This window comes from Cupressus sempervirens, chromosome 3 (genome assembly GCF_028749045.1).
Source record: "Cupressus sempervirens isolate cs-2001-9-10 chromosome 3, ASM2874904v1, whole genome shotgun sequence".
Classification (NCBI taxonomy): domain Eukaryota; kingdom Viridiplantae; phylum Streptophyta; class Pinopsida; order Cupressales; family Cupressaceae; genus Cupressus; species Cupressus sempervirens.
The window spans coordinates 98,964,640-99,252,997 of NC_143120.1; the positions used below are offsets into that span (position 1 = coordinate 98,964,640).

Consider the following 288,358-nt stretch of genomic DNA (forward strand, 5'->3'; position numbering starts at 1 on the left):
CTTATTTTCAAATGACATTGGAAGCAAGTAGTAGTCACAAACAATCCAACCGAGGGCAAAGCAACTCAGAGGGATAGGGGAATCTTGACTTTTTGTTTGTTTGATAGTTTTAGACAAGTTTAAGACTCAATAACAAACATGCTTTTATCCCTCTAACCAAAAATTGTAGAGGAAGCAAAACCTTTGTCCCAAAACTTATGTGCATGCATTCACCTCACACAATAATGTCACCACTAGAGGGCACCCATATTTTTGGCGTATTCCAAGGTCTCAATAACATATACACTGAATGAACACCCTTATGGTAGGGGTCAAGCATGTATACCACCTTCCAATGCTCAAGTACATGCCTATGGTTAGTTTTGCAGGAGAGATTCTTCCCCCTCCTTACACAAAGATTATGCCCCCTTTCGGAGGTGAATTGGGTAGCAACTATCTAAGAGATTTTTACTCAGCTTCCATTCATATTAACCCTTGGTGGCTTTGCAAGTGAAGTTGAGGCTAGCAGCCCACACTAGCATCTATAAGTGCACACACTTGACTAGCAAGACTGGGGTCAACATCAGCTAGTGTAGTTTACAGAGCCTCTTCTTGATATGCAATATCAGAATGAAGAAGACAAAATTAATATGGTTTTGGAGTCTTTTTCTCTACAAAGCTTCTTTATTATAATGAGGTGGAATCTCTGGTGAAAGGAGTGTGCTCACTTGGGTTATTCTCAGAGGTTGGATTGCTCCAGCAGGCCCTCTAAAGGTTGACTTAGACTAGTGGTTCGGATCTAAGGGTCCAAATTTTTGCATACTCCTCTACCTCATCACCTTACCCAAATACAAAAGACATTTTAATCACCAAGTTATCTTATCAATCCCACCTTGTCCTATTCCAAGACTTTGATTCCCTAAAAGGAAATCATCATCTCTTCGTTAAAGGCTTCATTTGGGAGAACCACTAACTTGCTTGCCTCCCTTGGGTACCATCTTTCAAAGGCTTCTAGGTTTTTGATTTACCCTTGGGCATCACTTCTAGGTGGTAAAGAGCATACTCCCCTATTCTCCTGTCTTGCACCCTACGAAGTTCACAAGCCCTATTTATACTATGTGTGGAAAGCAATAAAGAAAACACAATGTTTTAAGTGGGTTTGAAATGAGTCTTCAACATGCGTATCTTTGACAAAGTGTCTTGCAATCACACAATCAGTACTTGTTTCAAGTGTTTTAATAAGGTGTCTTCGACATGCATCTTGCAAACCATTGTCAAGCTGCTTGAAAACTAGAAATCAAAAATAAAATGCTTCAGAAAACACCATTAGTCAAACAGAAGCTTAACTATGGAAAAATAAAATTTAACTTTTTTTGTTCTTTTTTATACCCATAAAATAGCTTAGAAAATGTCAAAACCTATGAAAACATCAAAAGTCAAAAATTGTTTTATACTCTCTTTTTTTTAATAAAAAAACAAATGTCTTACAAACCATTGTTAAGCTGCAAAATGCTTTAGAAACCACTATTAGTTAGATCATCATGATAAACGAAATCTAAAAGTTGCATAATGTAATTGTTGATGCATAATTTCACGTGAAATCTTGTATAGACCCACATGAGAAAATAGTGTGTACCACAAGAGAAACCGTGCAATTATACACTTTTTCACATGAGGAAGTGCAGAATAGGGAGCAAAATCTTAGTTTCTTCAAATGAAAATGGTACAAAAGATCGTGACAAAATAATAAAAAATGTAGAAAATAGAGTAAATGAGGCCAAAAAAATTGATTTCTTGGCCCCACAGTAGGCGCCAGAAATGTATATGTGAAATGCAGGCCTCAAATCCTCACACACACTTCAACACGATCATTATCTGAAAGGTCATCTTGGAATGAATATGAGATTATTTACCCGAGTAAATCCAACCATGCAACCTATTGCCTTCTAACTAGAAGGATTTTGCCTTTGCTCTTAGAATGAGAAGTGGGTAACTAGACCTCTAGAATGAAGGATTTTAAGTTATATGAGATATGCAAGATTAATCTAGATGAGAATGCATTGTTAAGCTAAGAAATGAAGAAACATATTATGCTAAATGGATGCTTATTAAAGTAGTATGAAATTGATATGCAAGAATATTAAGCTAAGAATGCAAGAAAAAATGATTAATTATTTTAGCATAAGTTCACCGCAAATTTCGATTTTCAACCTCTGTAATGAGGAATCAAAGCCTTCTTCAATAGAACCCCGGAATCAACTGATGGTAGAGATTAATCTGGAAGAGACGATCCAAATTGAAGGCGAGATTCAGTCATAATGGAAAATTCCTTAAGAAAAGGAAGTTAACTAGTTGCTTTTGAGTGGAAAAGGAGTTAACTAATTTGATTTGGAGTGGGATAAGGAGTTAACTGATTTGATTTGGATTGAAATAAGGAGTTAATTGATTTAATCCCTTTTCTAATTTTAGTTCACCCAAAGTTTCCATTTCTGAATTGAAGAGAAGGTTAGGAGAGAATATTTAATTTAATAAAATAGAATATGACCTCATACATGGATAACTTTAATTAATTGAATAATTAAATTCATTAATTAAAAAGAGTAAATATCTTATTAAATCTAATACATTTAATTCCTTTATATATTAGCTAAAGGGGTGAATTTAATTTAATTAATGTATGGACACTTATAATTAAATTAATTCAATTAAAAATGTTAATTTAGCCAATTTAATGAATATTTAGGAATTAATCAAAGTAAATGATTAATACAGATTAATGATTTTTTGCATTTGACACTTAGGTCGAGTAAAGATAATCAAAATTAGAGTTGCCTAGTAAAATAGGACTTAAGAATAATTAAATAGACTAGAATTGGTTAAAATGGCAATGTGCCAATTTTGGGGTATTACAGAAATAAGTCAATAAATTCTTGCTAACTTGGTATAGATTTATTAGGAAGTCTTCTATACCATTATGCAACATCATTAGTCAATGATAGGACAAACAATCTCATAAACACATCTTCATTATGTTCTTCAAGTTCTCAAGAACAATATTTTCTAGATTAATCAAATGTGTTTCAGTATTTTGATTCTCTTCTCTAGAGAATTTTGGTATAGCAACTCTCAAATAATTTTACAGAGGGTTTGGATAACCCACTATCCTAGTAAAACCTAACCATTTATATAATTACCATTAGATCCCTTGTTCCTTGATTTTCATGGTGAAAGTTTTTTTGTCTTTGATTATTCTCCATTTTATTTTGATTATTATTATGACTATTTCTCCAATCACTATCAATCTTATCCCTCTAAAATTTACTTTGATTAGGTACATTATTTCTGTCATGGCCTGTCTCTTCACTTTTATTATACAACAAATTTTTAATTTATACTATTAAATGAAGAATTTTTATTTTTATGAGGAGTGTATTTAGATGGCTCAACTTTGTCTTTTCTTTCCTTTTCTCCAGTCCTCTTTGGAGAAGTAATTTCATCCTTTTTGAGGTTTGCTATTTTCAACAACTCGCTAGGAACCTTTCTTAGGGCTTTTGGTGCTTTGGTTGGGCATAAAAATATCTTAAGAGCCTCAATGAGTTTTTGTAATTTTTCATTAATCTCATCTTCATCATCATCTCCTTCCTCGTTAGTCTCATCATCCACTTGATGGGCTTCACGTTATTCCTAGTTAAGAAATGAACCTATTTTGTGAAATGGATTCTCCTCCCCTTGTTCATCATTATTAGTCTGAGCATCAACATATAATTCTCTTTCTCTGTCAGTAAACTTCTTATACCCAGTGAATGACATAGTATCAATTTGTTTGTCTTTCCTATTCCTTTTCTTGGGAGTGTATTCAAGATATTCTATTTTGAAATGAATTGATCTTCTTCCCGACATAAATTTTAGGGGTAATTGTCTATTACTTCTTTTCTTTTCAACTACAAATACTTGATCATTCATGCACACATATATTTATAAATTATGAATATATTTGCCACCTCTTCTTAGAGGAATGTTCATGGGATCTTTTGGGTTCCTTCCTCTAGTAGAGTGAAAAAATCTTCCTTCTTTGATCTATGAAACTAAAATCCTGGATAACTTCACAATCTAAATTGTGAGCTACTCTCACTAGTGGAGTCGCTAATATGTTAGCTCTCAAACTTGTTGGTTGAATTCCTAGGAGCCTTTCCTACTTAGTGTTGTGAATCTCAACACAATCTTGGATAACTTTAGAGATTGAAACTTAATAATTTCAATCTTCACACTTCGGGCTCTAAAGACCTAGGAGAGTGTACCTTTATCTCAATCCTTCAGGTTAGGTTGAAGCTTGCTAATGTAGACTCTAGAGTTGGCAAGTACATTCTCAAGGAAAAATCAAATGTGTGAATGCTTTAGATGCATATGTAGATTATCAAGTACTAGAGTATAATAAAGTATTTTTATGATGTATGCAAATGGATATGATAAAGAATATCACCTTCTACCAAACTATACTTATCTCTAGAAAAAATAAAGACCAATCCTTTTCCTTTGGGAGAATACAGTCAATTTTAATATTTACATCAAATAGCTGACTACCTAGAGATAGGTGTACTACCATCAATTGTTGGACGAAGAAACTGAAGTCATAAAACCTTAATTAATTGTATTTAAATTCAAAAGATGAAGACCAATTACACAAAACTCATACAAGCATATGAATTTTTCTTATTCGAGGGTTTGCCTCAATTTCAATATGTCAAAAGTGATATTAATCCAAGAGGACAATTCATAGATAGCGATATTAATGATCAATTCGTAGACTTTGGAATAAAAATAGAGTGTTTTTTTTTTTTAAATTCTAAAAAGAAGAGTACAATTGGGTTGTGACTTGCTGTAATATCTATCCTAAGGTCCTGGTACCTTTCTTATAGAAAATGAAAGGGTGCAAAAAATTTATAGACCTTTACAAAAAGAAAGCAACTAATAACTAATTGAAACCATTCACCAAAATTTACAATAAGAAAACATATAAAGATCATGAAAATTATAATTTTCTTATCATGTTGAGAATCTCATCGAAGTGTTGGTTCCCCTAAAGATCTTGGAACTCTACAAGAATGACATAAACCTTGGTCTTGTCCTCCTCAAGTTCCAATCAATGGTTGTCATTGGCAAAGCTTGCATTACTAGTTCATAATTCCCAAGTAGTAGTACACATAGTGTTGAGAACATCTAGATGGTCTTCCCAAGCTAGATTTAAATCTGGTTGCATAATAAGCCTTGGGTTATCATCTGCATTATAATCTTGAATTGGTAATCCCATGGTTGTGTCTCTTTGAAACTTGCAAACAAAAACACAAATTATGTCAACTCTAAAATTGTGAAATTAAAGAACACTTTATCTAACTTTCCTGATATTTAAAATTTTGGATTTCCCATGTCCAACAAATTTTGTACTCTAAAATAGTAAAAAATCACTATTTTACAATCCTGCTTAATCCGCGACTCAAGAAATGAGAAATGGCTCATTCTAAAGGAAAATTTTCTGGAGTACCATCATATGGCAAGATTGGTTTGCAAAGGATATGCACAAGAGGAAGGTCTTTATTACAGTAAAACTTTTGGCCCTATTGCTAGACTTGAAGGTGTTAGATTACTTCTAGAATGTGTTTCTTATGAAGGATTTAAGGTATATCAAATGGATGTAAAATTACATTATAGAATGGAATCTTAGAAGAGGAAGTTTATATTGAATAATCTGAAGGTTTTTCTACTGAAAGAGGTAAAGACATGGTATGCAAGTTGCATATATATTAACAAGAACTAGTGACAATAGAAATACCTATCTTAAGTCCAAAATTGATGACATAATACTATTTGATAAGATATTTTTTGATGACATAATATTTGGTGAAAATGAAGCAATCAACAAGTCATTTGTAGAAGAGATGAGAAAAGAGTTTGAGATGTTAATGATAAGAGAGATCAAATTCTTTATTAGATTATAAGTGCAACAAATGAAGAAAGTTATTTATATTAGTCAATCAAATTATGTCAAGGAGATTGAATTTTTTTGGGATGGACGATGCTAAACTGATGAGAACACCTATGATCATAGGCTACAAATTATCTGAAGAGGATGATTCTAAAGAAGTAGATGAAACCCTATACAATCAATGATTGGTAAATTGTAGTATCTTGTTAATAGTAGATTAGATACTGTACATGCATTTGGCATTTTTTCAATGTTTTCTTCAAATCCTAAAGAATCACATATGGTTGTTGTGAAGAGGATATTTAGATATCTCAAAAGAATGCAAGACTATGGCCTTTGGTATGCTAAAGATGGAAATTTCAAATTGAGTATGTTTATTGATGTTGATTAGGTAGGTAATGTGGATCATAGACCTAGATGCCCCAACCATCATTTACTTGAAGAGTCATTAATTGACCTACATGGATCCACATAGTTATACTCATAACTTAAATGACTGTGTGTATCTTGACAATCCTCAGAACTAGAAAACTCTTTCATCATAGTCTATAATTATTTTAACTCCTCAACATTCAAAATGAATCTATGTTCCAAATACTACACTACTTTGGCATTTTCTATGTATAAGAAAAGAGCCTTCCTAAACTAGCATCATGAATTGACTCATTAGAATCTCTAGAGATAAGGAAACTTGTAACATAATAGAAATGGGCGAGTTTAAGATTAAACTCAATAAGCCTTCTAGCCTTCTTTTGAAATAACTCCTCATTTCTTGGCTTCCATGAAAATCACATAACTTTACATGTTAAAGTAGACCAAAGTTTATTAAGTTTAGAACTAAAATTGTCTACATAACTAGCTAAGATTTAACTCTAAGATAGACCAAGGAACATGTTTCATATAATAGGATAACCGAAAAATATGGACCAAACTCTATGGGAAAATTCATAATTGAAAAAAAAAACACGTTCAAAAGACTTAGAGATAGAACAAAAATTCACATTTGACATTATTCGAGCCTAAAGATTCAAGACTAGAGCCCAGGAGAAGTTTTTTAAGCAGTAACTCCCATTTAAAGCACAACTTTTGGGGGTTAATATGAGGTTTATGAAATAAATACCAATGTGTGTGTGTGTGTGTGTGTGTGTGTGTGTGTGAGAGAGAGAGAGAGAGAGAGAGAGAGAGAGAGAGAGAGAGAGAGAGAGAGAGAGAGAGAGAGAGAGAGAGAGAGAGAGAGAGAGAGAGAGAGAGAGAGAGAGAGAGAGAGAGAGAGAGAGAGAGAGAGAGAGAGAGATTTTAAATCCCAACCCTGGATCACTCATTTAGTAATAAATAAATTTGATACAAGTATATTATATAACATTTTGGTTGTGATATCCTGTAAATAAGATCCATCAACCCATAAGCTACTTAGCATGGGTAGATAAGCCTATCATATTATTCAAACTAGATTTTCCCACTACTTTAGATATAAACCTGTAAGTCTTTTTTGGGGAATGTGGGATACCAAATCTGTTTTTAATCTCATTCCTAGACCTCATTTGATAATCATTGAACAAATCCCTCATTACTGAGATACTACACAAATTACAATATTTTGTTGAATAACTCTGAGTCAATGCCAAGGGATTTTCATTTAGGTATAATCCTCACCATATAGATATATTGCTCATTTCATAATAGGGATATGACCCTATAGTAATTCTATCAAAGATAAGTCTTCTTACATGAGACCATGTTCTCCATAATGTAGAAAATACATCAGAACCAAACACTTTTACTTTAAGAACACCCAACAAGTCATAAAATGGTATACCTTTCCATTTCTCACCATTAAAGATGGTGTATCTCTCAATAATATTCCCAATAAACACTTTCAAAGGATCTTATCCATCTAGATATTTCAAAATACATTTGGCTACAAGGACAATGTTGTTAGTCTTAATGTCTTTCATCCCCAAGCCTTCGAGATGTTTTTAGCCTACAACACTAGTTAACACAATGCCTCTTTTTATTACCTACCCCATCTGACCATAGGAAGTCTCTTGGTATTTCTCAAAATTTTCCATATGATAATTATCAAATAACAAAGCTAAGGCAAGATAGATGTGATCAAAGTCTAAGAACTTTTGAACCACTTGCATTCTACCAATCAAGGATTAGTTATGAGTCTTCCATTGAACATGTTTCTTTTGAATTTTCTAAAAGAGCCACAACCGCATGTACTTAGTAGAAGGGTAAATATAAAATAGTATTCCTAGATATATGAAAATGGATTTAGAACCATATCATTTCCAATCATGGGATAAAAGCCAATTTGGGACCATCTCAAACTACCCAAGTACTGAGGATTTGGGAGGAGAAATTTTTGCACTAGAAGCAAGACAAAAGAAACGAAGCCTTTCAAGACCCTTGCAAACGTTAACTTTTTTTAGTTCTAAGAATAGTGATATGTCACCAAAAAAATGAGATTTAATGAGTATATCACCACTAGGAAGACTAAGGCCTTTTAGAGGGTCCTCGTACATCAGATGATCTACAAATATAAAAGAGGGTGTCAATAACTATGACAAACAAGGAAGGGGCAATAGGACAACCATTTCTAATAGATATTTGTAAGGTTATGGGCTCAATAGAATAACCATTAATATCTACAACAATCAAAACAGATTTAAAAAGAATTTGAATCTAATTGTAGAAATATTTAGGAAACCCATAATATTGTAAAATTTTAGTGATGAATGACCATTCAATTCTATCATAGGCTTTCTCAAAATCGAGAAGCACCATCACCACATTTTAACCATCAACCTTATCCTAATGCATGGCCTCCAAATTGGTAATTAATAAAATTCTCCATAATGTAACAATCTTTAATAAACCAGACTAAGTAGCAAAGATGAACTTATTTAACAAATCTACTAACCTTCTTGCCAAGACTTTAACCATGATCTTATAGGATATGTTAAGAAGGGTAATAGGCCTCTAGTTCTTGACTAAGGTCTTTACTCCATCTTTGGGAAGAATTTTAATGACCGCCATATTAACCTCATGCCCCATAGAACCCTTCTCACTAGCATCATCATATAAGGCCAACAATTCCTTTCCAATCCATTCAATGTTGACCTTGTAAAATATAATCGGGTAACCATATAAACCAATATATTTATCATTGACCAAGGACACAACATAAGATTTAATTTTCTTAATATCAATATGTTTCTCAAGCCTACTAATGTCCTCACTTGATATCTTTTTAGGGATCAAATTAATACAATTCTCAAGAGCCTATTGGTTTTCATCTCCATGTTAAGTGGAAAAAGTTGACTGTAGTATTCATAGAAAGCATTCTTGATAACAATTAGGTCTGAAGCATGCTTTTCATCTATCTAAATAGATTCTATAAGTTTCCTCTTATTTTTGGCTCTAATAATATTGAAGAAATACTTAGACCCTTTATCACTCTCATGAAGCCAATTCATCCTTGCTCTAATTTCTTACCCTTTAATTTTATAATTTTGTACTTTTATTAAAGATTTTTTAACCCTTATAAGTTTGATTTCCAATATAATACCTTCTATCTTAACTTAAAATTTATTTTCAACCTGATTAAGTTTGAGTTGGGCTCTTGATTCCTCAACATTAGAACCCATAGACTTCTTTTTCCCTATGATTTTAAAGATGTGTTTCCATGAATTAATAAGGTCATCTAATAAGTCTCTAAGGATTTTATGGAAATTGCATAATTATGTTAGGTATGACACTATTTTGATAGCATCAACGGTACCAAGAACATGCAATAGATATGAATTGAGTTTAAAGGGCCTTTTATGACAATTTTTTCTTTGGGAAGTTTCAATCTCTAGGTTGGTAGCTATCGAAATGGGGGGATGATAACAAAATGGATATAGGGGATACCATAATGGGGGATTGACTAACATTTGAAGAAAATGAAACAAGAGAGGGATCAACATAGACCCTATCAAGTCTACAGTACCCTTTGTAGTGAACCTTCTAATTGTTGCACCTTGTAAACCATTAACATGAAAAATCTTGTTTCCTTTTTTTGCACTGGATCAAGCACATTAGATTTCCTTTTTAGTATATTTTAAAAGAATAATCCAATACCTTTCCACTTAAAATGTAATCCACCTAATTTATCCTCATTATATTTTATCATATTAAAGTCCCCTACAAAAATCTAGTGTACATTGGGTAAGTTTGAGATGGCCTAGTGCCATAATCCCACTCTTTTATTATAGTCATTAGTTGCATATATGTTACAAATAACAAAAATTTAGCTATTTTCACTAAACTAAAACTAAATTTCTCTTTGGAAAGGAGACACACCCTTATCAATAATTGAATCATCCCATTTAGGTCCTACTAAAATGACAACTCATCCCTTCCCTCTTTCATGATTGGAGTGGAAACCAATAGCTTGATCCAATAAAATTTTTAGCATAATGTGAGCTTGAAAGCCTCCAACTTTGATTTCCAGTAAACATATTATATTTATGTTTCAATTTATGACATCATCTCCCAACAATACACTTCTTATCAGTCATTTACAACGCCCTAACATTCCAACTGTGTAAATTAATTATAATAATGAGGGGGTTTATCATTTTGGTACAACCTATTCAAAAATAATTTAATATTGGTTTGCTTATTCTTATATCTACCATTAATAATAGTTGCATCTTGATTTTCAATGACTTTTCCCTTTTGTACATGCTTCTTGAGCACATCAATAAAAGGACCATCCTTGTTCGAAGAAATGTCCATCGTGAAGAGCATGTTTCCATCCAAGGTAGAATTCTTGTCAATTAGGGATTTCTTAGCATTTTTTATTTCCCTGGCCCTCTCAACAATTGTCGTTAGAGTTATCCGCGAAACATTAATCCTAGAGGAAATTTTTTCTTTACCCATGGACATAGAGTTATCTTTAGAGAAAATTATTGATTTTAATCTTGTTGAAGAAAAGCTTGATGACTCTAAGGGGTTATCATTGCACCAAATCATCATTCTATCAGTGCTCAATACAACCACTCAACTTATAGTACACACAAGAGGTGGTTAAAATCTTGTCATGAATTTCAAGGGGAGCACTCAACATTTTTCCAACAATCTCCCCCTCAGCCTTACCCAAGGGTCTTAGTGTTTAAACCTGTGACCAAGATCTGATACCACTTGTTAGATTGGGGTTGTCTTTGCACCAAAAGATTGATCTATTAATGCTTGATAAAACCACTTATTTTACAGTACATTGGACGTAGTTAATCCCTTGCATTAATCTTGAGGGGAGTATTGAACATTTTGCCAACATAAGAATGAAGATGTTGCAAATACTATTAAAGAGTAAGTACTAACCTAAAGAACCTCCATTATGATAGAACATGACTAGGTAGATAAGACTATAATTTGTATGAGTGCCCTTAAATGACACTACTTAAATTAGGAGCAACAAATAATTGAACTCAAAGATACATATGGCATAAAAAACCAAAGCATAAAGAGTTAATCAATTGGACCAAGGAATCATTAAAACCAATATGATAAACCTCCCCCCTCCCTATAATGTAGACAAGGGAGAGGTGATATGTACACTGAAAATAATGGCTAAGAAGAACTACATGATGAAGAACTAGGAACATCATAGGTGAAGAGAAAGTACGTAATATTATCATAGAAGGATCACTCTCTTGATACATATCATGAGTCTTATGTCATGAAATGAACACTTAATTAACAAATGTGGATGATAAATAAAGGTGAACATCAACCCGCCATGACACTCTATAATCTAGTGCATGTATAATAAGGCACAAGATGTGCTAGATCTTAGGTATACAATGCATAGTGACACTTTATCTTAGTGTGTTTGCATAAAGAAATTGCTTACAAAAAGATGTTTAAAATGATTAGAAATTATAAAAGGCTATAAATACAAAAATAAAAACCAAAGATGAGTCATCCAAATTAGAGAAAGACATATGTGGACCTGAAACACCTAAGATATTCACTAGAGTGTATAAATGCAAAATACTAAATAAAATATACCTAGAGTACAGTATGGAAAAAAGACCCATGTAATTGGAAAGAGCATAAAATCAAGTTTCCAATGATATAATTTTTTTAAAAAGTGAAGTCTGAATGTTCAAGTTATGTCTCACAAAGTGCAAAATAAGACTTCTATATTTGATAACAAAAATACTATTAAAAAGGAAAAATCAGAAACTCACACCTCTAGAAATGGATATATCTTGGAAAAATATTTCTCATGATATGGGATTTATCAAAAAATGCCTATGTATGCCCAAGATATGGCCAAACAACTATAACCTACTTTTTATGATAGAAGAACAAAGTGATCGATAGGTTCATGGTTGTCAAATATTGTCTTGCTCTATTGACATCAATGCTGGCATTGACATGACATCAACATAATTCAAAAAAATATATGTGACTTTTAATTAAAAGGTTTATAAAAAAAATTCATAAAAAGTTAAAGTCCTTTTTGGAAAAGAATTTTTTTTTTTTTTTTTTTTTTTGAAGTTTTGCCTTGTTTTATGTGTCAAGGCCTTGAGGAAAAAGTTTTTCCTTCAAAAGTCAACTATTGCCAAAGGTGATAATTTTTGTATAGAAATAAGGGGTTTTGGGCACTTTAAGCACAAGTGTGAGGTTAGTTTGAGCCTAAACTACCCAAAAAAAGGTCCACCACTAGACCTAACAAAAAACTTTGAAAACTAAAATCCTCAAAAAAAAAAAAAAAACTAAAGAAAAATGACCAAAACATCTTATGAAGAGAACATGAGCATATAGATTTGGACCTCTAATACCATGTAAGAGTTGAGGAAAAAAAAATTCTACAACTCCCAAGAATCACCTGCATGCACACCTATCACAAAAAGAGAGAAGCAAAAAAGCTATCGAGGCCAAAAGTTAATGATCCAAATAAGAGAAATCATATTGATATGTAAAATAAATAATGCAATAGAATTACACAATATTTTTCTATTCTAAAAATATAAAGAGAGAATCCTTATAACATGATTAAAGTAACCCTAAAGGAGAAAACCCTAAAGAATTAGAAGATGCCTGAGTTAATATTAAGTGTAGAGTATAATAGAGTAATAATTAAACAAATAATTATTAATCACAATATGATAAGTCTAGCAACTCCATAGCTTCCAAGAATTATGTGCATGCAAACTTGTCATAGAAAGAGAGAAGCAAAAAAGCTATAGAGACTAGAATTCCATGATCCACAAAAGAGGAGACATTTTGATATGCAAAAGACACAATGCAATAGAATATAATAATTACAAGAGAGACCAAACCTAATATAGATGATCAAAACCCTAAAAGGATATCTAGGTTGCAAAATAGTAATTAATAAAATAATTAATTATTATATACTAAAAGTTTAACTTAATTAATAAAGACATAATAAAAAACTTAATAATAACTCAACATGATTTAATTAATAAGGAAAAAACCTTAATACTCTAACACAATGAACATAGTTTTGCTTGAATTTTTACTTTTCCTTGGATTTTTTGTCCATTTCTACCCATTATTTTTCCACCCCTAAGATTCTAGTGCACATACCAAGGTTCAAAAGCAGTGAGGCCAACATTGAGGTTATCCCATACCCCTTGGTAATAGCTAATATTATCCCTAATCCCTTGGTATGGGATGAGATTGTCCCTTATTCAAGGTGTTTTGCCTTACATCCTGAGCTATTTTGGATTTTTCAATTTTTTCCCTATCTAACACATTCAAATCTTTTAATTTTGATTCAAATTTTTCTATAAGAATATGCTTACTCACTTAATTTAGACATTCATAATTAATATAACCTATTGTGCATGCCCATTGGTTATTCATACTATCAATTTGGGAGCAAGATCCATTTAAGTCATCATCCATCCAAGAAACCTTTCAAGGTGTATTCAAGTGTTCAACTCTTCAAGTTTTCAACCCTTTAAGTGTTCAAGATCATAATTACAATAATGGATCTATGATTTGTAACTTTTAGATCCATTAAATTAGTTGGAGACATCGTACATCATCATCTACATAGAAGCATTTATACATCTTCGTGGATTATAGATCTAGATCCTTCCATGGAGATTTAACTAGTGAGGTAAATATTTACATTTGTCTTGCTTTTACATTCCTAAAATTATTTTAAGGTTAACTCCTAAGTGAGAGCTTGACTAAGGTAATCCCCTCGACCACCAAAAATTAGCATTTTCTTGTGTCTAAGTGCAAATCTATGATTTCTTGGAACAATGAACTTGGATTTTAGAACTAGGATTTTATTTTCTTGTCAGACTTTTAGTTTTTAGGATTTCAATGTAGAGAAGGTTGAGGTCAACCTCAACCTCAACCTAGGTCATCCTTGAACCCAAGTCAACCTTGACCCTCTCGGTCATCCTTTACTAGAGACCTCTAGATTTTTAGATCCAATATATCTTAGTTTCACAGTCTCAAATCGAGCTCTATTTTAGTTTTTGATATAGTTTGACGTACAATGTTTAGATTTGAATTGGTCTTAAAGGTGAGTTTATTTCATCATTCATCATTTCATAGCACTTACTTTTATGTATCATTCCTAATTCTTTCATGTTCTTTGTTGGCATTAAGTTATTATTTCCATTAGTGACAACACTTATCTATATCAGTATTGCTACCAAGCTCAGCACTTAGTTTTCTACACTCACCGACCATTCTAGTATTAACCAAGCTTCGAAGTGTTTAGTAGTATACACTGAGCAAAACAGTGGCTACCGAGTAAATTTAGGCAATGTGAAGCTTCATAGTGTCTACCGAGCTTCTCAATGTCTACCGAGCCTCATAATGTCTACCGAGCAGTAAGTTTGTGTCATGAAGATTCAATGTAAACTGAGCATTGGAAGAATTAGTGTTTACTGAGTGAAGCAATGTAAACTTGGCGTGTAGTATCTATCGAGTGACACTACATCTACCATGTCACCAATGGTCACTGAGTTAAGAACTACATCAAGTGATTAGTATGGATTGAACCTTCACTTCTACTAAGTGCATGACAATGCCGTGTAATTTAGTGGACGCCGAGTATTAGAAGGTCACCAAGTCAGTTTAGTGAACCTGAGTTATTTACTATTGGGCTGACTTTGTAATGTGTTGTTCACTTGTGTTTTGACCGACCTTGCAGTTTTGTAAATTGGAAAGGTATATATGTAAGATGTATTGTAAGATATCATTGTATTGAAATATTTTTGAAGCAAATTTTGAGAAGTGCATGCGAAGGATTATCAGCAACAGTTTGAGGAATGCAACAAGGTCAATACAAAAGCAGAAAAGTCATATTTATCACATAAGGTGATTAGTGCATAAAGGATCTTATCAGCAATTAGCTGTAAGTAGATCCACTACTTCATCCTAATAGGTGAATCTGTTTCTAAATCCTTTAACAGGGTGGACTTAACAATCTTTGTAAAATCTCTTAACCAAGTGCATACTTCATCGTATGTTTGTAAATCCTCTAACAAGGTGACCTAGCAGTCCTTTGTGCTCCTAATAGGGCAGATCACCAAAAGTGGTCAATGTAAGCCTTAACAGGCCAACTCTGTGCTGCAGTAATGAAGTTTTGTGGGTATCATCCCCACCCCAGTTTTACTTTCTATTTGGAAGGATTCTAGGTTACCAAAACATTGTGTTCTCTTGTGTGATAAATGTTTTATCTTTTAGTACTAATGTATACAGTAACATAGATGGATTTATGGTGAATTTAAAAGAAGAATTTTAAAGTTACCGATTCACCCCTCCCATCTCAGTAACTTATCATATCTTGAATATTTCCAACAATTGGTATCAGAGCTTTATGGTTCTCAGGATAAAGTTTAACAGCTTGAGCAAAGATCTAAGGACAAATGGAGATATTCAGACTTGACAAGGCAATTGAAAATGAAAAACTAGATCTGGAGATGGCCATAGCTCAACTCAAGGAAGTGAAAGAACATCTTTCCCAATCCCTGAAAAGAAGGAAGGAACTTACAAGACAAATGTATGACCATCAGCATGTTGAAGAAAAGATTGAAGACCTTTTCCCATCAAGCAGTTCAGATGAAGCTAATGAGGCAATCAAAGAACTCCTAGCAAAGAATGGCTCTCTGTAAGAAGAAGTAAGGAAACTCAAAAGAGAACAAGAAATTCAATCAATTAGGCTATGTGAGATTTTGGAACAAAGGAATAAGGAAAATGAAGACTTAGAGGCAAGAAACAATGAAGAACAAAATCAATCCAATTAGTATAAAGATCTTATTGATCAAATCACTAAAGCAAATGAAGAAATCAAGATTCTCAAAGCATAGAATGAAAGAATAAGAAATGATCTAAATTTTGAAAGAGAAATTAAGGAAAGAACAATGAGAGAACTGAGATCTAAAAATAAAATCATTGAAAAATTGAAGAATGACCTAAATGCTGAAAAAAAATCAATGAAAGAATGATGAAATCTCAAGAAGACATGAATCAATTGAATTAGCAAAATGAGCAGAATCTTCATAGGCAAAAAGGTAAAGCAGGACTTGGATACAATGAAGAAGAAGGTGAATCTTTCAAGCAAGGTGCAAAAAGGAATCAAAAACCCTCATGCAATCATTGTGATAAAACTGGTCATACATCAAACAAATGTTGGAGCAATGGAAAAGCAAAATTCAATGGAAAGTGTGACAATTGCAATCAACATGGTCACAAAGCCAATGAATGCAAGGAGAAACCAAAATTTGAAGGTAAATGTCACAAATGCAAAAAGCATGGTCACAAGGCATCTGAATGAAAATCCAAATCATTCAATCCAACTTAACAACGTGTAAAGGCAATATTTGGATGGGACTACAATACCTGGTGTAGATGTCATTATTATGGAGAATATGGACACACTGGCATAAATTGTGCAAGGCATCATCTAAGAAAGAAGGATACTACTATAAGGTGTTACACATGCACTGAACTCGGTCATATAGCTAAAAATTGCATGAATATAAGAAAAGTTGAAGATGAAAAGAAAGCAAGGGCTGACAACGTAAGGAAACAAATGAGGCAGCAATGGATTCCTAAATCCACTAAGGATACAAGCTCAAATCATGGTAGTGAAGTCACTCAAGAAGTGGGTGATTCCATCCCCTCAAACTAAATTCCCAATTATGTGTTGGAGTTGTACTCAGCAAGAAAATCATAAGTAGTTCCAACAAATATGAAGAATGCAAATGATCCAATAAGGTTATCTTTCACCGAGTTGCATCAGACTCCACCGAGAAAAGTTGGTTGAAGACCTTACCGAGCAAGGTCAGGAATAAGGGAAATTTGGTTTGTTCGTCGAGTTGATACTCTTGCCGAGTTAGGTCAGTGGATGACAATCTATCACATACTTTGTCATAATGGTTTCGAGCATTTATGAAAATTTCTCAACAAAAGGGGCAATTTCAACTTCATTTTTCCACTACATTCACAACAATCAAAGAGTAGAATGATTTGAAAGAGAATTATAGTGTTTTCAAGTGATTTAGCAGTCAGATCTTCATGAATTTTATCATCTACCGAGCAACGATGGCATCTACCAGTGGAAGTAGCACTAAACCAAAGAAGGGTTCTGAAATGCTGGTTAAGGGCGTAGAATGGAAAGCACCAAATTTCAAGCTCGTTTTGGCCGTTGCTGAATCACTTGATCCCTACGGTGCTCAGTCGCAAATCCCACCAAAGGTACTCCTAATGAACGACATAAGAACTCATTTTAAATGTACTGTTCAAGAATTAGGGACATTAGAAATGGATAATGACTTAGCTAAAATGTGTGTTGACAAAGTTTTAAAACCCGAGCATAAGCACTTTGAAACAAAAGGATTAACTCATATCCCTCACATGCTACAAAATTTCCAAGTAAAATGGATAAGGTATATATTGAGTCGATGCCACAATGGACAATTATGGTTGGAGCAACCCATTCTGATTACAAAGAAGATGATACACAAGGTTACGGGTATGCCAATACTAAGCAAAGCTAAGTCAACCAAAACCCTAGGTCGAGAGGAACTGCAAAAGAAAACCCTAGCCAAGTGGGACGGTAGAGGTTTGAAAATAAACAATGTCACTGACATAGAGCTTAGGTTTGGCATCCACATCATTGCACATAAGATCTATAGCTTGAGTCAGTCAAACAGTGTTCCTTGTGAGGCAGTTGACCTAGCATACAAAGTTCTAAAGAAGAATCTTGAATTTGATCTGTCAGATGTGTTACTAAAGCAATTGAACAAAAACATTGAAAGTGTGAAGAATTCCAAGAACAATTCCTTCAAGTTCAGTTCATTGCTTGTTTGATTATTCTTTTATGTTCAAAAATTCTTTCCATCTAAGGGCACAGTCGTGTGGAGGAAAGACACCCCTGTTCTTCATCAGATAAATGAATTTATTGAAGAAATGGGTGAAAACTTTGAAAGGGTGTTGGATAACTATTTTGAGGCATTCAAGGAGACAATGAACAACAGATTTCATATCCCACCCAGGCTTGTAGAAGACTACAAGGATGATATATGCTTCATGGTGGACTGTGATAGAGTGTACATTCAAGTAGTCATACTTAGAGTGGCATGGGTAAAACCATTGCCTTATGAAATTAACATTGATGAAGCTAGAGACATCATTGAGGTATTAGTTAATGAGCCAACTAATCCTAATCTTCCTACATTTGGCACATATGAGGAAGCCAAGAAGAGGATAGAGCTTAGTATTAAGATTCCTCAAGCTCTCAACAGAGGTAAGAAGAGAATTGCCAAATTGAAGATAGTTGAACATCCTCTTATGCTTACTGAGGGCAAGAGTGAGGATGAAGAGGAGGAATATGAAGAAGAAGAAGAAGAAGAATCAGAGAAAGAGGAACCAACAAGGAAGAAAGGTAGAGTGATTATCACCAAACCTCAGAAGAAACCAACTACAGTGTTCTCCAAAAGAGGCAAGAAAGTTAAAATTGAACCAGTATTTATCTGCTTTGCACCTACATTTGAGGAAGGATGAAACAACTAAGAGTTGGAGCAGGAATTTGCAACTTCAAAGTTCTCAAATATAAGACTTGGACTCCAACTGAGCAAAAGGAGTTTGAGGACTTAGTTGTGGAAAAGATGGGTATTTGGAAATACTCTCCTACACAAAAACAACTTCAAATCTATGTAGATCTTTTTGCTAAAATCAGTGTCAGATGGGAGAGGACAGTGAAAACTGTAAAGGACATTTTTGAACAACAGCTGAGATAGTTGGTACCAAATTTGACTGATGCAGAAGTGAAGAAGGCATTAAAAGAGCATGAAGATAGAATGATTCTAAAGCTTAACACATGCTTCATATTAACAAAGAATATAGAATTAGTGCTTAAGTATGCCTCAGATGTTTGGAGAGATATATATCATCTCAACAAGCCATCAGAAGAAATTGTTGAAATTAAAGATGATGACAGCAGTGACAACAACAATGATGATGATGATACTCCTTCAATCATAGTCACATCAAGAGACTTGCATGCTCTAATGGAGAAGAAGGAAGAAGAAAAAAAGGAGGAAGAAGCAGAAGAGGAAGAAAAGGATGAAGATGATTTGGTTAGAATAGCAACTGAAGCAATTGCATCTCTTCCTCGCACTCCACCACATATTGTCACATCTGTGGAGACAACTTCTACTAGTGAGATTGTGAGCACAACAGTAACATCAATTACTCAATCTTCACCAACCCCCCTCCCAGCTCCAGGTATCTGCAATGGAAGCGTCAAGCACTTCATCCACCGAGCTGACTATTACTTCTTCAGCTACCGAGTTAGCTCCTTCTTCTCCTGCATCATCAGTAAGTGCAACACTTAGTTCTACAATTTTTTCTTCATCAATTCCAGTTAGCTCTACAATTTTGATTTCATTAGCATTATCTGCATTCACTTTGATTCCAGTTAACTCAGATATTTCTATGGGTATTCTACCAAGTGTGGCACCATTTTTGGGAAGTGTTTCAGTTTTTGATTCAGTTGGTACCTCTATTGGCATTCAATCCTTTAGCCCTATTCCATTTTTCACTGCTAGCCCTTCTATCTCCACTATTATGTCAGTTCCAAAGGTCAAACCAGTAATCACAGAAGCAGAACAAAGGCAACCATTGAAACTTCTTATCACTGGAAAGGGAATTGAAGAAGATATTGACTTAGACATAGAGAAAGTAATTCCTAAGATTGACTTTGACACTACTACCAGTGAAGAGATGAGATTAGCAAGTCAACTTATAGAGAAGAAAGCTACATAGAAGCAATTAAGGTCTGAAAGGGACAAGGAGTATAGAATAATTGAAAATGCCAAGAATATAATTACAGATGCTATAGGTGTTGAAGTGGATTCCACTCAACACATTTTGATTCAGTTAGAAGAGGCTATACAAAAATTTAATGAGGACTCTTATGGACAAGAGAAACTAATTGAAAAGGCTGAAAGGAAGTTTGATAACAAGGTGCTAGAGCATATTGCTCAACAGATTGCAATCAAACAAGTTGAATTGTTCACATTTTTGGGTAATTTTGAAAATATTTTTAATAATGCAACATCACTTTTTGCCAAACTTTGTGATGTCTCCAGTTTTACTAAAGAAATGAAGCAAAAGCTAAATAAGATTGATGTTGATATGAAATCAAGTGCATCAAAGTTGCAAACTAACCCCTCCTCTAGCTCCTCTAATCACACCAAGGTGAAATATTTGGCAGAAATGCAAGTAGAACTTCTAAGAGAAGAAGCAAGAATAAGAGCAAACTTGATTGATATTCAGAGCATGGTCTTGCCAATAATGGATACAATGTAGAAACATATTGCTCATTGCAAAACATTGGTCTAGGATCAGAATTTCTCAATTGTTGATCACCTGATCTAATTATCAATGGAAGTTCAGATTGCTCTCTACACATGTCAAATTTTGCAAGAGAATTGGGATAACTCATTCACCCTCATCGTCAAGGTACATCAAGAATTTCTATCTCATTTTGGTGTAACTATATAGATAGTAAATGTAGCCCTTTGGAATTACTGTCAAAAAGGGGGGGAGATATCTGTATAAACAAAAAAGGGGAAACTTTGTATATAAGGAAAGATATTAGTATAAGTGAAAGGGGGAGATAACACTTAATAGAGTCAGTATGTATATGTGTATAGCTATGTACATAAGTATCTTTGTGTATACATTATGTTTCATCAAGGAGATATATGTAGGAATGTATATACAGCAGCTTTACAAAGATCAATTTTGAAAAATCAAAATTTAGTAAGATTGTGTACATATATTTTGGCTTATAAGTGTTTTGTCACTAATGCCAAAGGGGGAGATTGTTGACATTAAGTTATTATTGCCATTAGCGACAACACTTATCTATATTAGTATTGCTACCAAGCTCAGCACTTAGTTTTCTACACTCATTGAGCATTCCAGTATTAACCAAGCTTCAAAGTGTTCAACAGTACACACCGAGCATAACAGCGGCTACCGAGTAAATTCAAGCAATGCGAAGCTTTGTAGTGTCTACCGAGCCTCATAGTGTCTACCGAGCAATAAGTTTGTGTCATGAAGATTCAATGTAAATCAAGCATTGGAAGAAGTAGTGTTTATTGAGTGAAGCAAGGTAAACTTAGTGTGTAGTATCTACTAAGTAACACTATATCTATCGAGTCACCAATGGTCACCGAGTTCAAAACTACATCGAGTGATTAGTATGGACCAAGCCTTCACTTCTACTAAGCGCATGACAATGTCATGTAATGCAGTGGACATCGAGTATCAGAAGGTCACTGAGTTGGTTTAGTGAACCCAAGTTATTTACTATTGGGCCAACTTTGTAATGTGTTGTTCACTTGTGTTTTGGCCGACCTTGCAGTTTTGTAAATTGGAAAGGTATATATGTAAGATGTATTGTAAGATATCATTGTATTGAAATATTTTTGAAGCAATTTTTGAGAAGTGCATGCGAAGGATTATCAACAGCAGTTTGAGGAATGCAACAAGGTCAATACAGAAGCAGAAAAGTCATATTTATCACATAAGGTGATTAGTGCATAAAGGATCTTATCAGCAATAAGTTGTAAGTAGATCCATTGCTTCATCCTAATAGGTGAATCAGTTTCTAAATCCTTTAACAGGGTAGACTTAACAGTCTTTGTAAAATCTCTTAATCGAGTGCATACTTCATCATATGTTTGTAAATCCTCTAACAAGGTGGACCTAGCAGTCCTTTGTGCTCCTAATAGGGTAGATCACCAAAAGTGGTCAATGTAAGCCTTAATAGGCCAACTTTGTGCTGCAGTAGTGAAGTTTTGTGGGTATCATCCCCACCCCAGTTTTACTTTCTATTTGGAAGGTTTTGGGTTACCAAAACATTGTGTTCTCTTGTGTGATAAATGTTTTATCTTTTAATACTAATGTATGCAGTAGTATAGATGGATTTATGGTGACTTTTAAAGAAGAATTTTAAAGTTACTGATTCACCCCTCCCTCTCAGTAACTTATCATATCTTGAATATTTCCAATAGTTCTTATCTATAATATGAGCTTTAGATCACTTGTATTTCAATTGGTCAATTTACTTGCTATCAATAATAATTAATTAAAAAAGTCATTGACATGATAGTAAGGAGAAATAATATCCTATAGAAAGAGATTCCTTGAGTATACATCTTCAAAAATGTCCTAGATTCAACGTTAATATCCCTTGTATCTTATTTGTGTTAGTGTAGTTTTTTATTTTTCCTATTTTGCTAGGTTTTTCCTACACTTTTAATAATCTCGCTTAGGTTAATAAAGCATGTCTTATTAGGTGAATGGTTGTGAGGTGTCACCTTCCTACATGTGAGCATCCATTAGCTATCTTGGGAAGATACTTTGTTATCTTTAGTCCGATAGATGGTTGCTCCTCATTGGTTGGTGTTGCCACCTCCTCCCTCTTCCTAGCCTATATAAGCATGCTACCTGGCTTGTTTTTGCATCCTCTTAATGCTATTTTGCTTCCAGCATTTGCATTACTCTCTTGGAGACTAACTCTATGATGCTATTTTGATTTTATATCATTTGCATTCATAGTTTAGATATTTATTCTTTGCACTAGTTTTCTAGGTTATTAATCTTTTCAGATTCTAACATGGTATCAGAGCTTTTCTATGTGCAAGAGTAGATTTTAGTTTCCATATTTGAGAGATTCGGGGGGGGGGCTAATAAACTTTAGTGTAGTTTTTTGAAAAATGAAGTATGCTCTTCTCTTGCATCTTTGGATGATCCTGAGAATTAGAAAAGTTTTGACAAAAACAATTTTTCTCTGGGGTTTTAATCTCAAATCTGACAACCAACATGCATATTTGGAGTTTTCAATCAGTATTGCAAGTTCCAACATACCATTGATGGACTTAGGAAGCTGATCCAGCATTTGCATGTCATATTTTGGTTGCTAGGGTCATTTTTTTATTTTTTTGAGCCATTTTTTACTGTTAAAGGCATCCAATTTACACTACAACAGCATCTTCTATACATCAAAAAGAAAAACTCTTTTTGGGTTTTGTTCGCAACCTCGAAAAACCATTTGGGTATCTTTTAGATTTTGCATGCAAGCTGTATATTTTTCAGAATCGAGCATGAAAGGCTACAGCCATACCCCTCTCCGTTGGCAGTTGCAGATTTGAACGCAGTTTTCAAATGTCTCATTCTTGCTCATATAGACTCCGATTTTGATGATTCTTGCTATGAACTTGGCTATTTTTTTGTGCTCTATCCATTAGTGGAGTTGGTTTTTGATTTTCATGCATGAATTCTTTAAAAATTGCAGATTCTCAGCCGTGACTATGCACAGTTCTCGTTTTGAAAACTTCGGAGGATCATAACTTTCTCATACGACCTTGTATCGAGGCAATTCTTTTTTTGAAAGTGCATGATTTTTTGAGTAGATCACAATGGTGCTATTTGTTTCCTTGATTATTGTGCCCAAGTTTCACTTTTAACATATGCTCTTCATGAGGAGGCCCTGTCGATTTTTCTTCCATAACTTGAGCATACGGACGTATTTTTTTGATCCGAAAAATGCGTCGGAAAGCTGGTTCTGAGATGGAGATGATGGTACAAGTTTTTTTTATTTTTGCTATAGTTTGGTTGCCTATTTTGGCAATCAAAGCTAGATGTTCTATTTTGCCTTCCAGGAGCCATATCTCGCTCATTCAGACTCTTTTTTGGGCTCGCCAGATATGGTTGGAAAGCTGGTTCTATGAGTTATTTAGTTGTAGAGGTCTTTTATCCAGATTATGCTCCAAATTCTTTCTCCTTCGAGTTTTGCACTTTTGCACTCTAGCGGATTACTTGGATTCTACAGGTCCTGGAATCTCTTCTTCTGTTCTTTTGGCTCACTCTTCTTTCTGAATTCTGAGCATTGTATGCTTCTATTCTGTTGCATTCCTTTTTCTGTAAACGCACTGAGATAAAGTGTCTGCTTTTGCATATCTAGGATCTTGTACAACTTGTGTTTGTTTGTACTCACACTTTGTTATAAAGTGCCATGGGGGGTCATGATGTTTTGCCATTTTGTGCTCATCCACCTTTGTCAAGTGATTTTTCTTCCATGACATTAGCCCATGCAGTGTGTCGGTGACACTACCCTTTATCCTGTGCTTGTACTTCTATTGCACTGTTGGTGTTCTTGATTCTTCTTCTTGTAGATGTTTTTGGCATTGCATTTCAGTGTTCCTGTCACCCCTCTCCCTGTTCAGCATTATGGGGGGGGTTCACCTGTTGGCTCTATTGCTTCTTTGGTTCGGTTGAGTGATCTACGTATTCAGTTTTTGTTCCTATGTACTAGGCGGATGTAGTGGCTAGGCACCTATGCATTTCGGTGAGATGGTTCATCTACTATATAGACACTCATTCATTCCTAGCTTTGGAGGTCACCTCTTTGATTGATCATCTCTTCAGAATTTGTCTTCTCTACTTGGTCATGCACTATTTCAGTGAGGGTTCCAGCAGTTTCTTCTGACAGTGTTTGCAGCTTCATGCTTCAGAGATGCTTCATGCTCTTTTTTGTTCCTCTCTTTGGGACATTTCCTAGATTGGAGGCTTAGTTTCTTTCATCTAGTTCTTTTTCTTGTATTGGGTACCTGATCAGGCCTTATTGTCGGGACCCATTTCTACATCCACCTAAGCTTCGCTTATGGGGGGGTGTTAGTGTAGTTTTTTATTTTTCCTATTTTGCTAGGTTTTTCCTACACTTTTAATAATCTCGCTTAGGTTAATAAAGCATGTCTTATTAGGTGAATGGTTGTGAGGTGTCACCTTCCTACATGTGAGCATCCATTAACTATCTTGGGAAGATACTTTACTATCTTTAGTCTGATAGATGGTTGCTCCTCATTGGTTGGTGTTGCCACCTCCTCCCTCTTCCTAGTCTATATAAGCATGCTACCTGGTTTGTTTTTGCATCTCTTGTTTTTGCATCCTCTTAATGCTATTTTGCTTCCAGCATTTGCATTACTCTCTTGGAGACTAACTCTATGATGCTATTTTGATTTTATATCATTTGCATTCATAGTTTAGATATTTATTCTTTGCACTAGTTTTCTGGGTTATTAATCTTTTCAGATTCTAACAATTTGGGTTGTGTCAATCTAGTTTGGGCCATTTGCAATATTATTCTTAAAGGTATCTCTTTACCTTTCCCTAATGTAATAGATAAAAATAAACAAGCAATAAATGTATACTCCCTAATATTCCTTAACCTTCACCAGAATATCTATTTCTTCTTATTTTTTATGTGTATTATATTAAAATGGAAGTACCCATCGTCTAAGACCTTTTAGCTCTACCCTTTAGTTACCCTTATGGACCATGGATGGATTCATGCTCAATCAACTCTTTCTCCTATTTCATCCCGCTTCTTGAATTTTCTATTGGAAATATTAGATAGGTTAGGTTACAGGGGGGGGTGAATCAGGAACCAATAAAACTTCAACTTATTTAATCAATCAATCCTTCACATGATATTTTGATCTAATTGCATGCATGAAAGAATGAAAGTAGTAAAACATTCATAATACTTTGACACAAGATATGGTGACCCATAAACCTTCCAAATAGAAAGTAAAATTGGGGTGGGGATGATACCCACAAGCTTTAGTACTACAGTATAAAGTTGGCCTGTTAAGACTTACAATTGATCACTTATGATGATCTACCCTGTTAGGAGTAATAAGGACTACTAGGTCCATCGGGTTAAAGGATTTACAAAACATACAATGAAGTATGCACTTGGTAAAGAGATTTGTCAAAGACTGTTAAGTCTACCTTGTTAAAGGATTTAGTTGATACACCTATTAGGATGAAAAAGTGGCTAATCTCTGATCTACAACTCTGATTTGTTGGTTGAGATTCCTTTGAAATGTGAATATCACTTGCTATGATAGATAAATCTTTGTTGTCCCTTATACTGTTTGTAGCCTTCTTAATTTGCACTTCTGCTCTTTATATTCGATGCATACTTACTTTCACACATGTTTGGATTCGATACAATTCATTGCATATATACCAATCCAAATCACAATGCATCAAAGTCGGCTACAACATAGATTTCCATCAAGATCACAAAGTCGGCCCAACTACTGACACTCGGGTTCTTAAGACAAAATTGGTGATGTTATGATACTCGACAACCACTGTCAACACTTGGCATTGTCATGCATTTGGTAGACATAGAAGCTTGGTTTATACTAATCACTTCCAAGTAGCTTGAACTTGATCAACACTTGTGTGACTCAGTGAACACTATGAAATTGGGTATATAAACTGAATCACTTGGTTGATATTTCATGGCTCGATCAACACTAACACTACAAGCTCGATATAAATTGAATCACTTGGTTGACATTCCTTGGCTTGGTCAACACTAGATTCACATCACTGACACTGTGAGCTTGATAGACACTGGAAAACATAGATGACACTGTGCAACTCGGTAAATACTATGAAGCTCATTAGCATTGTCATTGATCAACTTGGTAGATACAGTTTGGTGTGAACTAAATGTAGATTATGAAACTCGATAGCAACTGTGGAACTCGGTAGCAACTATATATAGATTGCTTGGATTGATAGTAATTGTTGGGCTCGGTAGTAGCTTAACAAATTGACTAAGTGTGAGTCACTAATAAACAAACTTGACCTTTAGATCAAAATTTTCATCTATACAAGTTTTGAGACCTTATGGTTAGATCGTTTTGGCCCAACCTTGGCATAGGTTGACCTAGGTTGACCTATTCCCAAATGACTTTTCATCTGGAGGCCAATTTTTTGTTGAGTTTGGAAAGTTGGAAATTAGGTGACTTTGTTAGCTTGCTTTGTGTTTGCATTAAAAAACTAGTATAAAAGGAACCCTAGACACCTCATTTTCACATTCACAAGACATCAAAGGACATCCAAAATATTCATGATCATATGAACACACAATTACTAGCATCCAAGCATTGAAGTAAGTAGATTTTCCTAAGGCATTTTAAGCATTCAAGGTATTCAAGATTCAATGATCCTTTGTAAGCATTTCATCTTCGAGATCTAGCATTTTGTTGGACCTCAAGGGAGGAGATATACATTGTGGTATTCATCACTTTCTTCACTAATGCACATTTATATCCATGACACCATGATGTGGCTTTAGTAGATCCATTGCATTTGTGAAGATTTCCTACATCCTTCATTGTACATTCATCATTGACAACACACCATCATTATAAAATCCTTATTGACTAGGGTTTCATCAATCAAGGTGAATATTTACATTTTTCTTTCTTTCATTCATGCTTTACATTACATTTCATTTCAATTTTGATTCCTCAATATAGGGCTTGACCAAAGTAAGTCCACCCCCCTACAAACAAAACCAAATTTTCTTGTGTATAGGAGAAGGATATCCAAATTGTGGTTGTAGATCTAAAAACTAATCGCTAGGACCTCTCTAAAGAAGTTGGGCTGAATTTTCTATAGTGCCTTGAAAACATATTCATCTACTCGTAAAGTGTTTAGACACTTTCCCACCAATTCAACCTATTCTAGGAGGTATGAAAAAATAAGGTTTTCTATCATGGTTGTAGATCCTGTTCAAAATTGAAGTCAAAGTTTTAGATTTGTAATTTTTAGAGAAAAAAGATATCTTCTCTCACACGTTTCAAGGTAAGCCCTTTATCATTTATTTCACTTTTTAGCATAGACCTATTTTCATATCTTAATTGGGTTGTTTGCATATCTTTAGCAACTAGACCTATCTTACTCTTGTCATGAAGTCAATTAGTTCAATTCACATTTACATTGCATATCTTAAATCAATTTGCATTGCATGAAAGAGAACTTGCTTGCGTATTTCCTTGATATAGTTTGTGTTTAGTATTGTCACCTCTTCATCCATTTGAGTTTTGCCAATCTAAATTGGGCTATATCGAGAGTTATATTTGGAAGCCCCTCTTTCTCTTGTATTTAATGTTTAATGAGTGAAAGTATTTTTGTTAATGAATTTACCTCACATAATTTACATGATTAACATGCATCCATTTTTCACCTACTAAACATTATGTTACACTACCTCCAAAAGAACTATGATTATGAAAAAGAATGTATGTCCTAGGGAGGACAAAGAAAATTAACAATAGAAATGTTGAAACAAAATGATTATAGCTTAGTTATGAAACTCTCTCATGGAGTTCCACAAGGTAATGTAATGTACTTAAAAAAATTCTCGCAAATGTTATGCAAAAGTATGATAATTAAAATGATAAATATGAATTCATACATGAATATTTAATGCTATAATTTGGTACTCAATGTGTTGGTGACTCAAAATTAGAATGTTTGAGTGCGTTTAGCTTCTGTTAACTCTTTTGATTGATATATGACATGTCTTATATATGGAATGTAAAGCATATTTGATAAAACTTGACCTAAAACAATCAAGTACGGAAATTGAGACTGAATTTCAATTGTGAATGCCAATCCTTACAATAATAACATGTTTAAGAGATTTGATGAGACTATGGATTTGGGTACCCTTGTCCCATTCAAATATGTTCTCTAAAAGGGAAATTAAGTGTCAAGGTTTTTCATGTTAGATTTAGTCCCCATTTTAACATTTGATGACAATTAAGTTACAATGTTAAAGTTTTAAGATAGAATGTGACTCATAATAAGCTTAAAATGATGTCCATCGATTTGAAACTACAATTTGAAGTAGGTGCCAAATAGAGTGTGAAATTGTAAAGGAATATAATCTAAGTCACTACTTGTTCATTAGACATTACACTTGCTAAAGGTTTTGCAAATTAGTAAGCTTAGTGGGCTTAATCATGGGGAAAATCCACGATTAAGCACACTTGAGTTGGGTAGTACCATGATGGATTACTCTTAGGAAGCCCCAATGCTTCACCTTAGTGAGTATCACTTAGATGGGATAAATGTTGCATGGGCCATGCATTTTCATGAAAGATTGGCTCATGGTCCAATGAGCTTGACCAAAAAGATACACAATTGAATTTCAACAACAACGTTAAAAGTTAATATTTGTATAGCAACTAAACTTCCTATTAATCAAGCTCTCCTTAATCAATACAATAGAAACACAAAACCTCCTACTTAAACCTATTTTCCCTAGTCACCTTCAAATATAATATTGATTGTTTGTAGAAAAATATGAATGAATTAAAGAAGGATCTTTGATAATATCTTTAAGACCATCATTCTAAAGGATTGAGAGTCGAACTCTTAATCAATTTCAAGTTCTTCTTGATGTCAATTTTGCTATTATGAATCTTGATAAAGAAGCCATCAATTTTGTGAAACATTGCCTCCTTAAATAACTTATTTAATTAATGGGCCCTTGGTCTACTAGTGAAGTTGAATGGATCACAAAGAGACCATCAGGGATCAAGTCTTGCTGAGTGCAAGGCTTCGACATCATAAGGGATGAGGCTGGGATCGTGCCTCGGATGATTTTGACGGTGTGGATGCCCCTCAGTCCTTGGCTCTAAGCCAAAGAGGTTTTAGGCATGAATGGGTCCGTATCGAGTTCCTAAAAAGTCTAGAATCCTCCCAAAAAAAAATAAAAAAAAATCAAATCCTTATTTAAAAGACTTTCCACCTTTAAATTATAATCTCAATTAAAAAAGCTGAATTTGCTTTTCTTTTAATAGCCATGCAAAAATAAAAATACTTCGTTGGAAAATTGTAATGGTGTAAAATCCTAAATTGAATCAGATTTTTTTTATATCGTGTACCTTATGTATACCATTATAATTTTTTCTCCCTGTTTTTGTAACAACATAGTATGAAAGGAAAAGATCGATCAATGAAAATTGTTTTAAGACAGACAACCTTTAAGATTAACCAAACCATTTAGTGAAGTACGAACGTAAAAGTCTTTGCGCAAACACAGGAATTAATGTCGCATGGACTGTATGGAACGTGAAATGCATGGCTGGGGGCTTCTGAACATGAAAATGAAGAGGGAGCACAACAGCAAAATAGCGAAGAGAAGAAGAGAAATTAAACAAAATCATGAAAAGGAAGAGGATATTCTATTCGAGGACGAGGTAATTTGTGGGAAAAGTAGAGCACCCACTAGAGCCATCTTGACTAAGCACGCACTTGTACTGGATTCGTATCATTTGAGACTCGAAGACATTCTCAGTGTAATTTTCCAAATGCCACAACTAAATAAGCATCGTGGTTTGCTTTTTTCTTTCCTTTTTGTATTAATGCAGTTCTGATTTGTTTCTTTGTTTGCAAAAGCTGACTAGTTCTGTCTTACTTGAAAATGATGAAGGGATAGCTAGGTTTAGGTTGGCCATCGTGCTATTGAATAGATTAAGGCATGCCTAGTAGGTAGCTTTCGGATCTTCAAATGTCTACCAGGAATAGGAGCCCAAGTTCGTACATTCATAATGACAGCTTTCTTTACAGGCACCCATTTTGATCAAAAGTTAACCCTTTTGTCCAAAGCATAAAAACCCTTTAACTTCAAACATCAGTTGGTCAACTATTAGCCTATCTTGAACAACTTATTAAAGAATTATCTGATTTTTAATTGTTTTCGTGAGGCTTATGGCTCAAATGCCAGCTGACATTAATCAGGATAATTTAGTTCAAAGTTCAGCTGTGAAAGATTTTTCTATCTCGGAATGCTGTAATATCCCCATTTTTGAACAGGATTCACTAATAAATATAAATAAAATAGGAAAAAAAAAAAATAATAATAATAAAAATTAATCAAGATTAAGGAATGGTCAAAATATATGAAATAAAACAGAAAAAGTTTTAAATCCATCAGTCAGACGTGAGATATAAAAGGGAGAAGAGAAATTCATCTGAAATGGGAAATGTAGGAATGAAGGAAAAATGGAGCATGACAATCAAGGAAGGATTAATGGTAGAGGAAATGAATGAGAAATAAATTAGGAAGTGACTCTTTCAAAGAGCAGAAATCATGATGCTCGTATACCAAATAAGTCCTTCCTTTATAACCCTAAGAATAATTTATTCCATCGGCTTACATAGTGCTTTACTAGACATGTCCACTCAATACCAGTAAGTAAAATAGAACCATGCTATCTGCTAGCTTAGTCCTTGGATGTGGTCCCTCCATTGCTAAGCAATTGAATTGTCAAAACAGTTCAATTAACTAGGCTAATTTGTCTGATCTCATAATCTGTCCTATAACATTGCTTTACTGAACCTGTTACATGTGAGGCCTCGCCTCGACCCATCGTAGCTTAGTTGATACATTATTATTTTGATACTCATGACTCGATATGTTGAGACACTATTTGATGCACAAAATATTATTATGCTATTTTTTTTGATATGTGATGCTTTATTTTCAGATATTAAATTTCGTCATTTAATGCTTTATGAACATGTATAATGATGAAGTAAATGAATGTAGAACTAACACTTTGATTATGCAATTTTAATGGTAAAAAATATGAGTAGAATGAGATAAGCAACTAATTAGTAGAAAGATGGATATTTTAAATTTATATGATTTTCTTGATACGTAATTTACATATATGCATGTGATTTCTTGAACTACTGATGTGTGCAATGAGTGTGCAGGATATTTAGCTGGGAAACCTAATGGAAAGACGAAACGAAACTCTTTGCTAATTTGTGCTAATTTGCATTGTCTTTCTTTGAAAATTGTTAAATAGTCTTACTATTCTCTTAGCTTTTGATAGGTCCCTATTAAGTCTTTAAGGCCTAAAAACATTAAATCTAAGTACCCTAGGGGTAAGCATATGGGTTGAGAGTATTTTCCACTCCCCTAGCCTCTTTGGTTGACTTTTATGGTCACTCAAAAATCTTACTTTTGGTTGATTGCGAAAATTGATTGTCTCCTTCATGAGTTGGTGACTTAAACTCCATTTTGAGGTTTACCTAATGTCTAGTTGAGTTGGATGATATTTAGATGCATTTTTGGAAAAGTTTTGGTTGTTACCCAATCTCTAGTTTTAGAGAGAAGTTTCCAAGATTGAAGGGAAGGAAGGAAAAGCTCATCTCAACTTGTTCATTTTACCATAACCTTATTGTGAAGGTAGGAGTTCTTCACCTCTTTTGTTCATGTTGTTTATATTGTTCATGCATAAGTCATTGTATTGTTCATTGTATGCTTGTATTTGTGTTGAGTTTGCTTGGGAGGGATTGAAACATGTTTCTTGGATGTCTTTCTTGTGTTTTGCTTTGAATTTTGAGGGGATTGTATGGGGTTGTTTTGGCATTACTCACCCTTGGATAGGGAAAAAGTGCCCATGTACGGGCGAAGGGCTTTAGTTGGACTTCAATAGTGTAGAGTCTCTTCTCATGATGAGAAGAGGGAAAGAAGGTAGGGTGTTATGGGTCCCTACTTGCCATCACATACCATGTTTTGAAAATTTGAATTCTTGAAGAAGAGAAGGAATGAAAATCTTTGTTGTATTGGCCTCGAAAGGGCATTTGTGGAAGAACGGAAGTTTCTGAGTTTTTAGCCTCAAAAGGGCTATGTTATGGTATGGTGATCGACGTCTCCTATTGAGAAAATCCACCTTCTCCCTAGTCTAATTCAATGCTGAACCTATTGTGCAAAACCGGGATGGGGATGCAGGTTTGATTTGTTCTTCATATTATGTTTGTTTTACCTCCGGGTTAGTTCTTGTCTTCTCTATGATTCCCTTGTTGCATAGAAGATATTGGAAATGATTCCTTGTAAAGGCTCTAGAAGATAATTCAAATTGTATTGTAACATTATGTAAAAATGTATTTAAATTTTGATGTAGTGGCAAGGATGTCGAGTTTTCTTATTGGTTCTTTCTCGATAGAGCCTTGAACCAGGTTGATTAATAGAAGAGAAAAGATTGAGAAAACCTTCTTGCATTGTATCTTATGTTATTTCAATTTATGCATAAGTGTGTGGAAAAATAGATTAAATGGTGATGATCAATTATGAAATTTCCATGTTCAAATATGTTGTGGAAGAACGTATTTTATGTTGAAATTTGAAATTCAATTCGTGTTGATTTGGAAACAAATTAAATCTCATGTGGTTGATAAAACTAATTACTCAACGTCTTGTTTAAGCCAAGTAATTGATAATTCCCATTGGTTCTCAAAAAAATAAATAAAGTGAGAAATGAATATATATATATATATATATATATGAATTCCATTTATGTTAGATATATTTTTGCTTTTGACAGTGTATAAACTTCAAAAAAAAAGTCAATCAACACAAAAAAATCAACACTAAAATAAAATAAAATTAGGCCTTGGGAAAAAAAATGTTCACCCACAGGAGCAATTTGTTCTCTGGAATTTGTATGGGGATGCAAAATTAAATCCAATTGACAACAGAGTATATTCTCCTTTTGATTCCCTTTTAAAAATCTTTTATCAAATTCCTCATAAATAAAAATAAATAGAGTTAGTTTTAAAGGCAATATTTATACTTTAGAAATACCCCTTTTCCTATAAATTCACTTAATAAACTTTAAATCATTATTACCCCCCCTCCATCCTAAGTCCTTAACCTATCCCCCCTCACTCATCAATTCCATGGCGTCGGATTAGGACAGAGGCAGAGCCGAGCTCGTATATCAAAGTCAACGAAATAAATGTTGACATGGCCTTATATCCTCCTAAGATCTTGCAAGCACATAGACCTCGTGGGTGGCAAGGAAGGTGGTTGAGTGGGCATTTAATCCCATGCAACAACACTTACGTTTTAAAAAAAAAAAAAAAAAAAAAACCTTTAAATTTCCCCATTTAAGCGCTCACTTTTTGGAGGCTTTTTTGCATGTTAAGGAGACCATGCAAATGAAAACTTGCCCCCACCTGCCCTTTGTACACGCAGTACATGCCTAGTCAAATCAAAAAAAAAATTAAGCAAATTATACTCCACCTTTTAACCCCCCCCCCCCCCCACTCCTCCAATCCTTCATCCTATGCGTTTACTTTATGGAGGCTTCTTGCATGTCAGGGAAGGGGGACAAGGTCTGTGCCTGGCAGACTTGGGATAGTGCTAGGTGTCTTGGGGTCCACCCAAGGCTCCTTGGGATGTGGGGTAGGCGGGGCCAAGTGGCCAAGTGAATAGGGGAGTAGGTAGGGTATAGAGTTAAATGCGTTTATTCAGTTTTGGCATTTAGTTTAGTATTAGTTGTTTTATTTTTTTGTAATGTAATTACCATGATTTTAGTAGTTTTGAATATGTTCATTTATATAATTAAATTAATATGTTCGATTTAAATTAGTAGGACATGTTAATTATTGCTAAGTTAGTGTGATTTGTTTTAAGTTTTGTTATGTAAGATAGTTTATAGTATTACTTAGTGTTAGCATTAATTTAAAAGTTTTATGTTTATGGGTGATAGGTTAGTTGGATTAAAATTGGGATTTAGTTTTAGTGTTACTAAATTAGTCTTGGTTAGTATATTTAAGAGTTGGTTTAAATGTAAATCGGTAGCATGGGTAATTAAATTAGTTTACATGTTCTTTCAATTTAGTTCTTTATAATTTGTTTTAATATTGTATAATTCTTAGATTTTAGTATAAGTAGAGTTTCAAATTTTAATTAGATTTATTTTTATAATATTATACGTTAATATCATTATAATTTAGTGCTAAATTGTTTCCAATATTGAATCATATAAAACCAAAAAAAATAAAATTATTATTTCTATGATTGGAATATTGGGTTGTTTTAATTTAGTTATTGATCTATCGATTTGTGTAGGAAATAATTTAGAATGCATAATACTAGTAATTAGTGGTTGTTGAGTTGAATTTTCGTATTAATCAAAGTTAATTAGTTCATTTTTAGGTTTAATTATTAAATTATTATTTTTTTTTGGTGTGTTTTGCCGTATATTTTGGGCATGACATTACACTTCCCATCATCAAAACACATCTATTCGCCATATAAACACCAGTGATTTATATATATATATATATATATATATATATATATATATATATATATATCATAATCCCAAAGTTATAGCCATAGCTGCTAACTCTGCCATCATCACTGACCGAAACTGTCGGACTGTATCTTGAATTCCTCCCCTGAACTTATCAAAACTGATTGTTAATCCAAGTGACCATGCAAATGAGGTATATGGCAAAATCTGAACACACACTCAACACTCACTTGCCAACAATCTCCCCCTTTGGCATTGATGGAAGCACTTAGTGAAAAATGATTGTCTATGCCAAAAGCAAAATGCTCTTAGTAGCTTGACCTGTCAATACATTCCTTCTTTGGAGCTATCACTCTCCTTTGACATCAATAGCTAAGGAGAGATATCAAAACTTATGTACAATGATCAAAATTTGCATCTAGGCAAACATTACCTACACAAACCTCAAAATATTTGCAAAATTTACTTTCAATACCTGAGAGTCAGTGTCCCAAGTCTTTATCAAGCTCTTTGCAACTTGAATCTCTCCACACAGAGCATAAGCGGTTATCTTAGCTGCTTCTAGGTTGGTAGGTTTGAGGATTGCATAAGACTTTTGGGTTGTCTCAAGTAATTCCAACTCCTGCTGCATGATCTCAATCTTAGGAGTAGTGAGACTCTTTAGTTCTGCAAATCTTCTCAAAACTCTATCCGTCTTGCTCTAAAGAGGACTTCTTATCCATAACTTTACTCACTTCGTTGTCAAAATCAGTCACTGCTTGACTAGATTTCTCATACACCACGACCACTTATCTAAACATTCTTCTTCTTCTTCCTTAATCATCTTCTCAACATCAACTACATACTTAGCTGATCTAATGCAATGGATACAAACTTGTTTGCCCTCATAAATACAAGCCTGCACTTCATTAATGTTAAGAATATAACCTAGAGAAATCTATAGGTCTGATGGTACAGACCGTACCTGCTCTTTTATACATATACCCCTAATGATTGGCATTCAATATAAATATATGTTGCTCCTAGAGGTGTCGGTGATTTCTAGACAATGCCTTATTTGGTTCTTGTTTAATTTAGTTAGTCATAACTAAACTATTTGCTAAGATCGCCGGCTTAGGAATAATAGTTATTTTGTTAATGCCAAGGGTTATGTCCCTTGATGGACATACCCTCTAGAAAGGGTATATATCTGGGTTGTGAATGCAGTTTAGAAGACGCACAAACACAACAGTCTGCTCTTCTAAGTATTCTACTTCCTGCAAATTATAAATTCAGAGATATTGTTATTCATTCAATATCGAGTATAGAGGTTTGGACCTGTATTAAAATAAGCGATAACTTATTCAAACAGTTTGAATATTCATCTTATCTAGAAGACCATTCTCAACCATTCAAAACTAAACTACAAGTTTGATTCAAAGCACAAAGAATTTGCAGAACTTTACATGGTATCAGAGTCAAGTTATCAGATCTAGGGCTCTGCAAAATTCAGTAATTAGACCTCATATATATTCAGTAGTTTTCTCGTATCTTCAATGGCATACACAATCAGACCCGGATAGGTTTGATGGGAAAGAACACTTTGAAGCCTGGAAATTCAGAATCTTGATGATTCTTGAAGAGAACAATGTTAAACAATTTGTTGATGGAGCATCCAAACAACCCCCAGTTGAACCTCACAAATCCATATGGAGCAATGGGAATAGAAAAGCTATTCAAATCATCTTGGATGGAGTTAAAAATGATATCGTATCTATGCATATGAAACATCAAACTGCTTACGATATGATGAATGCATTACGGAATGCATATGAAGTAAACAATGCAATTAGGGTTCTTGCACTGAAAAGGCAATTGAATCACATCCAGATAAAGAAAGGAGAATCGATAAACTCTTATTTCCTAAGAGTTGTCGGCATTAGAGATGAATTATCAAGCATAGGAACTATCATTAATGACACTGAACTAACGCTCATGGTTATAGATGGATTGCCAGATTCATGGGAAACATTTGCACAAGGAAAAAGTGCTAGAGATCAGCTTTCGGACTTCACCAAACTCAAGAATGATTGTCTTCAAGAAGAGTCTAGAAAACTAAAGAAAGGAGGTAAACCAAAAGTAGAAGATGAAGAACTTCACGTTCTTAATGCAAACTCCTATGAGGGCAAGAAGAAGCATTTCAAGAAGAAAAAGGGAAATCAAAAGAATGGAAAGCCCAAGAAAGATCTATCTAAAATAAAGTGTTTCAAATGTGAAAATTTTGGACACTATGGATCTAATTGTCTTGAAAATTCCAAACAACAAGAAAATTGTACAAATGTCATTAGAGAAGATACTTATGATCCTGAGAACCGTGTTTTGTATTCCTCTCTATCAAATGAAATTTCAAACTAAGCATGGGTGATTGATAGTGGATCCTCCAGACATATAACAAGATACAAAGAAACTCTAGATTCTTTATCAAAGAAAGTTAACGGTGAAGTTACCATTGGTGATAACTCTGCACACTCAGTTGAAGGAATTGGAAGTTGCACTCTGAAACTAAAATCAGGAAATACTCTTCTTCTTAAAGGTGTACGTTATGTATCAGGGATTAAAAGAAACCTAATCTCAATTACAACACTTGAAGATGATGGACACAATGTTGCATTCGTGGATGGCAAAGAACTCTTCCATCAAGAAAGCAAAGTTAATCGGTCAAAGAAAGAGATATTTGTATGAATTGAATACAAAATCTAGTCGATCCATTCAAGCCCTAGTTCACGAAGCTGAAGATTCAAATGAAATATGGCACAAACGATTAGGGCATTTAAATTTTAAAACTTTATCAACTATGGAAAAGGTGGTTACTAGATTATCCAAATTAAATAAAGATCACCCTAGTATTTGCAAGGGGTGTGCTCTATGTAAAAGCACTAGAAGACCCTTTCATGATAGTACTAGGAAAACAAATAATGTACTAGAATTAACTCATTCAGATTAATGCGGACTTATGTCCGTTCCTTCTCTTGAAGGGTTTTGGTGTTATATCTTGTTCATAGATGACTTCTTTAGGAAAACATGGATTTATTTCTTAAAATGCAAGGAATCTAAAGAAATCTTACAAAGATTTAAAGAATTCAAAGCATTAACTGAAATTTTTTCAGGACATAAAATTAAAACCCTTAGAATAGATAACGGAGGAGAATATACCTCAGGCTTGTTTAAAAGGTTTTGTAAAGAATCAGGGATTAAGAGGGAGTACACTATTCCTTATAACCCAGAACAAAATGGGGTAGCTGAAAGAAAGAATAGGACAATTATAGAAGCTGCTAGGGCTATGATTTTTGACCAAAATCTAGAATACTATCTTTGGGCAAAAGCCTCTTGTACTATTGTATATATTCAAAACCGAAGCCCTCACTCCTATCTTAAGGATAAAACCCTTGAAAAAGTATTTACTAAAGTAAAACCCAATATAAGTCATCTCAGAATTTTTGGATGTCCTGTATGTATTCATGTTCCAAAAGAAAAGAGAACCGAGTTAGAACCCTCTGGAAGGAAAAGTATCTTTGTAGTGTACAGTGAAACTTCTAAAGCATATAGAATTTTCAGACTTGGACAAAAAACTATTGAAATTAGCAGAGATGTAATCTTTGAGGAAGATCTTGCATTCAAAAGAGCCATAAATTCTGATGAACCTTCTCCTTTATCGAGTTCTAAAAGAAATAGTAAGTCCGGATCCCAAAGGGAGAACTTGGAAGAGATCGAAGATGAAATTCAAAATATGAAACTTGAAGAAAATTCAAAGAAAAGACCACTTTGGGCCATAAAAATAGTTGAAGCAGCTCAAGACTTTGCTGCATCTTTAGGAACAGTCAGAGAAAGTAAAAGACTTAAAAGATTCTCTGGTTATACAACAAATATGAGTGATTTATCCAAAACAGAGCCAACCAATCCTTTTGATGCTATTAAACATTCAGCTTGGGAAGAAGCTATGACAGAAGAATATCAATCAATTATGAAAAATGATGTTTGGGAAATTGTTCCAAGACCTAAAGGAAAATTTGTTGTTTCTGCCAAGTGGATATTTAAAATAAAGCATGCTGTTGATGGTAGTATTGAGAAATATAAGCCAGATTTGTAGCCAGAGGGTTTTCTCAAAAAGAAGGGATTGATTATGAAGAAACCTTTGCTCCTGTTGCTAGATATACCTCCGTACGAGCAATCCTAGCAATTGACGCATCAAAGGGATGGAAGGTACATCAGATGGATGTAAAAACAACATTCCTAAATGGAAAGATTTCAGAAGAAGTCTATCTGGAGCAACCAGAAGGATTTGAAACCCATGATCCTAACGCATTTGTTTTTAGGCTCAAAAAAGCTCTCTATGGGCTTAAACAGGCTCCTAGGGCCTGGTATGAAAGAATTGATAAATATCTAACCGTTTTAGGATTCTCCAAAAATGAAGCCAATCCAAACTTATATTATAAAAGAGATAAAGATGATATGGTAATTCTCATATTGTATGTTGATGATTTATTAATCACAGGTGATGATCATCTTATAGATCAGTGCAAGAAAGATCTAACTGGAGAATTCGAGATGAAAGACTTGGGGCTTCTCCATTACTTCCTAGGATTGGAAGTACGACAAAATTCTGATAGTATCATACTTAATCAAGGAAAGTACACATCAGATATCTTGAAGAGATTTGGAATGTGGAATTGCAAGTCTATGTCTTCTCCAATGGAGACCAATTTACATAAACTTAAAGTAGCAGTTGTAGAATCACCTCCAATAGATTCTACTCTCTACAGATAGATGATTGAGTCCCTTATGTACTTAGTAAATACAAGACCTGATATTTGCTATGCTGTTAATGCCTTAAGTCAGTTTATGTGTGAACCGAAGGAGATTCACCTAGTTGCTATTAAACACATTATGAGATACTTACAAAGCACTCTTAATTATGGACTCAAATATGAGAAGTTGCTTTAGATTTGCATGGATTCACCGATTCAGATTGGGGTGGAAGTGTTAAAGACAAGAAAAGCACTTTAGGATGCTGTTTCAGTTTAGGATCAGCTATGATTTCATGGATATGCAGAAAGTAGTCTTCGGTAGCTCAAAGCTCCACAAAAGCCGAATACATTGCAGTAGGATGGCCTTTCGAGAAGTAGTGTGGCTGAGGAAGTTACTTGTGGGTTTATTTGGGCAAGCCATGAATCCTACGATTATTCTTTGTGATAATCAGAGTTCCATCAAGCTCTTAGTAAATCCAATTTTCCATGACAAGTCCAAGCATATTGAAATTCCTTACCATTATGTAAGAGATATGGTAGATAGGAATTCTGTAAAATTGGAATACATTTGCACTACAGATCAGACAATAGAGATACTCACCAAACCTCTATCTAGAGTAAAGATAGAACATTTCAGGAGGAGACTTGGTATGGTTGAGTTGTAATCCATTTGTCCTCTTTTGATTATTAATAAAATAATTTTTATTTTTTGTCAGGCTATTGATTGTTATAGGCTCCACCATGTGTAATCATTATTTAAAGAGGTGACGATCTCTGAAATAATGAATACTTGTGTACAAGGCATTATGAGAGATGACGATTTCTTAAATAATGTACTAAACAGTAGATTTTACTGTTAGATCCAGATGAGTTTTAGATCATATTGTGATGTTGACATTGCTATGTTCATGGGTCACAAATTGGATAAATGAAGAATCTTAGTATTCTTCAGGTTTATCCTATATCCTGGTAGATCTTAAAACTCAGGATCTCGTTGTGATATAGAAATACTAGTTTCTATGAGTCACAACATGTGTCTTATCACTAGTAGCAATGATTTGTCATATCACAGGTTTAGTAATATGGCTTTGTATCATGTGTTCTATGATATCACAAACTAAGAAGAGACAGACAAATATAGAGTATTAATTCTTGCTTAAACATCTGTGTTGGTGTTGCTAGATATGATATCTCTCTGTAGGATTATCAGGTTAAGAGGGATTGTTAAGAATATAACTTAGATAAACCTACAGGTCTGATAGTACATACCGCACCTGCTCTTTTATACATATATCCCTAATGATTGGCATTCAATATAAATATATATTGCTCCTAGAGGTGCCGACAATTTTTAGACAAGGCCTTATTTGGTTCTTGTTTAATTTAGTTAGTCATAACTAAACTATTTGCTAAGATCACTGGCTTAGGAATAATAGTTATTTTGTTAATGCCAAGGGTTATGTCCCTTGAGGGACATACCCTCTAGAAAGGGCATATATCTAGGTTGTGAATGCAGTTTAGAAGACACACAAACACAACAGTCTGCTCTTCTAAGTATTCTACTTCCTGTGAATTATAAATTCAGAGATATTGTTATTCATTCAATATCGAGTATAGAGTTTTGGACCTGCATTAAAATAAGTGATAACTTATTCAAACAGTCTGAATATTCATCTTATCTAGAAGACCATTCTCAACCATTCAAAACTGAACTACAAGTCTGATTCAAAGCACAAAGAATTTGCAGAACTTTACAATTAATATGCACATCAACCAGGTTAGTATCACTAGCAATGGAGGCGCATGCCTTATTAAACCTGTCTGTTTTGTATTCCTTGCTTGCCTTGGCCTCAACTGCTTGCTCCAATGACTGAAAGTGAACATCAAACTCATCTAATACTCTGTCCATGTTGTCCACTGCATCGCTTCCTTGAAATGTTAAAGGAATGGGCAATATCTTGTTAAAATTGTCTAGTGGTCTGCTTAGCACTCTATTTTTCTTCTCAATTTTCCTTTTAGATCTCCCATTTGCCTTAGCAAAAGCCATCATAGATATCTTTGTTAGTCGATCCCCATCAAAAGTCTCTAAGTCTCCTTCCTTGTCAACACTCACAAGTGCCTTGCTAAGATCACTTGCCAACAATGAAGATCTGTTTGAAGTAGTGGGAGTCTCCATGAGACTTTTCACTTTTTTAATTGCCATCTCAGTCTTATTAGGAACAACAGTCTTATCAGCAGGGTCAATGCTAAGCTCAACATGATGTGGAGATGAATGCTCCAACTGAATACTGCTCTTATCTGCTTCATCACTTGTGATTATTGAAGGCTTACCTTCATTGATTACCTCTTTGATCTGTACCTCTGTCATTATGTCTTCTTTTTCTTTCTGCTGCTTTTCTTTCTCTTGTTCTTCCTCTTCTTCTACTTCCTTGGCCATATTATCTTGGGCTTCAAACATTATTTCCTTAATTTCCTCATTGGAAATGAAATTTCCCAGGAAGGTATTCTTCTCCTGCTCTTCCGTAGAAGGTTCTAAGGTTATTGGCACTCCCGAAACAAAGAAATCTGGTTGTTGCACTATGCTGAAAAATTGGTTAACATCATCTGTATCATTTGTACCTTGATCCATAGGTGCAACTCCTGATCTCTGATTGTGATCCCCTTAGGATTAAGTGTAGGTGCTAGCACACCCTTATAATCATTCTTCATCAATACCGTAGAGATCGCCTTCTCTGTTTCTTCTCCAATCTCATCATACATGCATGCCATAAGCTAGATAATCCTCATTTTCAATCTCATTTTGTCTTTTGCCTGATTCAGTATTATGCATCTCATCATAAGTAATTAGAGAACACAAACCATGAAGTGTCTTTTCTCTAATTCTTTGATCTTCCTCTAATGCTTTTTCTCACATCTAATCTCTATCAAATTCCTCTTAGAGTTTAGCAAATGAGAAATAATATAATCTTCTAATATTTTCTGATCTTCAGGCTCATACCTATCATAGTATTTATTCAGTAGACTGATCATACCATCCTTTTCAATCCTTTCTGTTATTCTCTTCATGCGAAGTTTCAATTTATTCTTTTGATCATCTTTCTTTGCCTCTGATTGTGCTTTTGTCTCTGTTGGTTCCTTATGCTTAGTTGCCTTCTTAGCCTCACTAACCTTAGCCATCTTTGGACTGGGTCCCTTAGCCTTAGCTTTGGGTCTAGGAGTCCTATAAGTCTTTGCTGTAGGTTCTGCTTTAGTCATCTCTACCTTGGCAGGTGAAGTTATCCTTGAAGATTTCCTTCTGGTTCTCTAAGATGTAGGAGTGACCTTAGACTTCACGACCACTTGTGATGGTGTATCTGGCACGTCAAGTGGTTGCATATTTGTGATTTCTTCCTCTACTAGTCTCTCAGGGGCAAAGACTTCAATCTTTGCTTGCTTAGTTACCTCTCTCTCTTTCCTTAGAGTGGCCATCTGTTCCTTGGCGATTCCCTCTTTTTCTGCAATCTTATCAACAATTGTGGCGGTGGGGGTGGGGGTGGGGCTAGGGTGTGGGGGGGGGGGGAGAGGGGGCAAATTAGTGGTGCAGAAACACTTTACAACTTAATCATAAACATCCACAAATCACAATGTATAAAAGTAAAGCATACATCTTCTGCAAGCTTTTCCTCATCATCAAGTAGTGAAAGATCCTTTGAAGCTATGACTTGTTGTCCAAGAGCCTTCTTGAAGCAAGAGACATGAAACACACTATGTACCCTGCTGTCCTCCGGAAGCTCCAAGTCATACGCCACCTCTCCAATTTTTCGAATCACCTTTTAGGGTCCATAGAATCAAGGCTTGAGCTTCTTTTCACCACTTTTCTTCAAAGAAGATTGCTTGTAGGTTAGCAATTGAAGATAAACCAAATCTCCTGGCTCAAAACTACGTTCAACTCAACGTGAGTCTGCACGCATCTTTTGCTGATTTTGGACCTGTCGTAGATTATTGTTGAGGGACCTAAAGATATCTAGACTCTTTTGCAATCATTCCTTTGCCTTTAGGTACTTGGGATGCCCTTCTAATGGGGGTTCATGAACTTGCCTCAAGATTTTCTCCTTCAACTTGGGAACAAAGAAAGTCATGTCCTTGTAGTAGATGACATCATCCGCCACCTTGTACGTATCATCATTGTTTGCCGACTGGATGGTCTCGACAGTGTTTCTGTAGCCGACGGATTGACTGTCGTCGGTGTTTTGTATTTTGTAGCCGATGGGTAAATAGTTTGTAGCGGACATAATGATTGTGGCCGACAGACTCTTTCGGGAAGGTTTGGCAGATAGTATTTATATCCTGTCTAGGATCATTGTAAATCATCATCTACTATTACTGATATTATGAAGCATAATGTATGGTCTGGCATATGCGAATATAATTTTGCTATTCTGTTCCATTGTCTGTATGCGTTGATTTCTTTACTAGTATGGTAAACATTTGGCGTCGTTGCGTTATGAACCTGGAAGGTGGGAGGAATGAAGATTAATGCCAAATCAGCTTAACAAGGATCGGAATAAAATCAAGGGAAAAGATGGAATCCGTACTGAGCAAGAGAATTTAATTCTGGCACAGCAAGCCGAATGCCGACGGAGATTTCAGAAGATTGCCGACGGAAACCGGAGTGCCGAAGAATTGTTGGAGACTCGGCAGCGGGTGGAATTGGTGGAAGAAGCACTGGAGGAGTTCTTGAATTGTTGTTCGTCGAGGGAAGAAAATTCAGACGGAAGACAATCAACTCGCACGACTCGCAGTGCTGAGGGAGCACGAGAGTGGAGTGGCCTCTTCGTCTGGGATAGACTTCCGCAGGAAACAACTTCAGAAGATCCTTCTCCACCAAGGTTCGTAGCTGTCGACACCTCCGGTGTGGGAGTACAGACCGCCGGTGTGGGAGTTCAGACTGCCGGTGTGGGAGTGCAGATCGCCGGTGTGGGAGTGCAGACCTCCGGTGTTAGAGTGCAGACCTCCGGTGTTGGAGTAAATAGCGCCAGTGTTGTAGGACCCAGTAACGCCTCTCTACCAAATTCAGTTCCGATGGCGGAACCCAAAGAAAAGCTGCCGAAGTTTGAAGGCGATGGTACAACCGAACCCATCCAACATTGCAAGACATGTGAGACGATCTGGCGGGCAAATGGAATCACAGATACCAACGAATGGGTCAAGCAATTTCCGACAACCCTATGGGGTGTGGCGATTGATTGGTTTTCGGATACGGATCCACAAAAGCTAAATAGCTGGGATAACATTAAAAAGGAATTCCGGGCGGAATTTAAACTCTTGCGGGATGATAATGAAATCGTAGCAGAGATTTTCAATACCAAACAGGGGAAGCACAAAACTATCCACGTCTACGCCAGGAGATTAAAAGACTTAATAAACAAAATGGAAAGCAAGCCGGCAGACGAATTGCAGAAAAGATGGTTCGTGGATGGCCTACGCTCCAAATTGCGGAGGAAAATGAAAATTGTGCCATCGTCGTCATATGTGGACGCGTATAACAAAGCACTAGACCTTGAAAGGGAGCAGAAGACAACGAAGAAGAAAACTAGCTCCTCTGATTTTGATGATGACGAGCCTGCCAAAGATGATAGCAGCGACGACGAAGGCAGCTACAAGAAGGTTCGTGCCCTACAGAAGGATATGGTTCGCATGGAGTTTGAAAACATGCAGAAGGAGCCAAAAGGTAGTGAACTGTGGTGCACGGAGTGTAAGACTGACGGTCATACTAAAGGATCGTGTCCAAATAACCAATTTTGTGACATTTGTCAGATCATGGGCCATTCGACAAAAGAGTGCCCCTTTAACATGAAGACAAGAGGATCTCCGCAGGTGCTTCTCACACAGGAGGCTTCCCCGTCGGGTAGTAGCGAAAACACGAATATCGCCGGTGCTACATCCGGAGGATATAGGAATAATCGGCGTGGATAGAACAATAACAACAACAATACCAATACCAATATGAGCAGATGCCGGATCCAGTATGATGCAAATGGACGGTCGATTATTCAGTGCCGCGCATGTAACTTGTGGGGACATTTTGCGCGGGAGTGTCCAATGGTGAATACACCTCAACTATTGTGCCGATGGTGTGGACCCGACGATCACGACGACTCAAAGTGTCCAAAATCCGGAGTGAACTTGATCACTGTCAGGGCGGATGAGGAAGAAGTTTTGGCAATTATGCGGCAACAAGCAAAAGAATATCCGGACCCCGCCGAAGAAAAGAGGAAATTTGCGGAAGCACGGGTGGAGGTTGGAAAAATATCCCGAGCAGCAACACCTCCGGACACCGCCGACACTTCAGCGAGGAATTTCGCAGAACAAAACATAGTACGACAAATTTTGCAAACGGAGGTGCGAGTAAAGGTAAATGATTTTCTTCTCACCATGCCTCAACTTCGATCTGCTCTTTCAAATATTGCAGGAGAATCAAGTCAAGGGAAGGAAAAGCCACCGAGAGAACCAAGTCGAGGGAAGGAAAAGGAAATTGCTGTAGGAGGAGAAGATCAAATGTTGTTGGCGCTGACATCCGGACGGGACCCTGCAGTTGTCGAGATGGGGATCCTTGGACATGTTCTCACAGACACAATAGTTGATGGAGGGTCCGGCATAAATGTATTGTCGGAAGATACCTGGAGGAAATTTGGACAGCCGGCATTGTGGCCTCTGAGATTTCAGCTGCTGACTGCCGATCAACATGGCATTAAACCACTGGGTATTCTCATGGCACAGCCGGTAACCATTGGCTCTCGGCCGTTCTTGATGGATTTCGTGGTGATTCCGTTGAAGAGGAAAGGCTACGACGCCATCTTGGGCCGCGGGTGGCTTATCGAAGCAAGAGCCCGACATGACTGGAAGAACACCTTATCACTGGAAAGTAGAGGCCGCCGATTCGTCATTGATCTGCATACCCAAATGGTAGGGGAAGAGGCCCTGTCATCAGATTCTGAGGGAGAGGAGGATGAGGGTAGACAACGGATGGAACCAGCTCAGGAGGGCGTCCTCCGATTGGACAGGGGATCAACGGATGACGACTTGGATTCTGTCAACAGTCTCTACCACTGGCAAATGGAGGACTATGAATTATTTCACAGCTGCAATGTTTTGTCGATTGAGAACGAATATCCGAAGGAGTTTAGTGAAGTAAAGGAGGGGGAGGCATCGTTGGATGTTACACCCGCCCATGCATTCAATGAAGGGGAGACAATCAAGTATAATGAAGCTACGCTGCAAACGATGAATTTGGGGGACGAGGCAGAGCTGAAGAACATGCTAGTCGGAGATAATTGGGATCTAGTACTCAAGGCCACGACATTCAAGATATTTATGGACTACAAAGATGTGTTTGCATGGACATACAAGGACCTCAAGGGAGTACCGCCGAAATTGTGTGTACACCGCATCCCGCTGGTGGAGGGAGCTGTACCTGTATGAAAGCAACCCTACAGGATGAACAAGAACTATGCGGTACGGGTTACGGAGGAAATCAACCGGATGCTGGAAGCTGGCATCATCTTCAAGGTACAGACCAGCGAATGGGTGTCGTTGATAGTCATCTCATTGAAGAAGGATACTACTCAGATCCGGATATGCGTCGATTTCAGATGCCTGAATGCAGTGACGATCAAGGATCCTTTTCCGATTCCATTCACAAATAGCATTCTGGAGGAGGTCGCGAGACATGAAATCTACTCCTTTATGGACGGGTTCTCTGGATACAATCAGATTTCTATAGCGGAGGATAAGTTGAAGACAACGTTTGTCGTCGAAGATGGGGTCTACGTGTACAACCGAATGCCATTTGGGTTGTGTAACGCGCCGGCCACATTCCAGCGGATTATACTGCATATCTTCGATAGGATGTCCATGGGAAACTTCAAAGCCTTCTTGGATGATTGGTCAATATTTAGCACGGAGGACGAACACCTGGCAGCACTCGGTGAATGCATGGAGAGATGTCGCAGAGCTCGGCTAGCATTGAATCCCAAGAAGTGCAGATTCATGGTTCCGCACGGAAGACTGCTCGGACATATTGTCTGTAAGGAAGGATTAAAGACGGATCCCGACAAGGTGAGTCATTCTTGAAATGCAGCCATCTACTAATGTGATGGAGGTAAAATCTTTTCTCGAGCATATAGGTTATTACAGGAGATTTATTAAAAATTTTGCCAAGGTGTCCCAACCGTTAGATAAGTTAACCTGCAAGGAAGAATCATTTAGATGGGATAAAGAGTAGGATGAGGCATTTGAAGGGCTAAAGGTATAATTGGCTACGGCACCCATCCTGGCATATCCGGATTGGAATAAAGAGTTTCATGTAACCTTGGCACAGACTGGTAACCACGGACTAGATCACCCGATATACTTTGCCAGCCGGTTGCTATCAAAGGCCGAGCAAAACTACAGCACGACTGAAAGAGAAGCTTTGGGAATGGTCTATGCTGTACAAAAATTTTGTCATTATTTGCTCGCTACACCGTCTGTGTTCTATGTTGATCGCCAGGCCCTGTTGTACATGATTAATAAACCTGTCATCCAACGGAGGGTCAGCAGATGGCTACTCCTGTTGCAAGAATTCACTTTCAAAATCATTGTCCGGCCAAGAAAGAAACATGTCAGTGCCGACCACCTGTTGCGGATCAAAACAGGGGAACCAGCGGAGGGTGTGAATGACGACTTCCCTGACACGCAGCTGTTTCAAATTGGAGTACTGTCGGAATGGTATAGGAGTATTGGCGAGTACCTGTCAACAGGACAGTTTCCCACTGGGATGTCACCAAATGATAGGTGCAAGTTGATAATCAGGAGTCGCACGTTTCAATTGATCAATGGATTACTCTACAAAATGGGGCCGGATCATATTCTTCGGTGGTGTGTGCTGGAAAAGGAGATACCGTAGGTGTTAAAAGAAGCACATGAGGGTCCTGCGGGAGGACACATGAAGCCCGACACCACTGCAAGGAAGATATTGCTCGTAGGTCTTTGGTGGCCGATGGTGTACAATGATGCGCAGGAATGGGTCGTCGGATGTGACACTTGCCAACGGGCTGAGAAGCCGCTGAAGAGAGATTTCATGCCACTTCACCCCTCACATGCGCAGACTTTTTGAGAGATGGGGATTAGATTTCATTGGACCACTGAGGGTGAGCAAGACTCGACGGTGCTGGTACATCATTGTTGCAACGGAGTACCTGACCATGTGGGTGGAGGCACGTGCATTACCAGATAACTCGGCCGTCAGCACTGCGAAATTTATTTATGAACAGATCATTACCAGGTATGGAATCTCGTTACAATTAACAAGTGATAGGGGAGGTCATTTTGTTAATCATGTTATTCGACTGCTCACCACTCAGTTTAAGATTTATCATTCACTGTCGAGTCCGTACTATCCAAGAGCAAACGGACAAGCGGAGGCCACCAATAAAATTCTAGTATCCATCATCTACAAATCCTGCGCGGTTGAAGGTGCTGATTGGGAGGAAAACTTACACGCTGCCCTGTGGGCTTACCACACGGCGTACAAGGTGACGACAGGGCACACACCATTCCAGTTAATGTTTGGACAGGAAGCAGTAGTCCCAGCGGAATTCATGATCCCGAGTCTCCGAATAGTATTGGAAAACAAGTTGGATGACACGGAAGCTTACAAGAGCGGTTAAATAATTTGAATAAACTGGAGGAGAAACGGTTGTTGGCACAGTGGGCGACAGAAGTGGCACAGAACAGACGCAAGGTCTGGCATGATAAGCATCTGAAACGTAGCAGATTCCAGCCAGGACAGTTAGTATTGAAGTATGATGGCCGCGATGGAATCAAGCCGGAAAAATTCAAGGTGCGGTGGGTTGGACCATACCAGATCCAGGAGGTTGGCGACAATGGAGCAATCAAATTGGCGACCTTGGACGGATAGGAGGTGGCTTAGGTGGTTAATGGATCCAAACTAAAAATATACCGCGCAAGAAGGATGTCGTCATCGCCCAGTGCTCACATGAATCCTCTGTCGTCGTCATTAAAGGACTGTGACGCGACGACGCCAACTGGAGGTACCTCTGTTATTTAATTTAAAAAAAAAAAAAATTGAAAAAAAACACAAACAAATTTAAAAAAAAAAAAAAAAAAAAATTTGAAAAAAGAAGAAGAAGAAGAAGAAGAAGAAGGGCCCCACGGACAGAAAAGCCCACGCGCAGCAGTCTGTCCGTGGGTGGGAAAGGCAAAGGGTAAATGAAGAAGTTGTCCGTGACTTTGTACTTCCCCATGGTGATGCTCGACAATGATACCAAATGTGTGCCAGGTAGGAGCAAGTGTAATCCTCTCTTGGGAACTAGGGTGTTGTTGATGAAATTAAGTGGAGCTCCGTCATCAAGCATAACAATGACCCACTGCCCCTGTAGAGTGCCACACACTTGGAATATATTGCATCATGGAGTGGTGGAAAGAGTAGCAAAGGTACCTCCTCTCCATACAAATGTAGCAATCTTCTCCACACGAGGTGGCTCCTCATAATGCTCCTTGATCTCATCCTCACTATTGGTCATAACCTCAATGTAATGGATATTACCCTTGCCAACGCATCTATGACCCAACTTTGATGGCTCCTTAGAGTTGAAACAACACTTCCTCCTCCTAAGGTTGTGACGGGTCACCTCATCCATTGGAATCTTCATTTGAAATGGCTTCTTGTCCTTGTACTTTTGTATGAGAGGTTCCCTTGGCTATGCTTAATTCTTGGAGGTCGATGTAGACATGTCACAAGCCTTCTTGATTGCCTCCATGAGTGTGCTAGGGCTTAGGGCATTGACCCAACCCATTGAAGGGTCCATCAATCCATCCATGAAAAATGCTATTATTCTCTTCTCGAAAATGTCAGTCACCAAAATAGAAAACCTCTGGAACTTGACAATATAGCTATCCTTTGATCCTCCTTGTTTTAGTTGCATTAACTCCTTGAAGTTGAGTTCTGGGTCCTTCCCATTAAATTTGTCAACGAGTGTGTTTGTAAAGTCGGCATAGGAAGTGATTTGATCACGTCTTTGTGTAATTTTCCCACAATGCTGCTATTCATGAGCAATATCATCAAGGTGTAGTGCCAAATACTTGATTGCTTCATCCTTAAGCATAGGATTGAGATGAAAAAATGTGTCCACAACCTGCACCCAAGCTTGTCGTATTGATCTTCCAAATCCATCAAAAAGGGGAAACTTAGCTTGCCAATCTTCCATCTCAAATCATTATTATAGTATCCATTATCCTTGGTGGGTAAATGCCTCATCCTCAGGTTTGTGAAGTCCTTGATAGACATGTTGGCGATGTCCACCATCAAGCCAATCTTGCTCAAATTGTACTTGCAACTCAGTTAAAGAGAGTTCTTCAATTACTTGGTCCTTTGACGGAAGGTCAACATCATTGGCCTTGAATTGGATAAATTTGTGTGTGTGTTATCCTATTGAATAAGTTGTTTCCATGGCCATTGTTCTCTTTGTTAGCTCCTTTTGTTCCCTCTTTGCTAGGCGATTGAGGGTCTCAACAATCTTTTGCTGACCTCTTGCCAACTCTCCCAAGCTAGCCATCATATTTGCATGCACATCTCTCATTATGTCCAAAGAATGATGCCTTCTCCTCTAATAAACTATGCAATCTTGTCTCCTCTCGCTCATTAACCTTAGCCCAATAGGCTGGCAGGGTCAAGGCTCTGGTACTACTGAAATATCCCAAGCAAATACGCAGGAACATAATTGACAAAGTACACAATGATAGGCAAATCAGAGATCTCAATTATATTCAGACAATTATAGTTGCAATTATGATGTAAATATAATAGGGCTTTTCATATTTTAATGACGGAGAGGTTATGCAATTATACAACATGTTTATGCGAAATCTTTCTTGAAACTTTGCATGTATAAACTTCAAAACATTTGCAGGCTTGATATCTTTCATGAAACTAGACATGTATAAATTCAAAGTATTTGCAAACTCAATATCTTAAATGAACTAGACATGCACTAGTTCAAGCATATGCATATTCAATATCTTTCATGAACCAAGCATAATGTCAATAAGGAAATTTCAATCAGTGGAGATGCAACCTGATGAGTACGAGACACTGGAAATATATTGCAGATGCTCCAACCACGATTTGTTGTAGTGGGGTCACCCGAAATGCAGTGCTAATGAATCCTTTCTAAAATAATCTTGATGATTGCGATCACTAATAACAAGGTGATTATTGGAAAATATGGCGCATTAGATACAAGAGTAGACACTCAGAATGCAAACTTAGAATGGTTGCGATCCTCCGATCTTATAGAAAGAGGCTTGGTTGTTTGAACACATGAGCCGAAAAAGAGAGTAACATGCATGGAAGAAGGTGCAAGGTGGCACACAAGAGTTACAATCTTGGGTTAAAAACACAAGACCAAAAATAATGAATACAAGAATATAGCTGATTGCTTTAAAATAATTCATTGATATTAAGTGGAATTAAATTATTCCCCATGTCTCACTATAATGGTATCTATCTTATTTACATATATTTGTATATGTTGCACACACATATTCATACATACACGTGATATTCCCAAATATATGTATTTTTATGAATGCGTTGTATTTTAAATATCCATATACATACATATACGTCATACTTGAATATATGCATACATACATATATGTGTATGTAACATGTATTGATGTATGTAAGTACCATTGTACCATAATATTGGAACATGTTTGACATTACAAGAAAGGACTCGAGGTTGACTTGCTTCTCTAAGGTAACATTTGTTTTTAATTTGCTTCATTGCATATATGAATGTTTATATATCTTATTATACTTGTTGACCTAGTTAGCTCATGGTGGTCACTTGACGTGTATCTAGTTTGTCCTAGCCTGCGTTCCTTGACCATGGTAGTTAAGATCCATACGTGTTAACTTTTGTGGCAGGATGGTGCTCTCGTACCTAATTCCCTCTTTGCCAATGCTTTCCCCTGTCGATGCGCTACCTGCAAGAATAATTAGCATGGTGAAAGCATACTTCCACATTGATCAATTGTAATTAGTCATTATAGCAAATAACCAATTTAACTGCAATAGCAGGTAATTAACTAACTTTTTCCTTTTCACTTGAACATAATGATTAACAAGTATTTCCTTTCAAAGAACTTCAAAAACAAGGAACTGATTTAACCAACTGCTTGAAATATCAATGGTTAAATGAATTTTTTTTTCGAAACAAAATAGGGGATGTAACACAGCAGACAAAGATAGAAAGGAGGACTCAATTATTTAATAATAGATCCATAATACTTCTAAAGAGGGTAAGATATATGTCAGCGATTATTGAGAAATTATATTCAGCAATTTTATAAGTGATGATGGTGATAAACAAATGAATAGTGATCTTAATAAAACTTGAGGCAACAGTATAATTAGAAGTCCATTGTTTTGATTAAGGGATGATTAAGATATAGATGCCTCCTGTGGACAAGGATGTATCCCTTGGGAGGAGTTTGCACCTTTCATGAAGGTGTTAGGTGGAGAGTATTTAAATAGGAGAGCAAGAAGAAGTAGGGGGGATTGAATACGAAGAAAATAAGAAAATGCAATTATGGATATTGTCAACCGTTTATATATGTAGATATCTGAAGAGCACATTGCAGCAGCAGCAGGTAATACATATTTAGTAAAAGGCATTGAACAGAAGAAGGTACCATATCAGAAATTTTAACAACAAGCTCAGTATATGTAGTGATATCAAAGGAAATATAAGAAAACTAGTAATCTATATTACCCAGCAGATGATGAATCCAATAGTACTGCAGCAGCATCTGTAGATAAAGGAAATATCTGCACATCAAGTTCACAACAGGTCTATTGCATAGATCAACTTATCGCCGATATATAGCCAATAGGTGATCTTATCGCGATAAAACCAGCTAGGCAATAAACTACTTCAACTTATTGCCACCCTATAAACTGCAAAATAGTGCCTTTATATTGCCAAAATATCGGCGATATTTCATCAACTTAGTGTGGTTTGCATCAAATTATCACCTACGCCAGTATATTGGCTTGTGACAGCCCAACAAGCACATATTTGTGTTTTTTTGATTGCTAGAGTGTTTTTGAGAGGGCAGAAATATTTTGGAGGGGAAAAGCCATTGTTTGCAGCCATCTACACAGATTCGTTGTGCATTTAGAGCAGATTCAAAGAGTTTTTTCAAGCAAATTCGGATTCACAAGTAAGTTTTTAAGATTCTTTCTCTTTTGTTTTAAAACAATTTTGTCTTGTATTAAATGCATCCAAGTTTACACAAACTCTCTCATACCATTTCCAGGTAATGAATAAGATCTAAACACCAATTTTTAGCAATTTTTGTAAATTTTTCATAGTTTTCCCAAAACTTTCATCTTTTTCTTAAAAATTCATAACCTAACACTTGTTTTTCTTTGTTTCTTTTAAGTTTCAGCTATGTTTAAACTTACATAAAGTTTTAAACTTAGTTTGTTTCGAAATTTCTTTATTGAATTCCTAAATTGTGCCCTCATTTTGTATGTGACATGTATAGGTTGATTTTTCATTAGAATGGCAAATACAGATACCTCTACAACTAGGTTTGTCAATGGCCTGATAGATGCATGCCCATTATGATATGTAGGAACACACCCTAAAGCTATTAGAGACAAGGCATGTAAATTTGCTTTTGAAAGGCCCAACTTTAATAGTGTGATATGCATAAAATGCAAAAAAGTTACTAGTGGAGGCATATCTCATTTGAAATACGGCCTTGGAGGGATCACAAAGTATGACACAAGGGTTTGCGACAACACCACGGCTGAACTAAAGAGAGAGATAACTGCCTTACTATGTGCCGAAGAAGAGAAAAAATTGCAAAGGGAAAGGGCAAAATTGGTAACGAGGGCAGCCATTTTTGAACCACAAGGTATCTCAAGACTCACACTATCTCCTTTTTAAGGATCATTTTTATTTTACAATCACCATCATTTGTTTAGAATCTTGATTTTGCCTAAACAATGATTATTGATTCATTTCATAATGAAATAATGTGGGTTGTGACTGGGTATCACAACAGAGCTTGAGGAGGAAGAAGTGCTTGAGGGCATAGTGGGCTCGCAGTGTGGTCCACGGATATGCAAATCTACCATTCCCATGGTTCTGTTTTCACTAGTTCTAGTAGATCATTGCCACACACATCTTCTATAGATGGCTTTTTTGTGCACGGAAACACTCCTGCAACACAACCATCAATGGAGGGTATTGTGTGGAAGAACAATGTGCACTGACAAGTTGGCATTCAATGTGCCCATTTTTGTTTTTTTAACATCCCATTTAGTGTTGTAGATAGTCCCTATTGGCTGAATTTCGTGATAGGAATTACTATGGCAGGAGAAGGCTACAAGATGCCTACTCCTAAAGGCTTGAGAGGGAGGTTAGTTCACTTATTTTATTTTGTAAATGTTTTACAGTTTTACAATTTACTTATTTTTGTTCAATATAAGATATTTTTAATCAAAGTTACACAATTAGTGTCAATTTAATTTCGTGTTTGTAGGTTGCTCAAAGATTTTGTTTCTAGGGAATGGAAATAGTTTGGTTGCACCATATTTGCAGATGGATGGATAGATGTAAGAAACCGTACCATCATCAATTTTTTGGTTTCCTGCAAGGATCAAGTGGTCTTTTTGAAATCCTTGGATGCCTCAAACATGATAAAGACAATTGAAGCTTTGGCTCTAATGTTAGAGCAAGTTGTGATGGAGGTTGGGGTTGTCAATGTGGTTTAAATAATAATTGACAATGCAGTGACATATGTGGTAGTGGGTAGGATCTTAAAAAATAAGTGTAGCACACTTTATTAGTCTCCTTGTGCAGCGTGTGTCCTTGACCTTCTTTTGTAGGACATAGAAAAATTAGATTGCATGAGACTAGTTGTAGAAGATGCAAGAAAGACAACAAAATACGTCTACAACCATCCTTGGGTTCTCTGCTTGATGAGAGAATTCACCTATGGGAAGGAGTTGGTTAGACTTGCTGCCACAAGGTTTGCAACAATTTTCTTAGTGTTGCAAAGTGTTATTAGTTCTTTGAATCCTTTGAAGCAATTGTTTGTGAGTCTAGAATGGCTAAACTCAAGCTATTCAAAGAAACTTTATAGATAGAGTGTTGCATACATTGTCTTTGACAAACACTTCTTTGATGGTGCTATAGAAATTGTGAGGAATTGGATGTAAAATCCTTCGAATTCTAAAATATATATATGATTTGTAATAATAAGAACTCCAATTCTATTTGCAATTTCTGGTTGCCAATTCCTTCGCTTACGGTTGAGATTTACACAATTTTTTAACATTGGAATAATATTCCAAATTCATTTACAGTATACTGAATATAGAAATGAATTTGAAATTCAATTACAATTTTTTCTATTCAAGGTATAAAGTGGTATATACAACAAGTTTGAATTAGCACACTTGGTATTTATTTCACATCCTAGAACCTCTTCATTTGCGTCACTTCACTACTGCTGTCGTGCCTGTCCACTCAGCCGCTAGATAGCCTTCTCTATGTTAACATACAAATGTATCTAACAATTTCCTCAAGATACAAATAGAATGTGGCCAAGACCTTTCCTGTTTTAGATGTGGCAATTGTCCACCAGTGTTCGATGGTTAACGGTGAAGTGGAAATAATTCCAACCAAGAATTTCCGTCCAATCAAATAATACACTACCCAAAAGTCTATTAAATTGCCCCAGTATAGTTATAGATAATTGAATGTTTCTTGCAGAACATTCACGTCACTTGATGGTTTGCTCTATTGCCTCTCGATGGTTGGTGATCTACGTAATGGACAATTGCTTTGCCGAGGTATTCTGTGTTCTCGTGTGAAATCATTCAACTCTCCCACCAACTATGATTGGATTCCCTCACACTGCTCATGAAATCCCAATTGCTCTGTATGAAACTATCTCTAACTATTATTACTCGTTCTGCAATCGATTTTTGACTCCAAATACGACAGAGTCCCTTTGAAAACGGAATAAACAAATTCTATTTGTCTTCTTTTGATGCTAGACAAATTCTGTTTGTCTTCTTGTGATGCCTCTGTCAATTGCTTTTCCACTAGGCCAATCTAGAGATCTGACGAAAGGATATCTTTTACAATCTTTGAATACTTTTCCAGAAAAATGACACTTATCACATCCTCTTGCTCTCTTCCACATGGTCCATATTTAAATTGTAATAATTTGGCAGGGACCCATGAACTGCCTTAGAACTGATTTCTTAATCATTTTGATTATTATTTTAATCAATCCAAAAACATATTTAATTATTTATTTCCCAAATACTATTAATTAATTTATATTAGTTTTTTGGAAATTGAAACTAATATAAAATAATTAATATGGTACACACACACACACACACACACACACACACACACACATATGTATATATATATGCTTGTTTAGCGCTATAAAAAATGGACATTACATTGGAAGCTTCAAAAGTTGAATATTTAAGTTTGTTGTATTCAATAATCAAGTCTTTCATTTTTAATTTCTAACTCTAGTTTTTGATTAATGATATTCTTTTGCTACTTTTCAATTGTAGGTGATGGAGTCCTTGGTTAAAGTTCTCCAATTGGTAGATGGGTAACCAATCCCACTGGGTAATCTTTATGAGGCCATGAGTAGGGCCAAATAGTTTCAAAAAGTACCACAAGGGGGAGAGACACAAATTTGACCTCATATGGGAAATTATTGATAGGAGGTGGAACAATCAGCTCTACCAACCCATCCATGCGTCGGGTTACTTCATCAACCCTTGTTTTCACTTCTCTCCATCCTATGTTGATCCCAATAGAGAGGTCATGGAGGGCTTTATTGATTGCATGCAGAGGATGACACTTGATGTTGAGGTGAGAGACCACATTGTGGTTGAGATGGAAGTGTATCAGAATGAAATGGGAAAGTTATTCTCCTTGGATTTGGCAAGAAGAGGAAGGAACACTCAAACCCTAGGTACAATATTTGGACTTTTGGTGTCTTTCACATGTATGATAAGTAGATAAAAACCAAGTTGCTAAAATATTTTTTCACGTTGTTTTTTTAACTCTTTACTATTTATCTTGTAGATGCTTGGTGGCGAAATCTGGGTGGAAATGTTCCAAATCTGCAAAAACTTGCCCTAAGCATCTTATGTCATCCATGCAGCTATCTAATTGTGAGCGTAACTGGAGCTTATTCGTGGCCATTCACATGAAAAAGAGGAACAAGTTAGCATAGAGACGCCTTAATGGCCTTGTTTATGTGCATTATAACCTTTACTTGTGCATAAGAAAGGTAGAGTTAGTAGTAGTTGGTCCACTTGATTTGGATGACATAGATCCCTACTGTGATTGGACATCATAGGAGCAATCTCCATTGTTCACAAATGATGAGATCTATGATTTGGAGTGTAATGGCCCCTCTTCTGGATTAAATTTGAATGCTGTAACTTGCAACCATTCTTCAGTATAATATAGAAAAATTGTATCTGGAGCACACTAAAAATATTGGATTAAGTAAATATTAATCTAAATACTACCCATACTACCCTTCCTAATGCTTCGGAAGAGATCCTTCTCAAACCACGTACCCCTCTGATGAGAATTGTATCTTGATTAGGTAATTATCATATAAAGAACGTCTTCCTTAGGCCTCTTTGGGATCTCTGGTAACACTGCTTGGTAGAGATCCCACCTCTAAACAAGTCTCTTATCTCTGACATATGCATATGTTTGACCACTACGATATATATTGTCTCGAAGAGAATCTCTACAAATCTCTCTTTGGGTTCCAATTCGGAATCTCGACATTCAATTAAGAATGTACTCTAATCTTTGAGTTCTCTTAAATGAAACTTGACATTCTAATGAATGCCCTCTACCAAGTTGTTACTTGATCTCTATGAGAAATCTCAATCCTTGATCTTGATGATTTTATCTACCAAATGATTGATATTTATTTATGAAATAATCATATCAAATGAACACGCCTCTGGTTCCCTTTAGTTTTTCATTTTATAATCCTTCATAGAATATATATTACTTCAGATCCCAACATTCAATATATATTAGTTTAGTTTCTTTAATTACTCTGATGTAGTTCAACTCTCTTAGGCATAACTATTTTTTAATCCTCCCATATTTTATTTATTATCCATGTCCTTTTCAAAGAGTTGCAAACCTTCATAATCACAATCCTTTTGAAAAGTCACAACTCTTTATAATCACAGACCTTTGGAAAAGTCGTAACACTTCATAATCAAAATCCTTTGAAAAGTCAAAACACTTCATAATCACAATACTATCAAAAAGTTACAACTCTAATCACAATACTATCAAAAAGTCACAACTTTTCATAATCAGAGTCCTTTTGAAAAGTCACAACTCTTCATGGTTAAAATATTTTTGAAGAGTCACAACCATTCATAATTACAACCCTTTCAAAGAGTCACATCCTTTCATCATTGAAAATATTTGAAAAAAAGTCATTGGTTGTCTTCTCATTCCTCATCTAATAATCCTTCTTTAACTCCTCTTCTTCTCGTCCTCATTCCTCTTTAAAATGAACTCTCCTCCCTTTTATACCTTAATTTTAAAGAGACTTCTTTTTATTACATCTTTTGACTTCATTAGATTTGGTTAACTTATATTATATTGGTTATTTACTTATCTATTTTATTTTTATTATCATTTATTATTAAATCTTATTTAGAAAGATAACATGATTTCTACAATACTCTTGTATTTAATTTAATTAATTAATTTATTCATTGTAAATTTATTATTATTTAATTGTTTAAAATATTATACTAAATATTATTTTATTGATAATATATTATATCTGTAATTTTTATTTCTTATTTCTATACTTGAATATGATTTTATTATCATTATTTATTTAGTTGTTATTAAAATTATATCTTAAAATGGGGACATGACATGGAGAGGTAGGCTATGGAGGAGATTGGATTCGCAGTGGGGTTGGATGACATTGATGATGACATTAAGTAGGATGAGGGCATTGAGAGTTAGGAGGATACAAATGATTAGGAGACATTACTAGTGCCAACACTAACTACATCGAGGATGGAGGTACAACTCAAACCACAACCGGTACCGTAGCCACAACAGTCTTCTAGGGCTGGACTCCCTCCCACTCCAGTAATTTTTACTAGAGCTGCTGGGAATGGGAAGAGGAAGATGTCGCTTATTTTGATATTGTACTTGACACCTGTATTTTCTTATAGTTTTACAAAGACAATTTACTATTTTTAGTTTTTTTAGAGTTCAAACTATTAGACAATGGCTACGAGCCATCAACATTCCACTTGAGGATGCGATTTTGTATCCTATTTGCAGTTATATGTACCTAGAACAACTTGTTTGTTTTGTTTACTCATTTATTGACTTATTAAATTTTCAATTAAATTTAAACTAGGTTACCGTATTCGCTCTGGCAACTGGAAAATCACAAGTCGGTTCGTTGTATATGCATATTCGATTTGAAATTGATTCCAAATCACAATTTGACTGTAACATTTGTTGTAAATTCGTTTATACAAACCTTGGTCGAATTTTTGTCCATTTTAAGCGAATGTGAAACCACACATGCGAACTCGGGAGTAATTTTAGTGAATTTAAAACGAATTTGAGTGTGTCATTTTGGTTGACTTCAACAATAATATTTTTAATTTATTTTATTAATATTATAATGTAAAGACTAAAGTTGTAAACGATAAACCTAAAAGGCACTGCTTGTAAAGTTGATTTTACAATTAGACGTTTCAATGTCTCATTTCGTCGTGATTTTGCAATCAGACACTACATTTCGATGACCTAGGTTAAGTCGATTGGTAGAACACAATACATTTCATGCGTCGTTCACTCAAGCTAAGTCGTTTGTAAAGTCCTCCCCTAATCACCATTCACGACAGCGGCACTAGTCACCATTCACAGCAAAGGCACATAGATTACAGGTAAGTCACCATTCACGATAGAGGAGTTATAGGTTAATAAATAAATATTGTAATCTAATACTTGTATTTATTATTCAATTTTTTGTGGATGGGATGCACCAGTGTAATTGTCTAAGACATTGCAAACACACCAGGCCTATGTAACTACAATCAATCTTAGATTCTCAAATAGTGAAATGTATTTACTATTTCAATTTGTGAATCTGAATGTACTATTTGAAGCTAAGTTGTGTATCAAACTTAGACTATTTAGCCGTTTATCTACATATGCAAATTTATTGTGTTTGTTTATTTTAAAGGTTCTTATGAGGGGATCTTGAATTTTTGCACACCCAAATTGAAGAAATTTTTTTTTTTGTTGTTTACTGTTTGTAGATTCTATCATTCTAAGAATGGCTGCACTTGGTTCTGGCACCGGAGATCCCCACTTCAAAATTGACAGGTGCTCCCCATTATGGAAATACGTGGAAATATTCCGACCAATGCCGGGTGGAGGAGGTTGTGTATGGATTTGCAGCTATTGCAAAGAGGAATCGAGTAGTTCCTATAGTAGAATGAAAGCACATTTGTGCTTTATTCCTCAGAAAGGCATTAAATTTTGTGTAGGGAAGTCGAGAGTAAATGGTAAGCTACCTAAAACCCTCCTTCCAAATCACATTGTGAACAAATACATTCAAGAACAAAGCAAGCAAATGAAGCTGCTGGAAGGGCAAGTGCTGCTCATCCGTTGCAAAGTGGTAGGCCTTCAAAGAAAGGGAAAATGTCATTTATGTCTTCAACTTTTGTTACCAATGAACCACCGATTGAGGGTCATCTTCTTACGTTATCCTCAACAACAACTTGTAAGTAAAAAAGCAGTGGGATCATTGGAAGCATCATTTCAAAATGAAGCTAGAGACATTGCCGATCAAGCCGTACTGAGATGTGTATATGCAAATGAATTATCATTTAATGTTTTCGCTCATCATATTGGCAATACATGATGAGAGCAATTATTGAGGCTCCAAAAAGGTTCAAGGGCCCTGGTTATGAAAAGGTACGCACCACTTTACTCGATGATGAGGTGGCCCGTGTAGAGGCTGCCATGCTGCCCATCAAGGATTCATGGACCGAAACAAGTGTCACAATAGTATCGGATGGATGGAAAGATGCTTGGAACCATCCTTTAGTGAATGTTATTGCAGTGTCTTCAAGTGATGCAATGTTCTTGAGAGTTGTGGATTGTGAAGGTCAGGTAAAGGATGATCCTTTCATTGCAAACATTCTTATCCAAGCCATTGTGCAAGTTGGCCCTCAAAATGTCGTTCAAGTAGTAACTGACAATGCAAGGATTTGTAGGGCTGCCGGCTAATTGGTTGAGGAGCAGTACAAACACATTTTTTTGACACTTTGTTTTGTGCATTCACTCAACCTAATGCTGCAAAAAATTGGTACTAAGGTTGAGTGGATTAAAAAAATGTATGAAGAGGCACAAGATATCCAAATGTTTGTCACAAATCATCATATGACACAAGCCATATTTAGACAATTCTCGAAATTGGAGCTCTTGAAGGTAAGTTCAATTGTTTAAAATTTAAACATGTTTAGAAATTTAGTTGCATTAGTTTAGTAAACTTTTTATGTTTTTAAAATTTAAATAGATTACTTGATTTTAAATTTTTAATCTACTATTGTTTTGATCTTAAAATAGGTTGTTGAGACCCGCTTTGCCTCCAACACTATTGTTTTGAGACGCTTTATCAAAGTGAAAGAGGCATTGTCTAGAATGGTAACCATTGCTAATTGGAGCACATGGAGGCAATCTAATAGTGAAAGGGCAGCTGTCATTAAGGAAAGGATATTACGAGACTCATAGTGGGATCGTACTGAGTACCTTTTGAAGTTCATTGAGCGTATTTTGCGCATGATCCGATACACTAACATGGATAGGCCTTACTTGGGTGAGGTATATGATGACATTGACTCCATGATTGAAGATATTAGAGCCATCATAAATGAGAAAGAGCAAGACCCTAATGAAAAGTTCTTCAAGGAGCTAAAAGTAATCATGGTAGAGAGATGGAATAAAATGACTACCCCTTTGCATCTACTTGCTTTTGCATTGACCCCCAAGTTCTATAGCCAAGTTGTCCTCAAGGATAGCAGCACCAAAGTTGCTCCATACCGAGATCCTAAAGTTTTTGAAGGGTACAAGGCAGCCCTCCGAAGACTCTTTCCCGAGGACCTACTACCAGTAGTGAGGTCTGAATTTATGAGTTTTGCGAGCACCGATGATTGTAGTCTTGATGCTCTTGAAAACGAGAACAATGTTGATGCTCATAAATGGTGGTACTTCCATGGAAAAAAGTACTAGCTCTTGCAACTCGTTGCCATCAAAATTTTATCACATGTAAGTTCTTTGATCTTGTTGGGTGGATATTTTGTGACCGATAGTTTTGGGTAAAATCCAATCGCATAATAGGATGACCAGCCACAACGTGTGAGATAGTCTCTCCTACCTTATAGGGAAGGCTCCCCCTTCTCACCGTTCCTTAGATCAACTCAAGGTAAGCAAGAAGTTGAGAGATTTTGTAAAAGGGTGTTACCAATATTCTTTCCTCTTAACTTTCAGGAAAGAATCCACATACCCGTGGAGCGAGTAATGGGCAGGGTGAAATCTCTAACTACATTTGTATCTAAAAGCTGAAAACGGTGATACCGATAAACCAACAGTAACTCAAAGGCTAGCTGAAAGTGTACCGATTTGGCTCTAAGTCTAGTCGTAATTCTATATGAAAAAGCTTTACTATTGGGGCACAAAGACTTCTAGAAGTAAGGATATCCTAATTATTTTGTGAACTAAGAAAGAGATATAAGCTACAAACAAAGCTTCTAGTCTATATATCTCTGCAATTGCTCCTAGTCAAAGCTCCGGCTCCAATTGCTTCTTTACTCGTTTTACACTCAATTATCAAGAACACAAGATCACATGAACCAAAGATAACATATGCAAATTATAGACAAAAATTCTAATTCACACAAGTAACAATTGCACTCAATCAAAGTTCAGTTTCAATTGCTCCTTTGTATTCACTTTTCCATCAAAACAGTGCTACACAATCAAAGTTCTATTAGCACAATTTCTCTAGAGCTCTCTTGCATACAATAAAAGATGGTTTTTACAATGAGGGGGGCACTCCTTTATATAGGCAAAGGAGTTGAGAAAAGATGGAGGAAAAAGTAGGAGCAACTCAACCAACTTTGACCTGGTTTAACTAACAAGAGAAATTACTGGATTACATGTCATTACACAATTTCTTGTAATTACATCATTTCATGCAATACATTCTTTCCAACTTCAAACATGAAAGAAGAAGAAGAAATTGTTGAGGCTATTGATTCTGAATGAATCAATCCTATGGATTGTTGGCAAAGGCCTTGTACTTGATGATGATCACAAGATCAAATATTCTTGTATTTTATGCCACTGCATTCACCATGATGAGTTTCCAGATGTGATTTGAAAACTTGATGTGACCAAGCTTTCTCTTGTTCAAGTTGTCGTGAATTCTCCTTTGTAGATTGGCACATTTTGGAGTCTTTGACACTTTGAAGACCTTGACGGTGTATGGATGTAAACTCGAAACAACTTTCCATTAATACTTTTAACTTTTTTGTTTTTTCTGAAACAAAGTGTTTGGTGCATTCCCACACGAACTAAAGTTCTCGGACAACCATTGGAAAAATGGAGACCAAAAGAATTCTTGCTTCTTTTATTTGAAGCATGCCTTATATACTGTGTGTCTTCATTCTTTATAAAAATCCTGGCATATCTTGACATGCTGTAATATGAAAGTTTCAATGGGATTGAATCCATCATTGGAAGATATGGATTCTGACTCCATGACAATATTGGCAAAATGGATCCTTGAGGAACAATATATTTGGAGTATTGATTAGATACTCATCGAACATATTCAATGAATTGGATGTGATATGGAAAGTACATGCGAAGGGCTAAAATGGGACTTAAGAAGATGGATGACATGTAACTGCATGTGGGAAAAGGATGAGTTCTTATAGAGACGCCTTGAGGAATGAAGGCTAGGCATATGGGAATGCATGCAAATGATAACTTTTGACTTTAAAAGTGTGATCTTTAGTCAAAAATGGGTTCTTTAGACGTCATTACACGTAAAGTGGATTACATGTAAAACGAACATGCATTTAGGATTGGAAGATGGAAATGCGTGTAAATGGGAATGGAGGATGAGATTGCATGTAAATGTAGATGGAGGGTGAGATTACATGTAATTGCATGTGGAGAATGAGATGCAGTGTGTCATGACATGAAAAATGGAGTTACATGTAATTGCTCTTGAAGTGTAATTCCATATGAAAGGAATGGATGCAATGTGCCTTGACATGTAATGGTGGATATGGAATGAAATGATGCACTTGCACGAAGAGGTGGAAGGTGAAGTGAAATGTGCTCAAGTTCTTTCTGCTTAAGTTCTGTTCTTGGGAAAGAACTTGCAATTTCTTCCAAAAGAAGAAAAACGAGAAAACAAGCAAACAAACAATGAAAACAAACACAAAACAATCACATGCCTTTGATTTTAGACTCAAACATGTCAAGAAGCAAGTTGTTTTCAAGCGCAATTTGGAATTTGGAATTTGGGAAAATTCCATAAACTTAAAAATGAATGTTTTCATCACATTTAAAGAGAATTTGCACTTTACATGGTATACATTTGGACAAATATGCGATAACAAGCCATAATATGCTTGGAAATAGCAAGATAAGCATGAATTGATGAGCAAGTTTGAAAATGTCCACTTACTTGGAGGTTATGAGCCAAAATAGCAAGATTTATAGATTTTGAGACCAATCCTCCCTCAAATCCGGATTTTCAAAAAACTTTTTGAGTTATTCTGTACTTACATTCAACAAATATTAATGAGCAATGAAGGGTCGAATTTGACTTGAGAATGCCAAAAACGTGGTCTCCAAAGGCAATGACATGCATTAAAACTCAAAAGCAAACCCTATTGATCCAAAGGTATGGGCTGAAAATGCCATTTTTTGAGTTTTATGAACAAAAATGTGGCTTTTTTATGCAAAAATCTAGGCCGTTTTTGCAAAAACGTGGCAAAAAAGTGCATGTTTTTTAGTCATTTTTGACTTGTGAATGCAAAAACGACTTGCCCAAATGCATATACATGGACCCAAATGTGGCTTCAAAATGCAAAAAAGTGGATATAAAGCCCAATTTTTTGAGCATTTTTAGCAAAAACATGATTCATTAAAGGCATGAAATGAAGATTTTTTGACATCTAATGGCAAAAATGTGTTCTTCAATAGTATATATATGGAGCAAAACCTCAAAAAGACTTCTATTTGAGCCAAAAAGTGATCCAAACTGCCTCAAATCTGGGCATTTTAAACAAAAACGTGGCTCAAAAATGCAAAATTATGAATCATTTTTGTCTTGGATATGCAAAATCATGACCCCAAATGCACATATATGCATTAAAACTAAAAAACGCCCCTCTTTTGATGGATTTCAAGCCATTATATGGGCAGATCTAAGCATTTTTGATGAAAAATGTGTTCTTGGAGGAAGAAAACATCAAGTTTTTTGCCCTTGAATCTTTAAAAACGGATTTTTGGGATGCAAATGCATGTGTTATGAGCAAAACACACTTTAAAGATGCATATACATGTTTTAAAAACGTCTTGAGCTTGCTTTTACCCAAACACACCTTTTGGGTGCATTGACATGTTTTAAAAATATGCATTTTGGTCAAAAAACGGGTTTCCAAGATGCATATGTATGTTTTTAAAGCAAAACACACCTTTTTGGTGTCTTTGTATATTTTTGCAATATGCATATCTCACCTTTTAGGTGTGATTTAATGTTTTAGCAATATGCATTTGCTTCCTTTTTATGTACTTACATGCATTTTCATTCAAAATCTCACCTTTTTGATGCAATGACATATTTTGAATTAAAATGTTCTTGTAAACATGTTTTGCGTAACTTAAGTGATGAATTAAACACATGTCAATTTAATTTTTGATGAAATATTACTTAAATGGAAGGAGGACTCGAAACTGCTCTACAACTTCCTCACTGAAGATTGGGCTAAAGTCCTCCTTGCTAGGAAGGGAAAGAAAAAAATGCTAGTTAGTGGCCTCCGAGTGCTTGGTGTTTTTTGGTTTTCTGCTAGTTTTTCTCTCCATCCTATGGTGATGGTTATGTTTTTCTGTTAAACTTGGATATTGGCTGTAGGTGGTACGATGTGATGACCACATACATGCCCTTTATTAACTTGATAAACCTTGTTGGTGTTAAGAGTAGGAACTCTAGTACTATTAATTTTTGTTATGTTGATACTTATGTTTTTGATGTAAATCCTTAGGGGTCTATGTGGTTGTTTGCTGGTTGTTCACCAATCTTGTAAAGGGTTAGACCCCTAGTTTTGGTTGCTTTTATATCAAAAACATTTACACTATCATATTTAAGATATAATGTGCAAATATCATTTTAAAAGTAATGTTTACTAGAGCATTTGATTTAAAAAAATAAAATAAAATTATATAGTTAATATAGTCAGTTAAGTTAAAAATCAAAAAGTAACTTAACTTAAAAATATAACATAAAGTGCACTATAGTTACTTTAAGTGAAAAATCAAAATGATAAAATAACTTAAAAACATAACTAAAGTGAATTTATGTTATATTTTTTAAAGTGAATGTCAACTAAAAAATATAACATGATATTCTTAATTCGTGCAGTTGCACCTAAAATGTCCACTTTTTGGGCACTAAATTGGTCTTATCTTTTGATTGCCAACTCCGATTAAGCCCTAAGATAGATCAAATCGAAGGAAAAACCGAAAGCAATGACTTGAACAAAACCAAAGGACTAAAAACTAACAAAAACACACTAAAAAACGAGAAAAAGACTTTGAAGGCCTAAAAAAAAGCATAGGTTTGACAAACAAAAAACCGAAAAAGACTTAATGAAAGCCTTTAGTAAAAGGATTCATTATATTAATTGGAGATGTTTAGTTGATCAATACTAACCAATTAAATAACAAATTGAACTCAGAGAAATGCGAAACTAAGTTGAAAAAGTTTCATATTGTTACCTGCATTTTGTCACCACAAAATGCAGGACAACAAATCTTAAGATTCTACCCTGTAATTTCTTGTTCATAAATATTCAAAACCCTTCACTCTATAATTTCAAATTTGTAAATCTTGATAGGTTGCTAGTTCATCATCATCTAAGAGGAATTGGAGCACATACTCCTTTATCCACTCAATAAAATGCAACTGACTAAACTCCAAGAAGGCAGATAACTTGGTCTTTGTGCATTCCAACTTGAGGCTCACAACTCATAAAGAGAATACGTACACAAAAGGGGAGGCAAAATAATGGGATGTTAACCAGAGTCTACAAAGTTTGAAGCCCACTTTGGTGCACTAGCAATTGATGATGGTGACCATAATGATGAGATACATCATGATGTTGAAGCTGATCTTGAGGTTACGGCTGGGACTACTTATGATAGTGGCACTAATTGTGCTTCTAATCTACTTCCTAACGATGAGGAATGCTTTGATGATTTTTGATCACATGACTGATAGTGATTACTGATTACTAATTAGTAATGTTGGCATTACTGTTTTGAACTGAAACATTGGTATAGTGGTATTTTGACATTTTGTCATGCTATTCAAAATAAATCGTGAATATATACGGTGGTGTATGTTGCTAAATTGCTATAATATTAGCATAGTGGTGTATCAACTTATTTGCTGAAGCATATGCTTATATATATATATATAGAGAGAGAGAGAGAGAGAGGGAGAGAGAGAGAGAGAGAGAGAGAGAGAGAGAGAGAGAGAGAGAGAGATTCTTTTATAAAAAAAACTTGTACGAACGAACCCAAAACAAATCGAACCCAACCCAAAAAATTTCGAGCGAATGTCGAACGCAAATGTCAAATCCGCATACGAACCGGAATCCTAATTGGCAACTTAGAATTTAAACAATTTTTTAAGTTCTCGACTTATCTTTGATATTTTGTTTTTCCCTCAGGCGATAAGTTGCTGATAATGATAAGTTGAACTATGGTCCATTGTATTTATCAAGGAGGCCATACCACAAAATAGCATTGAACTCAATACATCTTACTGGTGTATCTATTATGATCATTATGATTATTAGATAGACATATGCTATATATCAATGTACATAATGACTAATGCTATAACTATGTGATTATGATTAGGGATGACTAAACTGCTTATGACAAGAATCATGTGGTTAATATGTCATTATGTATATTGTCTGAAACCCACCTTGCAAGGGAAAGGGCCTGAGGTGGAAGACCAGGATCATGAGGGGCTCATGAGGAGGCTGTCCTATTAGGACCATTACGTCCTAGGACAAGAAGGCACTCACTAATTCACCCCTTACAGCCTCTGCTTAATTCCACAAGGTGGTAATTTAATGTAGGGAGACAAGATATGATTGGGGAAAACTGGTTAAGCCAGAAAGAACAGAACCCCCACTGTCCTTGGAGTTTTGTTTGCTTGAATTAGTCAGTGAAACTTAATTTACAGAAGGAGTGACAAAGACTGTCAAAACTTTACCTCTTAAGGTATTTTCCATAAGCCATCATGGCATAATTTGTCAGCATTTTTTGGAAAACATGGCTCAATGCTTCTTGTTTCTTCTTTTGACAGCCCCATGTTTGTTTTATGTTGTAGTTGGAAATGCTATTTGGTTGTAGAATATATAGTTCCAATTTTGTCATTTAATCTTCTTTGTGATATTCTTGCTAATTTTAGCCAGGAAAAACAAAATTTTAACTTTTCTTGTGGTCATCACTTTAACTGGCAATTCTGAGATTAAATTATAACAGTAGAAATGCCATCGACAACAGTGGCATCACAGTATTGCAACTAGTTTCAGTTTGTCTATGTTTAAGATTTAATCTATGTAATAGCAGCGTTTTTTTATCAGTTTTCAGAATTGGTGTGTAACAAATGATGTGCCAGGCAGTAAAAGAAAGGTTTATAATTCTATGTTAATAGGGAAATCATGTCCACATCTCTTGTTTGATGTTTTTATCATTTTAGTTATAAAACCTTTATGTTTACTGAAGATTTGACACTCAGAAACAGTGGTTGACATTTAACTATAGCTTGCCTTAATAATGCATTTTTTGTTCTATGATATGCTAAGAGCGTGAATTGCAATTATGCAGGTATCTTGTGATTTTAATATATTTCAGGTTTTCATTCATTCCTATACAGCTTTTCACACAAAGTGGGTTCCTGCATTATTTGGTATATCTAGAAGGCGGCATTGTTGCCTCAATTTCACTGTCCAAGATAAAGAAAAATTAGCAGAATGGAAAGATTTTCTCGAAAAACAAGGATGTTATGTGAATTGTACTCGAATTTTGGTTGGAACAAAGGGCGATGCAAATGTTGCAGTTGACTCAGTTTCAGATGCAACAATGATTTTCCAGCCAAGAAAATCTTTTCTTGTCATTCTCAATCCTTGCTCTGGTAATGGTCATGCAAGGGAAATCTACTATGATAAAGTTGAGCCATTGTTCAAGGTAGAATATATTCTCTGTGCCTTGTATCTTGCATTTCACACATCCATAATTCCCATGAATGTCTCATTAATGTTTGTGCAATGAATAATTATTTAAAGTGTATGTAGTCATTGATTCTTAATTTCTTTATAAAAGCAACAGCGAGTCAAATTTTAGTTAAATGCATTGTGAATTGAATCTGTATTTTATCCTATGTTCATTCCTTTAACCAAAATATCTACTTGAACTTGGGAAATGAAAATATGCCAAATGGTACCTAATTTGAGGTAATTTATCTTAACTTTCAAATTTTTAAGAAATGTTTCTCTTCTTGTTCTTATTAGCAAATAACAAATACAAACTTTTTTTGTTCTGTTATTTTCTAAACTTGAATACTATGTTGATACAAAAGTATTTACTTTAACAGAATGTAGGTAAGCAAGATATGTGGTCATTTGACATATGCATTATATTGCACGCATGCAATGCATTTTTGTTTGTGCTTATTTTCCAAATAAGGATGAAATATGATTTCTCTAAAGGAATGTTATAAGAAGAATACAAGAAAAGAAGTCATAAAATAATGTTTTACATTTTCAAACTAATAGCCACAATAATAGTTCCGACATATTGCATTTTTGAGGGACACACTCTTGGACAAACATAATGACACAGGTAAACATTACAAACTAATAGTGGAAAGGAAAATATGCATGTTCTAATAGTAGAAAAAATAATGCATACTCAACTAGTTGCCATGCCAAGAATGTTAACCATTATGATCCATCTTGTCTCATGATATCATCCAATTCTACATCACCCTTAAATATTTATGGTATGAGTTTATGGTGGCAACATCAGCAATGAGAATGCATGCATGTTAACAATATCTGTTAACTCACAAACAACTACAGGTGCTAATCATGAACTCTACCGTATTTTTTTTTCAACAGTGTACATGACATATTTCAATCATGATGTAAATAAGACTGAAATTTTGATGGCATTACATTGCCACTTTATTGGGGGTCAGCATGACATATAAGGTCATATCAATCCCAGGTAAAACTATATTATTGAAAACTTTATGATTTAACTTTTTAGTCTTTGTGATAAACTGGCTAAAGTGACACTGAAAGTACCACTCTGAACTGTGTCACTATCTCTCTAAGACATTGCTTGTATTATTTTAAAGAATCTCATTATGAGTTTTAAACTTTTTAAAAAGAGATTGACCAATCAGGAGAGAGAGCAACAGATTGAGCATTTATACTAAAGCTCTGTCCAGTTGGAAGTTCAAGTTCTTAATTGATAGATAATATTACAAAGTATTTTGATGTACCATATATAATATATCCCTGTAGCATGTTTCTAGTTCCATGCTCCATGTTTCTATATCACTGATGGCTCAACTTTATGCAGTGGGCAGGCTTGAATTGCAAAGTGATTGAGACGAATGGTCCACAACATGCCCAAGCTTTGATTTCATCATTTAATTTCCACGCTTATCCAGATGGTGAGTTACATTCTTCATGTATACAAGGATATGGGTGTTGAATCAACGACTGCCCATCCTTGCAACTCTGTCTCAGGTTCCCTCAGTTTATCCAAAACAAAATATTATTTCAATTTTTTTGTTATGCTGTATGTAAACATTACTAATTCAAATTAGATATTTCATGCTCATATTCTATTGCTGCAAGCAAATTGCTTACATGCAAATTTTGTAATTTCCAAATTTTATAGACAAAATATGTAAAACAAGGCCAACGATTTTTTCCAAGTAAAACAATTGCACAATAACAATAAAGCAACACATGCTGATGCGCTAATATTGACATCGCACATGATAAGACTGCATACGCATCCTATACACTGATACATATATAAAGTACACAAAAGATAACACTATCTTGATATATGAAGGTTTGCACACATCTTAATATGGTTCAAACTACATACAAGCAGGCTACTAAAGGAAGAAGCATAATAATATCAATTCCAGTCCTTTAAGCATTAACTACATGAATTAGATTCACTAAATATCATCATTCCTCTTTCCAGAGCTTAAGAAACTATGAAAAATCAGTAGATATACTCTGAATTATCCTTTTTCCTCGATGATGTAATCTTATAACATTAGAGAAGATAAGAGAATGTTCGCCACATTCCTATTATAATAGATGCCTAATCTACGATTCATTTATTGATTAACCAAAGTAATCATTCGTTATTAAGCATTCTACAGGTCATAAGGTAAGAATGACCAATTTATACAAATAGTTCTCAAATCAATATAAGATCTTATCAGATTATTTAAATTCTAAACACTTAAATACAGCCCTAAAGCATATCATACCCTTCCAAACCATCCGACAAAGGAAATCCTAATATGATTTCCGAAGCAGGAACTCTGTTGCGAAATTGTGGAAAGAAAGGTTTGTAACTCTAACAAAATAGGGAATTACACAAACCAAAAGAAGAAAATAGAACAGTGAAATTTCCTGTTAATCCCCAAAAGGGTTTTAGTTTTACACAGGGCAATGATGCTACTTTTACAACCGGACACCAACTCAATAGCTCAAACAATGGAAGTTTAGTAACTCACAAAATATAAGCCATTTGGTGATGAAATTTTCAGCACAGGTTTTGTACTCAATTGACTATCCATCCACATTTTAATCAAGTCACCATATTTCATTAAAGTAACCCTTAAAATGTGAATTAAATTATAAACACATACCCATGAACACTGATGCAATCTAAGGAAACAAATTAAAAATTGAATAATATTTTTTGATTGTTGAGAATATAATTATTTATATCCAAAAACTCATAGAGTTTGACAAATACAAGCTAACCCATATCTATAGAGAAGGAAACAGGGCAGTGGGTGCCTGGCCAATTTGGGGGCCAGATGTCAGTCTTTAAGATGTCAGAGAAACTATAGACACCTCCCGGAGAATGTCAAAAATCTCTCTCTAAGGAGTCACAAAACACCACCCCTTTAACAATGAAAGCTGATAATTCCTTCCTTAATTGGGATTTCATGGCTTTTGTTATCTTTAAGCTCTGCTCCTTATTCAAATGGGGCCAAAGATGATGCAGACTTTGAATCTGTAGGGCGTGAAGGAGGCAGTGACCTAGAATAGGCTTCAGGACCCCACGCGGAGATCACCTTTGTCATGGACTTTGAACTCGAAAGGTGACAATGTGGCTATGACTTGGGACTAGATTGTTGATTCTAAGTGGAAATCACCTAATAATGATGAAGATGGTACCTGGGGAGTCTAAAAGGTGGTACTCTGTAATAATTACGACCCTTTCTTACCACTTGATGTTTAAATTTAAGAACCCTTGATTGTGACTAATGGTGTGGATTTCCCTTTTAGCTTTAATGTTTTGCACATACAAAGGACTCTTTGCATGTGGAAAAAAAGATTGCTTTGAAGTATGATGACTATGTAGGCGATAATTCTTATTACCTAGGCTTGCATCCTAATTTACTTGATAATCTTTACAAATCAGTGCCTAAAGATACTAGTAAACAAGTTTCTGTACTGAGTGGCTTCTGCAATTTCTATTTGGGCTTCTGTTGCTACATTAGGGTGCTATTAACAAAACACACAAATTCTTTGTCCTATGTTGCTCTATATTTGCATAATGGGGGGTGACATAATTAGAACCGGTTTGAGATTTTGTCGAGATAAACACTTTGTGTACAAGAAACGAAATTTTTAGGCCTATCACCCCTGTCTTTGCACTCCAATCTAAGAGGAAGTGATTGAAGTTTCCTTTTCAAACTTGTAGGATGTTGAAGCTTTGATTTTGTTATTGTTGGGTTTCAAAGAAATGTTCAAAAATCCATTGCTATAGCCGGGTGATATTCTCATTGATGATGGCATTGTTCATATGTATATAGCTAGTTAGTTAGTTTTATTGTTGTTTTCATATACAATTTTATCACTTTTATATTTATCTATTTCTATTATATATATATATATAGAGTTTTCTTGTACAATTTCACTGTCTTTAATACTTTATAATACTTTATATATATATATATATATATATATATATATATACACAATTATTTAGTTAGTCAAGGGTTTTTGTCTTGTTTTTTATTTTATTTTATTATTTTATTATTTTTTTCATGTTTATTGTATTTCACTTTTTATGTTTTGTTTTTGGGTTGTCTTGTCTTGTATTTCATTTGTATGCATAGAAAGGGAGAAGCAGAAGGCACATATTGTTGATGAATGTGGCAGCAATATTGAAAACAAGGAATCCAAGTGATTCTGGAAGTGTATCAGGAGTTGATGAAAGAAAGTGAAATCTTTGGTAAACTCGATGACATGTTGAAATCATTTAACCACCAATTTGAGTTACTGGATGGGGATCTTGGTGCTTGGAACAACATGATAGAAGTTGATTTGCATTTTTAATGTGAGTATAATGTCAAGTGGAGGATTTCTAACAAGGAAACATCTAGCGCAGCAAGCGCACTCAGGAAAGTTATCATGATTTTACAACACACTGGAGAACCAGATGTTGCGGTTGTACGAGAGTCCCTGTGAAAGTTTGGAGAATTGGTTGATGCCATGTAAAAACTCCAAATCATATTTTACATGCTTTGAGTAGATTAGCGATAGGAAAGCTACATGTAAAGAGCATATTTGTTTTAACATGCACCTTTACAATCAACTCATGTAGTTAAGTTGCAATTGCATTAGATATGCAACTTTGAATAAAGTCAAAGTAGTTAGTTAGGCTAAGTATGGGTGGTTGAGGTTGTTCCACTTTTTCCTCCACCTTTCTCTCTTTGTTTTTCCTATATAAAGGAGAGAGTTCATTGTAAATAATCATCTTTTGCTTTATTGGAGAAGGCTGGGCTTGTAACTTGAAGGATTTGTATTTCTTGTTGTAAATATCTGAAGTGAATAAAGAAGATAGTTTTTCCAAAACTTCATGTTGAGATTCTTGGAATTGATCATTGTTTCTTATGTTTCTTTTATTCATTCATCTTTGTTACTTCTCTCTTTTAAGGTATTTGAATGTTTGATGTTGTTTTTGGAAGACTTTGAGCTTTCTTGAATGAGATTAATCTTGTTTGTTAGTGGCAACAAATACTAAGAATTGAAGACTTTGAGCTTGAATCCTCAGTATATTATTTCATATCTGGATAGTTGAACAAAGACTTTGAGCTTTGTTAGCTGTTTCTCTTTTGTTTCAAGAAGGTTGCTTGTAGGAGATTTTGGGTTCTTGCTATCAACCACATAAGTTAACTGCTGTCTTAAGGTCGTTCTTACGTCGATACTTAAGCCATCGGTATTAGTGTAGTTTACTTTTGTTTATAAGTAGGAGATAATTTTCACAGCAAGTCAAATTGTGATGTGAATATCAGGATTTAACTGTGTGAATATCAAATTGTGATGCTTCACCCCTGTGAGCATCACCTAGATCCAATGAGTGCTAAGTGTTACATTTATTCTCATGAGAGATGGATTCATGTTGAATCACTACTCATGAAACATGGGTCAACGAGTTTGACTCAAAATCACACAGTTAAATCCTGATATTCACATCATACTTTTGTTTAATGGCAAGTAGTAGTTGGTAATAGAAAATCATTCCTGAAAAAAGAGGAATTGATTCAGTGAACCATCCCTTTGTCAATTCTAGTTACGTCTTTGTTGTAGCCATTTATGGTAAGAAGGAAGCCTCCTCTATTCTTGAGGGGAGAGATTTATTTCACTATGCCATTGCCTAAAGTTCCCATTTTGTAAGTTGTGGTCACAGTGACTTACAAATTTTTTAGCGAACAATACTAAGGTCTAGCAAGTTTTGATTCGAGAAATAATACACTTTATTGTGGCCATATATTTAAATTTTAGAGCAATACTAAAAAATGAAAGCATAAGGAACATATTGACATCATTTAAGGAAGATATTTGATGAAATAAGTATGAGATATGTACTAGATTATAAAAGAAGATATCCATCATGAATGTCGAGATTCCTAAAGGGAATCTAAAATTCCAAGATACTTTTGTGTAGAGGGCATTCTTAATGTTAGGCATAGAGGGCATTCTTGAATGTTGACCATAGAGGGCATTCTTGGTGAATGTTGACTACAGAGGGTGTTCTTAGTGAACACCGCCATGCTTGGTAGAGGGCATTCTTATTGAGTGTCCCCATGCTTGGGAGAGGGCATTCTTTGTGAATGTTGCTATTCTTGGCAGAGGGCATTCTTAGTGAATGTTGACTATAGAGATTGTTCTTAGTGACCTGAGGGCATTCTTAGTGAGTGTCCTCATGCTTGGGAGAGGGCATTCTTAGTGAGTGTTGCCATTCTTGGCAGAGGGCATTCTTAGTGAGTGCCGCCATTCTTGGTAGAGGGTGTTCTTAAGGAGCGTCGCCATACTTGGCAGAGGGCATTCTTAGTCACCATTCTTGGCAGATGATGTTCTTAGTGAGCGTTGCCATTCTTAGTAGAGGGCATTCTTGAAGAATGTTGCCATTATTGGCTGAGGACATTCCTGATATTCTATATCTCAAGACTTATTCATAACAATTGAGTAACACTTATCAAAGGAGAAGTGCTACAACCAATCAAGATAAGTTTATCTTTTTGGATTATTTTTAAATTGAATAATGTGATGAAATATTTTCAAGTTGATACGTTTATATTTATTATTATATCATAGTTCTAACGCCAAGTTGAAATTTCCATTTCATGTACCTTGGATTGGGGAATCAAATCTCCATTGTAAGACACCACTTACATCAAGGTCCACATTGCTTGAGGACCAACGATTTTGGAAAAAGGTGTCAGCCCACTGGATGGTCCCAGCGGTGTTTCTGTAGCCGATGGAATGATTGTCGTCGGTGTTTTGTATTTTGTAGCCGACGGGACATAATGTTTGTGGACGACGAACTCCTAATTATCAACTTGCGCCTATCATTTGGTGACATCCCAGTGGGAAACTGTCTTGTTGACAGGTACTCGCCAATACTCCTGTACCATTCTGGTAGTACCCCAATCTGAAACAGCTGGGCATCAGGGAAGTCGTCATTCACACCCTCCGCTGGTTCCCCTATTTTGATCCACGACAGGTGGTCGGCGCTAACATGTTTCTTACCCGGCATTGAAGAAGGGACACGAGGTGGCAATTCAGGCTCTAACTCGGCGGAGGGAGTGGCATTTGATCAGAGCATATATCCGTGGGATCTATCCTCGACGATTTCAGACTTGTTTTGTAGACAGGGGTTGGCCGGCGGTGGAGACAGTTGAGATGTTGGCAGATTGGGCTACTGAGCCGGAGTTGGGACCCAGTGACACCCCTCTGATGAAGCTGGCACATGAGATTGTGGGATTGTACAAGGATGTTTACTATGCTCGTCGGCGTGCGGAGGCGGACAAGGTTGCAGCAGAGAGATCATTGGCAGCTGAGAGAGAGGCTAGAGAGAAGCTAGCCGCCGACTTGGCCGACTAGCAGGCAGCATGGGCCGTAGAGCGGGCGACACTACTAGCAGATATGGCAGCAATAGTGCAGGAGAGAGACGTGGCTAGGCAAGGTACAGAAGTGGCTGTCCGAGATAAGGATGCGACTGAGCACGAGATGCAGTTAGCTAGGAGGCAGGCTATGGATGCTGCGCTTCTTCTTAAGGAGGCCGTCGAGGTTAATTCTCAGATTCAGACAAATCTCCGTATCAGGACAGAGCAGGTGTATGAGTTACGTCGCCAGCAACACTCTTCTGGGACGCCCCCTTCTCTCTAGTATTTCTTTTGTTGTTTGTAAGTTGTCTCCTAATTTTGTTAGTCGTCAGGAGACGACTGTTCTTTTTGGGGGGGATGGTGTCAGCCGACTGGATGGTCCTGGCGGTGTTTCTGTAGCCGATAGAATGATTGTCGTCGGTGTTTTGTATTTTGTAGCCGACGGGACATAATGTTTGTGGCCGACGGACTCCTTCGGGAAGGTTCGGCGGATAGTATTTATATCCAGTCTGGGATCATTGTAAAGCATCATCTTCTATTATTATTCATCTTATGAAGCATAATGTATGTCTGGCATATGCGAATATAATTCTACTATTTTGTTCCATTGTCTGTATGTGTTGTTTTCTTTACCAGTACAGTAAACAAAAGGCAGAGTATGATGTCCCCTATCTAGACTATGACTAAATGATAAAATATATAGTAATAAAATTAAAATAGATAAATGGACAAATAAAAATAATATAATATTATTTATATATTAGCATATTATTAATACATTAGTATATAAGTTTTTTTGATTAGTAAACAACTAAAGCCTTGATTTTATTAATTAAAATTTATTTACAATGTAACCCCATTGAAGTGTGAGCACCACGGGAAAAAGAATGGGGAAGAAAACCCTTGGTGTAGCTCGGGACTGAAGTCCTACATATAAGGGAGGAGGGAGAACCTCCATTACAAAACCACCGTGAAAGGGCTAAGAGGGCATATCGTCAAGATTTAATACAAAGTAAATTAGGTGGCATATCACCAGTTATAAAAGATTCATAATGAATTGATACAAATGCCTCAAAGTTGGAGGACTTGGGTAGGCAGACCTACCCTTACAAAGGAGGGAGGGGATCATGATTAGCCCAAATCAACACAAAGCCGTTGCTGGGAAACTCCCAATCAGCCTAGGTAAATTAATGAGTTGGGTTTAAAACAAACAACAAGGGGAGCAGTTCAAGAGAGGACCCATCTTGCTCTTCTTATGCATCTCTGGACATACACAACAAAACACACACCAACCACCAAACTGTAACACAAAGTCAAAGTAACAAGAAGGGAGCCCTGACAATAGTGATAGTAATCCATAACAACTAATTACGAATAAAATAAAGGAACTTCAGATCATATTCTAATTTAACTCCATAATAAATATGTTAACCATTGAAAGTTGAGATTCCAAGCCATTGCAGAGCCTACAATGACAAATGACAACCCAAATCTCAAGCTGGATGGATAGAAAAAGATCCTGAGTTGCAAGAAGGAAATATGAGGAAGCCCCCTAGCTCAAGAACAACCCGTGCTCAAGTAGGGGACAATGCATATAAGGGGAGGATGGCTTGATAAATACTATGAGGTTTCCAAGAGATGAACTCCTGCCCATAAAACTTACGAGTTGATAATGAAGGAATAGACTCTCTAGAGTCCTATGTGAAAGGAGAAGTCCTCTACCATCCTAAGGTCCAAACATAGTCCATGAGGAGTTGAGCTGTCTGAGCAGCATGGGCACACAGAGGGGTGGTAATTCACACAAGGAGTTAGAAAAATCTTAATGAGAAGCAATCAGTAGCAGGTATTGATAATTGTGCCATAAGCACCATCAACTAGTCACATATTTGTTTAAAATAAATTGAGTAAATTGAGGAACAAATACTTAAATCATAGAGAAGCCGAAGCGAGGATGATGGGGGGGGGGGGGGAGTATGGCCTAGAAGGGGAAAGGGAAGGACAAGAGGGAGATACAAAGAGGAGAGAGGATGAGGATAGAAATAAGGCAGGTAGAGAGTGGGACTTTTACTAAAGCACCTTTTAGTGCCATAATAAACTAAGAGAGAAACTACATTGAAATCTAAATCTTTAACACAAAGAAAACGTCCAAAAGTTAGAGAGAGTCGTATCTAGTCAAGTTAAAAAGAAACCAAAAAGCCAACCATCTTTAAGGTTAACAACCGTGACTGATATATATTACCCATTACAAGCAAAAAATCCACTCAACTGTTGTCCCTTTAAATAAGAAAGAGTCATCCCAAATGACCATACATGTAAAAATTTAACCAAAATCCATCTGCCAACAACCTATATGAAATAATTAAAACCAGGTTAACTATGGAGCAGCTATAAAAGTTTTTGGTAAATTATTGAAGATAGGGAAGGTCGAGGTAACCCTGGGGAGGGAAGAGAGAAAAGGGGATGGGAGCATCTTCACCGGGAGGGAGAGGAAAGAGAGGCTAAGAGTGGAAAGGACAAAGGGAGAAATAGGGGAAGAAGGATAGACAACCAAAGAAGGTCTGATGAACCAGATCAACTCTTGTTACCATACTTGACTAACGGAGAAATTTCTACACCTTCAGTGTGAAGCATAAACAGGGGCACAAGTGTAGTCAGAATAAAATACTTGTTATGTTTAGTACTTGTTAAACTTGTCGGGTTGGGTAGTTAGGTGGTGAGGAAATGCATCGGTTGGCTTCCAACTGACCGACCCGTCTATAAATATTTGGAACATTGGTAATGTACGGGTGTGGGTTTTCTAGTATTAATAAAGAAATCATTTCCTTGCCTACTAGATTGTGGTATTACTGGTACATTCTATGTTTTGTGCATGTGTATATCAATTGTGTTAATTTGTATCTGTGAACTTGAGAATATTAACACTCTACATTTTTGGCGCCATTGCCTAAGTTCGGATCTGGAGGTATTGTGCTGATAGGATGGACTAATGGGAAGACCATTTATACCTTGCATCCAAATTATTAATAGTGACGGAGAGGAGGAAGAAATAACTAGGGAGGATCAGTTGACATGGGACTTGGTGACAGTATGGGAAGTTGCGGTCGAGCAGTACGTGCAAAAGGAAGCCCGTGAGAGGATGGTTCTTGAGAGCACGGTACGCGACGAACTCTCCGTGCCACCGGTGGTGCATGATCTCCTAGGACAGATTCCTCGGCTTTTGGCAAGGAACCTCGTACATATTGAAGACGAAAGAGCACAAATTGAGAGGGAAAGAAGAAGGCAACAAGTTCTTCAACAGAGAGGGCGCAGAATCACAAAGTAGAGGAACTCAATAAGCCAAGATAGGAAGATAGGCTTTGAATTATTTCATGCCCCTAATTCCAAATAAATATCGGAGGACAACACCAGAGGACAAAACTGAGGAGGAAGTCGCCCTAAGAACCTTACATCTCCAGCAACAAGAAGAGAGACACCGGAACTGGAGAACACGAAGGGATTCCCATCAAAGTCAAGAAGGGTGGATTGAACATACTATTGAGGAACTAGCTAATTTGGTTATTTTAGACACACTGGAAAGGCAATCCGGGTGCTGGAAATCGAAAACCCCTGAACGGCAAGAACTTGTTCAAGAGGAGATAAGGGGTCAGGAGTCTAGTCCATTGGGAAGTAGTGTTCCATCTAGAGGGGGAGTTCCATTTAGCAAGGGAGTTCCATCTGGAGGGGGAGTTCCATTTGGCAGGGGAGTTCCATCTGGAGGGAGAGTTCCATCTGGCGGGGGCGTTCTATCTGGCAGGGGTGTTCCATTTGGAGGGGGAGTTCTGTCTGGTAGGGGTGGAGTTCCATCTGGAGGGGGTGTTCCATCTGGCAGGGGGAGTTCCATCTGGCGGGGGTGTTCCATCTGGCGGGGGTGTTCCATTAGGAAGTGGTGTCTCATCTGGAAGTAGGGTTCCATCGGGTGGTGGTGTTCTCTCGGGAGGAGGGGTTCCATTGGGAAGGCGGCAACAAGCAAAGAGAATGGCAGTTGATAAACAAAAATTGCCCAAATTTACGAGGGACGAATCAGAGGATCCCGCTCGCCATTGTAAAACCTGTATAACTATATGGCAAGCGAACGAGGAGAATAACAGTGATGAATGGTTAAAGGCATTTCCTGCCACATTAAGAGGGATCGCCATAGATTGGTATGCAGACTTGGAGGCTGGTAAGAAGAACACTTGGGATAACTTGTGTAGAGCATTTGAGGAGGAATTCCAAAATGAACTAGAGGAATAAAATACTTGTTATATTTAGTACTTGTTAAACTTGTCGGGTTGGGTAGTTAGGTGGTGAGGAAATGCGTCGGTTGGCTTCCAACTGACTGACCGACCCGTCTATAAATATTTGGAACATTGGTAATGTACGGGTGTGGGTTTTCTGGTATTAATAAAGAAATCATTTCCTTGCCTACTGGATTGTGGTATTACTAGTACATTCTATGTTTTGTGCATGTGTATATTAATTGTGTTAATTTGTATCTGTGAACTTGAGAAATATTACCACTGTACAACAAGAAAAAACCAAAATATTTCTGCTATAAGGTAAATCAACAAAATAACCACATATTAGAGTAATTACCACTATATTATGAAATATCACTTTTATAAGTCTTCGTAAGTCTACAAGAAACCAAAAATGTGAATATTAAAGCCCATATTGCAAGTTTGTCTAAACTGCGCATACTACTATAATATAGAGGAACTACTAGTAGTCTTGAAGGCCCAATTTCATAGTCATCATCATCCACCTGGTCGGCCACTAGGAACCAATCCAGACCTTGCCATTCTAGAGGATAGCGGACCATGCATCACATGTAACATAAACCACCAATTCAATTTGATTAAAGGGACCCTATCATTGAAGGCAACAACATTCTTGATGACAAGGATGGGCTGAACCTCAACCACCCCGTTAGTAACACCAAAATCATTGCGCTTCATAATGCATAAATTGGCATTGATGTTGTCCAAAATTATTCCCATTTCAACAACTAGATGAGGTTTAAATAGGCTATGACATAAGTCCAAAATGGCTCCTTTGTCTCTGTACACATGCAAGATGGTTGTAGTGGACATTGCGACAATTTTTGCGTTGGATTTCGGCTTGTCATCAAGCAAGGAGAATTCCCGCCCTACAATCTTCCTAATTGTTCAAATGATCAAACTATGAGAAACATTCATCATCAACCTCAACCTCCTTTTTGAAATGCTACCCCAGATTTGCAGAATCCTCTTTCGAGTCTTTATGCAGATGTTGGTATCCATGCTTGCAAAATAGAATGGATAAATAAAGGCAAAGCCTAACTATAAAGGGAAACGACACCCACAATATGTGTGAGCCTTTAGAAATCAAATTAAGGAGGAGAGTACAGATTACTAAATAGAAGTCCAAAAAATCATGACATAAAAGGCATCCGGAAAAATCACACTTTTCGGAGTACAACCTTGTATTCCCTTAATGATTAAAGAGAGTGGAGGATATAAGATGGAAAATTGGGAAATAAAATTGAGAAGAAAGAATTAGGTGAAAGGTGGCAAGGGTAGAGAGGATTAAGGGAAAGGTGAAAAAAGGGCCATGAGAGTTTGTAGAGACGAGATACGAGTGCTAGGAAGAAATTATGGGGAAGAGGGGGACATGGGTGCCATCGGCACCCATATTTGCCAAGGCATCGACGTCGAGATTGCTTTCTCTATATGTATGTTGGATTATAAAATGGGAAAGGAGTTCAAAGGAACTAAGGCTTGACCTAATTTAGAGTTAAGGGACCGATTAGGGGTAGATCTTTCCTAAGAGCATTGAGAATGATTTGCAAATCTCCTTCAATAATCAGGTTGTCCATTTTAAGGGATTTACAAGCCATCAAGCCTTTAGTAAGAGTTTCCATCTCTGCAACAATGCTGGAGGAAATTCCTAAAGGTTTTGCTATTTTACCACATACTTTGCCATCCCAATCGTGGATAATACAATCTATTCTGGCTTGACCCGAATTACCTCTAGAAGCTCCATCAAAATTGAGTTTATACCAAGAGGGAGGGGGTAATTCCCATACACATTCTTGTCATACTTTTTTGGCCATAGGTCCCCCAACCTACACAACTTGGGGTGATTAGACCAAACCATTCCTTTTTCATAAGCGAGTACCAATTAGTGAAGGAACCTTCGAAATGGGTTTTGGATCTCAACTTGCTATTAATAGCTTCCACGATACTGGCCTCATTTTTATTACAAAGAGAAAGATGGTTCATCTCCGAGTCTTGAAAGATTCTTCGATTGCATTCTTTCCACAATTTCCAAATCAAAATTGTTAGGGCTACTTTTCAAAGGGCCTCATAAGTATTCTTGTTGGGCTTGGAAAGCCAGGCTTGTAGATGATTTAATAAATTATTGTGAAAGGAGGAATGAAAGTGAAGCTTATTGCAAAGCCAATGCCAACAGTGTTGGGCATTCGAGCATTGCAAAAGCAGTTGATCCACCATTCCTTCCTGGTTTTTGCAAAGGACGCAAAGAGATGGGCCTTCAAAGCCTATCTTTCTAAACCATTCTGTAGAGAGTATCCTCTTTTGAGCAGCTGCCCATAAGAACATACTTGCCTTGGATAGGCAATGTTTATCCCAAAAGAGGTCAATGGGGAGATAGCAAGATTCCATTGCATTTGGGAGGAAGTAGCCTTATATCATCTTTAACATTATATACTCCGGATTTAACTCTAGTCCAAACAAGGAAATTCTTTGATTTTGGGGAAGATCTAACGGTCCTTCAAAATAGCTTTGAGCTTTGCTTTTTCATCTAAGGAGAGGGGAGCATTGTCTAGGGATCTCCTGATGCAATGGATGGTGGTGGGAAGAAGGTCCAAACAGCAAGAGTAAGGAATACACAAGATTCACAATGTTCAAATGTAATGTAATGACCTACAAGCCTCCAATACCTAAGATGATTAACCAAGACCTATGCCCTGTTCCAAGGTGATTGAATGGTCTTAAAACATCAAACATAAGATGACTCAAAAGGTTTTCCCTTTCCCCAAACTCACTTTGGTCACAAACTGAAAAGTGCATACTCTAGGCCTAGTAGCCCTGCTGATTAGGTCTCCAGCAGCCTTCAAAATTGAATAATTCTTCAAACTTCCAAAACACCAAGGAAAAAAATTACATTTTTAGTTACCCTTTATTGAGTACTTCAACATACCAAAAAGGCAGGTATGGTTCCTTTGAAGAATATTCCTTATTCCAACATCTGATCAGCAATTTATGCTTGCAAAAAGTTGGTTTTCCAAAGCAACTTTGTCTCAAACTTACTCCCAGACTCTAGGATTCTCAACAGTCTCATAAAATGGATCCAATTAGAAGAATCTACAACCAATTTCAATGTATAGTCTCAGAGAACACAAATACCCCAAATAATGCCCTCAAACCCTCAAAATCTAGGGCTTTGTCAATCTCTGCTCTCCCAACGCCTTCTTCAAGAAGTAAAGGTTGTAACACCTTGTTTTTGACATGTTTTGATGAAATTCAACACAAAAATAGTCCCTCCTTAAGGCCAAACTTCTGCTGCAGCATACCAAGAAAATTCAATGCAAAATGCTTTCAAACAGCATGGTGATCACCAAGAATCTATCTCCTTCCTTCACAACAGCATTTTGATGGGTTAGTAAGATGTAATACAGATGTAGTTAGTGTCATTCCATGAGAACCGGGCATACATTCATGGAATGACCATTCTTTTAAGGGTTTTGTCAAGATTTCTTGAGGAAAATCTAAAAATGCTGTTACAATCAGCACTGAAGAATGCAAGAACAATGGAAAACCTTCAAACCAAGTGTGAAATGAAGTGTGGAAACATAAAACAATGTCCTTGATTCATGCAAGGTTCAATGGATTTCAAACAACACACAAAACAATGAGTAAACTCATGAAAATGGAGATTTTCCTTATCAAATCTATAGTGCAGTCCGTACAATCACTACCCTTGTCTGTACAAAATTACAATTGACTTCTCCACAATATATAATATTCCATATAACCTTCCTAACAAACTTTGGTTGGTATAGGAATGATTAAGAGCCTAAAACATAAAGAAACAATTTTCCCTCCTAAATCCAACTAACCGTTGTAATTCAAAAATTTGAATTTAAAACATTACAAATTTTGGATTTTGAAAGCATTTAAACTAATCTAACCTTGCCAAATGACTTAGATAGTCTTATTAAGCATTCCTAAATACTAACCTATCCCATTATGATCCCTTTTACATCCTGATGACCATTTAGTCTCTTTTTGAGCCTTCAGAACCTAGGATTTACATATTTTGCAATTTTATGCCATGATAGGCTTTAAAAATTCCTAGTTAATTCCACCATGATATAAGTGGTTGTCTTCATGCTTGGAGTCCTCCAGTTGTCCTTGTTTCCCTGAAGTGCCTCTGCACCATCTCCATTCCCATCCTAGGTTGGGATCCTCATATGGGAAGGTGATATAGTTATTAAGTGTGTCCCCCCAGGCATCTTTGTCAGTGTCCTTGATATTTTGAGAGATAAGGAGAGAAAGAAAGGGGCAACCTCCCCAAGAGTCTTCCCAAAACAGAACAAAGTGTCCATTGCCTACATCCCAAGATAAATATTGGTTAGAGTCCCTGGGGGGTGACATAGTTCTAAAAATGCTTAGACAATCATCTAGTTTCATATATTTTTGGAAAATAATTTTAGCCCATTTCCTGTTAGATTCTTTGTAAATCGTCCAAGCCAATTTAGCACCAAAGGCTTTACTTTTCCACACTAATTGTTTAACTCCAAGACTCCCATTCTTAAGTGGTTTACATATATTGTCCCATTTGATGAGGACTAATTTCTTTTCCTAAGAGGCACCTTGCCAGAAGAAGGTTTTAATTTTCTTTTCCAGAGCATTTTCGGCACTGGAAGAAAGGGGAAGATAGGACATCTGATATGAGGGAATGGCGGAGAGGATAGATTTGATCATGTTTAAGCGACCAACACTAGATAGCTATCTAGCTTTCCAATTCTCCATTTTCTTGTCTAATTTCAATATGGTTTTGATCCCATAATTTGTTGGATCCAGTGCCTTTATCTATAGGCATGCCTAAATACTTGTAGTGCCTACCCTCGTTCACATCTTCTCTGGACATATTATTGCTATTGCTATCAGACTTTGATGGACTAGTTTATATAGATGGATTAGTGGTATTGTTTTGACACTATCAGACATTATATTATGGATTCAGTTATCATGTGATGAGATCATTTAGACTTCACATTTCATGTATGTATGATGATCACTATATTGTTTTCAGTTATTGCTGATGATTAGTTAGATGGTTGATTATCTTATGTGCTTTATTATGGTTACTTACCCCATACTTGCATGTGTATGGTGTGCGTGTTTTCTTATTGTATGGCGTTTCTGATGTGGTTAAGAAAGGGAGTCGTAGTCACCTGCTTAGTCAGGATCTACACGATGCACCACTTCCTGCCATTGCCTGTTTAACTTAGCACTATATATTTTGTATGTACATGCATGGCTTTTCTGTAGGTTGCAGGTATCGGGTATCGACTTCCCTGAATTGCCAGGATGAGCGTACCCTATTATACTATCTCAATGATAAGAGAGGGGAGATAAATTCTCAAGTACAAATCCCAAACCCTAAAACCATTTGTCCTAGTGAGTTAGGACAAGTATCTGAGTTGAGTACCCACTGAATGTGTCGGATGACATATTTTGTGATTTCTAATCTTTTAGACTGATTTGGTATGAATTGTTCTATGATGGGTTTTCATATTTTATCATGAAGGTCCATGGTGAATTTTCTATTAACTAAGGTTTAATAAATAGATTTAATTAACCAATTAATTATTTGAGAGATTAAATATCATGATTTTGATATTTTGATTATTAATCAAAGGAGAATTAAATTAAAAGAAAATTAGAAATTAAAATAAATAATAAATTATAAAATATTAATTTATTAATAAACAAATATTAATAATAAAAGTTATAAAAAAATTTTAAAAAAAATTAAAATAAAAGTATGAAGATTAAAGTGGGAGTTATAAATATTTAAATGAAAATTAATTTAAAAGTTATTGGAGTTATAAGTTTGCATAGGAAATAATGCAGTTCCCTATTTTTCATGTGTCAACAACACGGGGGTTAGTGCATCAATTAAGCACATGGTGTCTACAACCCTAGTGCTTTTCTAAAAGGCTGGAAATAGGTCCATGCTTAGTTGGCGATATCTTCCAGCTGATTCTAGAAGCATTCTAGGGTTATCCGAAAGCTCTTTATATTCGGGCATTCCTTAATAGCTTGGGAGAGAGCGGGGACATAGCGTGGATAGTATGGTTAGCATGGAGAATAGTTGAGGTATTGGAGGATTCGGGAAAATTCTGAAGAAGGGAAGCTTGCTCTGCGGGTTGTCTGAGGAAAAGCGAGTTTAGCATCAGAATCCGGGTAAATTCTTGTGATTTCATTATGATACTTCTGCATCTTGGAATTTCTCTGATGACTTCTGCATCTGAGATTCTGTATATTATATATATATATATACACACACATATATATATATATACATAAACCTTGTTATATATATATATATACATACATATATATATATATATATATGATATGTATTTATATAATGGTATCCTTATTATGGCGGAATCGCAACTTGTTAAATCGCGCTGCGATTGTTTGATTTCATAAAAACTAATGCATATTGGGTGGGGGTGGAATTCGCACCCCGTACCCGTGTATTTAAGGGGCGCGTGGTACCTGTTGCGCAGTGTACCCGCGACTGCATTGGTCGCAGGGTACCCGCGGCAATGGTCGCCACAGTGACAGCCGACGGTACATTGATTCGGCTCTGTTCTAAGGAAACCTTGTTAATTCGATTTCCTTTATGAATCGAATTTAATAAAATTCGGTTCCGTATTTTATAAAATGCAAAAAAAAATATTAAATATTATATTATATATGTACATATGTATATGTTTAAATATAAATATATATATATATGTATATATGTAATATATATATATTAAAAGATTTAAAGTTGTTAATAAAAGATTTATAAATTCATCTCTTTTTAACGATGAATAGTTTTATAATTTTATAGTTGAATTTTTAATCCATCCAAAAAAAAATAATACATGGAAAAACGTAGGAAAATGTTCTTGGAATACAAAAACTGAGATTATGCATATGAATTCAAATTTGAAAACTTAGCAAACCAAAAACATGTGTTTACATTGTGTATTCATTATGCTAATGTTTTGGGTTTTGGGTTGACTAGTGTTGACCGGTATAGGACGTCTACCAGAGGCTTGGGGGTTATGTGAATGTGATGTCTTGATGATGTTTTCATTCGATCTTTATAAACCCAACCATGATTATGTGATGGAATGCTCTATGAGTTGATTGTGAATACTGATTGTTATAGTTGAGATTTCTTATGTCTGGAACCCTTGACTTAACCATTATTTTGGTCATCGATCAGTTGTCCTTGGATATATTCTAGTCGCCATGGTGGGACTAATATGTGGATTTATTATTGATGATGTCATGATGTGACATGTGTTGACTCAACCATTTTGGAGTCTTCGATCAGTATGATTTTGAGATATATTTTGGTTATTGAGAACCAATGGATATTTTGATTATCAGTGATACTTCAGTTGCCAATAGAGAGCTGTTGTGTTCATGATTTTCTATGGATGTTGCTCATGGTGATTTGATGCTTTTATGCATATTTAATGATTTTTAATCATGGATATTTGTTGATTCCTTATTATGGTGATTTTGTGGACTTTCTTTATGATTATGATACCATGAGCATTAGGGTAGGATATCTGCATGTAGTGTCGAGAAGTGGCTTGCAATGGGGGCCGGGGCCGTAAGAGGCTGCCAGGGTAACTCATTGTAAGTTGGTTAATAAGTGATAACATTCACACACTTAATACTAACTGAATGAACCTAAAAAGATAAGAGTTTTGGTTCTCGCCCATACTTTGAGTGCTTGTATAGGCTAGGATGGGAGTAGAGAGAACGCATGGTTGCGACCTTGCATTCCATAGTATGCCTTGTCAGTATGAAAGGATACTAGTGGCCGCATGAGATCTGTATGGACCCGTGGAATTTAGCTAACTGCCAGGGTAACTTGTACGAGGTAAATGCGATGACACTTTCCCGCTTGCATAGTAGGTTCCTACATGTCATTGTGTGCCTCTGGGAAGTAGATGTCTGTTTTGTGTTTGGAACCTTTGAGTTAGTATACTTTTAGGATTCCTGGACTTTAGAGTCGTGTGCTATGTGGTTTTGATAATCTGTTTTGGGACTTGAGATTATCTCCTCAGCACGGTGGGAGTGGACCACATAGGTACCACGCGGTCGGGTGGTAGTGTATTCTCCACTCTTATCATTTGAGATTCGTTGAGACTTTGTGGATAATGCGTCCTTCGTGATGGTGGATATGTATCCTTTCATTGATGATTAGCATATATTAGATGATGATATCTTATGCTTTACTTTTTATGTTAGTAGGATGTTAGGAGTGACATTCCTACTATGATAATACCGATGACCTCTTCGGTGCTTGGAATGTTACGCACGGAGGGATGGCTAGGATCCACGATGGTCTAATGATGCTATTAACGGTTGGGAGGAACCGTGCACTTAGTTTATTTATTTGATCTTTCTGATAGATGTAAATGGCTTTTATGATGATGTATCATGAGTATCATGTGATGTATCATGGATTAGAATAGGATGATGTACTTTATTCTACATGTGTATATTCTTTTAAGCCTTCATACCCTGTGACATGTACAGTGGATGAATGAGCAGTTGGATATGTAATAATTGAACATTGGACTTATCATATTATTTCATGTGGATGTTGTACTAGATGGATTCATGTAAGTAATTCACGTTAAGGGGATTTTAAAGAATGTAATCTGTTGTATATGTTGAGTTTACTCTTTAGATGGACATTGCTATTGCTTCCGTTATTGTGCATAATTTGTATGTGGTAGTGATTTTAAAAAAAGAAAAAAATGCTACCAAACTTAGTGAAATACTAGGTTAATTCTTTGGATCCCTTGACGGGGCATTACAATACCTACAGGGAAACGAATTCCTTTTGAAGCCAAGGATATTGCACACCCTTTGTTCAACTAATGGGTCAGAGTTGATGAAGAAGATTTATGACTTCTCGGCATTGATCAACTGACTTGAGGCTTTGATGTATGAATCTAAGAAATATTTAAGGGAGGAAGCCTCATGAACAAAGCATTAAGTTGGAAGTATAGTATTATCAGAAAATTGTTGGTGAGTAACATTAGAGACACCATCTATTCTTTGATGCCTTAGATCAACCCCCGATTTTGGGAAGCTTTGGCCAATTTCCAAAAAGCTTCAGCCATAATGACAAATAAAAATGGAGAGATAGGGTCCCCTTTCCTTAAAACTCTAGAAATATTAAAAAAACTTATTGGGGAGACATTGAAGAGGATGGAGACTTTTGGAGAGGAGATACAACTGAAAAGGAGACAAATCCACTATTTAGATGAGCCAAAGGCTTCCATACATTTACATAGAAATCTCCAATCAACTTTATCATATGCTTTTTGAATGTCAAGTTTAATTAGCATACAAGGGGTACTATTTTTTTGAACAGAGTGAATGAGGTCCTAGATAATGATGATACCATCCATGATGGACCATCTAGTGATGAAGCTTGTCTGCTCATCCGTGCTGATGATAGGGAGAATCGAGTTTAATCTATTGGCTAATGCTTTCGTGAGGATTTTATATATAGTATTACACAATGCGATGGGTCTAAAGTTTCCTAATTGGGATGCTTGGGGGCTTTTTAGAATTAGAGTAAGAAAGGTGTGGTTAATCACTCTAAGAAGAAAGCTAGAATTCTTGATCTCTTCAAGGGCTTCCCATAGCTGATCACCTAGAAAGTGCCAGGATTTTTTGGAAAAAATCAGCTTGGAAGCCATCTGGGCCTGGGGCTTTATCAAGGTTCATCTAAAAAAGAGCCTCTCTAATTTCTTCTTTGGAATTTTTTTTGTTGAGCATGTCATTATGATCTTTGGTAATGAGTTTAGGGATATTCTTCAACAGGGACGCTTTAGCACTCAGGTCAGAGAATTCCCAATTATTTAAGACTTCCATAAAATAATTCCCATTTTCCTGTGGAAACTAGTTAGTTCATTAGGATCCAATTTAGTCTATTGCAGAAGAATAATATCTGAGTTCAAGGTCTTTAAGCAATGCTTGATAAGGCATTGTTTATTGGGGGCATTGATGTCTTTGTTGTCCTAGAAGGTGATCTTGATTGGGAGGAGGGAAGGCTCTTCCCCTTTCCGGCTTCAAAGATGGACGTGAGATTAGCTTGATTCTCTGTCAAATCCCCTATATGAAACCCTAATTATAGTATTTAATAATGACATTTTTAATGATCTAGATAAAATCAATTCTTAATTATATTGATTCATATTCATATGATTGATATGCTCAACTTATATCAAATATGATTGATGGGCAATCAATGCATTTTAAAATCATACAATATTATGATCATCAATCTTTTATCATTTTATATAGAGAAAAGACAATAAAGTTGAGACTAACATCTTTCACCATCATCATCAAGATAACATGAAGGAAAACTAATTACGTGAATATAAAAACCACATAAAAAACAATACATCGACCAAACTCTATCAGATGATAGAGAGTATTGAATGCCTCATTGTATAAAGATTAATATATCTCTAGATGAGGAATTGATACAAGTGAGATTTAGATTATATTATTGGTAACAATACATCACAATGAACAACTAATTCTAATGATCAGATAAATAATAACTACACCATCTATTGATCACAAATAATGTTCATTGACAACTCTATTAGCAAATCAATATTTATCTCTGGAATCTCACTATCACTTTGCAACAGTATATTTATGTGATAGAAAAGGAATTACTGTTAAAGTATCAAACTGTGAGACTTGTATTACTCAGAGCAACTTCTTGATATACAGTGAGAATATACTGTGGGACAAATTTTTTGGATGGTGAATAATGTTACTGAAATTATTTTTGATTAAACGCTGATCTACCAAAGCATCCACTTGAAGACTTGTTTAATTTTGTGTTCATTGTGTGTTTGGAGATCCGTAGAGGTAAGGGAATATATATGTGGTGAGACAAAACAGAGAGTCACGACTGATAGCCGTGACTCATGTTTGAGTCATGTGTATCGGGCATGACTTTCTATTACCTATATGCCATGTTAAACTCGACATATTATACCGGTGGATTATATTATAATGTTTGAACCATTATAATCTCGATATGTTAAATCCGACATGTTAAACTGCTAATACAAGTTAGCAAGGTTAACAATGTCATTTACTTTGATTATCATAGATTTATTCTGTTTACATTATTAAAATATATATGTAAGTTGAAACAACATATATATATTTTAATATCTAAACATAAATTATAATAACAAAATTATACACATGATTCATAATTAAATCTTTATAACTAATCTATACATTAACACTCCCTCTTAGATTAGTAATAAAAATACACAGAAGAAATCTTTGATCAGAAGACTTCTTAATGTCAGATATGGTTGATTCATCAATGAAATGATATTCATCAACTTATATTTGACATCATATAACATGAGAGTTGGTCTATCAGAATATCTATAATAAGATATTCACCAAGCTCTTGAGAGTAATGGCCTATCAGAAACATCAATTTAATGATGATCACCAAGTACTCAAAATGGTATTGGCCTATCAGAATATCAAGGTAAATATACACCAAGTACCGAAAATATATCTATACAAGCAACTTGTAGATAATCAAATTAATGATATCAATTGCCTAGTTGTTGATTTATAAGATAAAGCCTTTACATGAAACAATTTCACAAAAATGAATCATGCTACAAGTTATTGTAAGGACGTCACTTTACAACAACTTCTCCTAATACAAGTGATAATCATTTAGAAGTCGTCACTTCGTCATGATGTACATAGGGGACAGGCTCATACATGTATGACATCAAAAGTTTGCATGAAGTCTCCACGAATACTGTCATGTGGTGTTGTCACAACATTCACCATAAAACATATCAAAGAATAACGTTTCTCCCTCTTAGTTTGATATCAACTTTTCTGACCTCTTAGCACAAGGTTCGCTCTGATAAAGTATCAGACTTCCTCTTAATTTGTTATCATCCTTCTAACCTCTTGGAAGCAAGTCATGTCATGCTTCCCTAGTTCAATGGATATCCTGATAGCAGAAAGCCTTCCAGCCTACATAGATGAGAATTTATCCCATGAATCATAGTCCTTTAGCTATTATAGTTTTTGACTAGTGTTGAATCCATCAACAAGGTCTACTCCTTTTGAACCAATATCATCCAAAGTTTGATTTAAGCATTTTTTATTTTCTGCTCTCTCTCTTTCTCCAAGGTTGCCTCTAATGAACTGTTAGACTCCCTCTCATAATTTCAGTCATCAAGGATATTTGCTTCAAGAAACTCACATTATCCAGCCTAATCATCAGATGATTCGTGAATCCTAGATCACAACATCTTTGGAGCTACTATATAAGATTGAGTCTGTACAATATTTGGTAGCATGCCTAATGTACCGATCTTCTTTTCCTGCAAGAACATCCTCAGAGACAAAGGAAAAGATCAAGGCAAATAGCTCTTTATAGTAATTATAGAAATACAAAATAAGAGAGAGACTACAATGAGTAGATACATGCAATACCCGAGGATAATAAATACTTATCTGCAATAATAATATAGGTTGCTCCTATGAAGGTCCATATGCATCAAATCGGGAAATGCCTCTATGTAAGAATTTGTCAAATTTGAGTACATCTTTTTTTGCTCCCATATAAGGACGGTTCAAATGGGAATAGAACATTGGTTATCATTCCCCCTTACAATGTTAGATTCCTACTCTTATATTATTGAACATATAGGTACGCCAACAAAGTTGCATAGATTCGGACACGCAGCCTATCTCTTTGTAACTCAAGCCACATTGGTATGGCTTTCGCAATGTGTCACATGCCCATGTATCAAATAATGCTTGTTTACCATCATTTCTTTCTCCATTTCCAAGAAAGAAAATTATTATCAATATGCACACCATCTAGACATCAATGTCGTTCCACCAAATACATCAACTTCTATTTATTCAGATCTTGTGGGCCCTTGTTCCTTTAATGGATCGGTTTCTTAGTTTATAAGCAGACCTTGCAATATTCCTTGAAAAGACCTCATCACTCGATCCTTTCTATGGGTCACGAGTCTTGGATATATGCCCTCCCTCTAGGTCTGCTGCTTTGATGATAACTTCCTTATTGCCTCGGATATGCTCCCTCTTCTCTTTGTGTCCCCACATCATGTGAGTGTGGGTGCCTAAGTGGGTCGTCAAGTGTGAGAGAAAGAGCTTCTCATGTTGTCATCTTGGATTTTGGTCAATTTGTGTTGTTAGGAGGTGACAGTCTATCTAAGATTATTTGGTAGAGCTTCGACCATCCTACTGGGGATGAAGTTGCACAGAGGCCAAAAGTTGATGCCATGAAACAATTTTCTTGAGCCACTTCCAGGACTTTTCTCCTTCCAAATGGACGGAAACAATGGTTCAGTGAGTCTCGTGTTACTTAATTACTAGAGAGTTGAATTCATTTATAATTCATGTTCTTTGGTGTGAAGCCTCCAATGTTATAGCTCCAGAGCACATATATATATTCTTTACCAATAATTATAATTTTATAATAAGGCTCCTCCCAAAGTTCTGGAACAGATTATTGTCGTCTCTCCATTTTTGTTAAGAGATTCGAGTTTCTATACATACCTGAAATGTATTTAAATATTTATAAATACATAATTTCGTGCAAGATTGTCTAACTTTTCAAGAAATATATGCATTTATATTTTTATTCCCGTAGAGTGGTACTGCTCTGTATTTTCTTTCTTATTTCCATTTCGTGGTATTGCTGAATCAATAGTTAGTTCTATATTTTCTAACTGTTCTTTTTATTTCCATCTCTCTTATTTTCACCTTTCCATATATTAACCTTTTCCATAAGATCTCCATTACATTATGGTAGCATAGTCTTATAAAACATGCATTCAGAGGAAATCTCATCTAGACAGCAACACAAAGGCACAGAATCTCTCCATTCCTATATGGCCTGAACAAGAAACTCCCACCCCAGACTTATAACATCGTTTTGGGATGATGTTGTTGCAAGGCAAATTTATAGTAGTATGGGAATCAAGTATCTTTTACAAATTCTTCAAGGAGTCTACTGATAGGCCTCTCCTACTTCTCGTCCATATATGTGGTCCATTTGCTATGTCAAATTTATACATCATGAATTAGACAGACTTCCTTTGTAGTGTATATCTCATAGAACATATGCACACTGTCCAGTTTGATCGCTATTAGGAAATCCAGAACTACAAACTTCTTCTTCGATGATCTTAATATCATTGTATGTATTAATGTGAAGCCTAGTGCGTATGAGATCATGTGGAATATTGAAGACACAATGATATCTCTATTGTTGGAGTATATAGGACCACTACTGAATCCACAATTTGGCAACTGATATTAAATTTGTCATTTAATCCATGCAGGCACACAGATGGCTCTTGTGCACATAATCAGCATTAGCAATTCCCATATCTCCGTTCTTCGATGATATACACTCCTTATTAATTCCAATGTCTTCCTAATTATAACCATATAGTTCAGATGGAACTGGTGCGTGTACTGTCATTTATTTATTTATTCAATAGTGATTTGGTAATTTTGCTTTCCTTTTCTCCAAATTGGTTGTGGACCAGTGGGGCATTGAAATCTTTGTTGTAGGATGGAGTAGCACGTCTAATGCTTTGTATTGTTAAAATTTTAAGTGCATATTTTATATTAGACTGTTGTTCTTATTCCCAGGGGTTCGAATTTGCTCTGATACCATGTTAAAGTATCAAACTGTGAGACTTGTATTACTCAGAACAACTTCTTGATATGCAGTGAGAATATATTGTGGGACAAATTTTCTGGATGGTGAATAATGTTACTGAAATTATTTCTGATTAAACGCTGATCTACCAAAGCATCCACTTGAAGACTTGTTTAATTCTGTGTTCACTGTGTGTTCGGAGATCCGTAGAGGTAAGGGAATATATATGCGGTGAGACAAAACAGAGAGTCATGACCGATAGCTGTGACTCATGTTTGAGTCATGTCTATCGGGCATGACTTTCTATTACCTATATAACATGTTAAACCCGACATATTATACCAGTGGATTATATTATAATGTTTGAACCATTATAATCGCGATATGTTAAATCCGACATGTTAAACTGCTAATACAAGTTAGCAAGGTTAACAATGTCATTTACTTTGATTATCATAGATTTATTCTGTTTACATTATTAAAATATATATGTAAGTTGAAACAGCATATATATATATATATATTTATTTTAATATCTAAACATAAATAATAATAACATAATTATACACAGGATTCATAATTAAATCTTTATAACTAATCTATACATTAACAATTACAATTCCTCATTTGAGTATTAAACCATACACTATAACCAATTAATAATAAATTACAATTTGTTAAGAAGGGATGCCTAGTTGGGAAGTATATAATTGAAAAGGCACGAGCAAATGGTTAGGGAATGGAGAGTTTCATAATAGCAGCGTATAAATATATGTTTGTAGGGAAGTATTTGGCATAGGACATGATTATTTTGAAACCCATCACACAAATAAATTGTGTCAAAATGATGAGCCAATCCATGTAGGATGTAATCCAATGATCAATAGAGAAGTGAGTACGACGTGGAGCAGGGAGTTTATAAAAAAGATCCATCAAACAATAATCATTCAAATTAGATTTCCATCTCGGCCAATAGAAAGGAAAAACCAAATTCATTGCTAAAGGAAGGATCACACAATAGCAAAGAAAGAAAGAGAAAAGGAAATCCAATAAGTTGAGAACCAGAGCCACGGGGAACATATAATCTATTTGTAAGAACCTCTAATGGCAGTGCAGGTGGAAGAAATGTCAAGGAAGTATATGCTTATCGAAGAAGACAGAGAAAAAATAAACACTATCACCTCCAGTAGAAGTTGACGAAACACATACCACTGCAACATTGAAATTAATATTGGAGATCAAAATCTGTTATAATGCAGAACTATAACAGAACAGATAGGACCTAATTTCCAACGTTGTCCTAGTGACTATTCTTTCTACATGTATTCAACATGGGGTCAAGATCAAACCGTTTGGGATAAGAAAGCCAAGGAATATAATACAATCATCATTCCCATCGACATCTCAAATATATCAATTTTGAGTGCGGAAAATAAACAAACAACAATACCAGGAGCACAATGTGAATACAAAGAAAAATAAGAATGTGTCAAAGGCAATGTCTCAAATTAAAACAATAAGGTGACTTGGTTAATTGCAGTTTGACTCAGAGATATCCCCATATGTAGTGACTAAAGAGTAGCAGTCAGACAGACAATAAGAGCAACATATTATATATATTTATACGGTCCTCCTTTTCAGAAAGTAAGAGAGACATTGAAGGGAAGACCCAGTTGAATTAATATCTAATTAAACTAAGAGTTATGTACATTGGATATGGATATATTAGACTATTGAGATCCTATAACTAGAGACCAAGTAAGAACTTGGCAGAAGGTATTCGTTTGAATGTCGAGTTACTTGGGAAGGGACTTGAATAGAGGACATTCAAGAGAGAATGTTGGGACTCTTAAAGTGAAACCCTAGAGAGGGATTTGTAGAGAATCCCTTAGAGACAATATATATTGTAGTGGTCAATCATATGCATATGTCAGAGATAAGAGACTTGGTTAGAGGTGGGATCTCTACCAAGTAGTGTTATAAAGAGATCCCAAGAGGCCTTAGGAACAACAGTCTTGACATGACAACTGCCTAATCGAGAAGCATTCTCATTAGAGGGTTAGGCGATTCGAGAAGAGTCCCTTCCAAGGGATTAGGAGGGGTTAGTAAGGGTTTGTACTTAGGTTGATATTTAATAAGCTCCATATTTCTAACATGTTTTAGATTTTAATTTACATTTTCTATATTGCACTAACTTTTTGTTGTAGGCTTTAGTATTCATTCCTTAAGCTAGAAGAGGGGACATTACATTCTCAGCCTCACCATCAATTTTCCTCAGGTTTGAATCAGATTTCCGACCTCTTGTCCTTGCATTTTTTACCAAAATTGGGGGATTTGTCCCCTAGGAGATTAGCTACAATGCCTAGATTGGGTTGAGAGGGGGTGGGGTCATGACAAGGAGAATCCTTGAACGATTCAGATTTAGACTCATGTTCTAGAATGTGATGTTCTGGGGCCATATTCAAATCCTGGTGGGGACTCTCGAATAATACATTATCCAACTTAGACATGTGATTGATACCAATCATGTTATAAACAGATTCCAGTTCCATAGGGATTTTCTCAGGGGAATTATTGGCCAATTGAGGGATGGATATCACACGATGAGGAGGCTTCCCTACATTGTCTTGAAGATTCTACCATCTCTGTAGTTCTTTTATAAATTCTCCATGGGTATAGCTAACTTCCCCAATAAGATCATTGAGTTGAAGCATTCTGTTTTTTTAGAGAATTAATAATTGTCTCTACCTCTTCCTTGTTAGTTGAATCCAAATTGGATAGAAAAGAAGTGCTTGGAATAGGAGGTGTTTCTGAAGTCGGGGAACGGATTAAATCCATATCTAATAGGGACAGACCACATGGCAATTCCTGCTCATGCATGTTTATGGATAATTCTATTTCGTTGGTGTTGAGATCGATGAGGGGTGGGGGTGAAGAAGAGCTTTGGATGGGATTGTTGTTGGAGACTTTCACTGAATGAAGAGCAGGTTTGGGGGGGAGTCTGGTTCCTTATTTGAGGGGATGGGGGATTGGGAGAGGCTTTCGTTGAAGACAAAACCACCCTGTTGTAAAAATTCAACTAAAATGAGATGAACACTGTCTTTGGAAGTGAATTTGTCAATATCAAGGGTTGATAGGATATGGCATGGGGAATCAAAGTCCTGATATAGGACCACTTTGCTGTGGTTAATTTCTCCTAAAAAGAGTTTAGGGTAAAAAGTGAACGATGTATTGTAATTATGGATTGACATCCGTAGGGGATTGAATAAAGGATTAACAAAGAACTTTACAATCCTCTTGGGGGGATTAGGGTTTTCGAACCCTAGAAAAGATCCGAAGCAGTTACCTATCTCTTAAAAAGAATTCCAATTGATGAGAGATATTGGGAGAGCTCCTAGGCTATACAATGCGGGATGACTTTCATTTTGAAGGAGTTGGGGTTAAAATTTGAGGGCTATTCAATGCAAAAAAAATTGTTCTTGATAGGAGTTATACTTACCTAATTCGTGAATGAGGCATTCCACCAAATAACCATATTTGAAGGATCCTTACTATTCCAAAATGCCAAGAATTTGTGAGATCTTGACGAAGCATCTTGTGGTGATTAGGAATAAGGGAAATCCGTCCAAGACCTTTGTAAGGAGGAACTAGGGTTGGAAATAATGGGGGAAACTAGCATGGAAGAAATTGGAGGGGATTTACGAGTTGAGGGAATTTTATTTTCGCTTGTCGTGAACAAGGATATGGACGAAGATAATGGGATTGCGCATAGATTGTCTACTTTACGGGGTAAAGATGGATTGAGAGGAACAAGAGAGGCTTGATTGTTAAGCCTATGTTTCTTGGTACATTTCTCTTTCTTTGGACACGGTGGGAGGACTATGTTTCCTAGAGTGGGGATTTTGCTCATGGTTGCGAGTAAATTGTCTGGCGATTCAAAAAAGTTGTTCTTCAATCTTTTGCCAACAACTATGAACTAGGGACCATCTAATGTTACAGGTGGAAGAGTGTTGTTTGGGGGGGGGGGGGTGGGGGGAGAAATTAGAGATTTTCATTCTCCATAAGTGGAGAACCATGCTTGAGAAGGTAAATCGACATGATGGGCAGAAGGAAAGCTGAATGTGAAAGTTTGCTAGTAAGAAAACATTTTGTACTATTAGATTACATTAGTACATAATTAATATAATATGTAATAACAAAATTATATAACAAATAAATGATCATTATTATGTAAATATATTAAATCAATGAAAGATTAATAACGATATCAAATGATGATTGAAAATATAATACAACATAATTCATTAATACAATGATATAATTATCATTACAAAATAAGTATATTAATATAATAGATGAATAGTAAATACTAATCACAATAATCAATAATTACTTTATGAAAGAAGGTGTGACATACTAAGGCACCTACATTGTAGTCCTAACTTGGCTCCTAGATGGATGATTACATACTCATGCTCCATTATACTTGGCCTTAAACATCTAAACCAAATCCATGAAATATATGAAGGACAATTAGTCGAATAGCATTGATCCAAATTATATAGAAGATCAAATGTTTGAAATTAAAAAAAAAAAAAAAAAGAAAAAGTTTTTCTCTGTCTTTTTATTTGGCCTTTTCGGAGGTCTTCTGCTCAATTTCAAGCCAAAACTTTTATTGGTCCCTAAAACTAGGCAGCCATAGGCTCGTTGTTTTAGGGACTGAAATTAGATTTTTAGTTCTTCTTTCCAATGGTGTAAGCGGTTTTGAAATCTGAGCTCTAGTTCAAGTAAGTTATGACCCCAACAAGTTGGGGTAATTAAACGCTTAGTTTTGAATAGTTTTAGTTTAATTTTGTTTTTATTATAACCACATAGACATTTCAAATTCATGGCTATGGTGGCTGATGATCTTCCATCATTGGATATATTCTTTCAATTTCAGTTAATAAGATGGCTTTTGGTTTGCATACAACTCTTTCGAGTTTTGCAAGATTTTCTAGAACTTGAACATTGGTATCGTAGGTATTTTGATTCACTAGATATTGTGTTTGCAGCCCACTTCTTAAATTTAGATTAGTGGTATCAGAGCAGGAACGCTTCTGTATGCCAACTAACACAAGAACATCCTATCAAAGATTAGGATTGGCCACGAGAAATTTGTCAGAATAGCTTCCTTTGCGGCGCACAAAACCAAAAATGTTGGATAATTCAGTAGACTCTGTGAATAAGATGGTGGAAGAGGCTTTGGCTAGGCAACGGGAAGATATGATGAGTAAGTTTTCAGAAATTTTGAAGACCCAACAAGTGCCCAATTTAGTAGCAACGTTCCATGGGAACACCCCTTTTAAAGTACAAGTGAATTTTGATATCCCAAATTTTGAAGGAAAAGTTGATGCTGATGCTATTGATAATTGGTTATCCAAGTTAGAACGATACTTCTTTGTGTAATGACCTTGCTCAAATCTGACCTTAAAATGCTGATTGAAGGCTCAAAGAATTTCGTCAAACATTTCACATACAAGGGTCATATGACTGATATAACATTTCAGTTTTCTTTAATGACTCTTTTCTTCAATTAGCATCAATGAGAATGTTTACAAATGACTCTAAATTGACTAAACAATGACCTAACATGAATATGCAACTTATTTTGACAATATTCAATGCATATATGTGACTGAAACTACTTGCAATATGTAGCTACAGCAACTAGTAATTATGACAAACACTATGGATGCAACCTAAGATGACATTTATGCACTTACAGCCAAGTGGTATTTTAACAAACATTTGGTATGCATAATTATAACATTATTTATGCCAAAAAAGAGAACTTACAGCCAATTGACATTTTGACAAACAATTGGCATGCAAACTAATAAGTTGATCATGAATGGCAATAACATATTCAATTACAATAGTAGTTGATCAACAACTTATATCTCCTTCTTTGCAATAAAATGTCGACTACAATGATGCTATGAATTGGTCAAGACTCTTGGCTTACAATTGTTTGACAATAGTGCCAAATTTGATTTTCTAAGTATTCACTTATGACAATGCAAACTACTTAGTGAATGCAAGAAGAACCTGGTAATGATGACGTCCGATGTTGTTGATGAAGAGACAATAAAAATCCAATGTGATAGGCACCTTCCAAGCTCAAATCAAAATACTCAAGCTGCTGCCCCTGTTCTTGCCTGGCAAAAGTTTAGATAATTAATTGCAGCACCAAACGCCTTCCAATTTGCCCCTAAAATGATTGTCTCGACAATAGGAATTGAATGCAACAATACCTAGAATGATTGGCCTCTTCAATGGAAAGGTATGAGCAAAAACATGAGACTCACATAGGCTGATCAACCTCCATGACAGTAGATTATGAAGGTCTGTAATAATCCTGCTCAATAACATAATCAATTTCAGCAATACATTAGCTACTGAAGTAACTTCTCCATCAAATGCAACAATACATCAGCTGTTGCAAGTACAATAATACATCAATTATTGTACTCAAATAATCTGCACCGTGAAGCACAAGACTGGACTTCTGAAGTAAAGCCCATAATCAACAATAATTCACCTGGTATCTCACAACTTCAAAATTGTGTAACTAATGAGGGTTTTTGTCTTCAAAGGGCCCTCCAATGGTTGAAACCCTAGCTGACTTCTCCACCACCAAAAAGTCATCAATTCAAACAACAATTCTTGGATGATGAGAATGAGGCCCATGATGTCTATTTATACATTTTTCCTCAAGAGGTTGGCCCAAAATCTAGAAGCTTCTAGAAACTATTTTATTTTTATTAAGTGACTTTATGATATATTATTTTATTTAAGTCACTTTATTAAATTAATTAAATATAAAGTTACCTTTTAATATTTATTTATTTGATAACTTTATAAATAATTAACTTAATACCACTTATTTATTTAATTAAAATAATTAATTAGTCATCCTCATAAAATATTCATTATTTTGGACAACTTAATTAAGTAAATTAATTAAATCAAATTACTTCCAAAACGGGGACATTACACTCTGTAAATAATTTTTATGATGTGGAAAAAATAACATTAGTCCTCTTGAAAGCTGAAATCCATGTCAAACTAGCATGGGAAACAAGATTATTGAATAAGGAAAGCGAAGCTAGCGAAGAGTTGGAAATACTCTCTGATAATAAACCCACTTGGGGAGAATTTGTGAAATACATAAAAGAAGCATACTTGCCTAAAGATGTATATGAACAAAAATGTATAAAATAGTGGTTGCTTTGACAAAAGAGGGACCAATTTGTACAAGACTACACCAATACATTCCATGTACTCTCCGCAAAACTTGGTATAGAGGATTCAGAGAAGCATCGAACTTTGAAATATCGTAGTGGGCTTCATAGATACATTCAAAATGAAATAGAATTCTTGAATATTGAAACATTGGCAACTGCTTACAAATATGCTACAAAAATTGAACTCAAACAGAAAGGAAAAAGAGATTATTTCTCAAATAATAAGCCAAGGGGTGAAGGCAATAATTAATTTAGAGGAAAGCTAGTGGGGAAGGAACGTCCCTCAAATCCACCCAAGAATACCTTGTGGGCTACTAAAAAGACACAAATAGATATGGGCATGTGGTGTGAGATACATAAGAGTCCAACTCATAACACAAAGGAGTGTCAAAGAATTAAGAACTTGATGACATAAATATGAGGATATGAAATTGAGCCTGAATCCACACCAATAGAAACTCCTGACAATGATCCAGTGATAGAAGTAGACCCGTATGCCATAGTTGCAACAACAAAAGTAGTTTCGCGTGAAGATGAAGAGAGCTTGTTCCATTCACAAATGTGGGTTGATGGAAAGCCTCTACATTTTATTGTTGACAGTGGTAGCCAAAAGAACTTAATTTCTATGGAGACAACCAAGAGATTAAGTTTAAATATGACAAGACACCCACAACCATACTCTATGGGATGGGTTAATGAAGGAAAAGACATTAAGGTAAATCAGCAATGTTGCCTATCATACTCAATCAAACCATTCAAGGATGAAGTAATTTGTGATGTAGCACCATTAGATGTATGTGATGTTTTGTTGGGGCAGCCATACATGTATCAAAGGCATGGGGTGTATGAATCCAGACCACACAGTGTCACAATCAAGCTTTGTGAAAAGAAATATTGTAATGGGCACCTACTGGTTATAACTTCGTGAAACACTTTGTAAGCAAGCTCTGATACCACTGTAATGGACACCCAGGAATGCCCAAAAGCTGAACCAACTGCTGAAATTATATTAATTCTAAAAATGCTGCAATCAAGTACAAAGAGATGTATTCCAAAGGCCAAACCCTAAGGGAATGACGTCTAGAATGTTACAACAGAGAATGAACGTCCCCTATTGCCAAAAAAGAGTGTGATTCACACATCCAAGCTCTTATCAAATGCCAGTTATAATCATCCGATACAAAAATCCCATGTTAAACAATGAGACTCTCACCCCTATTTATCCTATTCCTTCACCCTTCTAGAAAGAACTAAAACATTAATTAATTGCAAGTGCTAGAAGCTTCCCCCTTCCAATAATTAATGCACTCTCTAGAAACTCCTCTCTTGCAATAATTAATTGTGCTTCTAGAGGCTTCCACCTTTCCAATAATTAATACACACTCTAGACGCATCTCCTTTGTAATACAATAATTAATTAAATTAATTAAATATAAAGCCACCTTTTAATTTTAATTTATTTAATGACTTTATAAGAAATTAATTTAATTTTTTCTTATCCTCCACTTAGACTTTGGAGAACGTGAAGGCCAAAAGATGGGATCATTACAAATCCGCCCTCCTTGAAATTGCTTGTCCTCAAGCAATTAAGTAACATAATGGACTCCAACCTCCACCTGGATCCCAATAGGTGATATCCATATGGAAGTTAAACCAACTGCAAAGCCACATCATCAGGACCAACCCCTGTAGCCTAGCATTCAAAACTTGTGCTGATGAAGTTAGAATGTCACCATAAGGCAACTCCATAGAAGATCTATGAAACGTCTTCTTCCCTTTATCCATCCACATAATATATATTGGACTGGAATGCATATTATCACCATCATGCATTGAAAAAGATGTAGTTGTAGGTGAACCATATGTACTCATGCTAACTGTATCAACAATAGGTGTTGCCGCATCAAAATATATGGACATAGGAACAACATTAACTGCTGCAACAGAAAATTGAACTGAATTTGTAGTTGATGAAAACTCATAATCATTAACATGTGTGGCTTTATTAGAAAATACATCAACCACTGCATTTATACCATTAAACTCCTCATTGGATGCTTCAACTGACATAGAAGTGGCTGCTGATATGATAGTATCCTCGCATTCTCCTAATTCCACTATTGCTACGTCATCATCCCCTGACAAGGCTTCATATGTGGTCTCCTGACTTTGCACGAAACCAAATTGCTGAAAGGAATTATGTCAAACAGTTTGCATTCAACTTCTTATTTCTTCGTTTAATGTTTTAAACCCCTTATAACTCCGAAAATCAAACGTTTATTATTTGTTGTGTTTCGTGCATGGAATTGGTATCATACAACATAAACAAGAAAGAAACTACAATGATATGCAAAGTGGAAATGAACTGCTGCTAATAAAATGTTATTTTCAGAATTCATAAAACCAAATACATGGCAGATTTATCAACTCACTAATTACTTCAGCAGTATTGACATAATACTCCAGCCCATGTTTACGAATTTGCTGCTATAGTACTTTGTCCTTCAATCAGTCCACTACCTTCGTAATATCATTCCTTCAAAGCGGCATAAGCGTCGAACAAGTAGTGAAGAAGATATGAGCAAAATACCAAATCTGCCTATAGCCGGAAATGCAACTAAACTGCCTGATAATGAAGCCAATAACAAAGAATTCCAAAGGCCAAACCCCAAGGGAATGACGTCTAGAATGTTACAAGAGAGGATAGACGTTCTCAAATGCCAAGAACAGAGCTGCAACTCACACACCAATTTTTTCTCATATTCAACCTGTCTGATGAAGCCACAAATGCTTCCTTTTATTCTATTCCCAAGGGTCCGCTCAACTCATATGGGCAATGTGGGATAAAAGATGTGTAATATAAAACATATATTAAAATACCCCTTATGTCTCCCTTGGGTACACATCACCATAAAATAAATATTAAAGTAACACTTTAATATTTTACAATTAAATTAGACGTTACTTTAATAAAACTTTAGGCATTAAAATGTATTAGCAATTGAACTCCGAATAATGCGAGTGATAGCTCATCGGAAAGCTCTCATCGAGGAGTATCGAATCCAATCACCAAAATTGACCTGCACTGTGTCCTGCCGACTTACTAAAAATAGTAAGTATGCTTGAAACTGAGTAAATCAACTTCGTTTTGGCCCAAACTGGAAATGACTAGGCCAAAACACTCCAAGATCCCATTAAACCCTTCGTTAGCCCTCGGGACCATGTAGAACAAGGCTAACGCACACACACTTGGTCAACTGCTAAAATGGGGACATTACAGTCTGCCCCCCTTGAAATTGCTTGTCCTCAAGCAATCTCAGTCCAGCCTGCTAAATAACCTGCTCACTCTCCCATGTAGAATCTTCCTCCGACAGGTCTTTCCATCTGACCAAATACTCTTTCACTATCCTGTTTCTAAGCTTCCTCTCTCTGGTGTCCAGAATAGCCTCGGGTACTAACACAAGCTTTCCCTCCTCATCCAAAGGGGGTAAATCTGCAGAAGGCACTACACTCTGACCAATGGTTTTCTTAAGCCTAGACACATGAAACACATTGTGCACTCGATTGCCCTCTGGAAGCTCAAGCTCATAGGCGACTTTGCCCACTTTGCGAATCACCCTGTAGGGACCATAAAATCTAGGTTTCAACTTTTCAGCTCCGCTCTTCTTGAGCGATGACTGTCTATATGGTTGTAGCCTCAAGTAAACCATATCCCCTACCTCGAAGCTACGCTCTATTCGGTGCTGATCAACATACAATTTCTGTTGATTCTGGGCCTGTTGTATATTCTCTTTGAGCACTTTCAGGATGTCCTGACTATCCTGCAATAAGTTTTTGGCTTTGGGCACTCTACTGTCCCCCAAAACTAAATCCATGAAGCTAGGTGCTTCATAACCATAGAGTGCCATGAAAGGAGTCATCTTGATGGACATATGATAAGTGGTGTTATAACAATACTCTCCCATATGCAACCATCTGATCCAAGCCTTTTGTTGTGTAGTTACATAGTTCCTCAAATATCCTTCTGCCCATTTATTCACAATCTTTGTTTGCCCATCTGTTTGCGGATGATAACTAGTGCTAGGTGTAAGATCTATACCACACAACCTAAACAACTCTTGCCAAAAAACACTCATAAACTTACTATCCCGGTCGCTGACAATGAATCTGGGCAGCCCATGTAACCTGAATATCTCTTTAAAGAAAAGATCTGCCACCTGTGCTGCTGTGTAAGTGGACGGAGTAGCAAAGAAGTGAGCAAACTTCGTCAAGTGGTCCACCACCACATAGATGCAATCCCTTTCCTGCACTCGTGGTAAATCAGTGACGAAGTCCATCGAAATACTTTCCCATTTCCTATCAGGAATGGGCAAGGGCTGTAATAAACCTGCAGGAAATGTGTGCTCTCCCTTATTCTGTTGACAAACCACACACTCCCTGACATACCTTTGAACATCATCCTTGAGCCCTTTCCATGAAAATCGCTCTCGGATCTGCCTGTAGGTCTTGAAGACCCCCGGATGTCCAACTGTGGGTGCATCATGAATGCCTTCAATATCGCCTCTCTCAAATGTGATGACGGAATCAAATAAACCCTGTCCTGAACTCTGATCAATCCATCTATTACCTCATAGCGATCATCCTGTATGGTACCTGAAATCAATCCAGAAGCCCAAGCATCTCCCACATACTCTGCTATAATCTGATCTCTCCAATCTCCTAAACTGCCAGAGCACATAAATGAGGTCTTCGAGATAAGGCATCAGCCACCACATTTTTCTTACCTTTGACAAACTCTATGTCAAAGTCATAAGCCTGCAATTTAGTCACCCATTTTTGTTGCCGGTCATTAAGATCACGCTGGCTCATGAAGTATTTAATACTGTTGTGATCAGTCTTGATCACAAAACGTCCACCTACCAAATATGATCGAAATTTGGCCAATGCATGCATTATGGCCAACATCTCCCGATCATAGACAATAACTTTTCTCAACTCCCCGAAGCTTCCTACTCTCGAATGCAATGGGATGCTTCTCCTGCATCAATACTGCTCCAATCCCATCACCTGATGCATCACAATGAAGCTCAAAAGGCTTCGTGAAATCCGGTAGAGCTAGAACTGGACATGAAGACATTACCTGCTTGAAATGCTCAAAACACCTCTGTGCTGCCCCTGTCCACACGAAGGCTCCTTTCCTGGTAAGATCTGTCAAGGGTGTAGCAATCTGTGAGAATCCCTTAACAAACCTCCTATAAAAACCACATAAACCAATGAATCCCTTAAGCTGTGTAAGGTTTGTGGGAGTAGGCCACTCTACAATAGCTCTAATCTTTTCGGGATCAACCCGAACGCCATTTGCACTAATGATATGCCCAAGGTAAAGGAGCTCAGTCATGCCAAACTCACATTTAGATTCCTTGGCATACAATGACTCTCTCTCCAGAATAGATAACACCTCCTCCAGATGATGTAAGTGCTCCTCCCAGGTCTTATTGAAGACCAAGATGTCATCAAAGAAGATCAAGACAAATCTCCTTAGCTACTTCCTGAATACCTGGTTCATACAACTCTGAAATGTAGCGGGTGCATTGGTTAGACCAAATGGCATAACCATGAACTCAAAGTGGCCGTAGTGACATCGGAAGGCTGTTTTCTCATTGTCCTTTGCTCTCATCTTGATCTGATGGTATCCGGATCGCAAATCAATTTTGGTGAAGAAGCATGCCCCATGCAACTCATCAATCAGCTCATCAATCCTAGGAATGGGATACCTCTTTTTAATTGTTTTCTTATTCAGTGCCCTGTAATCGATGCACATGCGCATCGTCCCATCCTTCTTCTTTACCAATACTACTGCTGAAGCAAAGGGGCTCTTACTGGGCCTGATATGCCCCATCTCCAACAAATCCTTAATCGCCTTCTCTATCTCATCCTTGTGTTTCTTAGGATGACGATAGGGAGTAATCATAACTGGTTTGGCTCCCTCCTCGAGCTCAATAACATGTTCCATCCCTCTGTCAGGAGGAACCCCATGAGGAATATTGCTAAATACTTTAGCGTGTCTATCAAGTATCTTCTAGACATCTAGTGGATGACTCTTTTCTTGTGGCTCTGGTGAAGTTGGCATAATGTGGCACTCTGCCGCCCACTCTATGTCATCATGACGAAAAAGTCTCTGCATTCTCCTCAAGGACACTACTCTGCAACCTCCATCTGAAAGCCCTCTAAGTACCACAGTTCTACCCTCATGCTGGAATCTCATCTCCAATTTCGCTAGATTGAGTGTGAACTCAACTAGTGAAGCCATCCATGTCATGCCGAGGATGACATCATAATCTCCCATGTCCACAACATAGAACTCATCCTCCAACTCGTAGCCATCTCCAAACCTGATGCGAAGATTAGATATCTTCCGAGTGCATAATAACTTATCACCGTTAGCCACCATGACTCTAAACCCATCATGCTCCTCTGTCTGTAACCCTCTCCTGGCTACCAACTGTGCATCTATGAAGTTATGTGTAGCCCCAGTGTCAATAAGAGATATCACTTTCTGCCCCTGGATAGTACCCCTGACCTTAAATGTGATTGCCTTTTGGGCCCCTGTCAAGCGTGCCAACGATCTATCATCCTTAGGAATGTTGCTCTCCTCTATAGTGTTACCCTCATCTGAATCGGAGTGCTGATCCTCCCCTTCTGACTCTGACTCTTCTGCTGAAAAATACTCCATTTGATTTGCCTTAGCCTTGAGAGAACATTTATGAGATAAGTCCCAAGGCTCTCTACAATGGAAGCATAGCTTCTTCTTTCGAAGTTCATTCAAGGTTTCATTGTCTAGTCCTTTTGATCCTTCTTTGGGTTTGCTATACTCTTTTTGAAACGATTTTTTGTCTTTGTCCTTGCGGTAGGAAGAGTCTGTTGAATGGTTTTTTCATTTGTATACCGAAGGGGCTAAATCTCGTGCCTTTTTAGTTGCTTCAGCTAACGTGAGTGGATCATGTCCCTTCACCCAACCTCGTAATGGATCAGCAAGACCATCACAAAATAACACCACCAATCTCCTAGGAGAGATATCAGTAACAAGTACAGACAAGCGCTGAAACTCGGCAATGTAAGCATCCACAGAACCTGACTGTTTTAACTGTGCTAGCTCCTTGAAATGTAACTCGTGATCCTTAGTGTCAAATCTCCCAATCAATGTTTCGGTGAATTCCTCATAGGATGTAATCTGATTATGCTGCAAAGTCACCATGCCATGATGCCACCATTCATGTGCAATGCCATCCAAGTGCATAACCGCATACTTGATAGCCTCCTCCTCAGGCATAGGATTTAGCTGCAAGTATGTATCTACCTTTTGCACCCAAGCTCGTGCAATCATCTTCCCTGAAGCATCATAATAAGGTAAAGAAAGTTTTCCAACTTTCTTCCGGAGCTCAAAGTTTTGATTCCTCCCTCCTGCTTTAGGCATGTGTCTCATCCTCAAGTCCATATAATCTCTAAGAGAAATATCCGCCTGAAACTCTGGTCCATTAGCCTCCCAGTCCCTCCTGAACTGATCCTGTAACTCGGTAATCTGCGGTTCGTTTACTGGTTGAACCGGATCTCTGGGTGGGAAAGTGGGTAGAAGAGGTCTCGAGCTCGCAGTCCGTGCTGGGCGTGCAACGTGTCTAAAGTTATCAGCCTCATTCCCATTGTTGCCGTGTCCATTATTACCATTAATGTTATTCTCAGGACCATTGTTGTTGCCTTGGCCTCCATGGTTATTGTTTCCCCCGTTGTTATTGTTTCCCTCGTTGTTATTGTTTCTGTTGTTGGCATCACCTGGATTAATATTGACACCCATCTGTCTAGCCATGAGCTGCAACATCATGTCCATTCGCCTATTCTGCTCCTGCTGCATACGCTGCCCTTGCTCTAATGTATCCAGTAACTGTCGGAACAATACCTCCCCCTGATCTGGACCAGCATTTTTGCCTCCGCCTAATCTTGTATTCCTGTCATCTCGATCACCCATATTATTTTCCTGATCAAAGAATATCTCCTCTGTGTCTGTATGGTTGGGTTCAATGTCCACCTGCACGGATGTACTAGATTGTTTGCTTTGCAAGTCTGAAATCCTATTTTGTCTTGCTCTGGTATCACGGAAATTATAAGACCCCTGTCGCATGCTCAAAGATAAATGCTTAGCCTGTGTTTTTTTTATTTCTGATTTTAGTGTTTTGACATTTCGTCAAACATTTTTTCTCTCTATCCGGCTGTTCCAAATTCCCTATAAGACCTCCATAGGATGGCAGGACTTATAGCTCTTATACCACAGTAATAGACACCTACTGGTTATAACTTCGTGAAACACTTTGTAAGCAAGCTCTGATACCACTGTAATGGACACCCAGGAATGCCCAAAAGCTGAACCAACTGCTGAAATTATATTAATTCTAAAAATGCTGCAATCAAGTACAAAGAGATGTATTCCAAAGGCCAAACCCTAGGGGAATGACGTCTAGAATGTTACAACAGAGAATGAACGTCCCCTATTGCCAAAAAACAGTGTGATTCACACATCCAAGCTCTTATCAAATGCAAGTTATAATCATCCGATACAAAAATCCCATGCTAAACAATGAGACTCTCACCCCTATTTATCCTATTCCTTCACCCTTCTAGAAAGAACTAAAACATATATTAATTGCAAGTGCTAGAAGCTTCCCCCTTCCAATAATTAATGCACTCTCTAGAAACTCCTCTCTTGCAATAATTAATTGTGCTTCTAGAGGCTTCCACCTTTCCAATAATTAATACACACTCTAGACGCATCTCCTTTGTAATACAATAATTAATTAAATTAATTAAATATAAAGCCACCTTTTAATTTTAATTTATTTAATGACTTTATAAGAAATTAATTTAATTTTTTCTTATCCTCCACTTAGACTTTGGAGAACGTGAAGGCCAAAAGATGGGATCATTACAAATATCGAATACCAGAGGTATGCCCAACTCAAGCCGCTTCTTTAATTAGTGCTAAACAATGTTAACGTTTAATTGCTCAAACTAGAACTTTTGTACTCCTCATGATTCGTTTTGAGAAAGCAAAGTCAATTGTCCTTAACACACACACTAAGGTGGCCACAACAGTAGACCAACAAAAGGAGATGGATAAAATCTTGACAGAATACCATAGTGTGTTTAAATCACTAGTAGGGGTCCCAACACACTATCAAGTCAAGCATTCTATTGATCTAGTTCCAGGAACACCATTACCACATGAGCCAATATATAGGATGTCAGTTATGGAAAATGATGAAATTAAGAGACAGATTCAAGAATTGATTGAAAAGGGACATATTAGGCCAAGTGCTACACTTTGTGGCAGCCCTATTGTTTTGGCAAGAAAGAAAGATGGGACATGGAGACTTTGTATTAATTACAGGGCACTTAACAAAATTACTGTGAAAAACAGATATCCAATTCCTCAAATTGATGATCTTTTAGATCAACTTAAGGGGGCTAAGTTCTTTACAAAAATTGACTTGAAATCTGGTTATCACCAAGTACCAATTGATCCAACGGATGTATGGAAGATTGTATTCAAGTCCAAGGAAGGTTTGTTTGAATGGCTGGTTATGCCTTTTGGCCTTAAAAATGCTCCCACTACATTTATTGGGTTGATGAATGATGTGCTTAGACCATTCATTAATTCTTTTGTAGTTGTTTATTTGGATGATATCCTCGTTTTTAGTAAAACTTGGTTTGAACATTTGCAACATGTTAAACAAATACTCTTGAGTTTGCAGAGACATATACTCTTGAGTTTGCAAAAACATAAACTCTATGCCAACACAGACAAGTGCTCTTTTGGTATGCAAAACATCCAGTACTTAGGGTACATCATTGATCATGAGAGTGTTCATGTGGACCCTACAAAGATACAAATAATCAGAGATTGGCCACCTCCTAAAAATTGAACAGAACTTCACAGTTTCTTGGGTCTAGCCAACTTCTATTGCAGATTTGTATTTGGTTTTTCACATTTATCATGACCTCTTAATCAGTCACTCAAAGGTGGAACACAAGCAAAATTTCGGTGGAGAGAGGACAAACAAAAAGCATTTGAGGAATTAAAACTCAAACTATGTTCAGCTTCAGTATTGGTCCTTCCAGATTTGCAACAATCATTTGAAATAGAAACAAATGCATCGGATTACACTCTTGGCGCTGTACTCATGCAACACTTGCATCTCATTACATATCATAGTGAGACATTTTTTGAAACAGTTCGAAGGTACCTCACCTATGACAAGGAGTTGTATGCCATTGTTCAGGCTTGTAAACAATGAAAGCACTATATTTCGGGAAAGGAAACTGTGATATATACAGATCATAAACCTCTTCAATTCTTGCAAACACAAGGGAAGCTGCAGAATGATAAGCATCAGAGGTGGTTAGCTTATTTGCAACAATTTCACCTCAACATTTGTCATAAAAAGGGCAGTACTAATAAAGTAGCAAATTGTTTGAGTAGGCCTCCAATTATAGATTTGACAATGGTGTTGGATTCCTGTGGCCATCAAACAAAAACTTGGGCTCAACTATATGGTAATGATCTTGATTTTTGTAACATTTACAATGCAGTCTGAGAAGGGAAGCATGTTCCTAAATTTTATATACAAGATGGGTTATTTTGTCATATTGGTCACATATGTGTCTCGCGTGAAGAGGGACAAAAATTGATATGGGAAGCACACTATAGTGGGGTGGCAAGGCGTTTTGTTATTGGTAAGACTACTGCAATTCTCCAAAAGTATTTCTATTGGCAAAAAATGAAACATGATATTATTTTATAGATAAAATCTTGTGTTGCATGTACGATTGCAAAGCCTTCAAACTGTAAATTGGGCCTCTATCTACCATTACCTATCTTTGATAAACCATGGCATTCTATTTCAATGGATTTTATGTCTGGGCTCCCAAGTAGCAGAAGGGGAAATGATTGTATATATGTGGTAGTAGATAGATTTTCTAAGATGGCTATCATGGTGGCTTGTAAAAAAATGATTTTAGCAGAGGAGACCGCCAAGCTATTTTTTGAACATGTTTGGATTCACTTTGGGCTGCCAAAGAGCATTATCTCTGACAGGGATAATAGGTTACTCAACAATTTTTGGTCTTCATTATGGGTTAGAATAGGCACGAAGTTGACAAAGTCTACAACATTCCATCCTCAAATTGATGGCTAAATAGAGTAGTCAATAGAATGATTATCCATATCCTTCGAATGTAGCACTCCAAACACCCACGTACATGGGATGAGAGCTTGCCTTATGTGCAACATAGCTACAACCGTGCACTTCACACTACTATAGGACATAGTCCATTTGAGGTTTGTCTTGGGTATCAACCATTGGCACCTATAGATGTAACGCTAACCATCTTGCAATCTAGTTAGCCACTCAATACCGAAATGGAGGCAGATAAAGTAGACAAATTTATTGAAAAGTTCAAATAGTTACAACAAGTTAATGATATTTTAGAGCAGAGCAATAAGAAGTATAAGGAAAGACATGATCGACATAGAACTCCCCATCATTTCTAGATTGGTGACAAGATATGGCTACATCTTCAGAAGGAGCACCTCCAAGGACCTTATAGAAAGCTTCGTCCTATTTGGTATGGACCATGTACCATTAAGAAACAAGTTGGTGAGAATGCTTTTGAACTTAATCTACCACAGTTTTTGGAATTACATCCAGTTTTTAATGTGGAACTGTTGCGACTCTATTTCCCTCCATTATTGGACATCTCTCAAGCTGCTGAACATATTCATGCTACAAAATTGAATCCATCCACTACTACTCAAGTGTGATCATGTCACTAAAGTCATGCTGAAATCTTTGAAAAATCAAAAACTTCCGCTATATAGGGTGGTTCGAGCTGGTCAATTCTCTCATTAGGGCAAATGGTTAACCAAGGAATGGATTGGAGCACAATTCCCTCATCTATTGTAGAAGATTGATGCAATGGGGCCCATTGCCTCTTAAGGGGGGAGGAATGATCCAGATTATATAGAAGATCAAATGTTTGAAAGTATATTTTTCATATTTTCAAAAAAAAATTCAATGTCTTTTTATTTGGCCTTTTCGGAGGTCTTCTGCTCAAAGTTTCAAGCCGAAACTTTGATCGGTCCCTAAAACTGGGCAGCCGTAGGCTCACTGTTTTAGGGACTGAAATTAGATTTTAGTTCTTCTTTCCAACAGTGTAAGCGGTTTCAAAATTCGAGCTCTAGGTCAAAAGTTATGACCCTGACAAGTTGGGGTAATTAAACACCTAGTTTTGAATAGTTTTAGTTTAACTTTGTTGTTTTTATTATAGCCACATAAACATTTCGAATTCATGGCTATGGTGATTGTTTATATTCCATCATTGTATATATTCTTTCAATTTCAATTAATAAGATGACTTTTGGTTTGCATACAACTCTTTTGAGTTTTGCAAGATTTTCCAGAACTTGAACATTGGTATCGCAGGTATTTTGATTCACTAGATATTGTGTTTGCAGCCCACTTCTTAAATTCAGATCAAGCATGGAGGATGGGATTAAAAGAGGTGCTAATATACACATGTTGAACTAGTAATCTGTATTAGCATAGTTAGGTTCAACAAATGATAAATATAATAATCGATCTCTTAACGATTTTCTAATTGAATATAACCTCCCAGCAACATACAAGAGAGAACAAATTAATGTATCTACTTACCATAAAGTGGCATGATGATTACTAATTGTGTAAAAGACTTTGTAATTAGTTAGCAAGTAGTTTGTGTTGACATTGTGGAAGGCTAATTAAGTAGTGGTATTTGATTACAAAGAAATGCGATTTCTCATGGTTAGACACAGATCATACAAAATGCATTAGACGTAACCAATTAGTGGGGGAAGATATAAAAGGTATTCATCACTGCTCGGTATGGGGGGAATGATACTTTAGGAAGAATACAAGTCGAATAAAAAAATGAAATATAATAATTATTGGTATCCAGATAGAAGGATTGAACAACACCAATAATTTCTGCATAGGATTCAGTGATTATCTTCATACATTATCAAGAGGTGTCTACAAAACTTGCGTTTTAAGTTTCATTGTGTAAGAGGATGCATATCATCAACTTCAAACAAAAATTAGTCTCAAACTATGTTTGGAGATGGGAAGCTTAACGGGAATATATTATAAAGAAAGGAGCAACGATCACCAAATAGGAAGGGATACAAAGGACATAAAGGAGTTTCCATCGATAACCTTTTAATATAATTCATCTTAGAAGCTAGTGATATGTGTAGGAGTTAAGAATTCTGAGTGTTGATGTAAATGCATTAATGTTACAATGCAATGGAGATAAGAGTAATTTGAATGGTGGGGGTGATGGAAATAAGACCGTTGGTGGAAAGGAACATAATCCCTCACCAAGGGAACTGCACAAGATGAATTGCTTAAGAAAGACATCCAATGCCAAGACGTGTTTGGGAGTTACTAGAGACTTCTTCTATTACAAAGAAGAATTAAGAGAACATCGAGTACAAACATATCAAATTACTGTGGAGCAACAGACAAACTGAAGAGTAGAGTTTAGAAAAGTGGAGGTGATATAAGATATGCTAAAAGTTAAGTTATGCACTAAGCACCTTCTACTTATAGTGATTGGTGGACAGATTTATTGTCAAGAATTGCACATGCATGTGGGCATTATAATGGGTTCTAAGTTAAATTCACATTTCCAATAAAAATTCCAATCCTAGTTGGGTATTTTATGATAATTCATGAAAAGTCCGACTAGGGGACATTACAAACAATGCCAAATGTTTACTCCAATAAGTCTATGTTATGTAATATAGTATGATGTATAGAACATTGAACATCAAACACAAATGTTGGCTTCATAAAGATACAGTGTGTATTTCATTCATATGATATGAAATAAGTACAATCAACCAAGAGAGATATATCCTTGCTGCAGCCAAAAATACTTAAATAATGTACCAGTCTGGTTAAGACTACCAAATACTACTTACTGACGACCACCAACCATACGTAGTCGTGAACTAATTTGTCTCCTTACAAAATATAGGAATGTTTATTTAGTCAACTATAACTACAATTTTGCCACCTACAATGCATATTTACATCAAACTACCATCTCAAACACTTATGCTGCAAAATAAACACAATAATCCTGGCATATAATAATCATGGTGAGCTCCATTCTCATGGAGTGGTCATATAAGAATCTCCATGCAAAGATTAAGAAGACCCTGAGTTCACATATACTCATGCCTATAATAATTAGATATTGTGCCACTCTTATTTAATTATACATAGTATGGGCCAAATAAAGTAGAGGGCAATCTACGGTTATGATTCTAAATAATGGTAATGATTCAATCTTGAAGATTAAATTCTAAATAGGAAAGCAAGCCTACCCAATCACACTTATCATAGCCATGATTCAATAATGAAGGAAGCTTTGTCTTTTTTAATGAATCCAACATTCAAATATATCAATAGGCACTCGATCAACATAAAAGAGACAAATACAACTTAATAGTCACCAATGATAATGATATTTCGTTCCCCCAACAAGACACAATTATTTTCTGGCCACAATAAGTTTATTCTGAAGATCACTACTTTACCTCTGAAGTAAAACTTTATTCTGCAAATTTGTCTTCATTGGAGATTGCACACATTTGGAAGACTTGTCAACTCAAAGTGAGATACCTGGTTGGCACCTTCAATTGGGAATGGGTATGTCCACTTCCGAAACTTCCAAGAGTTTTTCGACCTTGGAGTCTGAACCTGTAATCAAGTTTTATCTTTCCTGATACAAGTAAATCCTCCAGTGATGTCTTCTCCACTTTGAAGCCTCCTTGTTATATAATTTTTGGCAACCATTTTACAAGAATAAATATTAACCTCATATAATTTAATATTTACATCATGAAGTGACTTGAATAATATCTAATTTAGTTTCCTCCAAAAAATTACTTTAATATTACATAATTACCAATTAATTATTAGGTTCTTTAACAATTTAGAACAATATAATAAATAAATAAATAATTATTTAATTCCCCATTGTTACCAAAAATGGGATGTTACATAGCTCTGGAAATATTGATTGACTGCTTTTAGGGGTTGTGTTTGTATTCTTTTCATAGCTGGGCGACAAAGATTTACAGGTTTACAAATTTCAGTGAGAATTTGAATTTCTAGAGAAATCGCCTGTCCCAGGTGATGGAGCCCTAATTTTTAGGGTCTCTATTTGTGCATTATACTTAATCTCTTCACCCTATGGTATATATATTGTTGTTCTATTTTGCACACTTTATAGAAAATTTAGTGACCTGTACCAATTGCCAATCATAATTAGTCTTCTCCATATTCATACGAAATATTGTCCTTGCTACTTTGTATTGCATATAAAAATTACCCACTTAAGGACACCCCTGCATGTAATCCTTTTGATACTGTAACAAAAATTGTTGTTAACAGTCTATCTACCAAAAAAATCATGCCTGATTTCATATCTCTTGACCATTTTCAATTGGAGTGTCATCTTGCACGTGCTTTATGATCAGTGTGACCGTACCTGCAACTAAGTGTGCAATCAAAGAAGAAAAGGATATTGTGCATAGCGGCCAGAATAATCATAATCTGAGATTATCATATGTTTAGATCAAAGTTGACAGAACTGACAGAGATAAAGCTGTGTTATCTAGAAGGTCTGTCCACATGATTTGATTCTAAAGTAGAACTCAGCACTAAAAACGGTTTGCTCAAATACATCATAACAGTGGGTGTACTTCTTGATACATAAACAAATTTAATGATTTGTGCAAAGTTGAGGAGCATCCATTGGACAAAAGAAAGTCTGCATCTGGTATTTTCAAAAACAGATTGCAGAGGTTATTTTGCCAGCCAAAAGTATCATCTGATATATTAAGAGTTACTCTTAAATAGAGGTTGAATCTATCTTCAACAAGGGCCATTAGACAGAAAAAATGAAGGTACTGCAAGTTCTCAATACCCATTCACATTAACAAAGCTCTCCCACAGATGAAGAAGATATTGGCAAGCGTGAACCAGTTGAAGAAGGTGATTATTCAGAAGACAGAGGTTCTTCCATAAATACTGTTGACAGTATGTAGGAGGAATAAAACAAATGATTCGAGTCAAAAATACCCAGTCCACATAAAATTATTCTAGTGTGCTCAACTTTCGACAAACAAACCACGATGATTAGAGTGACGAAACAAAGCTAAAATAATAAAGTAACTGAAAGGGAGTTGTGTCATCCATGTAGATACGAAAGAAGGCTTACGTCAAAACCAAGAACGGAAGATATAATTTTAAAAGGGTTGAAACACATAACTAGAGTTTTCTATTGAATTATAGAGACGCATGACAGTATGCTTATCCTGACAGATGATTAAATTGATGAACAGACTCTAGTATAAGTCTGAAAGATAGCTAAAGGAAGTATCGACAAATAGAAATAATGCATAACAAACAACCACAAATAGAAAGTAAATAATTGATACTAGAAGGAAGATTAATTTCAAAGAGAATGACGATATTCTCAAGTATTCAACGTTGGGAAATAAATATTCCCAGGAAGCCAAGCAAGGAGCATACAAGTTTATAGAAAACGACAGAAGTTTTTGTGTTGAATATTCGAGAATCTCCGGACAATTGAAGCCAAAAACCATGTGATCAACAAAGATATCTCATTTGCACAAGAGTTCTGAGTTTATTATCGCCATCACAAGAAGGTCGCATCTGAAGACACGAGAATAAGGGAGTGCCTGTCGTATTTATACAGATGAGGGCAAAAATGGAAGATCGCACCATATTTGTTTTTGAAATAATGATTATGGTCTTCCAGTCTGTGCGGAAGCAAAGAATTGGATGGACAAAGTTATAATACTGAAGTTGCATTCGAAAGTAATAAAGTCTAATAATAATTGTTAGGCAAATTGTCGGTGCCCGTAAGCCATCGAAAAGGTGCAATTATATTTTAAGACAAGGAGCCCGATGACTATGTTAATTAAAGGGTGCAATTCAGATTATAATATGATTAATCATTTTAGTTGAGATGTGAAATATTTATAAGAGGTGTGACTTTTACCAAAGGTTATAGCTCTTATATGGCTAAAGAGGAATATTAAAATGAAATGGTACGGTTATAGTAATTATTTAAAATAAGGGGTGCGATTAATAAGAAAATGTAACATGACTTTCCATTTGAAAAGTCACATCTCTCTTGTATTCAAAATATAAATAAGGGACAAGCTATTTGTAAAAAGAGAGATATCCGAACATTCAGACATTCATATTGAGAAGAAGCATTTTATATTTATTGTAAGGAAGAATAAGGGTTCAGTATGATTTTATAATGAAGTTCCATTATTTTATTATTATAAAATTATTTTATTTTAATAATAAAATAAAAATGTTCTTTGTTTATCATTAATGGTATGGAGATTTAAACTACAGGGGAATCGTCCTTCATAATTATATTTTAAAATTCTGTATATGATTTTGTTATCAGATAAGTGGACATGGTCAGTTAGCATTTTAAATTTGATCATCATAGGTGTTGTGAAATATTTAATTGTTTCCGTAGTTGTGTCCAGTTTGTCTCAGTGGAGTTCAAATTCAATCTGGACTAATTTAAAGATTGCATTATAATTGATTTGTCGCATCTGGATTATCAAAATTATTGGCAGTACAAGTGCATTGAACATTATGAAGTCGTATGTAAAAGTTCACCGAAGTTGACTCTCGCTCGGATGAGCAAAGGCATTGGTCTTTTTATTGAAGTCAGAAAATCTATATATTCCTCCTGCAAGCATCAAATTCGTTATTAACAAAACTTATACAAAAACATTCACTTATCAAATATTCAGCATCCAATTTCATTTTAATCGAGTTCGAGGACCTTGCCAGTCGAAGAACTCCAGAAGTTTAAATTCGCTATAGAAAAGCCTTGAACCAGGCTGCCAGTGTTAAGGTAAAGGTTTACCTGCCTGGGTGTAGCGGAGCTCGAAGTGCAGGGGAATCTAAGCGATTTCCGTTCGTTGGCCAGAACTGATTGAGAAATCCTATCGGAGAAGTGGCAGGCTCTTGGATTTCCAATCTGCGGTTTTGGGAACCAACACCAGGTAAGCTGTATAGTTCTGAGGTTAATTTGGCAATTGTGCTAGGGTTTTCAGGAGTTAAATGGCTGCGAATATTTTCACTGAAGTGGACACCTTGATATATGGTACCCTTGCTTGCATTTTGAGGGCGTATTTCATGTTGTAAATAGATGTGCTATCCAAGAAGTGTGGAGAATAGTCTAAGAAGCCAAAATTGCTAGGGAAAGCGTCGCTGCAAAATCACCAACTAAACTTAATGCCGTCATCAAATGCTAAGAAAAATGGAACCTAGCATTGCAAAATCTTTGGAGTTCTTCCCAACTTACCCAGAGGCTTATCGGAAAACCTGGTCAACTGGCCAAACACTCGGGGAACAACATTGCACAAAAATGGGGATATTACAGATTACAATATTACAAAAATCAAGCACCTAAAAATTGCCAATAAATTCATTGATCAAATAAGAAGCAAAAACTGTATTTTTATAGTGACAGTGAAAGGTGACAATACACTTTATGGATGTGAGATAAATGGAATAAACTAATAAATTTTATTAATTTTTTGCTTATGATTAAAAGTGTAATTGACCATTACTAAATAATAATTGCTTAAACATTTTAAAATATGGCAAGAATATTAGAAAAACAATTTAGGTTATTTTACTTGGAACTATGTTGATCTTGTTTTAAATTTGAGTGATTTTGTAGTTTCTGTTTTGATCTACATACTGTCAACTGTGGCATCTAGTGTGACCATACCTTAATAACTATAGCTGAAACATACAGTCTTCTAATAATATTTTCCTCTTATTTTGCAGTTCACACTGTCAATAGAAGGTGATAAACTGAAGCCTATCAAATGTTACCTGTCATGATTCATTAAGAAACTTGAATTATCACTAAAAGGATGTCTGTATCAAGACTTATTAACTAATTTAAACCTAGACACTTCTAATTTATGACGCCCTATGAAGACATTGGAAATACTTAAGATCTCTTCAATTTTTCAATGGGCAAGTAGCTGTAAATGATAATATATGCACCTTAAGAAACTGGATATCTACATACATCATTGTCAATGTATTATACTTTTTTCTGTCAAAACTAGTCATCATATTAGACTTGTTGTAAGGGATTAGTCCTGATAATTTTGTTTTGGATAGACTGCATTTCAACTTCAGATATATATTTTCCTTTCATTTGTAGGTATTGTATGTGTGGGAGGGGATGGAATTGTCAATGAGGTGAGCAAAACATTAATTGCACAATGATTACTGTGAATTCTCCATCATTTTATATATCCTTATTTTAAGCCATAAATATTCATTTGATTTTTTCATTCAGGTCTTAAATGGTCTGAAGAACCAAACAAATGAGAAATTTCAAGCTATGCCAATTGGCATTATTCCTGCAGGATCTGACAATTCACTGATATGGACTGTATTCGGTATCAGGGATCCTGTTACCGCAGCTTTAGCAATTATCAAGGTACATTTATCAAATTATTTAATCTGATTTGTAGCTTTCTACTTAATATTAGAAACGAAATCCTTTCTCTTAAATAGAAATGCATTGCTACCTGAATGTTTTGATAGATGCATGCACATATGGAAGAGAAAATAAATGAGATTCGTGAAGATGGGAAATTGAGACCAAAGCAAAAGATAGATGATCACATACCATATTGTAATTAAGTCTAGCTGGGTTTTAAAATATCTGATAATTGAGAGTCCACTGTCAGGACTCTAATCGATCTAAAATAACATTTTTGGGGACAAGTAGTGCAAAATGACTGACTCCTTGGGTAGGGAAAACTAAAAGTCTTCCAGTTAATCAGCATTCTCATATTTTAAGTTTGGAGTGGGAGTCAGTATTTGACAAGAGCTAAAGAATGTTAAGGAAAGCCCAAAGAAGCTGAGTCCTGAGCTCAATGATTACTACTAACCATTATGAACAAGGGACAAGCTTGAGAGAGAGAGGCAGAGAAGGTTTTTGTCTGTTAGTTTTTGTCATATGTCCTCAGCTATTTAATTATTGTTGGGTTTTAATGTGTATTTTCTGTGTTGTGCTTGAAAGTTTTGTCTTAATGAATTCGAGAAACAGAGAAATTTGAAGCATCAACAAAGAAGAAATGAGAATGCAAAAGAAATGAGACACACTGCACAATGCGTGCGCGCAAGATTATTTATTTAGTATAAATGGGGTTTATAATTTATTGTACTATACAAATTTCTTTTATTGTCTATATGTTTGTCTATTCTTGTTGTCTTGTTGTTATGGATCAACAAAGAAGAAATGAGAATGCAAAAGAAATGAGACACACTGCACAATGTGTGTGTGCAAGATTATTTATTTAGTATAAATGGGGGTTATAATTTGTTGTACTATACTAATTTCTTTTATTGTGTCAAGTTTCAAGCCAAATTCATCATTCTAATGAGTCTTAAATGTGTTTGTCTATTCTCGTTGTCTTGTTGTCCTTCGTCCTTTTCTAATCTTCATGGGGTTGTAAAACTCAGTTATTCAAATCATTTGCTGAGGTGAAGAAGGATCAGTTGCTGCCAAAAAACTTGGGCAAGGGCGCACCTTTGAGACAAAATTTTCAGTACCAAAAATCCCCTATTTGGATATGGTGATTTCACCCTAAGAGTACATTGGTGCTGCAAGCTGGGTTCTAGCTACATGTCTGGTAAAATAGAAACATTTTTCTAGGAGGATGTTTGAGGATTTTGTGGGTTGCACCTGTTGTACTAGCAGTATTTGATGAGCACATGGTTATACTGAAAGGGGTGTAGATAAGGGGATGTAAACCAGTATAAAACAATCTTTTACTTTTGCAACTTAACAATCACAATAATGACCAAGATTGATATGAACAACACATGATTTACGTGGAAACCCTTGTGAGAGAAAGCCATGACAAGTTATTGCTTATATATATTTGTCCTAAAAGCTTTGTAGTCACCAACTCACAGGACATGCCAAGCCCCATCATTCATAGGCACCAACCCTCACCGGTAAGCATCGACTTAGCAAGACACTGATTTCTCCTTTACAAAGCACCATCTTCCACCTAGGTTCCACCTTGGATGTCACACTTTCGATGAGTGAGGGTCATATCTAACTTCATAAAATTATTCTCATCACTTTGTAATTGCCTCCATATTTACTCCATTGTTGATATATCTTTGTAATGTCCCCATTAGCAAGGATAATAATACCTGCAAAACCAATGTTAGAATTTATGCAATAATAAAATATATTTCACTATTCTACTCTCTATCCTAACCCAACCTTAAAGACGTCTCCACATCGGGATCAATAACCCTCTTGAGGATCCTTAGATCTTCGGTTACTTCTTCGTCTTCTGTGAAGTGCTTCCTTTAAGGTCCTTCCTAGAAGAGACATTCTCTATCTAGGGCCCTTGATACATGCATATGTTAACATCTACAAAATATTCCGGCCTTATAACTATATTAAGATCACTCTCTTCCCAAAGGCACTGTCTTGATCTTAAATTATTAACCACATTAAGATCACTCTCTTCCCAAAGGGACTCTCTTGATCTTAAGCCATTAACCGTATTAAGATCACTCTCTTCCCTAAAAAGGGACTCTCTTGATCTTAAACCATTAACCATTAAGTCATGTATATTATCCATTTTGAATTACATCTTTAGATATACATATGTATATGCATAAATTATCCACAAGTATGATTCATTAATATAAATAAATTTATAATCATAATTAAATAAATATAATCTATAAACATACCTTTCTTACCTTCCTCTTTGCTTGGTCCATGTGGCTCTATCAATAGTCGGCTCTTTTTTTTCTTCTTTTCCAAGAGTCACAACACTTAATGGTTATAATCCTTTCGAAAAGTCACAACACTTCATTGTTATAATCCTTTCGAAAAGTCACAACACTTTATAACTAAAATCCTTTGGAAAAGTTCTAATACTTTATAATTACAACATTTTTGAAGAGTCATAACTGTTCAATATTATGACCCTTTCAAAGGTTCACATCCTTTCAATATCATTGATACCTTTTCAGAAAGTCACTTCCTTATTTTCTTCATATTACTTTTCTCTTCCATTTTTCCTTCTTGAACTCCTATCTTCTTCTCCTCTTTTTTTTTCCTCTCTAAAATAAACTTTCCTCCCTTTTATATCTTATTTTTAAGGAGTCATGTCTATTTGTTAAATATCTCTTGACTTTTCATTAGATTTAGTTAATTTATATTACTCTATGTTATATTATTTATTTACTTACTTATTTGCGTTTATTATTATTTATTATTAAATTCTATTTAGAAAGTTAACTTACTTTCTACAATATTGTCTCTTATATTTAATTTAATTTCTTTATTTATTCATTTTAATTTTATTATTTTTTAATTATTTAAAATATCATACTAAATATTATTTCATTGATAATATAGATTAAATACTAATTATTTCCTATCTTTATACTTTAGTATTAGATTTAATATAACTTTATTATCATTATTTATTTACTAACATTGTATTATATAATTATTATTGAAATTCTATCTTAAATCATGGATATGACACTCTTCCATTGACTTCTCATTTGATCTTCTATATATATGTTTCTTACTTATTGCATCATTCTTCACACTTCCTTTCATTGATCGCTTTCTATATCTTGATTGCTCTAGACATTAGTCTTCTTGTTTGATCTTTCTTTTATTTCTTATCTTATCAATAGTCACATTTCTTTAAATGTCTCTTGGCTATTCTCAAACTGAACTTTTGATTATTTTTTCTTTACTTTAGTGCTTTCTTTATTCTATTTAGCAGCTTGTAGTTATAACCATACTCCCTCTATTTATTTATTTATGCCCAGTCAAATTGTCCTTACTACATTAAATCAACTGGCTAGTATATATATAACCTGGACAATGATGAATAGCTCACATACTGCTCCACATTGCAAACCACAGTGCCCTTGGAGATAGATCTCAAAAATAAGATACTGCACTCTCTTCTTTTGATATTTGTTTGTAATATATTGCCTTTATTACTGACACCGCCATTAACTCAATCACACTTAACATTTCTTATTGTATACCTTAATGCCTCTTTATGGAGTGGATGTGATTTCTCACAGGGGAGACTGTTAATTTTAGGATCTCTGACAGGAACAAGAGATATAATAATTGATGGAATATACTAGACTCAGATTTACTTACCAATCTGATACTGTTACTGTGCTGTTCTGAATGTGCAGATCTTTGAGATTGAGTAGTCACTGAGGGTGTTTGAACTTGCTGTGATTAATATCTTGTTTGCAGATAAATTGCTATGACTGAATAATGATTGATGTCTTTATTTGCTGGAGTAATCATCAAGACTGAGAATGCCTTGTAATTGATTACAGACTGCCGATAACTCCTTTGTTATATATGCAAAGTGACATGTCTTCGTAGAGGCATGACTCTACATGGCCAATGCCCATGTAGGGTCATGTCCGTATGTGGACATAGTACTAAACCATAACCGATCATAATTTGGTAGTTTAACAAATATATTAAGATGACTCTTAACTGATAACGATTCGGTGCACTATTTAATTTGTCTCTTCTTATAATAAGAGCCTGATAAGAGAAGGAATACTATTTATGAATAAACTTGTACACACACACACACACACACACACACAAGTATATAATAAATACTTATCAAGAATATAAGATGTAAAACAAATGTTCATGTAAATCATGAATACATATACTCAATAGAATGAGTACTACACTTCGACTGAAGCTATGCTTCAACACTCCCTCTTGGCAAGGGAGAAGTGACAATTTTTTTTATGAGATATTAGTATCAAGGATATCTATACACAACACATTATCTAACTTTAACACTCTGAAATAGTGACTTGTCAAATAACTACAATCACAATGTTATGAACACTATCATAACATATATTATGATCTCTAATTGTCCAAAACAATATCTAGAGTAATCATAATACTTCCGTTATCAATGACTTCCGATGTATCCGGATCAAAACTGTCATAATAACAGACCTATCTTTTGTAAGATCGTCACCTTACAATGAGGACCTTCTAAATATATGTCTTTGAAATATTGTCATCTTTCATTACATATCTAATGCAACTATTCAACTAGAAGCATAAACACACACATAAATTGAAACTTAAGTTCAATATTCAATAATTACAATTTGATCATACCGTGTTTACCTTTGAAATTTTCCAATTTAACATTGGCAAGAGGTTTGGCAAGAATATCTGTTGTTTGTTCATTTGTACTTGTGTAAATCAATCTTGATATACCATATCTGTGATTCAATATGCTTATATTGAGGAGAAAAACTGAATTTATAGATAACTGATTTATCTGAGTACAACATTGCATATGTCCCTTATGTATTCAAACTTTGGAAATGTATCACTCTCCCTCCGATTCCTCACTTTGGGATTCTCTTTTAAATTTATCCAATTTATCTCTTTGTTCAACAACTTAAAATGCAAGATTTTCATCTTTTTCATACTTAACTTCCGCTAGGGCTGCTTGAATTTTCTCCCGTTCCGGACAGATGTTATGAGTGTGACCGAATTTGTCATATTTGAAGCATTGTACTTTGGACCAATCTCTTTTCTTGTATGATTAGTTGAATTCCTTGTTGTTTTGATGAATTCCCTTTCTTTTTCCCTTATTATTGGTATTGATTTGAAGAGCTTGAAATTCTCCCTCTTGATTTGAAATGATTCCTCTCATAATTAATCTTGACTCTTCTTGAGTGCATTCGTTTTCGAGTAGTTCAAACCTAGGAAGTTCTGGTCGAAAACTTAGTCCACAACTAAATGTCTCCCAAGATAGTGGTAGTCCTTTTAGGGCTATAATGCTAAGTTCTTTGTTATCTACTTCATTTCCAATGGTCGCAAGTTGATCTTTCAATTATGAGATTCTTAGGAAATTCTCCATTTTTCATCTTGACGTATAGTAGATCTTGCTTCAATGTTAGCAATCTGCTTGTGTTGTTAATTTCGTAAGTATTCTTTATAGTGGAAAACATCTCAAAAGCAGTTTTAAGACTCGATATAGAAGGAAGAATATGATCCTTCATTGAGTCTATAATAATTTTCATGGCCTTGTTGTTATGCCTTTTCCATGTCGTTTTATCTATATCATTTTCAGGTATTGATTTATTTGATTCTATGTATTCTTCTAACTCCATTTCTCTTAGTACTATCATGACTCGAATTTTCCATGATGAAAAATTTGACGCCCCCTCAAGTCTATCCTCTAATCTTACATGATTAACCATTTTGAATTTCGAGGATAAAATTTTAACATTGATAAATCTGAGTTTTGATTTTAATTCAATCTAATATATATATATATATATATATATATATATATATTCCTATAGTAATTGATGGAATATACTAGACTCAAATTTACTTACCAATCTGCTACTATTACTTTGTTGTTCTGAATGTGCATATCTTTGAGACTGAGTAGTCACTGAGGGTGGACGAACTTGCTGTGATTAATATCTTGTTTGCAGGTACAATCGCTATGACTGAATAATGATTGATGTCTTTATTTGCTGGAGTAATCGTCGAGACTGAGAATGCCTTGTAATTGATTACAGATTGTCGATAACTCCTTTGTTATATATGCAAAGTAATATGTCTTCGTAGAGACATGACTTTACCATGTCCCTAGGTGGACATAGTACCAAACCATAACTGATCATAATTCAGTAGTTAACAAATATATTAAGACGACTGTAAACAAGAATATCACCTTTTCTTATAAATATACAAATTAATCCAATGATATACATAATTGAAATATAGAACATACCATTCATACCATGACACCAGTAGGCGTACCAGTAGGCAAGGAAATAGTTTCTTTTATTGATACCAAAATCATACATGTACAATACCAATGTTCCACATATTTATAAAGAGCCAGTTAGTTGGAAACCAACCGACGCATTTCCTTACCACCTAACTACCCAACCTGACAAACAATAACAAGTACTAACATAACATTTATTTATTCCGACTACATCTATCCCCCCCAAAAGAAGAAGTCGTCTTCCAGACGATTTTACAATATGAAATAAAACAACATCAATTTCAAGAAGAAGAATTGGAGGACATCCCTGGGCCTTGCAATCGCTGTAACTCCCACTCCGTTGTCTTCTACTCAGTACGAACACCCTGAAGGACTCGCAAAGCATCCATCTTTTTGGCTTCAGTTGCTGCCAACTTGCCTTCCAACTTAGCTTGTTCCAACTGCCAACCTGCTAAGAGAGCACTCTTTTCTACCTGAACTTGCTGATGAAGATGTTTGTCGCGCTAGGCTTCCACAAAAACACTTCGGAAAGCTATTTCTATAGTTGCCAAAGAGGTCATGAGAGGGGAAGAAGTAACCTGGGTCTGGGGAATGATAGCATGGCTAGTCCAAGCAGAGGCAATTTCTTCTTGGCTATAGTTACTTTGTTCTAAAAGACCCCAATCTGTGTAGCAATCAGTTCGCATGAACTGGGCTAATGCTGCAGCTGCTGTGAGTACACCTTCCAAGTTATATGTCTGTGCATGCTCCAGGAGTTTACGGATAGAATGCTCCATAGCCCGTAACTCCGTAAGGAATCCTTCTGCTTGAGTTTTAAAAGAAGTTGGAACCAAAGGTTCCTCATGGCCCTTCGGTATTTTCACTGGTTCTGGCGGCGAGAGTACAGGGGATGACACAAACCCCTCTTCTTCCAGAAGCTTGTCGACCTCTTCTAAAACCGTATCCACTCCTGCCATTGTCACCTGAGTACCTCGAGAGGAAGGGTCCTTCAGTTGCTCTCCCCTAGTGGACTTAACAACAAGAGCCACAAGCTTGACCACTTCTGGCCCAAGAGGTGTTTGTAGTCGTACCTTGTGTCCACAATGAGGTTGTCTTCTTAAATCAATCACCTTAGTGCGATTGGGTGGGTCCTGTGAGAGAAGAGGCTTAAGTCCACGAACAGATAGCTTAGAAACCCCCCATGTCGGAAATTGTCTCAAGTTGGAATCCTTATTAGAAGAAACTAGTGGTATCACGACATCATTAGGTGAAGAAGCCAGCTGAGAGACCTCTGTGACACCGGTGGGAAGAGGTCTTGTTGCAGCCGACAAAAACACTACTTCACTTAGGGTGCCCTGTAAGTGACTGAGACGAATTTTTGCTGCTTGGGAATCAGAAGATGAGGAGTCTGTATCACCTGCGGTGTCCTTAGAATTGCTTTGATCCTCATCCTCTTCCATCACTACGGCTTGGCGTACTTTCTTTTTGGTAGGCTCACCACAACCCAAGGTGTCAAGACGTAACCAATAAGTCATTGCTGGGCGGTACGGTTCCACTCTATTTGCTGGTACCAAGGTTTCACGATGTTCATTACTAATTTGCAGCCAAATTGCCTCCAAAAACAAGGCCACTGCATGGTGGGGCATGTAGAAAGCCTTATGCTGCGTTTCCAGGAATTCCCGCAGTCTATCAAAAAGGAGTTGGGCCTAGTTATAGACCTGTCCTTGGGATAGACCCTCCACCATTGGCACTAGCCAAAGAGCAATATTCGAAGTACGATTGCTAGCTGTGAGCTTGCTTTTTACCAAATCCACCACACAACGCCATTCCTCATTTGCAATGAAAACCTTTCTCAACCCATGGCTATTTTTCATAATACCTTCCCATTCCTTATTTGTAACATCCGGGCGGCACAGGAGTTTGAGCCATTTCTGCTTCTCTCCTGTCATAGGGTCTTTGCTCAACTCCTAACCCCGATTAGGGATTCCAAAAACCCTACTAAATACTTTAGAAGAATAAGAAACCACCACTTGGTGCTGGGCATATTGTATAACAGACTGATGGCCTGCTCCACCATACCTTGTAATCAAATCTCGGAGAATGGGTTCAAATTCATGTAAATCAAATATGGGCATAAAAATAATCTTGTCCACCTCAGCTGGGATCAACACCTTCCTGAGAGGATGATTTGTGTCTGATTTTTCCCACCATGCCGTGCACTCATTGCCAAGTACACCTTCAAAACTAATAGTGGAAGCATTGATCTCTTGTGATGGTTTAGTTTTTCCCTGTGCCATGACTGACTTTCGAGCTTTTTCCTGTAGAGCAGTTGCTTTAGTACATTTGGATTCCACAATGTGGCCCCGATTGGGATTCCCCATGCTTAACTTTACCATGTCAGGCAAATTTACAAATTGCCAGCGTGTACCGTAATACCCCCAATGACCTCCAAAAAGCAGTGTTGGCGTCTTGCTGAAATAATCTTGGCAATCAAATTGTAAGTATTTTATGTAAGTTGTATATACTGCAGCCATACTGTCACTGGTCCGTACAGTCACATTGTCGTACAGCTCCTCATACCACCCCATATGGTCATTCCCTTGTCCTCTTTGTTCGTACGCTGGATTTTTCCCTCTCTTTAGACGTACATGACAACTACATACGTTCGCAGTTGTACACTCCCTCTGAATGCCGTACGTTGGCAGCCGTACAATATTTCTCGGGATGCCGTACGTTGGCAACTATACACTCCCACTGGCATCCGTACATTGACAGCTTGTCTCCTTTTTGAATTCTGGTCTGTACGTACAACCTGCCTCCTTTCTGAATTCCATACGTTAGGGTCCATACGTACAAGGGCACAAACTGTCCAAATTGGTCTGTACGCAGGCAACTTAAGAGATGCTAGGGATGCCGTACTGTGCCCTCTGTACAGTTGGTATAGACCTTCCTTTGCCTGCCGTACTGTTTGATAAGGTTGTCTTTCCCCTAGATACACCCTCCAATTCTTCAGCTTGTACTCACTTCCCTCTGCTTGCGTGGTGGAAAAATGACTTTGGCTCAAGTCCTGGGTGTTTATAAAGTAAGCACCAATTTTTCGTTCCTTGTATATTTTCAATTTGGACCCATTCACTAAATCTTAACTAGTTGGTTATCAAGGGTGGCTAACTTTACCGCTCCATTTTCTTTTATTTCAATTATTTTATAAGGTCCTAGCCAACGAATTTGAAACTTGGCTTTATTTCATTCCTTCCATTGTACCGTAGTACCAGTTGCCCCGGGTGAAAATTCATCATTTTTAGATGTTTGTCATGCCAAAATTTGCGTTGCTTCTACGCCACCTCTGTACACCGTTGGGCAATTATTCTTCTTTCTTCCAAGTGGAGCAACTGGTGTAAGCGCTCCTTGAGACTATCCTCATCACTTAGCCTGTTTTGAATGGCTATTCTTAAGCTCGGAACCACATATTCTACTGGCATTACTGCTTCCTGTCCATACATAAGCTGGAAAGGGGTATGTCTCGTAGTACTCTTATAAGTTGTTCTATAGGCCCATACTACTGCTGGAATTCGCTCCTCCCAGTCCTGACCTTCAACACCACAAGTTTTGTAGAGAATGGCAACCGATACTTTATTTGTGGCTTCTGCCTGACCATTCGCCGTTGGATAGTAGGGACTAGAGAAAGAATGAAATATTTTATATTCAATGGTCATCATTCGAATAATGTGATTCACAAAATGCACCCCTTGATCACTGGTGAGCCACAGTGGAATCCCGAACCGGGTAACTATCTGTTCATAGAGGAAACTAGCCGTACTACGGGCCGTATTGTCTGGCAAGGCTTGTACCTCTATCCATTTAGTGAGGTATTTCGTGGCCACCACTAAATATTTGCATCGATGAGTTTTGCTAACCGGTAAAGGACCCACAAAATCTAGCCCCCACCTTTCAAATAATTCCTGTGGTTGAGATGAGAACAGCGGCATGAAGTCCCTTTTGAGCGGCTTTCCTACTCGCTGACATGTGTCACAACTTGCTAAACCATTCCTTGGCATCCACATACAATGTGGGCCGCCATAATCCTGCCAAGAGCACTTTTCATGCAGTGGTATCTGGTCCCATATGGCCTCCTGCCACTCCATGGGACTCTCTCAGAACCCCCCAGGATTTCTTCATCACACATCGTCAGAGGATTTCGTCTGGTCCCAGTTTGTACAACAACCCTTCAATTAATTGAAATGTACGGCTTTTAAAGGCAACTTTTCTGCGTTCAACTTGAGGCATGTCATGAGGAAATGTAGCTGTGGACAGGTACTGGCCAATCTGTTTATGCCACGCAGGTAATACTGCAATCTGAAAAAGTTGAGTATCTGGGAAATCCTCATTTATTCCATTCCTAGCAATTTCTCCTAACTTGATGCGAGATAATTGATCGGCAATCACATGATTCCTCCCGAGTTTCACTACAATTTTGAATGTAAATTCTTGTAACAAAATCAACCATCGACTTACTCTTCCTTGAATTACTGGTTTATTCACCATATACATTAATGCTTGGTGGTCAACAAAAAAATGTGAATGGTGTAGCAAGGAGATAGTGCCTGAATTTCTGGACCGCATAGACCATACCCAACGCTTCTCTCTCCGTGGTGCTATAGTTTTGTTCCGCTTTTGACAGAAGCCTACTAGCGAAGTATACAGGATGGTCCAACCCTTCCTTTCCTGTTTGAGCCAAGGTGGCTTCTATAGCATAATTGGAAGCATCTACATGGACCCAAAACTCCTTATCCCAATCAGGATAGATGAGGATAGGTGCTTCCACAAGTCTTCTTTTGAGTTCTTGAAAACCGTCTTCCTGCTCCTCCTTCCATTCAAACCGTTCCCCTTTCCTAGTTAACTTTTCCAGTGGAAGTGATACTTAAGCGAATCCTTTGATGAATCGCCGATAATACCCAACATGGCCTAGAAAAGATTTGATACCTGTCACATTCTCCAGGGCTTCCATTTCCAAAATTACCTTTATTTTGTCTAGATCTGTCTTTAAGCCTTCTTTACATACTATATGTCCCAGAAGTCTGCCGTGTGGGACCATGAACCGGCATTTCTTAGGATTGAGCACCAGTCTCGCTCTCCGACATTTCTCTAGACATTCTCCAATCAATTTAAGGTGTTGTTCTTTACTGCTATACACTGACCAATCATCAAGGAATGCTTTAAAATTTCCTACTAACATACCATGAAAAATGTGTAGTATAATGCGCTGAAAGGTAGCTGGTGCATTGCATAGTCCGAAGGGCATCCTATTATAAGTGTATACACCGTCTTCCACTACAAATGTAGTTTTTAGCTTATCCTCTTTTGCAATGCTAATTTGGTTATACCCGAAAAATCCATCCATAAAAGACTACATCTCATGGCCGGCTACTTCTTCTAAAATGCTGTCTATAAAGGGAATGGGAAATGGGTCTTTTATGGTTACTGCATTTAGGCTTCTGAAATCTCCACATATTCGAATCTAAGTACCATCCTTCTTGAGTGATATCACAATAAGAGAGACCCCTTCGCTAGTTTGAACTTTAAATATTATCCCTGCCTCGAGCATCTTTGTGATTTCTTCTCCCACCTTCCCGGCATAATTTTTGTTCATTCTATAGGGCCGTTTCCGTACTGGCCTTGCTCCAGCTATGAGTGGAATCCAATGGACACACACTTCTGGTGGTACCCCTTTTAAATCTTTGTATGTCCATGCAAAAAAGTCTTTGTATTCCATAAAAATTCTTAGAGTTGCGGTCTTGAGCACAAGATCCCAATCCTCACCTATGAAGATTTCTTTGGTTTCCCCTTCTCCTAGGTTCAAGGCCTGAAGATTCGCCTCTTTGTATTCTACTTTTTGATCAAAGGTGTGGGCCGGTGTGGCATCCAACATGGTTCCACCCTCTTTGTACTCTATGTAGGCCTCCGGATATCGTTCCTTCTCTTCTAACATGTTGCAATTTGCTTGGAAGACTTCATAATCGCCCATTTGCTAGTGAAACAAGCCCTTCAGGGATTCTATGTCATCCTCCAAGTACTCTCCCAACCTGAGTACTCCTTCCTCGTCAGGTTCTATTCCTTCATATTCTTCTTCTTCCAAGTCAGATGCCAAGTCCTGGCTTACTGACTGGTTTTTGAGATCAATAATGTACTTCCTTCCTTTTGATTCAATAGAGAGGGTTTTTTTTTTCCAGTTGTGATTAGCTTTTGCTGCCACCAACCATCCCCTTCCCAGTAAAGCATCATATCCTTTCTTTACCAAGGTAATAACCACAAAATCCAAAATAAACTGTTGGATTCCTATTATTACCTTTTGCCCTATCAAGGTACCAATCGGTTTAATGCCATGCTGATCTGCTCCCACAAGTTGGAATTTGGGCGGCCACAAGGTAGGTTTTCCAATTGCCTTCCAAGTATCGTCTGTCAATTATTGTGTTTGAAAGTTTGTACCCCATTATTTCCATTTCCACCATTGCTGGCATTTTCCCCAAGCCTGTCGTGAAGAAGGTATTTTCTTCCTTTCCCACTGAAGTTTCTTCTTCCTCTACCCCCTTTACTTCTTCCGGTTCCACTGGTTCCACCTGTTCTATTATTTTTGGTTCCTTCTCGGAATCCTCCTGCTTAGTTGGCCGCATTCCTTGTGTCAAGGCAACTTGTAACTGGGGTAGTGTATCCAGTAATTCCCCAATGGAGACCGGAATGGTAGTTTCTAATACTTTCTTTATAATGTTCGGTACCCCTTTTTCCTTAGGGCTCTTAGCTGGCTTAGCTGTTGTTTCCCCCCTCAACTCATTTTGGATGTTTTGCTTTGCCTCCTCAAATCTTGCTTTTTCCACCGTGGCCTCCGAATATATGGCTTTCTTGGCTTGCATCCTTGTTATTGCTAGTATCTCCTCTTCTGATCCTTCAATATCCAACATGTTTACCCCTTTTTGCCTTGGGCAATTTGTATCCTAATGGTTACCCGGTCCACACCATTTGTAGAGCATCCCTCCATTCTGCCCCCCTCCATTTTGACATTCTGGGGCAAAATGGCCCCATTCGTTACATCTCCGGCATTGGATCATGGGCCATCCTCTAGAATCATATTGGATTGCCCTTCGGGGTGTGTTGGTGTTACTATTATTATTACTGCTATTGGCATTTCCTCTTCGATTACCCCTGTACCCCCCTAGGGATGCTTCTGTATTATTGTTCTTTGGGGGAGTTATTGGTGGTGTAGATTGTTCTCTTGCGAACAATACCTGGGCATTCCTGGTTTTTAAGTTATAGGGGTAGTCCTTGATAGCATGACCCCCTACCTGGCAAATCTTACAAAACATCTTTCTCAGACATGTTCCTTTGGTATGACCTTCTTTTTGGCTGTCTGTACACCAAAGGTCTTTACCTTCCTTCCTTTCATCCTTATTGCCGGCTACCTCCTTCATTAGCCGTTTGAGGTCCTTCCTCAAGGCTTGGATTGTTTTGGACTCTTCCTCACTCTCCTTGGAGCTCTCACTAGAGCTTCCATGCCATCTCCTCTTCGATGTTTTGGTTTCACTTTCAATATCCATAGCCTGCGTATAGGCATCCCCGAAGGTGGATGGTGGAACTATTTTCATTTTTTTTTCTTAAGGATGGGGTGAGTCCTTCGATAAACCATCTTTTCTTTAGCCCATCTGCAAGCTTATTGTCCAATTTGTTAATGAGTTCCTTCAATCGCCTGGTATAGGCCTTTATTGATTCTTTCTTGTCTTGCCTTGTATTATAGATTTCGGTGACGATTTCATCATCATCTCTTAATAGTTTGAATTCTTCTTCAAATGCTGTACGCAGCTTATCCCACGTGTTTTTCTTACCGGTCTCCAAGTTTGCATACCAATCTATGGCGATCCCTCTTAATGTTGGAAGGAAAGCCTTCAGCCATTCGTTACTATCATTCTCCCTGTTGGCTTGCCATTTAGTTATACAAGTTTTACAATGGCGAGCCGGATCCTCTGATCCATCTCCTATAAATTTGAGCAACTTTTATTTATCAACAACCATTTTCTTTGCTTGTTGCCGCCTTCCCAAGGGAACCCCTCCTCCCGAGGAAACACCACCACCAGGTGAAGCCCTAGATGGAACACTACTTCCTAATGGAACTCCCCCTCCGGATGGAATACCCCTGCCAGATGGAACACCCTCGCCAGATGGAACGCCCTTGCTAGATGGAACACCCTCGCCAGATGGAACAAGAACACCCTTGCGAGATGGAACACTACTTCCTGATGGAAGTTTTCCTCCAGATGGAATACTACTTCCCGATGGACTAGACTCCTGACCCCTTATGAGTTCTTGCTGTTTAGGAGTTTTGGGGTTCCCGCATGTGGACTACCTTTCCGGTGTGTTTGAAATAACCAAATTGGCTAGTTCCTCAATAGTATGCTCAATCCACCCTTCCGAATTTTGATGGGAATCTTCTTGCATTCTCCAGTTACGATGCCTCTCTTGTTGTTGTTGGAGACGTAGGGTTCTTAGAACGACTTCCTCCTCAGTTTTGTCCTCTGGTACTGTCCTCCGGTATATATTTGGAATTAAGGGCATGAAGTAATTCAGGACCTATCTCCCTCTCTTGGCTTCTTGTTCGGTTCCTCAGTTCTAGAATTCCGCGCCTCCTCTCTAAACCATTGCAGTACTTGTTGCCTTCTTCTTTCCCTCTCAATTTGTGCTCGTGTCCTCAATATTTAGCAGGTTCCTTGCTAACAGTCGAGGAATCTGTCCTAGGATCGTACACCGCCGGTGGCATGGAGAGTTCATCGCGTACCGTGCTCTCAAGAATCGTCCTCTCACAGGCTTCCTTTTGCACGTATTGCCTGACCGCAACTTCCCACGCTGTCACCAGGGCGTGTGTCGACTGATCCTCCCTAGTTATTTCTTCCTCCTCTCCGTCACTATTAACAATTTGGATGCAAGGTGTAAACGGTCTTCCCATTAGTCCATTCTACCACTACGGTACCTCCAGATCCGAGCTTAGGCTACGGCACCAAAAATGTAAATAGGAATATCACCTTTTCTTATAAATATACAAATTAATCCAATGATATACAGAATTGAAATATAGAACATACCATTCATACCATGACACCAATAGGCAAGGAAATAGTTTCTTTTATTGATACCAAAATCATATATGTACAATACCAATGTTCCACATATTTATAAAGAGCCAGTTAGTTGGAAACCAACCGACGCATTTCCTAACCACCTAACTACCCAACCTGACAAACAATAACAAGTACTAACATAACATTTATTTAGTCCGACTACAATGACTCTCAACTAATAACCATTCGGTGCACTATTTAATTTGTCTCTTCTTATAGTAAGAGCCCGATAAGAGAAGGAATACCATTTATGAATAAACTTTATATATATATAGTACTTATCAAAAATATAAGATGTAAAACAAATGTTCATGTAAATCATGAATACATATACTCAAAAGAATGAGTACTTCACTTCGACTGAAGCTATACTTCAACAGAGACATCCTTTCATAAATCTCTCAACTATTTTTTACAAGTCTGTATCTAATTGTTCTCCTTGTATTGTAGGAGATTCCTCATAGTTGTTTGTAATGTCCCACTTTCCTGGAATAAAGTTTAATAATAATGAGTTTAAAAATAAAATAAAATAAGATTAAATAAATATTAAGTAATAATTATAACTCATTATTAGAGAATCATATAATTAGAATTTATTAATCTAATAATAATAAAAAAAGAGATGATAGTTGTAGACACCTAAATTTGATTACACCGCTTTGGTAATCCTATTTAGTTATCTCTAAAGGCATCATTAATTAAATTTCTATTTAATTAATCCTTTGCCATCCCCTAGCTGATTAATTTAATTAATCATTTATAGTCTTAATTGATAAATCAAATAACCTATTATTTATCAATTAATCCTATTCTTCTATCTAATTCCAAAATCCTCATTTATTAAATAAATCTATTTGATAAATAAAGCCCTCAAATCTAATAACCCGTAAACTATCCTAAACCCCTTTTTTAGCCTAATCCACCCCATCCACCCATACTAACCAAGCTTAGCCACTAACTCACCCACCCTCATGAATGCCATCCACTTGCAAATCTTTAACAAGCCTAATCTAATCCTAAATCACCTTTAATCCCCCCCCTAACCTTGTCACATTCCCTAAGTAAGCTTAAGACTTTCCTAAGCCAAGGAAAGTCAACAATCTCAACTCCCTCCAAAATATCCCAACCACCAAGCCATGAATGCTCTTACAAAAGCCATAAAGACTCTTACAAGCCCATTCATTGCTCTTACAAGCCATTATGAAGGGTCTTTATGAAGATATTATCCCTTGAGCCTCCTTTGTTGACTCATCTTTGCCCTTTCCTCCACCCACTCACCTTGTGACATGTGTCACTCCCTGATTGGCTGTAAGGAAGCACAATCCATGTGCTCTCCTCTCATGCAATCTCAACCCTCCTTAACCATTTCCCCATCCTTACATCTTAACCCTCCATCCCTCAAGCCCTTAGCCTATAAATTGAATCCCCTCCCAAACCATTTCATCACAACCTTTAAGCCAAAGTTATAATGCTAGTTTGAGAACCAAAAGCCATCAACCATACCCTTATAATGCCAAATTGAGAGCTCACAAAGCTACCAATTTGCCATTACCCATCCAACATCCATTGAAGCAACTTTTGAGCACTTGAGCATACATCCCAATCTTTAGACTCATCTACCAAGCAAAGAGCTAAATCCTATTGGGAGAGTCCATTCATTTGGCTCATATTTCCAATTGGGTTTTCCTCTTTAGTTTCTCATTTATGTTATGATATTTTAGTTTGTAAATGCTTTTGATTTCTTAATTTAGTGTTTCTAACATACTAATATAGCATATACATTTTGGCACGTCCGGTGGGACCCCACTATGGGTCATTCATTCATCCATTTCACCCTATGTTTTGTTCTTATAAACTAACCATCTAATATTTGTTGTTGTTTGAGTGGGTTGTAGGCTGTTTTGCTTGTTTTTGCAGGTTAAAGAACGCATTTGGGAAGAAGACATACCCTCTAAAAATTCAAAAATAACAAAAAAAATAAAAAATTCTAGAAAAAATCCGCGCATTTCTGTTTTTTTCGCGCAGTGTCGTCTCCGCAGATTGGTGTCTGCGCCTGCGAATTGTCGTCTCCGCCAGCTACTTTGTTGTCTCCACAACCAAACCGATGTCTTCGCAAATCAGCGTCTCCGCCTGGTCTTCTGCTGTCGGCGCCGCCACTAGACTGTCGTCTCCGCAGATCAGCGTCTCCGCCAGATACTCTGTCGTCTCCGCTGCCGCCTCTCCTGTTCTGTCGTCTCCGCTGCCACCAACCCAAACTGTCCTCTCCGCAGATCAACGTCTCCGCTTGTCTCTAGTTTTCTGCACTGCCAAACCGACTTGTTGTCTCCGCTTCTTTTTCTGTTGTCTTCGCAGATTGGCATCTCCGCAGATCAGCGTCTCCGAATTTTGGCGTCTCCGCCTGATGAACTGTCGTCTCTGCCTGTTTTTGTTGCATTTCTGTTTTAACATATCAGTTCCTGCACTTTTTATATCAAATTTTAACTTTTGGTGGTTCCATAGAATAGAGGTTTTTCTAAGCATTTTTACACTTAGGAAAAACAACAAAAAAAGTTAAAATTTTTTTTCCCATAATTAAACTTTCATTTTGGAAGATTTTGGGTGACTAATCAATTTGCTTTTTTTTGTCTTATTGCAGGTTGGAGCAACAGATTTAATCATGTTTTTTAGGTTTTTCGTGGAATGAACTTGAACGGTTAAACACATTTCTCTTTGAATGTATGTTGTTCAAAACACACTCTTGAATGCCATCGATTAAAATCAATTTTCCTTGGAATGCATGCTTAAAACAAACAACTCAATCTTGAATGCAAAAGATCAATTAACCATTGCAATATCTCACACTTCAATTTTTGGTGCATTAAAAAGAACAAACAAATCTCTCTTTTGCATGCAACTTAGACAAAGTTAATTTTTGAACACTTAAGAAATTTATCAAGTTAAAAACAAATCAACAAAAATCAAATTTAGTAGTTTCTTCATTGGACTCACCCTCTTTAATCACCCATTAATTTAACCATTGGTTGCAATCTCAGTGCCATCTATGGGGATGGGTCCACCTAAGAGAGTGTTAAGTGTTCCATAATTAGATTCTACTTAATTCGCTTTTTGAGGGTTTGTCTTAAACTTATAAGATTTCTTCACTGTCCAAAAATCTAGATTAAATCGATCACACTTCAAGTTTGGATTTTAAAACTGAACAACCAATTGACGTGGAGGGCCTCCGGGCGCGCTTGACAATCGAGTTTCACACATCTTTGTTTTGGGTTTAAAACGAACGAACACTCAATCTTGAATGCCTTAAAGAAAATTGATCGATACTTGACGTGGAGGGCCTCCGAGCGCGCTGCTTTACTTTCTTGTTGACCTTAACTCTTCTTCTTGTTCGTATTCTTCGATCGATTTTTCTTTGTTGGCACATTTCAAAGTTGGAATTGAACATTGTCTCTTAAACATGAGTGTTTGCAAAGTCTAGATCAGAAAACTTAAGCGTCAGTTGGAAAAGAATCCTGTCTTTTAGCCCAAGGTCATCCAAGTCTTCTCTCCCCTTGTCGTCTTTCAAGGCCATCTTGGGTGCATAAAATTAGGATCCAAAACCTTGTTTCTCTTTTTAGGAGGCCTGCTTGGGGATTTCATCACCCCTTGGACGACCTCAACTCCAGCGTTCCGGCGGAGTATAAAGATCGGGAGGTCAATCTAAAAACCTCTCTTGGAATCAAGATTTTGTCACTCGAGCTAAGCCTCAAGGAACTTTATACCCTTGAGAAGTGAAAGAGGAGAAGTGGGTTACCGCTCTTCTCGGCTATGTGACATTGCTTTGGTTTCATCTATGGATTTGGGCCTCACGTACATTGGGTATATCGAGGACTCCCTTGCTAAACCAGCTGTCAGCCTTGTAGACAACCATTTAGGATGTTAATGTGTTTGAAGTGATTGATCGAAACATTTGTAAAACATACACACTCCTTGGCGCAAGTATCACATTCTGAGAATCAAAAACTTCTATCTGGTTGTTTCTATCTATTGCTTGATCTTTTACTTATTGAATGCATGTTTGCCAAACTTGGTCAATCCTAGCTTAGGGCATACTTAGCGTAGTCACTGCCTATTCCAGAAGTTGAACAAGTCAAAGCAAAACAATCGAGATCTCTCAAAGCCAAGCAGATTCAAAAATTCATGTTAGAACAACCCAAACCCAAACGGAAGTTTCACAAAATTAAACTCAAGCCATCTCAGGCATACCAAGAACTTTCAGCCAAGAGAAAGGAACTAACACCAAGCCCTCGAATTGCCAAACTCCACAAAGCAAAGGACAAAGCTGCTGACGAAGCTCTTCAAGACGCTTGGTTAGATCGCACCATCCAACTTAACCAACACCCAGGAGTTAACAATGCTTATGCCTTAACAACTAGGCATGACTTCTATGATTAGACTCCCTTGTTTCTCCACATCTTCTTGCATAAGTTTCACTTTAGAGTCATCTTTGTAGGAAAGCCAGCCATCTTTAGTCATCCCCTTAAGCATTTTAGCTCATCCATCTCATTTAGAACCAAACCATCTAACCAACAATCCAAAAAATCGTTGCATCCAAGCCTTCAGAATTGTTGTCACCTTGCCAAAAGTTTGCCATTCCTAACATCTTCCAAATCCACCAGCCTCACCAAGGTTATCCCTTTGACAGAGCTTTGTCTAGGGTAATCTAGCTTTGTCACTTGTTATCCCTCATCACCTTGAGCTAAAGGTTGGGATCCACAAGTGGTTAATCTCGTGTTCTTCCTGAAGGATCATCAGTCTATCCTTAAGTTGACACAATCACCACCAAGCTTGCACATAGGAAAGCAGACCTTTCGTACTTTGGCAACATATCTTTGAAGTTAGAATCCCCAACCCAATCCTCTTTAGGTTTTGTCATATAGCTTTGCCTTAACCTAGGAAATCTTTTGCATAGAAAAGCCTTCCCTCGTTTTGCATCCATCAGCATTGTTGCATCTCATCCCTAGGAACATTCTGCATTTTCATGTCACCCGTCACTTGCTTGGGCAAGAAGAAGGAAACAATGGAGCCCTATCATTTGGATCCAACAACATTGCTCCCCTTGAGCACTCAACCATCCTTTAGCCCAAAGAACGCTATACCATCAACTACAACCAACCAGGAAATGCAGTATTGGTGAACGCCATTATAGACAAAAACAAGGAAACAATCATGGCTAACTTTCACAGGGACAACATTGGAGCCTTCGACTTTGGAAGACCTCCCCCCTTATCAGATCCATCTTACCCCTTGTTTGAGCAACTCCCACCACCCATAGGCTCTTATGATTCGAATTATCCTCAATATGTGCCAAAAGAAGAGCCTCAACCCACCCCATATGATCCAACAGACCCAAACATACCAGCCTCCACTCAAGTTGAAATCTCCCTTCCACAAGCCAATCTAGCCACCACCACCCCACCATTGGTCCATACCACTCCATCCCAAACTTCCTTCGCCCAAAACACCTCATCATTCACTCCCTTCACTATTGCTGCTGCTGCTCTCCAACCCAGCCTTCCAAATCCACCCATCTCCCAAATCAGTGCTAGTATCTTTGGCCAACCTCAGCAATACACAACCGGGATGCCACCCATGGGGCCAAATAACCAACCCTTCATCACCCCCAGCTTGTTTACCTCAGCTTAGAACACCATTCCATCATTTCCACTAGGTCCTTGGAGTTCAGTGCCATTAGCCAAAAATCCACAAGCTACTACCCTCACTCCACAAAGCTATCAAACCCCACAAGCTACTACCAATGTTCTACCCAGTTCTCAGGTAACCCCAGCTCCTGCCACCACTCTACCAAGCTTTCAAATCCAACCACTAAGTTATCAAACTCCATCAATTCCATTTCCAAGCTTTCAATTCCCACCACCTCCACCACCAACTAATCCATTACCTCCTATCACCAACTATTTTTCTATGCCACTTCTAGGAGGAAATCCACCACCACCAACCACCAATTACTTGGCCTCTTTTGCCATGCAGATACCTTCCCAAATGGGGGCACAACCCACATATATTGGTCAAACTCCTCAAATCCAAAGCCAAGTTCCACAAGCTCCCCGATCCTTTCCCCAAGCTTCACAACCATCTTATACCTTACCTCCACAAAGCAATCCATTTATCCCACAGCCAGCTTATTTTCCCCAATCCCAACCTCAAATTCAATATCAACAGCAAGCCTTACAACACATGCAGCAATATGTGCCACCCCCACCTCAGCAACCCATCATCCACCATTCAGTTGCCCAAGCCATTTACAATCCCTACCAGCCCATACCTCAAAGCCATCCATATTCCATTGCCCCATCTAACACATACCTACCTCAGGGCACTCCTACATTGGGGGCACCCCAGCCATCACCCATTAATTCAGAATGGGAAGCCATGAAGACAGCTTTGAAGAACATCCAGGAGGGAAATGATCCAAAAATCTTCAAGTTTGAGAATGTGTGTCCTTACCCATTTGACAGAGCCATTACCATGACACCATTTTCCAAGCATTTTGAGACACCCAAATTTGACAAATTCAAAGGAAAAGGAGACCCTGTCACACATATCAAAGAATTTTACATGCACTGCCAAGAAGTGGCATACGATGATGTCTTCCTCTTGCGCCTCTTTCCCAAAAGCTTGGCTGGATCAGCTCTTGAATGGTTTTATAGAATACCATATGGCACAATTAAAAACTTTGCTGAATTTTCTGAGGCATTTGTAGCCCAATACGCTCATCTTGTTGAAACAGAGCTATCAGTAGTTGATCTTGTCCACACTAAGCAAAAAGGTGGAGAAAGCCTTCCCGAATATCTGCAAAGATGGCAAACCCTTACCACCCGCATATCTTGCACCTTGCCAGAGCGCCATTTGGTGAAAATGTATATTGATAATGCCCATCCGAGCTTGGCTCACCACATGACCATGAACTGTTTGTAGACCTACAAAGATATCAAAGAGAAAGGAATGATCCTTGAGCAAGGACTCATTAAAGATGGTGTGGTCAAGATTTACAAGGAAGCCAACCAAAATCAATCACATTCCAATGACAAGTCTAGGTATTGGAACAAAAACAAGCATGTTGCAACAGATGGCGTCACTGACACCATGCATGTGAATATTGTTGGTCCTTCTCAAAACCAGTCCAACCCACCATATCAACCAAACAATCAACAAGCTATCAACTACCAACAACAGAATAACCAAAGCTATCAAAACCACAATCCAAGACCCAACTTCCAAGGGTCTAGCAATCAAGCTAATGCCATCAATGTAGCTGCAGGACAAAAGCCTAGATTCCAACCTGCACTTAGAAATTATACACCCCTTGGTGAGCCATTGGATGTCATTTTCGAGAAATTAGTCAAGGAAAACCTCATCAAATTTCCTCCTACCCAGCAAATTGACCCCAAGCCAATCCAAAGCTGCATGGTACAAAGACAATGAGTACTGCAAATTTCATAGGGTAAAAGGTCACACTACCCTCAGATGCATGAAACTGAAAGATTACGTGCAGGACCTCATTGATCGGAAAGAAATCACTGTTGGTGCCCAAACCTCTCCCAATGCAGGCTTATAGATCTATCAAAATGCTTTTCCTCCTCACAACAACCAAAATCTTGGAAAAGCACCTATCCAAGACAACAACAACAACACCAACAACCGCCCGCCAAACCAATAGCATGGGAAGAACAATGACCACACTTCATCCTATATAGACTATGGTAGCCTCATAGGTTGTATATCCGAGAAAGAGCCTTCTGTCAATGTTATCAATATCCAAGGACCAAACAATGAGTGTGCAGTCACCGCTCGAAGAGTGCGATTTAACATCGCAGGCCCACCAGTTTCACTAGCACCATCAGCTCCATCACAAAGCCAGTACAATATTTTGGAACACCTTGGGAACATGTCAGCCCAAATCTCCATTTTAGACCTTCGCACTAGTCCTGTGTACAAGAACATTCTTGACAGTGCTCTTATAGAATCCCGTGTCCCTTCAGATATCAACGCTACTGATTTTCGTAATCTTGTTGGACACCTATCCTCCTCATGTGCCCTATCATTCAAACCCACTGACATACCCGTGGTCGAGCTAGATCACACCCTTCCACTTCGCATAGCCATCATGGTATCTAATTTTGCCATGAAAAGAGTAATGATAGATAATGGATCAGCCTTGAATATTTGCACCCTAAAATTCATAAAACAAGCTGGGTATACTGAGGCAGATATCATCAGTGAGGTTATCACCATCAAAGCTTATGACAACTTGGAAAGAACCACAGAAGGAACTATTCTGCTGCCAATCAAGGTTGGGCCAGTCATCCAAGAGACACTCTGCCATGTTATTGATCTAAACCTACCATTTAACATCTTCCTCGGTCGCCCATGGATTCATGCTATGAAAGCCGTTCCATCCACTTACCATCAGTGCGTCAAATTTTCGCATCAAGGCACTGAGGTAACCATCCATGCCGATCCAGAACCCTTTGCTTACTGCAATGCGGTTGAAGCTTCATATACAAACCATTGCCCTAGAATTGATATCGGCACATCCATTGCCAGCTCATCCCACACTTGTAATGACTCAGAAACCATCCTCGCCTCCACCTTGTCAACTGTGAAGATCAATAACAAAGGCTGTGGAGAGTATAGTCTGTCAGATGCATTTGCTGTCGGGGCACTCCCACTTGATCCACATGCCCATGGACGACCGACATATCACAAAGCCAAGGAGATTCCACCTCTTCGATACAAATAGTTTGACCCAACAACCTTTGTATCCTTGAAAATCCCTCTTCTTGAGGAGCTCACTCCAGATATCTACAATTGGTTACATAAGGATGCACCTCCAAGAAATCAAGCACGCCTTGATCACTTCAGCCAGAAGTATCCCCAAGAACATAAGCTCATCACTGACAAATGGAACTATCAAGGTGGTGGTCTAGGACCAGAAGAAAGAGGCATGCAGTGCCCCATCGATGCACACAAGTGGGAATCGAAGTCAGGTCTTGGCTTTGGCATACCCACAACTGGGGGCACCAATACAGACGGTCATGCTTTTTCGAACATTCACCGCAACCTTGTCGAAATCGAAGACATTCCTGAGGAAGTTGAAAAGAGAGCCTACGATGATATCCCAAACCAAATCTCCCTCGGAGACTCTGTTCTCCAAGAACTATCCATCCACCTCATTGACCTACCACTCGCCCATCCACAACTCATAGATTGGGACCAACCAAGCGTCATACACATTGATAAGTTCACATCAGAGGAAGCGCTTCTGAGATTCATGGGAGCCGAAACTCCTCATAAGCAAACAAAGCCAGATTCTGCCTATATCTACAAGCTAGATCCCAAGGGGTATTTTGGAGAAAATCCCCAACCTAGTTCCGATACACCCAAAACTGGAACTAAGGTGAATCCGAGACTAGCTATGACAGTGAAGAGAACCCCTCAGCAAGAACATCCAGAGCCACAAGCAGAACATGAGGATTTAGCATTGCCTCCTCAAGATAATCGACCAGAGGTGTCTTCTATTCTAATTGAAGATACTAGAGAAGTCAACATCGGTTCTTCAGAGATCTCCAGACTTGTTCACATTGTTGCATCCCTATCACAAGACCAAGCTGACCTCCTCTTTGAGGTCTTAAGAGAGAACATTGGCCGATTTGCATGGTCATATCAGGATATGCCAGGACTTGATCCAAAGCTTGTAGTTCATCATCTTGCAATCGATCCAAAGATCAAGCCCGTCAGACAAAAGCTTAGAAAAATGCACCCCAAGGTGGCATTACTGGTCAAAGTTGAATTAGAAAGAATGTTAGCTGCTAAGGTTATTCGACCTATCGACTACTCAGAGTGGATCTCCAACATGGTCCCCGTCACTAAACCCTCCGGTGACATCAGAATCTGCACTGATTTCAGAGATCTTAACAAAGCTTGTCCAAAAAATGATTTTTCCTTGCCCAACATAGATATGATTGTAGATCTTACAGCTGGACATGAAATTTTGTCCCTCATGGATGGATTTTCTGGGTATAATCAAATCAAGATTGCAGAAGAGGATCAACATAAGACAACATTTACTACCCCTTGGGGAACCTTTTGTTACAACATGATGCCTTTTGGCCTAAAGAATGCTGGGGCTACCTATCAAAGAGCTATGACAACCATTTTTCATGATCTCATCCATAGCACTTTGGAGGATTATGTGGATGATATCTTGGTCAAATCTCATATCTTCATGGATCATCTTGCTGACCTGGAGAAAGTCTTTGATAGGTTAGCCAAATATCATCTCATGCTGAATCCCAAGAAGTGTGTCTTTGGGGTCACATCTGGCAAGCTTCTAGGCTTTATAGTCTCTAAACGAGGTATAGAGATCGACCCCAAGAAGGTCAAGGCTATCTTAGACATGCCTCCTCCCCAGACACTGCGACAGCTTCGCTCTCTTCAGGGAAAGCTTCAATCTGTCCGACGCTTCATCTCCCAGCTTGTAGATAAGTGTACACCATTTTCACATTTACTGAAGAAGGATGAGAACTTCAAATGGGATCCTTTACGTCAGCACAGCTTCGATCAGCTCAAGCAGTATCTCACCAATCCCCCTATCTTGGTTCCACCAGTTCCTGGTCGTCCCTTGATCTTGTACATATCAGCAACGCCTACTGCTCTAGGGGCACTTCTAGCATAGCTTGATGACTACGGCAGAGAAAGAGCCATCTACTACATCAGTAGAACCCTAGTTGGTTATGACCTCAATTACACTCCTATGGAAAAAGCTTGTTTGGCAGTTGTTTTCTCAACTCAAAAGCTTCGCCACTACATGCTAAGTCATACCATCCAACTAGTCTCCAAGATCGACCCTCTCAAGTATATGCTCTCCAGAACAACACTTACAGGCCGTTTGGCCAAATGGGTTATGCTCCTTAGCGAATTTGACATCCAGTATGTGGACAGAAAGGCAATCAAAGGGCAAGCTATAGCAGATCACCTAGCTGATGCACCTCTAATAGATGCATATCCTTTGATCACCGAATTTTCAGATGAGCATATCTGTCTAATTGAAGAACAACCCCCATGGAAACTTTATTTTGATGACTCATACACATCTCATGGATCAGGGGCAGGAATATTGTTGGTCACACCTCAAGGGGATTACATTCCAAAAGCCTTCAAGCTACAATTCCCTAGCACCAACAATATAGCTGAATATGAGGCTCTCATAGCAGGATTAAAGATAGCTGCAGAATGGAACATTGCTGAGTTACAAATCTTTGGTGATTCTCAGCTCATCATCAAGCAAGCCCTAAATGAATATCAAACCAAAGATGAAAAGCTATTACCCTACAAAGAGCTAGTTGATCAGCTAACCCAGCATTTTACAAGGCTTCAATTTACACAAGTGCCTCGAATATAGAACAAAGCAGCAGATGCTATGGCTACTATTGGCTCGCTCTTGGAAATTCCCCAAGCAGCTACACAATATGAGTTTTTAGTCGAGTAGCTCCTCACACCCGCCTATGCGAATGAGATTCAAACCGTGTTTGTATCTTGGTTGGTCCCCAATCCTCTTGGTACCATGAGATTCACGCTTACCTTAATGATGGTATCATATCCCCTCACCTCACACGTACCCAACACCAGAACCTCATCCGAAAATCATCCCGCTATGTTATCATAGCCAATACTCTATATCGTCGGGGTTATCACAATACTCTCTCTCGATGTTTAGATGAAAATGAGGCTGCGATGGCGTTAAAAGAAGTACATTCCGGACTTTGCGGTGCCCACACGAGTGGTATTGTCCTAGCACGACAAATCCTTAGAGCAAGCTACTATTGGCCTACCATTGAAGAAGACTCCTGTGACTTTGTCAAAAAGTGTCTCCCATGTCAGCAACACGCAAATCTTGTGGACGCTCCAGCACAGGATCTACAGCCTATTGCACCACCTTGGCCTTTCGCTTGTTGGGGCCTTGATCTAGTTGGAACTATCACACCCCTCTCATCTGATGGACATAAATGGATAATAACAGCTACAGACTATTTCACTAAATGGGTGGACGCAGTCCCCCTAGTCTCAGTTACAGGAGTTTAGGTCTCCAAGTTCATCTTGTACCACATTGTTTGCCGCTTCGGCATCCCATCCACCATCTTCACCGACCACGGAGGTAACTTTGAAAATCTCAACATGGAAGAATTATGCACTTCCCTTCGCATCCATCACCGCTTTTCTAGCCCATATTTCCCACAAGGTAACGGCCAGGCAGAGGCAACTAACAAAACCCTCCTCAAGATCCTAAAGAAAGTTGTCAATGATTCTGGCCGCGATTGGCACCTACAAATTAATTCAGCCCTATGGGCCTATCGAACCTCTTTCCGTACATCCACAGGAACAACTCCATACTCCCTAGTCTATGGTGCCGAAGCGGTACTACCTATAGAGGTTGAGCTTCCCTTCTTGCGCATATCTTTGCAAGGGCAAATATCAGATGAAGAATATAGAGTAGCTCGGCTCACCCAACTAGACCTCTTAGACGAGAAGCGACAACAAGCCTATGATCATCTCACAGTCTATCAAACTCGTCTCAAAAGGAACTTCAACAAGAAGGTGCTTCCACGACACTTTCAGCCAGGTGACATTGTCCTCAAAGAAAACATGAAAGTCCAAGCAGATCGAGAAAATAAAGGTAAATTTGAACCTACATGGCTTGGTCCTTATGTTGTCACTGCCTCCTTTGGCTCCGAAGCCTATCAGCTATCTACACCAGAAAAACTCTTGAATGATCCTACTAACATCATTCATCTCAAGAGGTTCTATGCTTGAAGATCCTTGGTATACCCAGCTTTTGAAAAATAAAAATAAAAAAATAGTAAAGAGAAATAAGCGTCCAATGGTGAAAACTTGGCAATTCAAGCACCTTGGATAGGTACCTTGGTGAAAACCTGGTAATTCAGGCGCCTTGTGTACTAAGACTAATCCATTATCTATCACTATCCTATCCCTTATCCATTCACCCACCATCCCATAACACACCTGCTTGTTCCTTTGGTATTCCAACCAAATATCCAAAATCTAATGGAGCTTGTAAATACCTCTTGTACAGCTTGTAAATCTTGTACCTCAGCTTGTAAATCTTGTACCAAAGCTTGTATTATATCTTGTAAATCTTTTACCATACCTTGTATATCCAAATCTTGTCCAAAGCTTGTATCCTAGTTTTTATCCTATCACATGCACACAAAGAATCCCATTTTCACTTAAGCTTTTCGCAAACCATCTACCTATCCGCCTATCAACTATTGCAGACATCCCACCCTTGGCAAACATTTCCATCTCACAAAACCCAAACATGAACAACCTTGTACATTTGTAACATATTTTGGTTTGTCAGCTTGTACATCCTCTTTAGCTTAGTACCATTGTATCTATCCAACTTTCGTGTCAGTTCCTCCTTGATCAGCATCTTGTAGACATCGCACAACCCTTGGTTAGCTATTCCAATGCATCCTTTAGCTAGATCTCCTGTCACCAAAGTGTTATCCTTCTTAGTTCAGCTTGCCAGACGCATCACTCATCCAGATCCATCAGCTTAGGTGCTCTCCGATAGATCCTTGTAGGATATAGCTTTCCTCATGTTTGATCTTGGTCCGTTAGTACCTCGTCCTACCCATCTCGTTGGCAAACGGTTCTCTTTTGGATTTTCACTTTCTTTTGATTTGGAATCTTCCCTTTTGGGTCTTGAAGTATCTTTTCCAAACAATCTTTTTTGTTCTCTCCTCAAAGTTGCCGCGATCTTCCATATCATGGTATACTGCGAATGGGGCAATCTAGGCGTAAGGTCTTGATCAAGTCTTTTGTTTGTTTTTCTCTTTTGCTTGCGGGTTACCCAGTGTCGGTTCCACTCTGATTCTTCCGAGATTCATGTGTGATGCTGGGGCAATCCTTGTGTGTTTGTTTTGAGTCAGTCCGTCAGTCCTCTGGACAGTTGGTGAAAAGGCCTTGATGTTCTTGGTAACCTTGGTAATTAACCAACAGTCCTATAGCAAATGTAGTGCTCAACTACATGGTGGTACTTTTCTTTGAAGTATCCCCTTGCTTAAAAAGCTTCAATGGACTCCCTTCATCTCCATTATCTTCCATCCATATCCAACATCTGTCTCTGCTCCCCTAGCTTGTGCATCAGTATCTCTTTGAATCAATCTTTACTTTTAGCTTTAGGGATCCACAATCCTAGTCTTAGGGATCCACCAATCCAATCAATCCACCAAGCCTCATCTTTCGAGATCCACAATCCTAGTCCTAGGGATCTCCGAAAACCATCTTCCATCAATCCAACTCTTTGAAATCCTGTTGCATCAGCTTTATCATTCCATCATCCATCTCCCTACCATGGATTCCTTTTATAGCGCTCCGCTCCTCCATCCTCCCCTCCCAATCTTGGAAAGTCTTAAGCTTGCTTTACTCTTGTGCCTCTGATTTTCCCCCTTATCATTCTCCCGTAGCGAGAGTTTGAGCTAATTCAACCCTTTCTCTTTGCCAATCTGAGTCTCCTTGCTCATCTCAAATTCTTGTACTTTTCAAGAAGCCATCGAGCCCCATTTTCTCTCCCCGCCGCCTTCTTGAGGGGGCATCTCTACGTCTAGTCTCTCCTCTTCTTATCCGAGACTGAGGCAACCTTGTTGCTAAAACATCTTCTTTGTGTCTTCTTCATTCGAACTTCTTTGAAATAGTGTTGTCTCAACACTATGTCAAAGAGGGGCAAAATGTAGACACCTAAATTTGATTACACCGCTTTGGTAATCCTATTTAGTTATCTCTAAAGGCATCATTAATTAAATTCCTATTTAATTAATCCTTTGTCATCCCCTAGCTAATTAATTTAATTAATCATCTATAGTCTTAATTGATAAATCAAATAACCTATTATTTATCAATTAATCCTATTCTTCTATCTAATTCCAAAATCCTCATTTATTAAATAAATCTATTTGATAAATAAAGCCCTCAAATCTAATAACCCCTAAACTATCCTAAACCCCCTTTTTAGCCTAATCCACCCCATCCACCCATAATAACCAAGCTTAGCCACTAACTCACCCACCCTCATGAATGCCATCCACTTGCAAATCTCTAACAAGCCTAATCTAATCCTAAATCACCTCTAATCCCCCCCCCCCCAAAACCTTGTCACATTCCCTAAGTAAGCTTAAGACTTTCCTAAGCCAAGGAAAGGCAACAATCTCAACTCCCTCCAAAATATCCCAACCACCAAGCCATGAATGCTCTTACAAAAGCCATAAAGACTCTTAAAAGCCATTCATTGCTCTTACAAGCCATTATGAAAGGTCTTTATGAAGATATTATCTCTTGAGCTTCCTTTGTTGACTCATCCTTGCCCTTTCCTCCATCCACTCACCCTGTGACATGTGTCACTCCTTGATTGGCTGTAAGGAAGCACAATCTATGTGCTCTCCTCTCATGCAATCTCAACCCTCCTTAACCATTTCCCCATCCTTACATCTTAACCCTCCATCCCTCAAGCCCTTGGCATATAAATTGAATCCCCTCCCAAGCCATTTCATCACAACTTTTAAGCCAAAGTTATAATGCTAGTTTGAGAACCAAAAGCCATCAACCATACCCTTATAATGCCAAATTGAGAGCTCACAAAGCTACCAATTTGCCATTACCCATCCAACATCCATTGAAGCAACTTTTGAGCACTTGAGCATACATCCCAATCTTTAGACTCATCTACCAAGCAAAGAGCTAAATCTTATTGGGAGAGTTCATTCATTTGGCTCATATTTCCAATTGGGGTTTCCTCTTTAGTCTCTCATTTATGTTATGGTATTTTAGTTTGTAAATGCTTTTGATTTCTTAATTTAGTGTTTCTAACATACTAATATAGCATATACAATAGTAATAAATGATCAGTTCAATATATAATATTAATAGATTAATACATAAATTATTAATATATTATTTGTTAATATTATAATTAATGACATTTATAAATAATATATTATTAACAATTAGTTAAACATATATTTATCGAAAAATATATAATTACGAAGTATTATTAATAACAACCAAGGATAAAGTATCATCAATGTTATTGTGTAATGACCTTCAAAAAAAAATTTGAATTATATTTAAGTTGCAGATAAGATAAATTATTAATTGTCAACAAGAGACCACAAGCAAATCGAATGGGCTGAAGAGATTATAGTAGGGCTATAACCAGCAAGAGGAATACCAAACAGTGTCCACATTAAAGAACAAAACAGGAAAGAAAAAAGCAAAAAATCATCAAATCAAGAGACAAAGCAAGAAGCAAGAAGAGTCTAAGTACTCCCCATAGGTGAGAAGTAGCCAAGGATAGAGGCATACGGTCTAAGGCGAGGACGCATAATGGGCCTTGGCTATCTCAAGCTACTGTTGGAGGTAGGATGGTGCAGCCGAGTATATCCACTGTGAGATGTGGCTCGATGAAGCAGATGAAAGGATGAGCGATGCTTCATCCTTGAGTGAAGGAGGTGATGAGTTGGTCAGAAACCTGCCTCGGTAGACATTGAGAATCAAGAGTGTGAACGCAGAGTCTCATGGCTTCTTGCATCAATGTATTTGAAGAAAGAGGATAGGCTCTCGCACTCCTTGAACAAGTAGTAGAATTCCCCCCTAGTCTCATAGTAAATAGGGAAATAGTGAAAGATCCTTGATGGATCTCTTCTGCTGATCTGTTGCAATTTTATATTTTTAACTTTGTTTTCCCTGTTTATTAAAATTTTTTTGCAGAACTAGACAGAAGTTGCAGAAGAGTTTGATTGTTTTATATTTTTGATGAGTTTTCAATAAGTAATAACATAAGTACAATAACATTAACCAATTCTGAAAATGTATCCCAAATACATTTAAAGCAAAGTCGTTTTAAGCAGATTTTTTTGAATAGACGCCTAATATGTATCTAGATGAAGATTTACAATAATATCCAAATGATTACAACCAAGAATAAAGCCAACCTGAAGGCGTGAAGGTGAAATATGAGCCCAAAAGGAAGTTACGGCTAGAATCCAGCTCTCAAATGCTGCACGTGGGAAAGACTATGGCTGCTAGGCGCGACCATATAGCTGCAAAGTGCCCACTCGTGGGTAAAATGCCCAAACCCCAGCTAAAACTCTGACTTAGTACTGCGTTCCCTAGAAGAAACAATACACAATCTCCAAGATGCTTCTGATTGCAAGAATCCAAACCACTGTTTTGGGGGCTACGTCCCAAACAGGCAAAGCAAGTGGGGTTGGCGTCCCAAATGTTGAAAGCTCAATCAGAGCCCAAAACACAAATCCAAGATGTAATATGTCAATAATGCCTTCGAACTTTGTCTTTACCTTCTTATAACCCATCAAACTTAGCTCGAACCCTAAAAGTGTCTCCATGTGGCGTTGGGTTATAAAATAATATATTTCTCATTTTTAAAGTGGTCATGTATCCAGAAAATGACCTTTTCTCCAATAGAAAGAAATCCGTTTGCCAAAATGCTCTAAGTCAAAAGAGAAATATTTAGAAAAGTTCAAGACCTTTCCAACGAGCTATTACACCAAGGGATAAGAAATCTAGATGAGGCCAAAAACCCCTTATTACTCCAAAATGGCTATAACTTAGCCTTATTTAAATATTAAACGCTAACTTAGGAAATATTAAAAATATAACCTAAGTAGCTAGAAAATACCCCAAAGACACCACAAACCATGAAATCATCCTGTCACCTGTCTGTGACTAAAGTCGGAAATTAAGGATCCATTGGCAATCTCACCCCTAAAATCTAGGGATGCTCCTAAAACTTAGAAAACAAACCCTATTCCTCTGAAACTGAACACAAGGAATCATCTCATGGAGAACCAACCCTAGGCCTGATCATCTCTCCTAAAAAGTAGGAATAACCCCCTAATTTTTAGGAATTGCCTCCTAAAAATAAGGAATGTCTCCAAATTGAACAACTGCCAGAACACCAAATCCCCAACACTATATAACTATATTGGGTCTCTATCGAACCCTTTCAGCCTACAAGACCCCATAATAGCTGACTCACAAGTCTTTGCTACACGGAGTTAAAGAGGGGACATGACAGTCCTCCCCTGTTGGAGATGCTTGTCCAGAAGCTACTATAATGCTAGATGCTGTAAAATGCTTTCACTCTCCCAAGTGGCATCCGCTATGGGAAGATCACTCCATCGTACTAAATACTCTTGAATTACCCTGCTTCTCAACCGTTGTTCCCTTACTTCTAGAATCTCATTAGAAACCAAAATCAATTTACCTTCCTCATCCATGGGAGGTAACTTAGGTGAAACCGTAATATGCTGTCCAAGTGCCTTTTTCAAGCAAGATACATGAAATACATTATGAATTCTACTGCCAGGTGGTAACTCAATCTCATATACAACCTCCCCCACTTGCCTAATGACCCGGTATGGACCATAAAAACATGGTTGGAGCTTTTCAGCTCCCCCCCTTTTAGGGTGCTTTGTTGATATAGTTGTAAGCGCAAAAAGACCATATCATCTACCTCAAATGTTCTCTCAATCCTATGCCTGTCAGCGTATATCTTTTGTTGAATCTAAGCTTGCTGTAAATTCTCCTTGAGAGATCTCATGATATCTTGGTTCTCTTGTAACCAATCCTGAGCCATGGGTACTCTACTGTCACTAAGTGTCAAATCAATGAAAGATAATGCCTCGTATCCATAGAGAGCTCTGAAAGGCGTCATGCCAATGGACATACGGTGCGTGGTATTATAACAATACTCACCCAAATACAACCAACATACCCATGCTTTTCGCTGCCCTGACAAATAGTTACGCAAATATCCCTCAACCCACTTGTTGACTATTTCGGTCTGTCCATCAGTTTGAGGATGGTAACTACTACTAGGTGTCAACACAGTGCCTGTTAGCTTGAAAAGCTCGTGCCAAAAGGAACTTATGAACCTGCTGTCCCTGTCACTCACAATGGTCTTGGGTAGACCATGGAGTCTAAACACCTCTCTGAAAAATAACTCAGCCACTTGTCATGCCGTAAAATCTAATGCAATGGGGAAAAAATGGGCATACTTGGTTAGCCTATCCACAATAATATAAATACAATCTTTCCTCTGAACTCGAGGAAGATCTGTAATGAAATCCATAGAGATCCCTGTCTACTTCTGTTCTGGTATAGGTAAACGCTGCAATAAACCCGGATGGGTAGGTATGCTTCGACTTGTTTTGTTGACAGGTCATACACTCATGGACATGGCATAGAACATCATCTTTGAGACCCTTCCAAGAGAACCTCGCATGAACCTCCTTGTAAGTCTTACCATATCTTGGATGCCCTGCAGTAGGATTATCATGGAGAGCATGTAAAATTTGTTCCTTCAACTAAGAACTCAGAACAAGATAAACCCTACCCTTGTAGTAGATAATATCATCTACCACGCTATATTTGTCATCCACTATCAAACTCTCAATGATCTCACAAGCATGTTGATTCTTGGAGTACTCAACTAAAAGTTGAGCCTTCCAATCTGCTGAAATCTCACTCAATGAACATAGGGCAATCAATGAGGGTTTCCGAGAGAGTGCATCAACCATAGTATTTATTCTTTCCCTTTATGAATTCGATATTGAAGTCATAAGCCTGAATTTTGCTTACCCATTTTTTTTGTCGATCATTGAGCTCTGTTTGATTTAGGAAATATTTTAGAATGTTATGGTCAGTTCTTCCCACAAATTTTCTGCCAACAAGATATTGTTTGAACTTGGCTAACGCATGGATAATAGCCAACATTTCCTTATCATAGGTGGAGTACAACCTTTAATTGTTTTGCAACTTACTGCTCTCATAGGCAATAGGGTGTCTATTCTACATCAACACTGCTCCTATACCCAAGCCCAAAGCATCACACTTTAGGACAAATGGCTGTGAGAAATCAGGTAGTGCCAAAACGGGACAAGTACTCATAACCTCCTTGAGTCTATCAAAGACCCTGTGCTAGTTCTATCCATCTTAGCGCCCCTTTCTTTGTGAGATCCGTCAAAGGTGATGCCAACTGAGAGAAACCTTTCACAAATCTTCTGTAATAAGCACACAAACCAAGGAATCTGTTGATGCGCAACGATGGAGGGTGAATACCTCACCAATGCTCCAATTTCCTCAAGAATGAATTTAAGTTGGCCCTCCTTCTAGCGCCAAATAATGTTGATGCGAGTTTTGTATCACTTACATAACATACTAGCAATTGAACATTTGATACGAAGTATCAAACATACAATTCCTCTTTTGAAAAGTTAATGCTCATGAGACATGAGTATAACTCCAATGTTCCTTACACCGTTGGATACTTGCTTAGTTTTATCGATGTGATTCGTTGATAATCATGTAGGCGGCCTTACGTAAATTGTTGAGGATGACTTGGACTTTGACGGGATGAAGGTGATGGTGGCTCGGTTTGTGAAATGTGTGGAAGCAGATAATGTTGATGGTCGTGATGATGGAGGGTGTGTCTGCTTATGATGATGTTGATGGAAAGCGATGGTTGTGGAAGGTGAATGGATGAGTTCTATCACTTGATCTACTCTAACTTTCTTCTCTCTAAACTTCAACTACCCAACTACTCATTATTCTACTCCTACTCCTATGAATGGAAGGTTAGCAAACGGACGGGGATCGAACCTAATGAGAGCTGACCAGCGGCCTCACTTCCACAGGTGCAATGATTTGAAGGAATAATAGACTAGTTTACCACACAAAGCTTCCCAACCAGCCGCTAGGATGCTAGTGGCTTAGTATTGATCCCTATCAAACATTTACCAATGCTACCATACAACTATCCATCTACTTTAACTTCACTTGAACAACTTAAAATGCAACCAACTTTAACAACTTGAGAGAAAATCTAAGTAAGTGGATCAAGAACATTGGGTGTTATTGCATGTTTCCTGTGAGGTTTTCACACATCGCCCCAAATCTTGGGGACCCCCTTTTTTTTTTAATCACCTCGGCAAATTTTTGGATTGCCCAAAACTTTTGAGTTTTGAAAATGTCATGCCTTGGCACCTTTAGGACAGATATGGGGAGGCTTAGCTTATTTTCACCCAGTTTTTTTAACTTGATTTTCCAGAGCTATCAATTTTATTCTTAGGCCGAATAATTTTCTAAGTTAATTTCAACTTGGCAGGATAAAGTTGTGAATTTTGTACTTAGACGTTTTCTTTTGAAAATTTGGTTTTAACTTTGTAAATTTGGGTAATTTTCAAAAGAGAATTTTTATTAGACTTAAGTTTTTGGAAAAATCTCAAATTTTTTCTTTGGTGAAATTTTTTTTATTCTGTTGAAATGAGGAAAATTGCAAAAAATCGATTTTTGGTTCTAGATGCAATTTTTTTTTTTTTTCTTTTCTTTTAAGCTTGGCAAAATCGATTTGGTGGAAAATTGCAAAAATTGGCTTTAAAGTTTTTTTAGTTTTTAATGAATTTAGTAATTTAATATTGAAAAAATGGCTTTTGGTTAGCCAAAATCCAAATTTAATGACGTATTAATTACTAAACCCTCATTAAATGGAAATATTTAACACCCTCAAGGCCATTTAATTTCGTTTTGCAATTGGAGCTAATTGGTACATTTAAAAGTGCAAGTTTCTTTAGGCAAAATTAATTTTTTTGAGCTAAGTATTTAATTGTGGGCCTTAACTTGAATTTAATTTTTGTTTTTTGTTTTCTCCTAGACCATGTAGGCCAGCTTTGTGGAGAAAGAAAATTGGCTATAAAAGGAGTCTCCTCCCCATCTCATTTTTACAAATCATTTCTTCCTCTCCATGTGGGCGAATTTTGTGGAGCAGATTTTTTCCAGACTTGGGCGAACTTAGTGGAAGGCAGTTTTTTGCATGCTTGGGCAATTTTTGCTTGCATTCCTCCATTTTCAGGCCTTGGCAATTTTTTCTTGTGGGCAGATTTTTACAGATTTTGGTAATTTTCTCCTCCATTTGTGGGCTGTGATTTGTGCCCTAGGTAGCATTTTGGGCAGATTTCAGACTTAATGCATGGGTGAATTTGAGACAAAGGCAAAATTTTTCATTCTTGGCATTTTATTGAAATAGATTTGATTCTGATTTTTGAGCAATTCATAGTGAAGGTCTGATTTTTTTTCTACTTAGGACTGCATTTTTATACCAGATTTTGGCAATTTTGTTGGGAGAAGAGATACATATGAAAGTTTGATTTTTGCATAGAAGGCAAGTGTTGGATAGTTTTAGGAGTGTAAATTTCTATTTGCAAAAGGATTTGAACTACTTGAAAGTCATATCCTAGGTTCTGAAAAGTCGCTGTAAGTTTATCGGTTAAGGTGAATTTTCATCATCTAGAGTTGCAAAGAGTGCTTAAGCTGACATCCATCTTTCATTCTAGTCTAAGGATTGCTCCGCTTGGTTCTTCTTGCCTTTTGGTCCACCACTCTACCATCCCGTAATAGGGCGACGAGCATGGAGGATGATAGTGCAAGGAAGAATCCCAAGCGGGCGAACACTAAGAAAGACAGAGGATATGACGCCCAATACTTCCTTCTTCTCGAGAATGAAGAGAATAACCAACACCAATATCTGTATAGTGGACATGATACGGATGAGGAATAAACTAAAGGAAGGACAGTCCCCCTTGGCAAAAAGGATTTACAAGAGTGGAATTGTACACGCAGCGGCCTTTCCTCCCACATTGCCTTGTCCAGAATTGATTATGGAATGTGCATCCAGATTTGATCTAAACAGTAATTTCATCATTTTTGATGAAGGGAAGAGAGTGTTGGCCAGCACTGGCGAACAAGCAATTGAAGAAACATTTAACATTCCCCAGTACAAGGGCATGACAATTGTAATGATGGATCAAGCAACTAAATCATTTCAAGATAACCAAGGAGCCTATTACATGCATCTAAAGCAGAATTGGATACGCGAGGGAAGAAAAGGAGTTAACAGATCATCGAGGCGTACAATGGCAGACTTCAAACCAGAATATGGTGATCTCGTTGTTCTGCTCAGTTGGATCATGGGCCTAGCTCAAGGGATGAGATTTGAAAACTGGATATACTTCTTCATTGATGAGATTGAGAAAGGGAAACGAAGGTTCGATTGGGCCAAGATCATAAGCGAGAACTTAGAATTGCAACTCAAAACCGTGCAAAACCAAAGGCAATTCTATACGAGCTCCTATTTGTTCTACCTAATTGCTAGATTGTACAAAAGTCCGGGACTTAAGGCCTTAGGAGAAGTTGGTAGTGGACCGGGGCAATATTTGGTACATGAATGCTATCGGCAGCTCCATTTGCACAATAACAAAGATTACAAGATATTTTGCGATGCCTTCGCCATGAAGACAGTAAGAGTATTACAAGAGACACCTGCTAAGAGACTTTCATCAGAAGCAGAAGCAAGAATTAAGAAGTTTGGGAGTTGGTTCATCCAATTTCCGCAGTTTACATACATTAGAGTGGCAGGAAGTACAGTTTGTCCCAAGAGGATTCCAAGGTACCCACCTGACAAGGTAGTTTTGTTAGAATTGGCTAGAAAACTCGAGCACTATGATAGAATATTGAGAAACGAAGAGAAAACGGGCATTTCATTTTCAATCATAATTGGCAATGATAGTTGCCCAAATCGGGCCTCCTTTGAAGCCACAGAGAAGGAATTGGAATGGTATACTCTAGTATGGTACAAAGCAAGGCAAGGGTTTGACCCTAATGGTCTTGTCAAGGCATCTCATGGAAACGAATTCAAGCATGTTCCCACCATAGAAGACTTTTGGGCCAACGCCAAAGATGACTTTCATGTGAGAAAGCTAGCTTTCTCAAGGCTGACGATGAACATGATGAGGGCTATTAGATGGAGAGGCCTTGATATTCCGGATCAACTGGAGGATGATGGAAATGTATTGAGAAAAGACTATGATACAGTAGAAGGAACAGAATTGAATCCAGTGGATTGGGATGACCATCAAGATCCTTCCTTGGAAGCAGTTACAAGGGTAGTGGATTTACATACTGAATCGTGGTTTAATGAAGGACTAAGGAAGCTACAAAGACAAAGGATTCCTCTTACCTATGAGATGATGAAACCAAAAGAGAGACAAGCAGAATCAATCGAACAAAGGAATGAAGGAAATGGCCGACAACAAGAAATGATTAGAAATGGCAAGAAGAAAGTTTTGGAGGTAGAGAAGGGCAAAGAACATCTAGAGCCTCCAGCCAAGAGACAGCATGCAACGCCATCAAGAGAGAGTATAATTGAGGCTAGAGGCCAAGAGGTCAATTTGAATGATAAAGGGGCAGCGGTGGAGGTGAGCTCTGATTTGGAATCAAGTGGCTATTGTGAAAGCACCGAATACTCCCCTCTCTTGGAGAACCAACAAGGAAATGATATGGAAGAAACTAGTAGAGAAGAAGATAAACCAATCGACATCGAGGCAATAAGTCAGGAACTCGAGGCCGTTGGTGATGCTTTGTTAGTCGAACCAAATCTAGATTTGGGGAGATGCACTGCACCACTATGGTTAAGACAAATGCTTATGCCAAGAGGCGAGGTGATAACGACCCATACAGCTGAGGACATACAAGGGTTAATAGAAAAGGGCGATAACAAGAACCAAAAACAAATAGCAAGAACAGTGGCAAGGGTAATCAGGAACGACAATGATGATCACCGAAAGGTTCAGATTGCTATTCCAATAGTCAACAAGGCAGTGAATGAGATTGTGGCCCAAGAATACGAGATAGTAGAACATAACTTGAGAAGGAATACAAATGATATGGAGTGTGAGGAGGTCCAGGAAGGTATAGCATCAATCAGAGAAAGGTTAAGGAAGGAAAATGTAAGGATAGTAAAGTTGGAGGCTGAGAACAAATATTGGAGAGATAGCCAGCCCATTCAACAGCTGCACCAGGCAGCCCTTCCTCAAGACAGTGGGAGCAATTCAAGAGAGATATCAGCTCAGCTACACGAAGTCAGGGATTGGATCCATGATACAATCCAAGATGGGTGAAATTTCTTGCCTTCCTTCGTCTTGACAGTCCAGTCATTAGTGACCGTTAGAGACAAGTTCAGATTATTCGAAGAAGAGTGGAAAGGTTTCCTTCCCATCAGAGATTTGGCTATTCCTAGGCTACAGGTGTTCATTGGGCTACCAGAGGCACATTTGCAAAGGGCTAGGTTGGTTGATGAGAGAGGATTGAGTATAGTTGAATCTTGGTTTGTTGCATTGACTACCAGATTTAGAACACTTGAAGAGATACATAATGAGAGTGCACGACACAGTCCAAGCGTCGACACTTCTATTTCAACCATGATGAGTGATGTTGGAGTGGCACTTGATTTTGAAGATATTAGAGAAGAGGATATCAATGAGAAATTTTTTGGATCAAGACTGGATGAGTTGGGAAAGGTTGCTATCAAGAAAAAGCATTTGGGCACCCTTTCCTCTCTCAGTGCTTTTATTGGATTTGCAAAAGAATATGAGAAAGACCACGAAAGGATACTACAAGCAGCGAGCAACATGGCGAAGTCAGCAAAACTCAAGGCGAAGCACACACCTTGTCCTCCTATGGAAGAAGTTAACGAAAGGCTAGCTAAGTTCATTGCCTTAGCTAAGAAGATGAAAGAAAAGGGAAGAGTTATATTAGAAGATCATTTGATGTAAGCCCAAGAGGCAAATTTCCCTTTCTTCTAGAATAGGACAAGTGTCTATTTCTGATTGGCCACCATTTTGGTGCCTTCTCATTGGTTGCCACTTTTTGCACTTTTTCATTGGTCCATTGATGAGGTGGCAAATTCTCATTGGCCAATGGGGTGGCAACCCTAATTAGGGTTTTGAGGATCCAATCTGGATCGTTGATCTTGTTTTGATCTCCACCGTCCATTGTATTTCTGGCCCCTATAAAAGGCCATTTGCTCTCATTTGTAAAGTGTCAGAGAAATTGTTGCAAAAATAATACCAAAATTGCTCTCTTTTTCATTGTGTCATGTCCCCATTTTTGGTGACAGTTCGATTTAATTAATTTAATTAATCTGGTTGTCCAAAATAATGAATATTTTATAAGGACGACTAATTAATTATTTTAATTAAATAAATAAATGATATTAAGTTAATTACTTATAAAGTTATCAAATAAATAAATATTAAAAGATAACTTTATATTTAATTAATTTAATAAAGTGACTTGGATCATAAAATATTTAATAAAGTCACTTAAGAGATAAGATCGAAAATGTTTTAGAAGTCTCTGGAGAAGATGGAGAGAAAAGAATAAATAGGCACCCCGGGGCTCCATTCGAATCAGGCAGTTGATTATCTCTCTTTGATTTTCAGATTGTGATTCAATCACAGGTGCATTGTAGAACCTAGGGTTTCTGCAATTGTCACAGTTGGCCATTGAGAACGATAACTCTCAATTGGTATGCAATTTTGTGGGTGTGAAATATCATCCGAATTATTGCAGATTGGAGGTGACATTCAGTCATTTCATCGGGGCAGAATTTGTGGCCTAAGGCCAAACTTGAAGGATTGATATTTGAAGATTTTAGTTTTTGCAAGCGTCGCCGTATACCATTGAGATCATTTTCGTGGAGCATTGGAAAACCAGATTAGAATTCGCAGGTCACAGTCCAGCACTTCCGTATAATGTTTGGGCCAAATTCCATTTCCCTTGGACAGTCGGCATTATCATTGTGAGTTGTAACGTCTTACACCCTGTGCCGGCAATACCATGAGTTGTCTAGCATCCAAGACGATTTGTCTTGCTTAATCTGCCAACGATGTGAGTAAGAGAAGACAGAGGTAAGGCGACTGGGGCGGAATAAAGATGAGGATTATTGTATGATTCAGTCTAAGACGGAAGTCGCCAGAATTGGAAATAGAAGGCGAGTTTCCTAGACAAACTTTCAGCAGCATTTCCGTATTTGGTTAAGGCCGAAGTCTGAAGCTGTTTGCACATAGCGAATTTTGGGCAGGCCGGATTGCAATACCACATCAGCGGCAATCACATATTTGGAGATTTTAAAAATTGGGATTTGAGGGTTCTGAGCCTTGCAAACAGGCGTCTTCCTTAGCATTTCCATCGCTTCCTGAAGATTAGTGAATATCGCATGAAGGAGGAAGTTGCAGGTGTAGGTATCGAAGGTGAGTTGAATAACCTTCGCAGAGGTTCTTAAGACTAGTGCGATTTCAAGCCACCGACCCGACAGCACTTTCGCACATTGTCAGAATTCCAACATTGTCGGCGGCATTGAACTGGTGGATCCACAAAACGAGTGCAGTCGTGTAGGAGCGTTTGGGCAATTAAGGATAATAATTGTGACATCACCGATTTCAGCAAAATCATAACACGCAAATTCTTGGGACGCCATTGCAGGATAATAGTTACCGCACAAGGGTAGACGGATTGGCCGGTGAAGACCAATCGACAGTATCCATTGGCTTTTAGGAGTTGTAATGCTCTGCAGAGGAACTTCACAGAGCCCAACCCATCAGTAATCGGCCAATATCGTTTGGAGAAAATGCGCACAGACCGGGCAGTCGGAGCAGTAAAGGTTGAAACGAATTTTAAAATCTGATTAGCGGCATTACTAATCTAGCGGAATTCATTGGAGTGGTAAATCTTGTGGCTTCCTAATTGTCTCGTTCTATGCTTGCCCTTGCACCTGGAGTAATAGCAGAAAGACGTCAATCATAAGATCAAGATTTGTTGGCAAGATTACCATCAGAACGAATGCCATCATCTTGGAAGCTAACGTAATCTCAGGTTCTTATGACTGTTCCTATTGCCAGAATTTATCAGGTTCCTCTCCTAGTTGTTCAGTTGTAATTTTCAGACTCAATTACTCTTCTGGATTGCCAATAAAATATAGTACTTGCAATTGGAAGGTTCGTAGGTGTTAGACGATATTATTCTGAAACATTTGGGAAATTGTTCAAACATTATATTTGCCTGCATATATGGTTGTATGATTAGTGTTAGACGAATTGCTAAAGACAGCACGGGTTATCTCAAAAGGCCATTCCAGCAGTATTAAGTTGATTGCTAATTGTTTGACGAAATGTCAAAACTCTTGAAGTTTAAGATTTTGGTGTTTAAGAAGCAATAATCCTGACGGGGTTATTTCACATTGTTGCGATTGGCATGTTGATCAAGAACATTGGGTGTTATTGCATGTTTTCTACTTCCACTTAGTTAGATTTTCTCTCAAGTTGTTAAAGTTGGTTGCATTTTAAGTTGTTCAAGTGAAGTTAAAGTAGATGGATAGTTGTATGGTAGCATTAGTAAATGTTTGATAGGGATCAATACTAGGCCACTAGCATCTTAGGGGCTGGTTGGGAAGCTTTGTGTGGTAAACTAGTCTATTATTCCTTCGAATTATTACACCTATGGAAGTGAGGCTGCTGGTCAGCTCTCATTAGGTTCGATCTCCGTCCGTTTGCTAACCTTCCATTCATAGGAGTAGGAGTAGAATAATGAGTAGTTGGGTAGTTGAAGTTTAGAGAGAAGAAAGTTAGAGTAGATCAAGTGATAGAACTCATCCATTCACCTTCCATAACCATCGCTTTCCCATCAACACCATCATCAGCAGACACACCCTCCATCATCGCGACCATCAACATTATTTGCTTCCACACATTTCACAAACCGAGCCACCATCACCTTCATCCCGTCAAAGTCCAAGTCATTCTCAACAATTTATGTAAGGCCGCCTACGTGATTATCAGCAAATCACATCGATAAAATTGAGCACGTATCCAACGGTGTAAGGAACATTGGAGTTATACTCATGTCTCATGAGCATTAACTTTTCAAGAGAGGAATTGTATGTACTCCGTATCAAATGTTCAATTGCTAATATGTTATGTAAGTGATACAAAACTCGCATCAACAGAATCCACATAACTCAGTAATGTTCTGAAGGCTGGGCCAATTCTGAATCGCCTGAATCTTCTTCTCATGCACCTTCACCCCATCAACATTGATCACATGACCCAAATATAATACCTCCCTGAATCCAAACTCACATTTGGGTAGCTTAGCAAATAGAGACTGACTCTCCGTAATGCTAAGTACCTCCTCGACATGTTTGATATGATCCTCCCAAGTACGACTGTAAATCAATATGTCGTCAAAAAATACTAGAACCGACTTCCTCAATTGGTTGTTGAAGATATGGTTCATGCATGATTGGAAAGTAGGCGTTGGTAAGGCCATAGGGCATTACTAGAAACTCGTAGTATCCATAGTTACAACGGAAGGCAATCTTGTGTACGTCCTCTGCTCGTACACGTATCTGATGGTAGCCTGAGCGAAGATCAATCTTAGAGAAGTAAATAGCTCCATGAAGCTCATCCAACAACTCATCAATGCGTGGAATAGAATATTTGTTCTTGATTGTCCTTTTGTTCAACGCTCTATAATCTATACACATCCGTAGAGTCCCATCCTTCTTCTTAACAAGCACTACAGAGGAAGCAAAGGGGCTAGAACTTGGCCGAATGAAACCCATATCCAACAATTCATGAATAGTCTTCTCAATTTCATCCTTATAGGCCCTAGGATGACGATATTGTGTAGTCATTACTAGTTTTACTCCATTCTCTAACTCTATACCATGCTCAAAACCTCTATCTGGAGGCACTCCAAGAGGGATGTCACCAAAAACTCTCCCATGACGATCCACCACTGACTACATGTCAACATGAAACACACGATCATCCTGAGGTGTGGGTGTTTTGGACTTGACCATACAATGGGTAGCCCAAAGCACATCATTATGTCTAAGGATAGTCTCCATCCTGCGAGAAGTCACCTCTCTAGGTCCACCATCTGAAGCTGCCATCAGAAAGGAACTCAAACTGCATACAGTGGTGATCAATTATGTAACGCCCAATACTCTGTAACCACTGCATGCCCAAAACCACATCATAATCTTCTATAGGAAGCACATAAAAATCATCGGTCAGAGTATAATCCCCAAACTAAATACTAAGCTTTGGAATCTGTTTGGTGCAACCCAAAACTGCACCATCTGCCACCTTCACTCTGAAACCACCAAACTCCTTACACTGTAACCCACTCCTCTCAACCAACTTCTAATAAATAAAGTTATGTGTAGCACCTGTGTCTACCAAGCTTGTGACCCGCTTGCCCTTTAGTGTACCTCTCAACTGGAAGGCATGAAACTTAGGATAGCTGAAGAGAGTAGCCATAGCTACTTTGGCTGATGCCATGGGCTCATGGGTATCTAACTCCAAGTGTGTCTGTACCTGCTCAACATCCTCTATACTATTCTCAATATCAGTGTCGGGCACATTTTCATCTCCTAACTCAGAAGTCACCTCAATCAAATGAACCTTTCCTTTACCCATGCAATGTTGCTCGGGCTCCCAAGGCTCTTTGCATGAGAAGCATAGTTTCTTCCTCCTCAAATCATTCCGTGTCTCTAGGTCCATCCTAGGAGGTCTAGTTGATTGAGCATCCCTAAACTATAAGGTGTTGGCCTTCTGTGGAGGCCATGAATCTTTGAATGGCTTTTTATTCGATGGATAAGTAGCAGCGATGTCTAGTCTCAATGTCACATCAATAGCATCCTTAAGAGTGGCCGGCTGGAAAGCACGAACCAATCCCCTAAGCTTGTCCTGCAATCCCTCAATGAATAGCATCACACTACGCTTTTGGGGTATATCAGGTACTATAACCGCAATACACTAGATCTCATTAATATAAGCTTCTGCATGACCAATTTGTGTTAGATGAGCCAACCCTCTATAGTAAAGTTTTGTATCCTACGATCAAACTGTGTAATGAGTCGCTCAGTGAACTCAGCATAGGAATGTACTAAGGTGTGATCCTGGGTAACCAATCCATGGTGCCACAATAGCCTCACACTTAGGCATGGACCGTAATGAAAGATATATATCTAGCTTGTGAACCCAAGCTCATGCACTCGTATCTCCTGAGCCACTCATGCACTCGTATCTCCTGAGCCATTATATGTAGCCAATGTGATCTTCCCAGTAGCTCTATTGAGGTCATAGTTCTGCTGTTGCTGTGGTGGTCTATAACCATGATCTCCCCTGAACTTAGCTATATCTCTACGCTGTGCACAATATTGGGGAAGAGGGAAGACGTCCCTAACCTCAAGGGGCAGAGCTCTCCACTCAGCTGTGGCCGCCAAAACTAACTCTTGGAACCCCACCTCTGGTGGTCCCACCTGCGTTGGCCGTTCACCTGGTATGAACTGAGGAAGCAATGGTCTATTTGTAGTAGGTGTACGATGGCGATGCCGCCGAGAGAAATGAAGGGAGCTCCCAACTAAAGAATGGGATTGATGGCTGCGCTGACTACCAGCCATTGAAACTAATCTACTTCGCCTGCCTCTATGTCCACCCATCTCCAAACGCTCCAAGGTATCTTGTAATTTGTCTAAAGCTTGAATGATCCTGGGCTGAGTAGTGAATAGGGTCCGCACCATCTCTCTCTCTTCATCATCTTGATTCCCTTTGTCGTCCACCTGTTCTTCTGCCATAATAGGTTCCTGGTCTATTCCAAACCCTTGCTCAAGTTGAGCTCTCCTGTGCATATAAAATCTGTGTATCTCATCTCTTGGATGCATAGATTTGTAATCAAATTCACAGGCTAGCAAGATCAAGCTCTGATACCATTGAAAGATCCTTGATGGATCTCTTTTGCTGATCTGCTATAATTTTATAATTTTAAATTTATTTTCCCTATTTATTAAAATTTTCTTGTAGAACTAGACAGAAGTTGCAGAAGGGTTTGATTGTTTTATATTTTTGATGATTTTTCAATAAGTAATAACAAAAGTACAATAACATGAACCAGTTATGATTACAACCAAGAATATAGCCAACTTGAAGGCGTGAAGGTGAAATATGATCCCAGAAGGAAGCTACGACTAGAATCCATCTCTCAAATGCTGCACGTGGGAAAGAAAATGGCTGCCAGGCTCAATTGTATAGCTGCAAAGTGCCCACTCGTGGGTAAAATGCCCAAACCCTAGCTAAAACTTTGACTCAGTACTGCGTTCCCCAGAAGAAACAATGCACAATCTCCAAGATGCTTCTGATAGCAAGAATCCAAACCTCTGTTTTGGAGGCTATGTCCCAAATAGGCAAAGCAAGTGGGGTTGGCGTCCCAAATGCTGAAAGCTCAATCAGAGCCCAAAACACAAATCCAAGATGTAAAATGTCAATAATGCCTTCAAACTTTGTCAGTACCTCCTTATAACCCATCAAACTTAGCTCAAACCCTAAAAGTGTCTCCATGTGGCGTTGGGTTATAAAATGATATATTTCTCATTTTTAAAGTGGTCAAGTATCCAGAAAATGACCTTTTCCCCAATAGAAAGAACCTGTTCACCAAAATGCTTTGAGTCAAAAGAGAAATATTTAGAAAAGTTCAAAACCTTTCCAAGGAGCTATTACACCAAGGGATAAGAAATCCAGATGAGGCCAAAAACCCCTTATTACTCCAAAATGGCTATAACTTAGCCTTATTTAAATATTAAACGCTAACTTAGGAAATATTAAAAATATAACCCAAGTAGCTAGAAAATGCCCCAAAGACACCACAAACCATGAAATCATCCTGTCACTTGTCTGTGACTGAAGTCGGAAATCAAGAATCCACTGGCAATCTCATCCCTAAAATCTAGGGATGCTCCTAAAACTTAGGAAACAAACCCTATTCCTCTGAAACTGAACTCAAGGAATCACCTCATGGAGAACCAACCCTGGGCCTGATCATCCCTCCTAAAAAGTAGGAATAACACCCTAATTTTTAGGAACTACCTCCTAAAAACAAGGAAAGTCTCCAAATTGAACAACAACTGCCAGAACACCAAATCCCCAACACTGTATAACCATAGTGGGTCTCCATCCAACCCTGTCAGCCTACAAGACCCCACAATAAGCTGACTCACAAGTCTCTGCTAGATGGAGTTAAAGAGGGGACATGACAAATAGAATATAAAATGTGTCTCTTACTCTACTTCCACAAGGGCTAAGAGGCGACACATCCTATCCTCTCTGTCAACTTGGTCATTTGTTGAATATGAAGATGGTGCGAGCCCATCGTGAACCTAATAGTGAGTGAGGTACTAGGAGAGCATGATGATCTTGTCCTTAATGTTTATGGAGTGCTCAACTTAGGAGGCCATCCTCGATCTAAGCCCCCCCTGAAGGGTTACTCCAAGTTGTGATAAATCCATTTAGCTCCTATCGAGAGGGAAGGAGGTGAGCCGAGGCATTTAGGGAGAAGTTAAAAGGGGGAAGGCAGTCCATCGAGATTCCAACTGAGCCAAGAAAAGCAGAGGCCTGGGTGAACCAACAACGGGCCTTACTAGCAAGGTTAGATCCTGTGACCGCCTTAGAAAAGCAATTGACCAGGTAAGAATATTTGTGATGGCCTTCAAAAGAGTCTGTGAAGCCAGTGAATAAACCAAACTAGATCAAAGATGGTCTCAAGCTTGAAGGGGTGAGCATCGAACTCGACCAGGATGATACTTGGGGATGGACTAGTGGCATTTGGTGATATGCCAAAGTAGAAGGGTTTGAACTCTCAATAGATGCCCAATCGGACTTAATGAGAGAGGGCCCCCAAACAGTAGAACCGTAGAGGACAGTCAGTCTGACCAAGGAGTCCAGGACGGATATCTTGGTTGTGGCGTCCTGGAAGTGATGCTTGAAGCATTGGCTCTCAAGCTTGGCTAGGGAGCCAAGTTCCTTATTGACCTGAGGCTGAATGGCATGTCTCAAGTTTAAACGGGGTCCAAAGAACTTAACCCCCAAGTAAGTATAGGAGGAAGTGATCTCAATCTCGCTGCCCATAAAATAGAGGTAGAGATGGGAGGTCTTCAAACAGTTGAAGACAATCACCTAAGTCTTACCCAGGTTCAGAGCTAAGTTTCTCATATCAAAGGAGGCCAAAACATCAAAGAGCCATTGGCGCTCCTTGGGGGAAGAAGCCAAAACAACCATGTCATCAACAAACAACAAGGTGGATATCAAAACTGCAAGTAGCAACCATCCCCAGGAAGCAAGAAATCCTGAAGGAAGGTTTCAAGCTCATCAATGTAAATACCGAAGAGAGGGGGGGAGAGAGGGCAACCCTACTTCACCCTGATGGTGATAGGAGAATCCTTGTTGAGTCCTAAATCTGGAAAAGAAAACTTGTAAAAATTCAATATCAAGAGATATTGTTTGAAATGCAAAAGACTTCTTTATGATAAGGAAGAGAGATTTCAAGATAAGCAAGATGATGTGACTAGATGCATCGAGTTGATCATCAAAGAAAAGGATAAGGGAAATGTGCTTCTAGAAGAAAGTTTGTTATGATCCTACATGGCATGGAATTTTCCTATTCACCCATGGAGGATGGCTTATTTTTAATTGGCTAGCATTTAATGTTTATACATGGTAGTTATAGAAAACCCTAATTAGGGCTCTTTTGAATCATCTTGGCTGTTCTTAAATCAATGTGGGTCCTTGATTGTAATTGAAATCCCTACATAAAGGAGTGCTCATTTCATTTGTAAAAAGGGGAGGAGAGACTTTGTGAAATAATTGCCAAAATAATTGCATATTCATTGAAGCTTGGGAATACTTGTATTATTTTGGATGTGAGCATGGTTCCTTATTTCTCAAAGTAATTTGATTTGTTTGCATCAAGTTGAAAAGTTGAATGGAAGAAATTGTCTTTGATTGATGGTGAAGCCTCTATGTTCATACCATTTGTAATTTGTTGATTCTAAGTTGTAATGCATGGTTTGTGTAAACTCATTTTAAAGTTCAACTTCAATTCTTTCATGCTCATGATTCACGTCTTTTAGTGTTGATATGTATAAGTGATTTGAAATCGTTCACCTACCCTTGGGAGATTGCATCAACTTCGTGTATTTGATCCTTATGGCGAAACAAAGTTTAGTTTGGTTTGACTAAGTCAACAATAGTCTCTTGCATTTGTTAAAAGTAGATTAGATTCCTAAACACATCCCTTCTGCATTTTATTTCAAGACCCTTGTTAGGATTTGTTAAAGAGCCTAATTGTAAAATCACTCATTATTTGAGGAAAAGAGTTAGTTAAGTCCAAGAACAATTGTGTAAGTTCCTTAATGAGAACCAACAAGATCACATCATTTCAACTGAGTTATATCCAATACAAAGTTCAGTATGTTAAGAATTTGAGATATCCTTGTTCAAGAGATGATATAATTCTTGGTTTTTTATTCTGGGTTGACAAGTGTCACAAAAGGCCCATCAACATGACCATATTCCCACCATTAATAATGGTAATTTGATATCCTACTACCTCCATCCTCGAACCTACAAGAATGTGCAATCACTTGATTTGATGACACCATCACAAACTTGAGTTCACTTTTAGTCATTCTGAATCTTGGCATCTCCTTTAACATTAATGACAATTTTTTCCATTTGATTCAAAACTTGTGACAATTAATCTTCTTACCTTTGACATCAATGACAATCTCATTTATTAGACTTGAGAATTGTGACAATTAATCTTGTCAACTTTGACATCAATAACAAAATATTGTTGTTTCCAATGCTTTGGATGAATAAAATAAATCAGATCAGTTATCTTGCAGGCATTTACATTTGTATTGGCTCAAGCTTTGTGTGTCAAAACTATTTCAACCAAAAACAAAAAAATTAGGGGTATCCTTTGCATATCTAAGTCCATGGGGATAAAGTGGGCTCTTGCAGTGGCATCTATCTTCATCTAAAGTCCGATCTGGAAGCATTATATGCATTCTAGCTGATTTTTAAGGAAGTTATTTGGTACTTTGAGTAAGTTCCAGATCAGAGCAAGAAAGAAGAAATATTCTACAGAAAGCATTGTATTGTAATCTCTATGACTTTGTTGCGGGGTTTCCTCTAGTTGTATTGTGTCCCTCCTGATGTCGAAGGCTATCTTTGTGTTCATTACTTGCTCAATTGTTCATTTCTTTATGTTGATTTTGTTTCCAGCATTTAAGCAAACATTCCAAATCCGTGTTAAAGCTAATTTAGTCACACTCTTAATCTAGAGCAGCAATTAGAAGTAAAATCAGTTGCATACTACACAATTTGTGTACAAGGTGTTGATGTTTTGGTAGCTTTAGTAGGATAAACCTGTGAGATCAAAGAGAAATTAATATAATTAAGTTTTCCATTATATTAATTATATTAATGAATAGATATGTCTCATGAAGAGACGAGTCTCTTCTCTTGGTTTATTCCTCATACAAATACAAGAGGATGCTGCCATTTGGAACATACCAAACATTATGGCAGTGCTATTACATTTGCAGCGATCCTCGGAAAATCAGCTCAAGGGAACCAAACAAGTATTTATATTGAGGCATAAGTTTGGGAACTTGTCGACTGCAATTTTGAGTAAATGATGTACATGGAAGTCCATCATGGTAACATGCATCAATGTTTTAGTCTTATACATGTTGATTCTGACAGGACATGAATAAACATGGAAGTCCATGTTGAAGAATTATACATTGGAATATCAAAGTCATACAAATCAAAGGATGTCAAAAGGCATGCAAATGTATGTAATGTCCCTGCTTGGAATCTATCTTTATTTTAATCCTAAAACAATATTTATACCTTTTTAGTTGAGAGCAAAATATTTATAAATACAATTTTATGGTAAATAAGACATTTCATTAAATTAATTCTTAAAAAAGAAATGAACTTATCTTGGTTAAGATCAGGAGATATGTAGTTGGAGGAATTCATTTAATGGGGAAGCCGATGAATTGATCATCTCGGTCATGAAATAATGACTTTTGATCTTCCTGTGACCCCCCTCAATTAATGGTTAGGAATGCATGGTGAGAACATCATATGAAATCAATTACAACATGGAACTCTCTCTTCCTGTCAACTCCTCTATAATTGATTGTTCTTGCCTTAGCTTCTTTAAAATAACTATATTGCCGATGAATATTTGATAGTCAATATCCTCAGCATTGTAAATGTATTTGAATGGTGTATTCCCTGATTTTACGGTCATAGCACTGTGTTCCATAATTTCTAATCTTAAGTCATCATCTAGAATTAATTAATTTAGTTGTCTTCCATATCTTTAGTTGATGCTTATGTTCAATGCAGTGCTGGCACTTAAGAGGAAGCTGCATCTTATGTAACTTCTATGCTTTGACCTTTCCATATTATAGAATGATGTTAATTCCTTCAGCTCACTAACTCAGTTAATATATACAGGTTTGTAATCAAGTCAATAGTGTAAGTAACCCCTTGCAGATGACATTCATGGGGATGCCAATGTTTGATAATATATCCTACGCTGATTGGAGAATCTCTGTTTTTACTTCCTCTTTGTCTTTGACTGGACTCTTTTTCCAATTCTCTTGCAAACTTGAAATTCTTCTTTCCAAGAACTACCTATATCTGAAATCAATGACTATATTGTGAAGCTACGATGAATAGGATCATTTTTTATTTCCTGAAATTTCTTATTTCCCTCCTTCACTATGTTGTGTTCTTCGCTCACATGTGCTGAATCTCAGAATTTCCTCATGTGTGCTGTATATATCATTCTTGTCTGAATGCTTGTATTATAATCTGCTTGTGAAATGGTACTACCTCAATATTTAATTCTCTCTGTTCTTTCCTGAAATAATGATGATGTGCTCTGGTCTTGCTTTTGAACTTTGCCACTATTTACAAGCCAACAAGAGCAGATTCAAAAATGGTAAAGAAGAGATGTTGTATCTTGTTTATCAGTTAATTAATCTGAATCTGCACGGTTGATTCTTCTTTCTGTCCCCCTTGACTAATTGAGGAAATTTGTATTTTATATCTACATTCCTACATGAGTAGACACAACTCCTTCCATTTCTATGAGACATTGCTTTCTTATTCCCCTCCATGATTATTTTAGTGGTGATTCAATTTGGGCCATCATTAATATCATTTGATATAATAGTAATGTCTTTTCTAAGAGCTTTATAACTGATGTGGAGTATTTAGACTATTGAAACTATCTCAGAGTGCTTTGATTAAAAATGGTTGATCTCCCTATTAAAGGAACACATTTATTTATTTTAGTATTATATTAATAAATGGTATATTAATATTATCTCTTGTTATTATTATTAATGATCCTTTTTTAATTTTCTATTAATGTAATGATATTCTTATTATTTATTAATTTTAATAATTGCTTAACATTGTATTATCAATATTATTAGTCAATTACATTACTTGATACAATATAACCTTAGTTGTTGATTCGTGAAACGAATCCGATTCGGGCACGTGAGTTGGATCTATGGATTTGGGATTTTTTTTTCCCAATTATGATTTGTGTAGGATTCATGTGTGCGTGTATACTAAAAAATAAGAGAAATAAACATAATTCTAAAACTAAATTATTTCATGGTAGAGTAACGAGACTTATAGTGAGTCAGGCAAGTTGCCCGGGTCAGCGAGTTGGGTAACCTCAGCCGGGTCAAAATGGCCTGTAACCTTGGCTTGGTGGGTCACCTTGGGTGACTCACCCGACTCCCCTGACACGGCTGAATCGCTTGGTTGACTCGGCTGACTCGCCTAGTTGTCTCGGTTGACTCCTCTGACTCGCCTGGTTTTTAATATTAGTTTTTAAAATTTTCTTAATACATCTAAAATTTACCTTTGTACTTATGTAATCGATGTATGTTAATGTATGTGATCAAATTACCTTCTATTTCATGATGTTATTGTGTCTTTAAGCTTTATTCAATAATGGGTGCATGGAATGTTCTTTAAATCCTAAAAAATCTCTAAATTTCAAGGGTTTTGTCACTTTGCCGAGTCACTGCTGAGTCACGGGTGAGTTCAAATTGGTTCACGAGTCAAGTTACCCTTGTTGAGTTAGGGCCGAGTCCGGTCTTAGTTCTAAGTTTCATAGTATATATATATAGAACTGTGGGCCCAAGTTACATTTTTTGTTTTTTTTTTTGCTTCAGACTCTAAAAATGACCCTTTTATTCATGATGCTAGTTCATTTTCTCTCTATTTTGCTCTCTCATAGTTGCTAGTTTGAAATAAAGTGCTTGGATTGGATACAATTCTCAAGTATACTAGATTCATAGATCCATACTAGAATCATAGGTTCATACTATGAAATGATTTAATTTTATATATGCATTATATATACTAAAAAATAAGAGAAATATACATAATTCTAAAACTAAATCATTTCATAGTATGAATCTATGATTCTAGTATGGATCTATGAATTTAGTATACTTGATAATTGTATCCAATCCAAGCACTTCACTTCAAACTAGCAACTATGAGAGAGCAAAACAGAGAGAAAATGAACTAGCATCATGAACAAAAGGGTCATTTTTAGGGTTTGAAGCAAAAAAAACATAAAAATGTAACTTAGGCCCACCGTTCTATGTTTTTGCGCCTTGTATTTCAATAGATCCATGCTGGATCCTCGGGCTGTGGCTTATATCCTTGAGGAGATCCAACCCCGAATCTGGATCCAATCTGTCTAAGACGAATCCGACAGCTAAGAATATAACAATAATATATTTAATATAACTTATGTTATAATGTTTGTTCACTAATTTTATTTATTTAATTATTAAATTCAATCTTAGAAATGGGGACATCACAATGTATGAACCTTGAAATCAACCTTTTTCTTTCTGTCACTATCATTTGTAAATCACAACTCTTCACTGACATGATGTAGGTTAGTTAGATTAGCTTGATAATGTCTAATCACTACCTTATCTATTATTTTTAGTGAAGTGAATTTTTGTTCTGTAATTCTGGAATATATGAGGTCACCATTAGGTGAGAAGCGTAATGAGAGATTTTACTTCCAAATCCCCATCTTCAAAATAATATTTTTGCATCTTGAATCTTTGACTCTTTGTTTTGTATCATAGAGAAAGCTACCTAGTTCAATATAATTAATAGTGCATCCATTACTGCTACATTGATGTTTATTTAATTTAAAGTGATTTTCAGTGCCCTGGAACAATAATTATTGGAATCTGGATCCTGTAGTGCTTTAGTTTGTCTTTATTGTAAGTTGTAAAGCTCTTTTGTTGCATATATGGTACATGTATTCCTCTTTAACTTTTCAAGGTATTACTAGTACTAGAAGTCTTGCTAAACTGCTTTGCTCAATTCATAAAGGCTTGTTTTAAACGTCTTTCATTCCCTAGAAATTAACTTAGAGAAAATCCATATTTTGTTTGTTATCTTTTTATATCTACCTGATTACTTTTATGGCTCTTACATTGTTAACGAGTATGAAACTATGGTTAGCGCGTGAGATCAAGTCTGGAGTAAGTGCATTAATGTTTAACTGTGTTTTGTTTTGCCCATTTGAGTTGGTATCCTACCTCAAGAATTTGAACTCTTATTTGTTCTAGCTACAGTGATACTAAATTTAATGCTTTCAAGTTTCTTTAGATGATTTATCTAATAAATACTTATTTGTCTTCACACAGATTTCTCACATATTCAAACACATTCTTTTTGAGTTTCTAGGGACACATTGTGCCAACAGGTATAATTGCAGCCCAATGTAACAGAGGTGGTGCAATGCATATAGGTCATACAACTTTTTATCATGGGTTCATGAGTGATGGTATGCATTTTTCCACTTTATTTTGAACTTCATAATTGCTGCATCTCTTCTACTGGTTTTTGTGCCAATTTGATTGCATTGTTTATATCCTTTCTCAAACAAAAAGTCACTACATGACAGTTCTAAAATGAATATGCATATGTAATAACCCTCCTCAATTATCATTCATTATTCTAACATAACATGTAACTGAAATGAACTCTAATGTTCGTAGATTTGTAATTGCAAATTTCCCACACTTAAGATGAGGGAATTTTTTCAAATAGCAATATTTTGATCAAATCAATGCAGGTTGCAAGGTATGATTTTCAGATTGGTTACTTGTCAACTGAAAACCAGAAGTCTGAATACTAATTCACACACTAAATCTGGATTTTATTGCTAACATACTCCTTGCTGGTAATACAAATTGCTTGCACCATTATTACTAGTAAAGAAAATTCAAATAACATTCACAAGGAACCTGATTATTTGCCCAGAGTTTTCAGCATTAAATAACAGCCCCCAAATTGATGCTTCCTTGTCCAATGTCTTCAATATTGACTGCAAAATAGACTCTTAATCTCAAAATCGCCAATCCCAACACCTTAGAAACCAGGGCTGAACCCCGAAATGCCTGAGAAATTGCAAGCCGCTGCCCAGAAAAGGCTAATGTAGCCTTGCTGAAGGTAAATTCAGGCTCCCACTATCAATTCTCAGACCAACAATTTTAATATTGGCACCCAGATTAAATAAGATCACAATTTTAATAATATTAATATTGGCACCCAGATTAAATAAGACCACCTCCAAAATCTCCAAATTGCTACCATTCCAATCCTCTATTGGACATTCAAATCTGCAACTCCCTTCTAGATCTGACCTTTAAATTCAAGTCACCCAGATACTTCCAATAGAGGATTGAAATTTGTAGGAATTTGGAGATTTTGGACTCACTACCTTGCAATATAAAACGCAGTCACAAATAAGACCACTGCCGCTGTAATATGAGACGGCAGTCTCCAATCTAATCACTGACTTTCTTCAATAGCAGATCACAGATAATTATTGCCTCTACAGAGCCAAACAATTTTCCAGAATTATTCTTCTCCTAGATACAGAAATAACAGTAGGAGAAAAGAGCAAATCTAGTTGCAAATGCAATTCTTAAACCAGCTTCAGATTTCAATCTTCCAGCAAGACAATAACTCCCAGCCACAGGAGACACAGTTAGGGAGATATAATAAATATGTAGAATATCACAAATCACTATGCCTCAGCAGTGAATTGCCCACTCAACATCAGACCCTTATACCACAACAAGGGTGAAGAAATCAGTAAACTCAGAAACTTTCGCACAAAGCAGCTTTTCCTCATCAAATGAGCTCGTATTTATAATCCATAATTGCCAAAAGTTTCCCAAAAGAACCCTAACTCCAGAAACTGCAGAGTTTCCTAAAAGAACTCAGTTCTTGAAACTTTCGAAAACAACTCATTTAGAAATATCTCTAAATGACATTATTATAATAAAATATTATTATTATAATAATGCAACTTTTATAATTAATTAATAAGAGCTCACACAATTAATTACCACATCCACTGTAGGTGACGACCAACTGCTAGAGCTATTTACCGCATAGGTTAAGAAGTTCAACACATGTATAACATGATTCAATTCAAAACAGGTACTTTATTCATGTATGCACTTGCAGATTACAATCCAATTACAATGACTACAATGATACATAGATGCTCTCAAAGTCCATCTCGGACGTGTACATATACCTTTCCGAAGGGGTGACTCAAGTGTCACGCGCCCGTTCGGATACTGCTCTACCTGTCGGCTATACTATATATTTTACTGACAACATCATCTCCCCCCCAAAAGAAAGGTCGTCTCCGGACGACAATACAAAAAAATTCATTACAAAATTCCATTAACAAATTACACCAATGCATAAGTACTAGACAGAGGGATGCGTCCCAAGCGTAGTGGCCGTTTGCGTCCGCAACTCGTTCACCATCACCCTTAGCTTGTAGACTTGTTCTTTTTTGATCTTCAACTCGGCTTTCGCTTCCAATTGGAGCTCAAGGGCTTACTACATCATCTCTCCGACTTCTCCCAATTCCTTCTCCTTTTTTGTTGCCATCTTTTCTTTTTCCATTAATAGGGCTGCCCTCTCGGATTGCCAGGCCGCCTTCTCAGATTCCCAAGCTGCCCTCTCCCAGGCTAACTTGACAGCTGACTCCTCCCGAGCTCTCTCAGCTGCTACCTGATCCGCTTGACTCCTCTGAAGAGTGTAGTACGTCTCCCTGTGTAACTTCGCTCTCTCTTGAATCAGTCTCTCAATCCGACTCTCCATCTTAGTTTCCTTCGTCATGGACCAATCTTGCCGCATCTCCGTGGTCTCCACATAGGGCCATCCCCTCTCCTGAAAACAAACTGTAAAGGCAGCTGGGCATCCTGTCTGCATGAAGGATGACTCCCTCCAGCTCCTTCCCTACTGACTCCAACACCTGCATCTTTGCCGAATCTATAACCTGGCAAGCTCGAGATGCTAGAGCTACGACATCATTAAGAAAAACTGCCTCTATCATCGCTATACTAATGGGCGTTCCTACTGTGTACCCATAGCCTTGTCCACTGTATCCGCCATACACTCAACAGTGCTATGCGGTGCTCCCTCACTCTGTGCCTGCGCAACCTCCTATAGTGGGTTCTCCGAAATTGCTTCCCGCGTGGGTGTTAGTATGTCACTCGAGGTGCCGAAGTTCGGTGGAACTTTATACTCAGAAAAGCACTCACCCTCTGGGTTCGGTCCTCTCTCTCGCTGTCCTGCTCAGGTGATGCCAACAGTGCCGTGTCTACTGTGACCACCGCATCAGATCCTACTACATCCAATAGGACACCTAATGCCCTCAACTCTTGGCCTGCGGGTACCTCCAACACGCCTGTCTCTGTGTCTATCTCCATCTCCATGTCAGGTACCACAGTCTCTCTTGTATCTGGTAGAGTCTCACGAGCCGACTCCATCGGTGCCTCCGGAGCTGCGACCTCCGTCGGTGCTGAATGTGACTCTGCTACAGCTCGTGTCTCTACGGTGGGCTGTGTCGTAGCTGAAACTGGCGTCATCACTACCGACTTTCTGATCTGTCCAAACCCTGGGATACCATGTATACCTATAGGAACCAAGTGTGTCGTAGTCAAAAGCACAGGCTGTGGAAATCTCAAGGGTGTAGCCGTGATCACTTCTACCTCTTCGTCATCCTCCTCTTCCCCCTCAAACCCATTCTCCTCTGAAGATGTCTCCTCTTTGCCACTATCTGTGTCACCACCATCCGGCCTTGGTCGCTTCTGTCCTACGGTTTTGGTGCCGAGAGTATCCAAGTGCTTCCACTGCATTATAGGTGGTTCGCCAAGCGTGAGTGGTCCCGGTCCCGATTTTGCCTCCAGTGCATCATTCGGGATCATCCACGTCGTTGCATCAAAAAATAGACCAATAGCATAATGTGGCATATAGAACGTTTTGTGTTGTAATGTCATAAACTCTGACATTCGCTCGGCCAATAGTGTTGCCCAATCATAAACTCCGCCGTGCAAAATTCTGTTCATCATGGCTACGTGGGGAAAAGAGAGATTTGAAGCGCGGCTCGAACCTGTGAGACGGCTTTTAACTATGTCCATCAAGCAACGCCAATGCCCCTCTTGGATATTAGATTTCTTTAGTCCTCTGCCTTTGGACGTGTTTGAAAGAGCCTCTTGTTCTACCTGCAACAGGTCTCCACACACAAGCTGTATCAACTTCATCTTCACTTCACGGCTTAACTTGTTCGGCTTGCTTTCTATTTTTCTCCCACCTTGAGCATGACCCGGTATGCCAAATACCCGTGGAAAATCAGCCGGTCTGAATGATACTGTTAATTTGCAACCAAGATATTTGAATGTACTGCTTTTGGAGAACCTGTCATATGTTTCAATCATAATGCGCAAAAACCCTTCGTAATCTCTGATGCAAAATACTGACATTTGCACTACCCATTCAACCTGTGCTCTTCAGATACTACCCTTCACCTGGTGGTTGTCCAGAGTCTCCTGCCACCATTTCCGGCACTTTGCACCATTTAACCCTTCGAATGTGATACTTTGTACTATAGGAAATTCTCTCGGCTGCTTCGTTTGCTTTGCTTTCTTCTTACTTGCACCTTTGCTACTGGACCCTGCATAAGTCCCTCCTGCTACACGAATTCCAGATGGTAGTGTCTTCGCGTTCTTGTTCATGGTAGTGTCTTCGTCTAATTTTCTCTTCCAAGCCCTCTTTCCTGCAGACTGCATAACTGTCACTCTTTTGTCGTTTGTGAATGAATCTTAAAACCGTTCTGGCAGTTACCTCCATACAACTTTTCACAACCTCCTTTCTTGTCCTCACTTCCGTACTGTACGGCTTCTTTGGGTTTTGTGAATAGTTCCTATGGTACGGCTTGACTGGATTCAACCTCCCAGGTGATGGTATGGCTTCCTTGACTTAGAGGAGTACGACTTACACCTTTAATGGTACGGCTTCTAAAAGTTCCACAGTACGGCTCTTAAAAATTTCTTTTTACCTCTCCTGACAATGCTTCAATGCTTCTCAGTCCTTATGCTGTCCACCCTTCAGTATTTTCATCTACTTCAATCCTTTTCTATTTACGGTCTTTTACTTGTAGTATTTATTTCATTTTCTCCAGCCATCCGTACGGTCTGAGATGGTTCATAGCCGTACGGGTTTTAAGGTTTTCTCTATCATGCGGCTTCAATAACTTGGAATTATCAATATGTGGAGACGTTGTGTCTACCTTATCACTTTGTCTCAACCCAGTGATGGATTACTGTGACATTCTTCCTCTGTTCTTAATGCCGTACTGTGTTCTGAATGCTATTTTGTGCTACGTACGGTCTGGAGTTATCTCATTCAATTGCTTTCACCGTATGGTGTTCCAGTTTAATCAAATGGATTTTGTTTGTTCTCCTTCAGCATTTAGCTCCACCTTATTCGGTATTTATCTCCACCCCCTTGTATGGCCTTATACATGTTGCTGTCAGCCGTACGGTGGTCTAATGTGCTGCTCTTTACCGTACGAGCTTTGCAATTTAATGCGTGGTACGGCCTTCATCTTTATATTTGTACATTCCTTTTATCTTCCTACGGCCGTACGGCTTTGATTTTCACCATATATGAGTTTTTTGAGGCTGTATGGTCATGTAAACTCTTACTTTGTTATTATTTCCTCACTTTAATATTATTGTGTTATCTTGCTCAGCTTTTTCTTCATATTTATTATTTTATTATTCTTTTGATTTTCTTCATATTTCTCCATATCATATCTGCTAAGGCCTTATGGTAGGCAGTCTTTGCTCCAAAAAATAAAATTCCCTTATTTAATTTCATCTTTTTCCATTGTAATTCATTACTTAAAATTAGAATTTATCACATTATTTACATCTTCCCCTGACTTCACTTCAAATTATATACTTCCTACATATATACATTATTTACAGACATCTTTTCTTCGTTCAGCTATTTGTCGGTGGAGGATCCTTTCTTTCTCTGTATATTTTCAACTTTGATCCATTTAAGGCATCTGGTATTTCTTTTCCGTCCAGTGTCCACAATTTAATTGCTCCGTTATATCCAACTTCCCGTATCTTGTACGGTCCAACCCATTTAACTTAAAAAAATTTCGGCCTTATTTCATTCCGTCCATTATACTTCAAGACTAATTGACCGGGTTGAAAGTTGTTCAGTTTTATGTGCTTGTCGTGCCACGCCTTCCTTCTTGCTTGTGTAACTTCGATGGCCCATTGCCCCTGCAACCGTCACTCATCGAGTTTGTTAAGATTGTACAGTCTCTCCCGTAAGCTCTCCATGTCGCCTAGTTTATTCTCGATCGCTATCCTTAGACTTGGTACCATGAATTCTGTCGGCACCACTGCCTCCTGTCCGTACATTAGCTGGAACGGGGTGTGTCCTGTAGTTACTTTATATGAGGTACGGTACACCCATAGAGCAGATGGTAACTTCTCTTCCTAGTCTTCTCCCTCAACTGCACAGGATTTATAAATCACTCCCACCAGAATTTGTTCGTTGCTTCGGCCTATCCGTTAGCCCTTGGATAATACTGGCTCAACAATGAATGGTAAATTTTGAAATCAGTAGTGAGCACTCTGATAACGTGGTTAACAAAATGACCTCCACGATCACTTGTCAACTGGAGTGGGATCCCATAGCTTGTAATAATTTGTTCATATAAAAATCTTGCTGTGCTGACTGCAGAATTGTCTGGTAACGCACGTGCCTCCACCCATTTAGTTAAGTACTCTGTCGCTACTACGATGTATCGGCACCTTGTTTTACTCACCTTCAATGGTCCAATAAAATCCAGTCCCCACCTCTCAAAAAGTTACTATGCGTACGAGGGATTTAGAGGCATAAAATCTCTCTTCAATGGTTTCCCGGCCTGTTGGCATGTATCACACGCAACAACCCACTCCTTGGCGTCATTGTATATCGTCGGCCACCATAGCCTTGCCAAAAGTATCTTGCGCGCAGTAGTATCCGGCCCCATGTGTCCTTCCGTTGGGCCTTCGTGTGCTTCCTTCAGTACTTTCGGAATTTCCTCTTCGAGGACGCACCATCTTAGAATTTGATCCGGTCCCATTTTATACAATAGTCCATTGATTAACTGAAATGTTCGGCTTCTCAGCACTAATTTCCCTCTTTCGTTTGGTGGCATGTCGCTTGGAAACTGCCCCGTCGATAGATATTCTCCAATGCATGTGTACCAGGTTGGAAGTACTGTAACCTGAGAAAGTTGCGCATCTGGAAAATCATCATTAACTCCTTCAGGTGGCTCCCCCGATTTTATTCTTGATAGGTGATCTGCACTCACATGACTCTTCCTTGGCCGTACTACGATCTTAAATGTGAACTCCTGTAATAATAACAACCATCGGCTTATTCTTCCTTGAATAATCGGCTTATTGACCAAGTATAGTAACGCCTGATGATCTACGTAGAACACAAATGGAGTGGCCAACAAGTAGTGTCTAAACTTTTGTACTGCATATACCATCCCCAACGCCTCTTGCTCTATGGTACTGTAATTTCTCTCCGCCTTTGACAACAATCTACTTGCAAAGTACATTGGATGGTCCAACCTATGGTCGCCAGTCTGTGCCAGTGTTGCTCCAATGGCATAATTTGAGGCATCTACATGGACATGAAATTCTTTATCCCAATTCGGATAAGCCAAAATCGGAGCCGTAGCCAATCTTGTCATCAATCCCTCAAAGGCTTCATTTTGCTCAGTCTCCCATTTGTAAGGTTCACCCTTGTAGGTGAGTTTGTCCAGAAAATAAGCTAATTTTGCATAGTTTTTAATAAACCTTCGGTAGTAACCGATGTGCCCCAAAAATGACTTCACTTCGACACATCTGTCGGGGGTGGCAACTCTACGATTACGCGGACCTTGTCTGGATCCATCTTCAATCCTTCTTTACAAACTATATGCCCGAGCAGCTTCCCCTGTGGCACCATGAACTTGCACTTCTTCGGGTTCAATGCTAATCTTGCTCGCCTGCACCTCTCCATACACTCTCCTAATGCTGTTATGTGTTTGTCTTCGGTGCTAAAAATCGACTAGTCATCTAAAAATGCCTTAAAATTTCCAATAGACATCTTATCAAATATACACAGGATAATCCTTTGGAAAGTCGCCGGAGCATTACATAATCCAAACGACATCCTGTAGTATGCATATACCCCATCCTCGACAATGAATGTCGTTTTTAATTTATCCTCCTCAGCAATGGATATCTGATTATACCCTGAGAATCCATCCATGAATGAGTAAATTTCATGCCTCGCCACTTCCTCCAAAATGCTATCTATAAACGGTATTGGGAATGGGTCTTTAATTGTTATGGCATTTAGGCATCGAAAATCCACACATATTCTTCTCTGTGTCGTATCCTTTTTCAAGGATATCACGATCGGTGATACCCATTCACTTGTTTGTACTTTAAAGATGATACTAGCCTCCAGCATCCTGTCAATCTCTTCTGTGACCCGTGCTGCATAGTTTTTATTCATTCGGTACGGTCGCTTCCGTACTGGTACCGTGCCTTCGATTAGTGGTATTCGATGGACACATAGTTCTGGTGGTACTCCTTTTAAGTCCTTATACGTCCAAGCAAAAACATTTTTATACTCCATGAATATTCTGAATGCTGCCGCCTTCAGTATAGGGTTCCAATCATCTACAAGAATGTTCTTCGGATTTTCCTCATCACCCAAGTTCATTGTTTTCACTGTTGGCTAGTCATACTTTATTGGTTTATCTTCACTGAATGTATGGGCAGGTGTTTCATCCACATGCGCTTCTCCCTCCTTTAGTTCACTGTACTCCTTCGGAAACTCATGGCCTTCTCTTCCTTCCTCGACACTCAAAATATTGCAGCGCGGAAAGACCTCATAATCTTCCATTTGCCAGTGTAGCAGTCCATTCACGAAATCTAGGTCGTCATCAGTTGACCCTCCTAATCTTAGCACCCCTTCTTCATCTGGTTCCATCCTCTTTTTCCCTTCGTCGTCACTCTCGCCTTCACCTTCAAAGTCCGAGGACGCTGCTTCTCCTACCATCTGCGTATGCAAATCAATTATAAATCTCCTACCTCCTTTCTCCATGGACAGGGTGTTCCTTTTCTAGTCATGCTTTACCTTAGCTTGCACCAGCCAACCCCCTCCCAGGATGGCGTCGTACTCTCTTCTCTTTAGTGGAATGACTACGAAATCCAATAAAAATGGTTGTGTCCGAATTGTTACCGGCTGTGCCATTAGAGTGCCCAAGGGTTTTATTTCATTTTGATCTGCTGTAAGTAACTGAAAGGTGGGTGGCCATAGTGTTGGTTGTCCAAGTTTTTTCCAGATATCTTCTGGTAGCACGTTCACTCCTGATCCTCCATCTACAATTGTATCCGTTAGCACCGTACCCAGAATGCCCATCTCCACCACTGTTGGGTGTCTACTTGTCGTAAGTGCTAGTAACATCGGGTCTGTTGCTGTTGTCGTGGTTGTTTCCTTACTATCCTTTGCTTCCTCCGTCACTGTCGGGACGGTGTCATATTTATAATAGTCGTACACAACTATGGCATGGTGAGAAGAAGATCATTTAATTTAATTGGCACTTCCGTTTGTATTATTTGTTTCACCATGTTTTGTTCTGCTAAGTTTCTCTTCGGAGTTTTAGCAGTGCCTTTTACTTGTGACTTCTTCGCTTTCATTTGCTTCTCTATCTCTGTTTGGGCTTTTTGTAACCTCTCCTTCTCTTCTTCCACATTCGGATATTTTGCCTTCCTCGCCTACTCCCGCGTGATTGCCAACACGTTCTCATTACTTGTTTCAATACTTAATAAATTTACGCTTTGCTTTGGACATTTTGAATCTTCATGGTCCCCTGGACCACACCATCTGCACAGTAGTTGCGGCGCCTCCTTCGTAGTATAGTCCCTCGTGAAGTGACCCCAAAGATTACATGCCCTACACTGTATCATCGGCCGTCCACTCACATCATATTGTATTCTACTCTGACCTCCATTGTTATTGTTATTATTTCCACCCCTTCCGCATCTATTATTATTTCGATAGCCACCTGAAGTTGCGTCATTGCCCATGTTATTGCTATTGTTCGACGCTTCCTGCGTTAGTAACACCTGCTAGTGTCCCTTTGTTTTCAAGTTAAATAGGCACTCTTTCAAGGAATGCCTCGCCACCTGCCGATGTCACAAAACTGCTTCTTCGGGCATGAACCCTTTGTATTGCCGTCCTCCTTGCAATCTGTGCACCACAGTTCTCCTTTTATTGTATTCGGATTCTTCTTCAAATTTTTAAATTCTTTCATCATCCGAAGCATGTCTTTCTATAGTGCTTTCACCTTCTTGTTCGATTCCTCATCACTACTACTACTTTTCGAGGATGAATCGTCCGAATTAGAGGATTTATGCTTCTTCTTCTTACTCGTCTTCTATTCGCTTTCCAAATCCATGGCATGAGTATACGCATCGGTGTACGATGCTGGTGGTACAATCTTCATTTTCTTTTTAAGAGCCGGCCGTAGCCCCTCCATGAACCACTGTTTTTTCAGCCCATCCGTTGGTTGACTCTCCATCTTTCCGATTAATTCTTTCAGTCGCCTGGCATAGGTTCGGACTGTCTCATTCTTGTTTGGTGCTGTAGATTTCTGCCACTATTTCATTATCATCTCGAAGTAATCTGAATTCTGCTATAAATTCTTTTTTAACATTCTCCCATGTATTAAGTTTCTGAGGACTAATGTCAAAAAACCAATCTATCGCCACACCCCGTAAGGTTGCTGAAAATTGTCTTACCTAATCATCCTCATCCGTCACACCATTTGCCGTCCATATGGTTTCACACGTTTTACAATGTCTGATAGGGTCTGCTGAACCATCACCGTGAAACTTGGGTAACTTTTCTTTATGGCATGCCATCGTTACTTTCCTTTGATTTTGAGGTACTTGTGTACCCGTGCTGTTCTGAGCTCCCGTGCTATTCTATACTCCCGCGCTGTTCTGTGCTCCCACGCTGTTTTGGACTTCTGCGTTGTTTTGGATAACAATCTTGTTTCCAACAGCTGCGTTGTCTGGTGAAAAGTCTTCAAGTGATGTTGTTCTATTCTCTGCCTGTATCCGTTCGTCCGGTGTATCGGGAACGAAAAGATCACTCCACGCTCGTGCTCCCTCGGCACTCCGAGCTGTGCGAGTTGTTTCCCTTTCGTTCGGACACTCTCCCCTTGGTGTATACAGGTTAAAGAATTCTTCCCTTGTTTCCTCCACCAAATTCAAGCGTTGTTGAGTTTCTTCCAGCAATTCCTCGGCACTCCTCAGCCTACTAGGTGAGTGCACTCCTTCCGTCTGTGCCTCTTCACCCCTTCAGTGCCCCTCGGCAATCTGCTGAAGTCTCTGTCTACGCTCTGCTTGCTGTGTTAAAATTAAAATTTCTTTCGTTGTACTTAGTTCATTTTTATCTTTTACTTTGTTCCGATCCTTGTTTAACAAATTCGGCATTAATCCTCATTCCTTCGTTCCAGGTACATCTGACAATGGCGCCAAATGTTTATCGCATAGGGTAAGAAGTTCAACACATGTATAACACAATTCAAGTCAGAACAGGTACTTTATTTATGTATGCATTTGCAGATTACAATCCGATTACAATGACTACAATGATCCATAGATGCTCCCAAAGTCCATCTCGGACATGTACATATACCTTTCCGAAGGGGTGACTCAAGCATCACGCACCCGTTCGGATACTACTCTACCCATTGGCTACACTATAGATTTTACCGACAACAAGAGCCACCCATTGCACTACCAAAAATAGACTTACTAAAAATAGTAAGTCCACAAGTGGGACCCTCAAATCACCTTGTCAGCTCATGAGGGTTGCTATGATGAGCTAACTCAATCAATTGCACATACTCGCTGAAAATGGGGACGTTGCAGCATAAAATTAAATCAGTGAGCGTACATCTTGATGAGAGGTAATAATCATTGTATAAAACAGTTATACATTTCTGTACTATTTACAGCCTTCATCATCAGTAGGAAATAGACAAGTGCATAATTATAATATTTGCAAGGGACAATAGTGTGGGCCATGGTTTAAGGCAGTGTAGCATGCTGATTGGAAGGACACATTAATGTTTGTTCTTCTTTCCTTCATTGATAATAAAAATATATATCCATGTAAAGGATGGACTTGATGTCTAAATTTAAAAGTATCTATTATTGAAATTTACACCAGTTCTGCAATTTTCTTTTTCCCTGAGTATTCTTTTTTCTTTTTTTTGCCAATAGTTAAATAACTAAATACAAAATGAGTTCATTATTGACGCTGGACATAGTGAATAAATTATTCACAAAATCTTGTTGCAGAAGTTCAGAACATTATTTAAGTAATATTTTTTAGCCTTAAAGCAATATAAAAAACCAACCTGATTCAAATTGGATTGTTGAACTGTAACCAAATTGATTGAAACAACTGAAATATATTAGTACATAAATTGCTCATCTCCAAGCTACTGGGCTGTCTCTTTTGACTTCCTACGGCTCCTTGAGTGTGATTCCTGATAAGGTTGCTGAGATTTATTTGAAGCTTTAAGGTTGCAGCAGACAGGGTGGGTCCCATGGCCCCAACTTTTGTAACACTGGGTACCCTCATGCCTTTGGGTACCCTCATGCCTGAGGTAATCCAACTCAGCATTTACTTCAAATTAACTTTTCATGTGGTCATCCCTATTGTGCCTTGCACATACGCTCCGTCATAGATGGGAAAACCTCACTTCTTGTTCGCAGTGCGCCAACATCCCTTGCGGGGATTTGTGACATGGCTTAACCAAAGTTGCATGGATATGGATACAGATAGAAATACGGATACAGTCTTGGGCATGGATACGGCCATTTTTTAAGATCCTTAATATGGATACAGTTGGATATGACATCAATAAATATCACATACACATATTTAGCACAATTTTCTAAGTTATTAGATGAGTTTTTCATTAGCTTAGAAACAATATGGACATAGAAATGCTACATAAATATTTATAAGTTATTTTTACACTTTACAATATGCAGAAATAGTAGAGTTGCATTAGAAGATAACCCAACAAAACGGGTTGCTGAATAGAACAACATTTTAGTTGTCTTTCTCATTTGGTGCGGTTTTGTTGATACCATTTTTTAAAACAATTACACTTTACAATATGCAGAAATAGTAGAGTTGCATTAGAAGATAACCCAACAAAACGGGTTGCTGAATAGAACAACATTTTAGTTGTCTTTCTCATTTGGTGCGGTTTTGTTTATACCATTTTTTAAAACAATTGTATTATTTTTTTTTTTACATCAAATTTGGGAGGATTTATGCCTAATCTTAAAAAACAAATTATGTAGTATTTGGCACGGTTGGAAATCAACTTATTTTAGGCTGACATGGGTGCAATATTCAACGTGTATCCAAGGAGTATTGGATACGTTTCCAAATTGGATACGGGGATACGTGTTCCCAAGGAGGGACAAAGGAGTTTTCGGCAACTCTGGGCTTAACTGCCTCTTGTGTCTTCTATGTGTCTGGTGGTTGTTTCAAACATCAACAGGTTGATCTTTTGGTGCAACGACAACTAACAAGCGGTAGCAAAGCTTGATTACGGGTTCGGATCCACACGGGCTGCGATGAGTAATGTTGTCGGTGTCCCTCATGGGCATTCATGACATGGCTTAAACATCTGTGTCTTGTATATGTCTAGAGGCTGTATCGAGCATCAATAGGCAGATCTTTTGGTGCAACAACAACTACTAGTTGTAACACTTCTCACCTTTTGCACCCTTACGTTACCTTAGGTTTGTGTTTTATCATCTTTCTTCATTTGGAGTATTTTTGTCAAGATTCAACATTGTATCTTTGCATTCAGGAAAGTTGGATTGTATCTTGTATTCCAGAGATCAAGCCAGTTGCAACTTGAAGGCTTATTTGGATTGAACAAGAAAGACATGATGAAGATTGAGGGTTATTAGGATACTAGGGTTCTCTTTTGGGATCAATAAAACGATGGAGGAATAGTTTTTGAAGAAAATTTAGAACTTTGCATTGAGGAATAGGTCGAGAGAGAAGCAAGGAATACAAAAGAAAGCATGAAATGGATAGAGTTGCCATGACTTCACAATTTTAAATGGTCGTTTCAATTAACCAAGTCATGGAACAATAGAGCAAAATAAAAGGGAAAATGTGGCCACGGACAAAGAAGTTGGCATTACACTAGAGATGTGGATTCCATAATCCTTTTGACACATGAAGAACCATCACGAAGACTTAAAAAGAATGAAAGACAAACAAGACATGGTCGAATTTTCATCACGGTGGGGATTTTACCATCCTTTGGATAGTATTTTTCCCAAAAATCCAAGAATGCTCCTAATAGTTGCCCCCAATGTTTACCGTACAGGGTATATGGTTTATTAATGCATGCAGACAATAGAAAAGAACATGTAACATAGAAGTATTCCTTTTATTATTTGCATGTATACAGAAGATACTACAATACTCTATATGATTGATTACAATGATGATGCTTCCAAGTCCATTCCGAACGGTGTACATATACCTTCCCGAAGGGGTGACTCAACCGTCACGTGCCCGTTCGGATACAATTCTACTTGTCGGTTACAATATAGATTTTCCCGACAACACCCAAAAATAAGGAAAACTTGAACAAAGAGGAAGTTCAACCTTTTGTTCATGGCAAGGATTTTTGGATTGAAAGAAAAATCCAAAAGAGTCTAAAATTTAAACATTTGAAAATCCCCGATGATGGAAAATCCCAATATTGCAAAATCCTTGACATTGGAAAATCCCCAAAATTCTAAGACCACCTCCAAAATCTCCAAATTGCTACAAATTTCAATCCTCTATTGGACATTCAAATCTGCAACTCCCTTCTAGATCTGACCTTTAAATCCCCAACTCCCTTCTAGATTCGACTTTCCTTTCCAAGCTATGAAGTTTGATCTCCACCATGAAAATTTCAATCCAAAACATGAAGAGATATTTGCCATTTACTCAAAGACAAATAGTCTGACCTAAAGATGAAAATGCTAATCCATGGAGAGCTGAAAGTTCTGGGATTCCTCTTCATGGTGAAAATGCTATTTCATGTCAAGATCAAATTGTCAATCCAAAGCATGAGGAAAAGCTCAACAGTCCTATACATGACTATGAATCCAATATTCCACTTATCCAAATTCCTGATCCATGATGAATGAACAATGCCAATCCAAGATTTAATGAGAATTGCACTTCATTCCTTCTATCCTCATTCCATCCAGCATTCCGTTGTTGTGAGTTAAAGCCTATCCAAATGTCCAAAACAATGTTGATCTTTGCATGCAATATCAATTTCTTGATCGATGGAGGCTGATCAATTGCATTGTTGATATTCTTTGATTATGACAAATTCAAAATGAATGATTATAACGATGATGATTATGATGACATTGAATTTCAATGTTCTTGAGTTTACCAATAATGCTAGAAATGTTTTTTGGTGTTCTCATATAAATTTCTGAAGACATATTTGTGAACATGCAAATGCAGAAGATGCATCTAAAGAGATTGAAGAGTGCTGGTTCATCAAAGACTCCCAAGATTGACAGAAGTTACAAGATTGCGAAAATGAAGTATGACTACAAAGGCATTTCAACATTACTACTCACAAAAGGATGTCATAAAGAACCATGGAATCAGCTCAAGGAACACATGGAAACAAAGGTTACAACTGAAGGATCAGGTGGAAGATTGAAATATTACAAGGAGAGATATTTCAAATATGCTTTATTGTTAAAGTAATGGGAGATTTCTGTAGCCAAATAAGATGTGAAATTTAAAAGTCAAAATTATATTTCTTCTTCTTACTCTTCTCTCTTATTCTCCCATGAAACCTTGGGAAGCATGTCATTTTTTGTCCTATAGTGGAGATAGGTACAACTATTTCGTCTGCTAGTGAGAGTGGGTAAAAGATATTAAAAATATCTTGATGTTTCTAGAAGACAAATACGAGACCTCGGATTGAGTTAATCTCCTCATTGATCTTTTAGGCATTCTCTATAAAATATAGTTCTTTTATCCTTTGTAAAGTTAGTAGTTAGTAGTCATTAGCAGGGGTGGTTGTTTTATAAATAGGAACTAATGAGCATAAATTGTTGTGAATAGAATTTGAAGTTAATGCAAGTGAAGCATTGAAGTTATAGTGTCTTCCTTGTGTTTCTCTAATGTATGCATAGTTTCTATTGTTCAATATAACTTCAGTTAAGTGGCTTTGATCGTGAAATATAAATATATTTGATGGATTTTTCGTTCATACCATTTGTAGTTTTTTGATATAAGTTACAATATATGGTTTTTCTAAACAAAAAGACACTGTAACTCAAGTACAAGTACTTGTTCCTTTCGCATAGTTAGTGTTCGCGGACTCATTCCTCTTCCATCAACTAATTGTGCAATTGTCAAAAATATTGGGCATTTCATCAACAAGTGCTATCACAACTATTGGAACATTCTCAAGTACTTGGCCTTACTTTTAAGCAGAAAACAATAGGAGAAGAACATGAGTTACCCTCTACATTCCAATGACTGGTCATTAGATTTTGCTAATTTAAAACATTGGCCTCTTTTTAACCCTTGCAATCTCATGTTCTTCATCTTTACTACCCAAAAGCCGGAACAATAGATTTGAGCAGTGAGTAAATAAGAAGTCAACAAAAATAATCATCAACATGCAAGCAGCCACATTTCTGGTTTGTGGACATCCCGAGGATGCTAAAACATAGGGGAGAGCCCCCTTGCTGCATATTAGGTTGGAATTGTGGCATTTCTATTACTTTGAATGTGCATTGAGGATTTTTTTTGAAGCCGTGAATGTTGCGTGTGAAGAATTCGTGATAGGGCAAAGAAAAATGTCATGAGAGCTAACTAAAATATGGGCATTTGAATGAGGGAGCAGTAGTCATGTTTATAGATTGCCACACTTTTGATGGTTGGAATTTTTGCAGGGGCTTTGCAACAAGGTCTGGGTATATATTGGATATCTCACCAACAATAACATGCAATAGTCCAGACCACCATAAACTTAAAATCCTAATCCCATTAAAAACCAACAGATGATAAGCTTAGAAAATGAAACAAAGCCATAGTTTGTGTTATAATTTAAATATTTTTAATGCAATCCGAACCATCACAATTACTTTTTATCGTACATATCATAGTTTCATGGGAGTAGTTGAATTATTATCAGTAGAGAACATTCCTGCATAGAGACTAGACATATCAATAGATTGATAGAGGGACAAAGAAACATACAGATAGAGAGATAGATAGACAGATAGAGAGATATAGGCAAATAGACAAATAGAGAGACAGCTAGACATATAGGCAGGGAGGCGGGCATGCAGGCAGGTAGACAGATGAACAGACATAGACAGACATACAGATAGACATAAAGATAGATATATAATTATAGATAGATAACCATCCACTTACCATCCCCATTCCTTTCCCTGGATCCTCTCATCCTGGTAACTCGCTAGCACCGACTTTTAACAATTGCCTTTTTCAGTTTGGAGCTTACTATTCAGTAGAATTTCATAAAATGAATAGAAAGATGCACAAAGAAGAGAATCATCATATCTATTGGCAGTTTCCTATTTATAAAATGTTTTCAATTTGGGATGGTCTTTGAAATTTGATAGTCTATGGACTTTTTTATCATAGTTAAACTTTATATTTTATATTAGATAATGCTTTTGATTGGAGTTATGAACTTGAAGATGAGTTTATAAGGATCCTACAACCCTTTATAACAAGAGAGCTAAAAAAAAAAATGAAACCAGAGCCTAGGACAAAACAGGCCTTCAAATCCAAAGGTACCCAATAAACAATTAGCTAACTCAGAGCAAAGGAACAGCCAAAAGTTAAAACAACAATCATGGAGATTTGAAACCAAACCTCACCCCTGAAATCTGAAGTGTATAAATCATTGGTCCATATGGAAAACTATCCTACTTTTTTCTAAGAAGTTCCAAGCACATTTAAAAGAAAAAATAGGATCAACATCTGATTTCCTCTAGTTCTTAATGAAAGACCCTAGTGCACTCCCTATGAACCCACAATTGTAATGTCCAGATCCTTCCCTTTGTTTCCCATATCTGAGTGCTCTTTCCTCTGAAAGTTTCTTGAACATTTTAAACTTTTTTCTTCAATTAAGAAAAGGAATGATACTTATCTGAATATGGCACTTCTTAAATACATAAAGTTTCCACAGTCCATGATAAATTGTTTTCGTGGTTTCTGGATTTGACTCTGTTATCAGATCTTTTTCCGTCAACATTTGGTATCATGTTCCATGACCCATCATTGGATCATGCTCCACGACACATCATGTGATCAATCATGGATCATGGAGTATGATCTAAAATGTTGAAGGAAAAATTAATCACACAGCCAAATCCAGAAACCATCAATACAAGGGTGCTTCTTAACGATTTGACATAAATGTGGATATACTTAGCTTACCAATATGTCTTTATGTCTAAAAATATTTGAAAGGATTTTAAAATTATTTTATGAATTTCATTTTGCAATGCTTTGTGAATAAGCCTGTGGCATTTGAAAAACATTTACACTTATGCCATGTAAATGCAAGACATACTGAAACATTTTTCAAAATGCAGTACTTGAACTTTCTATCAATTACCAGAGGTTTGGTCCTTTGAGATATTTCATTGCCGGATTAATTAAGATTCTTCATTTGATATACTACGAATGTGAGATTGAATACATCCCAGCACTAGAAGAAACAGTAAGCCGTGATTCAGCTTTGTGCAGAAGGGAAACCGACAATTCAAGAAAAACAGTACTACAAGGATGTGATTTCAACAAAAATGGCAATTGGAAATCAAGCAAAGGTTTGTTTCTTGGGATCATTATTTGCAACCACCAGTGCAAAACAGTACAATGCCTGAAGTCTCAGAGCCTTGCTCCTCATGCACAGCATGATGATGGTTTTCTAGATCTTCTTTTGGTTGAAAGGATCAATCCTTTTCAACTTATTTGGTTTCTAATATTGATGCAATATGGTCAGCATATCTCACTTCCCTTTGTCAAATACATAAAGGTAGCAATCTTCCTACCTCCCCACATTGTTTGGTACAAAGATTAATGCTCTATGTGAACACTGTCTTCAAGCAACTGAAATTTTCCATTTTAATGAAAATCCAGGTACACTGTATGAGGCTTAAATCTCTGGAAGGTACACTATCATGTGGAATAGATGGGGAGTTGGTAAGAATTGATAGTCCAGTATTTATTTCAGTGTTCCCTCGTAAAATGTATTTGATTGGAAAAAGATATGACTGAATTCATAATGTCAAGAAAACTTTCTATAAATCAATGCTATGTTTCAGCTTTTCCTTTTTGCTTTTGTAGGAAAAGCTATTAAATTAGAAATTTGCATTTAAACATTCATTGATAGCCCCTCAACAGGGTTTGAAGCTTAACTACAATTTAACCATCAGACCACATCAACACCAACATTTGTATTCTACGATTGAATTTGACTTATAACATACTGTTTTCAAATTCACCAATATAAAGTGAACTGATCTTCAATTTCATTACATTATTTTTTCAGAAAATCCAAAGTGTCTTTACAATTATAAGGAGTTGTAGAACTTTTCTAAAATGTCACCAAACCAAGAAACTACAAGTTTGGTGTTGAGAGATTCACTATGATATCTATTTTCTTTTAAAAAACTGTATGTTCCATTAATATGTCAGGCATGAACATAAGCAAACCTTGTATGATCTTTTACAGATTTCCAGCCACCAAAATCTTAATTAAAAAGCAACTCTCAAATAATTGTTTTTTCACTCCTACTTAACATCTAATAGTAAATATTACTGTAAATGCATGACTAGTTTTCCACAAACTATTCTTGCATGACAAACTTCTGAACCTTTGAAAAATATGCATTTTAGCCTTAAAGAAATTGCTTTAAATTTACAAATTTTTCCTAAAATTGTTTTTGATTGAAAAAGCAACGTAACAAGGGTGTTGATCTCACACAACCACAACTCTTAGGCAGTAAATAAAATCAACACACCAACAGTAGAGGTGTTGGCAAATACTACAAAATATAAATGTTAACATCCCCTATTTTGCTGTTTTGAAAAAAAAAAACTCATTTAATTGTTGATATTTCAAGCAGTTAGTTAAATCAGTTACTCATTTTTGAAGTTCATATGAATGAAAATAATTGTTGATTGTTATGTTCAAGTGAAAAGTAAAAAATTAGTTAAATTACCCACTATTGTAGTTAAATTGGTAATTTGCTATAATGAGTAATTATAGTTGATCGACATGGTAGTATATGCTTTCACCATGCTAATTCTTCTTGTAGGTAGCACGACGACTGGGGGAAGCATTGACAAAGAGGGATTTGGGTAAGAGAGCACCATCCTACCACCGAAGTTAACAAAACAAACTTGATACACGTCAAGTGACCACCATGAGCTATCTAGGTCAACAAGCATAATAAGATATATAAATATTCATATATGTAGTCAAGCAAATTAAGATAAATGTTAACCTTTGAGAAGTGAGTCGACCTCAAGTCCTTGTAATGTCACACATGTTCTAGTATAATGGTACCATGGTACTTGTACACATCTGTACATGTCACACACATACATATGTATGCGTATATTCAATTATGACACATATGTATGTATACATATATTTAAAATACAACGTATGCATACAAATATGTATATTTGGGAATATCACGTATATGTATGTATAGGTGTGTGCAACATATACAAATATATGTAAATAAGATAGATACCATTATAGTGAGACATGGGGAATAATTTAATTTCACTTAATATCAATGAATTATTTTAAAGCCATCGGCTATATTCTTTTATTCAATATTTTTGGTCTTGCGTTTTGAGGCCAAGATTGTAACTCCTATGTGCCACCTTGCGCCTTCTTCCATGTATGTAACTCTCTTTTTCAACTCATGTGCTCAAACAACAGAGCCTCTTTCTATAAGATACGAGGATCAAAACCAGTTTGAGTTTGCATTTGGAGTGTTTACTCTCATATCTACTACATCATATTTTGCAATAATCACCTTGTTATCAGTGATTGTAAGATTTCTTTTACGAAGAATTTATTGGCATTGCATTTCGGGTGACCTTGCTACAATAGATCATGGTTGCAGCTATATTTCCAGTGTTTCGTACTCATCGAGTTGCATCTCCACTGATTAAAATTTCCTTATTGATATTACACGTGGTTCATGAAAGCTATTGAGTCTGCATTAGTACATGTCTAGTTCATGAAAGATATGAACTTTGTGTATACTTCGAATTTATACATGTCTAGTATCGTGAAAGATATTGGGCTTGCACATGTTTTGGAGTTTATACATGCTAAGTTTCATGAAAGATTTTGCATGAACATTTTGTATAAATGCATAACTACTCTTTGTCATCAAACTTGAATGACCCTATGAGAGCTGAAGCCTGATGTATTGATTTATGGCTTGATAATAACTCTTAAAATAATGACTATTTGGGAAAGTCACAAGTATAGGGGCATCAAATGCTATATGTTTGTGAGATTGGAAAGCTTATCTCTAGACACTGTGTCTTCCATCTTGTAAATCATGTTTTAAATCAAAGAATAGCATCAAATTCACATGCAATAACCTCTTAAGGAATGGGAAACCCATTTGTAAGGCCATTAATTTGTGAACACAATAAATATAAATGGTATATTGATGAATCATCAAGGGCAACCGAGTTGGGTTGAGATGAAAGATGTAAAACATGAAGTCATGGACTATGTTGGAATGTCTTGCAGATTTTTAGAATTACGTTAGTAAGAATAACCAAGGAGAGTAAAGTTGTGTCTCTATAATATAACCTAGTTAACTCGTGGTGGTCTAATGATAAATGTCTTGTTTGTCAAGTCGAGCGGTGGGTGATCGGGCAAATAGTGTCCATGTGAAACCCTGGCCAAGGTAGGTTTAGTGGCAATTGATGCTAATGTGATAACTAGAGGTTAGAATAGCCACTAGTTAGATAGATAGACTGTTAGGAGGAAATCCCAGGTCTAACTGACTAAGTGGTTGACACTGTAACACTAGGATTCTCAGGTGGCAAGATGTGATGGTGTTCCCATGCTCTTTCTTACGCAGGGTAGGGCCATTCTCAATGGAGAGTGAGAGGGGATACACTAGGTTCATAGTTAGGAGGTTAAGCGTCTATAATTGCTTTTTGTCTTCACCAATGCCAAGACTTGCACAAGACATGCCAAGATTCTACCTTAACCTAATATGGATAATGGGTATCTTATTCCTTTCCACATGTATCCGAATTCAATTAGACATGTAACAATTTTGTTGATGTAGTATTACTTTCCTTTGGGTAAATGTAAAGATATTTGAGTGTACCAACTAGTTAATGATCTATATCACGTTTGCAATAGTTAGTTTTCAAATGCTTTTTATCATTTGTTAGTTATGACATTTCCAAGAAACAATTAATCTTTAATAACAATTAATTCCCTTGCTTATGAAGACACAATTCACTCAAATTTGTATAATAATAGAAGTCAATTGAAGGATAGGAGTTTGGGTTATTACATATGGCATCAGAGCTCTAGGTTCGAGATTGAACCTTGGGCTCATCATTATCTTTAAAAATATAATTACAAATGCTGAAATGAGAGCATGATGTGGACCCAAATGACACCACAAAAGAAACCCCACCACCCTGTCCATTTCTTTTTGATAAAGAACATGCCCAAATTTGATTATTCACATTATTCCATGCCCAAAGATGACAAGACTTTAGCTTGTGCTCTAATTAGAATGTAGTGCCTCTATTTTTGGCAGGTGTTTGTGATTGATTGAGATAGTTCATTATAGCGACCCTTGTGAACTGATATGGTGGTTTGAGGGTTTCAGTGGTGGATTTGCTATTTTTAGTAAGTCTAGTTTGAGTAGTTGCCATTTTTGTTAGTCTAGATGGTGGCACTGGCAGCCGATCACCACCTACAACGGATGGGGCTATTTATTGTGTGAGCTCATATTTATTAAGTGATTATTAAAAGTTTACTTTATTATAATGACACTTTATTATTATTAAATGTTATAACATGATGCCTTGGAGAAACTTCGTAAGTGAAGTTATGTTTTGGAAACAAAGGGTCATACAAAGATTATAAATATGAGCTCATTGTTGAAGAAAACACATCTGATTGAGTATTATTTGCTTGTGTTGTCTTGGTGACATTTTTGAGGTTCTGATTTTTATGTCCTTGCTGAGTTACAAGTGTTTGGAGTTTTGAGTAATGCATTGATTCCACAGCTGAAGTATTGTGGATCAATTTTTGAGTATTCTATCTTCCATTTAGTGAATCTTGTTGCTTGGAAGAGGTCTTTGGTGGATTGATTTATTTTTACTTCTTTACTGTAATTCTCTATGTGTAAGAGAAGCAGATTATTGTTGAAGAAGGTTGACTAGTATGAGAAGGGATATGATTGCATTTTTGAGAGGATAAGTCCTGCAATTTAGATTGGAAAAATTGGTATGCAATATGAGGCTGTCGTCCGACTGTGCTAGCGTCAGGATATTTTGGAGACCTGTGTTTCCTCTATTAGGGTGTGCATTCTATATTTCTAGGCATGTGTCAGCTCAATTAGGGCCTATGTTTCTTTATTCAAGCACCTGCAATTCAATTTGAGGGATTGATGATCTGTTGGGAGTGTTTTTTGAGCAATTTGAAAGATTGTAATCCAATAGTGACAACTTTTGGCTTTTCTCTTACTTGTGGGTACCTGATAACATGCCTGTGATAAATATCAGAGTTGCATTTCATTGTAGAGGACTTGCGCTAACATCTAAGGGCCAACGTTCAACCTTTTACAGCTCGTGATCCACTTTATTTGGTTTATCAGCTTGCATTTAAATAATTAGCAGTTGTGTTCTTGCTACAATTTCGAGCATAGTTGAGAATGATCAAGTTCTTCTAAATTTTGATTACATTACTCATAATTAATTGGTTAATTCAGAGTTGTATAGTTGGCACCAAAACTTTGAAATTCAATTTTTCATGGATATTGGGTTTGCATATCAATAGTGGATTATAAGATACAAATTAGAGATTTAGAACAACTTATTATGTTTGAATCTAAAAATTCTATTGAATGAATAAAGGAGAAATAACTTGTAAAGCTTCAGTTGCCAAATTTATGTGCAAATTTTGATAAGTTATATATAACTGGTGGTAATAAGTTATCTCCATATTCCATATTGTGTTTGAAATTCAACAAGAACAAATATTTGGTATAGCCATCCAACAGGGGTCTTTACATAGAATCAGGAAGGAAAGAGTCAAGTGGACTCCTGCCAAGAAGGTTATAATAAGAAAAGAACTCATCCAAGTCTGGAATGCTAAACAAACATACCCATTCATGATATATCGTGTACCTTGTAACGAGTAGGATAAGCCTAAGGAAAGGAATGAACATGAAACTTAAATCAACAAAATGGCAAACAATGAAACTCCCAACAATGACCTCATGCAAAATGAGGTGTCCCAAGAGGTTTACTCTTGGGGTTCCATGGATCAGTTCGTCCAATTACTACTTGACACCTAAACTAGAATGAAGAAAATGAAAAAGAGAATGAAATGAATTGGAACTTGATTTTGACAAGAATGAGAAGACACATTCTTCACCCCATCGTAGAGCTGAGCTTGAACTATCTATTCACAATGAGCAAGAAAACATATCCCCTCCAATGCAATTAGAAATTCAAAAGAAAACACAGATAGCTAATGAGTTGTCTGTTGATATTATGAAGATCAACCCCCTTGGTTTTTAGGATCTAAGTTCGGAGATGTTGCTGAAGAGTGTTTGACTGAAATGGAGAAGTACTTCGACATCAAGAGTTTCTCTAAATCCTCAATAGATGCTTGGAAAATCTACTACATGGTGGGAAAACAGTAAAATACAATTGAGCATTAAGATCATTGATGTTACTTGGGATAAGTTTGTAACCATTTTTAAGAACATATGGTTACCTCAGACCTTTTATGATCAAAAGGTATTAGATTTTCATAACCTTAAACAAGGGGACTTGACAGTAAATGAGCATTGGGAAAGGTTCACCCGACTTTTGAAGTATGCACATGTCTGCCAACATGATGAGAATTCCAAGGTTAGAAAACTTATCATGGGGCTGAATAATAGAATTGGGGGAGTCGTAGATGTGCTAGCACTCAAAACCATGGAGGAGGCCTTGAAAAGTATCTGTCAAGAGAAAAAGGTAAAGAAGGACGATTCCATCCGTGATAAGAAGAGGAAGGCCAATTGGAACACATCTAGTTCTGAATCGGGAACTCATGAAAGGAACTTCAAGAGCTTTAAAACCAATAGATCCAATCTCAAGGGAGGTAATAGCAGAGATTCAAAAGGGAACTCCAACCACAGTAATGGCAACAAAGAAAATGAAAAGAAAGGAATAGCTAAAGGTTTCTTAGTGTGGTGGGGACCACTATGCCAACTGTTGTCCTAGTAAGGGCACATCCAACCAACAAACATGTCCTACCTTATCGCCTTAGCAAATTGCATTCCAACAAATGATTTATGCAGCCTTGGACATCTGTCAAGCAGAGTAGCAACTGGGTCCCATAGAAACTCCAGGTAAGATAACCCAATTTCTATATTAATTTACACATGATCTACAAAGTGTTTTATACCTCCAAAATTATTAAGTAGGTTTCTAAAAAGAATTAGATTTATGACAAATCCCTTAACCATTGAATATGCAAATCAGTCAAAGGCTAGAGTAGACCAATGTTTGTTTGAGGCTCAAGTAGACTTTTCAAACTTCTCTATTGAGGTCAGTTGGTACATAGCACCTTTGGGGTCCTATGATATTATCATAGGGATAATTGGCTAACCAAGCATAAGGCAAAAGTGGTCTATCTAGCAAAGACAATAGAATGTTTGGATGACTTATGAAGTTCATTAAGCATTCAAGGAATATTACATGAAGTAAAACCACATCAAATAACAACCATGCAACTTAAGAGATGTAGGAGAAAAGGGTGTTAAGTCTTTTTTGTAAGAGTAGAGGATCTAAGGGAAACCTAGGAAAAAGTATATCCAAATGATTACATTTTTGAGGATGGTGAGATTCGGGAAGGGACGAAGGAATCCTTTGTGGGTAAATATCCCTATCTTAGGAACTATTAGGACTTGTTTCCAAAAGAATTAACTAGCTTACTACCTTCTAGAATACTTGATTTTACCATAGATTTGATACCAGGAAAAGAGCCCATACTGAGAGCACCCTATAGAATCACACATAATTGATGGAGTTGCAAGTACAATTATAGGAATTATTGGATAAAATGATCATTCGTCCTAATGTCTTCCCTTGGAGAGGACTTGATTTATTCGATCACATGAGAGGAGGTGCAATATTTTCTAAAATTGTTCTCAGAGCAGCTTACCGCCAACTCTAGATTAAGGAGGAAGACATTCACAAAACTACCTTTAGAACCCATTATGGAAATTATGAGTTCATAGTTCTATCCTTTGGTTGGACGAATGCCCCTGCAACCTTTATGAATCTTATGAATAGTTTATTCCAAGATTGTCTATTCAAGTTCATATTGGTATTCATTGATGATATCCTTAATTACTCTCAGAATGATCAAAGATGCTTAGAGATAGTCCTACAGAGGTTGCATGAACACAAATTGTATGGGAAATTATCGAAGTGCTCTTTTTATCAAAAGTAGATTCAATATCCATGGCATATTATATCAGCAAAATGAATTGCAATAGATCCCACCAAGATCAAGGCAATCAAGGAATGACCAGTACTTAGGAATGTGTCAGAGGTCAATAGCTTCATGGGTTTAGTCAGTTTCTATAGGAAATTTGTTAGGGACTTCTCACGGATAGCGTACCTCATAACTAGTTCGTCTAGTCCAAGAAATGCCAAGCAACATTCAAATATTTGAAAGAGAAACTAACTAATGCACCAATACTCAGAGTGCCAAATCTTAAGGGTCACTTGGTGGTTATCTTTGGCGCATCGAGAGAGGGATTGGGGGGCATCTTGATGCAGGAAGACCAATTCGTTGCATATGAGTTGAGGAAGTTAAAGAATTATGAGTAGAATTATGCACCTCATGACTTAGAACTAGCAACCATCGTTCACGCTTTACAAATGTGGAGACATTACTCGATCGAAAAACGATTTGATATTAGATCAGATCACCATGGATTGAAGTACATGTTTACTCAACCTAATCTTAATGCTTGCCAAAGAAGATGATTAGAGCTCTTAGCAGACTATGATTTTGAGATTAGCTATATCAAAGGGAAAGAAAACCAGACAATTGATGCCTTGAGTAGGTGAAGGTCTATCTTTGCTATGATAATAATAAACATAAGACTTAGGGCAAGTGCTTCAGAGTTTAACAGGAGATGATTTCTATAATCAAGTGCACCAAGCCCTCCATAAGGATCCTCATGACATTATATACAAAGGTTATCAACTTGAAATAGATGGTTGTCTTGAGATATAAGGGGAGGATGAACATACCTAAGAATTTGAAAATCTAGAAAATGCTATTGAGGGAAATCCATGTTACGCCATATTCAAGGCATCCAGGAGTGAAAAGCATGTTAGCTGATATGAAACCATCATATTTTTGGAAAGGTGTGAAATATGAGAGAACAATTTTTTTAGCAAGTTGCCTCAAATGTTAGAGAGTCAAGGCTGACCATAAGTACCGAGCTGGTTTGTTGCACCCAAATGAAGTTCCGAAATGGAAATGACACATAATTACCATGGATTTTATCCAAGGTTTTCCTATGACCAAAAACAAGCATAACACTATCCTTGTGGTAGTAGATCGATTAACCACGCTAGCTGATTTCATTCCATGAAATCTAACTGACAGGGCTCCAAAAATCACCCACAAAGTTGTAAAGGAGATCTTTAAACTTCATGGAGTCCCAGAGAAGATTATATCAGATAGAGATGCTAGAATGACATCTGGGTTTTGGAAAACCCCATTTTCAGCGTTAGGGACAAACTTGAATATCAGTTCGACATATCATCTAGAAATCGACTGCCAAACAGACATGGTGAACTAGGTACTAGAAAATCTTCTAAGGGTTTATTGTATGGATCAACAGTACTGTTGGGAGATGTACCTTCCCTTAGTTGAATTTTCTTACAATAACTCGTACTAGTCCACTATTAAGATGACACTTGTTGAGGCTCTGTATGAGTGCAAGTGCAAGACACTTGGAACAAAATTGAAGATCGAATTATTATTGACCCTAAGTTGCTTGTAGAAATGGAAGAACATGTAGTTCAAATTCGTTAGAGGCTAAAAGAGGCAAATGGCCAACAAAAGAGCTATGCAAATGTTAAGAGGACTCCTAGATAATTTAGAGTGGGGGAAAAGGTCCTCCTTAATGTAAAACTCAGAAAAGTACTATCAAATTCAGCAAGAATGCCAAGTTGGCCCCAATATATGTAAGACCCTTTGAATTTTTGGAAGTTGTAAATCCCATGGCCTACAAAATTGCTCTACCTCCAACCCTTGCCCGGATTTATAATGTGTTTCATGTTTCATATCCTAAAAAGTATATAGCCAACGATGAGCATGTTATTGACTAAAATCCCTTGCAGGTATGAGACTCAAGGGTGGTGGAAATAGAACCACTCAAAATACTCGAGGTGCATAAGCTCTACTTACAAAATCATGACGTCACCCAATTCAAGGTCTAGTGGGACCAATTTATTGAAGAAAATGCTACATGGGAAGATGATGAAATCTTCTAGAAATTTCCCCACCTTTTTCGAAGACCATAAACTATAAACGGTATTATTATTTTGTAATTTTGAAACATTGTGACATGATGTTACTTAAAGACTATATGACAACTATTTCTTTCATTATGGATGTGTCTTATGTAATTAATTGCAATATTCATTGAGGATGATGAAACATAGGGGGTAGTATGCTACATCCCTTATTTGTTGTTTTGATAAAACACTCATTTAACCGTTTATATTTAAAGCAGTTAGTTAAACCAGTAACTCATTTTTGAAGTTCATATGAATGGAAATACTCGTTGATCGTTATGTTCAAGTGAAAAGGAAAAATTTAGTTAAACTAACTACTATTGTAGTTAAATTGGTTATTTTCTATAATGACTAATTACAATTGATCAATGTGGAAGTATGCTTTCACCATGCTAATTCTTCTTGCAGGTAGTGTGGCGATAGGTGGAAGCATTATTAGAGAGGAAATTTGGTACGAAAGCACCATCTTGACACCAAAGTTAACATGCATGAATCTAAACTACCATGGTCAAGGAATGTAGATTAGGACAAAGGAGAGAGAAAGATGCTTGTACCCTATATGAAGAAATCTTCCAAATGATTATGTTCATTAGATTAACACTCATCTTCTCATCCACATTAAGATATCTTAAGGTAGGGAGTTTGTGGAGGGAGAGGTGGAGTAATTTCGGGCACATGACAGATATCCTCTAGGGAACCACTTGTAGTCTGTTTCACACACCCTTTGGCACTGTAAGTCTTCCATCTTATGATGATCGTAATAAGGAGAGAGAAAGATTCATGTACCCTATCTTCCAAATGATAATGTAAATAAGAAAAGGGATAATCACAAGACTCGTCTTTCTTTGGAGCTATTATATGCTAACAATTATTTGTGTTTATAGGATCCATGATCAAAAGGCGTATTGGGGAAGTATATTTTATAAATCATTCCTTTTACTCTACTTCATTGTGAAAATTAAATTATAGAGAATCAACAAAGAATGTATGATATGTCTGCATCGTGTATGCTTTGTGCCTTCATGCATCATCAGTCTTCATCGTGTATGCTTTGTGTTTTCATGCATTCATGTGTCTACTTCGTGCTTGCTTCGTGTATTTATGCATCAATATTTATATTCAATATATGCTTATATTTTCTTACATCATAAGGATATTAACATTACATGTAGATAGTCTTATAAGTTGTCTTTGCTTGAGGACAAACAAATTCGAGAGGGGAGGACTGTGATTTTCCCATTTTAGTATATAATTTAAATAATAAATAAATATTTTATATAAAGTAATATTACATTCTAATTATATAATAATATCATATTGTGTTATAATAATAATAATCTAATATAATATAGCAACGTACTATATTAATAAAGTATTATAATCTAATAATATAGTTGATGTATTATTAAATTAATATATATTATAATATAAATATTAAATTTAATATAAATAAATAATTATATAATATTATTATATTGAAAAGTCACAACTCTTCAATTTTTTTTTTTTAAATATATTGAATGAAAGTTTGGGGTAAAAGGCATCAGGAAAAAAAAGGCAAAAAGGATACAAATAAAAGTAAAGATCGTAAATAAATGAATGACCTCGAAAAAAGGATTCATTACAACACACCAAATGACAACCATGAGCTAACTAGGTGAATAAGCATAATAAGATATATAAACATTCATATATGCGGTCGAGAATTAAAACAAATGTTACCGTTAAGAAGTGAGTTGACCTCAAGTCCTTTCTTGTAATGTCACACATGTTCCATTATATTGGTACCATGGTATTTACATACATCTGTACATGTTACACATATGCATGTATGTGTATATTCAAGTATGATGTATATGTATGTATACATTTATTTAAAATGCAATGTATGCATAAAAATACGTATATTTGAGAATATCATGTCTATATATTTTTATGGGTGTGCAACATATACAATTCTATGTAAATAAGATAGTGTTGGTTAATAGTTTGTCTTCCTTGATATTTTGGTTTATACCTTGACTCTTGACTTGCCCGATGGCTTATGGAAAATAAAGTTGTTAACAATAGAATGGGTCAGTATAATAATCTATCAAAGACCCCTAAATTGAAAGGTACAACTCCCTTATGAGTGCAAGATATGCAATGAATTTGTCTTTCAGGTTTTGGGGGTATGCTCTTAACCAGAGAGCATAAGAGGTAAAAACCAAGTTGCTCAACACTTCGAACAACCTAGGCAAGAAGGAGGATTAACTCACAATATGCAATCTACTCAGACTAATAGAAATGGAAACATGCAAAACTAACAATGACAATAGGAAGAAAGGAAAATATAGTAAAATAAGTAATTTTCAGATTATGCAATTAGCTAATGTTTTGACAATACTCGGATTGTCTATATCTCAGCTACTCCACACACCAATTTTTTACTTTCTTATGCAATGCACTAAACTAAACATATAGACCACGACGAACAACAGAGAAAACAAAAGACATGCTTATGCTAAAGAGAGTAAGACATACAATTTATTAAATGAAGGAAACAAAACCAAGTTCATTCACATACATTCAACTTTCAACATTAACACTTTCATTCCATGTACTCAACTTTTAACTAAAATGAACCCAGAGTCGCACACAGTAGTCCCAACTATAGGGGTTTGCCCAAAGTAAATTTTGCTAATCATATTAACTTCATCAATGATTACATTTATAGGCCTTCTCAAAATGGTTGGTTACATTGGATGATTACATTTGCAGAGCATCTCTGAACATAAAGACTAAAAATAGAACAAACTTGAATCATTGTTTGTTACAGAGATTAGCAAAATGCCAAGAATGACTAAAATTAGAATAGAGAAGAAGAAGAATGACAAATGTCTAGAAAAACATCAAAACACTGTAATGCTCACCCATAGTTTGTTTTTCCATTATATTTACCAAACTCTTTTATGCCTATTTCATGGATGTGTTATTTTCAAAGATATTATTTTATAACTTGGACTAGAGATATATCAGCAATGATTACTTAGTTAACTATATTTCATGTGTTATTTAATGATTATGGTTACCAGTGCATTAATGATGCTTTAATGATTTGTAGTTAATAAATGTGATTTCTTTCATAGCAATGTTCAAATGATGCTTTAATGATGATTACTTCATATTCGTAATGATGCATTATTTTATCTGAGCATTTGATGTTTGACTTATAATTATTATGGTACTTACCATGTACTTGCATATGTATGACATGTGTGTCTATTTTATCTTTCTGTTTGTCGTGTTTGATGTGGTTAAGGGAGGGAGTCGTAGTCACCTGCTAGTCGCGATCTACACGATGTACCACTCATTGCCATTGCTTGTTTAGTTTAGATATATTTATATATATGTACATGTTCGTCTTTTATGCAGAATGTAGATACCAAACATTGACTTCATTAAATTGCCAAGATGAGCGTGCCCTATCACAATAACTCAATGGTAAGAATGAGGAGATAATGTTCACGTCCAATCCTAACCATAGCCTAAATACTTGTCTTGCAAGGACTCATAATTGACTTTTCTCCCTTTTTAAAACCCGTGCGTTTATCTTTGTCTATATTATTTGATTTTGAGCTTTGGTCTATTTTGGTAATGTTGCTTTTATGTGGATTTCGCTATGTGATTTATTTGGTAAATGATTTAATTATAATATTTTGGTTAATCATATAATATTGAGAATTATTAAATATTATTCGATTAATAAGAAAATACTGAAGTATGAGAATATTTATTTGATTAAAAAATTTATTAAATATGTGTTTTAATTTAAAAGTATTGATCTAAATTTAGAAAATTGGTTAAAGAGAAATTAGAATATGATGATATTTAATTAATTACAAATTAATTAAATGTGTACTTTAGTTTAAAAGATTTAATTTAAAAGTTTAATTTGAGAAGTTAGACAAAAAGAAAATTAAAATATTAAAGATTTAATATTGTTTTATTATAATTATTTATTTAATAATAATTAAATTAGAGTTGCATTTAAACGACGAGTTTTTATTATTATTAATTTAAATAATAAACTATGCTTTAATTAGTGCTTTCACTAATTAATAAACTGGAGGAAGATAAAATATAAAAGAATGAAATTTAAAGATAAAATTATATTTCTAATTGTGGTGCACTTATATTTATTTAATTTAATAATTATTATTTAGAAGTTTTATTTCAATAATAAACTCTAAATAATGTTATTAATTAAATTAATAAATATATTATTAAAAATGCTTCAAAAATTAATTAAAGAGAGAACTAATTATTTAAATTAAGATATTTTGTAATTAAATATCTAAAAGAGTTGGACATGAAAAGGTAAAAGGTAATAAAGTAATAAATAATAATTGATCAGGGAGTTCTCTCTCATGATTGCACAATCAAATCCTCAATTTAGGGGAGAATTCGTTATCAAAGATCTAGAACTCATTTTACAATTACACAGGTTTTAGGGGAGCAAAATTTGGAATTGGATTAAAAAAATTGTTGAGAGTTTCAGAGGGTTTAGATTTGCATGCATCCAAAGATTGTCTCAAATTTTAGCTGTGGTTTTGAGGTTTTGGGAGCGAAAATTCAGTATTGGATCATGTTGGTCTGATTTTTACATTTTTTTTTTTAGAATCATGGTGAAAAAATTAGATGTGAGTTCTTTTGTTAGGTTCTAGGGTTTTAGGGTTTTGGTCTTGTATTTCTAATATCTTTTAAAAATTGTGTAAAACCCTAGGTCTTACCTTTTAAATCTTATTCTGGCGCGAAAGTCTTAACAACAACTAAATATTCTTTCTCGCCTATGTTGAGGTCATTGTTGAGTCCTTTTGAAAAATCTTATCCCACTATTGGATCTTGTTAGGATCAACGGATGTCGCGTACTTGCTATAAAAAGTTGCGAGGTTGTTTCCTATAGCGATGTAGCGACCATCGGAGAACTTTGTTACAGTATTGAATAATGAAGTCTGGCACCGGAAAAGGGTGCATTAGGGTCACATGCTATCTCCCAGGATTGTCAGTGTCAGAAAGGGCGCATAAGGAGGAATTTGCAAATGGTGTCATCGGAATTGAGGTTTCTCCGGTGACTTGCTAAGTTGCTATCGAAAAATCTATGTGACCTGCCGGTAGCAACATAGCGAGTGCCCAGATTTTAAAGGAAGCGGCAACCTTTTTTAAAACAAAAACTAATGTGATCACGCAAATTCTCATGCAAGTTCATAAATATGCGTGACCACCTTCTCTGACACTAGTATTGATTGACGAATTTTCAATCAATGTGTTTTGTGTTCTCCGTCACCAGAATTATGAATCCGTCGGGAGTCGCTAGTTGGGAAGTTGGTGTTTTGCTGGTAGTGAGTTAGCGACTGGTCAGAAGGTTGTGATGTAATGGAAATTTTAAAAGAGACAGGCCCTGAACAAGTGATTCGTCATAAATGAGTTGTGCAGATTAAATGACACGCTGGCATCCTACTTAGCATTTATAAGTCGGAAGTTTTGACTCTGCCAGAGCTCGCTATGTTGCTACCGGGAAGTTTGTCATTCCCATCGGTAGCAAGGTAGCAACATACCTAAAAATGACAAACATGACAGAGTCAAGGAAAAATGATGTCATTGGAAATTAAATAATATATGTGTGCTAGCATGTTAGGCCAGCTCAGCGACAATAGTATCTTGGACCCACCCCCATGCATAGAACATGTCAATGATTCTAAATCATCAGATCAAGCATAAATCGACGATACTTGCTAACTCGCTATAGAAAGGTGCTCAAAAGTTATGTATAATGAGGTAGCGAGTGAGGGACCCACCATTGTTCTCTTAAGGGTTGTATCAAATGTCTGCCACAGGATCAAAGCAAAATCAGTGGTTATCACTAACTCGCTATAGAAATATGTGCGAAAGTTATGCATAGCGAGGTAGCGATTTGATGACACGTGTCCTCAGTCATCAGGGGACTCGTCAAAGTGATGAGCAGTGAATCTGAGATCGACAGGTGGCAAAGGGGGAGGAGAGAAAGAAGAAAATGATTTAAAAATCAAATTTCAAATGATTCTCCAACGCTCAGATTTTAAAATTGAAATATTTGAATAGTTTGACTATATGAGTTTTTTAAAAAAATTCAATTTTAAATAGACTCTGTTAAGTTCGGGAGGCATATTTTCAAAAATGGTTTCAAGGGGGCATTTTTTGTCCAAAATGTATAGTGTAATATACCGTCGAAATCGAAAAAGAGTGAATTTTCCATTTTTGAAGTCAAATTTTGTGTAGGTGTCAGCCGCTAATAGCTACTTGAGGTTTTATTTTTATTTTGGGAGCTTCACAGTGAATTGTGCTTTTTAAATGTTGCAGATGAAATTGCAATAAGATATAAATATATTTTCATCTGATTTGACTTCTCCAACAATTTGAAGGATGAGTTGAATGTTTTTGAAGGTGGTGGAAGCAATTGTATTCTTGCCGACAACACAAGTGAATTTCACGGCAAAACTAATATGACAAGTAAAAATCAGATTTTGAAGTTCTAGTACAGTTTGTAATGCAATCTTGATATTTTCTCCATAGGATATTTTGCAGATTATTAAAGTGGAATTATATCAGATATTTTGACATCATTTATGAGTTCAATTGCAAGTAGTTGAAGGATGATCAGTTTTAGCAACTTTAGATTGAAAACATTCTCAGTGGGACAGATGTCATTTCTAGATTATATTTCCTGAATATCTTCTCTCCTATATATCTTCCTTTTCTGCTCATTGTAAAGGGTTCCTATTTTTTGGAAATTTTCTGAGGATTGTGAGACCAATCTGGTTCCAGAGTTAAAGAATTCCCTGATAGTTGTGATACCAATTTTCCTAGTGTTCCTCTGATATGAACATTAGTATTGTATTTCTTTTGAAGCATTCATATGTCACAGTCAGTTCTTTGTGTATTTTCTGAATTTTGATATGCAAATGATGTGTTGGTTTCAAGGAAATTAATGCAAGAGCTTCATTTTTTTAGTTTCATTCTTATTCTCGTCTCCTTCTGTTATTTGCAATCTTTTGTATTTAAGAACTAAGAGCTTGAACTCAGTTGCAATCCTTTTAGATTGTATGTTAGGATAAACTTGTTGTTGGAACAAAAAAGCCAAGTAAATGCTTGTTTATACTGATAGGGTTGTGGGTTACACCAGGAGGATATTACCATAAGTATGAGAGTTGTCATGAAGATTGATGTCTATTTGCAAATTAAATAGATAGATCAGATATCTGAATATATGAGTATACTTCAGGTATCCATCTATATATGAAGGTTTAGTTGGTGCCCAATGGATAAGGGACTGGTCAGCTTGAATGATACATGTTCTTTGTTGTTGCATACCCGAGTTATGCTGAGAAAATCAAATCTTTAAATGAATATCAATTTCCCATTTTATGTATTGAAGAGCTAGAATTGTGGGTCATGGTTTATTTGTTGTTTCTTTCTTTGATTGTAGTTGGCTTCTATAATCAGGAAAATTGTCAACAAATTGAAGAAGAATATTGACCATTTCTACTATAAGGGATAGTCTTGCATAGAAGAGTATCAAATTAATAAGATGGTATCCCTTAGGTTTGCCCACCTTGGCTTAACAGAGCCTAAAGTGAAGTGAGTCATGATGACTCTGTTAATTGGTCCAGAACTAAGATGTAGCCTTGTTGAACATAGGATTTAGCTCATCCTTAGGCTTGTCCCTGGTCTTTGTTTCTTGGTATCAGGTTTAAATCTACTAATATGTTCTTTACAAGAAATAACTCCAACAGATCAAAAGAATTGTTGAAAGTTTTAGAGGGTTTGAATTTGCATGCATTCACATATTGTTTCAAATTTTAGTTGTGGTTTTGAGGTAGAGTTTGAAAACTCATTATAGAATTTTATTGAAAGATCTATCTACTTTGTGTCTTCTTGGGTGTTTACATATTGCTTATTAATTTACTGAATTGATTTTTGCATAAAGAATTATGTTGTTGATTGTGAAAAAGGAAAACTTATTAATAAAAAAAACTTGACTTAGGAAAATTATAGAAAAACTGTAGAAAATTATTGTGACTGTATTCTTATAAACCCCTTTCTAGTATAACGAAAATTTTGATTATTGAAAATTGGAAGAAAACAATAAATTGAATAGTTAGCGTTTCAACTTTAAATTTGTCAATAGAACTATGTGATTATCATGAATTTTTTAAATATAGATGAATATTCTTCTTACATCTAAAATAATTTAATTGCAGATTTTATTTGGAAAGCAAAAAATTAATTGAGAGGAAAACACGCAACGAAACATATACATGCATGTGAAAACAAATATACTAAAAATATAAACTAAGTATAGTATGGTTACATACATGTGAAAACAAATATGCTAAAAATAGAAAGCTAAGTATAGTGTGGTTACATGCATGTGAAAACAAATATGTTAAAAATAGAAAATTAAATATAGTGTGGTTACATGCATGTGAAAATAAATAAGCTAAAAATAGAAAGCTAAATATAGTATGGTTACATGTATGTGAAAACAAATATGCTAAAAATAGAAAGTTAAGTATGGTAAGGTTTCATGCATGTGGAAACAAATATGCTAAAAGTAGAAAACTAAGTGTAGTATGGTTACATGCATGTGAAAAGAAATATGTTAAAAATAAAAAGCTAAGTATAGTAAGATTACATGCATGTGAAAATAAGTATTTTAAAAATAGAAAACTAAGTATAGTATGCTTGCATGATTTGAAAGATCAAAGACATGCAAAAATACCAATTGCATGTTTATTTTTATTCTATAAAAATATAATTTAATTTTCATAAAATAATAATTTATTAATTTTTAAATGAAATAAATATTATCCATTTAGTTATAAAGCGAATGTTAGTATTAGTGATTATTTAAGTTTAATTAAACTCTTAGTTGCTTATAAATGATTTTATAATTATTAATGTAAGAGGGAACTTAATAAATAAATATTTAGAATTTTATTATATTTTAAGAGAAGTTGTGATAGAGTTCATTTTGTAAGCATTTAGTTAAAAACTATTTGATTTTATGAGAGAGATTATAAATAATTAAATTAAATTTACAATTTTATCTTTAGTTGCATTATGAATTAAAAGAAAAGTAAATATTAATATTAGACTTAAATATAAGTCATATTAATATTTTAGAAATTGAAATTAATATCAATATTTAAATATATTAATATACATTTATGTTATTAATTAAATTATTTATGATTTATGATTTTTTAAATTAATAATATGATAATATTGCATTATATATTATATGCACAAAAAGATTAGATATTTAAATACTCATTATTTTAAATAAGTATATTAGCATAGCAATTTATACTAACATATATATTCTTACTTTATTTCTAAACACATCCTTATAACTCAAATTAAATAAGATAAATTGGTGAAATTAAATCATGTGGCCAAAAACTATGTGCTTTCTAATATTTTATTTATAGTTTTGTGATGTTTATTTTCTTGGTAGTTTTTTTTTGTGGGTTGTTTAGTTGACCAAGTTAGGATGTGCACTAGAGGTGCTTTTTGGGATTTCTTTTATGATTATTTGACTAGATGTCATGCTGAACTTTATGATTTGAATTGAGATTTATGTTTTATGAGCTTTATGCTATTGAGCATTTATGAGAACTTGGGTTTCGAGAACTAATGTTATTCTTTTGGGTTGCCTGTTAAGGAACCAAATTCGATTAATATTACTCTTGTGGTATGAGACACTATTGTGGTTTGTGATTTTTGGGTAGTTTAGGTGCATGTCTATAAGAGTGACTTGCAATGGGGGTCGAGCTCCAAAGTGGCTGCCAAGGTAACTCATTGTAAGTTGTGTAACAAGTCATAACATAGTAATTAAAATATCTTGCCTAGCCCTTTTCCTTGAGATACATTAAAAAGATAAGTTAGATATTTTTCCTCATTTATGCCTTGAGTGTGTGTATGGATTAAGGATGAGATGAAGATGCTACTTTGAAAGGTATGATTAGTTTCCTCGTCTTCACGAGAGGGTATTCTGGTTCTGCATAGAGTCACTAGGGGGCCGAGATTTTGAGAGACTGTCAGGGTAACCTTAGAGTTGGCTCATGTGATGACACTTCATAGTATGTAGCATGAATCTCCTTCATGTTTTTTTTTTTTGTATTTTTCTCTAGTGGTGTACTTGTTGGATATTACGTTTAATGATGCATTTATTGTGAGTTGTTACTCATTGATTGGATGTCATTTATTATTGATGATTGACTTTTATTAATGAACGATCAATTATTCATTGGTGGTGTTTTTATTGTTGGAGTTAGTGATTGGTAGTTTACTTTTATTGATGACAGTTGTTATCTATTGGTCATTATGCTTGTGATGCTTGACATTGATTTTGAGGTGGTTGTATATTTTTGGTCTTGATATTTGTATGTTGACTTGGTATGAGATGCTAGTATTGAAACAAATGTCCTTTCGATTTTGATTATCTCTTCTTCTTGGGTAGTTTGTGTTACCCTTGAGGTAGTTTTGGCTATCAAATTTTTTTGCTTAGGATATTTTATGATTTGATTATCTATGTGTGGATCGTACATTATCTCTCCTGGGCGGTGGGAGTGGGAGCCTAATTAGATGACCATGCGGTGGGGAGGTGGTGTATTTTTACCAATTGGGTCTCCTTTAGATTGACAGATGTTGGATGCTCATTGATACAATACTACCATTATCATTCTTCCTCTTATCTTGAAGACTTCTATTCATTTGATGTATCTATGTATCATGTGTTTTGAGATCCTACAAGATATTGTATTGTATGTTGATGTACTTGTATCCATTTTCACATACCCTATGACATGTGTAGTGGATGCTATTCATTAGATGAGCTTTCATATTATTAGTTGTACTTATGCATTTTCTTATATGACTATCTATGTGTTTATTCATTTTATGATTATGGACATTGTAATTGAGACTTAAACTTATTAATAAAACTTTATTAAATGTGACTCAACATGAAGAAACCCTTAAGGAATTAAAACTATATTTGTAATTGGTTATGTGTTCTTGATGTGTATGTATATATTGCTTCTATATTATTGTCACTTTGATGTTGTTTAAACTTTTAAAAAATAGTTCAGTAAACTTTGTAACATATTAGGTTTATTTCCTTTGGGTTCCTCGGGCCTTACAAACACCATATCTTCTTAGAAGCAACTAACTTATCTCTATAAGCTTTCATGGCTTCAGTTACTTTATCCAACTCTTCGACACTTGGAATGAGAATATTGTCAGCTCAAATCATCTAGTAGTCATGCATTTCCATTAGTTCATCAATTTTGGCCACCCTTGATTGGAACTTCTCCATTTCTCTCCTTATGACTGCATCCGTTGCTGAGAGTTCTTGCATCTTGGACACTTGGAAGTTGAGGGGGTCAACAACTTCGTCGACAAATGCCAAGAACTTGGACTTTATTCTCTCAATGTCCACGAGCTTGCCATTAGTTGACACAAAGGACTCTGTATGCAAGATCTTCAAATACTGAAACAACTTTTCAATGATCTTTCTCACCAGGTCATGCACATCCTTGAGTTCATTTTTAGATCTTACAAAGCTTTCTATGACAAACTCTAAGATTGCTTCCAGTGGAATACTGATTCTTTGCGAGTCTTTAGAATCATGTGAGCAATGGCCACATTGGTCTTCATGTCTATCACTTCTTGTAGAATGGCCAATTGCTCTGTCAACTTGTCTGTTGTCTTTTGTATGGTTGTTTGATGATCTGAAGCTGCTTCCCTAAGCTTGTGATCATCCAATACTAGGCTTCCCAAATTCTCAACCAGTAGGGGACCTTTAGCCTTTATCTGATCTACCAATGCTCGACCTACTTGCCTGAATTGTCTTTCTTGATGCAACTTGAGTAATAAGTTCTTATTCTCCTCTACATTTGGGTCGAATTGATTGGAAGAAGTACTCCCAAGTGCAGACTTTATGTATTCCTCTTGCTCTCTGTTTGAGGCCTTCAATATCTCCTTGTTTACTCTAAGCTCATCTAGCTTGTCCTCAATTTTCTCATTAGTTGATTTCCACATGTTCACCATGGAGTCATGAACCGAAATGCTAAGGTCCAATATCCTAATTTGAAAGTCATTTTTTGAGAGTTCGTGCAATCTTCCTTCTTTCTCAGGCTCTACAATCTCAACTAGCATGTGGTCATTCATTGAATCTGTAGCGAGTGTTGCAATGGTCTTGTGCTTCTTTGTCTTCTTTGATGGCTGAGAGGAGGTGACTTGTGTGATCAAGTCCTTTGATGGGGTTGCATCCTCATATCCCTTCTTCTTCTTATCAATGGTCTCTTCAAGCCAAGACTATGTAGAGAGCACATTGATAGCAAATGGGTCAAATGACTTCCTCAAAATCAATGGAGTTGGCTTGATCTAGGAAGCAAGAGGGAAGGCTACTACCTTGGTTACTGAAAGGGCTAATGTATCCCCTTGCTGAGATGCATCTTGTCCCTGACCATCCATGGGGTTAGTATCGCCATCCAAACTGATGACTTGAACAAGGGAAGATGGCTTGGCCACTAATTTTTCTTATTCCTTTCCCTTATCCTTGACATCTTCCTTCACTCCTATCTTTTCGATGTTTGAAAGAGGGGGTGAGTGGCACATTCTTTTCTAGAGGTTGGTCTCTGCCTTGGCTGATAGATTGTAATGGCCCCACAAATGTTGATGTAGTAGTGGTGGTTGTTGTGGGTGACTAGGTGGCTCTAGCTAATAATCCACCCAAGGAAGTAGTGCTCCCAGTCCTTTTCTTCCTTGCTTGGGTTCACTCTACCCATTTGTCTGTTCTTTTGATTATATCCTGCATGAGAACCTCCATGGTGTCAATGATTGGATCTGCAGGTGGGGTAGACAGAATTGGATTATTCTTGATCTTCTTATAAGATGTGTGGTGTATGTAGGCTCCATCATCTGCAAGGTCAGAGACATCAACATAATCGTTATACAGTTTTATTTCATCAATAGTTAGTCTTAACCAAAACCCCTCCTGAGTTTGGTACTCATTGACACACCTAGACCATCAATCTTCAATATCTGGGACATGCCTATAGGCATATCCCAACTTCAGATGATCCCTTACAAAGTTCATTGGATCATATTGAGGCCTAAGCACCTCATTATCTAACAATTTAATCTTGCCTTCAAAACTCTTTACCAAATTTTGAGCATCTGATCTGGAGGCACATGAATACAAGCCTACCACTATAGGGAATGGAATCCCAAAAATCTTCTCTTCCAGGATTTTTTGACACAACTTGACTAGGACTACCTTGTCCTTTGAATATTTGGGCAACCTCTTGGGAAATCCATCATAGGCTTCTATTCGCAAATAGGAGAAACTCGAAAACTGGATGATTGAGCATCCAAACTAGCTAATAGCTGAAATTGCCTCTAGTGAGAACCTCCTTTTAAGGCATCCTTGCAATTCTCAATAGAACCTCATTGTAAAAGCATCATTGATAGCAACATACTCCTCATAGCTTCTTTGTAGTTACAGATGTGGGTGGAAGTCATAGACTTTGGTGCACTCATCATTTTTTGGAATGCTAGGGAGGTCGAGTCATAAATGGTGTGTTGCCAAAGTGTAGATCAAATAAGAGGACATAGAATTGCTTGAATCCTTTGGCAAAATTCAACTATGAAGTGAGCTCATCGCAAATCATCTGTGCTCAATCGATCTTCATATCCTTAGCACATATTGCTTGTATTAGGAAGAAATGGTATTCAATGAACTCCAAAATCTCCTCTTTTCCCTTAATTCGAAGGAGGAGTGCAAGGATATCCATGATCTCTCGCTTTAGATTTGTGCCAAACAGAGTGTTTGACATTTTTCTCTTCTTTGAGCAAGCAATTTGGAACTAGGTCCTCTGCACGTCTTCTCGTCTAAGGGTCTTCTTCTCATTAACCATGAATGTGGAGGACCCAAAATCAATATCACAATACTGCTCTTGCACAAGGATGTCAAATGTTGATTGCATCAACGCTTTGTTAATTGATAAGAGAATGGACTGGTCTGGAAACAAAATCTGCTTTGTTTCTAGATTGTATCTCTCTATGCACTCCTTTACTAACTCAGGTGCATGAACTGCCATTGGAAAACTGACTGCTTCTACCAATTCGCTCTCTTTAAGCTTCTGAGTGATTAGGTGTATGGGTTGAGTCTCCTATGAAGATCACCCAGATCATAGAACTTGAAGGATTTATTTGTAAGCTATTTTGAATCATTCTCCAAGCCAATTAATCTTTCGTAACTAGCAACTTTGATTGTCATTTGCTATGATTGCTTAGGATGCAATTCTCGATAAACAGTTGTTTGAATATACTTGTAGAAACCAATTGCATGCAATTTCGATGAAATAGCTTTAGGAATTAGAACGTTGGTGCCACACGAATGAAATTAAATTTTTCCAACGATTATAATGGTCTAATTTGCATTTAATTCCATGAGTAATGACTATTTAAACTTTATGTTCATTTGCACATAAAATACTAAGTTCCCGAAAGCACTCTTACTTAGCAAAATGATATTTCTAAGAGTCTTTAGACAACACAAATACTTAGCTTTGCAGGAAGTGCCTTACTTTGCTTCAAAATCCAAAATGCAGATATACTTGATAATATTAACATATGTGAGAGAGAAAGAAACACTTCTGCAAACCCATTTTCCTGTTACTCAGAATCACAGTAGAGGGAGTAATCCTTTTGCTAGCTTGCGCACTTTGTTCTTCCATTTTCCGCCTGAGGCTTTAATATTGTATTTCCTTCATAACGGGTTCACATCTCTAACACTAACTTCTCCGAAAGTATCTTTTGGGCATCTTTGAAAGATATTCACATTCTAGGGTAACTTGACTTTCTATTCTCAAAGCATCTGGATAAATGACCTTTTTCATTGCCTTGGGGTGAAAAACTCCTTTCTTGGCAACATTTCCCGAATTGAAGCACAAAAAACAACATTCAACCTTTTACTTCAATTTGATGGCCTCGAAGTTAGATCTTCAAGGATGCCTTACTAGTTATGACCCTTTAAATGATTTTTCAACATCAGGCTCACACTATTTGATCATTTGGACTTTAGATTTGGCTCTTAGTTCATACAGCTTCAGGAAAAAATTGAACAACTTCATTTCCATGAGTATGCAACAGAAAAACCAAAAACCTGTTATGCCTCACTGCAATTGATCTTATCTCCAAAAATTTGAGTGAGACTCATTCTAGCTTCTATCTACAGCTTGATAGGTCATTGGGCATTGGCAAAGTCATATTCACAACCTATTAGTTACTGTCATAGCTTTATGCTTCGGCTTTGCACTTGATGTAATTTGCTCAAAGGGAAAAAATCAGCTCGAAAGCTCAGAGTCTGTGATATTTGAAAATTAGGGCAAGATGAGAAAGAATGAAATACATAACACTTCTCATCAGGAGGATGCTAGAACACGCCCAACCATACCTAAATCACCTAAACCTCGTGCACACTAGAAAAATAGGAAACCTGCTTAGAAAGATTAGGTAAAGGTAATGCAAAGGGAGACCCAAAAAAAAAGATTGCAAAGTAATTCGGGAAAGATGAGAAGTAAGTGACCTAAAACATACTTAGAGACTTCTCTCTTTGGAAAGACACTCACTTTGACCAATGACTTCAAGCTTTAAAAGTGTAAAACTAAAACTTGGCAACATATAGATACCTTTATAGTGAGACATGGGGAAAAAATTAATTCCACTAAATATCAATAATTATTTTCAAGCCATCCAGTATATTCCTTATTCATAATTTTTGGTCTTGCATTTTAAATCGAAGATTGTAACTTCTATGTGCTACCTTGTGCCTTCCATGCATGTAATTTTCTTTTTTGGCTCATGTGTTCAAACAACTAAGCCACTTTCTATAAGATGGGAGGATCACAACCATTCTAAGTTTGCATTACGAGTGTCTACTCTTGTAACAACTGCACCCTATTTTGCAATAGTCACCTTGTTATAGTGAACGTAATCATCAATATTTTTTTATGAAGCATTTATTAACATTGCATTTTAGGTGACCATGTGACATTAGATCGTGGTTGGAGCATCTACAATATATTTCCAGCATCTCATACTCATCAGGTTGCATCTCCGCTGTTTGAAATTTCCTTATGGATATTACACTTGGTTCATGAAAGATATCGAGTTTGTATATGCTTGAATTAGTACATGTCTAGTTCATGAAAAATATTGAGTTTGCATATACTTTGAATTTATACATATCAAGTTTCATGAAAGGTATCAAACCTGCAAATGTTTTGGAGTTCATACATGCCAATTTTGATGAATGATTTTTACATAAAAATGTTGTATAAGTGCATAACTACTGTCTGTCATTAAATTTGAACGAACCTATGAGAGCCAAAGCCTGTTGTATTGATTCATGGCTTGATAATAAGTCTTATAATTATAATAAGCCAGGAAAGCCACAAGTACTAGGGCATCAAAATCTGTCTCTAGGATAGGAAAACTTTTCTCTGGGCAATGTGTCTTCCACCTTGTAAATCATATTTTAAATCAAAGAATAGCATCAAATTCACATGCAATAACCTCTTAAGGAATGGGAAACCTATTTATAAGACTGATAATCTATAAATATAACTAGTACATTAATGAATCATCAAGGACAACTGAGTTGGATCAAGTTAAAAGATGTAAAACTTAAAGTCATCGATTGTGTGGGAAGTCTTGTAGAATTTGAGAATTATGCCAGTAAGAATAAGCAAGAAGGAAAGTAAAGTTGTATCTACATAATATAACCTAGTCACTTCACGGTGGTCTAATGGTAAATGACTTGTTTGTCAAATCAAGCAGTGGGTGATCAAGCACAAAGTGTCCATGTAAATCCCTGGTTAGGGTAGGTTTAGTGGCAATTGATGTTGTTATGATCATTAGAGGTCAAAATAGCCACCAATCAGATAGATAAATTGTTAGGATGGAATTTAGAGTCTAGGCGACTGAGTGTTTGACACTATAACACTAGGATGCTTAGGTGGCAGGATGTGATGGTGTTCCCATGCTCTTTCTCACATAGGGTAGCGTCATTCTCATTGGAGAGTGAGAGGGTATACACTAGGTCTGTGGTTGGGAGGTTAAGCCTCTATCAATGCTTTTCCTCTTCACCAATGCCAACACTTGCAAGGGTGATGTAGTGCAAGGCAAGAGAATCCTCAAAGAAGATTTCTTAGCCCCCAACAAATGCCCACACAACAAAGTATAAAAATAACACAAAGATTTAATTCCAAATAATGCCAACTCTCATAATGGGATCATAAAATTTACATCCAATATGCCCAGTCATAAGGCCTTTGGGGTTACGACTAAATACATAAGAAAATACAAGTCTGCAAGATCTTGCAAGATCCAAATCCTAGCTAGTCCAGATCTACAATTTGGTAGAAAACCTCAAGAAGAACCTAAACTTGTGCTCGCAAGCCACCAAACAACCTTCTTGTTTCCCAAGCCGCAGCTACTAGCTCTTCTCACAAACTTCACTTTGCTTAGCTACTCGTCTCTCTAGCTAACTTCCTTCATGCTGAATCATGAATAATGAGATGACAAGACCCTCTACTTATACCAAACCAAGCCACAAGTAGACCTAGCAAGTTATATTAAATAAACCCTCACATTAAATAAATTGTCAAGCCAAAAGTTACATTTATTATTATTAATATTTTTTTCCAATTTTTGTCACTTTCTCCAATTTTTTTAAATTTTGTTTGTCCTTATATATATACATATCATGCCCTTTTTTTCTAATGCAAGATGCTCCCACATTAGATTCCCCAAGTAGATAGAAAAGTATGTCTCATACTTTGATGCCAAATGAAATTTGTCCAACCAACTTCATCGTCACCAAAGGTTTCCAATCCATCCCAGACCGGAGAACACATATGAAAATCAACCATCTATGCTTCATCCACTCAAACATCAAAATTGAATGAATCTTAGTAACCCAATCAACATTCTCACTTCGAAGAACAAACTGAACATAATGCTTGACCAACAATCTCTTCATTTGATCACAACCAGTAATAGTAATATCCTCAAACATGAAATCCATGATAGCAACACCATGTAACTTCAAAGCCAAGTCAGCAACATGTAAGCCCAAATCCATAATAAGAGAAACATTTAAATCCTCAGCAATATCAACCACTAGAAAATCAGGAACTTACAAATTTGCAGTATCATGTAGATCCTCAACCACCTTAGCAACTAGTGAATCCACACCAACAACATCCGACTCCATGAGTAGCAAAATTCATCTTTAAATTCTCACAATCGACAACCTCATCATCCACAATAAGATGCTTTGCAATTTTTATGTCAGATCCATCTAACTAATCATGAAAAAAAAATTCATGTCTAGCATCAACAAGGTTAGGGACCTCTTTAGCAGAGATTACTTTAGAGGCGAATCGTCGCCATTTGGCAAGCTCGTCTAATGGGTCGATTGTCATTTGGCGAATAGCGCATGCAACATAGGTCAATCGCTTCGTCAGATATTTATCAGATTTGAGTTCAACATCCGTGGTAGTTGCCCATTAGTTATCACATGATTGGTCAAAAATATCGGTCCAATCGCCAATGCAATATACATTTTGGATACATTTATTTTAAACATTTTGCCATCCTTTGCATATTGTTTCTTATTGGCCCAGTTTTCTTCACCATTACTACAACCAAATAATTTTTCCTTGGGTTGAGTGTCACCTACCATTTTTTGACATGTGTCGACCACCAACCCTATTTAGCCAACTATTTCCTATTGTGGACTTGCATAGGAAGATGTGTTTTGTCTACACAATTCGCTCTTTTCTGGTCCAAAGATTGGCATTTCTTATTGCTGCCAAAGTTTTAGAGTGCTAAGTGCATTGCCCATTGACTCATGGATCGTGGTTTTCGTAAAAGGCAAGTGATTTTTAATTTATTTTTATGTTGACAGTGGTACTGGTTATTTTTTTAGTTTTATTGTCTAGTGCCCACTAGTGACTGGACATCTCAGATGCTAAGATAGCCTATAGGTTTGCGAATTATATTGGGTAGTATTGTAGACTGTAGTACCTTTTTTTTGAGAATGAATCATATTGTTGTTATTATATGTAGTCTAAGTAGTCTACTGTCACTGTTCACAGTCTTTGACTCGTCACTATTTGAGTCTAAGTTGATTTTTTTTTGTAGCCTTTATCGGTTTGCAATGTCAAACAAGAGGGGTAACAAGGGTTCTGGTAGGATCCCTAAAAGCCAAGAGAGGCCACCATTACCAAAACGCAGAACCATATCAACATATTTTGGTAGTGAAAATGTTGGCAACCTACAAGATTCACAAGTTAGATCTCCGGTGCTTATTGCAAAAGGAGATTCATCACAAGCTAGAGACTCAGACCATATTGAAGAAGTTCAAGTTGGTGAACCTAATATCTCATTGAAGGATAAATTGGAACATGATTTGGAGGCACTTCCCTTGAGTAGGGAGTCACAAACTGATATTATAGAGTTGGAGTCAGTTCCAGACCAGTCGGGTGAGAAAATCAAAAGTGATTCCATAAATCATGTTCATGCACAAAAGGGGAAAAGAAAATTGGAATCAAAGAAAGATCGATCTTGTTGGGATCTATCTAAAAGGAATTTTCAATTAGAATGGGTGGAAAAGTATTGGTTCATTGAAACAGTGGCCAATCCAATTGATGGGCAGCCTCCTGTAGAATGCAGATATAAGATTTGCACAGAGATAATAAAGAAGGAGAAAAGGTTGCAGCTTAAACTTGATACCATAGAAAAACATGTAGGTAAAGTTTACAAAAATAAAACTATAGATGGAGTTGAAAAATTCATGCTAACTTGAAAAACAAAGGACAAAAATCTACATATCAGAAATGCCAAAATATACAAGTTACACCAACAATTACGGGAGAAGCATTTTGCAGTAAAAGGTTCCATTGAGGATCTCATTGATAAAGCAATAGAAGTGCAAAATATGGCAAAAATTTGTTCAATTAAGTGTGGTCTTTTATATTTTGAGCAGAGGACATCCTATGATGAAATTCCCTTCAATTACTATCTTATTGCACTTTTTCAAAGTTTGAAACTATCCGAATAGTCACTGATCAATAAATAGCAGGTGGGAATGGGCTAGATGTCTTGCACAGGTTGAAAAAGAAGATATGAAAGAAAAAATAAAACACTCAAATTTGATTTCATTGTCTCTAGATGGAGTTACAACAATTGATAATACTTCCTAAGTGTGCATGCATGTTTATAATGTAAACAATCTTTGTCGTCAATCCTTTCTACTATCTGTTGCTAAATTGAATTGTAGTGCAACAACTAAAAATTTATATGATTTATTAAAAAATACTCTAATTAAATGTGGAGGTTTAGATAACATGGAGATTGTTAAAAATTTGGTGTTTGTTGGAGCGAATGGAGCTTCAGTTATGCAAGGTCATAAAGGTGCTCTTTGCAAAAAGATCAAGAATGATTTGACACCCTATGTTATTCCCATTCATTGCATGGCCCATCAAATGAATCTAGCTTTTGGAATTGTCAACGATTTTGGTTGTGTAAGTAAAGTGGAATCTCTAATCAAAGAGATTTATCAATACTTTTGTCAAAGTCCAAAGCAAGTTTGAGAATTTCAACACTTTGCTCAAGGACTTACTCATGGGAGGAAACTTCTTAAAGACAATGATACTAGATGGATCTCTTTGGATGGGCCAGTGCATCGAGTAATCTCTAAATATCCATCATTTCTAGAAGTAATCCACTCTATGTGAGACAGATTCCCTCGGCTATATTCAAGTCTAACTAATGTTAAGATACTCTTAACTTTAGCAACTATTCTCTCCATGCTACAGGATATGAGAATTATTATAAAAAAGGTTCAACAAAGAGTTATGTACATTGCAGAATATAATAAGTTGCATAAAATGACATGTAATAGCTTGGATACTCTGTATCGATTACTACCATTAGATGAATCAAAGTTTGCAAAGTAGATAGAAATCATAGATTCAATCCTAGGAACTTTTTATATATTGGTGCAAACGATGAGGTATGTGCCAAGGTACATAGAGTTGACATACCAATGCAGTACTATGCTTGCATCAACCCTGACTCCAACTCCAACGAAGCAGGAAGTGAAGTAGAATTAGAACCAAAGAAGGTACTTTCACGTGTTACAAGTGAAGACTTTAAGAAGATCAAAGACTCTGTGCTTGACTTTGTCAAGCAAGTTTGTTACAATCTTTCGTCAAAAATTAGATTCAAATTCCCCACAGAGGAACTACTCGAAGCAATGTCAATTGTTTTTCCTCAATATTGGTCTCTAAACTGTCCGACTAATTTTCGAAGAATCACGATGACTTTGATTTAGCATTTTTGTAAACTTAAAGTAATCAATAAAGTAACTATAAATGGAATTTTAGATCAATCTTGACTGAGAGATCAATCATATTCTTTTGTAAACATAATGAGGGAACAATATATTCTTATGAAGGATCCAAATGAAGAGGGAGCAGTAACAAAGATTTGGAAAAACCTTGGTGAGAGCAATCAGTTGAGAGAGTCAATACTAGAATATTTCAAGCTTACTGATTTATGTTTGACAATGATATTGGGTTCAATCGAGGATGAGAGAGTTTTCAATACTTTGGGCTTCCTAAAATCAAAGGTTAGAAACAAATTAGACAAAAATTTGAATAATCGTTTGAGGCTCTATAATTCTTAGTATGAGGTAGATAGTTTCCCTTATGACAAAGCTCTCAGCATTTGGAGAAACCAATGTCAAAGAAGAGGGATGGCCAACATTTTAAACCCAAGTGGCAGTGGTAGTGGCAGTAGCAATGGTTCATGTCCTAATATTCGAAGCAATGAAGATGATGTTGACTTTGACATGCATATTGACACTGACAATGAATCTGAAGAAAACAAAATGAACAATGAAATGTTATATGCAATAAATGAGAAGGATTCTGATGATAGTGATGTTGAGCTAGTCCAAGCGGAATGTCAACTATAGTAGCTTCTCAACTTTCTAACTTATGCATGAGTCAAGTAGTAGGCTAGTAGCTTTGATCTTTAGAAGACTCTGTCTACTAATTAATTATGTTTGTAGAAGTTAATTTATAGCCTTCATTCACTGTCCTTTTATAGATACTTAATTTTTATTTTTTAAACATGTTGAAATTTTTATTGATTCTAGTTTTAATATAATAGTACACGTTGAACTTGAGATTTTCATTCATTCTAATTTTTAGACATTTTTACTATTAGATTTTCATTGATTCTAGTTTCTTTAAGAAATTGTAACATAATGCATTTAACAGAATAAACTCTATTTTAAACAATTGTATTATAATTTATAATTACAAATGAGTCTATAACATAATACATTTAACAATTACAACCCTTTGCAAATGACTCAATGTCAAATTGAAATGACCTTGGATTCCTTTTTGCGGATACCAGGGAGTAACAATAGTTGTTGGTCGGTTTGTAATTGTATATATAATCAGATTATTACTACATAATATATTATGTGTGTACAATCACATTGCCAATTGTACTTTTTTCAAGTAGGAATAGGGAAATTTTTTCCATCTGCTTTGTGTAGTAATAGTATGCTAGTGCTTGGATGTCCAACTATCCTAATATACTGGCTCTTGATTCTTGTAACAATTAACATTAAACAAAGTTGAAATTAAATCCAAAATTTGAAATTAAAGAGCAACAAATAAAAAAATTATTATACCACTTACTAAGTTGTTACTTCTCAATGCTATTAGCTATGACTGCCACTAACGGTAACAGTAACAATTTGAGAAGATAATCCAGCTCCAATGAAGTTCTTTAGGGTGCTCCATTCTGCATCATTTGGAAGCCTCAGTTGTTTGAGGTTGTAGCTAAATTTTGAGATTGTAGCTAAATAGTTGTAATCTCGTCAACAATGAGTACTTCACAGAGATAGTTTTACATGAATCGAGGAATTTATCTATAACTGCATTCATTATTGACAGTGGTTTGATGCAACTTGCAATTCTTTCTAGAGTAGTTTCCTCAAGCAAACTACCTAAATCAAATTTTTTGGTGTTTTGCAACTTTTTCATGTAATCTTCTTTTCCAATGATTTTGCCATCTGAGTAAGCTAGATTTGGTAATCCACCATTTAGCAAGTTCAGTATGTTGTGATTCATCTTCATCAAGTCTTTGGAAGCAAATTTGAGAGCTTTATCTATTTCCATTACTTGTTCACAATTGTGACAGACAACAAAGGTCATTACAGAAGCATCCAAGTGGTTGTTTATTCCATGGTTTGCCAAATCCCTATCACTGGATCTTTGTACTTTATTCAAAATTTGTTTAGCAAGACTTTTAAGGAATTGGTGAAGATTCCTTTTTTACCCTCAACATCTTTTTTTTACATTTTCAAAGACAAGTCTAAGATTGCTATTTAAATCAAGCCATTCAAACAAACTATCACTATTCTTCATTATTTTGTCTCAATTTTCTTGTTTGATAAGTTTAACTGTGTTTATTATAGTATCCTTGACATGATGGTATTAAAAAGATGTCATTCTATTTTTTGCAATTACATTCTCCATCTTTTTCTTCATTTTAGACATCTTTATTTCACTCTTTTTCTATATTTCCTCTAGTTGCCCTTGCCAATTAGTTGCTCTCTTCCTCTCATATTCCAATTTCTTTTTCAAATCTTGGATTGTCTTTGCAGTAGTTACCTCTTTTTCTTCTCATCCTCGAGTTCCCTTTTCAAATCATGAATTGTCTTTGCAGTGAACTCTTCTTTTTTCTTCGCATTGTTCAATTCCTTCTTCAAATCATGGAGTGTTTGAGTAGACTCTTCTTTCTTCGTATTCTCCAATTTCTTCTTCAAATCTAAGAATTTTTTTGCAGCTAACTCCTCTTTTTTCTTTGCATTGTCCAATTCCTTCTTCATATGGTGGATTCTATTACTGTTTGCAGTAGCACTAGACTCTGTTTTCTTCACATTCTCCAATTTCTTCTTCAAATGAAGCATTGTTTTTGCATTTGACTCCTCTTTTTTCTTCATATTCTCCAATCGCTTCTTTAAATTGTGGATTGTGTTTGCACTAGACTCCTCTTTTTTCTTCTCGTTCCCCAATTCCTTCTGAAAATTATCAATTATCTTTGCCTTAGACTCCTCTTCTTTCTTTTCATTCTCCAATTATTATTTTTCTTTAACAACAGAGTTCGGGTCAATTTTCAATTTATTTTTGACTTGTGCACTACTCTCTACAGACTTGAACAATTGTGCAGTAGAGGTTTTTTCATGCTAAATTCTTTTTTGGAACTCATCCAATTCTTGAGTCAAATTGTGCACTTGTTCATTCATCTTGTCTTGCTGGACAGTTGCCTCTTTAGCAGAAGAATTCTTTATCCTATTTTGCAATTATTTGAACCTATTGTTTGTTGCTTTCTCCTTGGCCTTCACATTATCAAGGTCTTCTTGTAACTTTTCTATTTTTTTTGTAAACTTTTTGTTTTCCCTCTCCACTTTCAGAAGTGTAGAGTAGACCATTTTGTTGCTCTCTTTTGATATATTGATTTTGTCAATATTTTTCACTTTTGACAAATCCATTTGAAGACTGATAACTTATATGTTGTTATGATTTATTACATTTTCTAGTGGATTATTATCTCTAGTTAGGGGCATAACAGCCATGAAGTTCATCATTTCATTGTTTGGATCATATGTTGGAAATATTCTATTAGTAGATCCCTAACATTCAACAACTGCATCACTTTTCAAAGTCTTCATAATTTTCTTATTTCTTTTGCTTGTCTGATCAAACTTTGATGCAAACTCAGTCAAACTAGAATCTAGGTTTGCTGATTCAATTGAGTGTTTGAAAGGTGAATTATTAGTTGTATTGGTGTATGCTCCTCCAACTCCAGTTAAACTTACTCCACCTAGAATTTATTTTGAGAATTGCCAACATACTGAAGATGGCACATTCCAAATCTTGACATTTTAGGACAATTTTCAAGGTTTTGTATAGAAGCTACTGGTGCATACATTGGTGAAGTAACCACTAACATTGCTTGCGGTGTAATTGTCATAACTTTTTGCTTTTTTGCACAAGGTTCATCCATGCTAGTGCTAATGCTAGTGCTAGTGGGATCAACTACAACTAGATTTGAAGATTTAACAAATAATGTGTTGGGATGACCTTCAGAAGCAAAAGTATAATGTTTTTTGTCCTTTTTAGATGAATCATTTTCAATTTCATCAGAGAGTCCAATGATTGGTTTACTTCCTCTTTTGGGTGAGTTTGGTACTAGAACTCGATTCCAAATCCCTTCACCACTTGCACCAATGGACCCTATACCTACATAACCCATTTTTTGTATCATAGTTGCCCCTTTACTATACACTTGTTTAATAGAATCACTCATTTGAATATTAACAATATGTCTGCCCCTGGTTGACCTAGAATCTTGAATACCTTGAATGTCGGCATCAAACTCGAGGTCCTTCTGTCTTTGAATATCACTATCACTACAACTACCAAAATCATATAGTACAGTTGGATGTTCTTTATTCCAATAATCGTTGAAAAGTTCATCCTCCTCAATTTACTCAAAACCTATTAATGTCTTTGTTCCACCCAAATTTTGCCTCATTTTCCAAAAATTAGTCATCTTGGTTTGACACCACAATTTAGATGTGCATACCTCTTTAATTGCTTTCAGCATAGACCTCTTAGAAGGTTGAGATGATTTCTTGTAGAAATTTAAGTATGTTAGAGGCTTTGATTTGTGTGACTCTAATATGTTCAATGTCGTAATTTGGGATGATAATTTTTTCATTGAAATATTATTTTATGTTGCATGTTTCTCTATCTCTTTCTTAACCTCATCCCACAAATCCTTTTTTTTTAACTTTTCTATCAATGGCATCTCCTAATATTGATATTTCCTCACAGAGTTCCCATTGGCAATAAGTCTTGTTTTTATTATGTTCAGTGGATCATAATTCCAATGACTGACAAAATCAAAGCTAAAAAAAGTTACCAATTTGTTTGCCACTTTGAAAGCCTTTTTTTCAAATGTGAGTCCTCTAATTGTGAAAGGCAAGAAAGGAAATATCATTTTCTTTTGTTGTCTAGTGAAAAGTTTATTTGTGCTCTCCATTTTCCGTACATATTCCTATGAAAAAACCTTTTATGTGACATGCATTGGAAGTCTGCAGGGTTCAACCACTAAACTGTAAAACCTTAAGACAATGTACTCTTCCATGAAGAACCAATCATCCAATTGAATTTGACTTCCTAATTGAATGCAATCTTTACGAGACATAGGTAATCTAGGCATCGAAGTGCCTACAATTTTTTGGTAAATAGGTGCCAAAAAGAAGTCTACAAAATGGTTGTAGTTATTATTGTTAGTAGTCATCCTCATCTTATGTGTCCACTCATATACTGGACTTGGAGTCTCTGATTTCTTCTGGGTTTTCTCATCAAACTTATAGACCTCAATATCAAGCTTGTTGTTCTCTGTCTCAAATATTAGGCGATGCTTTGCTAAAAGAAGGTAGCACAAGTAACTTGTGAACCTAAATGTCTTTGTCTTGCCTGTAGTTGTACTTTGTTTAGTCATTAGTAATTTTTGTTGCATAGATTCAACAATGTGCTGATCAAAATCATATCTTACATCTACCTTCTCAACTAACTGACCTTGACAATGGTTATTATAAATCATTTCAAGAATATTGACCCCCACTTCCTTGTTACTGTCCAATCCTAGACAAAATGATAATAAAGAAATAGTAGTTTGAACCCATGGCACAAAAATATCATACTAATAAGGAGGCTTATGGTCTATGTCTAGTGTAACACTAGTAGATAACTGAGTTTATTAAACCCTTAGTATATGAATCTTGAAAATCTCTTTCTTGTTTGTCATAAGCCTGTGCTAGTTTATCCAAGTCAATACGCTCGTTAAAGCTTTCTAGTTTAAACCCTAGCTCTAGGTATAACAGAGTGAAAATTTCACTCTCAATTATGGATAAAATTTTCTCCTGAGTGTTTTGGCTTATGCATCATAATTTTGAGTGCACAGCATTACAATTTTAGGGCAAGGGAATACTTCGGGTATAACAAGGTTTTCTAATCTAGTAACCAAAGCAGCTAGGTTATTTGTATGTGCATGAATACTATTGTTATATTTGTAATAATTTCTCCCATTCTATGGATCTTTCCACTTATTAAACAATGAATATCTAATTCCCATGATTCCAAAATCTCCATAGATAATAGGATAAAAAATATCATGACATTCATCAATGAAACCTAGGGTTTTTAGCACTTGTCTGAGTTCTATAATGTCTTTCTTTTCCTTTATGCTTGCACTCGTACTCGAGGTTTTTGACTTTATTTTTCCCATGCCTGCTATTGGTTATTACACAAAATTCTTCTTCAAGCCCTATTTAAAAAAATTATAAAGTGTAAACCTAAGATAATTAAAATCAAGATTTCTATTGCTGCAAATTGCAATGAAAAAAAATTTAAATACCCAGAATTAAGATTCAATAATTGGTGTTGTCCTATGATACTCAAGTTTCACATTTTCAGTCTTCAGAACACAAAATGGAATTCAATCAATTTTTGAAGAATTGAAATTTGAAAACTCTATCATATTTGACTCTTGACTTGGACAACTTTCAACTTCATACTCTAAAATCATAGAAGGTGAATAGTTAAAAGTTAAAGCGAAAGTATTAAGTAATTAATGGTTTGAGGTACTTTACTAATAGTATGTACAATGTACATGTAAATGACATAAAGTCTCAATAATGTAGTAATGCACATAACTATAATAATAAAAAGTAAAAATTTATTACATTAATATACATTTGAATTTTGAAAAAAAATTATTTTAAATAAATAAATTAATAAAAATTGAACTTAATTATCGACATGATTTTTGGGTCAATTTGTGGAATACTATCATTGTTATCAAGAGTCGTCCAGAATTGTGACAGTTGTCAAGGACATGTGTCACGATTCTAAATTTTTCTTGACAACAGTGATAATAGACCCAAAATTTACTCAAGATTTATCTCGGGTCGTTATCATTAGCGTCGATCTACCTTTTACTTAACAATTGCGGCATCACCGAGTTGGGATTAAGCAATAATTTTTTAAAAGACTAAACATAATTATTATTAATATTAACCGAGTCCTAACACTTAATTGAGCTTTGCAATGACTGGACACGTGTTACGATTCTAGATGAATCTAGGCACATGGGAAAATATTCTCCAAATCAACCTGAAATTCATCTCTGGTCAGCGCTCTTTTTTTGAGTCAATGGTCAAAATTTTGGGTAGAATCTTCGAATACATAGGTCCCGATTTTAGGTAGAAATAAAATTTAACTTCACTCTTTTAAAATTTGGCCCGAAATAAAGTCATGGTCGTTGATCTATCATTCATTGAATGGTCTATAGATCAAATCATGAATTGTTAAAACTTAAACCTTTCGAATAACTAATATTAATTATTTAAACAAGGTTCCATAGCAACTAAGTTTGTGGCAAAAAAATTGATAGAACTAGTAAAAAATTGGTTTAAAAAAAATATTAGCATGAAATGAATTTAAATAGTATATTAATTAATATAGAGAAAAATATTGAAATAAATATTGTTAAAGAAATTGTTATTAATTATATTTTATTTTTAAGTTTGAGCATGTCAAAATTATGATGTTAATTTAATTATTTATATATATATATACAAAATATAATTTATAATAATAATTATAATAGTTATAATATAATATAAATAAAGGATTTTCTTTTCTATTATAGAAATTATTTTCTTTTATATCATAAACTTTGTATTGTAAAGATAATATGAAAAATTCAATGAAGATATATTAAATTTTATAAAATAAAATCGGTTCAAGATATGAAATAATAATAAAATAGTTTAATTTAAATAAAATAATTTAAATTTAAAAATATAATTACAAATGCTATATTTTTATTCATATTTATTATTTAGTTTCAAAATTAAAATGTAATATAGTTTAATTATCTATAAATTATTAACATATATGGAAAATTATGATAATTGTTTATAAACTATTCTTCATCATTTAAAATATTTCATAATGAAAAAAATAAGGTGACAAGATAGGTATGAAATAAAAAATTGACACATAAATTATCAAAATTTTATTTAACTTTGTTAAGGTTATAATCTTTAGTTTTCCTTGAAATCCACTGTTATCACTCCATTTGTTTTAACCAATCAGATTTTTAAAAAGACAGTTTTAGATTTTACAAAAAAATTTAATTGGATAATTTTCAATTGAATAATTTTTTACTATAAGTCGTTAATCAAATATGAAAACATAAAGGAATTGTTGAAACCCTTTTTTTTGTTTCTAAGTTCTAACTTTATAACTATTAATAGTTAATTTTTTGTAACAAAGTCATAGACTAACAAGAACAACGATTTGAGAAGCCAAAAACTATTGATTTATTGATAATATTTTAGAATGTACAATGTACATAATATTGATTCATAGCATAGGTATAACTAATCAAATCAACCTAGTTTTACTATTTCATAATTTACATTAAAGAGCAAGGCCCAATCCAAAGAAAAAATAGATATCTGAAAAGGGAGGAAGGGAATAGGGAACAAGGAACCAAGAAATAGGGAGGATGGAAGCATCAGCGGGATGAGGGGCCAAGGGCTTGAAGCCTTCAATTAGAAAGGTCTTCATGTCCCTCCACAAGAAATCTATTGGAGAAGATGATCTCATCAAACTCGTCCAGCCATGTGAAGTCAGTCTCGCTGACGTTGTCCAACAACAACCACTTCCATAGAAAATCCCTTCCAAGTCAAGCCCACTTCCAATGTCATGCCCTAAATTTACGAGGCAAAACACAACCAACAATTTTTAATTTTTTTAAATGAACTTAAAGATAGAATGTAAAAGCCCACACAAGCTATGAATGATCCTTGCGATCATTGGATGGTAACTTTAATAGGTCATTATTATTGTTTGACATGGGTGAGTGTTGTTTCATTCTAATAATGTCTCTCATGTTTCCAAGGGGAACCAAATTAGTAACTAACATTCATTGAAAACCTAAGAGGTGGATGATGATGTGTTCTTTCAAACTTCATATCATATCCTTATAAAAGAAATTAATACCTTTTGTATGCTAATGTAAAGAGGTCTTGTGATGGCTCTAGATGTTTTGTCTCCTTCAGGTCATCATGTCACACATGCATTCATAACTAAAATTCGTTATGTTCTACTGTTCAAATTTCTTCTTAGTTGTACCTTGTCTAAGGTTCTTACCATTTCAATTAAAGGGGTAAATAATTTGAGAAAATATGGAGACTCCACAAAACATTATTCATCTCTTTTCTAGTTTGCTCCTTTCATCTTGCTTTACCATTCTACCATAATAACGTGATGACTAATTAACAACAATTAGATACTACCAAATAGATCTAACCCTACATCTGAATATCTTCCTCTTGTCATGCACTAATCCTTTAGTACATGGTTTAATAACTTTAATTATGATTCAATAACTTAAATATGATTTAATTTCTTTAGTAAAATGGGATTTAGATTAAATTCTTAAATACATGATTTACCATCTTTATCTAAACTCTTCTTAATAATATCCTAAAATTTATTTTTTGATTATTTACTTGGTTTTATTTCAATTAATATTTTATTTATTTTTAAATTATCCAATGGTACCATTATCCCAATGAAAGGAAGAATCAATGTATTTAATTAATTTTAAATTATATGACACGTCCCTAAGGACATAATATTTAAAGTCCATCACTACTAACTTCAAATTTGATTTATCCATTTGATTAAATTCACTTTCCCCACTAACCTACTTTAATCATAATTCATAAAATTTATTTTTGAATTTAGAATCGTAATAACCCCCCAACTAATAACATACATACCCTTCCACCACTCAAGATTAGAAATTAAACAAAAATATATAATAACAAATTATTTAGGAGTTATCATTTCATAACCCATCTTGTTGCCACCTACCCATTCCCAATTTTCTACACCACACTCATCACATCCTACCCTTCTCCCCAAACCCAAGGCATCTAGGCTTAGTTGTTGACTTGACAAGGTAAATATGATTGAGTTTCATTTTTAAATAGCCTACGTGGCCCAAGGTTCACACCTAGTGCTTATTCCTAGGTGGTGATAAGGATGGGCATCCTAAACTTGCAAATGTATTACAAATTTTTCACCTTTTCTCCTAAAGGTTGGCGTCAACATAGAGGGGAGTACTTGTTGACTTTTCTCAGCCCCAAATCAGCTCATAATTACCTTGTTTCATGTGCCTAGGGAATGATAGGAAAGAAGGGACACTTTTTGAAGTTTTATGTTTTTTTTTGTTTATTAGAATTTGGTTTAGGGTACACCTAGGTAAAAGGAATAAAGATGGAAGAATATATGTTTAACCCAAATTTTATTATTATTTTATATATTTTTAGTTGGTTTGTATATATAAATATATATATATATGGTCTTGTGTGATAGTGACTTGAAAGTTACGTGACTCTTATGAGTCCTTATATGCAATGGTTATAGGATAGGTATTTGTTGCATTATAGTTTTCCCATGAACGTTCTTTATTTAATATTTTATGGGTTAGATTCTAAGTACATTCTTTCTATTATTTAATTGCTTTGTAATAGGGGAGTGGATTATTTTCACTCCCCATACATTTTCCAGAGAGGAAATATACACCTAGAGTAAGACTTTTTCATAGATTGGAATATTTATTTTCACTACTCAAGTAAATTTCATTTCATTCCATCATGGAATTTTAGTGAATGTGTTGATGAGAGATGGTGTTATCTATTAGGATTTTTGTTTGATCTTAGAATCCAAAGGAAGAGATAATCATGCATATAAAATGAGCTATCAACATAGCAATTTTCTTCCACTTAATTTAGTGCACATGAACTTGCAAGCATATAACCATGTTTTAAATTGATCAATTAAACTCAAAAGTATTCTTCCACATAACATTTATGAACTATGTCTACCTATCATCTACAAATAACTCAAGGAGAAGGAACTCTTACAAATTTTCTTTCATAACACATCAAATTTCACAAGGAATATTTCCTTACAAGTAAACTTTATGTATACAACTTTTCAAATTTTCCTTCCACAATTTTAAAATGATAAACAATGATACAAATCTCTTTTACAACTCATACTCATCTTTTCATAACACATCAATTTTCAAATGACCTTTTTCCTTACAAGAAAAACATATATATACAACTTATTAATCCTTCTTCCGCAATTTCAAATGATAACAATGATACAATCTCCTTACATCACAATGGAATATTAATAGAGACTTTCAAAATCACAACCCACTTAAGATGACATGAACATTGATTTTTCTTTACACACTTGGATCTTTCCACTTTATCAAGGGTGAAACCCTAATGCCTTCAAGGTATCCATCTTCACAAAACTTGCATACACACACAAAACTAGGAATCATTGAGGCTCAACTCCCATCCTAGGCTTCTATGAAGCCATCCACTGAGCAGGTGAAACAAGAACCAAACGGGTTACACACATACATCACTTACCATAGCATGAACACTACACAAAGCACAAAACAACTTCCTCCCATGGCTTGCACAATGATTCACCATTGGAATCATCTCATATTGGGTGAAGGTGGACTCTTCAAAGAGGAGATGCCATAATCAAAGATAAACATCATATTACCATTGCATTTTGCCTCTCAAGGCCATCATAAATATCTCCTCCTTACTCACACAAAATCCCTTATATCTCCCAAAATAAAAAATGTATATGGCTTCAATGGAATCCATACTCAATGAAAAAAACAAATCCCCCATCATGAGGTAACTCTCTCAACTTCAATGTTGAGCCCAACTAAGCCCTTCACCCAAGGCTTCTCTTCCCTCCCAAGGGTGAGTGAACCCTTCACACCCATGAACACATTCACATTCAAACAAGAAAATCAAGAAGAAAACAAAACCCAAAGAAAATCTTCAAGAACGCATTGCACATTCACATTTCCACAACATAATGTCAAATCCACAATGCAAGATTCACAATACAATGCATGCTCCATTTACAAATCCTCCATACTTGCAAATTTACTTTGTCATACTCAAAGAAAGAAAGAAAGAAAATGAGCACAATTTGAAAACACCAACCTTGGTCCAAGCTAGGCTAATGATAGTTGTAGTAGAGCTCCCTTAATCTCCCTCTAAAACCTAGCTATCTCTAAACTTAGAGAGTGGGTCAACAACCACTACTTTGTCACCACTCCTCTAAAAAGACTCTCTACTAGCCTTTTTTTAGTAGGAACATCAAGCCTCCTCTTTCTTACATTGTTGCCCCTTCAAAATAAGAAAGTTGACAAAGTGGGATGGTGAGGGTACACTCATGGGGAAACCCCAAATTTCAAATTGGTTTAAAAGTGCATTGTTTAAGGGGTCCCCTAAGTTAGCTAATCACTAAAACGGTTGAATTTAAGCTCCTAACATGTTATACTACCATTAGGGTGAATTATTTTCAATAAAAGACATTTTAGGATCCCATTTAGGCCCCCTAAAATCCCTGACAAGTTTGAATTCGAAAATCAACATGATGTTGACCCATCCTAATACTCTCTCGCAAGTGGGTGTACTTAAACATTATTTGGAAGAAAAGAAAAGGACTAAGATTAAGTGACCTTGTAACCAACACTCTAGGTGACATGTCATCAATATATAGACAATTACAAGTGTCAAGTGACACACATTAAAATACATTCACTTCACCATGCCATGTCCTTAATGCATCTAAATTATGATTAAACATTTCCTCATACGATCAAACTTACATTACGAAACAAAATACTTTCACAATGAAGCTTTTGAATCTTCCAAAGATTTTACTTGATTACATTGTGTTCACATAGGTTTGGAACTTATTTTCTCAAGAAATTCTATGGTTCCACTTCCTACACATCAAACTTGAGCATCAGTAGTCCAAGGAGGTCACATAACATGTATATCATAAATGCATAATTCAATTTTTTACAAAATCCTCATTAACATAATTCAAATAAATTTTCCTTTCCTAGTCATTTCAATTATTCCATTCGAAATGTTAAAATATCAAAATCTGCATATCATAAGCATTCATCTCATAAAGCATCATAATCAAATTAACATTTCACATTGCATCAAAATCTAATAGTACCATTTCATAAAACTACATCCATGTGTCTGATCATCTCATACACAATAACATGTTCCTAGTGCATATCATAATGTAAAAGACTATTGTAGTATCAAAATCAATAGATAAAACAATCCATTGTCCATCTAAGTCTCAAATAGCTATCAAAATATCAAAGTCTTGAATATCAAAATGTAATAAAAAGTCAATGCTATGACAGGTTGGGGTGAGGCCTCACATTCGATGGTGAGTCAATTATCATTCATTCATGCCAAGCAGGAAGAGATGCTTTTGTACGATGCTCCCTATGCCTTGCTCCCAACACTTGTCTGCTACGTCTACAAAAGGGATGCCAATGCCCAGCCTCAGAACCTGCTCAACCAATACAAGAATTTAAACATCATCTTCTAAAAATATTTTTTTTAAACGTTATGTAAAAGTATCAAAATGTCTATTTGAAAGTCTCCAAGGTCGAGAAGAGACGCGAGGAAGCGGGAGGTAATATCCATGGATACAAGGTACCTCTTATCATTTCTTAAGAATTCATGGCCAAGGACCATGAATATAGCATGGCAGATAAAAGGACTTTGGGCATCTAGCTTGCAAACCATGGCAAGGACATCGTCAGGAATCCTGCCCAAAAAGGGCTTTTGCAGAGCCATTTTAGTGCATTTCAAGTGAATTGGTGTATCCATGACTAAGATTCAAGAAACTCTGCAAACTGAATTCAAATTGAAGAATTTTAGACATGATAATGAAAGAGGAATTAAAGAGGCTATTTAATGGTAGTTACATTAAATTGTTTGGCATTCACAATTTTTCATATCTTATTTTTCTGTATTCCTATTAATTTTCAAGTGTGCAAAATGTACTCACATTAATGTCAAACAATTGAAAGTGTCTGACATTGAGTACATTCCAGTTAATGGTTTCTATGCAAAACTTCTCATGTGTCTCCATTCTAGAGAATTTCATGTGACTCTAGGTCTTTTCAAGCAAGTGGCCCTGAAATGCATCTTATGTCATTGATCTCTAATTAATCAATGGTCGATAAAACTATTGTATTAACAATACAAAACTTGAAAATGATGGTGGCTGACTTGGTAATAGTGACACTGACGTAAGGATGTTAGGACATTATTAATAATAGACTTAAGATAGTACACAAGTTGAAATTTTAAGTGACTACTAATTTTCTTTCAGATTAAACAAATTTTTAGTTTACCTCTAAAGATTAGCCAAGACCATTATTATTCATTTTCCTACAAAATAAGTAATTAGCCTTTGGCATTATTAATTCATTTTTTGTAAGGGAAAAAAATAGCCATCATTTATTTATATGCCAGAAAAAAAAATATTAATTCACCACATTTAAAATGATTTTGCTACGGAAAGAAAAAAAATCTCCAACATATAATATTTTATTTCTCTATGTGGAACAAAAAAATCACCCTCGACATTAAAATTTTCCTACCCACAAAATGTTGGATTCACCAGCATTTTAGGCATTTTTTTTAGGAGGGGTTTCTTAAAGATATTACTGGTTCATACAAGCCGACCTAATGGATGTTAAGTGTTTGTATGGAAGTGTATTCAAGCTGACTTGACATTGAGCATCATATATATGCAAGGTCAAGTTGTGAATTGAATTAAGCAATCGAGAAAAATGTAAAAGAAGTGAAATGAGAAGGATATATAATTAAGGACATAGCATTCGAGTTAGAAGACTAAGATGCAAAGAATATTCTGATCAAGATGGACCAAGAGGTCAAACTAGAATAGGGATTTGAATTTGCAAAGTTAGTTGCTACATCTATCAGGTCAATCATTTTTCTCTCTAAAAATTGTAGTAGTGAAGAAATCTCTTAATAGAGTTGGCTTAACAGTCATTTTGAAAATTCTCTAACAAGGTGGAATTTCTATTTGAAGTGTCTAATAGACCTCTAAAAAGGTCATTCCTAAAAGAGTGATTTAAATCCTCTAACAGGTTCACACTTAGCTATTTGTTTTGTAACCTCTAACAAGGTTGGCTCCTAATAGGGCCCACTTCAAAAGAGTGAAAAGTTGGAACTAGTTGTATTGGTGGTTTTCCGAAATTGGGTTTCCACATTAAATCTTGGTGTCTCATGTGTTCATGTTATTTTCTTTATGCTTTACATTTCTTCAACTAAGTTACTAAAGATTAATTCACATTAATATCTCAAGACTGTTAATTGAGTTACAGTGGAATATCTAGTTCTAACCGAGCAGAGCAAGGAATTCAATTTATTAAGTGAGAAGTTTGTTTTGACACCTATGGGACTTGGAATTATTTTTGTGGTAACTAATTCACACATCCCTCTTAGTTACTCTTTTCATTTCTAAAAATTGGTATCAGAGTTGTTGGTGCTTGTAGGAAAGGTTTTAAAGACCTAAGCTAAAAATCAAGATGTCTTATAGGAGAGAGATTCCTAAGCTTAACCAAGAGAAATTTTCAACATGGAAGGAACTAATGAAGCTACATTTGGGAACCATTGGAGATATAGGTTTTCACTTCTTATTGAACCAATATGTGACACCACGAAAGCCTTTAACTATGCATTAGATGGTGGATATGAAGAATCAGAATACAATGATGATTGATATTGATTCCTCTCTCAACTATTCTAAATTTGATGAAGTCAAATATCACCCTACTTCCTACAACATGTGGAACAAACTAGAGAAGATCTATTAAGGAGATGATAATGTGAAAAGAGCCAAAGTAGAAAGTCTAAGAGGCCAGGTTGATTAGATGAAGATGAAAGAAGACAAAAACATTGCAAAATACAGTGAAAGAATCAAAGCAAGTGTAAATGCAATTAGAGCTACATGAGAAAAAATAGATGATACAATAGTAATCAACAAGGTATTAAGATCTCTTCTTCCTATTTATGTAATTAGGGTTTCAACTATTCAAGATATGAGATGTGATCTTTAAAATGATATAACTTTGGATGCACTAGTAAGAAGATTGACTACTTTTGAGTTGAATAACTTTGATAACTATCTTCCTAATACTAACAACATAAAATTTACATTCAAAGAAAAACTAACTCTTGGTAGAAAGTGATAAAACTCAAAAGGCAAATAGATTGATAGTGAAGATGATGATTTCGAGGATGACCTTGAAGCCATTGAACCCCTACTTGCAAGAAGGTTACCAAAAGGCAAAGGTAAATATAATGGTAAAATGTCATTGATTTTTTTCTCTTGTGAAGAGTTTGGTCACATTGCTGCAAAGTGTCCAAATAGATTAAAAAAAAAGATAACTAAAAACTCAGTAAGTTAAAAGGCAAGAAAGACATCAAGAGCTACAAGAACTACAAAGACAAAGGTAAGAATTCTTGTTACATTACTAAAGATTTTGATAGTGATGATGAATATGAAATGATATATATTACTGTTAAGGATGAATCAAATGATGAGGAAAATGAAAAGATTGAACTTATTTCTCATGTTAGCAAGAATGACATGTGAATAATAGACAGTGGTTGTTCTCATCACGTGACTGGTCACAAAACTAAGTTTGAACACTTGGAATGCTATGATGGTGAAAGTGTTTGATTTGGAAATAATGAGCCATTTTTTGTGAAAGGAAAAGAATGCATTGTATTAATTGATGGAATCAAATGTGACAATGCCTACTGGATAGAAGGACTAAGGCACAATCTTCTGAGTGTGGCACAACTGAACAACATTGGATACAAGGTAGAATTCATGAATGGGAAAGCCAAGTTGTTAGATGTCAAAAGAATATTAGTTTTTGGTGACTAATAAGGAAAGTACTATACCTACTTCATAAATTCTTTGGGGTTCAGCACATCGCCCTGAATTTTTTTTTTGGCTATTATTCACCAATTGACTATAATTTGCCAATTTATAGCCGACATGTTGCAATTAATTTTAACCCTAAAAAAGCAAAAATACTTGTCTAAAAGGGCTTAGGGTTAGGGATTGTTTCATAATGTGTGATGCAAATTTTGGTTTTTGCAACAGTATTGAGTTGTAAGGGATTACAGATTGTAATCAAGTTGTAATCACTAGATCATAATAATATTGGACTTGCTATTTGGTGGACATAGCCCAAGGGTTTGGGTGAATCACGTTAAATCTTGGTGTCTTACGTTCTTTTCTATTTGATTTATTGTTTTCTGATATTTTTTATATTGCATATAATTTTTATTTCTATCTGAGGTTTAATCCTAACAAGTGGTATTAGAGTGAGCTTTTTTTTAGTTATTTTCTGCAAGAAAGTCTCACAGTTGAGTGGGAGTGATGGCAGATGAGGGTGGGTTGAGGGTTGACAAGTTTAATGGGTAGAACTTTTAGTTATGGAAGATGCAAATAGAGGACTGTCTCTATCAGAAGGATTCATGGAAGTTGTTGGAAGAAAAAACTAAGAATCAGGGAACTATGACAAATGAGGATTGGGAGATTTTAGACAAAAAGAAACTTGGAAGCATTCGATTATGCCTAGCACCATCAGTGATATTTAACATTACAAAAGCGAACATGACGGAAAAGTTGATGGAAACCATAGTAAAATTATATGAAAAGCCCTCTGCTTCAAATAAGGTCTTTCTCATGAAGCATTTATTTAATATGAAAATGATAGAAGGTGGATCTGTTGTTGATCATTTAAATGAGTTTACTGCTATTACTAGTTAGTTATCTTTTGTGATTATTAATTTTGATGAAGAAATTAGAGCTTTCTTGATTTTATGTTCTTTGCTTGAAAGTTGGAATGGCTTGGTAATGGTTATGAGTATTTCTATTTTTGGATCTAATACTCTGAAATATGATGATGTGATCCATGTTATTTTGAGTGAGGAAACTCGTAGAAAAATCTCAAGTGGATCTACATGAGGAAGTGCTTTGGATGCACAAAATAGAGGTAGAATGACTGAGAGATGAAATAATTCCAAAAATCATGGGAAATCAAGAGGAAAGTCAAAGGGAAAGAGATCTCAATCCAGAGGACGAAGAGATTGCTAGTACTGTGGGAAATCGAGGCATAAGAAGAAAGATTGTTGAACTCGAAAGAAAAATGAAGGAGAAAAGTAAGAGGGAGACAAGGAGGCAAATGTGATAAGCAACAAATCTGAAGAGGATGCTCTTCTTTTGTCTTTAGAAAGTGTTGATGATTCATGGGTTTTAGATTATGGTGCTTTATTTCATGCTACACCTCATAGAGATTATTTTATTGATTATGTCTAAGAAGATTTTGGGCTTGTTTATTTTGGGGATAATGAACTTTGTTAGACTGTTGGAAAGGGAAAAGTTAAGATCAATTTATAGAATGAGAATCAATGGCTTCTACATGAGCTAAGACATGTTCCAAGGTTGAGTAGGAATTTAATTTCAATAGGACAACTCAGTGATGAGGGTTGTGTAGTTACTTTTAATGATAAAAATTGGAAGGTTTCAAAAGGTTCCCTTGTAGTAGAAAAAGGTGTTAAAGTAGGCACCTTAAACTTTTGTATAGGTCATAGTGTTCCTTCTACTTTGATTGTTTTAGAGAAAAATGAATGTTTAGGAACAATTGTTGCAATTGAGTAGGGAGAACAAATAGTTGTTGTAGATTCTGATACAACATTGTGGCACAACATACCTGGGCACATGAGTGAGAAAGGTATGAAATTACTTCATTCAAAGAAAATTTTACCAGGTTTGAAATGTGTTAATATGGTTTTATGTGAAGGATTTGTGTATAGAAAATAAAAGAGAGTGGGTTTTGTGAAGACTGAGAAGGAAAAGAAAAGTGGGAAATTAGAGCTTGTGCATACAAATGTATGGGGACCAGCTCAGGTATCTTCTCTTGGTGTCTCTCATTATTATATTGCATTTATTGATGATGCAACTAACAAAGTATGGGTTTATTTCCATAGACAAAAATCTGATGTATTTCAAACTTTTAAGAAATGAAATGTTTCGTTAAAAATGAGACTGGTAAGAAATTAAAATGTCTCAGATCTGATAATGGTGGTGAGTATTGTAGTCATGAATTTGAAGATTATTTCTCTACTAATGGTATTCATAGATAAAATATTGTTCCAAGGATTCCATAGGAAAATGAAGCGGCTAAATGCATGAACATGACAATAATGGAGTGTACAATGAGCATGAGGCTACATGTTGGGTTGCCCTTAAACATGTTGGTGAAAGCTGTCAATACTATTGTATATTTGATTAATAGAGGTCCCTCTACTCCTTTGGGTTGTGGTATTCTAGAGAAAGCATGGACTTGTAAGAAGGTGAGTTATTCTTTTCTCAAAACTTTCAGTTTTCAAGCATTTGCTCATATAGATTCTAAAAATAGAACCAAGATGGAAGCCAAGTCAAAGAAATATGTATATGTTGGATATGGCATTGATGAATTTGGTTGTAAGCTTTGAGATTTTGAAAATCATAAAATTGTAAGAATCAGGGATGTCATATTCAATGAGAAAGTGTTGTACAAAGATATGTTGCAGTAGAATGAGAAGAAAGAAGATTATTTAGTGCTAGATGATACTCCAAAAGATGATGTTTCAACACTTTCTCATGATATGCAACAATCACAACAAGGCTCAACAAGGCTCAAGGCTCAGTAGACCTCCAGCAAGATTTTCTCCCTCCTTGTACTCTATTTTACTAACAGATGTTGGTGAACCTGAATGTTATAATGAAGCTATGTAGGTGAATACTAAGATTCAATGGGAGTCTACAATGAAACATGAAATGAACTCTTTGCTAAATAAAAAGACATGGGCTTTATGCAAATTGCCTGTAGGTAAAAGGGCTTTATAGAATAAATGGGTTTACAAGTTGAAAGAAGAGGATGGAGGTAAACAAATATTTAAAGCTAGGTTAGTTGTAAAAGGATTTGCACAAAAAAAAGACAATGATTTTGATGAGATATTGTCTCCTTTTGTTAAAATGACTTCTATCCATACTGTTTTAAGTATTGTTGCTACTAAAGATTTGCATTTGGAGCATCTTGATGTTAAAACAACATTTCTTCATGGTGAATTGGATGAAGAGATATATATGGCATAACCATAGGGATTTGAGGTCAAGGGTAAGGAGAACTTAGTGTGCAGATTAAAAAAATGTTTATATGGTTTGAAGCAAGAACCTCGACAATGGTATCTAAAATTTGATAGTTTTATGCATGAGCATGAATATAGTAGATTAAATTTAGATCATTTTGTTTATTTTAAGAGGTTGAATGCTAATAGCTACATTATTTTATGTTTATATGTTGATGATATGCTTGTAGCTAGGTCTAACAAGGATCACATCAAGGGACTAAAACGCTACTTAGCACATGCATTTCTATGAAGGATTTGAGGGTAGAAAAACAAATCCTTGGTATGAATATTTGAAAAGATAGAAAGACAAGAAATTAACATTATCTCAGGCTAATTATATTGCAAAGGTTTTGCAACGTTTCTCTATGGAGAATGTTGAAGTTGTCAACACACCTTTACGTGGTCATTCGAAGTTGACAAAGGAGATGTCTCTAAAGACATAAGAAGAGTGAAAGATGTCTAAGGTACCTTATGTTTCAGCTATAGGAAGATTGATGTATGCTATGGTATGTATAAGGTCAGATATTGCACATGTAGTGGGATTCATTAGGAGGTATATGAGTCATCCAAGAATTGTGCATTGCAAAGCAGTTAAATGGATTCTCAGATGTTTGAGAGGAACATCCAGTAAATGTTTACATCTTGAGGGATCTACTACTAATTTGCAGGGATATGTTGACTCATATTTGGTTAGGGATATTGATACCAAGCAGAGTACTACAAGTTATGTATTTACTGTTGGTGGGGCAGTAGTGAGCTAATTTTCTAGGTCATAGAAGGTTAATACTTTATTTACTACAAAGCCAGAGTATGTTGCTGCTATAGAGGCAGCCAAGGAGATGCTATGACTTCAGTTCTTCATGGAAGAGTTGGGACATCCACAAAGGGATAATTATTTGCTCATAGATAGTCAGAGTGTCATTCATCTTGCAAAGAATTCAGCTCTATATTCAAAGACCAAACACATTCAGTTGTGGTACCATTTCATTCGGTCAATTTTGGATGATGGATAGTTAAAGTTGGACAAGATACATACAAATGACAATCCAGTGGATATGTATACAAAGGTAGTGACAAGGGAGAAGCTAAATTCCTCTTTAGCTTCAGTTGGTCTTTTAGACTGAACAAAATAAGAGAACAACATGGTTCAAGGTGGTTTGATCCAGTGGGAGCCTCATGGAGTAGCAACATAGCTACAGGATTAGTCTCCAAGTGGGAGATTATTAGTTTGTAGTGACTAATCAAGGAATTATTGCACATACTTCATAAATTCTTTGGATTTTAGGGCATCGCCCCAAATTTTTCATTTTGGCTATTATTCGCCAATTTATGGCCGACATGTTGTAACTAATTTTAACCCTAAAGCAACAAAAGTACTTCTATAAAAGAGCTTAGGGTTAGGGATTGTTTCATAATGTGTGATGCAAAAATTGCTTCTTGTTGACAGTATTGATTTGTAAGGGATTACAGACTGTAATTAGGTTGTAATCATTGGATCGTAATAATATTGGACTTGTTGTTTGGTGGATGTAGCCTAGGTGTTTGGGTGAACCACATTAAATCTTGGTGTCTTGTGTTCTTTTTTGTATGATTTATTATTTCTTGATATTGTTTATATTTGCATGTAGTTGTTATTTTTATCTAAGGTTTAATCCTAACAAGGAAACCTAGTTGGGACTGGCAATTAGACTAAATGTAATCTATTATATCTTGATCTCACTGAAAGTTCATGCTTTTTGGCACAAGTAGAGGAAATCTGGCTATGGATAAACAAATGTGTCATGTAAACTTTGATAACCTAGTTACCATAAGCAAGAACAAAAGAGTAAGAGGTATTCTAAATATGAAGAAACTCAAGATGGCCATGTGCAAACAATGTTAGATTGGAAAAATGGGCAAAAGTAGTTTCAAAAGTAAGAGTTACTATACACAAGAAGTCTTGGAACTAGTACATACATGTCTTTATGGACCAATAGGTACAAAGAGCTACAATGAAGATAAAGTTCTCATTTTTTTTGTTGATGATTATTCTTGGATGATAATAACGATGTTCCTAAAAGACAAATCTGAAGTTTTTCAAAAGTTCAAGTGGTATCTGGCTAGAGTTGAAAAAGAAACATGGAAGAATTTAAAATGTCTAAGGTCAAATAGAGGATGTGAATTCATCTCTAATGAATTCAATAAGTTCTACAATGAAAGAGGGATCAAAATACAAGTATCTACACCTAGTACACCTTAGTAGAATGGCATAGCAAAAAGAATAAATAGATCCATCATGGATTGTGAAAAAACACCAATGATTGAGAAAAATGTTGCAACCAAATACCAAAAAGAATCAATCAATACACCTAATCATACCCTGAATCGAGTTTAATTAAAGAAAGGTACAAATAAAACACCTTATGAATTATGGTATGGCTATAAACCTAATGTTTGTTATTTCAAACTATTTGGAAGAAAATAATATTGTTGACTGATGGAGGTATAAACAACATAACAAGATACTTGGGGGGGAAGTGAATCAGAATCTTAAGCACTTTTACTTTTCACCAATTCATTCACACACTCACTAGTTAATTTATGTATGTAGAACTTGTAATAATAAACTTTTTATAACTTGTAAAATTGATCGATCACATGCATGAAAATAAACACACAGCATAATATTTGTAACCTAGAAACCCTCCAAGGTGAAGGTAAAACTAGGGTGGGGATGACACCCACAAATCTTCACTACTACAGTAATAAAGTTAACAAGTTATGTTTACAATGTTTGATTATAAAATATTATCTACCCTATGAGGGGTCAGCCCTATTAAAAGCTTAAGAAACTACTAGGTCTCACCTTGTTAGAGGTTTTAACACTTACAACAAAGTAAAGACTCTGTTAGAAGATTTACAAAGATCTATTAAGACCACTTTGTTAAGAAATTTTGTAATGCCCCACCCAAAGATCCTTGGAAAAAAGATTCAATACACAAGATATATATATTTTAAACAAGAATGGATGCACACAACAATCAATATACAAGGATCATAAAGACCACAATGAAAGACTTAACCAACAATTTTGACAATCAACGAATCTCCAAACACCACAACCAAACTAATATGCTCAATAGAAAATGAAAACCAAAGATGATAGCAAAACCTAAAATATTAGATATGTCGAAGCATGGAAATAAGGGCAATCCCAAAGGGTACTCAAATTACCAAAATGTGTTCTCTAGAAAATAATGGAGATATCACCTATTTTCTATGCAAAAGAATACCAATCAACAATTTCATGTGAGGAAGTACCCTTCCACACGAGAAAGTGCAACAAGCCATGTGAGGATCTACCTTTCACATGAAGGAATGCTTGGTGCAACAGCTAAAATATACTGTACTAGTGTTGAGTTTCGCACAAGGAAACACAAGGAACCACGTGGCAAAATGTAATATGCAACACAAGAAAATGCCAAGTCTTGCTGCAGAGAGAGTATAATCTCGCATAAGAGAGAATACAATCTCGTGTGAGAATTTGCAACAACAACTGAGGAAAACACAAGATGAGAAGATATGAAAAATAATTCCTCCACACCGGAGAGTGCCTGATCTACAAATTGAGGCATAGACACCCGAACACCATAACTGCAAGACGGAAAAAGCATCTAACCATATGAAACATAGCAGTAAAAGAAAAGTACTAAAAGAAACATCGCAATGAATGACCATAACAAAACTCATGTGTGGTTCCTCCCAACCATAATAACATTATGAAACCTCAAAGGTCCTAGCCATCCCCCATGCATAACATCCCAAACTGCTAACTAGATAGTTGAAGTTGTCTTATGAGGGAATCACTACTAAAGCATAAGAACAAGGAAATCTAATCATGCTAAACCAATAAGCAATAAATAGTCCAACTAAGTGAATCACATCATCTAATCATATGCTAAACATCATAATATAGGAATGTTTCAAATAAACTAACATCATCTAAACATGATATACAAACATTCCAATGAAACATACTCTAGAATCTCGAATATACCAAGTGAAACATCAAGCACCAATTGCACTAGAATAATAGACCATTTTTGTACACTGGTCCCCAACAGTGGTGAAGGTAGCTATACCTCCCAACCACATGAAGCTCATAGGTTCACTCTCATCGTGCAAATGGAGATAATGATCCAACCAAAAACACACACAAAATAGATGTTCATGGCTAACACTCATACCAGACAATAATGATGATTAAAACCAAGATCGTGAGAGAATGCAAGTACTATAGGTCCTGGTCAAATGATCAATGGATAACTAGGTAGGGACTCATTGCATGGAGAGTCACTTGGCATCAGAAAACTCAAGCTCAGTATGTGTGGACTCAACTTCCCAACAGAAGGCTCTCACATTGAAACAAATTTATTATCTTAGTTTTATTGCCACCCAATATTTTATTTAGTTATCACTTAATTAAAACTTCCTCTGCCAACCCACTAGGCACAATGATCACCAAGTTGTGAGATAGAAGCCCCCTCCAATATGGTGCTACCCTATCCTACCCATACTCATCCAACAATGAGTGCCCATAGGCATGCATATTCCCAACCTAACCCCAAATAATCATAACTCAATCAAAATACAAACATGAAATCAGGCCTCACAAGTCACTCGACAAATGCATGCGCACATGCTCGTGTGTGGTGTACCACCATCGTGAAGATCATAACACAAGGACTATATGAGAATACAAGTAGAAATAATACTCAACCAAAAAAGCTTGGGAGGATAGATTCTACACGAATCCCAAGAAATAATAAAACCCTACATCATGAACTCACCCAACCACCCTCAATCTAGGAGTATGGATTCTACACAAATCCCAATAATTTAACAAGACCAAACATCATGAACTCACTCAACTGACCTCAATCTAGCAGAATGGATTCTACACAAATCCTCGTGTCCACGAAAAATAACAAAGGTCCAAAAGAAACAATAACACAAAGTATAAAATCACTCAACTGAACACAATGTTGAGAGTATGGATGTGACACACATCCCAATGCAAACATAAAAGTGCAACAATGGTCTAACTGAGATCCTACAAATAATTTAAGTCCACGACCAACATCATGCCAAGAAATCTTGAGAAAACTATGTGGTACGCAAATTGAGGCAAAACCCTCAAAAAATTCAACATTGACAAAAATCAACAAAAATATAAAATCATTCACCCCAAGGATGAATAAGCCACAAAAATTCAATAACATTCAAGTTTGGACACCATATGTAAAAACAACCAGCATAACAGTGTGAAAACTCAAACCCTCATCTTGAAAAAATAGGAAAATGCTCATACCTGCCCAACTAGGTAGAGCTAGCATACAGAAACGGAGGGGAACACTAGTTCTCAGCCTCCTAACAAATGACTACCAAAAATAGAAGTAGAAATAGAGTTCAAACAATAAAACGGGAGAGCCCTACCTCACAACCAAAAGGGCAAAACGAGAATTTGAACCACATAATAAAAATCTCATAGAAGTAGCCAAAATTTGTGGCAATCCAAGGTCTCCCTAAGTTGGATCCAACAAGACTAATCTCGTGATGATCCCACACCTATAACCCCCGCAATGAACATAACAGTAATTCCTCATGAAGAGGATTTTGGGTTTTACTCTCAAACTTTCTAATTCAAAAGTGAGAAGTGTGGGAAAAAAATCCCTTTTTGGATACTTATTTACTTTTCAAGTGAATAATGGATTAGGGTAACTAACCAGGTAACCTAGTTAAACCTTAAATCAACCCAAACAAAAATAGGCTATTCCAAGTAACTAAAATTCATCTATGGCAAAGCTATCAGAAACTATAATCAATTAAAATAAAGCTCGAAAACCAAAAAACCAAAATCAAAAAATCTTTAACAATTTTACGACAATGTGAACCTCTAAATGCATAGACATGTTCACAGGTCTAATCACATAATGCAATTCAGTCTGGATTTATCAACTCACCAAAAGGTTTAATTTAAACATTTAAATAAGATACATCGACCATACAGGGATGACATTGGTAAATATGAATAGTTGAATCACTAACTCGATATGCCACTGCTAGGGATATAAATCATGGGCACTAAAATACATGATCAAGTGCAATTGCATATAATAACATAGCCGAAGCAATAAATGCATTAAATACCTAATTTGACCATTTATTCAAATACACTAAAATAATCCATTTACATAACTCACGTTCACATAAAGCATATCAAAGAAAGAATGAAGTAAATCATCATAGCATTAAATCCACATCTAACATAATCAAAGATATGTCCAAATACCGGATAACTAAATATCCTCATAAAACATACTATCATCACAAAAGAAAGCATCACCATGTAGATATGATCAATTGAACAACAAAGTAATCTAACATGGACAATTCATTTATAATTATTTAAGCATTTAATTTTGGTTTTTAAACAAGATGAAAAGGTACTTAAAATACATAAACAAACATAGTTATATACATGACTAACCACTACTACAGGAACCTAGTCTAGTGTAGTAGGATAATAATACATAGTGCAATCTCTATACACATTTAAGAATAATCACATAACAACATCATGATACCACATCGATCCTAGAAATGACTAGCACAAACCTCAGTGAAACCATCTAACACATCATAATCTCATAAATCAGCCATAAGAAAAATTAAATCAACTAGCACAATAACATAAATCCAATCACTTCAAGGGTGTAGACCACTCATGGTCCCAATCATGATCTCTTCACAATGAAAGATCAACAAAGTTGCATCCATCGGGATGGCTTCCATAAATCAAATGGGAGAGGCATTACAGATTTACCCTTATTCAAGTCTATTAGAACTAGTTCAGTACTTGACTCTCAGTATTCTCTGTAAGTTGATTTCAAGTCTTCTCCTTGCTAACTAAACCTCTCCTTTGATATGATAATACTTTTCTTTCCTTTCACTACTCTTATTAGGTCACTTTCTCTGTTAAGAGATAACAAAACACTTTCACTGACTTATGAAGTGATCTTGATCTTTCACTTCAATATTCACATATTACTTCTTTGCATGCATGTGCTTCTCTTCTCATCTCCATGCCATACCACATTATCTAGGTTAGGATTTTCTCTATTTAAAGAGTTTTGTAAAGAGTTTTCCAGATGCTTCCAAAATAGCCTCTCCATCTGAATCATTGATCACAAAACATAGGGATCTATAATCCACTTCATTCACATATAAAACTCTCTATATCAACCTCTACAAATATTAAGTGTTCCTTCTATGTCAGCTTGAACACAATTCACCTTAAAATTTGTTCCATTCTTGACTTTTATGTAAACTCTACATTGCTCGACCTTTACTATTTTATAACTCTCAAAATTGTTGTTTCTCAATTTGTATAGTGCTCAACACATACAATGTAGCTCGACATTTGTATGCCTAAAACTGCTTGGTCGATGTTGGGCTCAACTCCAATAGAAAAACTCGATGAGAATACACTTACTCATCTCCTATAGAGCTTGGTACATACTTTCTTATGTACATGAGTCAGCCTATATAGAGTAGCTTAGTCATAGTGATGATTGTCTGACTCTGCCTTGTGAATAACTTAAGTGTTTGACACTAATAGACAACAATAGTTAGAGATACCAACAATATCCCCCTTTGACATTAGTGCAAAAAATACTCTGTCATATTTACCTCATGACTAATAAGATCTAACATAAGGTCCCCCCTTAAGTCTTATGAATTATGTCAAAAATGAATAATGAATCAAAAATGTAAAATGAACAAATCCATTTCCCTCTTTATTTATCCCTTAACAAGTCTATTTCCCAAATCCAATTCCCTCTTGTTTTGAACACTTTTTTTGGGGTTGAATGTTGAAGAAAACCATATTTGTCAATGAATGTCTTGTAAGATCAGATGATCATGGTCAATGAATGATCCCATGTGGTTCTTGCTACTTCCAAAATGTGATTCTACAACTATAGTCTTGTAGCTAAATCAATTAAGTTGTCAACCACTAAAATATTGTGATCTTCTTTGATAAGATCTTGGGATGATTACAACTCCCTTTGCATGACCTCCAAATGAGGTATCAACATTGCTTGAATAAAGACTAGTTTAGATTTCATGTTTCTATTTGCTAACTAAAGCTCAACTAATGTGTCTTGAGTAGTTAGTAAATTATTGTAATGATCTATGCTAGACCCTGATGACTATGAACTAATATTGTTGGATCTCTTCATCTCAACTTGAATCTGGTTTATTTGTTCCTAAATATCACTTGTGAATCTTCGCACATCTGACAAAATATTGTACATATGTTGTACATTTTGTATAAGTTTTATAATAACCTATCGTTTCTCTTGTAGTTGCACTTTATTCTCGTCAATAGTTATGGAAACTTTGTCCACAACCTTATTCTTGAATCTTCTTGCAAACCAATTCATAAATTTTTCATTTGACTCCATATTACCAACATTGACTTGTTCAACAAACTTTACAAGCTCTTCATCAAAATTTTGAATGTCAAAAGCACCAGCGAAAAAAAATTTTGCATCATAAAGTACCTACTTTTTCTTATGTTCTCTCCTTAACACTTCTTGTCATTTCTTCTTCGCCAAAATCTCTTGTAGCAAAATTGTTTGCTCCAAGGTGAGATTTTCCAAGTCTAATTGTGGCATCTCAATTATTTCATCCAAACTAACTTTAATATATGGTGAAGTATCCTTTATTGATTTTCCTCTTCTATTCAGTGAAGGAGTGATGATGCTCAACATTGTTGTAGGAGTTGGTGAAGGAGTTTCATTTCTTGGTCATATTGGTGCATCAATGCTCGAGACAACAATGGTCGCACGCAGTTCACCTTTACTTATTCCTTTGTTATCATCAACGTGAGGCACTAAAATAGTCTGACTATATACACTTATTTCTTTTGCCTTGATTCCTACCTCTATATTTGTGAGCCTTCATTTCTCAACCTCTAGAGTGTCAGGGGTGTCACTATGTACTAGTGACATGTTGCTTTGCAAGCTTGACACATTTGACACACTGTTATAATCATCTTTGATGTTTATAGTTTCTTCTTTTGTCTCTGCTCCCTTAGTTGACAACCCAAAAATGTTTTTCCAAATAAATTCATGTTATTGTGCTACAGCTTCAATTTTATTCTGTAAGATCCAAAAAAAAAATATTTACGAACAAATATGCTCCTATACTTTACCAAAAATGTTTCTTATTTCTCCTGGGACAAATGAGGTCTGAAAATAACTAATGTGTCAGTTCTTATATTTTTCTCTTCTTCCTCTTCTTGTTGTCATCTTCTTTCTAATCTCTCATATAAATCCTTAGGCATCTTCTTCTCAATTTCACTAGGAGCTTGCTTGTCATTAGCAGTCATATCCACCATCACCTCCTCAATTTTGGTTCAATCAGCATTATCCAATGTATCATACTTTACAAATCTAAAGCTAGATAATCTTGAAGATCTCCATAGATTTGCACATACCTCTTCAATAGACTTAGATATCCCTTTAGGTGGTCCTCTGACCAATCTCCTTCTCTTTGTTTTCAGGTCACTATGCTCTGTAGTCTTTGCTACTCTCTATTTTGTAGTCTACTCGACACTAGTAGATGCCCTGGTTCTTGGCTTATTTGTTGGTTCTTAGCTTATTTGGTGGTAGAGGAGGGAGGGGTGTCACTATTGGCTTCTTCTTAGTTCCTTGAGCCTTCGTTATTGGTAGAGTGACAATAACTAAGGATTTACCCTTGTCTCCTTTTGTTTCTTTCTCTTCCTCATCACCATTGTCTTTTTCTTCATCATCTCCAAGATCTTGTATTAACTGTAATGGATATTTTCCCTTTCCTAGGGTGCTCAGTTTTGCTTCTAGGTCTTCAATCACTCTCTTCCTTTTCTTCTCCTTAAAAGATATCTTGATATTTACAGTTATTCTTTCTTGAGCTTCCTCATATTTCCCAAAAGGTTCAGCTTCAATTTCTATCTCTTCATTCAACAATGCAACAATGTTTGCACTCACTAAATCACTATTGATTTCATAGTTAAAACTTTGTAACCAAGTCTTCCTCAGCTTCACTACCTCTACAAATGAGTTGTCTTTATCCATGAGAAAACACATGTCACTGTAACAGCTTGTGACCAATTCTTTCAGTATCCTCATCCTCATTTTTATTCATTGCTTAAATTTCTCCAAATAAGCATGCATTACATTCTCAAAATTTTCTCCTGATTGAGTAATGTATTCATTTGTCTGTCTCGTCACTAATTTTTCTTGTTCCTAAACAACATTACCAACACTAGGAAAATACTTCTAGATATAAAAGAAAATGCATTCAACAAGGGATCCAAACTTACACATTGAATTCTGTACTTTTCTTAAAGATGACAGATTTTGTGCTAGTTGTAATTTTTGTAGCTTGACAAGATCATATTCATGGTCTTTCATCACTATCTTCCATGCTTTATCCACTACCATACACGAAACATTGTTCAATCTACTTGACTTGTAGAATTTGTGAGCTATAACTCTCACTGTAAATTCTAATAGTGGATCAAAAAGTTTTTTAATGGACACACCTCATCCATTCCACTCAACTCCTATGTTTGCCTCAACTTCTTCACAACTCAAACATCATATGGTTTTCTTCTTATCTATGGTTGGATAGCCTATCACTCTATGAATCATTTTCTTCGTGATCTCCATGGGCTTGTTCTATAACAATTACTTCATGTCATAGATTTGGCTTAGAATAATCTTAAACCATTCGATCTTAAAATCCTTTGGGAATTCTAGGGCACAAGTTAACCTTTTCCTTTCAACAACTTTATATTCATCCTTCAAGATCCCTCCATTGCATAACTTCTCATATGCTTCTCTAATCTCATAGTCTCCTACTTCTTCAATCTCACAAATATAACAAATCCTAACATCATGGATCATAATAACCTTGGGTGGTAGTGAGGATAACACACCCATCAAATCTCGTTTCATTGCAATTTCTGGAATAATACAAAACTTTGTTGGAGGACAAGCGTCACTCTTCACCAATTGACTTTTACTAACCTCTTCGCTCATTTTAGTAGTAGATGAAGCTATCATTTTCACAATTAGGGTTTGAAGTCTCTTCTTTCTCCTCTAAATTAATCAACATAGTTCAAATCTTCACTTTTTCAGGTTTATCATCTAGATTGCTCTTGAAATATTTTGTTAGTTGCTCAAATTGCCAAATCGCTATGTGTTCATAAATCTATATGCAAGGTATGAGATAATGTCTTCAAAATTTGATATATACCTTCTTTTGATCAATTTAGGGTTACATTAATGTTGTGTACTCAGGTGGGTGAAAGTTAGCTATCTCGATCAATATTGTTGTCTTTTGAACTAGGTCTTTTCTTTACAGCCTAGTCTCTTCCATATCACTTGGTTTCTACCAATTTACTTCTGACATGCTTAGTCTATGTTGCAATGCTCAGTCACCATAAACAATTTTACTAATGTACGACAATCCTTCATAAATTTTTTCTTATGCATCTTCATATATGCAAAAATGAACTTTGGCACATTTCATGTAAGCAACTAAGATGACATGATCACTTCTCTATTGGATTGGGTGACCTTAGCTCCATTTGCTCCACTATTTTCATCTTTTGCTCTCTTTTTCCATTTTTGATTCATTTGCTTCTTAATTTTCTCAATGTCTACTTTACCTTTGCCTTTGTCTTTTGTTTGATTTTCTAAATGTACTCAAGTCCTACAATTCTTTCTTAGATGTCCAAATTTATGACATGCATTGTTAGGTACATTATGCTTCCTCTGATTTTTTCACTAAGGTTTTGTCTGAGATTTGCATGCATATGCTATATGCCCATACTTCTGACAGTCATAGAAGTATCTTTCAAATCTAGGTGTAGTAGATTTTCCTTCCTGGTCAATTCTAGGTTTTCTAATAATTATTGAATTTGTATCTTAGCTAGGTCATAAGTATGATATTTCTTAATAATCTTGTAAACTAGGTCAACGATAATGCATGGTATACTATTGAGTTAGCTTGACTAGTAGAATTTGTGTGCCATCACATGTATTGCAAATGCAATTATAGGGCCTATGATAGTATCTATTGACATTGCCCTCTTGTTCCATACTACTCTAGTATTTTTTTCAATTGCTTCGTTTGCATCACACCTCGTGCTCTTTGGTCTGTCTAGGGTAGGATACCCTATTATCCTATGTATTATCCTCTTTTTGATCTTTGTAGGACCATTCTCCAACCATAGTTGATTGTCATGAATTCTACTTAACATAATCTTGATCCACTCTATTTTGAATACTTGGAGAAAATCTAGGGCATGTGTTAACCCTTTTCATTCTAAGATTGTGTTCTCTTCCTTCAAGATTTCATTCTCACACAACTTCTGGTAAGTTTCTCTGATCTCTAGGTCACAAACCTTACCAACCTTGCATGTGTAACAACATCTTACATCTTGAATCATTAAAACCTTGGTTGGGATCATTGATAAAGCTCCTGATGGATCACCCTTGTATGTGATCTCAAGAATTACACAAAATGGAGGTTGTCGAATGTCATTGTTGATCAATTTAATATTAGTAACCTCTTTACCTTCCTTTCATACTCTCATGGATGAACTCATCATTTTAACTTGCTAGGGTTTGCAAAATGCAAAACAATGTAACTTGGCACAAGTGAAATACTTTTTGATACGATGAAAATTATCGTGTAGTAGTTGAATCTTGTTTGAAATCACTGGAATGCCTTTCACTATTCTCCTTGTTTCTCTTCAATCTTCTGGTAAATGCAAATGACTTAAAAATTTGACCAAATAGCCTTGAAAAAATTTCAATTAATTCTTAGTTCATGTACAGTTGTTAGCTCAATTGCTAAAGGATTTTTGATATGTTTGATCAACATAGCTAACTTGACAATCAGTACAGCTCCTTCATTACTCAGCAGTTACTACAATTCTTCCAATACTCGGCAACAACATAGAAAATAGCATAATGATAGATTGTCTCATTCTTCTAATAACTTCATTACATCTTAATACACACTAATAAATCCTTTTCATTACTTAAATTCTTGGAACTGATGCAAAATACATCATTTTAGATGTCAGTTCCACATGTTGGTCTTAGATTGGTTTTGAGAATTGAGTGTCAACACACTTTAAAAAATTTCTTGGTCAATGTTGAGTATAATATAGATGTCAAGTTATAGTATGTGACAAATTAGAAATTCAACAAGTGCCAAATCATTCAAATACCAAGCAAGTTTCAACTGCCAAGTGACAATAGATGCTGAGGCAGTACAAATGTTGATTTCCCTATGAAATTAACATGAAACCAATCAGAAAAATGGAAATATTTAAGTAGGAAAGATGGATGAATCTCAATCATAGATTCATACCTAACCCTAAGTCTCAAAACCTTTTTAAGGAGGTTAAAACCCCACAATTTAGTAATGTAAGAGAGAGGATACAAGTAGAGATTGCATGCAAGGGGAGAATAATAGTGAAGTTTGCAGGAAGTGAAAGGGGTGTAAAGACTTAGAAGAAGGATAGCATTGCAACATCAATTTATAGAATAGAGTATTAGTACTTCGAACATGATCATATCAGATCAAAGAAGGATCAAATCAGATTAGACAGAACAAGGATCTAAAATTAGCAATTGAAGATTGTAAGTTATTGGGTCAACACATTCTACTATACTTTCTAGCCATTGTATTAGGAGAATGAAAATCCTATAAAGATAGGTTGGTTTAACAACCATATTGTAAATCCTTTAACAAGGTGGCATTCCAAGTGAATGTTTGTAAATTCTTTAGCCAGGTCACTTTTAACAGAATGTTAGAGCCTTTAACAGAGCAGGCCTCTCACAAGGCAAACCATTAATGATGGTCAAACTTTGTAACCTTGACAAGTTACATATTGCTGCAGTGATAAGTTGTGGGTGTCATCCCCACCCCAATTTTACCTTCTCATTTTGGAGGGTTTCTGGGTGATCAAATGTTGTGTTGTCTATTTTCATGCATGCCTTTACTTTCATGTTATTTAGAAATGTTTCGTGCATATATTAATTTCAATTAAAGGTTTTATAGCTTAAAATTTGGTACTTCTGATTCACCCCCCCCCCCCCCCCCCCCTCAAAAGTATTATTCTCACTTGCAAATTCTAACAATTGGTATCAGAGCTAGGTTCTTACAAGGAGAAGCCTTACAACTTGAAGAAAAGATCTGGAAATGGAGGTCTACAAGCTTGGGAAGATTATAGAGAATCAGGAGATTGAGATACATCTTATTCTACATTCTCTGGAAGAAGTTAGGGAAGAATTAAGAAAATCCCTAAAGGGAAGAAAAGAAATTGTCATAGCAAAGAATGATAAACAATACAAGGAGATTGACACCTCAAAAGTGTTTGCCAATAGAGATTCCAAGGAGTTTGATGCAACAATTACAGATCTAATGGAGAAGAATAGAGCTCAAGTAGAAGATATTAGAACTCTCGAGATTGAACAAGAATCACAAATCATGATACTTTGTGAAGTGACTGAACAAAAGAAGAGAGCTATTGAATACAAAGCTATAATAGAAGATGAAAAGAGAAACCTAGCCAATAGACTAGAGGAGAAGTCAATTGAGCTTGCAAGAATTTCCAACATGCAGCTAGACACCCTAAGACAAATAATGAATTCCCATCATGAGCTGAATGTCAAGGACATTGGGATTTCCACATTGAAGATGCAAAATGAACAATTGCAAAATGACTTGAAAAGAGAAAATGAAATTACAGAGAGCTGCAACAAAACCAATGAAGCTATCAAGTACTTTGAATAGTTACTAAAATCTCAAGATTTAGCAATGACACTTTAGGACTAGGATACACTGGCACAAAAGAACGAGAGTCATCAAAGACTGCAAAACCCACTTGTCATTTTTGTGATAAAAAGGGACATACCTCTAATGTGTGTAGGAGAAAGAATTCCAATCAACATGACAAACCTAAAAACATGAGTAACTATCACAAGTGCAACAAGCAAGGACATTAGGCACATGACTGCAAGACTAGAACCATTAGAACACCAAGATTTGAAGGTCACTGCTACAATTGCAAGAAATATGGACATAGAGATTTTGAATGCAGATCTAAGCCTATGTAGACACCAAAACAACCAGCAAAGTCAAATAATCATGGACATCACTACAACACTAGGCAGAGTTGTCACTACTATCAAGAGTAAGGACATTGTTGGTCTCAAAATGGTTTTGACAATTGAGTGTCAACACACGTAACCAATTTTCACATAGAAGCTAAGTACACTATATATGTCGAGTCAGACATAACTATAATAGGTGCCGAGTGATTTTCATGTGCCGAGAAATGTTCAGGTGCCAAGTGACTTCAAGTGTCGAGTGAACCATATGATTCAAGTGATATGTAGGTGTCGAGTCATAGTTGATGCTAAGCAAGCCAAAATTTAATAGGTGTCGAGCAAACTAGAATCATATATGTGGCGAGCACCAGTAATCTAGTATGTGTTGAGTAACATAGAATCGACATACGAGTTTGTGCCTTCATAAACTTAGATGTAAACCATTGTTTGGGCTGACATAGATGAGTCTCGAAAGATATTAAAGATAAGAAAGAATCTTTTATATTTCCTATGCAATCTACATGTAGCCAATAAGAAAAATGGAGAAGGCATGTAGCCAATAACAAAAGTGCAAGTAATGAGCAGGAAATAAAGATTCAATATGGATCATAGATCCATACCTAATCTTAAGTCTTCAAAATTTGTAAAAGGAGTACAAAACCCCATTGTATGTGTGGATGAGAGTAGTGTAAGGGTAAACTACAGTAAAATTCAAACAAAAGTGTGAAGAGACTTAGAGGAATAGAGTAGCATAGCAGTATCCAATTGGTTAGAATAGAACAAGGACATCAAATAGATATCAAATCTCAGAGGATCAAGATCAGAGAGAGCAAATCAAGTGCCTAAATTCAGCAATCAAGGATTGTAAGTTATTAGGTTTATTTAGTCTAATACTCTCTAGAAATTGTATTAGAAGGAAAACCATATGTTAAAAGGTTAGCTTAACAGCTAGATTGTAGATCCTTTGAAAAGGTGATAAAATCCTTTAATGGGGTGACACTTCATGTAAAGTGTTTGTAAATCCTTTAAAAAGGTCACTATTGATACAGTGTAAAGCCTTTAACAAGGCAGGCCTTTCATAGGGCAGACCATCAGAAGTGGTCAAACATTATCGATGCAGTGATTTTGTGGGTATCATTCCCACCCCAGTTTTATCTGCTCATTTTGGAGGGTTTCTGGGTTACCAAATTTGGTGTTATGTGTTGTGATGCATGTGTTTACTTTATGGTTGTTTGATATGCTTACCTACATGAATTTTATTTTCAGTTAAAATTTATTAAGGTTAAAAGTGCGATACTTCTGATTCACCCCCCCTCTTAGAAGTATTCTTCCCATTTGATTATTCCAACAATTGGTATCAGAGAAAGGTTCTCATGAGGAGAAGCCTAACAGCTTAGAGAAAAGATCTAAAGATGGAAGTCTTCAAACTTGGGAAGATCATAGATAATCAAGTGATTGATGTGCACCTCACCCTACACAACTTGGAGGAAGCCAGAGAAGAGTTGAGAAAATCCTTGAAAAGAAGGAAGGATATAGCCATAGCTAAAAATGACACACACTACAAGGAGATTGATACCACAAAAGTGTTTGCCAATGGAGATTCCAAAGAGTTTGATGCAGCAATAGTAGAATTGATGGAGAAAATAGAATCCAAGTAGAAGAAATTAGAATACTCAAGCTTGAACAAGAATCACAAGCCATAATGCTTTTTGAGGTAACTAAACAGAAGAAAAGAGCCATTGAAGACAAGGTTATGCTAGAAGATGACAAGATAAATCTTACCAATAGACTGGAGGAAAAGATAATTGAGTTTGAAAGAATCTCAAACATGTAGCTTGATACCTGAACACAGATGATGAATGCACATCATGAGCTGAATATGAAAGACATTGAGATCTCTACACTAAAGATATAGAATGAACAACTACAAAATGACTTGAAAAGAGAGAAGGAAGTTGTAGAAAGTTTCAACAAACCCAATGATGCTATCAAGTACTTTGAGAAGCTACTGAAATCACCAAGGACTAGTAATAATACTTCAAGACTTGGTTACACCAACATTGAACAAGGAGAATCTTCCAAGACTATAGAAGAAAGGAGAAACAAAGGTAAGGACACTAAACCCACTTGTCATTTATGTGGTAAAAAAGGACACACTACTAATGTATGCAGGAGCAAGAATGTCTATCAGCATGGTAAGCCTAAGAATGCAAGCTATTGTCACAAGTGCAAGAAGCTAGGACATCAAGCAAATGAATGCAAGACTAGGACTATCAGGACACCAAAATTTGAAGGTCATTGCTATAATTTCAAGAAGTATGGGCATAGAGCTTTTGAGTGCAGGTCAAAGCCTTTGTGGACATCAAATTAGGAAACAAGAGAAGGTAACTATGGTCATCACCACAATTGGGACTATAAAACTAGGTATAACTGTCATTACTGTCAGGATTATGGACACATTCTAAAAATTGCATAAGGACACATTTTAGAGGGAATTACAGCAGATGGTTAAGTCAAACCACATTTTTTAGTTGCTTGAAGATTGGTCATATCAGTAAGAATTTTCCAACAAAGTCAAAGGCACCTAAGTCAGAAGTCAACAAAGGAAAAGACAAGGTAGATGTTGAACACATCAAAGGACAAATGAACAAGACTTGGAAGAAGAAAGATGAATGTACCTCATCAAATGAAGGATCACTTCACCTAATAGGTCAAGTGGTCACACTTCATCCAACTAAGCATGAATAGGTGTATGGGACTAATATAGAAAGCTATATCAAACATCAATCCCAAGACAAACAAACACTACAAAGAAAAAAACAACATGAGAAAAGATGCAAAGTTAAAAACTTAAAATTTTTATGCAAGTGTTGCCGAGCTATCCTTAGATGCTGAGTAAAGTTCCAGTGGATGCCAAGTAGTTAGTTGCAAACAAGTTCATAGTTGATGCTGAGTTGGGAAATTTCAATGGAAGTCGAGTTATGTTGAAATATTCAAGAGCTAACTGTACAACTATATATGCACTAAGAATTTAATGCTAGGTTCAAAAAGAGTATAAGGTCAAATTTTTATCATTTCTCATCATTTGAATGTAGAGGAAAAAAATGAGAAGAGCATAAAAGTGATTAAAGAGTAGCATTGAAGCCTTTTGCACGGATTTTGACAAGATTCAACATCATTTTCATCAATCCAAGGTATTCTTCAAGTGTCGAGTTGCACAATCATAAAGTTTTACATCCTTTGAAATCCTAGATTTACAAAATGGCATCCAGTTCTAAAAATGATGTAGGAGCATCTAGAGGTATAAGGGAAATACCTAGACGTAGTTTCTGTTTCATGTATTTTCATTTCTAGATACCCATTTGGGTCAAGTAAAGGTTCCAACTCTCACAGTTCGACTATTAGTGTTCTGAGTTAGAGTTTTTAAGCACCTTGGGATACATGTAAATGTCAAAAAAATAGGACTATGTAATTGAGCCATAATTATGGTAGTTAGAAGGTTCAATTTGGAGGGATGATGGTAATTATAATTTAGAACATTCTAAAAAAAGAATCAGGTCAAAAGGCCCCAAAGTTAGAAAGTTATTGGAGTTTTTCAATTTCTGGAGACCTCCTAAGAATGCTTCAAAGTCAGGTTTGAGGCACAAAATGACCTCGTACGGGTTTTAAAAATGGGGGATAAGAAAAGATTGTCCATAGGGCTATAGAGCACTTCGAGAGCTTTCCATAAATGTAAATGATTCATCAATCAGAGCTACGGTTCAAAAGTTATGCCTCCCGAAAGTTTGGCTACCATTTCTAGATTCTTCTATTTTTGCGCCGACTTCTAATGCGACTTCTAGAGCCTTCTATTTTGGCAGTGGATGCCAACTAGCACTTTCTAGAATGTATTCCTAATCCTTAACCTTTGGGGGTCTATTTAAGGACATTTCTGGCATTGTAAGAGGCAGTTCATAGTGGAGTTTAAGAGAAGGTACTGGGAGAAGAAATTATCTCTAGATTTATACTATTGTAAGCCCATAGGGCATGTTTTGGAGTCTTTTTTCTCCGCACTAAGTGTATTGGAATATTTTTATAGTTAATATTTTTTTCCTTTCTTGTTGTGTCCATTTTGTACTTGGGTTGTGTCTCCATCAAGTGAAATCAGAGCAGGTTTTCCTGAGTGTGTAGACAGAGCACCGAATGTGAGGCAGTTTGGACCAGGACTATGTGGTTGTGGGTTTTGAGTCAAGAAGATGCCTCCACAAAGAGAGTGAGGTGGAAGGGCAAGAGCTATTAATCCTAAGGAGGTTAAATCCCTCCAAAGTTAGGTTCAAGAATTGCAGGAGGAACTCTGTAGAGGAACAAATGTTGCCACAAGAGACAAAAGTGAGGACAACAATAAAGAAGAAGACATTGGACACGAATGGGAAGTTGAAGGGGAAGTTCTAAATCAAGCAAAAGAGAGGCTTTTTAGGGCCATTACCAAGTTTGGAAAAAATTTACAATTGATGTGGGTGTATTTTCAGGAAATCTAAAATCGGATGAGTTGATCGACTGGATCAATGAACTGGAGGAGTACTTTGAGTATGAGGATATCAAGGACCTAGATAGGGTTAAGTTTGCAAAGGCCATGCCAAAATCTAGTGACAAGAGGTTCAATTGAAAGAAATATTAGAGGAAAGGAGAAGATCACAAGGTGGAATTGCATGGTGGACAAACTAAAGAAGCAGTTCATTCCTGTTGACTACAAGCTTGATTTGTTTAAGAAGATGCATGGGTTAAAGCAAGTAGGAAAATCAATCTAGGAATATACAGAGGAGTTTTATCGACTTCTAATTAGAGGAGGGCATGCAGAAGCAAATAAGGAGAAGGTTGCTCATTATATCAGTGGGTTGTGACCTAGCATCTAGGAGGAATTAAGTTTGGTAAGAATGACCAATGTTGAAGAGGCATACCAGTTTGCCCTGCGAGTTGAAGAGAATCTAAATAAAAGATTTGAAGAGAGACAAAGAGGGCACGGTCAAGGAGGAAGGGGCAGTGGTAGGTCATCTGGAGGATGAAATGATATGCAAAAGAAAAATGAAGATGTGGGTACTAGTAGGAACCAGAGGAACGAAGGTTTCAACCGTCCCCATGATCAAGACTTTGAAGATCAGAGAGGAAGAGGTAGAGGATGTGGACAAGGTTCAGGAAGAGGATGTTTCTGTGGTACCTGTTTCCATTGCAATGAAGAAGGTCATTGTACCTTTGAATGCCCTCAATGACAAGGAAGGATAGATAGGAGAGTTGAGGTTCAAGCTAGGGTTGCTCATGTGGATGAGGATGCATAGTCATCACATTCAAAGGATGAAAAAAGAGGAGAGACTTTAGTAAATGAAAGGGTCCTACTAAGTGGTGAGATTGAACCAGGACAAAGGAGGATTCTATTTCGTACTAGGTGCAAGTGTGAGGATAAATGTTGTGATATGATCATTTATGGTGGTAGCACTGACAACTTGGTGTCAGAGGAGATGGTTTTTAAGCTAAAGCTCAAAAGAGAGAAACACCCCCAACCCTATCAGATCGCTTGGGTGAAGGATGATCATAAGGTCCTGGTAAGTGAACAATGTTTAGTGAAGTTCAAAATTAGGAGTTACCATGATGAAGTTCTTTTTGATATTATTCCAATGGATGTCTACTATCTATTGTTGGGAAGATAGTGGCAGTTTGATAGGCATGCAGTACATGATGGTCACACAAATACATACTCTCTGAAAAAGGATGGAGTTTGCCACAAACTGAAGCCCATGATAAAGGAAGGTGAAAAGGTATGTAGCACTGCTAGGATCTATCTTGTTGATGGAAGAAAGTTTTTGGATGGCATGAAACATCAGTGTATGTTTTATGCTTTGATTCCTAGAAAAGATAAGGAAGGTATTAGTGAAATACCACTTGAAGTTTTAGATTTACTAAGTGAGTTTGGAGATATCATCTCTAATAATGTTCCAAAAGGATTGCCACCAATAAGGAAAATCAGTCATCAGATAGATTTAATTCCTGGAGCTAGTTTTCCTAACAACGTTGCTCATAAGATGACTCCTACTGAAACTGAGGAGCTAAACAGACAGGTTTAGGAGCTATTGAGGAAGGGTTTGATTTGAGAGAGCCTGAGTCCATGTGCAGTACCTACAGTACTAGCACCAAAGAAGGATGGAGAGTGGAGAATGTGTGCAGACTCTCGAGCTATATATAGGATAACCATCAAGTATCAATTTCCTTTGCCAAGAATGGATGATCTTATGGATTGCTTGAGTGGAGCTTAGTACTTCACAAAGATAGATCTCAAGAGTGGCTATCACCAGATATAGATACGAGAAGGAGATGAGTGGAAAACTTCCTTCAAGACCAAGGAGGGTCTTTATGAGTGGCTAGTCATGCCCTTTGGATTGATGAATGCCCCAAACACCTTCATGCGGCTTATGAATGAGGTACTTAAGAAGTTCTTTGGAAAAAAATTTATTCTCTATTTGGATCATATTTTAATTTTCAGCAAGACCTTGGAAGAGCATTTATTGCATATTTTTAGTGTCCTTGAAAGGTTGGGGGAAGAGAAACTATTAATTAATTTGAAGAAGTGTAGCTTTGCTAAAAAAGAGTTAGTCTACCTGGGGTTTGTTGTATCACTTGAAGGTCTCAAAATAGATCCAAAGAAGGTAAAAAGCCATCTTGAAATGGCCTACTCCAAGGTTTGCTACTAAGGTGAGATCATTTCATGGTTTGGTTATTTTTTATAGGAAGTTCATTAAGAATTTCAATGGCATATGTGCACCCCTGATTGACACAATAAGAGGGGATAGAAAAGAGTTCAAATGGACTGCGGCAGTTGTGAGAAGTTTTGAATTGTTGAAGAAGAAGGTGACAGAACAACTTGTGTTGGCACTTTCTGATTTTAGTAAGGTGTTCCAGGTGGATTGTGATGCTAGTGGAAATGCTATTGGGGTTGTATTGAGACAAGAAGGTAAGCCTATTGCATATTTTAGTGAAAAATTGAATGATGCAAAGAAGTATTTTGTTTATGATCAAGAGTTCTATGCAATAGTTCAAGCCTTAAAGAAATGGAGGCATTATTTATTGCCAAAGGAATTTGTTTTATATACAGATCACCAGGCATTACAGTACCTAAATAGTCAAGGTAAATTGAACCAGAGGCATATGAAGTGGGTAGAGTTCTTGCAGAGCTATACATTTGTGTTGAAGAATAGAAGTAGAAAGTCTAATAGGGTTGCAGATGCATTGAGTAGGAGGTAGTTGTTGCTTATAGTAATGCAAGTTGAAGTAATTGGGTTTGATGAACTCAAGAATATGTACCCTGAGGATCCTAATTTTTTTGAAGCATGGAAAGCTTGTAAAGAACCTGTTGCTATAAACAGAACCAAGTGGCTAGACTATTTGATTTAGGATGGTATGTTGTTCAAGGGCAGTCAATTGTGCATTCCAAGGAGTTCCATGAGGAAAAATTTGATTAAGGAGAAACACAATGGAGGGATGGAAGGACATTTTGGTTGAGATAAGACCATTTCCATTCTTAGAGAACATTATTTTTGGCCTCAAATTTCACAGGATGTGAAGAAGTTTGTACAGAGTTGTCAGGTTTGTCAAGTGGCCAAGGGATTTAGTCACAATACTGGACTATATCAGCCATTGCCTATTCCATCAAAGCCATGGGAGGGCATAAGTATGAATTTTGTTCTTGGATTGCCAAGGACACAAAGGGGTAATGACTCAGTATTTGTGGTGGTTGATAGGTTCCCCAAAATGGCACATTTCATTCCATGCCACAAAACTCATGATGTTTTCCATATTGCAGACTTATTTTTCAAAGAGGTGGTGAGACTACATGGTCTCCCAAGGAATATAATTTCTGATAGAGATACTAAATTTGTGAGGTATTTCTAGAGAACATTGTGGAAGAACTTGAGAACGGACTTGAAATTCAGTTCCACACATCACTCGCAGACCAAACATAAGTGGTAAACAAAAGTCTGGGAAATTTGCTGAGATGTTTAGTTGGGGATAAGCTCAAGGGATGGGATTTGATTCTACCACAAGCAAAATTTTCTTATAATAACTCTATAAATAGGAGTACTGGTAGATCACCATTTCAAATTGTATATGGTAGTAGCCTAAGGACTGCACCAAAATTGATGAAGATGGAGCAAGGGGAGAGGACAAATGTTGAAGTAGAAGAATTTGTTGAACATATCAAGCACTTACATGAGGAGTTCCAGGCACACATTATCAAGATGAATCAATAGTATAAAGCTAGGGCTGATCAAAGGAGAAGACATAAGGAGTTCCAAGTAGGGGATCTAGTCATGGTACACTTGAGAAAGGAAACATTTCTAGTAGGTACTTACAACAACCTGAAGATGAAGAAATTTGGCCCTTGCAAAATTCTGAAGAAACATGACTCAGGAAATGCATATGAGGTGGAGTTGCCAAATGGAATTCACATTTTTCCTATCTTCAACATTGCAGACTTAATAGAGTATCATGATGATGGTGCAAATGAGGAGTTGATGCTAGAGAGCCATTTCCAATTCTTACTTCTAAGAAGGAGGAGATAGAAGAGATTCTAGATAGTCATGTGGGCAAGAGTACCAGAAATAGGAAGTATGAAGAGTACCTAGTTAAGTGGAAAGGACAACCAATAGAGGACTCAACTTGGATATCAGCAGCTGAAATTTCCCATTTGTGATTTCCTCTACCATCCATAAAGTGACAAGGTCACTTTTCAATCTACCCTAGGTGTCTGATGCAGGAGCATCCAGAGGTATAAGGGCAATCCTGTGTCACCCAAAAAAAATACCTCGACATAGTTTTTGTTTCATGTGTTTTCATTTCTGGATACCCATTTGGGTCAAATAAAGGTTCCAACTCTCACAGTTCGACTATTAGTGTTCTAAGTTAGAGTTTTTAAGCACCTTGGGATATGTGTAAATGCAAAAAAAATAGGACTATGTAATTGAGCCATAATTATGGTGAGTTAGAAGGTACAATTTGGAAGGATGATGGTAATTGTAATTTAGAACATTCCAGAAAAAGAATCGGGTCAAAAGGCCCCACGATTAGAAAGTTATTGCAATTTTTAAGTTTTTGGAGACTCCTAAGAATGCTTCAAAGTTAGGTTCGAGGCACAAAATGACCTCATATGGGTCTGAAAAATGGGGGATGAATAAAGATTGTCCATAGGGCTATAGAGCACTTCAAGAGCTTTCCAAAAATGTAAATGGTTCATCAATCGGAGCTACGGTTCAAAAGTTATGTCTCTCGAAAGTTCGGCTACCATTTCTGGATTCTTCTATTTTTGAGCTGACTTCTAATGTGACTTCTGGAGCCTTCTATTTTGGCACTAGATGCCAACTAGCACTTTCTAAAATGTAATCTTAATCCTTAACCTTTGGGGGTCTATTTAAGGACATTTCTGGCATTGTAAGAGGCAGTTGGAGTTTGAGAGAAGGTACTAGGAGAAGAAATTATCTCCAAATTTATACTATTGTAAGCCCATAGGGCATGTTTTGGAGTCTTTTTTCTCTACACTAAGTGTATTGGCATATTTTCATAGTTAATAAAGTTTTCCCTTTCTTGTTGTGTCCATTATGTACTTGGGTTGTGTCTCCATCAAAAAAACTCCAAGGAAAAGGAAGGTTTTGAGGTCCAATTGGTTAGCAACGAGGTTAAACAACCAGAGTTTAGGCCAACTCCAGAGGTAGCCTACAAAAATGACCCTGTCGGTGCATTATCCATGATTCTGCCCAAAGTCATAATGGTCTAGGATGTAAGAAAATGTTACAATTGTAAGATAGCAGCAATAGGAGACCTGGAAAGTTTTCAAGCATATGATAAACTATGTGATAATAGAATATTGAAGGATGAATTTCAAATTGTTGAGAAAAAGGGTTTAACCCATGCCCTAGTTTACCCCACAAGTTTTAAAATAGAATGGATAAGAATTGTTTTTTGTGGTTAGAAGGAGGACCTGTGAAGATAATGAAGAGAATAGTGCATAGGGTAACAGGTTTTCCAACACTAGATCAGCACAAGACCCTGCATATTGATTCTAAAGAAGCCATTAAAAAGAACACCAGGCTAAATGGAACAAGAGGGGCATGGCCATTGACACAATCACAGATCCCCTTTAGGACTTTGCTGTAAGAGTGGTTTTTCACAAGTTCTATCAATCAAGCAGATTGAATAGTGTACCATGTATTGCTATGGACATGGCATATAAACTTTTCAAGAAAGATCATACATATGGTCTAGCAGAATTACTATTGCAGCAAATCATGGAGAATTTGGGAGCAATCAGAAGATCAAAAGGTGCTTAGTGTAAGTTTGGTTCAGTTCTTGTTTGCATATTCTTCTATGTTTTGGAAGAGTTTCCCTCTTTTGGAAAAGTTAACTGGAAATTAGATAAGTTAGCCATTACTCAAATTGAGTATATTGAGAAAATGGGAGACAACTTTGACTCTCTTATGACTAGTTATTTTGAGAATTTTAAGAAATCCATGAAGCAAAGACTGAGGATACCAGTTTCCCTAGTGGATCAGCATATCAATAATATTTGCTTCTTAGTTGACATTGATTACACTTATCTCCAAGCAGTAGTTCGAAGGGTTAGGTGGCTAAGGCCATTGGGTTATGAGATAAACATTGATGAAGCATCAACAAAAATCACAGCATTGCTTGCAGAAGAAATTGATGAGGTACACCACTTTGGAACATATGATGTTGTGCGTTCCAAGGTAGATATGGAACTAAAAACAGCCTCCACCTTAAAGAAGAAGGATAAATTGGTAAGGAAACTAAAGAAGAAATTTGGAGAAGGTATTGAAGGGGCAGCAGATGCAAAGGATGTAGATGAGGAAGAAGATGAATAGGCAAGGCCTATTGGAATTAACACAAGGCTTAGGTGAGGATAAAAAAAAAAAAAAAGGTGCAAGGGAAGAAGAAGCCAAGGAAGCACCATCACAAGTCAAGTCTAAGAAAAGAAAGGCTAAAGCTCAGCCTACAGCCTAGCCCAAAGCCAAGAAGGTTGCCCAGACAACCCAAGCCAAGCTAACAATACCAATGACAAGAGCCACTACAAGGGCCTCAACTCAAAAGGCCAAGGAGAAAGTGAAAGAGAAGAAGAAGGCTACTAAGTAGACTAGTGCAGTGCAAAATAAACTAGGAAGTAAATATGTTGCACAACCAGAGTCTAAGGATGAAGAAAGAACAAAATCATAGGACATCAGCTAGTTTAGAGTGGTAAGTCATCCTCCCAAGTCACATATTGATAAAATTAAGTAGAGAATATTAGAATAAGATAGAGGAATTAGTATATGCCATGATGGCAGAATTTGAGAATACTCCTCTTGAATTAGAGAGCACTATGCCCAAAGATTTTTATGAAATTGTTGAAAATAAGTGGCATTATTGCCTGAAAATGGAAAAAGAAATAAGAGAATCCACACTGGCACAAGTGATGCTAGAATTGACTAGAAGTCAAATTGCTAAGGCTAATAAGAAACGTGGGGGCAAGTTTGCACCAAAGTATAGAGCCTTTAGCATTTTATAGAATAAAATTGAAGAAGTCCAGAAATCAATAAGATTGTGGAAGTCAATATACAACTTAATTGATGAAAAGGATGGAGAAGGAGAGAAGGATGCAAAAGCAAATAAGGCAAAGGCCAATAAGAAGGAGAAGAAGAGAAAAAAAAAAAGGAAGAAAACGAAACAAAAAAAGGAGAAGAAGAGAAGAAAAAGGAAGAGGAGAAAGAAAAATTTGAAGAGGAGGAAGTAGAGAAAAAAGAAAAAATGGCAACAGCTAATGAGCAGAAAACATATCAAAGTGTGCAAGACACACAATTGCCACCCCCTATCCCTCCTCATGTCATCACCATATTTGCAGATACTATAACTCTGAAAGATGTTCCTGACAAATCTTGTCAAAACATCAATCCTTTAATTTTAGAGGATCTCAAGAAGATCCTTCACCAATCAACTCTACAAGCACAATTATGCACAAATCCAGTATTGGTAAGTGTGGATGAGTTAAAAAAGGCAGTAGAAAAACCAATTAGAGACAAGGTGAATCCACAAGAATCACCTTTTACCATCTCTACAACTACTAGTGGTCAACTTATAATGCTTCCACCAACATTTCCAACAATTGACACAGGTGATACCATGTAGTAGAAGCCGAGTGCAGAAGTGGAGAAAGATACAACAATAGGTCAAATAGGACAAATTTCTACATCTAATCCTACAATACAAACACAAGGTACACCCCAAATAGTTGTAATTGATTAGGGGAAACCAGATGAGGAAAAAGACACATCAAAGGAGGAGGAGCAGGCTGTCATACAGACATTGGTTAATCTACCAACTACTAGCACTCCTACACAAGTCCTTCAAAAGTCGAGCACTAATGCAATGCCATTGCAAATTTTTGCACTAGGCTTGAGCTCAACAAAGGTGACAAGGGTACTTCACTATGGAGACCTTGAGCTAGATGAAGAGATAGTCATACCTAGCTATGACTCAAAAATAATAAGCATTGAACAAATTACTGAGATGCAGGAAGCCTTGAACAGGAGAAAAAGGTAAGACATACTTAGGAAGGAGTATAAACAAAAGCAAGCATTACATGAGATCAAGGACATCTTTTTGGATGTCTTCAGCTTGCAAACACTTGATGAGACCAAGACAATCGTGGAACAATTGTCAGAAATTGTAGAACAGGTGACAAATGAAGACTAGGAAACCAATGTAAAACTTATGGAATGGTTTGAGAAGAAATTCTAAGGGAAAGTAAATGAGAAAATAGATAGTGAAATAGCACTATCCCAAGTTGCATTGGCTAAAAAGATTGAAAAGGTAAAAACTGTACTTGAGAATATATTCTCATTGTACAAAAAGTTGTGTTATTTTTCCTATTTCACACAAGAGACAAGCCAAAGAATATTGAGCTTGGAGCAAAATCTAAAGATTTCTAGCATCTAGCTACCAAAAGACCCAGCTTAGAGTGAGAAGCATTTTTTCCAAATATTTCACATACAAAAAGAATTAGCTGCACTAACAACTAAAGAGGCCGATATTAAGGCCAAATTGATGTAGATATAGTCTTCCATAATCCCACACTTGGAAATACTCCATAAAGAACAACCCTATGTTGAGAATGTGCTAAAGAAATATCCTAATCTTTCTACTATGGAGGGACTTGTACATCTTGCTACAAAGACTGTCATCCAGTACAAGTCATTGGAAATTGCTTCGAATAATTGGGATGCAACTCTTAAAATGTTTATGGAGGTAAATAGTATATTTTTGGCAAAATATGGTCTTAACCCTTAGCACCCTTTGACATAAGTGTCAAAAATGGGGAGATATAATAAAAGGGGAGATTAATAACTAAGGGGGGGAATACTAAGTAATTACATTTTTTCATTCATTTGGAGAATAAAGGGGGAAAGATTGTACATATCCCATGGTAGCAAAAAGGGGGAGATATGAATAAAAATTTGCAAGTGCAGAGCAAGCAAAAATAGAACAGACAGAACAAGTCAACAAGTAGGCATAGGAAAACAAAAATAGGGAAAAGGCAAAGAGTGTTAGATACATCAACAAATTCAGCTCAAAATTTTGGTTACAGGAGTAGAAATGGCACATAAACTTAGGGGGAGTTATAAGAATTTTTGAAGTTTATTGTTCTTTACAAAATTTTGAACAAGTTTTTGAAATTTTGTATATATGCCAAATAGATTGGATAATGTACTCATAAGACCAAGTATAACGCTTAGTTAAGTGTTTTTGACACTCATGTCAAAGGGGGAGATTGTTGGTCTCATAATGGTTTTGACAATTGAGTGTCAACACACTTAACCAATTTTCACATAGAAGCCAAGTACACTATATATGTCAAGCCAAATAGAACTACAACAGGTGTCGAGTGGTCTTCATGTGCCGAGCAATCTTTAGGTGCCGAGTGAACAATATGAACCGAGTGATATGTAAGTTTCGAGTCACAGTTAATGTCGAGCAAGCTAGAATGCAATAGGTGTCGAGTGAACCAGAATCATATATGTGTTGAGCACCAGTAATCCAGTATGTGTCGAGTAACACAGAATCAACATACGAGTTTTTTCCTTCACAAACTCAGATGTAAACTGTTGTTTGGGCTGACATAGATGAATCTCAAAGGATATTAAAGATAAGAACTAATCTTTTATATTTCTTATGCAATCTACATGCATCCAATAAGAAAAATGGAGAAGGCATGCATCCAATAAAAAAAGTGCAAGGAATGACTGGAAAATAAAGATTTAATATGGATCATAGATCCATACCTAACCCTAAGTCTTTGAAATCTTTAAAAAGAGGACAAACCCCATTGTATGCATGGATAAGAGCAGTGTAAGGGTAAATTATAGAAAAATTCAAAGACAAGTGTGAAGAGACTTAGAGGAATAGAGAAACATAACAGTATCCAGTTGGTCAGAATAGAACAAGGACATCGAATAGATATCAAATCTCAGAGGATCAAGATCAAAGAGAGCAGATCAAGTGCCTGAATTCAACAATCAAGGATTGTAAGCTATCGGGTTTATTTAGTCTAATACTCTCTAGAAATTATATTAGAAGGAAAATCCTATGTTGATAGGTTAGCTTAACAACTAGATTATAGATCCTTTGAAAAGGTGATAAAATCCGTTAACAAGGTGACACTTCATGTAAAGTGTTTGTAAATCCTTTAAACAGGTCACTATTGATACAGTGTAAATCCTTTAATAGGGTAGGCCTTTGACAGGGCAGACCATTAGAAGTGGTCAAACATTATTGTTGTAGTGATTTTGTGGGTATCATCCCCACCCCAATTTTACCTTCTCTTAGAGGGTTTCTGGGTTACCAATTTTGGTGTTATGTGTTGTGATGCATGTGTTTACTTTATGGTTGTTTGATATGTTTACTTGCATGAAGTTTATTTTTAGTTAGAAGTTTTTAAGGTTAAAAGTGTGATACTTCTGATTCACCACCCCTCCCCCCCCCCCTCTTCAAAAGTATTCTTCCATTTGATTATTCCAATAGACACATCCCTAAAAATTGCATAAGAACACACTTTAGTGGCAATTACAGTAGATGGTTGAGCAAAACCACTTTTTTTGATTGTCTAAAAATTGGACACCTTAGCAAGTATTGCCCAACAAGGTCAAAGGCACCCAACTCTGATTTAAACAAAGGAAAAGGGAAAGTTGATGTTGAACACATTAGAGGAGAAATGAATAGAACATGAAAAAGAAAAGATGGAAGCAACACATTCAATGGAGGGATCACTTCACATAAAAGGTCAAGTGGTCACACTTCATCCAACTGAGAAAAAGAAGGTATGTGGAGTTGATATTTAAATGTTTTATCATACATCAGTTCCAAGACTAAGTCAATACTGAAAAGAGTAGATCAGCATGAATAAAGATGCAAAGTTAAATCTTCAAAATTTTCATATTGTTTCTAAGTAAGAAAGGTTGCCTTTAGTTGCCAAGTTATCTACCCAAATCAGTAGAAGTCGAGTTAGTAGTGGATGTCGAGTGAAAGGAAATTGCTATTGAAGTCGAGTAAGGGAAACTTTAGTGTATGCTGAGCTTTGGAAAATCAATGGAAGCTGAGTGAAACAGAATTGCATAAGGAGTCGAGTGGACAACTGTATATGAACTAAGCATTAAATTCTATGAAATGAAGGGTATAAGGTCATGTTTTCAATCATTTTTCATCATCATGAACACAGAGAAAGAGCAAGAAGAGTGCAGAAATAGTTTCCAGGCACAGATTGAAGCTTTTGCGAAGATTTCAGGCCAATATTCAGCATCACTTCATCAATTCAAGGTATTTGCACTAGTGACGAGCTATGTAGTTAAACCATTTTAACATTTTGAAACCTAGTTTGAAGAAATGGCATCTAGCTCTAGGAAACCCTAGGTTAAAGAGTCGTTTGAGGTTCAATTAGTTAGTAATGAAGTTAAGCAACTAGATTTTAGACCAATTCCCAAAGTTGCTTATAAGAACAACCCTACCGAAGATTTATGAGTGATTCCACCCAAAGTTGTGATGGTAAAAAATGATAGGAGATGTTATAATTATTAAATTGGAGCTATAGGTGATATGGAGATTAGGGAAGCATACAATAAACTGTGTGAGAATGAAGTATTGAAGGAAGAGTTTCAAATTGTTGAGAGAAAGGGCTTAACCTGTGCTTCCCTACTATATTCAAGATTGAATGGGTATGAATTGTGCTTAGCAGAATCCATGATGGACATCTATGGTTGGAAGATGGACCCATTAAACTGTCTAAAAGCATTATACATAGAGTAACCAGGTACCCTACCCTAGAATAGCCAAAAACCCTAAGGAGTGATTCTAAAGAGACTATAGAGAAGAACACTGGTGCAAAGTGGAACAAGAGAGGGATGAAAATCAACACCATCAAAGATCCTCTTGTAGAATTTTTTGTTAGAGTCATTTCCCATTAATTTTACTAGTCTAGCCGACTCAATAGTGTACCTTGTATTGCAATAGATGCAAGATACAAAATTGTTAAGATAGATCATACTTATGATCTAGTTGAACTGCAACTACAACATATCATGGAAAATTTGGGAGCCATAAGAGGGTCCAAGGGTGCTCAATGTAAATTTGGAGCAATTTTGATATGTTTATTTTCCTATGTTTAGAATGAATTCCCCTCTTTTGGAAAGGTAAGCTGGAAGACAAACAGGTCAATAGTAGTACAGGTTATAGATGGGGGCAAATTCTAAAACTATTATGACCAACTATTTTGAAGTCAATGAAACAGAGACTAAGGATACCTATTTCTCTTGTTGAAAAACACAGCAATGACATATGTTTCTTAGTTGACATTGATTTCACATACATCCAAGTAGCAGTACCAAGTGTGAGATGGCTAAGGCCACTTGGTTATGACATCAATATTGATGAGGCATATGTAGTAATAAAAGCTTTACTAGCAGAAGACATTGACAAAAGTGCTCAACCTTTTGGCACTTTTGATGTTGTAAGATCCAAGGTGGATATGGAATTGAAAACTGCTTCAACCTAGAAAAAAAAGGACAAATTGGTGAAGAATCTTAAGGCAAGATTCGATGAAGGCGCTACAGAAGGTGACAAGGATGATGAAGAGGAAGGTGAAGATGGAGAAGAGTAGGATCAAGGCCCACTTGCACTAACCCAAGGCATGGGAGAAGATGTAGAAGAGGTAGAAGGTGACAAGGAGGAAGAACAAGACAAAGAAGCATATGCCATGCCTCAGCAAAAGAAAACAAAAGCCACCACCAAACCAGCTACCAAGCCAAAGAAATTTGTTAAACCTAGCCTAGCAAAGCCTACCACAAGGGCCAGCAAAAGAGAAACATCAAAGAAGGCTAAGGAGAAATAAAAGAAGAGGGCCACTGAACAAGAAGGTATAGCCCAAAAGAAATAGAGAAGAAAATATGTTGCACCCCCTGAATAAAATGAAGAAAGAACAAAGTTTGATGACAATGAGCAATTCAGAGTGGTAAGTCATACAACCAAGTATGATTTGGAAAACATATGTGACAACATTAGGGATAATACAGACTTATCAAGTTTAAAAGGTATTGATTTTAATGATTTGAATAGAGAGGAGCAGAACATGGTTGAAGAGTCAGTCTACACCATGATGGCCAAATTCAAGAAAACTCCACTTGAACTTGACAATACAATGCTTAAGGAGTTATATTCCATTATAGAAAATAAATGGCATTATTGCCTCAATATGGAGAAAGAAATAAGAGAGTCGACATTGGCTTGAGTAATTCTTGAACTCACTAAAGGGCAAATAAGAAAAGCAAATAAGAAGCATGGGAGAAAATTTGCACCCAAGTATAGAGCCTTCAGTATATTACTGAATAAAATTGAAGATTTTGTGAAAAAGTCCACTCAAATGTGGAAATTGATTTATGGGCTGACAATTGTAAAAGAAGGAGAGGCAGACCCCTTTGAGGGTAGAAATAATGAAGAGGAAGAAGAAAATGATAAGGAGGAAGAAGGAGAGAAAAAAAAAGGTAGATGTTATAGTGGAGAAGGAGACACAAAAAGATGAAATAGCAACTAGTGAGGAGCAACAGTAGGAACAAAGTGTGCAAGACACACAATTGCCACCACCAAGTCCTCCACATGTAACTCCCACACTTGCAAATACAATAACTATACAAGATGTTCCTAACAACTCTAGTTAGAACATCAACCCATTGACTCCAAAGGATCTTAAAAAGATTCTTCACCTGACCACACTACAAGCACAATTGTGTACAAACCCAGTCTTGGTGAGTGTGGAAGAATTGCAAAAGGTTGTAGCTGATATCACAAGGGATAAGATGAATCCACAAGAACCACCCTCTCATATCCCAATAGCTACAAGTGGACAACCCCAAGAGCAAGTTGCACAAGACACATCTACAAAGGTTGACTCCACAGTTCAAATCTTGATAACTGAACAAAAGATGCAAGGGACAGAGGAGACAGAGCCAACAAGGGAGTCAACAAGACAGATAGATACATCCATCTCTACAGCACAAGCACAAGGTGCAGTTCTAAAGATCACTATAATTGACAAAGAAAGAACAGAGGAGGAGACCCCTAAGGAGAAGGAGCAAGAGGTAATACAAATATTGATAAATTTGTCTACAACAAGGACTCCTACAATGCCTCAGAAGCTAAGCATTTTTGCCATGCCACTACGCATATCTGCATCAGGTTCATGCTTTACAAGAGTTGCAAGGGTGCTTCACTATGGAGACCTTGCACTGGATGAGGACATAGTCATTCCCAAGTATGACTATGAAAATATGAATATTGGTCAGATAAATGAAGTGCAAGAGGCACTTGAGAGGAAGAAAAAGCAAAAGATACTCAGAAATGAGTATAAATAGAGGCAAGCTTTGATTGAGATTAAAGACATCTTTCTAGATGCCTTCAGCTTGCAGGTACCTGATGAAATCAAGTCTATTATGGAACAACTATCCAGTATAGTGGACCAAGTACAGAATGAAGACCTTGATGCAAATTCAAAATTGTTAGAATGGGCTAAAAATAGGTTTCAAACAAAGGTAAATGAAAGAATATTAGGTGAAATAGCACTATCTTAGGTGGAGCTGGCCAAGAAGATTGAGAAGTTAAAAGCAATACTTGAGAATATATTCTCATTGTACTCAAAATTGTGTGACTCATCAATTTTCACACAAGAAACTAGTTAGCAGATAATAAGCTTGGAGAGGAACCTTAAAATATCAAGCATGCAATTACCTAAGGATCCAGCTTAGAGTGAGAAGCATTTTCAAACTACGCTTCACACTTAGAAGGAACTAGCTGTGTTAGCAAAAAATGAGGCAAATGTAAAGGCCAAATTGATACAAATTCAATCTGCCATCATGCCACACATGGAAATTTTGTAGAAAGAACTTGCCTATGCTGAAAATGTGAGTAAGAAAGGCCCCAATCTTTCTACACTAGAAGGTCTAGTTCACCTTGCAGTAGAGACAGACATCCAACTTAAATCACTGGAAATTGCACTAGACAATTGGGATGTTGCTCTAAGGATAGTAATGGAGGTAAATAAATCCTTTTTGGCTAAGTACTCAGTTAATGTATAGAACCCTTTGACATAAGTGTCAAAATGGGGGGAGATAAAATTTTGGATAATTATAATAAAAAGGGGGAGATAAAGATAAAACTAAGGGGGAGATAAGAAGAGAAATAAATAAGCCAAAAGGAAATTATAACTAAAAGGGAAGATGTGTGGAAGGGGGAGTAAAACCAGAGTAGGGTAGATAAAATAGAGTAGATAGATCAGAATCAGCATTCACCATGAGACAAATCCAACATGAGAAGTTGTGGATTTAGCAATGGCACATCAACTCAGGGGGAGATACAAATTTTGAGGTATCTTCAACAAATTTTGAACAATTTTTGAAGTTGTGTGTGTGTGTGTGTGTGTGTGTGTGTGTGTGTGTGTGTCGAACAAAATGTATAGTATACTCCAAAAGATTAGATTCATCATGTATAGTTAAGTGTTTTTGACACTCATGTCAAAGGGGGAGATTGTTGGTCTCAGATTGGTTTTGACAATTGAGTGTCAACACACTTAAGAAATTTTCTTAGTTGATGCTAAGTATAATATAGATGTTGAGTTACAGTATGTGCCAAGCTAGAAATTCAACAAGTGTCGAGTCATTCATATGTCAAGCAAGTTACAACTATCGAGTGACAATAAATCCCAAGCCAATATAGATGTCGAGTAAACTATAAGTGTCGAGCAAGATAGAATTTCTATAGGTGTTGAGCAAGATAGAATTCCTATGTGTGTCGAGCATTAGCAATCAGTAAGTGTCGAGTAACATAGAATCAGCATAAGAGTTTATGCCCTCACAAACTAAGATGTAAATCATTTTTTAGATGACTCGAGATGAATCTCAAAGGATCTAAAAGATAAGATCGAATCTTGTTTATTTCCTATGAAATCAACATGCAACTAATTAGAAAAATGGGAAGATTTGAGCGGGAAAGATGGATGAATCTTAATTGTAGATTCATACCTAACCCTAAGTCTCAAAACCTTTTTAAGGAGGTTGAAACCCCACAATTTAGTAATGTAAGAGAGAGGATACGAGAAAAGATTGCATGCAAGGGGAGAATACTAGTGAATTTTGTAGGAAGTGAAAGGGGTGTAAAGACTTAGAAGAAGGATAGCATTGCAGCATCAGTTTATAGAAAAGAGTAGCATTACTTCGAATAGGATCATATCAAATCAAAGAAGGATCACATCAGATTAGACAAAACAAGGATCTAATATTAGTAATTGAAGATTGTAAGTTATCAGGTCAATACATTCTACTATACTTTCTAGCCATTGTATTAGGAGAATGAAAATCCTATGAAGATAGGTTGGTTTAACAACCATATTGTAAATCCTTTAACAGGGTGGCATTACAAGTGAATGTTTGTAAATCCTTTAGCCAGGTCACTTTTAACAGAGTGTTAAAGCCTTTAACAAGATAGGCCTCTCACAGGGTAGACCATTGATGATGGTCAAATTTTGTAACCTTGACAAGTTACATATTGTTGCAGTGATAAGTTGTACGTGTCATCCCCGCCCAAATTTTACCTTCTCATTTTGGAGGGTTTTTGGGTGATCAAATATTGTGTCATCTATTTTTGTGCATGCCTTTACTTTCATGTTTATTTAGAAATATTTCACGCATGTATTAATTTTAGTTAAAGGTTTTATAGCTTAAAATTTGGTACTTTTGATTCACCCCCCCCCCCCCAGAAGTATTCTTCCCACTTGTAAATTCCAACACCACACATACCTTTGATTGCTTAGTTGGGGGTGATGTGATCACCTGATCCATCAGATAAAGTGGCCTCATCTTGGCTTGATGTGTTGTAATATTCTTTCTTTCTTCATGCTTTTTTTCATCTAGTTCTTTACCTTCTTGACATCTACATTTCCTTTGCCTTTGTTGAATTCGTTGCTTGGTGCAAATGACTAAGTTAGATAGTTTTTTCTTATATGACTAATCTTAAGACAACTAAAACATATAATCACATTCAACCATCTATTTTAATTTCCTTTGAAGTGTGTTCTTGTCCTTATGCAGCTTTTAGGAACATGACCATAATCTTGGCAATAGTAACAACTATACCTTGTATTGTAATCCCAATTATAAGGATTCGCATGATGATGTTCCTTTGTTTTCTTGTTTGATGTCCACTTAGGTTTAGATCTTCATTCATATGCCTTGTGTCCATACTTATGATAGTTGTAATAGTATCCTTCAAATCTTTGAGTGTTGATGGTCTTTGTTCTACATTCACATGCCTAATGTCCTTACTTCTTGTAGTTATGGCAGTATCCCTTGTATTTTTTCTTAGGGTTTTGATTTCAAGTGTTGCTTCTATAGAAATTTGTTGTATGACCTAATTTTCCATAATGATGACAAGTAGGTTTGATGTTCTTTCCTTTCTCACTCCTTTGTTCACCACTTTTAGATGATTCTCCTTTCTCAGTAGGGAAATATCCCAAACCAGCAGTGTCACCATTTGTCCTTGGTGTTTTCATCAGTATTTCAAAATACTTTATGGATTCATTAGGATTATTAAACCTTTCAATGAATTCCTTCTCATTTTTTAGTTCATTCTGAAGTAGGTTATTCTGTAATTTCAAAGTTGTAATCTCAATATCTTTTCTATTGAGTTCTTGATTTGCAAG

General features: G+C 36.4%; 1 protein-coding gene across 6 annotated transcripts; it reads left to right on the top strand.

Annotated features, from left to right (window-relative positions):
- Nucleotides 1–30,327: 30,327 nt before the first annotated feature.
- Nucleotides 30,328–210,281, top strand: LOC149564972 (sphingoid long-chain bases kinase 1-like). 6 transcript variants are annotated; one of them, XM_089818509.1, is made up of 9 exons: nucleotides 30,328–30,708; nucleotides 70,595–70,954; nucleotides 72,356–72,449; nucleotides 124,202–124,239; nucleotides 124,340–124,483; nucleotides 180,670–180,769; nucleotides 199,095–199,537; nucleotides 199,642–199,704; nucleotides 209,746–210,281. In XM_089818509.1, the coding sequence occupies exons 1-9, from the start codon at nucleotides 30,466–30,468 to the stop codon at nucleotides 209,758–209,760; spliced, it is 1,500 nt and encodes a 499-aa protein (XP_089674635.1). In that variant the 5' UTR covers nucleotides 30,328–30,465; the 3' UTR covers nucleotides 209,761–210,281. The 6 variants fall into 6 exon arrangements, 5 of the variants coding, with proteins under 5 accessions (XP_089674635.1, XP_089674634.1, XP_089674637.1 ...); XM_089818508.1 differs by lacking the exon at nucleotides 209,746–210,281 and adding an exon at nucleotides 200,823–201,347; XR_016361985.1 differs by lacking the exon at nucleotides 209,746–210,281 and adding an exon at nucleotides 200,823–201,347 and having other exon boundaries at nucleotides 30,336–30,708; nucleotides 199,249–199,537.
- Nucleotides 210,282–288,358: the final 78,077 nt, after the last annotated feature.

Bases quoted from the DNA above. Each gene is read 5' to 3' on its own strand.
- LOC149564972 (XM_089818508.1), top strand. From the start codon at position 30,466: ATGGACTGTATGGAACGTGAAATGCATGGCTGGGGGCTTCTGAACATG. The intron at 124,484-180,669 runs GTACATTTATCA...TTGAGTTTCTAG, and splicing joins CAGCTTTAGCAATTATCAAG to GGACACATTGTGCCAACAGG. The intron at 180,770-199,094 runs GTATGCATTTTT...TTCAAAATGCAG, and splicing joins TCATGGGTTCATGAGTGATG to TACTTGAACTTTCTATCAAT.